This window comes from Pezoporus wallicus, unplaced genomic scaffold (genome assembly GCF_028554395.1).
Source record: "Pezoporus wallicus isolate ANWC-B61680 ecotype Strahan unplaced genomic scaffold, APGP_CSIRO_Pwel_v1 contig_4684, whole genome shotgun sequence".
In the NCBI taxonomy this organism is placed as follows: Eukaryota; Metazoa; Chordata; class Aves; order Psittaciformes; family Psittacidae; genus Pezoporus; species Pezoporus wallicus.
The window spans coordinates 2,202,501-2,454,061 of record NW_026637499.1 but is presented as its reverse complement, the minus strand read 5'-3'; the positions used below and the strand labels follow the sequence as shown (position 1 = coordinate 2,454,061).

At 44.5% G+C, this 251,561-nt stretch overlaps 2 protein-coding genes and 1 long non-coding RNA gene across 6 annotated transcripts; 2 read left to right on the top strand and 1 right to left on the bottom strand.

Moving 5' to 3' along the window:
- Positions 1–7,976: 7,976 nt before the first annotated feature.
- On the top strand, positions 7,977–56,318 carry MEGF9 (multiple EGF like domains 9). The gene is made up of 7 exons (XM_057405977.1): positions 7,977–8,028; positions 8,906–9,247; positions 31,554–31,755; positions 43,401–43,540; positions 47,091–47,234; positions 47,917–48,189; positions 51,878–56,318. The coding sequence occupies exons 1-7, from the start codon at positions 7,977–7,979 to the stop codon at positions 52,330–52,332; spliced, it is 1,608 nt and encodes a 535-aa protein (XP_057261960.1). The 3' UTR covers positions 52,333–56,318.
- A 3,701-nt stretch (positions 56,319–60,019) lies between these two features.
- Positions 60,020–140,414, top strand: CDK5RAP2 (CDK5 regulatory subunit associated protein 2). 4 transcript variants are annotated; one of them, XM_057405895.1, is made up of 39 exons: positions 60,020–60,181; positions 60,333–60,394; positions 62,392–62,459; positions 67,069–67,179; positions 68,441–68,517; positions 69,835–69,958; positions 72,055–72,206; positions 74,146–74,308; positions 75,682–75,735; positions 76,139–76,258; positions 76,849–76,941; positions 78,877–79,095; positions 84,481–84,651; positions 85,381–85,554; positions 91,257–91,354; positions 95,464–95,594; positions 97,167–97,282; positions 98,891–99,019; positions 103,075–103,170; positions 103,860–103,907; positions 104,529–104,716; positions 106,874–107,336; positions 110,175–110,433; positions 112,179–112,289; positions 114,390–114,990; positions 116,557–116,789; positions 119,401–119,449; positions 120,198–120,382; positions 121,510–121,635; positions 125,916–126,032; positions 127,862–128,051; positions 128,258–128,379; positions 129,784–130,032; positions 131,659–131,742; positions 131,875–132,134; positions 134,345–134,491; positions 136,494–136,632; positions 138,958–139,004; positions 139,819–140,414. In XM_057405895.1, the coding sequence occupies exons 1-39, from the start codon at positions 60,129–60,131 to the stop codon at positions 139,876–139,878; spliced, it is 5,889 nt and encodes a 1,962-aa protein (XP_057261878.1). In that variant the 5' UTR covers positions 60,020–60,128; the 3' UTR covers positions 139,879–140,414. The 4 variants fall into 4 exon arrangements, 3 of the variants coding, with proteins under 3 accessions (XP_057261878.1, XP_057261881.1, XP_057261880.1); XR_008971763.1 differs by lacking the exons at positions 131,659–131,742; positions 131,875–132,134; positions 134,345–134,491; ... (1 more) ...; positions 138,958–139,004; positions 139,819–140,414 and adding an exon at positions 129,100–129,362 and having other exon boundaries at positions 129,784–129,908; XM_057405898.1 differs by lacking the exons at positions 131,659–131,742; positions 131,875–132,134; positions 134,345–134,491; ... (1 more) ...; positions 138,958–139,004; positions 139,819–140,414 and having other exon boundaries at positions 129,100–129,926.
- LOC130597399 (uncharacterized) lies at positions 138,913–142,000 on the bottom strand. The gene is made up of 3 exons (XR_008971764.1): positions 141,863–142,000; positions 139,695–139,782; positions 138,913–138,998 (listed from the first exon to the last, which is right to left on the bottom strand). It is a non-coding gene; the product is annotated as an uncharacterized LOC130597399 (long non-coding RNA).
- Positions 142,001–251,561: the final 109,561 nt, after the last annotated feature.

Here is a 251,561-nt window from a genome sequence, read left to right as displayed (position 1 = left end):
TTCCCCCCCATAACACAATGCTTCCAGTGAGAGCACATGGCTGCAGGCAGGAGGCAGATGTTGCACAGCTGTGCGCTGCGTGGAGCAACACTGACATGCAGCGGTCGGCTGCTGCCATCCCTCCCTGCCTCCCCCTGCCCATCCCACGGGCCATCCACATCAGAGGGATGGACACAGGCCAAGCCTAGCATCGCTTCCCAAGATTTTTAGCTGTTTCCCAGAGGGAAAGAGCATCCTAGTAATCTTCCTCACACAAAGTGGTGTTTGCCACACAGAGATCACCTGCTGGTCAAAGAGGAGGGAATTGGCAGCAGCAATCCAGCAAGAAGCATTTGTTTTCCAGCGTGTTACTTATATGTCTTTAAAGTTGTCCCATGATGCCATTATAAGTGACTTGCAGCCCACAGGATGCTGATGGATAGCTATTCCCAGATGGAAAAGTGTGTGTATATGCTATAGCTGCAACTGGGAAAGGAAATGAATGTGAGAAGGGTTGAAGATGTTTCAGTTCCCAGAAGCTATGGGTGTTATGAGAGCTTGGCCACACCACGGCCTGCCAAAAACCAATCCCTTTTATCAGTGCTGGTTTGTTTTGAAACCTGGGCAGGGAAATGGGATAAGGTTGGGGCTATGCTGTCACTGTGCTGCCAAGCACATGTTCAAGGTAACGTCAGCTCATGTGGTACCTGGATATGACCCAGGCTGTGGCCAGGTGCCTCAGTCGTCTGCACTGGGGTCTTTAGACTTGAACTCAGGCATTGATGGATATATGGATGGATATATGGATGGATGGATGGATGGATGGATGGATGGATGGATGGATGGATGGATGGAAGGATGGGTGGATGGATGGATGGAAGGATGGGTGGATGGATGGATGGAATGATGGATGGATGGATGGATGGATGGATGGATGGATGGATGGATGGATGGAAGGATGGGTGGATGGATGGATGGAATGATGTATGTATGTATGGATGGATGGATGGATGGATGGATGGATGGATGGATGGATGGATGATGGATGGATGGATGGATGGATGGATGGATGGATGGATGGATGGATGGATGGAAGGATGGGTGGATGGATGGATGGATGGATGGATGGATGGAATGATGAATGGATGGATGGATGGAATGATGGATGGATGGATGGATGCTGCCACCCTTGAGCACCAAAAGCCAAGGAGCAGTGATGACAGGGAATGGGAGAAAAGAAACAACAAGGAAATTGTAATATCTGATGCAAGAAAGAAATCCCCCTTTTGCCAGGTCAACATTTAGCAGACCATGCACTTACAGTAAAAGACCAGCAGATGCTGTTATAGCCTGAATACATGAAATCAGAGCAGTTCAGTGAGGAACACTTAGGAAGGAAGACAAGTCTTAGAAGAGAGTCTGCTTTAAGCTGTTTTGGCTCTGTATAAGAATTCAAAGAGGGTTGCGTGATTCTTTAGCCAGAAGACTGAATGAGATTCTTGGATGCATGAGAAGGGAAATAGTGAGAAGGAGCTGGGAGAGGATTTTACCTTGTTATGGGACTGGGGAGACTGACTTGGGAATTCTGCATCCAGTTCAGGTGTCTGCATTTAAGAGAGGGTGATGGAGAGTGCTGAAAAGAGCTACAAAAAATGATTGAAGAACTGGAGAAACATCCTGAGAGAGGGAGAACTGGAAGCCCTCCATCTGTTTGCATTATTAAGAAGAGAGGTTGAGAGGTGGCTTGATGACAGTATATGAATGCCTTCACAGGGAGGAAAGAGCAGGCATCACAATTTCTGTAGTCTAGCAGGGGAGGGGGAAACACAAACGGATGGCTGGAAGCAAGAGCCAGATGAAGTTAAACTGGGAATTAATCATCTCCAGTGTTTAAAAAGCCCCATCAGGACCAATATTTTGGAACAAAACCATAGGAAAACGCTGGTTTTCTTCATTCTCAGTGTTCTGAAATAAAGACCGGGGTCTTTTCTGAAAGACCTGGGCTAGCCAAGGCACAAGCTAGCACGTAATGGCTTAATGCAGAGACCACTGGGTTAAAGTGATTGCATGGACACGCTCAGCATTGCAGTGGGATCCAAAAGGATGCATCAGCACATCGGTTTGGGCTTATCCACCAGGCTTCTGAGCAGGGCAAGTGAAGAATGTTAACGGGGAGCGAGGATGTAGTGAAGAAAAGAAAGAGGGGAAAAATCCATCATGGGGTTTTATTTTGCTTATTGGCTTTTAATAAAAGAAGGAATAAATCAGAGACCGGGAGCCTCGACACCGAGGTCTGAGTAACGTTGGTGTATGGCTGGACAGAATAACCCCATGTGAGTGGACAAATAGCTGTCCTGATTGAACGAAGTCAGGTTCAGAAGGGGTTTTGCTGCCCTGGGGTACAATGTACTGGCGATGACAGCCCGGAGGCCCTTCCGAGTGGAAGCACCAGGTCTGCCTTTCAGAGGGTGGGATTTTCCCTACCCTGGGCTCACATCTGGTCTTTTGTTCTGGACAATGGGAAGGCCCCTACCTCTGCTCCCGCTGCTGTGCCTGGCGCTGTTCCCACCGGCTCAGCCGATCCCGCTGCCTGCTCCAGGCTCCTTCCATCCACCTGCTTGCCTGCATCTCGGCTCCTAGAGGCTGAGGGCAGCTGGGTGTGGTTGGATTTAGGATGTGGTGGTGGCTGGTTGTGGCTTCTCCTCACAGTGATGAAGCTCAGCCCCAAGCATTGATGGAGAAGCAGAAGTAAGAGGTCTTGCTTTGCCGGCTGATGGATTGTCCAGGGTTAGAGCTGAAACAGGCCCTAAATGTCCCATCTGCACCTCTGTGAATATCAAGGGCCTTCTGTCCTGCATTCAGCCCAAGACTTCCCTAAGTCATGCAAGTGATGCAGGGCTTGGCAGCTGAAATGGTCAAACGCTGACAGCATCTCATCCCAAATGCTGTGCCGAGCTGGGCTTTGGTCCAGCCTGATCCCAACTCCAGCTGCATCCCCGCTCCTGGTGTGATGCTGCAGCATCGGTCCCCAGCCTTGTTGGAGCCTCTTGGGGATGCATTAAAAGAAACACTATTAAATCAAACCAAAACTGGCCTTGAGTGGTTTGGGACAGAGCTTGGGATGTGGGGAGAGCATCTGGCTCGTGTGACCAGTCCCTTGCATTAGGTAATGTGGGAACAGCAGTTTAATTTGGACAGCCCCCCCCATCCCTTATCCCCTCCTGCCCCATATCTCAGGCAATAATACGCTTTCAATATCCAGTGTGAAAAACCCCAAGCCATGGAGTGAAAGGCATACATATGTCTGTGGCAGAAAGCAAGAGAGACTGAGAGTGTTACTAGTGCTTTAGGGCGGGTAAGAGCAGGAGATTTGCTGAAGGCATTGGGAAGAAAAGCCCTTTTTCAAAGGAATTGTATAATCCCTAATAGCTCAGTGTCTCACGCTCAAGGACTTGCCTTCACGATCAGCTGTTGAACAATGAGAGGATTTGCTGCTCTGTTCTGTGGATGTGCACTACAGAACCCTTCCCACACTGCTTTTCTAAGTGTTATTTAAAGGGATGCTCCTCTTCTCCTACCCAGCATCAGGGTTGTCTGTGCCCCACATGCATGGAAATAAAAGGGGAGCAGAAAGTACCTGCTGTGGAGGGGTGCCCCTTGGAGTCTAATGCAGCATCCCCATAGCCAGGGACTGGGGAGAGGGCTCCAGGATGATGCTGAGGGCTGCATTGGACAGGAAACATCCAGAGGCTTATTTCAGGCTGTGTCAAGGGCCAAAAAACCCCTCTGGATATGAGACAAGGTGTGTGTGGTGGAGAGAGAATTAGTTGGGGTGTCAACATGGACACTGTGTGTATCTGGTGTGGGAAAACGTGTGTGTGGATGCCTGGGATGGGATAAGATAGGAAGGAGACTGGGTGTATGAGAGAGGGGAGGTGGGATGGGGTGGCCACACATGTGTACATGTATGATATGTGTGTGCAAGAGGGGAGTGGGAAGGACAATCTACATGTGGGAGCCTGGAGCTCAGCTCCAGCTCTTCTGTCAGGGGAAGGTTAGAAAGGGTTTCAGCAGCAGTGATTTTTATTGGCGAGCACAGATTTGCTGAAATCAAACCATTTTTGTGGGAACACGTAGGAAATTATTGACGGGGAGAAAAATCTGAGCCATTCATTTTGACCTCCAGAGAATAATCTTTTTCCCAAAGCGTTTCATTGCAACAAATTGCTCGGTTTAGTTTTGACATTACCACTCAGATGAATTTCATTCCAACCCTCCACATGTGCGAGCTGCCGGCTCCTGGGCTGCACTCAGCAGGGTGCTCGCAATGCAGCACTTGAGCTACACTGAAACACCCTCCTTTGTTTAACAGGACAAATGCAACCCTTCCCGATCAATAGGAGTTTGGGATGGACAATAGGATTTGGAGATGAAAACACATTTGAAAGTGCCACAATGGCCCATGGAAGAAGAAATTGTAGTCTCTGAACGATCTGAGTCAGCAGCATGGAGCATGTCCCTTTCCTACTCAGCCCTTTTGGTCCAACCTCTGGGACAGGCAATAATAACAAATGCACTAGGCAATTTATTCAGACTTTCACATTTGTAGGACCTTTTTGACTCAGAGAAGAGCTTAGGTTTATATTTGTATGACCTTGACGTGCTTAAAGTTGAGCCGCTCTTTAAGCGTTTGCAGAACTGGGGCCTATTATCGGTGCGTATACCACCACCGTGTCCTGCTCCCTGCTTCCTACATTCCCCCCCCGCTTAACAGGGAGGTTTGGCTGCTGATTGCATTTATTTGCAGTGATGACAGACCTGTGCTAACACTGGGTGTGTTTATGCTCGTGGTAGGAGTGGTGGTAGCTGTGGCACAAAGTGTGTTGCAGCCCCATTGTCAAAGGATGTGACTTTTGCTGCTGTCTGGAAGTTGCAAGAAAGATGCTGGATGTTGCTATTCCATCACTGTGGTTGCTATCTGCAAATGATACAGGTGTGTGAGCCCATGGAGGCTGCCGGGGGCTCATGGCTGGGGCTAAGGGATACCCGTTCCCTTCCCAAGAGGGTTTGCAGGAAGCAGGAGGGAGGGATGCTCAGGACTGCAGTGATGGGGCTATGATGGCCCATGACCAGATCAGTCAGCCAAAGGCACTTTTAAAGCAATGTCAGTGTTTCAGAGGCACATACAAGGGTAAATTCCCCAAGAGCACAGAGTGCGAAGCAACTGGACCCCAAGGAAAGAGGAGTTTGTCACCTCGCAGAGGCTCGGGGATGCTGCGGATGCTCTTCCTGCCCATCATGGTGGGGTCCTGGCTGCGCCCACCAAGCCCCACCACCGGCAGCCATGCATATGCCTGCACAGAGATGAGTCTCCAGGCTCCATTTTTAATTCACTTGCTTTCATTTATATTCAAATCAGAGGATAAATGTAGGCAATGCGTGCGCTCCAGCTAAGGCAAGGCTGCTGCTTCAGAGCAACCACATAGAAGGTGCTTTATGCTTAAAATACATGGAGAAAGATGGAAACGCAGAGCTCTGTACTCTAAATGTTGTCTTCATGTTGCCAACATTGGCCTGGTCATGAAAACAGGAAGATTTAGGAGAATTATTTGCACCCCAACACACGTTGCTGCTTACCTGGTTCCGGCAACGAAAATAAAGCCATTACTTCTGCTTCACGCTTGTGTTTTAAGTCAGTTCCTGCACCTCATGCCTGGGTCTGTAGAGGTGCTCCTGGGGATCTTGACTCTCAAACGCTCTTTATTTGATGATTTAAACGAATTATAAATATGCATGTGGAATAATGAAAACAGTCACTGAGGAGTTTCAAGTGATGCCTAAAGAATATCTTGATCGCCCTTAAATCAGGGCAGCACTTGACAGAGCTCTACAAAGGGAATGGAGGGCACATTCCTCAGGGGCAAGTCCTGCAAAGACCCATTGGGTCAGGCTCTGAAATGAAGTTCCCAGCATCGTGTGCAGCTCAGACTCGCATTTAGAGCACAATTGTGTCCTAAAAGGTGATCCTGATGTGCTTAAAACCGACAGTGCCCTTTTGCAGCGTGCTTTTAAGCAGCTGTATGTGAGCACCTACATGCACTGGCCAGGCTGTGCTGTACCTTTGCTCCTCGTCCCCTGAGGCAGATTTGTGCATCCCCATCATTTCCAGGCTCTGCCTACCCCAGAGCACATGGGGATGTCAGCAGCCACCTAATACAGGTTGACTTAATGGGAGTTGCTGCTGGGCGCTTTGAAAATGAAATCTGTGGAGCAGATTCATTACTCCTGCATTAATGATAATTAAAACCCCCTAAATTTTCCTATGGTGACTTATGCTGGGTGTCGGAATTAACATCTCATTGAATTATCAAAGCTTTCAAGCAGTGGGTGGTTGGAGAGAGCGGCTTGGGGTTTGCAAATAGGTCAGAGAAAGAGCTGGCTGCTAAATATCGGATGGCAACTTTCCACTGGGGAGGAAAATCTTGCTGATGCGATGGAATGGGAACAATTCAGCGTGTGGGGATGTCGGTACCTTTAAAACCTATGCAAAAAGCAGGCATGAGGCTGGGCTGCCTGCTCGCAACCTGGGCTTTGCATCAGTCCTTCCCCAGGGATCCGTCCCGCTCAGACGTGCGTTTCTCACCTTCTCATTGCAGAACGAAAGCACAAACAGAAAGGAAGAACGAACCTTTTGGTGGCACGGTGCCAGCCCAGGTCTGCTCTGTGCCCTTGGCATCCCAAATGAATGTCCCTGAAAGCAGCCAAAGGCTTTTTGGGAGCTTCTTTATCTGGGGTGCAGCCGGGGATGGTTTGGGGCCGGGGATGAGGAGCTCTTGCATCTCTACTTGACATCAACAGGGGGAGCGGTGAGTCCTGCTGAAGCTGTCCCTGTGTAGGGCCTGGGAAGTGCCCGCATCCTCCAGCCCGTTCCTCCAGCATCTTCCATGGCCATTCCACAGCCTTTCCCACAGCTCTGGGGGCTGGTGGTGGCTTCCATCAGTGTTAGAATTCACCTTGGGGTTTCCACCCCTGTCGCCACCAGGATGTGGAGTTACCGTGAAGGCTCCGGGCTGTGTGACCACCTACACAGCAGAAACAGTTTCAGTTTTGCAGCTCTTTATAATGATCCTCATGATAAGGCAGCACTGAAATCACCGAGCTGGGCAGAAGGAGGCTCTGGTTTTGCATGTGATACCCCATCCAAGGGGTGGCTGGAGGTGGAGGATGGATGGAGGAGGGTCCATCCTTTGGCTGCTGGGGCTGTGTAGCTTCCATTTAAAACTAAGGAATCTCTCTGCTCCAGGCAACTCTTCCCTTAACAATCATTCCCCTGCTTGGCTTCTCCCTTCCCGTTCCCATAGACAATAACCTCGTGTGAATCGCTGGAGGAGAGGCTTGATCGGCAAACCATCTTCCCTCTGTGCCAGCTGGATTCCCCCGATCAGAGGGATTCTTCACTCCCCATGGGAAGCGACAGGCTGACAATGATCATGAAAAGCAGATCTCGGAAGGGTTTGTCTCCATGGGGGAAATGGCACAGCTTAACTGCTGGGGAATAATAAATGTATTCTTATGCAGGAATAAAGTCCCGTTTATTTCTGAGAAGGGGATGGGTGTGTGGGAAGAGCAGTGAGTTACTGCAGATTAATCAGCCCACAGCAGCTATGCCCTTGCAGGCAACCCCTAAATATTGTGCTAGAGAAGGACTCGCAGCCCAGACCATGCAGTGGGTGATGGTGGGACTGTCTAATGCTGAAGAGACACTTGTCAGCAGATGATGTCAATGAGAGGTGATGCAGATGCTCATTGCCACACACACCTCTGGGCAGGGACGGGCAGCGCAGAGCCACCATGCCCACAGTGCCCTGCACCATCCTGCCCTGCACCATCCCACAGAGGGATGCATGGGGATGGCAGCTGCCCGTAGGGCTCCGTGATGCTCGGCACACCTCAGCATGTAGCCACGTGCCTTTGTGTTGATCAGAGTAGTGTTTACCATGCTGCCTGCATCCTCCTCCAACGCACATGAACCAGCCATCACCCAGGTGGGTATGAAGAACTGATGTATTTGTCACTGTGCTGCCCAGCCGGGATGGGGGGGGGATTTGGCCGCGGTCACTCCCTGTGCCCATGCCCAGCAGGACCAGCCGGGATGCTCCCCCAGCTTTCATTGTCCCTATGGATGGGTGGGAATCAGCTCCAGCCGGATGGAGAGCACGAAGGGGAGCGGGTCATGGAGGTGTGGAGGTGGGCAGGGGATGGAGGGGGCTGCCTGCGGGGTCGCGCTGAGCTTTAGGGGGGTACCCCCAGCCTCTGGTCCCCTCCAGGGACCTGGAGCGCTGCGAGCATCACTCCATCGGCATGGACCCGCCGCAACGGGCTCCCGGCGCGGCCCCGCGGATTTGCAAAACGGGGGGGGGGGGGAAGATTGGTGGGGGGGTGGTTTAATTTTTAAACTAAAAAATATTAAAAATAATCAAACCCATGACTAATTAAAGATTACATTAAGAAGAGGGAACACCCGCACACACACAGGAACTGGGGTGCTCGGGGCGGTCCCTGCCCGCTCCCCGGCCTGGCACCAGCTCCGGTGGGTGCCGCCCCCCCCTTCGCCACCCTCACAATGCCCGAGCCCGCCCCGCTCCCCGCTTAGCTCCGCCCCCTCCGGCCGCTGATTGGTCCCGCCGCGCACAAAGAGGTACAAAGTTGCCGTCAGGTGGGGCGGGCGCCGTTCTGATTGGCTGTGGCGGGCGAGGGGCGGGGCTCAGCGGGCGCGGCGCTGTCAGCCGGGCCGGGGCGAGGCGAGGCGAGGCGGGTGCCGCCTGAGGGGCAGCATGGCCGGGTGAGGCGGGCGGGCGGCAGGGAGGGAGCCGGCGCTCCCCGGCCCCGCTGGGTGCAGGAGGCAGCCCCTGGGTGAATGAATGAGTGCATGGCGGAGCGCCGCGCCGCAGCATGAGGCACCGGCCGAGCACCGCGCCCGGGCTCGCCCTGCTCTGCCTCGCCGCCCTCCTGGCCGCCGCCGCCGGGCTGCCCTCCAGCCCCGCGCCGCCCTCCGAGCCCGGCAGCGGTAGCGGCGGCCCCGCTGAGGGCAGCCCCGGCACCGCCGCACCGCCGCTCCGCACCCGCGGTACCACCGCGCCCGCCCGGGGCACCGCTCCGCCGCCACCGCCGGAGGAGGAGGAGATGGAGGCGGCGGCGGTAGCGGAGGAGGAGGAGGAGGAGGAAGAAGAGGAACAGGAGGAGGCGGCCGCGGGCAGCGGCCCCGCAGGTGAGCGCCTCACGCGTGTCCGTGTCCGTGCCCGGAGGGGAACCGGGACGGGGCTGCCCGCTCGCTCCGCCGGCGGACAAAGGCGCGGCCGCGGGCGGCGGCTCCCCGGCCCCCCCCACCCCATCCCGGCCGCAGCGACCCCCGTGCGGGGCGGGAGGAGGCAGCCCCGGAGCTTCCGAGGCCGAGCCCCGTGTGCCTGGAGCGGGGCTGGGTTGAGGGGCAGCGACCCCCGCACGGGATGGATGGTGCGGGGTGGGCGGGCAGTGCCCGGGAGCCTTCGGCTGTGCCTGACTGGGTGCTGCAGGCGTTAGGGGTGGTTTTGGGGAGCGGCGGGGTGGATGCTGGCTCCGGCGCCCCGGAGCATCCTTTACGGCAGTGCGCTGTGAAGCCACATCCTTCCCATCACAGTTGCATCGGGGTAGTGTCCAGCAGGGAGGATGCTGGCTTCGAGCATCACCGGGTGGGTGTCTTGGAGGCAGAGTTGGTTTGTGGGCATCAAGGTGTCCCACCTCCGTGTGCTGGCAGCAGAATGGTGTTAATGATAACTTGGGGTCGCTGGAGCCCATGTTCTTACCTGGGTCTGGAGATGCGCTTGTAGCTCATTGAGTGCTGTGAAGAGCCCACGCTGATGTGGTACCCGATGGGCATGCAGGGGATGAGAACCAAAGGGCTGCTTCTGTCCTGGGGGACGTGGGTCTCGGTGCTGCCTGCTCAGGGCCTGGTCCTGCCCCTGTTGCTGTCTGGGGTCTTGTATAGACCAGAGGAAAGTGTTACTGTAGGGGGAATGTACGGGATTGTCAATGGAGAGTGTGAGGAGGGATGAGGTAAAGGGCAGACAGGAGGGCTGTGCCCAGCTGAAGCTCTCACTGGATGTAGCACTGGATGGCCACTTGCTCACTAGGACCTGAAAACACTGATGGTCTTTGAAGCTAAGGCTCCAGTTGACTTGTAGATTAAGCAGGAAAAACTCCCCTGGAGTCCCTGGATGGAGCTCTGTCCATTTTACTGGAGAACGCTGCTTCTCTCTGCATTTCCAAAGCTTTATGTTCCCACACATGCAAAGGCTGTTGCACTGATTATTGCCTTTTTTTTTGTATTTATTGTTTTCTCCTTGCTGTGAAGATGTCGAGTTTAAGTGTGTTGAGCTTCCTCCAGTGTGAAAGGGATGTAATCTGCTGCTCTGGTAGCTTTAGCAGCCTGAACAAGTGGATTAATCAACCTGGTTTATTTGGCTGGAAATATAATCAGCTGAAGATCTGGAGTCTCTTGTTTTCAGGCTTTAGTTCCTCTTGTTTCCATTGAGGTTTCTGTCTTTACTTTCTCTGGAAGAGACAGAATGGCTCAGGATTAGGAATTGCTGATAAAGAAAGGAGGGGTTGAGTTTTCTTAAAGCAAAAGCAGTTTGCTCTATCGTGCCATGATCAGACCTCACCAGCGACTCATCTGGCTTGTGTGAAACCCTCTGGGTACCAAACAGGGGATGCACATACTCACCCGGAGTTGTGTTGAGCATGCATTTCACTGCCTGACCTTGTGTGTTGTGTTTGGTGGTATCAGAAGGCATCTTCTCTCCCACCTTGGGCTCCAGTGGTTTTATGAGAGCATCCCTATCATAGGGACCAAGTGACAGCTGTCAGGCTAGGGGACTGGCTTAGCAATGGCTTTAGGATGCTCTCGGGTGCCTACATATGGTGCTTACTCACATAACATCCTTTCGTGTCTGGTGCTAAGGATGAGAGTCAGGAGGGTTTGTGTCTAATCCCATCGCGTCCATGGATCCCCTGTGGCCTGTCCTCACCTTTGCATTTCAAATCTCACTGGGGAAGTGGGAGCACTGATGAGGAAAACTCTTCCCCACCAGCCCTGGGTGTGCTGAGTTTTTACTGTGGAGGCCAGCATCACCCTTTGAAGTCTGGAAGTGCTAATTATTAATGGCTACAGCAGCTTGATCTCAAAATTGCTCCCTGGTGCCTTTATGCTGTGGCGGTGGCCAGGGTGTGGATGCATGGGCAGATTATGTCCTCTCACACCGGCTTATTTGTTAGTGTGGCTGGTTGAGATTAACCTTGGCTGATGGGGGTTGCTGTGTGCTCATGGGTTGGATGGGTTCTGGGGTACCAGGGGGTCAGGTGGCGGCAGGAGGAGATGCCGCAGGATGCGAGAGCATCCCCCTGTGTAGCATGCAGTTTGTGGGCTTTACACCAAAGGCACAATAAAGCCACTGGGCACCATGGGTTCAGCTGAAACCCTCCTTTTGCTTCAATTCAAGCATGTTTTCAACATCCCTTTTTCAATTCAATGGGTAATTAATGCATTATATGCCTTATTGCATGAAACAAATGGGCCTTTTCTCATGCCACGGCATTAGTAAGGCTTCCTTTGATGCTAATGGTGTTATTACTGATAAGAAACTGGTGTGAGAGTCCTCCCATTCCGTGTTTGTTCAGTGCTACCAAGATATAAGTTCCAACTTCAATGCATTTTTCTCATTCTGATTTAAGAAGCACTTCAGCCCCTCTGAGCTCCTGCTCACTCCTCTCCCATTCTCTCCCTTTTCCCCGTATCCCGATGTTTGTTTTTCTTTCCAAGCCTGTGATCATGTTAAAACCCCGGATTTTGTCTCCAAGAGAAGTAAATGGCTAATCCTCATGTTTGTGGAGACAAGCTTAGGAGTATCCCCTGCCTTATCACCAAAGCCTCTAACACCCGCCGCAGAGGCTCTGCCTCTTCCTTTGCGTGCAATGCTTTGGTTTTAAAGCAAAAGCTGGAGCTTTGCTGGGGGAGATGACTTAGGGATGGATGCTGCTTGCATGGATGCTCGGTGTTGGAGCAGAGATGCGGCCAGGGTGGTCCTGGTTGGGCTTTCCCTGTCTAAAGAACAGAACTCCTCTCTTCCACCCATGTGGTGAGCAGTTATGGGTCTCTTTGAAGGACATTTTGCCCTGTGCATAGCAGATGGGTGGGCTGAAGAGCCCAGACCTTGCACACCCTCGCTGTCCCCATACAGAAGAGCTGTCCCCAAACCCTGCATAGAGGCACCTTTAGGCTATACCAAGTGCTTCCCTTCCTGACAGCATTGCCTTCAATCCCCTGTGGTTCCCATAGCGTGCCACTGAGTCGCCACGTCCCAGATGTGAGCCCGTGTCTGTCTCATCACCTCTGCACCTGATGGGAGGGGACAAGGAGCAGTTGTGCCGCCGGCACCGGGCAGGAAATGCAGGTGGCTGGGAGCAGTTATAACCACGGGAAGGTGTCCTGTGCTGCTGCGGAAATGGGTGAAAGCTGAGTCAGGGCTGAATCAGGCTCCAGCCTCTGGCATGGGGCCACCGCTCGCTGGGATGCTCGGAGCCCAGATGGAGGAGGTGCAGCCAGAGCCCTCCATTGCTGGCTGTGGCTTTGGGTGGGATTAACTGGTTTAGCTGGTAAAGAGGAGCCTGGCTAATCGGCAGGTGCAGGGAGATGGAGTGGACCCGGTCCTGATCGCTGCCTTCATCATCCAGCTCAAGTGGAGGGGTTTGATTTAGTGCAGAGTGTGTGGAGAAAAGTCTGTGCACCCCATGGGGGGCAGGTCTCTTGTGGGGGTCCCTACAGCACTGGCACTATTGAAGGGGAAAGACTCTGGTCCAGGCCGTGGAGCCATCAACAGCCAGATCCTGCCACACTGGGGCTGTGGTCCTTGAGGGGTTGGGAGCTTTCACATCCCAATGGGACAGAAACAGCCAAGTTGCTGAAGGCAGGTTTGGGACATCTTGCCAGTGCTGGTCCATTTTGCAGCTCTGGGTCACTCCTCTTCTTCTCATCCAGCCATTACACCCTTCAGTAGAGATCTTCCCATCTGAGTTTGCCCCATGACCAGCTCTTCCCCTGTGCTCAGCATGACCCAGGACTCTGAGGGGTGCACATAAATGCTTCATGCCCATGTACCCCTTTTGGTTTTCCAAGGGCTGAGCAGCAAGTGGGACTCAATGACTGCAATGGGCTTTCGCAGCCTTAAAAATCTCCATCGCTTTAGGTACAAGCTTGGGTCCTGCCTGAATGCCCCTGCTCTGCCACTGACCCAGTGGGGGGCACCAGGGGGGAACTGGGGCTGTATTGATGCTCATGGCTTGGGAAGGCAGCTTAAGCTTTCCTTGCTGAGGGCTCAGGGTTGTGCTCAATGTGGTTACTGAGATAGGTTCTTTCTGAGATGTCAGTGGGATTTACATTTGTTAAAGATATGGAAATGAAGCATATAGATGTGAAGGCTGAGAATAAGGAAGATGATCTCTGGACTTGAGATCAGTGCAGGAGCATCCAGGGTGGCGAGTGCCTTTTTTCACTCAAGTAATAAACTGTGGGGTTTGTATCTTTGAGCTTAATATAAAGGGATGTTGCCCACAGCAGAAAATGTCACTCCCTTGCTTCCTCCTGCCTCCACGTTCCTGTCTGAGTCATTCTTGAATCAGATGCATCCAACTGTCCTGACTCAAGATTTTGAGCTTCTTGGACTTAGCGATGCTCATGAAAATCGGGATGTTTCTGGGAGGATCTGCAGAGCATCCTGGGTCTTGTTTGCTACCTTCCCCCTGTAGGGATCAGTGCTGGGATTTTGCTGCTTTCCTTTTAAATGGTACCCACTTTGGCCTTGATCCTGCCCATTGCCTGGCATGGACAGGGCTGTTGCAGAGGGGCAACACCACTGCAGTTAAGGAGTGATGGCAACAGTGCTCATCTCATGGGCTACGCTGAGTGTGTAACCTCAGGGAGTAAATAACCCCCATCATGAGGGGATGTGGTCCTTGTGCTGCCCCGGTGCAGCCTTGGAGATTGGCTTCAGCATCTTGGGGTGTACCCAGATGGGTGGTTGTGGTGGGCATTGGGTGTCCCCATCAGCTGTGTCCGCAGCACAGGGACATCAGGACATCCACACCCCATGGCAATGAGCACGGAACAGGCTGTCCCCAGGGAACAGAGGCCCCGGATGCGAGTCTGCTGAAGTCAGGGGAAAGATCTCAGAGGCTTTCTCTTTGACAAGAGCCCCTGGCCTATAAATACCCAGGGCTAAGTCATTGTGGTGCTGCTGTTTGCAGAGCCAAGGCCAGCTGATCGTCAGGAAGCGCTGTTGCGGGTGCGAGGTGCTCGCTGGTGCTTCCAAGCTCTTAGCATCGGAAATAGATTTGTGCCTGTGCTGTAGCAGGGATTTCTCTCGCAGCCATCTGGCTAAGGAGGGAAGGCTCCTTCTGCTTTACCTCTGACAAGCACTTGAAGTAAAGCAACAGCATAAAAACACGTGAAGGAGCTGGAATGCTCTGCAGCACTTAAACCACACCTGAGCCTTCAGCGAGCTCTTAAATGTGGTTGCAGAAGGGTTTGGGCTTGCTTTAAGGCTCCTGCCCTGGCTCTTGCTCTGTGTCTGAGCTCAGAAGGGCTGCCTTGTGCAGTGAGGCATCGCTCGGTGGGTGGAAGGGACCAGGGGGGCCGAGTCTGGCACTTTATAATTGGTTGGGGATATGAGTATGTGCTATGAGCTAAGGGCTAGATGGCAATCTCACCATCTGCCCTGCCTTGGGGGGGTCCCTGTGTCTGCACCACCTCGGGAGACCAGAACCGGTTGCGATTCGGTCTCATTAAACTGGCTCAACCCCAGGGTTTCGGGATTTGCTTCGTTGGGTTGGGTCAGGCTGTGGTTGGTTTTGCTTTGCTTCTGCTTCCAGGGAGCTCGAGGTTCCTGCGCCTCGAGGCTGCGCCGTAAGATCAATGTCCTTGTTGTGCTTGGGGTGAAATCCATCCCAGTTTGGAGCTGGGGGCTGCCAGGGGAGAATGCTCCCAAAATCCCACAGGGCTTGTCTGGAAGGGTCTTTTATGGCATTAAAGCGTGTCAGTCTGGAGGCATTTTGAGCAAGACATTCTGGACTCGGGATAATCAAAGCTTATTTGTTTGGATAGAACTTTGTTCGCCCCTAATTCAATAGGAGACTTCCTGGCAGCGCTAGTCCTGGCTCCTCCACAGCTCCCTCTGGAAGATGTCACCTCTTCTGATGGGGTCACTCACTCCCCTCATCTCTCTACTCCCTGCTTCTTTACAGCCAGCGATGCCTGAACGTGGTCCAGCTCTTCTGCATCCCAGCTGGTTGGGGTTCCATAGCAGAGCGGGTCGGGGGCACCCTTTGCTTTCAGCTATTTCATCGCGGCTTGGAATGCCCATGGGGAATGCTGGCTTCACGTGGCTTTCCTGGATTGTGCCTAGCTGCCTGTGAAGAACAGACCATCCAAACACAGTGCTGGAGCACTGAGCTGCCCAAAGCGGCTCTTTTGTTGGAGGCTGAACTCCTCCTCTGGCTGATGCTCATCCAGATCTTCCCATGCAGAATTCCTATTGCCCTTCGTCACATCCAATGCAGCGGGGCTGTGATGCCGGACAGGCTGCCAGCCCTCATGTGTGGCTATAGCTCTGCTCACCCCCCTTCAGGACTTATTCCCCTTGCTCTGAAAAGGACTTTTGGGGTCTCTGCTCCTGCTTTATGCATACGTGGGTCCTATTCCAGTAAGTGAGGAGCTTCCCTGGAGCTGCATGAACTAATGCAAAGCCTTAGTGCTGCTTCGAGTAGGATTTCTTTCCCTGAACACCTGCTGTATGAATGAAAATTTGCCTTGTAAATGTGACTGATTCAGCCTGAGCATGAGATGGGCGCTTGCTTTCTGCCTGGAAAGAGGGGGGAAAAAGGTAAAACCTCGAAGGTTTTTCCTCTTCAAGCAGCTTGGCCTCGAAACCAACGAGAAGCCCAGCTCCTTGTTTTCCCCATTGCCCCCCATCCTTATAAATAAGCCACCAGAAGCATGACGAGGCAAGCATCCCTTCTATTTATAGCTTGTGCTGCTCCACATGCCTGCTTGAAAAAGCAGCCAGCTAAATGGCTCTGCAGCCTTTCAGCAAAAGCCTTGATGACACTGGCATTCTCTATGCATGGGTAGATGTATGTATATTTAAAGGGGGGTGGTGAGCGTTCACACTAAGCAGGCAGGATGGTTTCTGCAGCAGGGATATTGCTGCTGAGCAAAAGGGAGTCCCTCTGTGCTGCCCTGGCTCACAGGAAGGGGTGCTGGCTTAGTTGGTAGCCCCATGGCCTTTGGCCAGCATGGGACTGATGCTACTGGGGATACTGTGCTGGGGCTGGTCCTCCCATCTCTCCCTAGCCCTTCAGTGGGGCCATCACTAGACAACACATACACTGATATTCCCCAAGCTTCCTCAGATATATATATTTTGAAGCTGGATTAACCCTTTTATTCCTTTTTTATTGTCCTTTTTGGCATCATCTGTGTGTAATGAGGAGGCTGCTGGTAACCTTTACCTGTTCAACTGGTCCTGCCACTTCTCAGATGGATCTGCTTTATTCCTGGCAAATGATACTGCCACTGTTTTCAGGCAGCTTTACTCTATTTTGACTGACTGGCTGACTGTATTAACTGATAGCACTGCTTGGGCTGCTTTGATCCTGTATTATTTATGGAAATGATGGCATATAACTCTGTGTAGCTGATTAATGCTTGCATGTATTTTTAATGTGCTAGTTCTACTGTTTGATCTGTGCTAAATGATTATTCTCTGATGTGTTCCTTTCGGTTCCTTATGAAAAGGATATTGAAATGGACTGTTTGTTTTGTTGCTTTTTGTTCCTCTCCCACTGGTCTCACCTTGTGCTGGGTTTTAAGCCTTCGCAGATCGTTCTCCCAGGCATGGCCCTGCTGCTGTCAACGTGGAGCATTTACACTTTAGTGCTCTTAATTTGAGCGTTTCATTGGTGGCATCACTCTGAGTTCATCCCTGTGTGTGTAGTCCTAGGGAGACAGAAAGTGGACAAAGAGCCATTAAGGTGATGCTCAGTCCTTGTGTGCTGTTGCTGAATCCCAACGTGGCTGTGATTCAGGTCCAGCAACACCTGAATGAGAAGGAAACTGGCTTGAATTGCTGGGGTATCATTAATGCTTCTGTGGCCGGTCACAGGATGGCAGGGGCTGGTCGATAGTAAGGAAATGACTTTAATTGCTGGGGAGGGGTGTGCTCAACCCGCCGCTTCCTCCCTGTGGTGGGAGATGTGGTCGCGGCTGGGAAGGGACCGGTGGACCAAGGTGATGCTTCCCCCACCGCATCCCATGACGTGCGCTGCTCCCAGCGCTGCCACCGGGGAGGGAGCTTCACGTCCTTCATCCCTCCTCCACAATCCTTCCCCTTCAGCAGATATGGCCAATGGGGTGGAAACCAGGAGGTCATTGCAGAAGGACCATCTGTGAGCTGGAGGATCAGCACTTCCCCTCCCTGAGGGCAAAACACAGAAGTGGAAGATGGTTTTTTTCCCCTTTAATCTATATATTTTATCTCCTGCCTTTCATAACACCTCATTTTCAAGGGACAGGCCAGGGTTGTCTCCGAACCCCATCCCACACCCAGTGTGTGGTCAGACCCACCTTCTCCCTGGGCACACCATGCTCCAGCAATAACAGGTTGTGAGGATGCTTTCATGAACAGTACTGTCAAGATACAAAGCAATGCTAGCTGAAAACCTCTCGGTGCAGGCTTTCCCCCCTCTTCTGAACAGGGTTTTTTGTCAAAATCGGCAAAATACACATTTCAGCAAAAGATCCCTTTTCCTTTAATGGACTTTTTCCATTGAAAAGACTTGAAACTTGGTGTTTTGTTCCTTTCCTCCACGTTTTTTGAAGCTCCTTGGTCCATGAGAAACTTCAATAATTCCCTTTTCCTCCTGCCCTCTATTTCAAGACAGATATAAATATATATAATGTATATATTTGTATAGATCTGCTTTTTTGTTGTTGGCTGTAACTCTTGCCTTTTGTCATCAGGAACAAAGCAAACATCATAGACTGTGTTTTTCCTGCTCTTCCTCTGCTCCAAACCAGAGACAGGCTAACCTGAGCGCTGCAAGGAGCCAGTTATTTAGGGAGGAACATCGGGATGGATGCACCACGTCAGGGAACAGGCAGGATTCCTGGATATGGCTCCTACAAACCAAATTGCTTCCCCAAAACGTGTCTCGCTTGCAGACTCATGAGTAATAGGGCAGAGGCATCCACACCTTCCTGGTGCTCTTCCTTTGTGGATGTGGAAAGAGGGCACAGTGCCTTGCGCAATGCTGGCACTGGCACAGGCTGTGTGTGTGTGTGTGTGGGGGGTGTTTCCATTCACCCTTTCCTACCCCAAACTCCAGCCTGAGGGCTGTGGGGAGCTGCAGTGGGATGCAGTTGGGACCCCAGGGTACCCAGAGAAGGTGGAGAAGCTGCTCCAGGTTGTTGATCCAAAGAAAAGGGCTATTGGAATGGAAGCGGAGCACACTGATCTGTCTGCTCTTGCCTGGGCTGGGTGTTTGCTCACTTTGTGCCAGCACAGGAGATGTCTTTGCTGGAGCCTCCCCAGCTCTGCCTTTCCCTGCTGTGGCCAGCTGGGTTTTTTCCCCATTCCCAGTGCTTGAAGAAGGATCTTGCGGGGGGATTTGCCTTGTTTTTAAGCTCTCGGACACGAGCACATCCATCCCATCTCCTGGCACTCCTCTCCTCCAAACAACCATGTCATATTAAGCTCTGTCTTGTGGGTTTTCCAGCAATGCCCCCCTATTCCCAGGCAGCGTTGGGGGATCCCTCACTGGGGTCAGTGGGCTGCATGGCATCACCACCTCTTGCACAGCATCCCCTCTGCTGTGGGACCAGCTGGTGTGGGGAGCAGATGGGGAGGTGGAGCCGGGCTGCTGGGCCAGGTTACAGGCTATGATAAAGCAGAGTGATGTAGAAAACTAAATACCTGTTATCAGAGCAAAGCAAACAGAGCCTTCAGCTGCCTGCAGCCTTCCTCTCTTCAAGGGCACGGCGTGGAGCTCCCTGTAAAAGATGCTGTGTTATTAATTCGCTTGCTTTGGCTTGGTGCTGGTGTTGAGAAACCCAAGCTTGACTCCACATAATGAATAACAAACATTTGTCTGCATTTAACTGGTTTATTGTGAGCAGTTCTTCTTTTTCCTCCTGGAAGTTTACAGTAAGCTGTCGGCAGCGCGGCCCTTTGACGTGGATTAGCGCTGATGCCGTGCTGTTGGATCTCCCCATTCTTTTCACATCTTGGTGTGGTTTCTTTCCAAGGGAGGCTTTTGTGCGTGTCTAATCCAGTTAAAATGGAAAATAAACAGGAAAGGGGCTGAGCTCTAGGGAGGCAATTGGGTACAAGGGCAGTGCTGGCTTCCATGCAGGAGAAGGCAAGCTTTGGGGTGGAATGGAGGGGATGATGGTCCTGCTATACCTCAGAGAGGATCTGTCCCCCCCAGCACCCCAGTTTCATGCCTGGAGCAATGGGTGTCACTGCTCGTTGGTTTGCAAACCCCTTTAAAGCTTCTCAGTTAGGTGTGTAGACAGTGAGTTCAAGCTTATGGGCTGGGGAATCAGTGCTTCCCACTCTGCTTCGCCACCTGTAGCTTTGTGGTCCCTCTTAGGGACCTCCCTTGTGTCCACTGTTACATACATACATGAGCTAGGCAGCCCTTAGAGCTAATACCTCTCCCCCTACATACATATGTATGTATGTCATGCCAGGTAATATACTTAAGTGTGTGCTGTATCAAAGTAGAGCTTCTCTGTGTGTGTCAGGTACCTGCAGCTCCCCTGGGTTTGGTAGGATTATGGATGCCTCTTTGCAGATGGGACTCGGATGCTCTTTTAGCAAGGCTTCTCTGGCAGCAGAGCCACTGGAAGGGGAGGTACCACTCCTCCCCCTGCAATGCCAAAACAGTCATTATAAAGCCCTCAAAAATGGGGAAATGGTCAGTATAGAAATGTCAGCAAGCCTCTTCTGGCTGACCCTCTGGCTATGGAGGAAGCGCTGCGGTTTGGAGCTTCATTTTTGACTTGGGATCAGGCTTGTTTTTGCCAGCCCAAGACTGCGTGTTCTGCCTTGGAGGTAATTCCCCCTTGGTGATGCTGTTCCTGTTTGCAAGATGCGAGTGGTGCTCCAGGAGGCTTTGCGTGCACATCAGTCCTTTGGGTTTAGCATCTTGGTTCAGACTTGGTCTTAGCTTAGTGCCTAAGCTGTTGGTGACATGGGGAGAGCTGCACAGTGACTGAAACCCTTGTGCCTCCATCTTTCCCATCACACTCTTAAGGCTCTTGCCTATTTAAAGAGGATTTGGCTGTTCTGCAGGACAAGGCTGTTACCTGTTGAGCTCTATTGTATTTGTTGTGGGGGTTTCAGAGTACTGGTTTCGACTCCGAGTTGTTTGTGGTTGCTGGACTTGTGCTGTTTAATGGAAACACCTTCCTCTTGAAGGTGACCTATTGCTGGGAATAAATACAAACCCCATGGCTAAGGCAGGAGCAACGGTGTCCATCTGTGTCAGCAGCAGCGTGGTGACCAAGGAGATGGAAATGCAAACCTGATGTGCCGCCCTGAACGAAGTCAGGGTAAATCGAAGGGGAGCAGGAGGCAGAACCTGCTGCGGGTGGACTTTGCCCCTGCTCTGTGTGCAAGGGGTGGAATTTGTGCTCTCTAAATGTATAACACCGCTGCGATCAACGGAGAAGGGTTTGGAGCACGGCTCGGATGCACTGAGGTGTCCCTGCTGCTGTCTGCTCCCCCTCAGCAGTCCCCAGCACAGAATGGATCTGTTTCATTTCCCTCTTTCCACTGATAAGTGACGGCTTTCTCCATCCAGGTGCCTTTTTCCATGACGTGCCCTGGCCCGTATCAGTTCCCTCTTTGAAAGCTCAACTTCTCTTCCGTAGGCTTGCCAGCAAATATTGTCTCATTGCAGACCTGCACCCCGGTTTGGGAGGTGCTGGATGAAAGCAAAGGTGAAATAACGTTCTTAAAGGGGGATTAAAGCCACCCAATTCAAGCTGGAGGGGGATGCATCGCTGTCCCATGCAAAGTGTAGCAGGGCAAGCAAAAGGCTGCATTATAAAACACAGGAATAAAACCCACGGAGCAGGAAACCCTTCTTCCCAGCTCACAAGGCATTTTCCTTGCTCTGTCCCAGCAGCTTGCTGCACATTAGAACCTACAGCTCCTTGTTCTGGCAGGAGTCACGGTAACTCCAAGTTAGCCCGTGGCACTGTGTCATCATAACCTTGAAACAATGGCAAAACCTGCCTGAAACCAGCTGTGATTACTCATGCTTCGTGCTGTCCCTCTCTCCGGCTGGAGTATCTGCTATGGTAATTCCACTTATTAAGCAAGGAGACAAAACAGGGAGCCAAGCTGGGGAGCAATGAGAGATCTGGGACTTGCTGGCTTCTGACTGTCAAGTCCCTTCTCCCTTCTTCTGTGCAGCCTTTAAAGTGAATGAAAGAGGAAGAAAGGTACTTTTGCTGTTTGTAATGACTAAAAGTCTGCATTTAAATGTGTTTATTTAGAATAGGGAGGAAAAAAACCCGGGGAAGTGTATTGGGAATGAATCCTGTGATGCTGAGGCTTTAGTTCATCCCTGAGCTTGTAAATGCAATGAGCTGAGAGGGACGGGGGTCTTAGCTCAGGCTCTGCAGAGCTTCTTTTGATTAACACTTTCAGTAAGTGTTTATTAACACTGTGGATAAAAGAAGCCTTTGTTAACGGGGCTGTCCCTTTGCTCCTCTGGTGGAGGAGCTGAATCTTAAAAGGAGCAGCCCTGGGCACCTGCTGGAGTTACTGATGGAAGTTTTCATTCCAGATTTTCTCCACAGGCTTCAGCATAACTCAGCCTCAACCCCTCCAAAGCTGCTCTGCCCTTTCTTCCTCCTTAAAAAGGCCCAAAACGGTGTAAAAAATGCCTCTTGCCCCTGCCCTGTGTCCGCAGAGAGCATCACTGCGTGCTAGACCAGCTGAGGAGACGTGCACGAGCCCCTTCAGCAGCTCTGCCTTGAAAGGATTTAAATAGAGTTGCTCCTGATGTTGGCTGTTGCTCATGTGAAGTGCCATGGGAGAGGGGAGTCTTCTGTATGGGTGGAGAGGGCGTGCTGTGCTCCATCATGGAAGCTCCTGTGCATCCAGGAGGTAATCCGGTGATACAGGAGGGACACATCCGCCTGGTCCCACGGTCCATGGGGTGTGATGGAGGAGCGGGAAGTGGGACTCGGGGTCTGACCTTGCTGCTTGTCTTGCAGCAGTGTGGACCCCTTGGTCCACATCCACTTCCCTTGGATGTCCAAAGCCTCCCTTTGGATGCATCTCTGCTCTTGGGGAGTTATTAGAGCAGTTCAGAAAGCGCTCCTGCTCACCTGGATTGAAGCCTGGGCTGCCCCAGAAGGTGAAGACCATCTCCAGAGGTTATGTGTGTGGCAGCCATCCGAGGGAGCATCTGCTGCTTCCAGGAGCTGCAGAGCTGCTCCTCTGCCTCTCGCCAACGCCTCGCTGCGGGAGGACGTGATTCCCAGCATTTTCCTATTGAATTATGGATTGATGGCAACACCGTTGCTGTTAGCATCCCCATGTGCTGTCTTCCCTCACAGTGCTTTAAATGAGAAAGAAAGGATGACTTCTCACCACATCCATCCTACATGGAACTGAGCTTTGGTAGGTCTGCCTGGTGTCAGTGATGAGTAGTTAACGGTGAGGACTGAGGAGATGCTATTGCATCTGCAGGTGCTGTCAGCAGGCAAGGTCCAGAGATGTATTTTGGGTTTAGGTATGTGCGGGCAGGAGGCAGCTCCTGTAGCTGGGCAGATTAGTTCCATGCAAGCTGGACAAGGTCGCTCCTCTGCAGCCTGTGTTAGTGGAGCAAAGGAGTCCTGCCCTGCCTAGACCTTTGCAGACTGCTGAGTGGCAAGGGTAGCACTGTCCCATCGTATCCCATTACTGCATCCACATCCTGCCCTGCAGGGACCATCCTGGCCCCTGTCTGCATTGCAGCAAAGCATCAGCAGTGAAGGCAAAGTACTTGGGTTGTCATGTGCAAGCCCATGCAGGAGCCTGGCTCTGGACTGGAGGAGCCTCACCCAGGCGAGTACCAGCTCTGTATAGTGGGAGCAGTAAAACAGGGATTCATCGGAGCTCATCCTCCAGCTCATCCCCTAACCCCTGTTTTCTTGCTGGTGATTTGTGCAACACAACATGATACCCCAAATATAAATGGCTAGAAGGATGGTTCTCCCTCAGGATATTTCTCTGCAGTGCCTTTAAAGCTCCTGTAGAAATCACTGTGTTCATTCACGAGCTGCAATTCCCTAAAGCACCGAGCAAAGTTGGTGATTTTAATTACTTTTTGCAGGGATCTGAGCACACGGAGCCTTCAACAGATGATTATAGTTCAGATTATTCATGCAGCTCTTCCTAATCCCTTTCTCTGCTAGGACATGGTCGGTAGGTACTAAAATTGAAGCCTACTATTAAATTCCCAGCCCTGTCCCGTATGAGCTGTCTGGATCTTTGAATGTGGAAGCATTTTGCTGACTAAAGTACTTGCATTTCCTGAGAGGTGCTGCTGAAAGAGGGATGCTGTGTGCTGCTGTGGAGGGACTTGCCAAAGTTCCATTTCATCCTGTTTATCTCTAAGCCCTGAGCCGGGCTGGCTTTGTCGCACGCTGGGTGGTAAGAAATACAGAGATTTTCAATCAGAAGCATGGAATATTTATATGGCTGCAGATGCTTGTGGAAATATTAGTGGGAAAAATCAAACCAACGCAAGTAAAACGCCAACAAAACTATTTCTGCAGTAATTAAAGGGCTTGCATCAGTTTTCTTTCAACTGTTGAGGTTTTAATCCTGCAGCATTTAGCTGGTCTGTTTGAAGTTACTGTACTTTCTTGTATCATAAACAGTTTAAGGCCACATTCCTCTTGGTACACAGCCTGCTTAGGAAGAGACCCGGAGGGTTTGTCTGCGGGTGGAAGTGTATTGTTATATAGGGATGAGTGTTCAGCTGCAGCTGTACAATCCCTCCTGTGCATTCTTCTGCCTTATAACCTGGACCACTCCTGCTTCTCCTGACATCACCTTGTCCTGTCGATGGGAGCTCCTCAGCTGTTTTGCTCTGTGGTGGTGCCACGAGCTGGGTGTCTGTCAGCGCAGGGGGAACAGGAGGTTAATGAGAATCCAGGTTTCCCTTGGCTTTGGCAGGGTTTGATCCTTGTCTCCCAAGACAGCTTTACACCTGCGAGCCTGACTTCTTTGATGCACGTTTACATGGGAGTGAGCCTGTTCAAAGCTCGCCGTGCAGGTTGGTAACTTGTTCAGCATCAAAAAGGAAGGGAACAAAACAGCATTGCTCCATGTTCGCATTTCACAAGGAGCTTTCAGAAACCAAATGTCTCTGTGTTCAATTGCAGGTGCAGGGAAGGAGTAAAAACCACTAATCCCAAGGAATAAGCAGCCTTGGCTTTAACATGTGGTTGTGGGTTAGCTGGAAAAGAGTGGTTGCTTTATTCATGGTTGGTGGGGTAGGAGGGCTGTGAATAAAGGGAGTGATGCTGCATCCCCTTGAGAATGCAGATTAAAGGCAGAGGGGTGACATGGTCTGGGCTGAGCTGGAGCTTGGCTGAAACCCCAAGTCTGCCTGCTTCTTGCTGGTAGAAAGTGCTTGTGTGACCCTGAGGGTTGGGACCTTGGCTTTATTGTTCTTTCCAAGTGATAAGAGAGGTTTAATCTGATGTAATTTTGCTCGACAAATATGTTCAGTCTTCTAACAGCATTACAAGTGAGGTAAAAGCATTGAGGAATTCCTGCTTTCCCCCCCCTGTTGACCCATACAATCCTTTTATGGAACAGCACAAGTGACTTGTATAAAGCTCTTAACAGCATTAACGTGAATGATGCTGTTCTCTTCATCAGCAACATGCCTGGCTCTGCAGTGCCTTGAGCCTGATGGAGTCCTTAAGTGCCCTGAATCTGATGCACTCAGTAATAAGATGAATGCAAAATAACAAGACACTTTTCTATGTATATAAAACATTTTGGGGGTAGCCAGAGATCCTATTCCTACCACGCTGGCTCTGCACTGTAGCCTCAAGTGAGAGTAAATGACAGGTCTGAGCACTTTAATGCACCTTGGTAATGCAGGGTTTGACTCTTGTGCTCAATGCCATCTAGATGCAACTGAGCTCATCTCTGATCCTGCAGATGCTCCTCAGTTCCCTATGGGAGAGCTCAACACTCCTGTACCTTCTCAGATCTGCAAGCCGTGGGGTGAAGGCTCACTGCAGTGGTTGGAGGCAAAAGCATCCTTATACTGGGATAGCAGCTTCTGCGTTCATGGTGTCAGCTTGGTTGCACCCAGCTACCCAGGTGAGGAGTGATGGAGTTGAATGGAAAAGCTGCTTGACCATGCTGGGATGGTGGCATCAGAGATGAGGAAGGGATGGGCTGGAGCTCAGCGAGTTGTTTGGCAAGGGCTGGGTAAAATAGGGCCTTCTCTTAACAGACAGCAGCTTGTGATGCTCACAGATGCGCTCATCCTGTATCCCATCCTGGGATGGCACTGGCCTGACCTTCATCCAATTGCTGGGGAAGGTTTAGTGCGCTGGTGGGTTGTACTGAGGGGATGAAATCTCTTCTTGGGGCTAAAGGAGAGAGGCAGGGGGACGGAGCACAGCTGTGCCTTTGGCTGTAATAAGAAAAGATTCCCAGTGGGAATACCCGTGTCTAACCCTTTAAGGGGGATTTGTGTGCCTGGGGGGAGGACTGGAGCTGTAACCATTCCTGAGCAGTGGAAACAAGGAGAAATCGGAGCTGCAGGGTCAGAGCAAAGCTTCAGCCCTTCAGGGCTGGACAGAAGATGATGCCAAGGGCATAATCCTAACCTTGCAGCCAGTGTTTCAGGGACTTCCCTTCAGGATGCTTCTAGAGCCCTCTGTTTAATAGCTACCAGTGGATCTATGCTCTGTGAGCTTATCCAGTCTTCCTTTGAAGCCATAAGTATTTCTGGCTCCCAGAGCATCCCCTGACAATGAGTTCCACAATTTAATTATAAGGGGGAAGGAAATGGCCTTGGATGGGTTTTTAAACCTTCTGCCTGATCCCTTTATTCCCGATTTGTCAGAAATGGTGCCTGGAGAGGGATTGGGAGGGAGGAAATGAGGGAGAAGGGAGAGCAGGCAGGGATTCAATTTAGGAATAAAGTCGGGGGTGAGGGGGGGAGCTGCTACACTAATACCAAAACAGAGCCTTTCAGGGATGGGATGCTGTTGTGTGTGGGAATGCAGTAGCTCCATCCTCTCTGTGCAGATGAATGGGATACTGAGTCAGTGCTGATTTAATATGTGGAAGGTCAGACTGGTGTGAAGCGAGATTTCATTGGAATAAACCCAGTGTAACTACAAGCCTGGCATCTTTATTGCTCTTCTAAATCCAGCAGGATACCTGATGGGGTATTTGGGAGGTGAGGTTTCCACTGAGCTGTGTCTTTGCACAGTTCATGTGAGGCTGAGAAACCATGCTGGGGCTTCACCCAAAACCAGAACAGTAACTCCAGGTTAGAGCTATCTATCTATCTATTTATTTGTCCATCTATCATCTATCTATTTGTCCATCTATCTATCTATCATCTACCTGTATTATTTTTCCTTCATCTATTCCAGAGAATAGGAAATGGCTGTCTCCCTGGGGATGCTTTGAAGCAGGATAATAAATAGCAGCCCTGGGACTTGCTCTTTCAGCTGTGTTCTTCTAACTAATAACATGCATCTTGGATTTCCCATACTGGCTCCCATGAGTAGGTGACTTTGTTCAGGATTTGCACTGGTCCAAGATGTCCCCAGCAAATACGGCTTTGCACAGGTATCTTGGTGTGTTTCATAGTGTTTTCTTTTGCTCTCTGTTAATAGTTCACCTGGTTTTCAATTATTCATTCATTAAGTGGCTCAGATGGGAGATGGAATCACACTTAAAGATGTGAGAATACTTAAACCACTGCATGACCGAAAGGATGTGAAAACATAATCTGAGACATCATTTTTATACCATTATGAGCCCTACTTAAGTACTGTGAGGGGATGGGAGATGAAGGGATGTGGTGTCACACAGGGCATGGGTTATTGGTTGTGTTGGTGCTGCTTACATCCAATACAATAAACCCCATAAATAACTATTCTCTAATTTATTAGTAACCTACAACTAATAGCAATGAATCAATTCAGTGCTGCAGCTAAGAGAAGCTGCGCATTAAATCTGTGTCTCAGCTACATCAGCCTGTCTTTGCTGTAGCAAACTATAAACCTTTTCTCCTACTCCGCCTGCCTCTAAGCAGTGAAAAGTAAAGGTTAAAATGCTGCTCATGGAGGGAGCAGTGTTTGGGTTCTGGGGCTTGAAGGAGTAACATGTGGTGGTGATATGCTCTTTTATAGTGCCTCTATTCTGGGATCTCAAAATGTCATCAAGGCTGTTAAGTAATTAGAGCCTGTCAGCACCTTCACAAGCAAAGGTGGTGTTTTAATCACTGATAGCCAAGTGCTTTGAGCTGCTGCATGGTGCTTTATGGGGAAGGAAGGGAAACCTTGGTGTGTTAGAAGTGGCAGGGATTGGAGGCAATGGGGTTTGGGTGCCCACCCTATGGATGGGGAAACTGAGGCAGGGTGAGGGTGAGTCACTGTGAGCTGGGAGTCAGCGCTTGGACCACCACCCCATCCCCAGGGGGTCCTTGCATCCCATTGCTGATGGTGTTATCTTCAACACGATACCTCCAACCATGGATGAGCACCCCAGTATGGGCAGCAGTGGGGTTCACCCACGTCTGTTCATTCCTTTGTGTTTGCAAAGCTCTGGGTAAGGCGATTTTGAAGGTTACCTTCAACATCTAAAGCATTTGCTTGAGAAAACTGAATAAAGGCTCCAAAAACCCAGGCTCTGGCCAGGAGCCAGGGTAATGTTCCCTGATCATCCTCTGCAGTGCTTGTCATCCTTGCTGTACTCCCAGAGTTGAAGGTAGATGTCTGTTACCACTTTCCTGTTCAGGCTATGGACCCTTCTCATCTTGACCCTGGCCGCCATGGGGACAACGAAGTGTCTTTTAAATTAAGCCTCAGGTTTTCATAGTCTGGAACATCACCATGTCAAACCTCAATACTGTGCTGGGCAATGGATTTTAATGCTGCTGCTGCCTCTCCTCTGTTGCAACCAAAGGTGCTTTAGGGCATTTTTGGGTTGCATCAGCCAGGCAGATGTGAGATGAGCTGGGTGCAGTGAGGGTGGCTTGGAGGTGGGTAGAGGGGACCACAAGTGATGCTGCTGCCCTGAACCAGGCCACCATCCCTCCCCACCTCTCTGGGGTGGTTTGGGGGATGAAGGGCCTGCAAAGGAAGCATCCCTTTATGGATATCTCTTCTCTATCACCCCCAGTGTGTCTTATCACACACTCAGGGATGCTTCTGCATCTTCCCAATAGCATCCGCAGCAGACGGGCTCATCCCCGCGCCCCCGCTGGCAGCAGAACCAGCTTCCCCCATTGCTGCTGAGGCAGCTGGAGCCGATGCTCCACCAGCCTGTGAGCACAAAGCTGCTTTTGCCTGTGTTATTTTGGGCTATTGCAGCATTTCTCTTGCTCTCATGGGAAACCGGCAATAGCAGAGCTGGTGGCATCTGCGCTACTGTTGAGCTCGCTGCTGACGCTGAGCTGCTTCCAGGTTTTGACCCAATTTGGTGCAGTTTTGAGGGGCAAAGACCTGCAGGAAAAGATAAAAAGGCATCGGGAAGGTGCTGCAGGTTTGGGAAGCATCAAGCTTCCTGAAAGCTTCTCAGTGCAGAGTGTCGGAAGGAAAACCCACTTTGGGACTTGGTGCCATTGCCAAGATCAACCCCAAATCAGCTGCTATTGCAAGGCTGTTTGTGTTTGCACCCCTTGGATAAGGCAGCAGGGCCTGGCTGGATCCTGCCTTTGCCTCCTGCTGCTGCCTGGCATGTGTGGGGCTTCTGTAGGTAGCAGTGACATTCCCGGTGATCACTGCTACCTACAGAAGCCCTGTACCTACATTGCACCATGGCTTGGCAATGGCTGGATGCTTTTGATGGATGGTTGAGGCCCTTTGATAAAGGCCAGAAGAAATGCAAGGCTCTTGCCAATATATGCAGTAACTCTTCTCTGACTTCTGGTTTTTCCTTGTGTTTTTCCCTTGGCTGATATTCCTAGAAGTATAACTGATATGCTATCAACATCAGTTTTCCCTGTTCCTGTCAGCATCGTACAGCTGGGGACATCCCTCCTTTTTCCCCCCTAGTGCAAGCATGGCCACAAAACCAAGCTCATAAAGCTGCTCACCCCAGCCCTGTCTCTCTAAAGCCCTTTCGTGCCCTGCAGTGGATGAGGCTATTGAAACTCTACAGCAATGTGCCCATGTGTCTTTTTGAGCTCTGATGGCTCCCAGTGAGCTGTGTCCATCACTCGCTGCATGGAGGGGGCAGAACTGGGGCAGTGCTTATGAATGGTCCCCACCAGCATGGAGGAGTTCTTTCCAGCTGCATCCACATGGAGCAGCTTCTTGCTCCCATGCTGGACCTGCCCTAACATCACCGTTACAACTGATCTACTACTTGTTGCCTTTGCTTAATGAAGTCTAGCAGGTCTAATGGCACTGCACGTAATGAACTTTGAAAGGTAAATCTGTTTTGATGCATGTTTGACAAACTCCAAAGTGCTTTCTTCTTTGCTCAACAAGTTTTCCTGGCTCCTATCAGCTGGGAGAAGCCCAAGTGCCCAAATCGATCGGGTTCCACTTGGATAATTGCGATGGGGATTTGGTTCATTACATGAAGTGGCTGCTCAAGTGGATAATTGCAGATCTTGAGGTGTTTGTCCTACTTGCTGCTTTAGATTGAAGCGTATTTAGGTGCAATTTCACAGGTGTATAGGTACAAAACGACTTCTGTGGGGACACTGTGCGTGCATTGACAGCATCACAAAGCTCAGTAACTCCTATCTCGGTGTGTTGGAAGGAAACAGATGGGAAGTCAAAGCACCAGGAGCCATTTCCAAGGCCCCCAGGGATGATGGGGACTGGGGAGTCTTTACAATGCTCCTGTGATGCTGGAGACCTTCTGGCTTGTGTTTCCAATGATACTTGGAGACCTTCAGTGTGGTCTGATTCCAGCAGACTGCTTCTGTATTCGTAAACTAACCTTTATCCAGTCACTAAAGCGTGGTTTGCTCCAGGTCATTCCCATTGGACTGGGGCACAAGTGGGCAATATGAATGTTAAATGATGTGAAAAACCTGTACTTGCATAGACGTGGGTTGTCTTGATGTGGTTGGAGTCACCATTCCTAGGGATAGGGACCTGGCTTCCCTATGGAGTGCGCTGAACACTGGCTTTTCCCAGGGAATAACAAACACCAGCGCTTGCGTAAAGCCCCTGATGCCTTCTGCACTACTTCTGCAAATAATCCTTGTTTATCATTCACTCTTGGCACAAAAAGACCTTTAAATTATTAAGGCACTAAATATTTTGCAGTGAAGGAATGGAGATAAAGCTCTTGGCAGAAACAAACTGCTGGGGAGAGGTTCCCTTCAGTGCGTTCGGTGCTTTAAAGTATGAGGAGAAATAGCATGTGGGGGGACTGGGAATTCCTCACTTGATCACAAGATTTGCTTCTCTTAAAGCAGCTGCTTGGTGTGTGCTTTCCATAGACTTCTAAATACGGATTGGCCCTATAGCACCATATGGGTACCCAAAGCTGTCCCAGCTCACCATGGGGATGGAGGTTGCCCGTTGTGGTTGAAGTGGCTTCATCCTGCCCCCAGCTCCACCACAGGAGTTTTTAAAGCCATTACCTTGTGCTCGATGCTTCCTTGAGGGCAGTTCCAGTGGGAGCCCTGCCACAGGCCTGAAGCTCCTCTGGCTTCCAGTCATGGGACTCTATCCACTCTTCAGGAGTGGGATGTGCTGGTGGTGGTTCATGGTGCAGGTGTGTTGTGTGTGGCTGGTGTCCTACAACCAGCCTGTTGGTAAATCAGGGGTGAAACAGAGGATCTGATAAGCAGTGATTCTGCCACCTATTGCTGACTTTATCCTCATATTGCAGGAGCTAGCACTTGGCTCCTGGAGGCATGTAACCAGACAAGTGTGTATGTATACGTTTGCATATCAATGTACAGACACTATATATAGCTACATATGTATGTATTTAAATAGTTAAACCTGTGATCTAGCTCTTCTTTGGGGAGAGATTTCAAACATGAACCGTGGGGTTTGAACCCTCGGGTCCATAGCATCCCCCAGGATGCTCACAACAGTTGTTTGTATCATCTCATCACCTTAAAGCATCTTACAGCGCCGATGCTTCCAGCCTGGGGTAAGCAAGGGGAGGGCAGAGACACTGGTCCTGCTCAGTGCATGTCCCCATCACATTGGTTTCAGCTTCTCTTTCCCCTTGCAGGAGACCTGTGCAACTGCAGCGCTGTGGGCAGTGCCAGCGTGGAATGCAACAGCACCACGGGGCAGTGCCCCTGCCTCGAGGGCTACACGGGGCTGCGCTGCGAGACCTGTGCGCTGGGCTTCTTCCCAAATCCAGATGCTCAACATCGGTGCCATCCCTGCGGATGCAGCCCCGCCGGCTCCCTCAGTGCCCAGTGCGATGGGTGAGTAAGGTGGTGCTTCACTGAGCTGTGTGTGTGGCATCAGGATATGGGGTTATTTTGGGATGCGGGATGCAGATCGGGCAAGGATGGATCTTGGCATCTGGTGCTGGTATTTGGGGGGGGGGGAAGAGACATGGAAAAGCAGGAAGGAAGCTGGGCTTATAAAAATTCATGAAGCATGCTCTTCCTGTCTTTCAAGAGCTGGAGTATAAAATTATCTATAGCTGTGGCACAAGCCCTGGCAGCCCACAAGGGAGGTAACTTGTGTTTCTGAGTTGTATGGAAGCAGAACATCTCCTCTTGTGCATCCTCTCGTCCTTGCGCATCCATTAGTCCCTACTGGATGGGACCGCCTTCATGCTCGAGGGGAGGTGGGGTGGAGCACAGCTTTGGAGAGGTTTATTTTCCATAGGGTTATTTATTACATGGAGGCACATGAAGCTTTATGCTCTGCCCTTGCCATGCAGCAGCCCGACAGCAGTGTCAGCTCCTGCCTTGCCTGTTGTTTAACCCTGCCACCTCCTCTCCTTGGCTGTGTTAAGAAAGTCACCACAGCTGACGCTTTGAGCTGTTGTATAATGAATGTGTTCCTCTTCATTTCACCTTACCCACCCTCACATTGTTTCTTTTAAAAGCCAGCATGCAATTATCTCCATTTCCAACCAGTGATCTGTCACTCAGATTTGTTGCTGAGTTGAGGGTGTCTCTGTGTTACTGCATAGAATGGGCTGAGCAGCAGCCTGACCCTTTGGGATGCTCTAGCCTTCCTGGGCTCCCTTCTCCTGCTGCCACCAGCAAAGGTGTTCCCAGTGCTCCAGGGCACTGCCAGGAGGGTGATACCTGTGTGCGGATGCAATGAGCTTGTGCTGGCATCAGCCTTGTTGTCTTTTAGGGCTTGGTTGCAGGCTCAGCGTGTGTTGAACATCTGCACTTTCCTGCCCAGGCTGGGGCTGAGTCAGAAGCGACATGTGCTGCAGGGACATGCTCTTTGCCATTATTGTATACATATATTTTGCTGTTCCAAACACCCAAACCCTCTGCTGATGTCCTTCCTTTTTGTTTCCATGCTGTATCTTTCTGCTTCTGTAAGCTCTGAAAAATCAGAACTTAGTAATGTTCCAGTTGACTGGAGTGGCTTTCTTACTACAAAAGGTGATTCTTGGGGGTGGAAAGCATAGAGTTTCACTTGGTTTGTTTAGTGGTTTGTATGGGAGGATGTGCCTGGCAGCATCAGGGATTGCCACAGACAAGAAAGAGTTTAGTTGGATTTACTAGAAAGGGAAATTGGGCAGAAAAGCAAATGGGGCAAATCTGATCTTCAAGGGCTGGGAGAGGAGGGAGGTGCTGCTGCAGCAACTGAATGAGCTGGGAGGGAGCGTTCTGAGTCACTGGGCAGTGGTGAAGCGCAGACATGGGTGATGATGTCTCGCATGGAGTGAGCCAAGAAACACCCTTGGGAGCTTCAGGTGAGATGCTCAGAGTTGTGAAGGAGAATGAGGTGGAGCTGGTGCTCATAGTGAGCCATAACTGCAATGTGTACGCACCCAGAAATGGCAGTGGGACCTCCCTTGCTTCTCCTCTTCAGCATCATTATACAGCCTTGAGGGATGTGGGAGATGTGGGATCCTCAGGCATTTAGAAGGGGCAGCATAGGGCACAATTTGGAGGAAGGCTGAGGGAGGAGCACTGATGGTAACAGAGATGGCTTTGTGCTTTGCTTCTCTGCTTGGTGGGGTTTGCTGCAGATGGAGATGACCTCTGGGTGTTTAAAAAGAGGGAAATTAGGTCAGTTGTCTGTGGTGTAGGGCTGGGGGCGTCAGTGTGGCTGTGAGCGGGGCAGCCTCGTGCAGTGATTTATATGGGAAAATGAAGTGGGATGCAAAATCCGGCAGGAAAAATGCACCCATTCCTATTGCATCAAAGCAGGCAGCTGCAGATGGCAAAGTATGGGACTAGAGACATCAGCTGCTGTCAGTGGCTGGGATGGATGCTGGGATGTGGGTACCAGAGCGCATCCCTGTGGTGGGGTCTGTCCCGATGGGTGGGAGAACATCATCTGCATTGCAGGGACGTGTGTGTGTGAATCCAGGGATGGAGGGTTATGCTGGAAACAGTGGGTCTGGAGCCCTGGGTTTGATGTCTACCTGCTGCTGCGTCCCTGTAAGAGCAGTGCATGTCTCTCCATCCCTCTGGGCAATCCCTGCTTGGGATGAGGCTCACAAGCATTGCGCAACACCAGTCACCAGCTTCTGTTTCATTGACATTAAAGCACTGTAAGCTGTATTTTAATGTACTCATTCCTCTACAGCACCAGCCCATCTCTGAGTTGCACAATTCTGTGTGCTGGCTTGAAACAGAAGCAACTGCTGTTGATATCAGTGTCTGAGTGAAAGAGCAGTGTCATTTTGGACTGTGACCCCCCCAGGTCTGAGGGGCAGGCTGAGCTCTCAGGGCACACAAAACATGCCTCAGCCATTTCAATCCACTTGCCCAGGCTTTTGTCAAACTGCCTTTTAAAGCATCACCATATGATGATGATCAGTGTTATTTCTAGGCATGCTCTGTGGCCGGCCAGATGGCACACCCCAGTACACTGTTTATTAACCAGACCTCAAATGTAGCCCATCAAATACAAATACCAGAAATCCCTTTCCCGAGGCACAGAGTTGATTTTGGGAGTGAACATTGACCTGACATGCTGTCGCTGTGAATGGGCTCCATGGCCACTAATCAAAGGTCTGTTTTGGTGGTGGTTTAAATGTGATTATCTGGGGAGATCCACATAGATCCCCCTCTGGGATGGCAGAGAGTTTCTGTGCTCTGCTTTGGGTGGGTTTTGTGTTAGATGAAAAGCTGTGTGTAGTTGAAGCTGGAGCTTGCTGTGGGGCTGGATGCAAGCCTAGGCTGACGTATCTTGGAGAAGGGGGAGTGTGTTGTCCCTACTGCGGTTAACGCCTAGAAACCTCAGATAAAACCACACTGCACTGGGTTGGATGCTGTGTGGATGCTTGCTAAAGATAGCTGTGGCCTGGAAGTGTTCATAGTCCATAGAGGAAGGGTGGAGACAGAAGCTGGGGTTTCAAGTGTTGTGGTCAAGGTCACGGAGTAGTGGAGTACGACAGGGACTCACATGGGTGCATGGAAGGCCTGTGCTCCTGCTGCAAAGCCCTGGTAGTGGTCCCAGCCCATGGCAATGTGGCCCCAGCCACATCAGCTGCATCTCTCACCATCCTTTGGTCCCCTCCAGTTGAAAGCTCTGTTGTCCTTTGAGGAAGCAAGAACATCCCTACCTGTTGGAGAAGGTCACCATACCCAGGCTGGGCAGCCCACATCTCCCAGGCTTGCATCCCTGTGCATTGATTTGTCTGTCATCTTCATACAGGCAGAGTCCTGTGTCTTGAACTCCTATCTCCAACTCCCTATGGCTGGGCAAGGAGCCCCCCTGGGCAGCAGTGGGGCTCTTTCTGCAGTCCCAGCACAGCCCTAGCCTCTGTGTCCTGCATTGTTTCCTTGCCCATTGTGTCCCCAGTGACTCATGGCACATCCCTGGGATGTGGCAGGGCTCTGCCTGGAAGCACAGGGCCAGAGGAAAGTGGTTTGGTCCAGGGGAAGCCTTTCCCTGCTGGAATGACACCAGGAGCTCACAGCTCTTTAACTGCATGAGGAAGTAGTTGTCCTGTGTTAACCTGTCCTCTGGCTGATCGATTTAAAGGAGCAGGAGTGCAGGCAGGAAGAGGCAGCCTGTGGCACTCTCCTGGTGAGCAGGAGACCTCAAATGATGCTGCATTTCACTTGTGTATTCATTTGTACTTTCCTAGCAGCCCTGACCAGCCCTGCTCTATGTGTTGCAGGCATAGAATCATGGAATGGTTTGGGTTGGAAGGGACCTCAAAGCTCACCCAGCTCCAACCCCTGCCACAGGCAGGGACCCCTTCCACTAGAGCAGCTTGCTCCAAGCCCCTGTGTCCAACCTGGCCTTGAACACTGCCAGGGATGGGGCAGCCACAGCTTCTCTGGGCACCCTGTGCCAGCGCCTCAGCACCCTCACAGGGAAGAGCTTCTGCCTAAGAGCTCAGCTCAGTCTCCCCTCTGGCAGGTTAAAGCCATTCCCCTTGGCCTGTCCCTGCAGGCCCTTATTTCTCTAAGAACTGAGCTTAAATACTGCTAGTATATAGTCACTTATGAAGGTGATGGGTTTGAAGCCTCTGCATCAAGAGACTGGCATGGTTCAGCCCTTGATTCCCTTTTTCCCTGGGAGGTTTTGGTTTTAAATGAACTCACCCCAGTTCCAGGGAAGAGAAAGTGATGCTTCCGCCTCCAACTTCTGTTGCACTGTACCTGTGCTTGTGAACAAGAGGAGTGCTGCTGTTTGGTGTTTAAGGATTGCCACACGGTTTAACTAAACCTGGATTAAGCATCTAAACCAGGTTAGGCTTTTTCAGCTCCCTTAAGCTCTAAACATAGGTAATACACTGTCATTGTCCCTACTGAAAACAGATGCATATTAAACTGTGGTCTTTATGTTGCTCCCCCTGCCTGTGCCTCAGTTTCCCCACAAGCAGGAGGGTGATGGGAAGCAGAGGCTCCAACATACCTGGAGGTAACATTAGCCTTGGTTCATGTCTGATGCTGAAACACACTGCCCCAGCATGCAGCACTCCATTCCCTCCCTAACTGAGCAGTATTTCCTTACTGCTGGCTGGGGACACAGCTTGCAGCGTGGATCCTGGTTCATGCACGGTTCGTGCCGCAGGCTTGGCATAAGTCATGTTAGAGAGAGCTCCTGTCCCTCATTTCCGTTCTAAAAGAAAAGATAAAGCACACATGTGAATGCCAAAGTGTTAATTCAGGGATGTTTTGCCCCCCTCAAGGGCATCTCATGCTTTGTGTTCACATTAGAATTAAGGCAGAGGCTCCCTGAGAGCATTCAGACACTGCTGTCCCCTGGAGCGGGGATGCTGTGGGGCTGAAAGGGGAGTGCTGTTCATAGGGCAGCCTCCATCCCTCTGTGCCTTCTTTGTAGTGAGCTTCTCTTTGGAGAGGCTGCTCTTGTGACCCTCACTCATATGGGGTGCTGCTGCTGAGGGTAAGGTCAGCAGCACTGGACAATGTTCTTTGTGAAGGGCTTTGAGTTGGAACTCCAACCCCTTTGGATTGGGGTTCCTGAAGGACCCTGGGGACCTGGTGGGATGTGAAAGGATGCAAAGAGATTGCAGAGGGGAAAAAGAATAAGGAATGTCGGTCCTGATGGATGGTTGGGAAGTACCCAGGTGGGTTGCGGATTGAGCACCACGCGGTATGAAGCCACATGCAGCAGCATTTAGGGTTTTTGGTAGTCATAAAATGCAGATTCTATTGAAATTCAAGGTTTTTGTGGAGCTTCATCAGCCTGCGCGGGAAGGGTGCTCATGGCAATGGTTTGAAATGAGACCTCACATTCCCAGGGCTTCTGCACATCCCAACCACAGGAGGTTATCTGGGGGAAGGCGGTGGAGTTCTCACTTTGCATTGAGGAAGATCTTCATCTCCTGTCTCTAGGCTGTCATCACACTTCTGCAATGGCTCTGCTTTGCATGGGAGCTGCATTTCCATGCCAATTAGCAGTCCAGCAAACCACACCGGGCACTGGTCCCCTCCGGAGAGAGACCTCTGGGAGCCCAGCTCCTCAAGAACTTTATTTTTAAACCCCAAACCGAGCCTCCCCCTTTTCTCCTATTTTAAATGACTTCTGTAGATGGGCTGAGCACAAGCGGAGGCTCATTATCTCCCACTAATGCCTTGTCAGCATCACACTGCAGAGAACAGGGCTTTTTTTGTAGCAGAAGCAGTTACATGTGGACATCATAAGAAGAATAGAATCATAGAGTGGTTTTGGTTGGAAAGGACCTTAAGCTCCTCCAGTTCCAACCCCCTGCCATAGGCAGGGATGCCTCACACTAGACCATGTCACCCAAGGCTCTGTCCAATGTGGCCTTGATCAGTGCCCTGTTAGAGCATATTTTTGTGTGCTTTAACTATCTAAACCTCTCTCCTATTACAGACTCTTATACCCTTTACATCCAGTTTGCCCCACAATATTGTACCCCCACCCATGCTCACTCTGTTGCAGGCAGGGATGGGGAACGAGTGACCGGACACAGCAGCAGAGAAAGGCAGATTGTTATCATCTCCGCTACAGGAGTTGTGGCTTCTCTCAAATCCTGTTGTTTGGTGGTTTTCCAGCAGGCTTTGCTGTTCCTGTGCTGTCTGGTGGAGACTTGAAAACACTGACTGCCCTCAACAAACATATTTGCTCCATTTTTAAGCTCTTGTGGCTGGATTCTGGTTTAGGGGAGGTGGTGCCCAACCTGACCTTAGGCAGTGTGCTTTGCCCATGGCTTTTTCTGCTGCCTGAGAGGAGGCATCAGTTGAGATCTGATGGAGGGACTGTACTGGGTAAAACTGAGTCCAGTGGGGACCAGTCCCATCTCCCTGCCTTCCCCACTGATGCATCCTCTTCATTGATGTTACCCATCCCCATAGCGCTGTGATCTCCGGGGATGCTCTGAGAAGCTGGGACCCACCCATTGGGGTTGAGATTTTGTGGTTAGTTAGGTTTTTGCTGCTCCTCCTCATGCCAAACCCTAGAGGACCCCATCCAACCTCCCTCTCTGTTATGGTCTTCCCATCGCTTCCTCCCTCCCCAGCCACTGAGGTCCTGGCTGACAGCAGAGCCCTGGGATGGAGATTCCCCACTTTCCCATCTGCACGGGGCATCCTTAGCGGGGGAGCCGGGGCCGTGGAGGCGGCGGTGGCCAGACAAGGTGCCCCTTTGACACTCACAGAGTGGCCTTTCAGAGCTGTGAAGTGTCCCCGCTCCGTCTAGGGCTGCCATATAAACAGATGCTGTCCCCCAGCACAGAGCGAGGAATGCAGAGCACAATGGCCCAATGTTCCTCACAATAAAGCTCTGCTTCTTCTGCCCTCCACAAAGGCGGCTCTGAGCGGGGCTCACCCATGGGTGCACTAACCCTTCCTCTCGGGTGCTTTGGCTGTGGTTTGAGCTGATGGAGCAGGGAGGTGAAACCCAAACATGGGGCTTTTTCCTGCTCTCTGCTTCCCCGTGTCCTCATAGTCAATGGACCTAAAAGAAGATCGTATGTGGGTCACGAGGGTTCCTCTGTCTGGGGTGAGCATCAACAGCGTTGGTTGTCCATGGAATTGGCTTGGAGCTTTTAGCTTTCAGATGTTAACATCCCTGTGTTGCCCAAAGAGATTTATCCCCTGCTGCTGTCAGACATCACAGCAGATCAGCACAAAAGGAGCCTGGCTCGCTGGTGAAACGCACTGCTCTTGGTGACATCTCTTCTGAACCCACCTCATCTCGCAGCATCCTTTTGTCTTACTCCATCAGAGTGTGACAGAGCCTTTTCATGAGGGTTGTTTTACAGATGCTCGCGGTTCAGCAGCGTGTTCTCCCTCATTCATACTGAGCCCTGTCATTGCTGGTAATTGTATATGTTACAGGGGCACCTCTGGGTGCTGCTGGGATGGATGATGGGCTTATGTGTCATCAGAGGTTTACAAGGTGGTGGCTGGGAGGGGATATGCTTTAAATATAAAGGCACAGAAGGCTGGTGCTGAACTGTTTTGGCTGGCCCAGATATGGTCAGGCAGTCCCTGGGCACCCAGGTTCTTGTGGCATCTGCGAAAACATTCCAAATGAATTCCTCCCTTCCCTCCTTCTTGGGAGAAGAAAGGGGAAAAAGAAGAAAATCAATGATTAGAGGTTGCTGAGGTTTTGTGTTACACCATTAAACTGCACGGCATGTCTCCCAACAGCCCTTAAGGCTATGGTCCTCCATCTCATCCATCTTACGGCTGTCATGTCCCCTCCCTGACTTCAGGATGTTTCTGTGGAGGAGTGGAGACCCGCTGCAGATGCAACTGCACATTAGGAGCTGTCTCATATCACATATTTTAGTGCTTTTATGCTTTTCCCCTTGTGATGAAGCTCTCCTGTGCTGGGGGTACAAGGTGAGGGCAAACCCCATCAGTGTTGTACTTCCCTGACCATCAGACCTGGGGGATGAAAATTCCCTGTGGGATGCTCTGTGGCTTCAGGCCAGACATGGGATAGGACTTTGGAGGTGTTGCCTGTTCTCTGTGCTCTAGGGGACACTTCCAAGTGGGGTCAAAACTCGTCCTCCTCTAGAACAGTAGCCAGAGTAATGCAAGAGTGGGGGTCTCTCCTGTATCCCCTTCTGTAGCTGTGAAGCTGCAGTCCCATGTAAAACCCCATCACAGGCAACGTTTTGTTGCCACTAGTGGCACAGATCACTTGGCAAGTGATGGGGTTTCCTGTATCCAGTGGCTATTTCCCCTTGGGTGGAATGGAAGTGAAACCAGGCTGGCTTTTGCAGATACGTTTTTGGGATTTAGGCTGTACCCCTTGCCCAATACTTGCTTTTATATATGACCCCTGCCTGGTGCCTGCTACCCTGTATGTCAGCATCCTGCAGTGAGCACATCCAGCCCCAAGCTACTGCCCTGCAGGCATCAAGGCAGCAGCTCTTAAGGTATGACACAAAGCCCATAGTTCTGATCAGATGCATGAGCCCCCTGCCTTGGGAGATCCCAAACCTGGCCTCAAGTGTGGCCTTTGCCCTTGGGTATTGGATCACTCAGTGCTGGATCCAAGCCTTGCACGTGCTCTGCCCCTATCCCCACTGGCTGGCTAATCACTGCCGGCTCCCTCTGCCAGGGCTTCGTGTGCCGGTGATGGTTTTAATCATTAGGAAATGTATATAAAGTTGATGGATGATGTGATATGCACTACCTACATGGTCTTTAAAGTAAGTATATTCATAAAAAACTAGGAGAAACAGAGGCTTTTGTTACTGGAAGCCTGTTTTTGCCCCAACATCGATTCTTTTGTGAGAGCTGCACACTGGTTGGCTTTAATGGAGTTAATAATCATCTGAAATGGAGTCGAGCAATTGATGTTATTGCATCAAAATGTTTCCCTCCTTCCCTTCCCCCTCTTTTTCCCCCTATTTCCCCCCAAAACAGAAATTCCTGGCTAATGCTCAAAATCCAGTTCAGTTCTCACCATGCAAGTATTAAACTGTGGGTCTTTTCTTTCAAGTTTCTGGATTCTTATGTGCACAATTGGTCTGTTAACAGCACTTTTTTTTTTCTGTGTGGTTTCAATGCATTTATATCATTGACCTTTGCTTTAAAAAGTGTCTGACAGCCTTTGCTGGGCTGGAGCTATAAAAAGGAGTGTTGTAAGGGGGCTTTATTCTATGGAAGCAATGACCACAGGCAAAGCTTTATATTTGCTGAGTGATTTAATTCTTGCACATGCAGAACTTGGCTCTGGGCCACATGTAACATGTTGAGAAAAGGTCTGTTTGAGAGGCATTAAACCCAAACTTTACTAAACTGCCTTTTTTTTGTACATATATATATATATAGCTTTGTTTCCTGTTATTTTTAAGCTAACAAGTCAAATCAAGGGATACTGCCCCCAAAATGCTGCGCTGAGCTCCAGCAGAGCCACTGGGGAAATAAAGCTCCTTTAAAGCAATGAAGTGGGAGTCTGGATGGAGGGGTGCCTGCTGAGAGGAAGAGGAGGGTGGCAATGTAAAGGCTTAATGGAGGGACAGGAGAGGATAAAACGGGGCACTCTGGACTCCAGCTTGGGAGGGTGAACATTGACCACCTGTAGTGCTTGGTCCAGCTATGTCCTACTTATAAGGCACATCCTATGAGTAAACACAGGTGTGTTTTCAGGTTAAGCATCAGTTCCCCCCCATTAGTTGCTTTTCCCTGCTTGGATCTGCCTGTTCCCTGCCTACATACAGGAATATCTGACTGGGAGCAGTTAGAAACAAATAGACCCAAACTTTCTGTTTGTTCTCATTTCCAACACTGTGACAACGCTTGGATGAACGTTGGGTCTTGTGAAAAGCTCTTTCAAAGTCAAATGTACTGAGCTGCTTAACAGCATCCCTTTGAATTGTGCATCTGCCTGCTGCAACTCCAGATAATGGTCTGGAAAGGAGGAGACGTCATCTTTCTCTTTCTCCTTCTTGTAATCAGTCCATTGAATAAGCCTGAAGTTTCACATGCTGGAACTATTTAATTGTGTACCCACTTGGGCCGAGTTCCGTGTTTTGGTGCGCCTTTGAGTGTTTCCTCTTCCTTTGGCAAGCAACTGAACAAGAGAAATACTAAATGATGTTAATTTCCAACGGAAGCAATGTCTTCCCCAAAACATTGCAATCTACTGCATCTTAATGAAAACCAACACATCAACAGTGCACTGAGCCATTTGGAGCCTCAGCCTCTATTGGTTTTAATCAGCAGGTTTTTTTCCAGGGGCTTTTAGAAGCAAACTGTGCATTGCTCTCTCTTCCCCAGGAGGAGAGAGGGAGAACAATAGGTTATCTCTGTGCAGGCACATTGAACCCTGGAATACTGAATTAAACAAGCGTAGGGATAGGGAGGAGGTAATACAGGGGGAGAGCTGAGAGGAGGATGAAGCCATTGGTGGTACCTGCTTTGTCTACTGCGGCTTCAAATGAAGCCATCTTCTGTAGGAGACTAGATCATGGTTTTTTGGGAAGAACTTCTGCCTAAGAGCTCATCTCAATCTCCCCTCTGGCAGGTTAAAGCCATTCTCCTGTGTCCTGTCCCTACATACCCTTGTTTCCCTGAGAGTTGAGCTTAAATGCTACTAGTATATAGTCACTTATGAAAGCGATGGGTTTGAAGCCTCTATGTCAAGAGACTGGCATGGAAAGCCAAAGGAATGAGGGTAACCTTTGCTTTTTATAGCCTCTTGGTATTTGCTCATGCAGCTGACACCAATACCCTCTGTTTTAACTGCGCAGAGCTCCACCCTCTGTGCACTTCAGACTCTGTGCCCAAGTAAACAGGCTCCTGGCTGGGGTTAGTGTAGTGGAAACTGCTGGGGAAGGGAAAATCCTCTCTTGTCTTTCCTTGGTTCCTCCTGGGTAGAAGAAGGTGACTGGAGTGAGAGCCTTTGCCTGGGTGGCTTTGGGGATGCTGCGTGGAAGGGATGAATAGGATCATGAAGGAGAGCAAGTGGCTCATGCCTGCTGAAATCCAAGCAAGACACCTGAGATGCTGTGCTCTTGAAGGAGCAGGAAAAGCTCCTGGTGAGCAGGGAATTGTCCACTCTCCCAAAAATCTGGGGAGTGCTGGTTGGTATCCATGTGGGGAGAGGTGATCATCCATGTGGGTGCTCTTTTATGGTCAAGGTGTAGGGCTCATGGGTGTCTCACTGTCCTGCACGACCTGGGGCAGGTGCCTGAGGAAGCTGGGAAGGGAGAGAGGCTGTTGGAGCATCTGCTGCGGGTAATGCATGAGGATGGCTTTGGGCCAAGGCTTTCCACAGTGAGTGATGGTTTCTGGTGCCCAGCTCAAGACTGCTGTCAAGGCAACTGCTTTTGCAGAGATTTAATCTCTCCTGAACTCCCCATCGCTTTTGGAAGTTGTTGCCTATGGGTTTCATATTGTGCTTCCAGAAGAGTTCACCTCCTCTGGAAAGGGAGTCCAAATCACTGACCAGAGGTTTGCACTTTGGATGCCTCTCAGTACATCCAGATCTCACTGTTTGTTTTTTCCATGTGCAGCTCTGGGAAATGCCAGTGTAAAGTTGGTGTCATGGACCTGAAGTGTGACCGGTGCAGTGACGGATACTACAGGTTTAATGAAACCACGTGCGAGCCGTGCCAGTGCAACAACCACTCCAAGACCTGCAACAGCTCCACAGGTAACCTTCCCCTTGTGACCACGGTGGGTGCAGGCTTTACCTGCCTCATCTGTCTCTGGTTTTTGTCATTTTTGTGCAGCAGAGTTCTGCTCTCATTCTCTTCATCTGCATCTTTAGAATCATAGAATTTAGGCCTTGAGTACCCAGAATCTTTACATTTAAACTGACATTAAAATGCAGCTTTGGAGCTAGTCTTCCTCTCAAGGAAGTCAATAAAGACAGCATTATCCACCTCAGGCTGCAGTGCAGAGCCTTTATTCTGCAGTCTCTATTGGAAATCAGTGCTCCATTGTTCTCTGCTTACCCAAATACACAACACTGGCTTTTAAGGAGCTGTTGTTTAACTGCTGTTTACCTGGCAACATCTACTGCAGTAGCACTGAGGTAAGGTGACTGTTATTGCCACAGAGGACACTATTAGTGCTAGAAAAAACTGGCAGCACCTAATTAATATTGCCCACTTCTTATAAGTTTGCCTTGTGCCTTTTCCTTGATCACTTCTTTGGCTGTATCTCACTCATGCAGATGCTGATTGAGTGCAAATGTTGAGGTACCTGTGCTTGAAGAGCTTATGGGAGGGCACAGGGATCCTAATTGCTTTTCCATTTCCACCGAAAGGAGAGATCCCGGAGGAGGAATGTTATGTGACTCCTGCACAATCCCCACTTTAGCAGCAAAACTCACACTCCAAAATCCAGATTCTTGTCAGAACTTCCAGGCTGAAATGCAGTTCTGTGATATTTATGCAGGAGCTTAGAAAGAAGTAATATTTTCAAAGTCTTTGTAGGGGTTTTTGTAGGTGGCAGAGAGGCAGAGCTCATTAAAGAAGGTGATTTGGGGTAATTTCTGCACCACTGTCTCTTCCCTCATGTCCTATATGTTTCATAGAATCACAGACTGGTTTGGGTTTGAAAGGACCTTAAAGCTCATCCAGTTCCAAGTTCCTGCCATGGGCAGGGACACCTTCCAACAGACCATGTTGCTCCAAGCCCTGTGCAACCTGGCCTTGAAAAGCAGAGGAATGGGCAGCTAATGCCCTGATCCTGCTGAGCATCAGTTAGCACTGGGCACCAGACCTACACTGATGAATTACTGCATTCGTTCCTCTATGGAACTGTATGTGCTTCTGTCCTACCAATATTGAAGGATACAAGACTGTACCTAAAGCTGTGCACACATGAGCTGTGTTACTGATTTGGAGCTGGCTGTGTGGGTTTTGTGAAGGAGGAAGATAATCTGCTCTCCCATTTTCTTCCTCAATGTTCCCCCTGCTCTTGATTTAATTAAAACCCCAAACCCCAGCACAGATCTTGCCCCTGGGATGGGGCTGTGCAGCAGCCCTTCAGCTGGAGCTGCCCACAGCACTGCAAAGAAAAAAACTCTTTTTGGTTAATGCCCTATTCTTGAGTATACAAAAATCCCTTTTTTCCCCCCCAAATTTCCTCCATCTGCTTTATTTGCTGCGAGGGGTGGGAGAACCCAACAAAACCAGAGCAGAGCACAGTTGATTAACAATTAGGTCTGACATCTAATAAGTAACACAGCGCTCAGCCTGCTCTAGACACTGCACTCTGTGTGACCTCCCCAGCTTTACATCAACTCTATGTGGTCTTTGTCACATTTTCAAGCTTTCTTTGGCATCAATGCTGTTCTTTGGGCTCCCTCTGCCGGCTTTACAACCGGCTCCACTCAGCATTCCATAGGCCAGGAGGAATATTTAATATCACTGGGCTGGGAATCAGGCAGCTCCCGAGGCAACAGAGCTTTCTTTGACACTTGCGCCCTGTTTTACGTCAGTGCAGTGAGTTTGGTTGCTGCTTCCCAGTTGGGATATTGGGAAGTTTGATCCTTCCTGAGGGAGTTATCAGGATGGGAAGTGCTATTAATTATTAAGGCTTTCCATAGTGATACCTGATTGCAAGCCCATGCATGCTGTGCACGGCAGAGCGACTTGCTGACTCATTGGAAATGCAGCCATCTCACAGGGTTAAGGTAAAGAGATGCGAGTAATTCCTGCTGATGGGAAAGACATTGGTCCTGAAATGACCAAGTCTGTACAGACTCCAGATTTATGCCACCATTAAAGCCTGCAGAGCATGGTTCAAGGCACCCTTGCTGCTGATAGGGCAGATTAACCTTCCCTGAGCTGCTCCGTCCCAGGCATCCCAGTGAAGCAGCTGATGGAGGTTTGCAGATCATTTCCCCTCAAACCTGACATCTCTCCCACAAAAACCACTGGCTCGTGGCTGACATGCTGTTGGGTGAAGAACAAACAGTGTGTGGGAGCTGTTTGTGAGCGTCCTTAGTCATCAGGGTGCTGCCAGCACCATTGTGCGAGTGAATCATTCCCAAAGTGGGTTTGCTTCCTGCTCTTGGCATGAGGGTCGGCTCCAAGGACATGCCAGGGATGCTCAGGGATGCTGAACTGCAGAGTCATCACTGTGCAGAGAGAAGGAGCCATGCAGCATGTTGGGATTGCAAGGGAGCCAAACTGCTCCAGTATGAATAAGAGAATCTGCTGTGTGGTTTGTTTTCTGTTTTAACAGTCAGCATTAACCTAATTCAGGGGGGTTTGTGTGCTTAATGTTGATGAGACTTTTCCATAGCCCTATAGCACTGCCAGATTAGCTCAGTGAATCTCCTGTCTGGGCTTTTATATACAGGGAATAAACCACTGTGCTGCCTTGGTTTGTTAGAAGGTGGCTGTTGCCTTTTCAGAGTCCTGTACATGGGATTTAATAATCTCAGCTTCCCTCAGGTCACTGCCACCTTGTCGAGGAGCCTGCTGAATTACAGAATGTTCCTGTTGATGGATGGGCTTTTGATAGAGGCTGCGTTTTTATAACCAGGGATGTATTTCTTTCTCTGGCTACAAAATGCAATTTAAAGGGCCACTGGGACACAGCCTCTGCTAAGACACAGCACGTTGATTTTCTGATTCAGGGGCTTCCCTGAATCCTTCAGGAAAGGGATGTGACTCACATGAACTCCCAGTTCTCCTCTGGTTCTTTGGTCAGTCACTGCTGCTGCCTTCTTCCTGTGATGGGGATGGAGGAGCTAGATCTGCATGGGTGGGATGGAGCCATCTGCCCCCAAAGCAGGAGAGCAGCACTTCCTTACCCCAACCACCAGGTCTAAGGTGTAGGAAGAGGTTGTGCACAAAAAGAAGGCAATGAACTGGAGGGACCCCTCGTGGGAGTGGGGGATTGAAGCCTCAGGATTCCATCTCATTGATGGAATCAAATGCAAACTGAAACCCCTTTCCTTGAGGACCATTTAATATTGATAGCATGTGTTTACCTGCGCTGACCTTTCAGTGAGGAGCTGCATGCCTTTCTTCTGGGGCTGCCTACTTTTTCAAATTATATGTGTGTGCATATGGAGTAGGGATGAGGTCGTAAGAGGCCAGGATCATGTTTTGGCCAGAGGGCATCCAAAAATCACCTGTGAACTCTGATAATTGAGGGTGCTCCATGCGGATTCATGCTCCAAATGTTCCACTCCAGTTCCTGCTCCTCAGTGGTTGCTTGTGCTCCTGTCCCTTCCCCAGGCATCTGCCTGCACTGCCAGGGGAACACTGAGGGGAACCACTGCGAGCTCTGCAAGGAGGGATTCTACAGAAGCACCCATCCTGCCCACTCCTGCCATCGCTGCCCGTGCTCCACCGTGGCATCGACTGGAACGTGTCGCATACGTAAGGCTTTTTCCCTTCGGTCCCACTCCTCAGATAATGAATGTAGTGCTTTACAATTAGGTTGCCACTCAGTGTGCATCAGCCTAGCAAGGGGTTTATAGCCCATGAACCTGTCTGTGGGAGCCAGAGCACCTTGTGGAAGCAGCGCTTGGCACGATGCATCCCTGGTGCTTGTGTTGCCTCTTGTGAGAGAAGCTGTGCAGTGGAGGGCATCAGGAGTGTGTTTCTGCTCTGTTTTCATGTAATTAAGAGAAGTTATAGCTGTAATAAACATAAGGCTTTTTTTGATATTTCTTCAATCAGTTTTACAATCAAGCCACCTCTGGCTTTGTATAGCCCCAAAAGTTCCTGCAGATTCCTAACACCCCTGATATAGTTCCAGCTGTTTGCTGAAATTGGCTGTTTGAGATGGGAATGCTCAGGAGTAATCATCTGTTTGCTTAGCACCATGCTAAGCGTGCTCTGTGATGCTGGTACAAGGCATCAGAAACCCCTAGGGACAAAGAAAATGCTGCAGGTCAAAAGTTGTATTTTCAGCTTAAAATCTGAGATTGATTAATACTCAATGGCTGATTTTTTTGTCACAGTGGCTTGTGGTCATGTCCCTAAGAACAAACCCCAGAGCGGGTGTTTCTCTCCAGGGGGAATGATGCATCCCCTGTTTGCTTTCTGTATTCTCTAGATCATGGTGAAAGTGCCCCAAGGTGTGACAGGTGCAAAACTGGGTACACTGGCCCGAACTGCAACCGCTGTGACAACGGCTACTACAACTCTGACAGCATCTGCGTGACGTGTAAGTGCAACGGGAACGTGGACCCAGTGCAGTCGCCCAGCGTGTGCCGGCCGGACAGCGGGGAGTGCATCGGCTGCCTGTACCACACCGCCGGCTTCCACTGCGAGCGGTGTGAGGATGGCTACATCCGAGACCCCGACGGGACCAACTGCACCAAGAAAGGTAGAACACACTCCTCCTGAAGGCTGGGAAAGGGGATCATAGAATCACAGAATGGTTTGGGTTGGAAAGGACCTTAAGATCACTCAGTTCCAAACCCCTCATAGGCAGGGATGCCTCACCACCCTCACAGCAAAGAGCCTCTTCCTTACATCTCACCTGAAATTCCTCTTTTTCAGTTTAAACCCATCACCCTTGTCCTGTTGCTACAGTCCCTGATAAACAGTCCTTCCTTGGCATCGTTGTGTCCCCCTTCAGATACTGGAAGGCTGCTATGAATGTTGTTTATTGTTCAGGTTGGTTTAGATTTGTCTAGCCTGTGTTACAGGGAAGAAAACCAGACCATGTTGTTGCCTACTGGCTTTGAAATCTGATTGAGATTTACCTCTGTACCCTCCCTGAATCCCAGACTGCAGCAGGCACCTCTAGTGAACAAGCTGTTTGCAGTATATTTACATGTAGGTTTTCAGATTTCCATTGCTTGATATACATGATCTTAGTGCCCAGTGAATTGTTCTTCTTGACCGGTCCATCCAACAGCACTGCCTAGTTCCCTAGAAAGGGTGTTTAGAATGAATCTTGTCACTCCTCATACTCTGCAGACATTATTTGGGCCAAATTTAGGTATCAGAGAGTCAACCCCAGAATTTACTGGTATCCACTCTGGGAGTCTCTCATCAGTCTTCAATCCACATCCAAGACACTGCACGTAGCATCTCTGACACAAATTGGCTCCGGCACTTAGAGAAGCCACTGCACAACATGAGGACTCATAGTAAAATGAGAGAAAATGGTTCTTAAGTTGCTCCTTCAGTGGTTATCAGGAGTTTGGTCCACAAGGTGGATCTCCAGCTCCATGCATGGAAATGTTACTGGTGTTATGGATTAGATAAGAGAACCTAAGAGTCTGGGAAAGTATTTGGGCCTGAATTTGTCCTTGTCACCAGCAGAGATTTAATTCAGATCTTCTGTTAGGAGCTAATGTGGTTGTCACTCCCATGCTGCTCTCTGGAGGTGCAATCACAGCATCCCGCTCTGCTCAGAGAGATGATCAATACAGAAAAGTTGAATGCTCATTACCTGGCACTGTACCGTTACAAGGCTGGAAATGGCACTTTTGCATCGTCTCACCCATTATGTCCCCCTGCACAGCCCTCTATGCAGAGAGCTGCATGACTCTGCTGCATTAAAATCCATGAGTATGGCTTGGCTTGGAGACTTGTACCTTTCACCATTCAGTTTGATTTTAATGGCATTGTTATAGCCAATTCTGATGTAGGGAAGGGATGAACCCGTTCAAAGGGAGTGGGACACACTCCTCTAGCCTTCCTGTTTCCTTGGTACCCCTTTTCCCCTTTCTTATTAAGTAACTAAAGAGGCACACAGTTTCTTTCCAGTTTCTTACACACAATTTGCCTCAAATTGACACACAGAGGTACTGTGTTTTAACCACTTTTTGGTTAAGATCTTCATAAGCCACTAGTGCGTTTGAATAGCCTAGTTTTGAGTGGCTTCTAGAGCAGAATCATCACCCAGATGATGATTTAAGTCTCTATTTAAATGCTTGCAGTTGAAACAAGCCAGCATAAAGCTAAACCCAACCTCCAGTATCTACAGAGTCTTAAACCTGACCAAGATTTTGGTGCTTTCAGGGCTGGTGGAGAGAATACCCAAAGGATGTGTGGGATGACCCAAGTCAGTGTTTTAGAGCCAAGTTAGTGTTTTAGACCTGTGGGTGATTGGTGTTTCTGGTGAAGCAAAGCAGCAAGGACTCAGTGGTGCAGAGTGGCCCCGTGCCACCCAGCTCAGCATCACAGCCATCCCTGAGAGCTGGCACAGGGACTGCTGGCACAGGCCTGGCTCCTGCTGGGGCTCATTCACTGTGGGACATAGCAGAAGCTTTTCAGGGCCTGCATTTCAATCAGGCAGCTGGATATGACGCTCATGTCAAAGCTGCCAAAGCAGCCCATTGACTGAACATCTGCCGCTCTCAAGGAGCTGCTTGTGGACATCTGGAGGGTTGGCACAGTCCTGGTGAGCAGGAACAGGCATGGCTGTGTCACAGCTCAAAGCGACAGCCCGTGCTCAGAGCAGGGCACTGTTGCACCATGACGTTACCGTCGGTTCCAGGAAGTGTTTTCACCCGTGTCCCCCTGCCAGCGCTGAGCTGATGCTGACTCGCAAATAAAGCCCAGCAAAGTCCTGTTTCCTTGCTGGTGAATCAGCCATTGTCTCCGTTCTGGGGTTTTATTTCTAATTATAGCTACCAAGCCAGGGTTTGCCAAGAATTGAGTGTTAATACAGGAATTTGGAAAGGATGACTGAATTCCTCGTGCCCTTCTCTCAAAGCTGTATCCAGGAACCTCTTGCTCCTGTCACGTTGCTTCCTACTGCAAAATTCTGCCTGTGATCCCATAGAAAAATATGCCTTTGTGGCATTCAGCATCCTGAATATCCTTATCAACCTTAGGCAGGACCTGCAGAGAACAGAGGAGCTCCTCCAGGGAGGAGACTCTGAACAGGAGGCTAAATTAGGTGTGTGATGCCCCCTTCATAGGAGTTTCTTCATTGCCTGAGCTGGGAACGTGGCAGTCCAAAGTTAACTCGTGGGAGTTCCCCTGAGGGCCTGTGGTAAGAGATGCGCTGAGTATTTCCAGCTCCTGTTGCCATTGGAGATGCAGCTTAGTGCAAAATTAGTCCTCTGGAAGTGACTCTCCTCAGTCATAATTAGTAGACATTCTCTTTGGGAGAGCTGGATCAATACAACAGCACCATCAGCTGTAATTGCTGCAGCTGTAAGTGGGTTTAAAATAAAGTTGCATTTCTAATAGGACAAAGAGAAATGGAAGAGAGTGGGAAATAGGGTGCAGAGAGTCCTGTGGAGCAATAGGTGTAGAGAACACTTTGGTTGATTGACACTTCAGCCTCTGGAGGGTTCTTGTTGCCTGGACTTGAGAACCTAAAATAGATCAGGTTATTCCTGTGCAAAGATGCTCTTTTAGTTGTGTTTGGGAGCCTAATACTCAGGCTTTTATCATGCTTTCTGAGGCCTAGAGCTCAATTGGTTTAAAGGTGTAATGAATTTGCATCCCACTTGTGAGATGTCCAGTGTTAACGTGTTGCTGACTCCTAGGTCTGAGAAGGGAGTTATCCCATTGCTGGAAACAAAGCAGGTTCTTGGCTGTTTTGTGCCTGGGAACAGGCTGCAGAGGAAGACTGAGCTTGTGGCACAGTCTGATAGTTCCCATGTTCTCATCCTTCATGCGTGGACAAATGCCAGCAGCTGAAATCAGACCAGGATCCAAACTGGCTTCTGCTGTGCTCAGAAGTTTCATGGGAACATCTATAGTTGTTTTAGGGGGATGATATGGTTACTTTTTGCTTCTAGTTATGCAGACTGGGGGTTGCTGTGAGATTTGTGAATGTATCTAACACTGAATCTTGGCTACTGCACTACCCCTCCATGCCCAAATTTTACATAGGGATGCTGCAGCCAGTGAGCACTTACTTAACACATAGGATTACTTAAAAGAACCCAATCTGGCTGTTTTTGTAAGCTATTGTGAAAACATACCAGCTTTAAGAGTTTAGACTTTATTGCCCTAATAACTGTGATATAAATGTCAAATCTCTTATGTTTATGCTTAACTCCATCTTAGCTTTTATTGACCATTTTTCATTTGTTTTGTAGAAGCCACTCTTGGGCCAGAAACCGGGGAGTTCACAACATCTGCTCCAAATGCCACCCAGGCAACATCCTTTCCAACTGCAGTGATAAACAGTACGTTGTCACCAACAACTATACAGATGCTATTTCCCATGAGTTCCTCTGACAACAGCACGTCTGCTTTTGCAGACGTGTCCTGGACTCAGTTTAACATCATTATCTTGACAGTTATCATCATTGTTGTGGTCCTACTAATGGGCTTTGTGGGTGCTGTCTACATGTACCGTGAGTATCAGAACAGAAAACTCAACGCTCCTTTTTGGACCATTGAACTCAAAGAGGACAACATCAGTTTCAGCAGCTACCATGACAGCATTCCCAACGCTGACGTTTCGGGGCTGTTGGAAGATGATGGGAATGAAGTTGCACCGAATGGACAGCTAACGCTGACGACTCCCATGCATAACTATAAAGCTTAAAAGCAGTGATCCAGCTATTCCAAAGTTGGCTTGGAAAAGTTATGGGGCTTGTTGAAGGGATATCAGGAATCCGTGCCAAGGCTCCAAGCAGAGGAATTTGCTCTTCAGATACTCTTATTCTGGGAATGCTGTAGCTTGCAGGTGAACAGGAAAAAGCGTAGTACATCTGAATTTCAGGTAATATGGTGAAGTGCATTCAGTGGCCTGCTCTCCATCAAGATCCACAGAGTTCACTGTTGTTAAAGGCTTGATGATGCTGATCTGAAATATCTTTCTTATGAAGAAGTGGTAGGGTGGAGAAAGCACTACCCATGACTCATCAAAAGCTACTTGATATCCAGCCAACCTAACACTTATGTCTTCATCCTTTAGTTTGAGAAGTAGCTCATGAATTAACAGTGGATATTCAGGAAAGGCTTCATTTTAGTTCCTGATATAAATGTGTTTATAAAGGAGGACAAAAAGAGAAAGGGAGACGTTCACTGCAATACCAAAAGGCAAGTAGAGGAGTGAGGTGCACACTTAAAAAAAGTCACCATTATGAGTTTCCACTAAGCAGGGAAACAGGGGAAAAATAAAGAATTAAAACATTGGAGTTAGGGAAGAGACAAAGCTTTTCCATTTCGGAGTATTTATACAGGGTGATGATGCTATTAAAACATAGCAATCCATTTTGGTTTTTCTAGAAGGAGTTAATGAACTTGTATAGTTTCTGTGCAAGGGAAGACGACAAAGACATCTCAGGGTTGCCGTGTAAAAAGAAAAGCTAGGCTTAATACCCTACCCTGATAGCAATGGTGTGTTCTGTATATAAAATGTAATATATCTTCTTGGAATTGTATTTGTAATTATTTGTACAAAAATAGACAACCAACCAACCAAAAAACCCCCCCCAACAAACCCATGAACCTCCCCTATCCCCCAAGTCATATTTTCTCTTCTAGATTTTAACTGTACAGCGGTTAGTGGCGTTGTTTAAAACGGAAACAACCTGAGGGTTGTTTAAAATACTGTAAATTAGATGGCAATATTGTTGGAGCTGGGACTCTAGCAAACACTGACTGCTTGAAGCTTTTCTTCTAGTGTCATTGACTAACTTTCTTTTTTAGAGAACGTGTGAGTGCTCCCTACTTGCATCTGTTCGATTTCCCCATTCCTTTAAATATAGAGTGAATACCAGTGTTGCCATGACTTAGGGCCTAGTAAGTGTCCAAAAATTGGATGTACCATTCTGTTACTTGCTTTTAAATCTCCATACAAAATGCAAATACACTGTCATGAATGCACTGAGAGCCTGATCTCGATGGCTGAGCTTCTCCAGAGCGGCTGCTCGTGATGTGAGTGGATCTCATTCCCATCTGTCCTGCACTGACACAGTGATAGGGGAGACATGTCAGAGAGCTGAAAGCAGCCTCCTGGAGGGCAAAAGCAACAACATCTGGATTTGGATGGGAATGGCTTTCAGCTGAAGAGCTTCTAGGCTTAAAAGCTAAAAATGCACTGAGGCTTTCTGGAAATGTACATAGCACAAGGTGGTGGTGATGGGGAATCAGCTGTGTCCCTGGTTCCCCTGATTTTTGTGGGAGGCTGGTGGACTGTTAGGGGGAGAACAACCAGCGGGCAGCAGAGTACAGGGAGGTCACTCCTCACTTGGTATCTGCATCAAGGCAGGCACTGTGCCCTCCTTGTGCTGGTGAGCGCCAGGTCCAGCCCATGAAAATCAATACTATTACATTTAAGCAGGGTGTGAAACAAGCCTCTCGCCTAACTCATGAGGAACCTCAAACTAAAGCTGCATTGCTGTGTGTGTTGGTGCTCTGCAAACGATTGCTGCTGAGGATAAATGAAGTACCTGCTAAAGGTCAGCAGGAGCTGACAGATGCATCCTCAGAGCCAGGTGAAAGGAGGTATTTCTCAAGATGAGAAATGGTAGGAAGAATGTGGTGATTATTTATTTGCTTTCTGGTGCTGCACGGAGGCTTTTCTTACCATTGGAGACTTTTTGGGGAGGGTGGGGGGTACAGGTACTTCAAACACATGCACAAACATGCCATTTCTGCCTCAAAAACTTGCTTGCCTGGTTTAAAGATGGGGCACACCAAGTAAGAAGGGAAAGAGCTGAAGATGGTCAAGGGCAACTGCAAGGGCAGAATGGGATATTGAGCTGATGGGACCTGGGTGAGGTCCCGGAGTGTAGGTAATAACTTTGGCTAATGTCAGTCAGAGCAATGTTACTTGGAGTTATGAAACAGGGGAGGAGTGGAGGAGAAAATCTGGATGTTGCTAATTCTTGAGTCATTCATCAGACTTTGGAAGAGCAGAAAATTTCCTGGAAGTTGTAACTATTTAGCAGCACTGATTTAGGGATACGCTTGCACTTCATCACTTCAGAGGGTGGGGAAAAGTGATTTAGGAAGTGTTAGCTTCTGAGACTAATGCTGGCAGGCTAAGTGAAGGATGGATTGTTCACTTTAATGTTTTCGTAATATTTTGGTAGAGAGAGAAAACACCTCTTCCTCATTTTGGGATTACTGTTGGCTACTTTGTACCAGAAATAGGCCTTGAGTTTTCTCTCGCTGTAGAAATAACATCTTCAAAATCAGAGTGTGAGTTCAGATGCTGAGCCCTCCTAATATGTGCCTACCACAGTGCAGGAGGTGTTTGCATCTGGGCTGCTTCTGACCTCCAAATTGCCCTCAATTCTTTGTGTTTGAGCCCTGGGTTTGAGAAGAGGGGGAGGGCAGGATACCTTACAGTCAGTCTGCAAGGGAGGGTGGTACAGCTGTGCTGCTTTGGGTTGCACATCTGGATGAAAGGATGTAGATGGTCCCCACAGATGTGATGGGAAGCTTGGCTGGGCAGGGGGGACCTGGCTGCCTGGGTTTGGGCAGCAGAGGAAAGCACAGGATGTTCTTTAGCAGGGACTGGAGCACAGCGAGGATGTGGCACTGGGACAGTGCTTGTCAGATGGCAAAATGACTCAGCAGGAAAATCCCAGCCATCTCCAGTCAACCAGGCCTTTGGCACAGAGGAACAGCACTTAAAAAAGGGGATCAATGTCTCAGCAAAGAGAGAATAAACAGCTTCATGTTCGATTTTGGTGGTGTGAGATGAGACCCTCCCTCTCTCCATCACTCATGCAGTGTCCCCTGGGCACTGCAGGAGATGAGGACAAAGCTGGGCTAGTTGTATCTTCTATCAGCTTAGGTTGACATTGCATTTTGAGGGGATGCAGAGCAACACACATGTGCCAAGGTACTAAAGGACACCAGGACCACTGACCTGCCATGTTGTAACTTGCCATGAAGCTTCCCAGATGTTGTGGTTTGCCCTATGCCACAATGGGGTGTGGGCAGGTAAACCAGAATTGGATTTACAGGGCTGTTGAGGTCCTACTCAAGCTAGCAAGACAAGCAGGCATCTGGATGACTTCTAGGGCTGATGTGGCAATACAGATACATGTAGGATTGCTGAAGGGCCACCATACTTCTCCTTCTAAGTGGGCATGCTGCTGTATGGCTCTCCTGAAGAAAGGTAGTTGATGGCATGGTACAGTGGCTGTAGAACATAGAGAAGGTACAGTAAGGGCTGGGTTAAGGTGGGAAACCAGCTCTCAAGGCACAATCCTCAGGGTCGTGAGGGCCCTGTGGACCCAGATGGTCTGGATGGGGCGAGTTCAACAGTCAAGTAACTTGGAGGCAAGAGGATATAATGGAGTGGATAAAGGGCAAAAAGCAATGGTATGTCAAAGGTGTGGGGCAGCCTGGATGGCTGACAACTTAGGAGAGCATTTGGTAAGCACAGAATGCAACAGACATGCAAAGAGTGATTGGGTTAATGGGAACAGATGATCTCAAATCTTATGAACCACTGTAGCTAGGAATAACTTTGTGGAGCACTAGCCCTAGGGAGCTGGGAGGAGATGTCATCCACTGGAATGAGAATTCCCTTGAACCAGGCAAACTTGGCACGCTGGAAGCCTTTTATGAAGGAGGAGGGGATGTAGTCAGCATCCTTTGGGTGTCCTGGGCCAGTTCAGTGCTCTACAACCGCGTTATCTTAAACGTTACATGCAATGGAAACGGGGGGGGGGGGGGGAGTTTGCACAGTCTCCTTTAAATAAAAGATATAAAAATAAATTTCTCTGTCAAGTCAGGTTTTAAAATGAGCTCCCACAGGACTCTGCTCTTTGTGTCAGAGGCATGGATAAGAGAAATGTGGGCCTTAAAAGCTGTACTTGCTCCCAACTGAAACCAGTCTTACTACGCATCCAAATAAGGTGTCTCCTAAGCATATGCTATGCTTACAAATGCATTTCTAAAATAAAAAGTGTATGATTTGAATATATGTCAGAATTTATACAGAAGAATGTTATTTAAAATGAATAAAAATAAATGTATATAATTTGTATCTATGCCACTTGGATTTTTGCATTTTTGTTCCTTCCAAGTTCAGCAGGAGTCTTTCCATTGATGGCAACCAGAGCTGGACTGAAACCTAAAGGATTGAATCCGATCTTAAATGACATTTGTTCAGAGAGAATTATTCCTTCATTACACCCCTGGATGTGACAGGAGAACCAGGGCACAAAAATGGTTTTTAACATCAGCTATAAGTAGTTGACATTGTGTCAGATAATCCAGCTATAAAAAGAGTCCTAAGATGTTTTGTGTCTTCTTATTCATCCCAGCTTTCAGCTACTTACATGAACATTTTTGGTAGCCAGACAGTCAATGCGTGCTTCCCCGTTGTTGTCTGTAACATTCCCACAGACATAATTTGTCAGGGATTTATGCAGTCATTAACAATGAAACCCACAGAGCAAAGCTAGAATCTGGAAGAGGATATTGTATTGGATTTTTCTTCATGACCACAATGGGTCTTCCAAAGGAAATGTATGTTATCAGATGCTCTGAAATCCTTATCTGGTGCATCAATAGTCCTTGACAGTTCCGGTACTGTCTGTAAAAAGACCTACAGAAAACTTGCATTTCTTTCTCACTTGTCACTGTTAGGAAATGGATTTTTTTTTTGGTGCAGAAGCCAATACAAATGCTAAAGGGCAGTCTTTTCTGCTGAATGTTATGTCTAACTCTTATTAAGTAAAGAACTTGGAGAGGTAAGTTGGCATAAATTAGGCAAGCACTTAAAAGTGAGTGTTCATTCAAATGTTTAACTGAGCCAGAGCTGTGTAAGTAAGGGCTACACTGGTGAAATTCCAGGCAGTTTATTGAGACCTGGTTTGTATTAGCAGAACAGTTTGATTGTGTGTGACATAGCTTAGGAGGAATTCCACTATGAACCGTAACAGGAGGAGGGTAACTGAATACTGAGCAGGTCCCCAGAGAAGGGACTTGAGGGGAAGGAGGACCCACACTCAGCTGATGGTGACATCTGTCCTCCTTATGCCACCATCACACCTCAGGCACAGCACTCTGAGTTGCTGGATTTCATCCTGCTCCTTGGGATGAACAGCTCATCCATACTGTTACACTCGCCATACTTCTCTCCTAGACTCCCTTTAGTACTTTTGTTTCTGTGGCAGTCAGGATCCCAGGCTGCCTTGTAAAGGAAGAAAGCATCATTCCAATACAGCTTCCTAACACAAGGATTTAGAATAATCTCCCCAAATGTGTTACTAATTAAGATATGGTTAAACAGCATTAAGCAGATTACCAGGAGGCAAGTTGTTAAGTGCTTCTAAACAATGCACTTCTCAGCCCCTTATGCCCCTCACAGCTTCTTGGTGCTGCTGCAGACTGGGCAGTGCAGATAGCCAGGGAAGTTTTCCATCGTGTCTGTGTATATATACATCTATATATCTATATGCCTTTGTCCACCAACCAACCATTTCATGATGTGATAACCACAAGGATCCTGCTGATTTCCTTTTGAAAGATAGTAGGCTGCAACACAAACCATGGCTCTGCAGACACAAAGGTGCCATGCCCGCATCACATGGGCAGTGAATAACGTGTCCTGTACTAAACACTGATGGATGCTGATTTAATGGCATGTATCAAATACGTAACACACTACGGTAACCTGAAACGTGAGCCAGTTGGTACCATCCTCCTAGCAAGTGGGCTCACTCCTTCTGTGAAGATCCGCTCTGTAAAGGAGCAAAGCCATGTTTCAGACTGATTGATTGCACCCTGGTGCCGTATGGCAGACCTGCTTTTGCAAACTTAACTTCAGCTCAGCAGAAGGGGACCCAGTCACACAAGGTGATAAATGTCTCTCAGGGGCCTATGGGGGAGTTGAAATGACTGAACATTTAAGGTCATCAGACCCTGAATGCAAATCATTAGGCTTGGTCAATGGGATAGAGAGGAGATTAAAAGCTTACTTGTGCTAAGTAGTGCCTGGTGTTTCCTGGTGGTTTGGGGCACCAACAGTTGCTCCATCATGCACTTGTACACATAAAGTTGAAAGACAGAAGTAGGGATGGGAAGCCCTTCATGGTCATACACATCCAGTGGTTGCAATGGCCACTATCACCAGTCTAGTGCATTTTACAGGCTTGAATCTGTTCTGAATAGCAAGTAGAACTGGGAAGGGTTCACGGAGAAAATGGAGTGAACAGGGCACCATGATGCTTTGGAATAATCATATCCTAGAATGGCTTAGGTTGGAAAGGGCCTTAAAGCTCATCCAGTTCCAAACCCTTGCCATGGGCAGGGACACCTTCCACTAGAGCAGCTTGCTCCAAGCCCCTGTGTCCAACCTGGCCTTAGACAGTGCCAGGGATGAACTTCTTCCTAAGATCTCATCTCAGTGTCCCCTCTGTCAGTTTAAAGCCATTCCTCCTGTCCTGCCCCTACCCGCTCTTACAAGAGCAAATAAACCCACCTAACTGCCATACCCACGGGCAGCCCTTACCTGTGGCCTAGTTCCTGGCCAGGTACGAATCCCTTTGCGATAACCCAGATGCCATTGACTGAAACCTGACACAGTCTGTACGGAAGAGGCAACCAAACCGTGCGCCTTAAGCACATTGCCGCTGCTGTGGGTCCCTGCAATGGGCTTCCTCATGTTGCAGGTAATGCTGGGTGAGTCCTGGCACCATGCCCTGGTTGTGAATGTCTCAGGGAACTTTCAATCTCAATAACGAGTTAAAAGAGAATGTGGAGAGCGTGAGGCACATGGAGGCAGCAGCTCCCCCCGCTCCTGACACCCTCATGGGCCCCCCTGAGAGACACAGCCCCTGGGGGAAGCATATTGTTAGTGTTTAAGCCAGTTTGCCATTCCAGCTGCCTGAAGTGTTCAATATAATTCCATTTTCTCGCTCAAAAGTGGGAAAGCTGCAAGGCTTAGCTCTTTGCTTTACACCCCCCCGATTGATTCAAGATCGTCCTGTTTGGGTGCTGACAGCAGCTGGCTTCGCGGATTGTCACCCCTGCCAGCTACAGAGAACAGTGACTGGAATGGGAAATTAAACCGTCATTATTCCTCTCTCCAAGCCTGACAGAGGGCTGGCGCCGAGCAGGACATGGAAACAATCAGCTCCGGCGGCTCTGGCAGCGGCGTGGGGCCCGCCGCACCCCACAAAAGCCTCTTCCAAACGCGGAGCTCTGGGACCGAAGGCGGCGGGGAGAGGCGGGGAATGCCCCGTTGCTCAGCCCCATCCCATCGCCACCTCTCACGCGGACTCGGCAGGCTTGCCCTCGACAAAGGTGGCTCACCTCCGTCGACGCAAAGATGGCGGAAGCGATTGCGCCTGTTTGAATTCCAGCGAAGCCGCCAAAGCCGCGTACAAAGGAGCCGGAGCCGTGGCCGCCCGGGACCCGCGGGCCATGGACTCGCTGCCGGGGGACGACCCGACCCTGCCGGTGGAGCTTGAGGGCAGGTAGGCGGGCGGGGGGCGCTGAGGCGCCGGGCCCGCGGCTCCTGCATCCCGCCGGTGCATGTGGTGGGGCTGGGCCCGCCGGCCCCGAGCGGGGGTCGTGGGGACGGGACCCCCAGCGCTTGTCCTCAGCGGTGTTCTCATCCTTCTTCAGCGTGTCCCAGCTGCCGGACGTCTCCCGCGGCGATCCCCAGCCCGGTCCGGCCGGCGGCGACGGTAAGGATGGGAGGCGGGCGGTGCGGGAGGCGACGGTGAGGTACTCGCGGCACCCGAGGAGGAGCCCGCCCGGCTCTGCCCGGGGCTCGGTGCTCCTCCGGGTCTGGGAATTGCCCTCATGCAGGAGGGCTGGAGCAGCTCTGCTGTGCGGCCAGGCTGGGAGAGCTGGGCTGGGTCAGCCTGGAGAAGAGAAGGCTCCTGAAGGGGAGACCTGAGAGCAGCTCCAGTGCCTAAAGGGGCTGCAGGAAGGCTGGAGAGGGGCTTGGGACAAGGGCCTGCAGGGACAGGCCAAGGGGAATGGCTTTAACCTGCCAGAGGGGAGACTGAGATGAGCTCTTAGGCAGAAGCTCTTCCCTGTGAGGGTGCTGAGGTGCTGGCACAGGGTGCCCAGAGAAGCTGTGGCTGCCCCATCCCTGGCAGTGTTCAAGGCCCGGTTGGACACAGGGGCTTGGAGCAAGCTGCTCTAGTGGAAGGTGTCCATGGGTTGGAGCTGGATGAGCTTTAAGGTCCCTTCCAACACAAACCCTTTTGTGATCTATGAAAAAAGTCAGTAAATGCCTTCAAGTGATGCAGCTTTTTGTAAGTTATGTCTTTTTAAGGCTCTAAACCGCCAGCAACTGCTGCAGTTACCGCTGTCTGCTCTGTTGCCTGTGGTCATGATGGCTCTTAGTCTTACGTAAGATGATCAGTGGTTTTGTGAAGCGTGTACTTAAAACACTTACAATATCCAGCAAGGCAATACTGCTCTTTCATGTTGTGCTTAGTTTTAGGGAAATTGGATGCTGGGTATCATCAGGTTTTCCAGTTCAGCTCTTCAGAGTTACTTCCTGCCTGAAGTAGCCTGCTCTGGACTCAGTAGCTTCGCTTTTACCTATTCACATATTCAGAAGCCTCCTTCTGTTGAACAGAAGCGTCAATTCAGGACAGTTTTCTATATGATAGCCATGTAACTGTGTTCATCCTGAGGTGTGGGAGGCTTGCTTGAAGCACTCTAAAGCTGAATGGCTGCAAAGTACTGCTCTGAAGCCTTCTAGCTGTGGTGTTAACTGTTCTCTGTTGCGTTAGGTACATTTGAGGTGTATGGTTTTGATTTCTCTTTACATGCGTGTATCCAGCAACATACCGTGGCTGAATTCATTGTGTAGATGAAGTAGGTAACTGAAACTAAGACTTTGTGGTTTACCATGAAGATCTGTTTGCTCACGAAAGGAAACACATGTAAGAAACATACCCATGTTGCCAAAGAGCTTTGTTGTATTCGGCCTGTGCTCTAGGAAAGCTGTTTGTTATTGGGGTTATTTTCAAAGTTGCCCTACCTTGCATAGCAATTTGGGGACTGCTTTAAATGAAGTATTTTCTTGTGGTTAGTATGAGAATCAGTCCTCAGCTACCTCTTCTTTACATTGAAGATAAGTGTTTTACACAGTCTCATTATTCTCATTAAAAGTTTGCTCTCACACATTTGAGTGGAAGCAAGTTCAATGTTAAAAGAATGTGTGTGCAAAAGGAGGTTTTAAGTGCGTGTAAATTATGCTTTAGAAACTTACATACTGGTCATTTCCTCTGTCTGTGATTTCCCATGTCTAAGGTGAAGCCCTGTCCTCTTATCGGTAAGGTACTGAGATTTGAACTGCTTTCTGATGGTTTAACAGGACTTAATTCTAATATGGGACTCCTCTAGTTGCTCTGAGGACTTGGTATTGAAAATGCACCTCACATAGCTTGATTTCAGTGCACATCTTGGTTTAAATGGCTCAATTTGTAACTAGGGAGCTTAAGTGGTAGAGAACTTGCTGTGATCAGAAGGAAATCTAGGTACTAACTAGTTAGCCCTAACATTTAATGTGAACAAGGGGCAAGAAAAACACCTCCTTCACTTCCCCAAAGGTGGTGTACTTTTACTATGTTGAGATTAGCTAGGCCTTTGCTGTTTCCAACTTGAAGTCCAGTTTAGAGATTCTGCTGTCTGAACTTGTTCTGTCTTCTTAAATATCTAGTGTTACCAGATGTGGCAGAAGACACAGTCTCACCAACTAGAGCTCGGACCATGAAGGACTATGAAAATGTAAGCAGACTTTTACTATAAGACTCAGTGATATATTTATGGCCAAGATATATCTAACATGCTGGATCAAGTGTTGACTCCCTGGGTCAGGCTTGTTCGTCTGTTAGAGGTGTGACTGGCTGGCTGTGCTTTGAACCTCTGTTTCTGAAGTATTGCTTTTGAGAACAGAGGGAAAAACGTGTTGCTGAGACCAGCCAACTGCTGCTCTGAAGTTATGAAACAAAATTGGCACCCTCTGCTTGAAAATTCATGCAATCACCAGAAACATAAGAACTTGGCTTGCAAGTCTGCAATTGATGTATTTCAAGGGATCGTCAAGCCTATTTTCATTTAGGCTAGTAGAGGAATTGTGGTTTTAATTCATTTAACTGTGTGTAATACTTTTTAACCATGTAATTATGTATGATTCTGCTTGGAATGCTTTTGTTGTAAAGGTCTGGTATCATTGTGATAATTCTATAGATAAAACTGAGTTAGGCACTTACTAAAATCCAAAGGAAGACGTTAGATTTTTTTTAAAACCATATATGAATTGCATTGGTTATTTAAACTGAATAAGCCAATCTTCTATAGCTGCTGAATGCTGCTTTGGTTGGGGTATCGCTGCATTCAGCTTTAAATTGCTTAACTCAAGTTCTTATGGCTGTGTGAAGAAACTGTAGAGGGGAAGGCAATCAAAATGCTCAGATGACTGCTACAGATAAAGGCTGTGGCTTGCTATCTTTAGGATGTGTCGAGTGTCTGCAGTTTTTAGTGTGTTTCTGCAGCTGCTGTTACCTTGTGTAGCATTGTTATGTTTGAAATGAGTGCTGCTTCTAAACTCTTTCAGTTTCTGGTGGCCTTATGTCCCTCTAAGGCAGAAGCTTTGCTGTTTGGTCAGGATTTAAAGCTGCTTTTGAAATGCCTTGGCCTGTGTCTGTTTCACTTCCTCTTTTGTTTTTGTGCATTGGAAGACTCTTGCCTTGGCATTCGTATGTGCTTAAAATACCTTACTGTGATATATGCCCAAGACTTCAGTCTAGCATATACATTTTGCAAGTGGTTTATTATCTGCAGTGCTCGTTTGCACAAGGGAAAATGTTATCGGAGCGAGGAAAAAATCTGTTGTTGTTTGTTTTGTGTGATGTAGAGGGGAAGGGGTGCCCTCACGTGTCTCTGGGTTCCTCGTGTGTACAGACCCCTTATGTTAAACTGAGCTGTTAAACGTCTCATGGGCTTTTATGGCTGCCAACAGTATAATGAAGCTCAAACGTTCATTCAAGTAAGGGAAGAAGAACCCATTAAGCACTATTAAACACAGAGATATTTCTCATGTTTTTGAGTCTAAGATTTCTGGTGGCAGAAAAACTAAACTTGAAAAAGGGAGCATTTACCATCATTGTCTTTTTAATTATTTACTAAGCATTCAACTACAGCTGTGTTTAAATGCTCTTTTGGACTGCCTGTTCTTATCCCACTTTAAACCAAATCTGAACTAGCAGGTAAAGCTCCTGATATCTCCTGCCTGGAGGTGGTTTGTGTGCGTGTATACATATTTATATTAATGCATCAATTTGCTGATCTTTGAGGCTATGTGATTTATACAAGGTATGAGAAGGAAGTAATGAAAGGAGTGGGCTCCTTTCCTTGCAGTTCAGAGAACAAGATGGGTATACTGAGCCTTGAATGGGCTAAAGGGTGGATCCATGTAGAAAAGGTCCTTTTATGCTTATAAAAGGATTATATATGAACCATCTCCATATCCTGGAGATGATGCTGATCTAGATGATGTCAGAGGTGTAGATTTTGTTAGTATTTAGAGTCTGTCCCACTTTCTTACCATATTGGGGGAACCACCTTGTGATAGAACATGTAAATACGTGGGCAAAGTGAAAGACATCTCTAACTGAGGACCTTGTTATTACTAGATGTTAATGAGTAGAAAGGACATTAGTACCAAGTTAGGGAACTATGTCATAGTATATGTGTGTTCATTTCTTGCCTCCCCAAACCCACTTTCAGTTTTGCTGTCTTGTTAAAATGGCCTCTGCTGGCAAACCCTGTGTTGTGCTGTGAAGCCACGGCCTCTGCTGACAGATGCTGTTTGCCATAAAAGTGGCTTTATGAACTTGGAAAGGAGCTAAACCAAGCTAGGCAAGTGATGTTTGCTACCATGCTGTCTAGAGTATTCTGTGTAGAGTGTATTGCTTTGTTCTGGTTTTCTTTCCAGGAACAGTCTGCTGTTTCTCTTCTTTCATTCCTTTGTTAAATACAGAAATCAAAATGCAGAAAGGAATTAAGACTGAGTCTTTAAATGCTTAAGTTGAGATGATTGCCATTAAAATCCTTTTGCAGCGTGAACTTGCTCACATTTTACACGTTGTCTTTTATTAAGCTATAACTTTTTAATTGTAGCCTGCCTGAATTAACTTTCCTCTGAGCAACTGAATGTCAGAGACAACATTTGTTTCACTGCTTGGTTTATGATTGCGTAGTCTGTTTTGTTTGCCTTTTGAAAACAGTACCCTTAAGCTCTCTGATTTAATTCTATTGCCACTGAAATACATGTGAGCAGAATTAAGATATACTGAGTTCTTTTGAAATTGTTTCTTTCTTTCTGACTCAGACTGGGTTGTATGAGTGAATTCTAACAAGGAGTTCAACTAATACAGTTGCAGAGCATCTTTGGACTATTTCTGAATGAACAAACAGGGACTATCTGTTAGGAATAACCTACTGACAGCATAGAAAACCCAAAACCAACAGCCCCAAACCAAATGCTGCAAGGTCTGCTCTCATGAGTTGAACAAAGAGCTGAGCTTGCCAGCAAGACATGTAAGATCTAGCACAGTTGTGCAGCCTTGCTTTAGAAGGGCTTTCATGTCTTTCCTTACTCTGAATAAGGATTTTAGTTCTGAGCAATATTCTGCGTTGGGCTCAGTCACGTGAATTCAAGTACAAAGTTGCATTGTTTTCATGCTTACATCCGTTTGAATGTTCTGAAAGAGTCATTGCAGTTACTCAAGATGCCTCATTATACTCCTGAGGTGTTATGCTTTATGCAGTTACAGTGCGCATAGTTCAAGTTTGTCCACTACTGTTTGGGATCATCCAGTTGGAATTGTAGGGAAACAAGGGTCAAGTTAACTTATATGTATTGCCACTAAAGACAGGCTTCTTTAGGATGTGTGCATGGGCCGTTGAGTTGATGTTGTCAAGGGTATTTTCAAAGCCTTGGATGATATTTCCCAGCGTGAATAATGCTGAGGCACATTGCTGGGCAGATGACTGAACTGCAGAATCGTCTGCAGATACAGGTTCTGCAGTTAGAGAAGATCATTTTAGGTTTCACAAGCCAAATATTTGAAGAATTGTATTGCTAATAATTCTCACAAATGGTACAATGCTGTTCTGGGAGAGCCTACATAAATATTTGATTAGTAGCTCTGTAACATATTAGATTTCCTTTTGCTGAAAGCATCTGGCAGGGGACACAGGGCTTATTTGAATGAATGTTTTATGCTTAGTTCCTTAAAAGAAATTTAGAGGGAGACTTCTTTCTTTAATGAAACCATCAACTATGTTACTGCTTCTACTAGGAAGGGTAAAAACCATAACCAAAGAATTGCACTATGAAATATGTGATGGGATAAAGGTTTTATTGGTGTGCGATTGGGCACACGTGCTTTGTGTGCCTGTGGCTTTTCTTCCTGCGAGTAGGCTGCCAGCCCATGCTTTTGCCAAGAAAATGCTTCTGTTTCAACACGATGTCTTGTTTTGTTCAAGTTCTTTCTTATGAAAGAAAGAACTACTTAATATTTTTAGACTTAAACCCCTTCAAACTCTTGGATTCTTTTTGTGTAAAGTCACACTATGTTTTAGTACTTAAAGAAGGAATGTTCTAAAAAGCACTGTCTGCACAGCAGCGTGTTTTATATATGTTTAAACAATACCCTTTTATAATTATTTGCTTAATTGCTGGTGTCTCCGAGTTTTGCAGGGCTAAAACTAAATACAAGCTAAATGATAACGTCTTACACAAACATATAAATTTATGTGTGTGCCTATGGGCCTCTCATTCTTAAAACCTAAATAAAAACAAAAAACAAACCCAAAAGCATTCTGAAGGGGTAGGCTGGGATTTCTTCTTGTTCAGGTGAGGAATGGAGATGGGGAATGGTAGGAGAAAAATGTGATGGGTGCTAAAGATGTAGAAGATGGAAACCCACTGAAGAGCTCAGAGGGTTTTCAGCTCCCTGGTGGTGCTATCTTGAAGGGAAGGATGTTTCATTTTCATTTGGATGTCATATGCTGGTATTAACACCTTCACAATTTGAATATATATATGTATGTGTGTATGTGTATCACCCACACATAAGTATATGTTTAGCTGTATCCAGTGTAGATAAGGCCCTTAGTGACATGGTTTAGTAGTGAACTTGGCAGTCCTGGGGTAATGGTTGGACTTGATGATCTTGAAAGTCTTTTCCAACCTAGTTGATCCTGTGATTGTATGAATTCCAATCTTGCACTGTGGAGAGCAACCCTAAATAGTAGTAGTTTTCACTCTTTAGCTTACTTGGTTTGAAACGCATGCCATAATTTTCTCCTTTTCTTTCTTATTTCACAGCAAATCACTGATCTGAAAAAAGAGAACTTCAACCTGAAGCTTCGTATATACTTTCTGGAGGAACGAATGCAGCAGAAGTTTGATGGTCCCACTGAAGAAATATACAAAATTGTATGCATTTAGAAGAATTTAATAGTATATCTTTTTGAAGAGTTTGTTTTCTTATGGCCTAATCTTTTCCAGTAATAACTAAATTAAAAGAACCAGTGTAAGGTGTGGAAAAATGAGTTTCAAATGCACGAGTGTCCGTAGTTATAGGACAGACTAAGATGTTATGTTTCCCCTGAATGGCTATGAATCCTTGGTAGTTGTACTACTCAGATCAGGTACTGAATGGGAAACAGAAGCAGCAGCACACTTGTGAGTCTGGCATGTAGTTACTCTGCTTTCTACTGTCAGGCAGTTCAGTTCACCCTCTATTCTTTCCTGGGTTTATCAGGTGTCAGTTCAGCTATTTGGAGGTGGTTTAAAGCAAGTAGAAGTTGTATTAGGGTTGTGTATAGCTTCCAGTTTTATTGCTCTGAACTGAAAGAATGCATATTTGTACTGGATTCAGGAAATCTATGTCAGTTTGTGGAAGAAACTGGCTTCTATAAGTTTGAAGAAGTTTGAAGAGTCAAGTGGTATGTTTTACATCCTCATTATTTCAGGTTTGCAGATGATAGGAAGCACCTTTGGTGGTGCCCGAGTTCTAGAAGGGAAAAAAATCATTTTGGTAATTCAGTGCCATGTTATATACAACAGGTGCTTGCATCAGATCCCTTTTCCATAATAGGATGGAAACTTAACTACTGCAACAAGCACCAAGAGACTGAAGTTATATGTTAATGTTTAGCTAGGTCATGGTTTCAACTGAACATTCCTGGTGGGTGTTCTGTCCTGGTCTTCTATGCTGGTGTCTTGTAATGGTTAACCTGCTGAAATGGTGTCTGTAAACCTGCAGTTGTTCTTTGTACAACGTGTACTTATGTCCTGAGTTGTTTTCTTGGGCTGTAACAAAGTAATTTTGAGATTATTAAATATCTCCATAGTTGATACAATCAGGTTTTTAAAAGAAAACAAAATATATCTTAGGTGAAAGAAAAAACGTGCATTGAAAGCTCCCTATGCTGATCTGCAGTACCAGTCGTTACAGTGAAGTGTGTGTAGGGGATTTTTCTTGCTTTAATACAGTGGTCCTAAATGCTTTCTGAGATCTCTGAAAGTCTTGAACCTTGCAAAATGTCCTTTAAAGCTTGAATATCTCTATGCTATTCTTAGCCCACTGATATATTTGCTGGTCCAAACAAAAAAGTCATCTACACATTGCCAATAATTTTTGGGTAGGGTGACCTCTGAGCTCTCCCCAGACACCTTAATTCTTTTGTCCTAGAACATTGAGCTGAAAGTTGAGATTGAAAGTCTGAAGCGTGATCTGCAGGAGAGAGAGAAGCTGCTTATCAAAGCCTCGTAAGTTCCAGTGTGTTTCTTCATGTCTGTTACTTAGGATTTCCAAGATCTTGCTGCTGTTTTTTTTCCTAATGTTTTAGGAATAGGAGGATCCCCAAAAGTAGTATTTTAAGGGCACTTATCACACAGTTATTTCATTTATTACTGAAATCACGTGTGTGAATTCTTAAATGCGCAGTGATGTTAATTTACTTACACTGAATGGAGTGACTTTGATCTCCTTCATGTTACTGTATTTTTCAGGTACATAAATCACTCCCTAGTTGGGAATGGCTTAGCATGCCTGTTGTAGAAGTCAAGCTAAGAGCTTAATTGTCTCAACAGGTGAAGAGGTGGAGGTTATTTTAACAGCACTGGATTGAGAAGACACAAAATGGTTCTCAGAAAGGCTTAGGAAACAGTTCAGAGCTAATCTAGAATAGGTCTTGTGGGTTTTAATGATATCAACATGAATACACCTCAAATTCCTGCCTTTCTGTTAGAACCTCTTTTCTAAATAAGTATTATTTATTTAAAAATTATAATGCTACATTGTTTTACAGGATGGGCAGGGTGGAGTATGCTTTGAAGAGGGAATGGATGAGTAGGGCTGACAATAGTCTATTAAACTGCTTCTTTCTAGATGTCACGTTCAAAACTAACCTGGTAGTGACTGACAGCTGCTGACTGCTAAACAAGCTCAGTTTCAGCTGATTCTCTTTGTGTGGCCTAATACATAAGGCATTGAGTTGTTACCAATTAGCCTTTTTTTTCACAGAGGAGCCTAATTTCAGGTAGATCCTGAAGACCATATTAGTTTTTGTTTGGTCTCTTCAGGTAACTGTTGAAGGCTATTGCTGGGCTTTGAATGGAACCTTGCACAAGTTCAGAAAATGTAGGGAGCAGTCATAACCAAGTGGTCATCCTTTGTTTAGTAAGGAAGCGCTAGCTGTTGTGTTCCTTCAAGGTATTAACAGTTACTGAGAAGGCAGTTGGAGACATCTCGGCAGCTGTATAACTTGACTTTATTCCAGTGCTGCTTTCAGTAGAAAATACATCTCTGCCAAAGGCTTGATACTGTATTTGCAAGCTTAAAATATGAAGGAATCATTACACTTTATATGAATGATGAAAAAGTGGTTGGTTATCCACTGTGACAAGGCTTGTGTGTGGAACTCATTGCTATATAGTGTGTAGATGTTTGTATTTAACCTTAAAGTGACAAGAAGGTACAGATGAAGTGGTAGACGCTTGTGTGTAATCTACTAGCCAGTCTCACTTTAAATGACTTCCACTTTGTTATGTAATGAGATTTCTATCTATATTATGACCTTTCAGTAAGGCAGTTGAAAGCTTGGCCCAGGGTGGTGATGCTGAAATGCAACGTGTAAAAGAAGAGGCACAAAAGAAGGTGCAAGAAATGGAAGAAATCCTGACCAGCAGAATAAACTTGCTGGAAAAGGTGGGTGACTGAAACGGAAGGAGCAGTTAGGAATCAGTACTGCCTTGGTGCTATTGTCTGAGGTTTCATAGTGTCATCTACCTGTATTTTCAGCTTTCCTGGAAAAATAGCCTCTCCATAGAATGGCTGTTTTTTCCTAGAGGTTATAGAGTGCCTGTTCTTTCTAGAGGGTTTCTGTATCTCCACTCTTGTGTGCTCATTATAGGCTGAGAGCCCACCTACTTATGGCAGCTTCTGGGTAGGTGAACCAGTGAGTGCTTCCCTCTGTTCTGCCTCTTGCATTTTGTTGTTAGATGGACCTTTATGCCAAATATTGTTGGCTTCTGCTGTTAATATATCTTTTTGCATAACATTCTCCTGTTACAGAGGGTTATTCTTAACAATGGCTTTTTGAGTTCCTTGCTCTCTGTGGTTGAGACAGTTTATTCCTCTATTTATTGTCAAGCCATTGCTTAAATTGCCTATTTACAGGGGAATTGTTTCGTGTTTCCTCCTTTTGTAGTGTAAAGCCAAAAAACCCCAAATTTCTCTGCATGAATAACCTGCTTGCTTAGAAGGAAGAAGTTCAATTTCTTGTAAAGAACAAATGTGATACTGAGTGATCTGTGCTGGAAATGTTTGTGTCGAGTTCTAGAAATACATAAACTCAGGGTTGTTTTGCATCATTGACTATGTGCACTTCACTGGACTTGTGGGATTTTATAGCTGTGTTTATGAGAGGGATAGAGGTCTGCTGCTCTTCCTGGAAGTAAACAGGAATAGCACAAATGGATACATGTCAATGTATGCTTTCCCTTCCTAAAGAATGAATTAGACATGGAAGGTATTAGTAGTGGTCCCCTGGTGGTATTTTCTATCACGAATTAGCAGTATTCAGAAAGCAGTGAGGTCCTTCAGACAGGAGAAGGGGGGAATCTCCACAGCCTTTCTTTAGTTTAGTGGAATGGGGATTTCTCAAAGCATTCTTCATGCTATTGCATTGGTAGAGAAGTTCCTAAATAACTTACTCTGTACTAAACCAGCCAGTCGGACTGGTGTTTCCCAGCTCTGCCAAGGTATAAGGCCAAATACTCTTAATCTCATGGTGATACAGCATTTTCTGTAGCCTGGAGATAGCGTTGGCCTCTGATACAGATTTCATTATACTTATGAATGTGAACACTGCAGAGTAGTTTTAGTCACTTGTTTATGTAGCACCATATAATGATACAGACCCAGGTAACACTAACAAAGGTTAACTTAATTAAGAGATTTTGATTGACAGGTGAGTGCTGACAGATCAGCTTGTCAGGAAAGGGGTTGGGTGGTGAAGTCTGGGGGTGAAGGACCTTTTCCTCAAGCTCCCCCAAAGAGACATGCTTTGTAGTATAGATATGAAATGGAGAGGGGAATTACTTGTTAGGCTACAAGGAGGCTTCTGTTTCATAGAAAGCACAATTCGGTGAGCACAGTAGAGAAGCTTACAATGTCAAAATGAAGATCTGAAACAAACTTCATGTAGGAGAAGCATGGGGTTATTTGATCTTCCCTATGAGTTGGGTCACCTAGAGGACGTTGACTGGAATCTCTGGGTGTTATCTCCATTCTATTGCTGTTGAAGAGAAAAAGGTCAGGTTCAGACTTTATCAGTTCTTGCAAAATATTATAAATGATGTTGTGAAGAGTTCCAATTAGCTACAGTGAGTTTGGGAATATTAATTTCATCTCTGATGGAATAAAAAAGCTCTTGTTTAACCTCTGTAAGTGTAGCTATTTATTATGATAGTGAGAGGACAGTGGGACAAAGCCAAATTATAATGGCTAAATCTAAAACCATAGCATTGGGCCAGTTTTAATTCTAGTTCTGCTATCAGGGTATTTGTTTTATTTCTTTGAAACAAACTTCCCTTTTTCTATGTACCATGAAAAATGTCTGCATTTTCAAGATTAAACCATAAAGAGTTCAGAAGCATTTTCAAAGTGCTTGAACTACTTGGTAAAAGTTGCTAAATTAAACATGCCAACATATGTTTGGGAGAAGAAACTTCAATATGTGAAAGAAAATTGTGAGCATTTTCTTCTTACAGGCATCAGGATTGTGTGTTTTTTAATTACAGGATCTTAAAGCTGCCCAAGAAGATGTGGAAAAAGCTGTTGCAATGACAGAGAAGGAGAAAGCTCTGAGAATAGCTGCTGAGCAGAAACTTGCTTCAATTACAAATGCCCCTGCGAAGGATGTGGATATGATTACAGGAGCTGAGAAAGACAGGTCAGAACTCTTGCTGGTGCTGCTTCTGACTACTGGAATTCTTTGTTGTTCAAGTGCAAAGAGTCAACATGGATTTATAGGTTTTAATAGTTTCATCCTACCCTCAGATACATGAGTGAGTGCTACTGGCTATCTTATCTATTCAGCTATTAAATGAATAGCAACACAACAACCAGTTTACATGCTGCATGATAGAAAAATCACGTTTAAACGTTGCCTGAAAGTGTAAAAGGATCAGTGACATGAGCATGTCCTATTTGAAAGCATCTTTGTAGCTTTGACTTACCTTCTGCTCACTGCTTTCTTGAACCTCTGCTGAATAGAACTTGACTCTACCATTTGTATTCACTTACTGCTTTCATGGTGCTTACGTACTCTGCAGTCCCAGGGATGTGTATGTTGGGGCTGGTAAACCTAATGGGGAGAGAAACTGTGTTTGAGCTGTTTTGATTGTGCTTTGCAAAGCATTGGCTTGGCTTTGTTTGGCAGGTAGTGGCAAAGGTGTGTGAGTTGTTCCTCTACTTGAGATGGGGAAAAAATGTATCAAATAAAATCTCAATCCTTTGGAGGGTTTTTCTTTTTTAGGTATGTAGGATAAAATATAAGCCTGGCAAGCCTCCCAATAAAGCTGGCTTGGTCTGGGGATATGAGCCCAGGACGGAGATCAAAAGATTGCTATGATTCCTTATATGTTAGAGTATCCTTTCCCATTTGTTTGTGACTGAGCCCTGCAGGTAGCTGCTCTGTGAGTCACTGCATAATTGGTCTACCCTGATAACAGAAAGTTGTGTTGGCCTGAGGCTTTCATATTGTAGGCTTTATGTTATGGTAGCACCAAAGCAAGGTTTGCAGTGAATTCCAGACAGCTGTTCCAAAAACATAGAGATTGAAAACTGCCAATCTGAACTCTATTGTGGCATAAAATTACAAATCTGTTCTAATAAGTTTTGATACTGCACCTTATGTGCCACGACTTAGTTATAACCTGGCTCTCAAGTTGTCTCCCTCCTTTCCCTTTCCCTGTCTTCCTCTTTCTATCTGTTAGTCATCTGCACTGAGCACAGTTGCTCTCCGGAGAGACTTGAGCTGGGAAGGAGGTCTAAACCCAGTCCCTTTGAGGTACTCTGGTTGACAGCTTGTGTGAAAATAGTACTTGAAGTGTGGAAGCAAATCGGCAGGACTGGAGTATAACGAAGGTTTTGGTTTAGTTTTGGTGGTTTTCCCCTCTCTTTAGCTTTCCCTCCGTGATCCAGTGTTAGCAGGATCATCTATTGCATGCTGGTAGATCAGTGTAAGTATTCACAGGCCTAGAAAAAAATAGTGCTAATGGAAGAAGAGAGCATTTGACTTCTTGAAGTGAATCAAACGTTAATGTGCAGTGCTTTAAATGTGTCTGAGAGTAGCACATCTGGAATCCATATTGTGTTTAAAAGATGCTTTCACCATTTATGCTACAAAATACAAGGGGAATCACAGCTGGCATTTTATGCTAGAAAGTTTTGCCTTAATAACCCTTATATCTGTCAGGAAACATGAGCATTGTTGTGAAATGAGAACCAGCTTAGGTACAAATATAAATGTAAATGTGTACTTGGGGGATACTCAGTGATGACATGAAAGGATATGGTGGTGTATGAAATGGAATAGATTGATAAGCTTTTTGTGTGTGCTCTAAAGGACGATGTAACTAAAATGTTGAAGCATAAGTGTTGGCATTTGAAAAGAAGAATGAGCACTTTGCAGGGGGCTCAACAGTGTTTGTTGCTTTTTGTAAAGTTACTTCACCTTTTCTGGTTTCTCTGGAGGGAAAAGAGGTTGTGAAAGTCCTCCCCGGAGTTTCACAAGTGTTGTGTGGAGCCTTCACCTAGGGAAGTTGTCTGCAAGATTTATTGCAATGGTGGTACATGATGCAAGATTAATATTGATTTTCTAATTTCAGACTTATAGAGCAACTGAATCTGTCATTGAAAAGTAAAGAAGCTTTAATTCAACGCCTGGAAGAGGAAAAGGCTCAGAGTGGATCTTATGATGGAAACTTATCAGCAGAAAAGATCAGAGAACTTACCAGTGCTTTGAGGCATGAAAAAGATAGTGAGATAGAGGTGAGGAGACTGACTGAACAGTTCTGTGTTAAATCTCATGAGGTGGAGGATTTTAAAGGCTTTGTGCATGTCAGTATGTGAGTGACTTACGTCAGTCTTTTAAAATATTCTCCATGGTTGTTACCTCCCTCCCTTCTCTATTTGTGTAACGTTCATTGGTGAGATTGTGGTTTGCTGGTCAACATTCGTCCTTATTACCCATGCTTACCATTCGTTCAATGAGAGGTGATGTTTCCCCTTGCTTTGTGCCTGTGTTACAGATACTGTGCAATTGCTTTACAGAAGTGTATATTAAAAAGAAAAATGCTAGATGTTAATCTCTCCCTCAATAGATGCCACAGCTGCTAAAGAAGTTAAGAATGTGACTTGGGAGTTTGGTATTAGGACGTATCTCTACTGTTATGGTCTGGAGAAAAAGCTGTGGTAAGGGGGGTAGGCCTAAAAACCCTTCATGAAATAAAGGGAAAGTGTAATCTTTCATTTACAGAATGTGCTAAGAGTTAGCCTTCTATTTCACTTGGCTCTTACATAGCAAGACATATCCTGAAAGCTGATGTGTAGATAGAGCTGTTAAGGCTTGTTGTCTATCTTTGTTTTCCTCCAATGGTTATTCAAGCAATAAATTAAAGCTGGCAGAATTAAGAAAGCAATCATGGAGGCTTCTCATGCTTCTGAGAAGTTTTCCTGCCTTTGGTTTTATAAGTTAATAATGATCAGTACCTGCAGACCTTTGATTTCTGTCAGAAATAGACAAGAGAACCAATGAGTAGAATGAAAAGTTTTCAGTTCTGTGTGGCCTTGCAATTAAATCAGTATTTGCAGGAAAAATCAGTATAATTATGCTGATTAAAATCTGCAATTAAATAGGTATATAGTAGGAAAAACTGCCCTGGTTTCCCAAGAGTATTTGTGTGTTAAGGTGAAAACAGGGTCACCTTTAATCCTTTCACAGGAAGTGGACAGTATTCACAAACCATGTAGGGAAAGCCCTCAGTAACATGGTTTAATGGTGGTCTTGGCAGTCTTGAGGTAATAGTTGGACTTGATCTTATAGGTCATTTCCAACCTAGCTGATTCTATGATGGACTGTGTGATCATTTTGGGATGCAGTATTGGAGAAAACCCCATGATGAATCACTTCACACAACTCTGTTGTTTATATATGATTTTAAAAATTCACATAATCTAATTTAGTCCCTTCAAGATTTTAAAAATCATATATAAATGTATATTCCTGCCAAAGGGCATACACTAAGGTGGTTTGCTTTTCTTTTCCTCCCCAATGTTTTTAAGCTCATTTTGTCCAGTTTAATGTGTTACACTTGTGTTTAGACTAAATTCACTTGACTCTAATAGTTGTTTTGTTCTTACAGGCTATTAGAATGGAGCTTAAAAATGAGAGAAACTCCTTTGAAAAGAAGATTCAGGTAAGTTCTGATTTTAGTTGTTTCCTTGATCACTTATAGTACATGTTGGGATCCCTTCCGTTATGCATTCATAGTTACAGAGAGGCCTTGACTCCAAAGGAAGCAAAGTGAAGTCTTCTGGTAAATTCTGTTATGTTAGGTGGCAGGAAGGCTCCCCTTGGTTTTGAAGCTGATAGGTGCACTCACATATTGAAGCTGATACTCATGGCCAGCCTGTGAGATGAAGCTTCTTATACTGTATTCCAGGCACATCTTTAAGATGATGACTTGCATTTGGGATGATATTTAATGTTAGTAATCTAAGTAATAAGATATAAGAACTCTGAGAAAATGTACTTATTAATGTGCAGTTACAGTATCTCTTAGTGGGAAGTTAATGCAACTTTCACATAATCTAATTTAGTCCCTTCAAGAAGAGCTACAAGAGAGAGAAAATGAGCTTGCTGTTGAAAAGAAGAATGGTTTGAAAAGGGATAAAACTATCCAAGGGCTAACTGTTGCATTGAAAGCAAAGGAAAAAGAGGTATGGTAGTTATGATCTTGCTGAACTATCACTGGGAGAGGAATATGTGTGTTGTGCGTGGGGCAGGGGTTGGCTGTGTCTCACTGTAACCATTAGGAGGTTTCTAGTGGGTCCTTAATCACTGTTGTCATACCTGTAAGCAGCTCTGTTTATTTAGAGTTTTGGGTCTTGGACTTGAGGAGAAAGGAAAAAGTACTTAAGAAGTTTGATGAAAGATGTTTTCAGGTGCACATTGATTTTTATCAGCTCTGTGCACCACTTAAAAGGTAGGAGAAGTATTTTGTGATGTTGAATAAGTGGAGCTGTCATAAAGACAGCTAAAATAGGAGAGGTCAGTGTCAGCTGGAATTCAGATTTTGTTGAAGCATGGGAAATATATAACCTGAGAGATGGGCAGTGTAGTGAGTCCTGTGTAAGAACCAGAACTTATTTAAACAAGATTTATTATGATGTATTGGGTGGCTTTGTTTTCTGAAGTATTTGTTTAGTGTAGTTGGATGAATGGGTAATGAGATGGGATAGCTATTACTGAATCACTGTCCCTTGGAAATAACTCTTTCTACATAGTATTCATTATACTTTATTTAAAGAATGAGGAGCTTGGATCCGAGATTGAAGATCTAAATGCTTCACTGGCTAAGGCAAGAGAGGCCACTCACAAAGCACATATGCAAAAATTCAAGGTAAGAAACCAGCAGTTAATATGGTTTCCCTCATCTCTGCTCCTCCCTCTTCTGTATTTCCCCGCAGCAAGTAGGGCTTTGTGTCTCTGAAAGCAAAGAAGTGGAAATGAGTTTAAGATGTCTGATTTCTCTTACGTTGAACAGTTTTCCCAAATCGGATCATTTAGAATCACAGAATGGTTTGGGTTGGAAAGGACATTAAGATCATCCAGTTCCAACCCTCCTGCCATGGGCAGGGACACCTCACATTCGATCATGTCACCCAAGACTCCCTCCAACCTGGCCTTGAGCACTGCCAGACATGGAGCATTCACAACTTCCTTGGGCAACCCATTCCAGTGCCTCACCACCCTCACAGGGAAGAACCTGAACTTCTTCCTTATGTCTAACCTGAACTTCCCCTGTGTAAGTTTGAACCCATTTGAAGGACAGAGTGTTAAAATTTATCTGTTTCTTGAGCTTTTTCTTTTATAACAACTGAAAACCAAGGGAGAAATGTGTAAAACCAAAATGAGTTAAAAATAAAGGCACTAAGAGTTGTGGAGCTGAGATGGTATCAAGGTTGCTTTGTTGACCTAAGAATCCTTTGGGTTTTGTACCAAAAGTATGGTAACAACACATGCTTCAGGTTAGCAGAGTTGAACTGTCTATGAGGCACCTGTTTGGATTTATTTGTATAATAAATGTGAAACCACTATTTATAAAAGAGTGGAATGTTACTTGTGAAATGTGATTTAGTAATGCTTTCCTGTGTGTGTAGGAGAAAGGACTTTATGATGATAAATTATGCATTATAAAGGTCTTCAAATGTAAACTGGGGGAAAGCAAGAATTTGACATTAAAGCAGGCAACATAATGTCTCTTTTAATGGTTTCAAACTCATCTAAAACTAAGTCTGATAAAAGTACCTAATACAGATTAGAGGCAGTGATGAATCTTCCATGATGATGTTTGTGCATCCACTCTGAGCTCAGCAGGAATGGAAGAGTTGATGTGCTTGTGTCTGGAGCACACACAACTAAAGCTTTTGTGACTGACTGCAGTGTTTCTTGATGTCAGTCTCATGCACCTACATTTCTTCAAAAGCCATTTATTTCACTTAAGCCCAAATTTTAAGTGTGCCCTATATGGAAAAGCATATCCTGTTGCTTCTTCAGGTTGTTTTGGCCTGGGTGTGAATCTATAGCTAATGTTTGCTTTTTCATAGCAATGGAAGTCCTGCTTTGAAGTATTTCTCTAATTTTAACTCTTTTGTTTTAATGAGAACTTGATTATTTTTGAGAAGTTCTAGGTTTAAAAAGTGTGCAACTAATCCCTCCTGTCCACAGAATCCATATTGCATGGTGGGTGACAGAGCAAGCCCTTCTCCTCATAACTCTGCTACTTAGCTACAAACTTGAGTTGAAGGCAGTTCTTTGTGAGTAGACCATGCTGCATAGCCCACTACTCCTGTCATGTGTTGTGAACTTTGAGGCCAGTTCTAACAGTATGTGATGGGGAAGAGCATAAATCAGATGTTATTTTGTATAAAACAATATGCTTATGACTTGGTAACTCCTTGACTTAGTCTGGATTCAAACTGACCCAAAGTTTATGTAATAAGAGCTTTGGGAGCCAATAATAATAATAATAATAATATGATCTCACTTACACTATGGACTCCTTTGCAGGTCAACCTTTATCTAGTCCTTAGTTGTCTCAGGCTTTGTTATCCTGCACTGGATGCAACTGAAAGTTGTGTTCCATTAGTTGGGAAGATGCTCAGTGTAACCTTTTCCCTGTTGTGTGAGTATCTGTCACTCCACTGCATTTTGCAGCACAGTTTTGAAGCACTGGAAAGAGGTGTGTGGGAGTGGGTTTGGGTACAACAGGAGTGAAGACTTCCAGTCTCTACAAAATACCCTTATAGAACATGAATGCTGCTTTATGTTTCAGGGTGCTGCAGATTATCAAGCTCTCTTGATGGAAAAAGAGACCCTCTTAGCAGAGCTGCGTTCAGAAAACCTTACAAAGGATGCTGAGAATCATAAACTACAAAGGAGGATTAAAAGGACCGATCAAGAGCTCAATGATTTGAATTTAGAAAGAGAGAAAATGGAGAAGGAGCTGGATGAAGCACAACTACAGAAGAGCAGAAGTGACAAAACCATTAATGTTATTATCACTCTTTTCCTTTATTTCATAAAGTTTAAAAGTACTTTAGCACTTTGAGCATGTCCTTCTCTAACAAATTGAGGGGTTTAATATGAGTAAACTTGAGAAATGCATTTGCCTAAAGTCAGTATTCGAAAGAATGGCCAAGAAGATTGCCTGGCATGTGGTCTGCATTGAAAAATATGTTAAATATCATTTCGATAGGCTTAGGTCCTAGAAAAAATCATTAGCCTTTGGAAGTGCTAAATGGTTACTGTTGGCCTCTGTCTGATGGGAGAATCTGAAAGTGCACAACAATGAACATTGTATATTTCTGCTGCATTTCTCTTGTTACTTATCTCTACAATATCTTAAATTACACTACTTCAATTAAACTGTAAGTTCTAATGCAGAAGAGGAGCAAGTAGCCAATAGTTGCAACCTTAAGCCGAACTTCAGCTTTTTTGTTATCATAGCAGGGTCACTGCAAAGGCTTTAATTTCAAAAGGCAGTTTAATAATTTCTGCTTGTAAAATTCCCAAAGCAGAGGATTAGTTGATCACAATTTAACCTAAAACTGATGTGCTCTATCTGTTCATCAACTTTGCTTGCTTCATATTCCACATAGGTTTTTTTTACCTTGCTGTAGGCATTTAGATAAGTGCTTCTGCTCCCAGCATCGAAGCGAATGATCAGGTTCCTTTTCTTCCTTTGAGAAAGAGTGCACTTTCTGCTGAGAGGTTGCCATAAAACTCACCTCTCACTTCTTATCTCTTCATGTGGGTTTTTAACCAAAGCTTCCATTAGGGCAGCATTTCTCTAATGAGTGAGTCCTGCCTGCGTGCAGAGTCTGGTCCTCTTCAGTTAGGGATTAGTCTCCTGCTTTATTAAATTACATAAAAGATTAAATGAGCTTGTCTTGTTTCGGTTCAATTCTTAAATAAGGACCTTAATAAAGCAGATATGGGTGGAAATTGCTGTTCTTGCAATCTCACTTAAAACCAGTAGAGGGGTCTCTTTACTTACAAACAAATTAGTTCCTCTCCCTCCTCCTGTCCCCAATTTAACTTGCATTTTGGGTTGATTGTCAACTGTGGTTAGGCTGCTGTCACAAAGTCTCTATCTTTGGTGTGCTTTGAAATTCCTTCAGGGTGTTGAGGTTACGGAGAGAAAGAACAGATCGCTCCTGTCAGTAAAACAGCCACAAAGAACATGTTTTATTGATTTAAAGTATTTTATATGTAACTGTCTACACTATTCAGAACTTTTTCTATCTTTCAGGGGAGTTAGGCTATAACTCTGTATAGCAAAGGCAGGAAAAATAGGGCTGAGTAGGGAGTTGCCTGGGGATTCAAAGTTACTTGTGTTACAGAAACCTGTTTGCCTCCATTACGTCCAAGGTTTTCATGTAAATGACTAGTTCCTTGGGGAAAAGCATTTCTGCCAAAAGATGAGCAGTCTTATAAGAATTATATCCCTAACCTATTTCCTATTCCTTGTAGAACAGCTGCTTCAATTTCAAGAGTTGCTGGTACATTTGGATACAGCACCATTGCCTGTGAAATGTTGCCCATTAAGTAGTAGCTATGTGGGAGGAAGAAAATATGCTGTGATATTTTGCTCTTTGACAAATAGAAGAGCACTTCAGTGATCGGCTGCAAACTTTTTATGAGACAGCCTTAAAAATTCAGTTCTATTTATACTCTAAAATACCTATTCAGTGTTTCTATTTTGTTGGAATAAAAGCAGTCTGAATGTGTGTAAACTGCAGAAAATGCCCTTGACATCTGTAATGAGCTGCTCTGTTGGCTCTTCACTCGCAGGGAAATTTTCAGTGACTTTTCAATACTGTAATTGGGATAACCCACATTTTTGCATGTATCTATTAAAAAACCTCCAAAACTTGAGTGCCAGAAAAAGTTCTTCTGCCCTGTTGTAAACCCAGTTTGGTTGGAGATGATTTGGGCGTTACTGTCCTGGAATGGAAGAAGGTTGAACTAAGTTAAGACTGCTACGTGTGAGCTTATCATGCAAATCACAGACTGGGCCCAGTATCAGGACTGTCCTGGAGGGATGAGTGTAGATGTCCTTGGACAGCATCCCTGTCTCAGGGTGTGTACATGCACTGGCTTTTTACTAGGTCAACTTTAGAAGCAAAACCTCTTCCAGTTCTGAACTTGGCAGAAGCTGTTGTCAAGCATTGGTTCAGCATCACTTTATCCTCTTTGAAAACAGAAACTTTGGTCATATATATTCTTACATATGATTGATGAGGAACAAATGTAATCTCAGTGTTGCTTGTGTCCACCATGTTAGTGTCTCTGTAACAGAGATTCAGCGCTTCTTGATCAAAGAGTTTGTTCACATTTACATGAATAAACACTTCAAGTACCCATTCTCTCTCCAGGCCTAAGTGTAGACAATTAGAGTGTATTTACTAGGTATTCATATTTGATCAGTTGGTTGGGGAAATACAGAATAACTCATTAGACAGAATTTATTATTTAGTCTTCCTGTCTGTAGTTAAGCCTGAGAGGGAGGTTTTGGAGCTTCACAACTCAATTATTCACCAAACTGTTTTCCATCTGACAAGGAGGGGGAGGCATCTGCTCTGGTCTTCTATATTAGAGTGTTTCACATTCATTTTCTTACTTCAACTATCATTAATCATAGAAAAGTCTCTTGGGGAAAAAGGTTGGCAGAGAGAATTGCAAAGTTTATGCTCTAAGAGCTGTAGCTACTATATTATCCTTGCAACTCAATGTATAGAAACCAATAGATATTCTCCCAGACAATTTGAGTGGTCAATGAGTTCGAGCAACCTGCTATATTGATGGATAGTTTTATGTGCTACAGAATTCCAGCTCATGCAAAGAAGATAATTTTCATTCTCAACCCTTGCTTGTTTTGGGAAGAATTTAGGGAACTCTGGGGGCAGCAGTAGTAGAGGTAAAGTAGCTGCAAATTGAAAATCTCTTGCAGGCTGTTTTACTTACTCCACAATTGTATGCCTTGTCAGTCTAGCTCTTTCCATAAACCTAGCCATAACTTATTTTTGCTGCTTTCAAGGGAGAGGCATGCTTTCTGTACCTGACAAGCATTTTACACCAAGATGACTGAGAGTAGATGATAGGGGGTGTAGTAGTGTTATGCAGCAGCATCTTTTCTATCTGTGCATGTCTATCATCATTCCTTCTTAAAGCTATATGTTTTCATAATGAGAAGTCACAGAGTATTGGGCACTTGAAGTTACAGCAGAGGTCAAAAGCGTTCCTTTGAAGTTACCTAACATGTAATGTGTTCACTTAAAGCCTCTCAGTGATCTGATAGTATTAAAAACAATGTAAAAATGGAAAGCCAAGGAGTGAACTTTGCAATGCAGTGACAATTATAACACTGCAGCTGATCCTTTGCTTCCAATGAACATGTTCTATGTGAATAGGCTTAATGTGACCCCCCCCCCAAAGAGCTCCATGCCTTGAAGCCAAACGACAGACCTCACACTGTTTCCAAGAGAGCTCTGTCACATTCCAGGTTATAGGTAGTAGTTAGGAAGAAATAGAAACAGATTTGAGAGTTTATGTATATAGACAAAATTGGGATCTGATTCTGCAAGTCTTCAGTTTTCTTAGTTAAGGAAGTGGTTCTTTTGATCCTGAAAAAAATTAACTTAATTAGTTTTCAGAACTGAAAGTCTAAGCTTAATCATTGTTTGAATAACATTCAAGGTTTTTTTTTGGGAGCTATTAAGGATTTTTTAGCTGAATCCTGGTAATGAAGCTAAAATGAAGCAAGTAAACCAAAGGCATTGTAAATGACGATTTGCATTTAATGTGCAAAATAAACAGAAGTAAAACACTGAGTAGTAAAATTGATGTTAAAGATCTGATGTGAACCTCCATGAAGCAAGGTAATTAAGCCAAGAAAAGGACATAAAGCAGTTTGTAAAGAGGTTGCAATTAAAGTGCCACTAGTACTATTTCTTTGTACTTAGAATGGGAAGCAACTATTGAATTTGAAATCCCACGGGATGTAAATGTAAGGTTTATAGGTGACTACCATATGTGCAAATGGTTTAAAGGACTTATGGTACTTCACAAATGGGCCCTCTTTGGGAATAAAATGAAAACATTTATTTGAAGGTGTAGGCTGTGTTACCTGGTTCTAAGGGTCTGAAGAGAAGTTTAGATAGGATAAAGTTTCCTCTAAGTTTTAATTGTTTAACTTTAAACAGCAGCTCCTTTGTTACAAGTTCCTACTTTTTGTACACATACAGTAAATGCTCTGGATCTTCTTGGGGAGTAAGAGCTTATACAGTGAGGCTCTTAGTATATATGTAAGTGAGGCTAGTGTATATACAAGCTGTGCCTCCTTCAGCTGACAGGGTTGAAGCTTCCAGCAAATCAGCAAAACAGTTTGAAGTGGCACAAATGGTGGTGGGAAACGAGAGAAGCCAGTTCATAGCAAAGTGTAAGGAATAGGAAGTCTTTGATGTTATTGCTTGGAATCCAAGGCTTTGTCAGGTGGTCGGGCTTTGAAACCCCATAGATAGCTACAGATGGTGGGTTTTCAAGTGAATTGGAACAGGATCTGCAGGAATCCATAGGAGAATGCTGTAATAGTGGTGTGCTTCAAGTGTGTGACCTGTGAACTAGGAGGTACCTCTTTCTGTATTGCAGTAGTCCTCATTGATCTGTACAGATCTTAGTCCTTTGGACTTGCTACTGCACATGGCTGTTGAAAGAGCTTTCTTCTGTCTTTTGGAGGCAAAATGGGCTTATGGGGAGCAAAGCTGTGGAGATGATACGGTTAATCTTGGGGCTGCAGGAAGTAATTAACGGAACCAGAATCAAGCTGCAGTTCTCTCCACAGCATCTAATCACAAGCCTGACCTCAGTGGTCATTTGAAGTTTGTGCTCTTGCCAAAAGAAAATGTTTTAACATTTGTGACCTTTTGTTTGATGCAAAAGGAACTGGTAATACAATGTTAGTGCAAGAATTTTCATGGTGTGATGAGAAAAAGAGCAAATGACAAACTGAATCACCCGTAACCAATTTTCTCCTATTTCTAGTAAGGCAGTAAATAGACTCAGAAGCGGGTGTTCATTCTGACAGCGGCAGCATGTACGTGCATGATATTCCTGATAGCCTTGGAGTCCAGTCATTCTGTACCAAAAGCATTTAAACAGTAACAACCTGGAAGACAGCACTGACACCTCATCTAAAAGTTCTCTTTCATGCTGTGTTGATGCCAAGAGAAAGAGCCTGGATTAAATACCCTTTCCAAACTCTGAAGTGATAGGAGGAGTTTAAAGCAATGGAAAGTTCAACTAATAATATGGGTTGTTAGGCTTAAACTTTTGAAAGAGTTGATTTACTGAATATTCAGTTTCGCTTGTTTTGTAGGATCTTAGAAATCAACTGGAGAAATTACATGGTGAAATGACTGAGAAAGAGCAAGCGCTCGAACATCATTACAATATTCTTTTGAGTGAAAGTAATCAGAAGCTGCAGAGCCAAGAACTAGTTATCAAGCAGCTAACAGACAACGTCAGTCAAAAGGATCTACTGCTTCAGGTAGGTAGGCTTGAAATGAAAAGTCGAAAGTTGTAATTTGATTTCTGTATGAGAAATTAATACAAAATCACATTTGTATTTGGAATTACTATTGATTTGGATGAAATTCCTTCACTTACTGTAACACTGTATTTGCAGAATAGAGATACAATTATAGTGTGTGGCATTCAAAAAGATTTCTTTTTAGGGTTTTATGAAGCGTGTGGACAGAGGAGGAAGAAAGCTTTACTAATACTTAGTAGAGTTTTCACTGTTGTGTAAGATACTTCAAAAGCTCTGAAATGCCTTTGATTGTCAGTTTATTGTGCAGAAATAGGTAGAGATACTGAAATATTTAATCTTCTTTTTTTTGGAGCCTATTCACAATGACCTATAGGAGGGAGCTGCCTGAATGTTAATGGACCCCCACTCAAGGTTCCTTACAGCTGGAGATGTAACCCTGGAAAGTTCTCATGGTATTCAACCAGCAATGCAAAGAGTAATAGTTGAGGTTGCTCTCAACTTTATTTGGAGACCAAGGTACATGCCTTGGCTTTTAATACTTGAAAGATTGGATTGCTGGGGAAAGTTGGATCTTTTCTTGCTTCTATTATGTTAAATTGAGCTCTTCCTTTGTGTGGTAAAAAACACGGGCCTGATCATTCTTGGATAATCCCTTGAATTTTGCTTGTTTGCCTGTTTTGCAATATAAAACTAGAGTAAAACTGTCTCATTGTTTTCTTTTGTTAGAAACTTGATGGAACAGTTAAAGAAAAGGATGTGGAATTGCAGGAGCTCCTGACTAAGTACAAGAACCTTCTGAGAACCAATGAAGAACTTGAGCTGAAAAATGAGGGCTTAGTAAAGGAAAGATGTGCTGCACAGTCTCAACAGTCAATCATCAAGATAGTCAGAGAGTTGGAGGTCAGTTTTTTCATAACTGATAATTTGCAGATAAAGACCTTGACTTCAAAGTGAAGAGAATTTGGACTTCGGATTCGAAAGTGTGAACTCACGTACATTGTAATTCACTGCTGTAAGGGGCTGGTTTTCCTTCATATCAGTACCATATCCAAATGTTCTGTATTACTGTAAAGATAGCAGTGGCTTTATTACCAATTGCTTCTTATGATTTGTATGATTGTGATGGTATTGGTCTGCCGTATAAAAATACATGATATTGTACTTGGAGGAGTTTATATGGCATCACCAAACTTTACTAAAATAAGACAGGTACTGTTAAGTTTTTAAATCACTTGCTGACTCCATCAGTGCTTTATTTGTACAGATTATTGAGAACTACTTTTGGAGGTACATTTCTTGTCTTTTTTTGGTGGTGTTTGCAGCCTAATATGTTAAGGTCTCCAAAAGCATCAGGCAAAGTAAAAAGGGTTAGACTAGTACATACTATATATGTACTGTTATTTCATTTCTTTAAAATATATCAGTCATGAATGAGATTTCCTCAACAAAGTTTAAAATGAAGTGAGCCAATAGTAAAGGAAACATTACGTGCTGTTTTATGTCACATTCTGAACACACTGGTGATGACCTGCTTAATATGTTATGGGCACTATTATTAAACAAGGTAGGTGCGAGCACACAGAGTCATAGGTTGTAGGACAAGCTCAGAGTAAAGGAGCTGCAGTGCTGTTGCCAGGGTACCAGAGCAGAGTATGGCAAAGTATATATGAATATACATGCAGAGAAAATAAAGTCTGTGAAAGGCTGAGTAGAAATTCTAACTCTCTAAAACAAACTGCAGTGCACGCACGTAACTTCTGTCCCAGAGGAGGATGGAAAATCATGCAGAATCAGTGAAAATCAAACACTAACTTTCCACTATACACCCTACTTCCAATACAGGTATGTAACCAGGGGAGAGAACAGGGGCAAGTGAAGCCCTGCATGCTAATGACCCAGCACCCACCTTCTAATCACCATCTATTCTCTGTTGCTGGTTCACTTAGTGGCTGTGAACAATACCTCATCACAACCCATTGTCCTTGCAGCCCAAGCTCTGTGTAAGATACCTCCCTAAGAACCTGCTTTGGCATATTAAACAGGAGGTTTTGGACACAGATTACCCAGAGCTCTGCTCTCATTGGCTGCTTTGGCCTCTGATGACTTTCCAGTGCTGCACCAACTCTCAACAAACGCCCAGCAGGATGCTCCCCACCAGAGAGAACAGAAACCAAGCTGCTCTGGCCTCACTGATCTTGAAAGTTGAAGAAACTGAATTGAGAGATGCAGAACTTTCTCGCTTTTCATCAGATCTTTTTACTTTATTTGAATTTAATGATGGATTTTTAAAGCAACCAACATCCAAAGCTCTGCTGGGTGCCTTGGCCAGGCCAGGGAAGATAAATGACAGTTTCTAATTTGGGAGTGGATTCTTGAGCCACTGTCACAAGCTGAAGAGAGAGCATGTGAGGACACTGATAATTGGGGTAGTCATGCAACTGCTGATTCTGACATCTATGAAGGCTTGGAATGAAGTCTATTTTATAGCTAAGAAATGCAGAATTGCAAATAGACTCCTTATAATTTTGGAAACTAGTTGGTTTAGTGCTTAATGCTCTTCTTTCACAACCAGTATTCCTTACAAAGCTCTTTTTGTTGGAGTATTTGTTAGGTAAATCTATTTCTAACACAGATTCTTAGACCTCTGTGGTTCATTTTATTACTGAGAAAAGCAGGGAAATTGAGCAAAGTGGCTCTTGCTCAGTCCTTGAGCTGTGCTTCTGGGTGCTGCTGTATTGCAGGTGTAATCTTGCACACAGTGATACTGCAGTATGGGGCCACACTGATAGGAGGTTTAATTCTAAATTGATTTCTCTATATCTCTTTAGATATATGACTCGTTGGCCTGTAACAATTTAAATCTTTGTTGGCAATTGTCTCATTTATGGTAGCCCACACAGAAAGTTTACTGCAGTACTAGAAGAAATGACCAAGTTCTAGTACTGATAGATGGATGGAAGCATCAATGATGAGGTGTAGGTGGTGGTCTTCTCTCAGTCATCATCCTCGAACCTTCAGGGATTTTGGAATGATCCTGATGGTTGTTGTAAGCAGGAGAATATTCAGTGAGGCAACTGGATCTTCTTGTGACTTTGCCAATCACCTATTTATTATGGAGGTATAAACCTTTTAATTTGCTTACAATTTGAGAAACCTTTAATGAAAATAAGTTATGTTTTACACCTCTGCTGCTTAGCATTAGTATTTCAGACTTAAATATAGACTTTAATGTGTTAGATTGCCTCCTTTCATGGGAATATAAATCTTTCACTGCAATATGGTCCTGGATGTCTTGCAGCTATCTCCTTTAACACATTTTCCCTCACACCATGTGTCAAGAGGTTTAATGTTTCATTAACTCCCACAGCATTACGGTCTATTTAAGTTACAGAGCTGCCTTATGTTTTGTGTACCGTTGGGGAGTTGATTGGAGTAATTCACTCCTACGCTTTATTTAGAAATGACAGTAATAATGTACAGGGAAAAAAAACCCCATGTTCAGACTGTATCTCCTCATCCTTATTATTCATGAGAGAGTCTGAAAAATCAAGAACACCTCTTCATGATTTTCCTAACGTCTACCTAGTTGGATGTAGAGTTTACTAATTTGTGTGTAGTCCGTGACATTTGGAATTAAACAGCTCATGTCTCCTGTTATGCAGGGGAAAAAGAGGGAGGATTTCATGAACTTCCTGAGATTTTGGTGCAAATGTAGAACTAAATTAACCTGTGAATTCTCAAAGCAACACAGGAAGCCGGAGCATCATTCTGTGCATGACACTGCTTTGATAATACAACAGCCACAGACCCTGAACAACTGGTGACAACCGTTATCTAATTTGTGTACCGTAAACTCTTCACAGTGACATTACTTTGCCAGTGCTTCAGAAAGAGCTTTTAATTAGGATATGGCTCTGTCGTGTCTTCAGTAATAATTGCAGAGCTTGTATCAGACATATGGAAGAGTTCACTGGAACTTTTAACAGGCTGTTAACCAACTAAATTAAGTCAAAAGATTTATTTCTTCCTGTGGCTTGCTACGTCATTGAGCGGTGTCGTTGTGATCAAGCTTTTTCCTAGTTAAACTGCAGTCTGTGTGTTTCATGTTCAGTGACTGTTCTTGAAAGGCTCAGATTCCAGCATCGTGGTAAGACTCCTTCATTCAGGTTGTAAGACGTACTTTTTAATGTGGGGTTTCTGTGAGGTTTTTTGATTAATGCATCAAAATGGATCTAGATCACTCGCCTCCATCAGTTTGCCTCTGTATTCCTCAGCACTGAGTCAGCAGAAGGCCTTGCTGTGTTCTGCTCCTCTCTGTGTCTAGACAATAAACTTGATATGAATCATGAAATGGTTTGGCTTGGAAAGGGCCTTTAAGATCATCCAGTTCCAACCCCCTGCCGTGGGCAGGGACACCTCACACTAGACCATGTTGCCCACGGCTCTGTCCAACCTGGCTGGAGCCAGGGATGGAGCATTTACCAATTCTTTAGGCAACCTGTTCCAGCACCTCAGCACCCTTACAGTAAAGAACTTCTTCCTTGTTATCTAACCTGAACTTCTCCTGTTTCAGTTTGAACCCATCACCCCTTGTGCTATGGCTGCAGTCCCTGACGAAGAGTCCTTCCTCAGCAGCCTTGTAGCACCCTTCAGATATTGGAAGGCTGCTCTGAGTTCTTCCCACAGCCTTTGCACTTCATGTGTAGAACAGTATTTAATATACCAATTTCACTAGAAACATTTGTTAGAATTCCAGCTACCGCTGGGAATGCTGGTGGTTTAACAGGGTACACATGCACAAAGGCAAGGTCAGAGTCTGTAGCGTTAGGTGGTGGATGGTACTTGCTCTGCAGTAGGATCTGACACGTAGCAGTAATTTGATCCAAACCTGATTACACTTGCAGAATATTATTTACCATATTTGCCAGCATACTGTGAAATCTGAGTGTAAATAATGAAAAGTAAACAACAGTTGTCCTTGCTTTTGTGCTGTTTGCTTTGCAGAATACTGATTTTTTTCCCCAAATTAACAGAGTCTTTGCATCATTAGTGTGATTTAACGAGGTTTTATTGGAGCTCTTTTTGTCGAGATCCCTTCCCTAGGAATTGCAGTTGGAGTAATAACAGCTGCTTCACACTCCTGGGTGTAGATTTCTTCCTCGTTAATGATCTGTTCACTAATGATTTAGTATCTCTCGAGAGTTTCCTTAGCTGAGATTTTACCTGAGCTGTGGCACTTTTTTGTTCTTCCTTTCAGCTTTCAGTCAAAAGAGAAAAGTGAGAGAAGCAAAACTGTTCTTCAAACACAGGCAGAATATAGGTGTCTGACATTAATACAGCTAAATTTGCTATAACTATCCCAGTATTTTCTCTTCTGAGATAGCTTTCTTAGGTATTTTATGTAATAAGTGCAAGCAAATATTCCATTAAATAGCTGCATTTTTTGTCTCCCGCTGGAAAAGGGAACGTGCTGTTGTTTTGGAGTGAAAAGATCTTGGGGAAATCAGTGGTTCCTTACTGAGAATGAAGCATGAGTGTCTGGATTTATTCACATAATAATAATACAGTCTGTGAGCAAGACTGCAGGTAAACAATTGTCTTTTCTTTGCACAAGTAAAGCAGCAGCTTGCAGTGACCCAGCTGAGCGTGCAGAAAGCTGACTCAACGAATGAATCTGACACGTTCATCCTTTATTTGTCGGCTCGATACAGTCCTTTTTGTTCAGAAATGGAACAGAATTTGCAGGAACCCTTCCCTCAAAGAAAGCCAGTTTTATCCAGAGCGCAGAGAGGACTGTTAGGACAATGTTGTAAAGTGTGTGCTTGGAGCTTGGGTTTGTCTGCTTTACCTTCTCCCCCTTCTACTCCTGCCAGGTTGTTCCTGGGTTTTTTGAGTTGTAAACTGGAAGTGAGGATGCTTGGGTTGGGGGGTTTCTTTTTAGACTGCAGCCAGAGCTGGGCTGGGCCAGTTTGGAGAAGGCTTCTTAAGGGGTGACCTAGGAGCAGCTCCAGCGATTGAAGGGGCTACAGGAAACCTGGAGAGGGGCTTTGGACAAGGGCCTGTAGGGACAAGACAGGGGGAATGGCTTTTATCTGCCAGAGGGGAGACTGAGATGAGCTCTTAGGCAGAAGCTCTTCCCTGTGAGGGTGCTGAGGCGCTGGCACAGGGTGCCCAGAGAAGCTGTGGCTGCCCCATCCCTGGCAGTGTTCAAGGCCAGGTTGGACACAGGGGCTTGGAGCAAGCTGCTCTAGTGGAAGGTGTCCCTGCCTGTGGCAGGGGTTGGAGCTGGATGAGCTTCAAGATCCCTTCCAACACAAAGCAATCTGGGATTCTGTGATAAAAATGTTAAACCACTGTTTGGATCCGTGACTCATAATAAGGAAATAGTGAAGCAGTATTTTTCCTCCTTTAATAATGGTTGGTTTTAAGTATCATGAGCAGTTTCCAGGTTCAGATTAGGCTTTGGAGGTGGACAGTCCTGTTCAGCAGATTTGAACTGTACTTATTTCACATTTTCTTCAGGACACAGGTGCACACACAGTTGTAGATGCGCAGACTTAAAACTAACAGTGTAAGCTCAGTATGTTCTTGTTTTAATCCAGGAAAATAAAGAAGCTGAATATGAAAAGCTGATGCTTGCTTTAAGAAAAGAACAAAATATTTATTCTACGCTAGTGAAGACCTTCAGAGAGTCGGATAGGTGAGTACTGTTTCTATTGTGGTGGATAATCTAAACTCAAAGGGCAAAAGGCAGAAGTTTGTACCTGTCAGATGTTCATAAGGGTAAAATGAGCTGTAAAAGAGAAATATTTGTGTAAGTGAGGTTCTGTTATGTAAATTACCTAATGTTCCTGAAAATATTTGTGTTTGGAATGAAATGTCAGAGGAGCCACATTTCCATTTACCTACCAAAGCAAACAGCTTGGGTTTCCAGGAGTCAGCTGTGTTGGAATAGAGGGGGGGAAAAGCAAGTCACAATGAACTTTTGGGTGCTGTATGGTTTCTCGTGTTTTACTCCTGAAATACAGATAATGCTTGTCTTAAATGTGACACTGTGAGGATTTTGATGAGAACATAAGCCAGTAAGATTTCTTTAACCACAAGGTTAAACAAAACAGAGTAATTGAAGTTTGCATAGTATGCCTTCAGTGTAAGGCATTCAGAAGTATGGCAGAGCAAGTGTTTTTTAACCTTTGAGAATCAAAGAATACAACATTTTAGAAAGGAGTCTGTGGCCTACTTTGTAGCCTGTTATTGCTTTGCATCTGAGGAGGACACAGTAGGGTAAAATAAAGACAATTCTTAGCCTTTAGGAAAAATAAATGTGTTTTAGATAAAAAAATTACTTTTATGATTACAAATAACTTGGTTTTGACAGTATTTACGGAGCTGCCTCTGCCTCTCCCTGCCTGAAAGCAATGGCTTGTACCTGCCAGCTTTGTGGAGATGTGTGTTTGTGTTTTGCAGTTGGTTTATAGTCCACTACTGTTTGGAAACCATGAAATGAATAGCACTAGAGTGGGTGAGATCTGGTGTTTGAATTAAGCACATTAATTATAATGCCAGCTTGTGCTTGGACACAGCTTGGAAGCTGTTCCAAGTACCAGAGTCTTTTTCCTTAGAAACAGTGATAGAAGTCAGATTATGGGTTCAAACTGAAACAAGGGAAGTTCAGGTTAGATATAAGGAAGAAGTTCTTCCCCATGAGGGTGATGAGGCGCTGGCACAGGGTGCCCAAAGGAGTGGTAAATGCTGCATCCCTGGCAGTGTTCACGGCCAGGTTGGAAGGAGCCTTGGGCTACATGATCTAGTGTAAAGTGTCCCTGCCCATGGCAGGGGGTTGGAGCTGGATGATCTTAAGGTCCTTTTTAACCCAAACCAGTCTGGGATTCTATGATCATAGAATCATAGAATAGTTAGAGTTGGAAAGGACCTTAAGATCATCAAGTTCCAACCCCCCTGCCATGGGCAGGGACATTTCACACTAAACATCTCACCCAAGGCCGCGTCCAGCCTGGCCTTGAGCACTGCCAGACATGGAGCATTCATAACCTCCCGGGGCAGCCCATTCCAGAGCCCCACCACCCTCACAGGAAAGAATTTCCTCCTTATATCCAATCTAAACTTCCCCTGTTTAAGTTTGAACCCGTTACCCCTTGTCCTATCACTACAGTCCCTAATGAAGAGTCCCTCCCCAGCATCCCTATAGGCCCCCTTCAGGTACTGGAAGGCTGCTATGAGGATACTGGAAGGCTGCTAGGAGGCTGCTGTATGGACTTTATTTCTTCTTTCTGGGAAAAGAGCAATATATTTTGTGACTTTTCTGTTGAACAGTCACCAAAAGAAGGAACAAGTCAGTTGTTTTTAGTGTCTTATGAAGAAGGTGGGACCTGACTTTGAAATGTGTTCTGTGGGTAAGGTGGTTGTCAACACTTCAGAGTGATGACAACAAAATAGTATAGCTCTGATACTAATTTTTCTTAGAATACCTTTCAAATGAGGAAAATGATAACTGTAGTTATAATCATTAGGGTAATAGGAGTTTTGCAATTAACTTCTGTAGAATTAGGAGCAGGATCATTAGTTTTGTTTTCTTGCCATTGAGTTATAGGATGCACAGAGCAGCGATTTGCAGAGGGTGTGCAGTGATTCAGCAGCAGAGCTGGAAGCAGGTTGTCTTACGTCTCCTCCTCATAGTTTTGTGGGCTGAGATGTGCTGTTAATCCCATCAAGGAAGAGTTGACCCCCCAGAGTTCTGGGTAGTTGATAAACAAGCCCTGCAGATAAATTCCACTTCCTCATTCGTGTAATTGCCATCAGCAGTGCCACGGATTTTAGGCAAACATCTGTTTTCTTGCTGACATATCTTCTTTTAGGCGTTATTTATTTTAAGCAACCTGGATGGTTATTTTTCAAACTAAGCTACTGGATGTCAGGACCAAGACATTTTGTGTCTCTTCAAGCGGGAAATAAATGCTTTCTCTTATAAAACCTTTAGCTCATGAAAAGGAGGAAATGTGCTTACTTAGCTTCTCATAATGTGTGGGGTTGGTTTGATTCTTAATTTTTTGCTGAGCATTTAAGAGAGCTCTCTCTTCAAAGATCCTCTTGAAGGAGGGAGGATTGGTTACAGCAGTAGTTTCTTGTGCTGGAAACAGTGACACCAGTCATGTCAGAAGACAGACTGAGGCTTTTCATACATGCTGCCTGTTAATGAATGTGTTTCTACAATATGCTGTTATTTTCACATGAGTATGATGTGCTGGATGTTACTGTAGAGTCTCCTCTAAGATGGATTTAAATCTGTTGTAAAGATTCCTGAATTCTCTGGCATTTAGTGCTGCGGCTTGGAAATTTGACAGCAGCTTAATTTATCTTCAAGCAGTGAAGTTCTGAGTGAAGTAAATAATACTATGAGTTCAGTAACACTGAATTTGTTACTAAATCCACTTTATTTCATATTACAATTTCAGTTTTTAGTGTATTTAAGTCTTTTTAGGGACTGATCAGAACTGAATTGGTATCCTTGAAGAGTTTGGGGAAGATACAGCAAAGGGCAGCCAGAGGTGCTGATGCTGAGGACAGTGGCTGATGCTCACGTAAGAGCCTCAGTGGCCACTTTGCAATGAAGCAGCTTAAAGAATTATTTTACCTTAACAAATTATAATCTGTGTATCTTGAGATAATTGAGATGATTAGACCTTAAAAAGTCCTTTTACAGCCTGTTGGATGAATGAAGGAATAAAACAGTTATGTCTGGGTCATGTTTTCAATGAAACATGATCTTTTCGGTTTTATCTTAAGTGGAGCATTAGACTGTATAGTATAGTATGGGAAGGGAACAAAGTTTCCATGGTCACCATATCATGGAATGCACATAGCCATCAATATTATGTGATAATTATATTTTTGGGCATTGTCGTGGTTTAAGCCCAGCTGTAAATCAGAACCACGCAGCCAGTCGCTCACTCCCCACCCCTGTTCCTCCCCCTGCTCCTGGAGGAATGGGAAGGAGAGTCGACAGAATGTGACTCCCATGGTTTGAGACAAGAACAGTCCAGTAACTAAGGTATAACACAAACCACTGCTGCTACCACCAATAATAAGAATGATAAGGGAAATAACAAGAGAAGAGAATACAACCACTCACCACCCGCCGACCCATACCCAGCCTGACCCCAAGCAGTGATCTCGCCCTTCTGGGTAACTGCCCCCCGTTTTACCTCCTGGGCATGACATGTTATGGTATGGAATACCTCTTTGGCTAGCTTGGGTCAGGTTTCCTGTCTCTGCTTCCTCCCGGCTTCCCCTTCTCCCTGGCAGAGAATGAGACTCACAAAGTCCTTGGTCAGAGTAAACATTACCGAGCAACAACTAAAAACAGTGGTGTTATCAGCACTGTTCCCAGGCTGAAAGTCAAAACCACAGCACTGCACCAGCTACTAAGGAGGAGAAAAAAGACTGCTACTGCTGAACCCAGGACTTTTCAGAAGTTAGCAATTGTGATTTACCTCAAGTAGAATTACACAGCACTTGGCTGGTGGAATATATCTGTTGAAGCTGACATGGAAGCAGCACAGCTCCAAACAGCAAGATAAAGTCATATATGTAAACTTTTAATCTCATCTTTCAATATTGAGATTTGTTTGTGCCTATGTATCAAAATGCTGTAACTGTGTGATGAAAACCAGTGATGGCTTAATGGGAAACAGGCTCTGTGTGGAAGCGCCTATATATAAAACATGCTGAGATCCACAACAAAATGTTTTAAATTGAATATTGAAGATTGTTTTTTCTCCGTTTCTTTAGTATAAATAGCTTGCAAATGGAACTGAACAACATTTTCATGTTGAGAAAGCAACTAGAAGAAGCTGTTTTAGATAATCGGAATCTCCAGAAGATCTTAGAAGATCAGATTAAGGACATTAAAACCCGACAAGGTCTGTATACAGCAGCTCATCCCTTTCCTTGATCTGCTTGCACAAAACTGGCTTTATTACAGTTTGCTGTGATGGAGAAGAAACGTTTGAGAGAAGAAAAATGTGGGAAAAGACTTTTGTGCAGCTTTCTATACTGAAAATTACGTGGAAGATTTGTAACAGAATGTCTTTGAGCAATCGGGGTATATACAGAGGGACAGCTTTGCTCTTTCTGTGCAGCAAATGTTAGTAATTCCATGGCAATTCTACTGCAGTGATCATTTCAAGCTGCCTACAATTTTGAACCCATAGAACTTACTGTTTTCTTCAGGAGTCAGAGATTCCTGCCTTTAAGTGAAGCTGTGGCCATGGGATCACTTTCTGGCCATGGAATGTAATTATTTCACAGCACTTGGTAAAGTGCTCGTCTCAGGAAATGGCTAAACTCCTCCTACCTGAAGTGCTTCCAGAGAAAGAAGAAATAGCCAGAGGTTTTACTTTGTAACTCATAAATTGTAGAGCTTTTAAATATATCTTATCTTCTGGCTTTTATATTGCACTTCTTTGGATGTGTTTTTAGGATATACTTAGATATAGAAAAGAATAATTGAAGTGGACATAGTTAAATATAGTTTACTGCATCTGTACAGAGGTATCTGTTTTATTCATGAGGGGATATATAAATAACAGTAGAGCCTATTCAATTACCCCTTTCAACTTTGATTTTCAATTTTAGCATCACTCTCTTGACAGCTATGCTAGGTGACAAAAGGTAAGCTTCTGCTGTTGCAGTTTCCAATCTCAGCAGCACAGAGATGATGAACTAGGGTAGGCAAAAGGGTCTTGGGGATACTCCTGGCTTCCCAGAGCAGTTGTGCTGAGGGTGAGGCTGGTAGGAATAAAAGCTCTGAACATTAGGAGTCATTTGTGAAGCTCTGGGTCTTTGCAGCAGCCACAGGATCAGTGTCAGAGGTGGGAAGAGGATTTGGATGTCTCCTCTGTCCTAATTTAAATACGCTTTCTCTCTATCTAATGAGATGTATTTATAGAATTAGCTGTCATCTATAGTGTAAATGAACAGGTGTTTATTGAAACATAACAAATCATTCCTGCATTTAGAGAGGAAATGCATAGGTAACTATGCTCCATTCAATTAATGCAATCTTTTGACCCCAAAGCAAACTCAGTTCAGTAACTGTCTAACCTGGCTTTTCACCTTGAGGCCTCGTGTTTGTGTTTATGAAAAGATGGTTAAACCAGAATAACTATTCGTGCCTTCCTGCTCCTCCCTAAAAATTATTCCTAATTGTAATGCTAAATATGCAAATTATAATTCAGAACTCATCCTGATAACCACAGAAAATAGAGCCCCAGAAAACAGAGCCTGTCTGCGTGTCAGCGGCACAAAGAGATATGAGGGCAGAATCTGTTCCATTAAGCAGAAAGCTTATTTTGGGGTTTGAAGCATTTTGACTGGCCTCCCATAGACTTTACTAGTTGGTTCTTATTTGAAAAGTCCTGTCTTTGCATTTGATGCTGTGTTTCTCTGCAAATAATTCCTGATATAACTCCTATCCTTGGTTATTTTGACAGATGAAACACTTTCTTTCTGTGGCGATCAAACATCTTATATGAGTATCTGTTTAAGAGAGAAAGATCATTTATGCCCACAGATAGACCATCTGTCTCTTGAAGAACTTAAGGAAAAGGTATTGATCTCTTCTATTATTTACTATTTCTAATGGCTTAATTCTGCTTCTTTTAGCGTCTGTGTATCTCTCTCAAAAAGGTTTATTTAGGTATGGTTGGGTAGTCCTGAAAGGATTTGAAGTTTTCATCTCTGTGGTTTGTGATCTGCCTTTTATGAACTATTTAGTCTTTGTTCCACCACATAAGCTTCAGAATCAGCTGAAAGATAGCTGGCTTGCTGCAAAGGTTTTATGATAGACGCTTGGATTAAAGTTGTTTCAGACTCAGTACCATATTTTAGTGATCATGAAGTACCTCCAAAGAAAGGTTTGTGCATTAAGAATCCTATGACGTGTATTTCATGCACCTTTATTAATCACGAAAGTGTTAGTGGTGTCTATAATTTCTACTTCTCTATAGCATACTCCATCCCAGGATTTGCAAGTCTTTTGGTAAATATGGCATGTTATAAAATAACCATGAGGTACGTTAATGTTCTCTCCGTTCTACATAAGGATATCTGAAATACACAGAGATTAAATGTGCAGACCATTGTCAGCCAGTAAATCAGTATTGCAGTTCAGAAACTTGTTACTTATCCTGTGCAGTGACCTCCGATCCATGCACCCGTTGATGATAAAGAATTACTTTGATTATGGCTGTTTAGGAGTGAACATAAATCAAGTTTTACATTTCTTATGGCCAGCTGAATTGTAGGCAGGCGTTCAGAATCTGGGGGTGGGTAATCGAAGGGAAGAAGTTTGCCTTACACTGAACAGGTTTCAAAAAACAGAGCCCCAGATTGTGTCCCAGTCCCGTTCTGGGGTTATACCACTTTTATCTCTGAACATATTCCCTTCAGTACATTCAGGGATGCTCATTAGCAAAAGAGTTTATGGTTTATAAACCATTTCTTACTTGAAAAATGGTTTCTATGCTTGAAAGCTGGTCTGTTTCCCCAAGTATTTCAGTTGGTCTAATAAAGACATTCCACTTTCTTCTGCAGATGTTGTCTTCTGCCTTGGCAGTGTTCAAGGCCAGGTTGGATGGGACTTGGAGCAACCTGGTCTAGTGTGAGGTGTCCCTGTCCATTGCAGGGGGGTTGGAACTAGGTGATCTTAAGGTCCCTTCTAACCTGAACCGTTCAGTGATTCTTGAGTCTACATTACTCTGTGACAGTAATGTCTGTTCAAGAGCTTTGAACATGGTTGTCCTGTGAAACTACTCGGAATTATAGTGGTTATAAAGGGTGTTTGAGATAGAACAAGGCTGTTTCTGAATGCTGCTATTTCCCTGTAATGCTGGTTTCCCTTGCACTAAAATGTTCCTTCTCAAATCAGTTTGTTGGTGTGAGGTGCCCTCAGGTTTCTTCTTGCTGCCGAGTTGTGAAACGTGGTACCTCAACTTAATAACATGGTTGGAAACTATGGCCTTACAAGTTAAGATTTCTTGAACTCACAAATACATAACCATGTTTTCATACTTAGGGAGATTGCCTCATGAGCAGGTATAGAAACTCAGGCTTCCTAACTGCAGTTTAGATTTAGCTGGGGATTTATATATCTTCATTTGTTTTCATACTAGTATGGATGTTACCAGTTCTGTTTGTTCTTCCTTTGATTATTTAGGTTGCTGACCTTCTCTTGATGGTTAAGGATCTGCAGTCAATTAATCAAGAACTTAAGAAAAAGCAGCTTGGACTTTGTACAACAGACTCTAAAGGGACGGAAGCACTAAAAATACTAAACCACAGTGAGGTAGGTTTTCTCTATTAAAGTAGTGAATCTGACTCTTACATCTGATACACCTTGTGGAGTCGTTTACATCAATACAAAATGAGTGTAAACCCCTCAGGCCTTGCTAATGCCTTATAATAGCTTCTGAAATTAATGATGTAAGCGACTTTAAGATGTTAGCACAACAGAGAGTGAGCTCCATACAAGTGTTCCGTGATGTGTCAAGTTAATTTTAAGGAAACAAAATACACATGGAAATATTACTTGGGGGTGTGATGTATTCATTTTATCAATTGAAAGGGGAGGAAGTCGTTAAGTTGACAAAGAAAGCAGTATCTTGTATAACATTTTAGTTATTATTGGAAGTGTGCTTGTCTACTGTTCAAGAATCATTCTGATGCTGTATCTAATTCTGTTCTTATCTCCTCTGCATCTACAAAACTGTAGCCAAAAAAGAGAGAAAAGCACTTCAGGTCACTCAAATACTTGGCTGTTCCTCCATATAGAGTATAGAAGTATATGGAGAACCGGCCAGCATGTGGTAGATTGCAGAGAGGTGCAAGGAAATAATCATTGCTGGGTGTTTCATTCTTTAGCCCAAAACTAAGACTTGTTTTAGCTGTAGGGAGGAAGGTGTCTTGGCAAAATACTTCCAGTGGGAAGCATTTTGGGTCCTGGATTGCTGAGTGTGAATGGTGAAGGAGGCTCTGGTAGATTCTAGTGAACCTTCTAGCCTCTAGTCACAAAATACTCGTGCTTTTTCAGTTTGAAGCCATGCTGGTGCTACCTTTAATTGAAATATGTTTTAAATCATAGATTGACCTTTAGAGATGCCATAGCTTTTATCAAAATCATGAATTACATCTCCCTGTAATAGCTTTGCATGAAAAGCTTGTGGGCAATCTGCACTTCCTAGATGAATATGTGCAGCAGTTTGCCTCTTTACCCTGCAGAGGGTGCTGCACTCCCACTGATGCCATAATTAAACCAAAGATGCTCTGTCCTGTGTAATAAAGATTATCCTGACAAGATACTGTGTGCTCCTGTGTTTGTCTCAGCACGAAAAGTACATGTAGGGCTACTTCCTTAAGAAGCTGTCTACATGAAATTAGATGTAGAATGACAGAGTGAAGCTTCTAAAATACAAATAAACCTCAACATTCTAGTAAGGAAATAGGAAAATAAAATAGGGTATTTTAACCATTTTAACCATGCCAGAATGCTAATATCACTATGGAGCTCAAAAGTGAAAGGAGCTATAATTAAGTGTTTAGTTTAAAAAGTATCATTTGATCAGTCTTGACAATAAATGGCAACCTGGATTTCGGGCTATGGCTTGTGACAGCAGTGTGTTTTGCATCTTAATAACCATTGTCAAAACCCCCTAAGTTCTGGTTTTCATGTGTATTTTGGGCTTGAATTTGCTGGCAGGTAGTGCTGAGCTGACAGTAACGTATGTGCTATATGAGGGATTTGGACAGGCACAGGAAGATGTATGCTACTCTGGTTCTTACAATGTACCCATCTTTCTTTTCCTTTGGCTTCTTCCCTGGCTTCAAAGCACAAGGGAAGATGAAGCTGCATGTTGGTGCCTCTGAAGGGCATCTCCCTAAGGTCTGACAGCCCCTAGGACTCTGTGTCTTGGCTCAATGTTCATGTTAGGAGGGAGAAGGAGGAGAGAAAAAGGTTGTTGTTGTACTGTCCTCTGAACATCTGCTTTCTCAGAGAGAAGCAGCCTCAGTGATTTCAGCCTTCAGGGCTCCAGGGATCTTTGCAAACCAAGCATATCAGTGGTTCATTTAGGAGAAACATTCTCAAGGTTTTTAGTCTCCAAGGAAATACTTTAAACAGCAGCTTATTCTGGGTAGGCTTTTTTTCTTTTCCTGGCCTTAGGACACTTATTTTCTTTTAATATTATGGTTGTATTCCTTAGAGCCCAGCAAGTTTCTTTCCAGCATCTCAGCCACAGGACCGGGCTCAAATCTCAGTCGTTTGTTATAACGGTGTTCTATAACCCAGTGGTCCTGTGTAATAGTTTCAGTCTAAGTATCATCACTTATTAAACCAAATACTGGCCTGGGAAAAGCCTATACTAATAAATGCTGAGGTATAAAAAGGAGTTGCATTGGGTGGGTAAAGGTGTATGTGAAAATAAGTTTATTTTTAATACACAAGTGTAAGGGTTGTCCTGAATCTACACATGGAAGATTAAACCTTAGCAGTTTTCTTTATAATAGCTAAAATTACTGCACCTTTGGCATCCCGTGAGTACAACAAAAAGATCTTATAATGCATGCCCTTGCTAGATACCAGAATCCTGTCTGTGTCTTCCTCCACTTTTCAGTTGGTCTTTACTTTGTGCTGTCCTAGAAAACCAAGTCTGAGTGCAGATACCAAAATAATTCAATCACGAGGTGGAAGTTAGTTTTCAATATAGATTTTTAATAGCAAGAGGCAAATATATCAATATGCTGCACCATCCGGTTTCTGCCTTTTAAAATTCATACTTTAAACCATTAGAGCTGCTAATAGTGGAGGGATAGGAAGATAAGGCTTTTCTCATTTATTTCATATGTATATATATATATACACACACACATATATATGTGAATACATTCTCTGCATACTCAATTAAAACTCAAACCCTATGCAGGCATTCAATGCCCACTGTCCTTAAGAAGGAAAACTTATGCCCCTTGCAGAATCCTGCTTTCCTGTGGTTGCACTGCCATGCTGTGAGCTGAGACTTTCCAGCATGTGGTACAGGGGAAGCAGGTTTCTCTTTTCCTGCCATAAGTTTCAGCCCTGTGCTGTACATCCCTCAAAGCTATAAATATCACATGCATGACCCCTAGGCACCAGCTTCTTTCCTTCCAGTCCGTCTTCTGAATCTCTCTGCCTATAAACTCCATTTTCTGTAACTATGCTCAAGATTCTGTTTTCCTTGTCTTATGGTCATTTTTCTTTCACCCAAGTCACACCAAAATACGACTGTTAAACCCAGAGGTGCTATACTATTGCTACAAATGCTTTAAAACTAATAATGCAGGTTTGAATCCTCTGTTAGTGCTGTATCCTACTATGGTTTAAGCATTTTAGACACAGCATCCTTAATGTTCACTGTCACTTTTGCATGTTTCTACTATTTAATGAGATTTTAGCAGCAAAGATCTGAAGAGAGGGGAGGTTTAGATCAGACATAAGGAAGAAAGAAGGGTGCTGAGGCACTGGCACAGGGTTCCCAGGGAAGCTGTGGCTGCCCCATCCCTGGCAGTGTTCGAGGCCAGGTTGGACACAGGGGCTTGGAGCAAGCTGCTCTAGTGGAAGGTGTCCCTGCCTGTGGCAGGGGGTTGGAACTGGATGAGCTTTAAGGTCCCTTCCAACCCAACCATTCTGTGATTCTATCCAGCAAACCAAAGGGATTCTCACCTTCCTGCCAGTAATGCTGATGTCAGGAGCTTTGGTTCTGCTACTAAAAAGGCTGAGTTTTCCTCCTTTTTTGCTCAGGAATTATTAGTGGTGGGCCATGGATTTGGTCTCATGGAAAATAAGTAGAAAAAGGATGACCTGGCACCATTTGCTACAGATTGGCACATTTGGGCAAGATGCAGCAGATTGTAACTTGAAGTGTTACAGGAAATCTTCTTACTGTCTAGCAAGCTACATGTGCTTTGTTTTAAAAGCATCTATGTTTTGGATGCTGGAGCATAAATTGTGTACCAAATGGAAATACATTCTGGAAATTGAAGAATAAAATAGGCAGAGTGAGAACATGAAGAGACAGATCGTTTCCCAGAAGGTTTTTATGTTCTTTGTAAACTCTGAGGAGAAAGGGTTAAATATAAATGAAGGAATGTATAAGACAAAGTTTCACTGTGTTGAAGATGAATTGTTCCTGGGTCTGTGTTAATATTCTTTGATCTTGTTGAAGAAACCTAATTCAGTGTTTGTTACTTTGTATTGCAGCCATTTCTTATTTTTCTTTTAAGACATATCACTGACTTATTTATGCATGTTTCATATCACGGTATTTTTTTGTTGTGCTACATTTTCACATCATTCCATAATTTGTGTAGCATCTTGAAACAACAGAGGAGCCTGTGATGCAGACTGAAGGCGGTGACAATGCCAGGAAGATGCAGAACAGCCAGTTTTCTGAGAGGGTCAGTCAGGTAGGGCTCCACTCTGGGTCCATTATGTTAAAGTGCTCTTCTCTCTGCATGCCTTTAGAAGTTCTGATTTTCTCAGAACACAGTCTTTTGCAAACAAAGCATACTTCTCTTGGTATCTGATTTTGCTTTCAACTAATCGTTATCCTAAAGAGGTTATGAAAGCTTTTTCTGCTGCTAGGCTTCTGCGGTCAGGACAGGTTTTGTTCTGGTCCTTGTTTTCTCTTGTTTGAGTCATAATCTTCCTTAATGGGGATGACAGTCCCTTGAAGTTGTTTCTTTGCATACACACAGACTGATCTTCAGCCTCCACTGCAGTCAGGCCTGTAGTTCAAATTGTATAAGGTTCGCTTGCTATGATTGAGGAAAAAATGCTGTAGATCCTTCTTCACGGTTGAAATACTTGATGTCTTGATTATTTGATGAATACATTTTCATGCATACAGGAAACTGCTGTCCTCTTATTCTATCACTTAAATGCAATGTAATAGAAAGCATCATGGAATCATCAAATAATCCAGGTTGCAAGGGACTTTAGAGGATCATAAAGTGCAAATAAAGGTGAACCTTTCTGGTTTAAAAGTTGAAACAGGCTAAAATATGACACAAAATGGGGCATTTTGGTTAATAATCATGAAGAATAATGATGTTCTGTTTGTAATGTGTGATTTCTGTGTTCCTCTGTTTACTAGGTATGCCTTCAGGTATCTTTGGATTTCCCTTGTGAAGTGGATAAACAGGTAAGTGATGTATTGTAAAGGTTCTCTTGACTCTTAAGCATCTTAATCTCATGTTGCTGGTATCTGCTGATAGAAATTGTATCCAAATGGGCCCAGTGTGAATTCTCTTTGAAGACTTTAATTGATTTAAATGGGGTTGAATTACTGGAGAGATCCCATGTAAAAATTTGCTAAGACATGTCTATGGTGTTGCATATAAGAAGTTGGCAGCTTGTAAGTACTTCAAGCTTCATCTTGTCCTGGCCATCGGGGCTTTTATCTGGAGATCCCAGGACAGAATCTGTGCTATAAAGACAGCTGATTCAAAGGGGAACTAATAAAAAGTTAGCTCCAATCTGCAGACAACATTCCAGAAGTTTCATACCCCTTCATAGATGAAGACCTTCAGGGAAATCTACTTACTATTTATGAAACAACTGATCACTGTGAATTAATCGTATGGAATAGATGTTAATTAGTTTTTCTATTAATAAATAGTAAGTGAAATGTCTGTGGATGCTTCTTAATGTAGATAAAAAGCATCAGGAATTACAAAACCTGATTACAAAAAGATTACAGCCCTGAATTTAATAGAGCATTACATACCTGTGTAATAAGAAAATGTTGGCAATTTTTTAACAGATAACTCCATCAGGCTATTCAGAGAGTTTCTGCACAGACAGACATTATAGGAGTCCACATAAGCTTCAATTTGAACATGATACACCTGGCAAACACTTGGGCAGAATGGGAATGAGTGAACATGAAACAGAAGATGATTTGCTCACATCTCTGCTAAGAGAAAAGAGAACATCTGTATTGGAATCTACGTAAGTATGAGGGATATGCACTGCTTTTGACAGTATTTCTATTTGAGAAGAGAATAAAGTCATTTTGCTAAAGTGAATTTAGATAATGGCACTGTCTAATTTACCTGAGAGATTGACAAGGCACTTTCAGAGCCATTTTAGTCTATCATGCAATTAAGTCATTAGGAAACGTACTATCAGTAGAAATCCTTGAGAAAAACACATTACAAGAAAAAAACTTCTCCAAAGTTACTGATAGAGGGAATTTTACCATAGGAACCAGCTGTTTTCAGGATGTGCTCTAGCAGTGTGAAAGGCCACGGATAGGTGTTAGTGAAAGGCATTATGGTGGAGGAGACAGCACTTCTCTGCTGTAAGAATTACAGGTAAGGAAGTGAGGATGGAGGAACTGGAGTGACAAGGGTTGTTTTACAAGGCTAATTCTGAATGGACATTACTGTATGCTTTGTGGCCTTTGCTGTTTCATCTAAGCTGCTTGGACAGAGGTTTGCTCTATGTGTGCAGTTTAGGGAGTCTGGGCCTGTGTCCTGTGATTGACTGGTTGGTTAATCCAGTGTAACTGCTTGTAGGACTGTGCTGGGATGAACCATATAGTAAGTACTTAGGTCACTTTTCATGCAGGAGAAAATACTTGTGTAACTGAATCTATAGAAACCCTTGTGTAATCCATGTTTTTCAAGTGTGTGTTACACTATGGTTTGATCAGTTTTCAGCCGAAATGCTCATTTCCATAGGAAGTGGACCACACCAAGCAAGAATGTATAGAAAAACCACAGCCTGACTAGTTTTGTTTCCCCCAATTTCATGTTTACACCACTGAATCTGGTTGAAAACAGAGCTTTTGTGGATATCCATTCTCATTTTCCTTCCCTTTCCCTTTCCCTTTCCTTTCCTCACTGTAATAACTGTGTACAGTATATTATGTGACTTTTTTCAGTGCCTTTCAGTACTGTTCTTTCAGCTACCCATAGCAGTTTCTGGAGAGTAATGGGAATGACCTTCCATACATGTTGTGCTCAGCGATGCTGGTAGCAGAATCTCCTGTGGAGTTACAGAAGTTGCATCCAGTTTTCTATGTTCAGCATGCACTGTGCTTGACTTTACTCAAGCACTTCTATATTTTTACATTATAATTTAAAACTCTCCAGCACGCATAAATGGTCTTAGTTGCCTAAGCACTAGTTAGTGGCAAATGAGGAGATGCTACTCTCTTAGAAGATGAATAGATAATGTTGTTTTATTTGTTACCTTTACTTAAAAGGCTGCTAATGAGTGATTCCAGCACCATCATCTTTACCACTCTAGTGTGTAATCTTTTCTATGTTCAAGTATAAATGACCAGATTGACTGGTGATGAGCCTGTACTTTGCATAACTGAATTCTCACTAATGACATTAGGTGCCAGAAAAAGACATAAAAAGCCTAGTTAGCTTCTCCCATTTCGAATGCTAGCTATACAAATGCAGTTGTTTTAAATGCTGGTTTATATGTTTAGTGGCACAAACAGCTCTCTATTGGACACATGAAATTGTCTGTAGAATTTGAGGGCTTGCTTATGCTTTAAATGGCTCTTATTTGGCTTCAGTTTCTCTTAAAACATTGCTTTCTGAGCTGTTGTCCATGGACCACTAGCTATCTATGGGGCAGTTTGGTGGTCTGGAATGAGCTGGTTTTCAGGCTTTTAGCTGCTTTCTCAGTTTCTGTCTTCCCTGGTTCATAAGAAATACATGAAGGGATAGATTTTCAGATGAACTCAACATCTGGAGTCTCTTGTGGATTTGGTAGAATTCTATTATTAAGGTAGTTAGAGAGTAAACGCTTTTGCAAATCCATTTGTGTTTCTTACATTGCTGCGCTATGTAAGCAGTTAATTTTATTGGCAGAGGCTTAGTATCTATTCACAAGGGTGAGGGGTGAAAGGGCATAGATGGTCATAAACAGGAGAAAGGCATTGATGGGCTCATGTATGATATAACTCATGTTGCGAAAAGGTTTGAATTCTGTTTGTTAGTAATTAATTCATTAATAAGTAGAACGGAATCTCCTGGGAATTTCAGGTATGTCAAGCCACGGCAAAAGAGTTCCTTAGAAGGTATTCTTGTTTGCTTAAATAAAAACCTAAATTCATGCCTTTTCTTTCCTCTTTCCTGAGTATAGCAGACAAGAACAAATGAAAATCGTAAATGAACTCTTAGATCATCTGAACGCAACTGAGGAAGAATGTTCCAGTGAAGATATGGAGAGAAAGGATGAAAAAGATCTTAGGCAAATGATTATTCAACTAAAAGCTGAACTCAAACGTTTCAAACAGGTCAATAAATTCTTAAAGCAGCAAGTGGAATTGAAATCAGTTTCTGATGAGAAAGAGAAGCTTTACCCAGATGCAGTGCCGCAGATTAATAAGGATATTGAGTTGTTGAAAGCAGAATTGAAAGATGCAGTTACACAAACAATGACTTTGGAGGGTAATGTCATGAGATTCAAACATGAAGGCGAAAAAGGAGCCTCAGAAGAAAAGTCAAAATATTCAAGATTAAATGCAGAAAGAGAACATCAGCAAGAAAATGTGTGTAAGAAGGGTGAGCAGCATGAAAGACTGTTTTCTGCAAGAACAAATGAAGTAAGTTTATTTAAGATTCACTTTATGGTACTTAGGGAATAGATGTATAAAAGGGAAAAGAATGTTTCATTTCTAATATTAAAATCTTGCTTTTGTGTAATTTTCAAAATTAGAAAAAGGAGATGCAAGCTCAAATATATTTTAGATAATTGTTCTTAATGTTCAGAGCTTTTCATCACATACTTCAGTGTGCTTTAGAACATTAATGAATTGAGTTTCAATCCTCAATGGGACCAGATACTGGTAAATAATATAGCTATTGGAAAAAGAGATAGTTTGTACCATAATGGCCTGATTCTGTACTATCTTATATCTCTGCCTACATGTTCATAAAGTACAGAACCAGAGCATTGAACTGAATGCTTATGAAGTCTAAATGACAAATGTGTTCTAGCAAGTTGAAAAGCTGTGTAATGTCTGAGAGCTGGTGAAGAGTTAATAGTAGAGTACAACAAACCTGAGTCTTAATTTTAGGCTTTTATTAACATCTTATCATTGTGCCTTGCTTTTAGAGAAGCATGAGCAGCAGTACTTTATAAAACTGGGGGTAATTCTTCATGTTTGTTTGGAACCTATGTGCACTGAATCTATGTTGTGGGTTGTCCTGCGTTCAGCTTAAACCACGACATGAGTACAGATGCAAATTGCTTGTGCCAGATGAGTTTTCAAGCCTTTTGTGTGCAGGCAGTCTGTGATCCCAAACAAAGAGGTGGGAAAAGTATCTACCAAAGAGTTCATGTGTCTTGTTTCAGTGGCAATTATAGAAGTGAAGTTGAAAACTCTTTGAAGATCTTCATTCTTGCAGAGCAGACAAAGGAGAGGATCACTTTTAGTTCTGTGCACTGTTAATAGAGAAACATCCTTCAGCAAAGGATGTTTTCCATGGCTTTGGTGGTCAAGAGGTTTGTGAGCTAGAAGTTGGGAACCATGCCTTTTTATTCTGGCTTGTTCTTGTTGGATCCTTCCTTCTGAAGAAAGGGACTTGTAAGCCAAATGATGTTGGTAGGGCTTTGTTCTGTACAGGCATAAGCATCTCAGTATAGATTGGGATCTTAAGGAAAGGATTTTGGCAGGAGTGGATGTGCTTCCTCATCTGTTGATGTTGGTGCTTGCAGGACAGGTGCCTCCGGGAGCACATGAAGAGAAGAGGGCAGGGGGAAGTCAGGAAGAGTATGGGTAGTAGAGGGGTTTGAGGACCTCTCTGGTCTATTAGTGAAGATCTGCTTGTGGTGGTTTGCTTAAGAACACTAATGATGTCTTTGGGTGGCTTGTCTTCTCAGCAATGAAGGACAATCTCTCTGAAGGCAAGTAGAGGCCTGTCTGCCCTTCACAGGGAATACCCCGAGTTCTTTCTGCAAACCTCCTTTTTCCTGTTTTTAAAGTTCCTGTTTTCATTGATTTCCAGTGTACTGTTTTGATTCATCAATTTGCAGATTCTTCTCGAGTTAAATCACTTGCAACCTCAATGCAATCCCCGAGTCAGATGCTTTAAAAGCTTTCTTATTTGGCTAATGCAGTGTACCTTTTGCTTCTGAATGGCTTTGGTAAATAATTACCTGTAGCCAGTTGAACCAGGCTTGGGGTAATCGGGGTGACGTATATGTCTGTACAACAGCCCTGAGACAGCTGGAAATTGTTGGCTGTTATTAATGCAGTTTAGGAAGTTCATCCCGCCTGGATTTATTTTCCAGCCTCCAAATGATATTGTATTCATGTATGTACCACAGGAATTGAGTGTGCCATTAGGAAAATGGAACTTGCTTTTTATTATGTGAAATTGTGTAAAGACTATAATTGCTAAGAACTGAATGTGAAAAGGTACTTCAGAGTACATTGGGTGGTGAAAGACATTAAGGGACTTATGACACTGGTGGAGCAAATGAACAGCAAAAAAAAATCCACTAAATCTATCTGAACATGCCATTATTGAGTTTTATTATTATTACAAACAATTCCATAACTCTCATCAACATACAGCATGCGTTTAGCTTTTTGGAGGTAGCAGCCTTTAATGCTCTGTGGTTTAAACAAGGACACATTTGTTTAATGCAGTCTTCAAAGGGTGAGAGGCTAAAATGTAGTGACTTAAGAAATCGACTTCTTAAATCTAATTTTTCCCCCAACTCCAATGATGGAGTGTCTGTTAAGTAGGAGACAGGAAGCCTGTGGAAGCTGTTTATAGAGTGTATGGGTGAAGGAGCTATTGACCTTCATAAGGAATTCCTTTGTGACAGTACATGTTTCCTCTGTAGCTGATGCAAAGCTATGTTGAGTTTCTCGAAGGGATGGACATGGGCTGGTATGAAGTAGGGACTGTTGGTTGGAGACAAAAGGAAGAAAGGAAATTCAGGAATATGTGAAAATTTAGGAGGAACCTCTGTTGAAAGAAGATTGAAGGGAAACAATTCCTGGGTTGTCTGACCTTTGTGATATAAATGAGAGTGGAAAGTAGGAGTTGGAGAGGTGAGGTTAGGTGAGAAACTTTTCCTAGGGCATACACAATTCAGAGTTAACAAAAACACCTACTGATTAAAAGCCTTTGCTAGTCAATGGTGAATTGTCTGTCTGAACTGGAAGCCATTCCCTGCATGGCTGTGGATGCATAAGCAGCAGTTACCTATAGAAAATGAAACCAGTGGGATAGGTGTGTTTTCTGCTCTGAATGCTTGTTTTTTCCATTGCAAGGCTATTGCCATCTCCTTTTCAAAACTAATGTGACAGCTGGCTGATCTTATAGGAAAACCTTTAGTTTTCCTCTCTGAATGTCTGTTTATACTTCATTTACTTGACTATACATGTGAGCTACCAACTGCCCATCTTATTCCCTGCCTTTTTCAGGCTGATTCTGCTTCCCTGCCCAAGAAGTCCCGCCTGCCTGTTCTCTTAAAGTCACACAGACCATTAGGAAACGTGCCTTTGAACTCCTGTGTGCAGAAGTCAGATTCAAACCTACAGCCTCATAGCATGGCACTGTATGAAGGTCTGAAAGCCTGTGAAGTACAACCTGAACAGTTTGAGCCACAAACAAATGGAGAGGTGAATGAGTCTGTGATTGAAAGCCTTCAAGAAGATCGACAGAAAAGCACATCAGTGAGAGGTAAATAAGGAGTAGACACAATGACTTGTAATACTGCTTGAAATAGTGTCTTCTCTTCTTGTAGTAGAAAGTAAAACCAGGTAAGTTTTACATAGGTACAATGCTGCTTAATCTGATGAATTTCTTGGGTCGGCAAATGTATACAGACCTTGAAAAATGCCTTTCTTTTTCCTTGTATCCTTGCTGCTAGAATGGAAACAGCTTTACATGGAGTGGGAAGTGCTGTGTAGACATGGCATAACGTGTATAGTAAATGACAGTTTCATAGGGTGCTCACAAATGCACACATATGTCAACAAAAAATTTCCTTTAGAGATGTCAAGTCTAGTGAAACTTGTCTGTAATGGAGACAGGAGAGTGTAAACATGCTGTATTTGTTCATGCTGCATAAAGAGGCTTTCCCAATATTCCACGATCAGTCAAGCCATCCGTGTCTGTTTCCAGTGTGGCTGGGTGAATTTCAATTGAGCTGTTGACAAAGCAGCTGGATTGGCAAAGGATGGTGACAAATGGTAAGGCAGAGAACAATGGGTGTTGTATAAAGATTTGGAGTGGTAAATACAATAGACATGTGCTTAGCAGTTCCATTAAAAACTGGACGTGGAAGGGATAGGTGAGGGAGAGAGGAGGTATAAATAGAATATACTCAATCAAACAACAAGTGAAGCACTGTCAAATGCAGAGGTTGCAGAGATGTTGTTAATGTTATTGTGGTAAAGGACAGGTATGGCACTGCTTTCTTGAGAATACTTAAGCTGATAGGACTTCAGCCTGGAGAAGAGAAGGCTCCTGAAGGGGAGACCTTAGAGCAGCTCCAGTGCCTAAAGGGGCTACAGGAAGCCTGGAGAGGGGCTTGGGACAAGGGCTTTAACCTGCCGGAGGTGAGACTGAGATGAGCTCTTAGGCAGAAGCTCTTCCCTGTGAGGGTGCTGAGGCGCTGGCACAGGGTGCCCAGAGAAGCTGTGGCTGCCCCATCCCTGGCAGTGTTCAAGGCCAGGTTGGACACAGGGACTTGGAGCAGGTTGCTCTAGTGGAAGGTGTCCCTGCCTGTGGCAGGGGTTGGAGCTGGATGAGCTTTAAGGTTCCTTCCAACCCAAACCAGGCTGGGATTCCATGAACAAATAATACTGGTACGTGCAAAACACATGGAGAATTCTGAGAAGGGCAGTGCTGGTGGCTTGGATCCTGAAATCAGTCAGAACCTGTTGGGACTGAAGGCCTGTGATTTCCCTTCCACACCGAGTCCTTTACCCTGGCTAAGAGCTGTACTGCACACTTAGGAATTGTGAGACTTGGTGCAATGGGAGATCACACAAGATTAGCTTATGATCAACGCTCATACTGGAGAAACTTTTTAGCCTTTGCTCTAAGCTTAACATAAACCATTTAAAAATGCACTAGAAATTGAACAATGAAGGGGAGCTGCATTACGAAGGGGAGCTGCAAACCTTTATTTGGTGTTAGGAAGCTTTGCAAGTCACATTCTTTGTAGTTATCTTTATAATCAGTTCAAGGATTTGAAGAATATGTACTAACACTGTTTCATGTGACAAGTAATGTTTGTATTACGCTTTCAGTTGTTGTTCTTAGGTGATTTTCCTGGTCCAGGTTGTCAGAAAACTAGATTTGGGTTTATGGGGTGTGTTGGGGGGGGTGCTTTTGGAGGTGGTGGTGGTTGGTTTTGGGTTTTTAACTATCCTCGTTCATTATTTTTCAGTCACTGACTTCTCTTTCACCTTCTCCAGATAACTCCTCCCTCAAACTGGTTAATAGTGAAGTCCAGGTGGAGCTGCAAGATGTTGATACAGAGAGCAAGAATGAATATGCAATGGACAAAAATCAGATGAATTATCAAGGTAGAGCATTTATATGGTATAGTTAAAAAAAAAAAAGGAATTCTAAAGCAGCTCTATACTGAATTGTGCCAAATTGTAAATTACTGCAGGTAATTGTCTCCCTTGCCACCATTTGTGGGTCTTAAAACTTGCTTTCTTAGGTAGCATGGATTAATTGCTCCAAGAATCCAAGTTGGTCTTTTAAGGGTTATGCTTTCAGAAGGGCCACAGGGATTTATGAGTCTGGTTTCCAGTAAAACTAATGAGTTGTATGCCTAACTCTGATCTCGATTGCTAACGTCCTCGCTTCTGAATTCTCCTCTGAATGAAATGTTTGTTACTTATTGCTTCTGCATCTAGTTATGAACTATTGGAATGAAGCAACTGAGTGATAGATTTTTGCTTATCAGAATTACTTGAAGGCATTCAACTAGGTTGAAACCTAATGGATTTGCTTAATGAAAATGTAAACAGATTTAGTGCTGTGTATTACGTCTTTCTGCATCACCCATTAGTATTTTTGGGGATGGCTTGAATAACCTGATTAGCATATTGTTTTATAGAGGATATGGCCAATTTTGTAATCCTTTCTCACATCCTTTGTGTAAGTAGTTTCAGCAAAGCTGGGGAGTTGGTTCACAGGATCATGCCCTTTGTGTGTGTGAACACATAGATGTACAGAGACCTTAACTAAAGGGCAGTGTTTCATTAAGAAGTATAACCAGTATTCTAATCAGGACTATTTCTTCCCTAATATCTGATTTTATTTCCTCTTCTTATCTGGAACTTCTGCATGAACTCAGGATGACAGTTTTTAAGAGGTCATTTAATACTAGGATTTTTCTATCTCAGTTCTCTAACTGAGAGGACTTTGACATCTGTGTTACTGCAGCAACCAAGTGGTAGAGAAGGAGGAGAGGATAATGAATTTGAGTGTTGCATTCCCTTAGTCAATGCATCTTCTTGGATTCATACACAGGCATTTTCTTGGATGCATTTCTGTCCTGTGATTGTGTCACCTTTCCAATGACGTATATAATATTGTGCAGCAATCTGTGTACTGCAAACATCATCTAGCCTACATTTCAAAGAAGTTGATATCCCAGCTTCATGTTTTTCTGGCTTTTAGGTTATATTTGTTTCTATTCTCTTGTGTTTGACTTGGACCTTCATATACAGCTGCCCCCCTCCCTGAGACTTTATACTGATTTAGAGCTTGAACCTGGGCGTTCGAATTCTCCATGGAAACCAATTTGGAAGTATTAAGACCTCTGCAAGATCAATGAATGACTCCCAGAAGGGAGGTTCTAATTCATAGTGATCTTTTGCAGAACTAATAGAAGGGGAAAATTTAATTTACTTGTAACCAGAAAATAACCATTTTCCAAGATACTTTACACACAGAAGCCCTCAACATGCCCAGAACTATAAACATAGAATATATGTAGGAATATATAGCTTTTATTGGTGTGAAGCTGGGGTGATTGCATTACTTATGAATGGCAAAGTCAGCTAAGGGATGTGATGTGCATGCCAAATGAGTGCCAGTAAAACCTTTAACACTGAACATATTAATGGATTCTAAAAAGAAGTTATTAAAGCCCTTTTTTCATATTTTACTATTTTGTTGATGATCTTTTTACAGTTCCACCGACTTTCTGCTCCAGTTGGTTTTGTATAGATTTTTGGAGTGAAAAGTATTTAATTAGAAGTTTTAGGAAGAACCATTTGAAGTCATAGAGTCTACTATTAAATCTCGGTGCCTTATGTTTGAGGTTGTCATCATTGTGGCTGTAAAGGTCTGGGCTTCGTTGGTGTCTGATTCAGGACTGGCTATAGCAAAAGTCATGTTCAAGCATTTGGGCAAAGAAAGCAGATGTATTTTGCCTATTGTTTATTTGAAAGGGGAGAAGGGGGTTGGAATATTTGATGTGCAAGTTGAATTAATGGGCAAATCGTATAAAGGGGTCAGAAGTCCAAAACTAATATTGTAGAGCTTCTAATCATTCTGCATTTGTATTCTGTTATTACAGAAGTCAATGAATTCATTCTAGTGCTGTTAAGAGCAGAATGTCAGATAAAGAAATATTAATATTCACATGCAAAACTCCTTTTTTTCAGATATGCAAAATCATCATAGCATCAGCAATGTGAATATCCAGCATTCATTAAAAGAGATAAATGAAGAGTTTTATTCCACAGAACATGAGGGCATTGACTCAGCCCCTGCATATTCGGGTTCCAAGTGCCTGCGTTCTCTCAAATTGAGTGTAACAAGTACAGATGCACTTGATGACTGTGCAGTCATAGAGGATATAGAAGAAATGAAAGAAAGAATTAAGAATATGGAGTCTGAGCTTGAGAAGTACAAAATGTTCGTGTTTCATTTACAGACCTCTGACCAGTTCTTATTGAGTGGTGTTTCCAATATAGCTTTAAGTGACGCAGCCTTGCCTGTGGAAGGACATGTTATGCAAATGCAAGATAGAGCTGTGCAAGGAATCAAACAGTGTTCTAATGTCCATCAGCTGGTGGATTGTGAGAATCACCCTGAAAATAGGAATTCAGTGTCTTCAAAAGCACCTGATACTTGGACAGCACAAAACCTTAAAGAACTACTAGCAGCAAATGAGGCAGAACTTGAAAAAGAGCAAATTGCAAATATGCATCTTGATGAAGTGTATCATCTTCAGAGCAAACTGAGAGAAACACCACCATCCAAGTGAGTAAAGCTATTACTGTTTTGGGTTCCTTTTTGTAAACAGCAATACCACATAACACAGGAAGGCAATATGAAGATAATTTCGTTCACATAGGAGGGTGTTGTTACAGTAAAGGCTGAATTTCACTAACATTAACATACAGCCACTGAAACGTTTAGTTAAAAGATGCCTCAAAGAACAAAACAGTATTTCTCTTACAACAGAACTGCTTCTGCTGGGCTCATATCATCCTCTGGTGAAGACTCTATGCCAGATACCTATGTCTCTCCCCACACCTCCCTTTGCTGCAAGACATCCTCTGTTGAGCAAAGTCAGATTACTCTGTGAGATGGGCTGACCTCTGTAATTAAAGTATTACACTGTTGCATACTCAGGGTTTTTTTTCTGGTGACACACTTTTTATTCCCACCCCCTCTAATATCCATATTGTCCTGAGAGCCTTAAGGAAGTATAACAAAGGAAGGTATTCAGCCTTTGGCCTCAGAATGCTTGAAGAGAAATATCTGGAGACATTAAGCAACCACCAACATGGCCTGCTGTATATCTCTTAGTATTACTGACATAAAATACAATTGTGCTGCATAATACATATAAATGTACATACCTTGAAAATATACCTCATCCATTTCACAAAGGCAGATCCAGCTGTAAATTAAGGGATGAGACAGTATGGATGGCTGTAAAGGTTTTATGGCCACTGTCTAGGACAACTGCATGAGTCACAAGTGACAGGCCCAAAAGTGAGTTATGCATCTCTCCTTATAGCAATGATGATAAAAATCCTGTAACAACCCACACCATAGTACATTTTGTTTATGCTGCATATTTTCTTTGATTCCCTGCATCTTTCCATTTCCTCTGCCTTTTTCTCCACTAATTCTATAGAAAGAAGTCAATCTGTGATACAGACAGTGGCACTATAAAGGGAGCATCTATATTTGCAAGTGCAGAATAAATTCAGTTAATCTGAGTTGAGATTTATATCCTGGTGTGTGGAGTACAGGAGTTTGGACTCTACAGGGGTTGTCATGGTCATAGTCTCTGGTAATAAACATGCAGAGACATGGAGAATTTTCAGACTGGGTGAACCCATCAGCTCAGAAAGTCCAATACTGTGCTCCTGCAGGAAATACAATAAGTTATAGAAGAAGAGACCACTCTGTATTATTTGGTTTCTTCTTAATTCACTATGGAAGAACAAAACCAAGCAGTCAGAAAAATATGTGTATTCTAAAAGATTCTTTTCATGTATTCACTCATACTTACTTTCATTTGGCACCTTTGAGTGCCATCCAGGTTATTTTCAAGCAGACAAACAAGTCATCACCTTAATTTCTGCCCATCTTATAAATGAAGGATAATAACCCACAAGTTATGCCCATAAATACAAAACTCACCAGTTAGAGACGATCCATTTCTCATTGTGGGGCTGTAAAAGCATTTTAAAAGCAAATTGAGTCACATCAAATGAGAACTTAGGAGTATAAGTTTAATTCTCTTTTTATGTATACTTAAACGTTGCTTATGGTCAGAAAATGACTTGAAAGCTAATTTCATTTTCTCAGCTATGATTCATTAGTTCATTCCCAACCTCGAGAAGTCTCCTTCCAACGCCAGCAAATGAAAGAGATCCGCAGTGGTTGTGTCACTTACCATCAGCATCTGACGAGCCTTATTAAAGCTTTTGAGGAACTGCTTCAAGCCAGTGATGTAGATTATTATGTTGCTGAAGGCTTCCGTGAACAACTGAATCAAAGTGTGCTACTGTTTGGGAAGCTAGAAGGGCAAATCCTGTATGGTAAGTAGCAGTATTTTGTGCTTCTTGGCTGAAATATATTAACATTCTTGGAATTTGAAGGGGTTTTTTTCCTCTTTTCAGTGAAAAGAAAACCTTACTTCCTCTTGGTTGTTTTTAAATGATTTATAGTGAGGACTGTCTTGGGAAGCACAATTTTAATGCTCCACAAAGACTCGATTTTACTCCTGCAGTTATCCTCTGTGTTGACACCTTCCATTTTGAGTTATCTCAGCATATGCATATTTTAACTGTTTAAAAGATAGTGGTTATGGTTTACTAGAAGTTTAGTTGCAAGTAGGTTTTAGGATTTTCTGTATCAGGAACCAGCCCAGCTGATTTGTTGAGCCTGAGCACCAGATATCTCCATTGAAGGGTTCTCCCAGTTGGTTTTTAACACAATCTATGTTTAACTAAACCCCCAAAATTACAAGTTCCTAAAGTTTTTCCCCTAAACTGCAGTCATTTGCAAGAAGGGTAAATGAAGTGCAGAGATCAGGACTGTACTTTTAGAGTCAAATATAGAAATGATTATAACCATATATGATATGGCTGATTTCTATGGCCAGTTCCTTTAAAGAAACCACAGGGAATCTTGCATTGGACAGCTGGGAGATAATACCAATTGATGTTCCTGTAGAAATAACACAAGTTAAATCGTGAGCAGGTATAAAATCATCTGTACCAGGAAAAAGGACCATAGATGTCACAGAGAAACCCACCCAGATGGTGCACATGGACAGTTAGGGGGTAGAAAGGGAAAATCTGTTTGATTAGAAGGCAGAGGAGAAGAATTCCTTCAGAATTTTGAGTAGCTCATGAGTTAGAGACTGTGGTATTGCAAATCAGTGTGTATTTGCAGGGCATAATAGTAGAATAAGAGCCTTCTGAGCAGAGGTCCTAGGCGAAGTCAAGTAGAGAAGTGTTGGCCTTGTGTTAGAGAAAGCCAGGCACTGAATGGAGTCCATAACCCAAGGAAAGGACATTGTAATGTGTACTGGTAAGCAAAGCCCTTTGAATTATCAGGGAGAACTGGCATGTTGTCTGAAAAATGGGAGCAGTTTATCCCAGTTTTCCCACCTATTCTCTGGCAAAGCATTAAGTTGGAATGTCTAAAGTGGGACCACATCAGGACATTTATTCCTATATATATATTATTAAAATTACCATTACTAGTTATTTTCCTAAGAGACCTCCATCTTGCTGCCAGGTAGTCCAGCTTGTTAAGAAAAACACTCTAATAGCTAAAATGCAACCATGTTTGGTAAAATGAGCATCAAAGTCAAACTTTATCACCTGAAGGAAGAGTACCTTGTACATGTTGCCTTCAGTCCGTAGCTGGAAGAAAGTTAGCAGCACAATGCTGGAAAAGGGATGCTTTCATGGGTGAAATTCAGCAAGAAGGACCTTTTCCTATCATCACAAAGTTGCTGTTTCTGACCCAAAAGCAATACTTCCACAGATGTCAGTACAAAACTGCTACCTTCAGCGAAACACTTGAGCTGGCCTGAAATAGGGCTTCTGACCCCCACGTCTTCCCAGAATTGGCTCCAGAAGATCACTTTGTTCAGAACCATCCAGGCCCCAGCCATACAATGATCTGTATTCTGCCTTTCATTAAAGGTAGTGGCAGCATGTTGCAGTTTCAATTGCTCATATAAAGGAGTTGTATATGAGAAAAAGGTATTATGGCTACTGTGTCATAGCATAGTGTAATAAAAGATTGAGTGTATTCAATGATTTCAGTGGCTACAGATTCCTTGCATTACAAATGAGAAAACTCTGTAGTGAATAAACATTAAATGCCTTTAAACCAACAGATGGTACCCTATATACTATGAAAAGACACTGACAACTGAGACAATTCAATATATCTAACACAATGGTGCTGCATTGAATCACACATTAAAGTAAAATGACATTTGTAGGGTTATAAAGAACAGCCAGTGTACTAAGAATTGACTGTAAAGATGCATCAACAACCGTCTGTCTCTGCATTTCCATCCTGACCTTCAGTTCATTCCCCTGCATTTGCAGCTGTGGAGCTCTTGCCTTCCACCTCTGCTTAAAGGCACTAGGAAGTCAGAATATGGGGAGCCAAGGGGACACCACGGAACTCTTATTTCCTTTGTTAAATCAGTGTCTGAATCCAGCTCTCTTGCACTGGATTGTGCTTGTGTGCACCATTGGGAATATTGCAGGCAAAATCCTGTGCATGCCCCTTTATTGAGGATAACTGGTGAGCCCGGGTGGACAAAATCCAAATGTGATGGAATTGGGTTTATGTATTTTGTTTTATTGAAGAAATAATGGCATGTAGGCCTAATCCTTTTGCTATATAGCACAAATTTTACATCTGTGTGTTAACTGAAACACCAAAGCCGTAAAATCTGGCACCTGTGGTACCTCGTAATTCTTTTTGAACTCCAGAGAACATTGCTTTGTTGCTGGGCTGTAAATAGTTGTGCATTTGACACTAATACACAGTGTGTTGAGTATCTGTTGGCTTCTCTAATTTCTCCTTAATTTACCATTCTGTATATGAATAGTTGAAGATGGGGGGGGAAGTATAATTCTCAATATCTGTTTTTAACCAGATCTTTCTGCTTTGCAGGAGAAGCAATAGGGGCAGAAGTCACTATACTTTATGAATTAGCTCAAAGGTAAGAGTGCAACTGAATGTTTATCAAATGGTTGTTGATAAAGATGCTCCATGTTTTGTAGCACAACTTCCACTCTTTTGCTTTCTGAAGGGCTTTGCTTATGTTGCATGTTTCATTTAATATCCATTTAGTTAATAAAATATCCATAGAAATGAAACAAAGGCCTTTTTTTCCCCCACTTCTCATCACACTGAGATCCTGAGAAGCATCAAGCTACCAGCTTTGTTTCTTTCATGAACAAACAAAACATGTGCCATAAGACACTGTGTGTGCTCAGATATACCCTAATTGCAGCTGCCAGGAGGGATACTCAGCTACCTTTCTGTTGCTGTGACCTTGGGGGCTGGCTCAGGATGACTGGAGCATGATGCTGGTGCAGTTTGTTCTCTATCACCCTTATGCTGAAGGTGAAGAGAGCAGGTGGTGTTATGCTGCATGTGTTGGTTTTATGCCAGCCTGGGATTCTTTTGTGCTACAGAAATCCTCAGCTACCTGTTCAAGGCAGCTTGAGGTCCCCTTAACTCAATGATAACTGCCTAGTGCTGGGACATAATCCTGGCCTGAAGGTCCATTGATTCTTTCTGCTGACTTCAGTGAGGTCTGGATTTCAGTTTTGATCTGTTACTGTGGTTTGTCATGTTCTGTCACATAAATTCACTCCTGTACATTTGCCACTGTGCTCTCTATTCATGCTTCTAAAGTAATAAACCAATTTCTATATTTGAAAACATTTTGTTTGGCACAAAAGGGATAACGAGAAGAACACCGCTATGTACCAGCAACTGAAGGAGGAGTCACCTGTACCATCTGCTCTTCATAGCTTGTCTGACTTTGATTTGTCAGAAAAGTCATCTCTTGGCTCACCCGAGCCCCGGGACGACCTGGAAGGACAGCATGGCACATTGGCGCTTCTGCCAAACAAGTTTCCCCCAGGTAATTTATTCCCCCACTGAAGATTCACTGGGTATTGGGAAAAAATGCCCTAAATAAGACACCAGGGAACTAATTAAGAAATAATGAAGAATGTTTGTCTGCTTCAGCTTTCCAGGATCCTGGCATAATCATTGCAATTTCAGTAATAAGACATCTAGAGATGACAACGATTTGAACTGCCTCCTGCTTGAAACAAAATTAGCTTGGATGTTTTGTGTCTTTGTTGTTTTAGACTGCCATCTTTTTACAGTACTCCAGACGGTCTTTAAATAGACATGTTATGAGGGGAAAACAGACAATTGTCAAGAGAATATTACATAGAAAAAGAGAGATTTTTCTAATTTTATAAAAGTCAGTGTTATGTTTCCTTGAGAATTGTAAGTGCTGCATAATTAATAAGTGGTGTTGTGTTTGACCTGGATAGTTTCACTAAGCACAAGTGATGCAGTAGTTTGTTATAGCCAGCGATGAAAATTTAATAGCTGAGATAGCACATGCTGTTCAGGAGGAAAATACTGCAGAGTAAACCAGGAGTGTGTGACATGGATAAATTGACAAATGAGGTGGTGACAGTTAGAACAGATAAGTTCCTGAGTGAAGCTGAAGCTCACAGCCAACGAAAGAAAAATTGTAGAACGGGAAAGCAAGAAGGGAAAGGTACAGTAATGAAATTTGGTAGAAGAGATGTATTTATCGTGGCATGCATTGTGTAAGTCAAAGTCAAATTGATACCTGAGTTACTCTGGTAAGCTTCCCATTATTAGAAGGTAAAATATATGCTGTTGGTGTGTTGAGCCTGAATGTGAGGCTGCATTGCAGAGCTTTGGATTCGTTGCCCAGTATGTGCAATGTTTTAACTGGGCAAATTTGCTATCTACTACAGTTTTGTAGGAAGAAATTGTTTAAGGAGCCTTAAAACTAGGCCGTTTTTTAAGTTAAAATGGAGTTTTCATTCCATTTTTCATATGGAAAAAGGTTCTTGTGGTGTCAGATACTTAATGTCTACCAGTTTGAACAGTTCTGTATTATTTTTTAGTGTTAACTCACATTAGATTTGACAGGAGTACACAGTGTAAGGGAATACAATCATTTACTCTGAATAAGAAGCGGTCTGTTGGTTTATTTAGAGTTACTAATGGAGCATCTGCAAGAAATTAGAATCCTGAGACAACGTTTAGAATACTCCATAAAAACTAATGAGAGGCTGAGGAAGCAGCTTGAGAGACAAGTAATGGACAAGGAACTAGATCAAGGTAAGGGTTTATTCCATAGCAAACAAAATCCACTTTTCCTGCTTTAAAGCTCGAGGGATGAAATGCTGCTGGAAATGTTTTGTGTGCTTTTTAGGCTAAATCCCACCCCTAAACAGTTTGGAAATGCTGGGTCTTTCTCTGAGCACTGCTGCATCTCAAGCTCCAGCAGCAGACACAGCTTCACCATGCTGCGTGTACAGTAGCATTAATAGAGACTTAATGTGCCTCTTCCTTAAGTCCATTGCTTGAGATGTATCCAGGACTGATGCACAGATCTTATTTCTACCTCTCTGAGTTAACACCACACAGCCTCAAACCTACAATTGCATGTAGTGCTGAGAGAACAGGACAACCAGGTAGTTTTATGGCGTTTGATGATGCTGTGCTTGAATTTCGTAACAGGGAATTGAAACCTTTCTACTTCTGTTATCAACAAACAGCCTGCTCTTTTTTTTTGTTCCCTTTTTGTGCCTTTGGGATATCATTATTGTTGTAATGATCATGGATTCTAGGATGTCATCTTCTTTTCATTCTCTGCCATGTGCAGCCGGGGATAGTTGCAGGAGAGGAAGCCCATTTTAACAACGCAATTTCAGTGAGGCCTGGACCCACTCTGAATATAGGAGGAGGTGCTTTGTTCTAAATTACATTGCTGCTATTGATCCAAAGTAGGAGTTCTGTGGAATTAGCTTTCCTGTGCCTACTCCATGTATACCTGGGGTGGTCAGTACAGCACCACTGCTAACAGCATTGTTGGGAGATGCCTCCTCTGGAATTTTCTGAGTGCTTTGAAGCCAGCTTGTATTCACATACAGGGACAAAATATCTGTAAGGCAGAGCCTAGGTCCAGCTTGTCATTTGAATTGATTGGTGTCAGAAATGTCTTCTGCACAAAATAACATCCCGAGTTAATAAGAAATACCTGACAGCAACTGATGGAAATTGGTTTTCGTTCCAAACTCTAAAATAAAGCAGTGGATGAAAACCACTAAAAATAGGCATGCAAATTCAGAGTCACAGCTCACCACTGCTTGCTTTCAACATCTTTGAAACCCAAACTCTGTGGTACCTTTAAAACTTCTCCCAGGAGGGTAGCCAGGTTCTCACTGGGGATGCTTTTGCAGCACCTTTTCAAGCACACCATACCAGGCATACTTTCCTAATCTTCATTCTATTCTTGTTCTGCTTCCCACGTTTTTCCCCACAGGACAACTGATTAATATGCAATATTACTCAGACTGGAAGCAGGCAATAAATACTTACATGCTTTCCTTTTACTCAGTTTCACTAATGTTGACATTAGATTCATTATGTTTTACATCATCCCCATGATCCACTTCTGTTGTTGTTTAAATGGAGACTACCTGCAAATAGCAGTTGGCTTTCAGGAATAATTTACAGTGATGGAAAGGTGTATAAAAGCATCCATTTCATTCATGAAGTATTTACGCTGCTGGAAAGGCATACTGTTCCCATGAAATAACCACACTGAAACACTTCCAACTCTTTTACAGCTTCATAAAGATTCTGGCAAGGGCATCCATTAATGCAGTGAAAGTATATTTTCTTTATAAACTGTCTTTTACCTTCCATCTGTCTTCTTGTTGCCTTAGTGCATCTGCAAATGCATGGAGGGGAAATCTGGAAGAGAAAGAAGGAACTACCTGTTAGAACAGCTCATTTTTGTTACTATGATCTCTCAGTGCTTCCTGTTTGTTTTGAGGATCTCTTTCATGTTATCAATATGGATATCCTCTCTCCTAGTAATGATGCCTTTTTCTTCCTAATAGATGGGCTTTTTTTTGGCTTTAAGGGCAAAAATGAGTCCCTTAGTGAAGCTGAAGCAGATTTTAGCTTTGGGACATAATAGTTCAATGTTTTAACTTAATATCCTTAGTTTGTTTTCCATCAAAAACCAAAACCAACTTGTAACATACTTAATTGCTGATGAAAGCCTGTTAAATTCGTGTGATTATTGTTTGTTCAATCAAAGGTAATGCACAGATTTATTCTTGTTTGCTAAATATTAGATGGATGTATGTACACACATCTGCCCACTATTTTTGCTATACTATTTCTAATATTTAGATTCTCTAAGTGTTTAAATGCCTCTGGGCTTCCAGTGTTCTATAAATGACTCAAGCGCTGGTAATGACTACATCGTTACTGTAGAGCTGAGGTTTGCAGTGCAAGGAGAACCGAAATAATTGCTTCTATAATTTCAAATGTTAGGCTTCCAAATCAAATCAAAGGTTTAATTTTGAGTTTCCAAGGTTTCAGATCTTATTAATGGCAGTTAACATTAAAAGGGTTTTTTTTTTGCCTTATTTTTAGCCCATAAGTAAGTAATGTATCTACTCAGGCTTCAGCTTTAGTATGCCTTTATTTTGCTTTACTGGGAATGAATATTGGCTTCCTCTTGGCTGTGATTTTCAGCAATGCCTGTCTTTCAGTCAGTGTTTTCTTTGAAACCATCAAGGTACGCTTCCTTAGCACTCACTTTTTTCAGCACAAAACATAATGAAGACTCAAGTGTATTGCAATTGTAGGCCCTGATGCTCCACTTTACTGTGGTTAGATGGACCTTTTGCATCTATGGAGAGCGTAATTGATGTCAGCAGGGCTCTGCACAGAAGTAGTCGTCTCGGCAGTGGGTCAAATTGCAGGATTGTGGCCCTATTACCACTGGCTCTACATTATCCCTTATTATGTAAGATAACTGGTAGTTATATTCTAAAGCCTTTCAGTAGAACTGTGATAGCATAACTTGTCAAATAGGATAAAGCTGGGTGATGGGCAATAAATTAAATTAGAATCAAGATGAGACCATCAAGCCTTGCCACTTCAAGTTGAATTGCTTTGTTAGAATCTGAAAGGGAAAAGCCTTTTGAGTTCGCATAGCTACTTCTACTCTTTAACATATAGATAGTAAAATGCCATTAGTGCCAGGCTTCTAGAGCCTTTGAGTCTTTCAGTAACGACAAGAGGTGCATATCATGGCACACTAAATCCCAGTTAGGTAGTGGGTAAAAGCTTCAATTGGGATTACAATAAAAATGAGATTACTCAGAGGAAGTGCAGCACATCAAACTGAAGTGAACTGCCAGAGCTGAAAGGCATCCTCCTCATACATTCAGCTAATTTTTGTGCCAGCTGGTTATTTCTCCATTAACCAAATAGTTGACACTCATGTAGCTGTCTGAAGCTTTAAAGCGTGGGATATACTGGGATAACCAATCAACTGAAAACTATTCTTAATAGTAACATTAATTCTGGTGGGTCCTGAAGTGTTTTACTGACTATAAGCAGGTTATAAAGGGCAATAACAGAGGCAGTCCCCTTGAGAGTGGAATGCATCACTTTTCAGACTGTACTGGTAACATTACACATTGCTATGGGATGAGTAGCAAAGATACAGTGTGTTGTGAGGATAACCTAGGCTGAATTTGGCTGGATACACAAGTTAACACTTTATAGAACTAGTACAGTAAGAAAGATCCTCAGAGTGGGTTTCTAAAAGATAGACATCTAAGTCGGTGCTGGTTACTCAGAACTTCTCATGGAAGCACTGAAGACTTGTGTTTCCCTTTGGAGGAGAGGACAGGGCATCTCATCTGCAGAGAAGACACATTGAGTAGCTCTGTGGTGGTGCCCGTTTCTCCCCATGATGGTTGGTCCACAACTGGCTCAGTTATCTAAATTTTAGACACATGAATTTAAGAGGGATGAATCTTCATCCCTGTGATCATAAATGGGTTCTTGCTTTGTAATCAGAGGCAAAAGCAGTGTCTCCAGTCTTATGTTCTAGACTCGTGCAGTAACAGATCTGTTGCCAGACTATCGATGTTACTTCCTGCACTGTGGATTAGTTGGTAGAATCTAGTGGTCCTTTGCAATGGTATCGTTGAATACAACAGGGTATGATCAGAGCCAGACTGAAATATATGGGAAACCTTCCTCCAGTTTGCATAACTTTCAACAAATAGCAATGTCACAAAATCCTCCTGCATTTTGTCCTGTTGGAGTATCAGCGGATAGGTAAGGACTGCCAGGGATAATTTTGCCATTTTGGTAATGGCTGCCCAGCAATGAGAGGTACTTTGGATTACTTGGCATTAACCTGAACTGCCTTTTAGTCTATGGGGATAACCTTCAAAATAGAGAGGGGAGAAATCATAGCATGTTTTTCTGCAATTTCTTAAATTGTTCTTGTCTGGAAGGTTTAATCTTTAATGACCTAGAGATGAGTCATAAATCATCTTTTCTGTATATATTTATAGGTTCTGCAAACATTTTTAACCATGGCTCAGAGCAGCATAATTCCTTGACTTCTGAAATACATTTCCTGAGGAAGCAAAATCAAGTTCTGAATGCAATGCTAGCTAAAGGATCCAGAGGTAAGAATGACTGCAAGTCATTCCACATCAGAACACAATGAAATATTAACAGGCCATTCATTAAACTGACTTAACTGTTCTTCCCACCCCTGAAATTCCGTGCTCAGCCATAAGCATTCAAACTGGAGTTAATGATAAAGAAGTAGCAGTAATACTCCTTTCTGCTGATTTGTAGCATTTTCCACTTGATATTCCCTTTCATTTCTCTGTGCTTCTTTTTGCATTCCTTTTGGTTCTATACGTTCTTTTTCCTCTTCCCCCTGTGCCTTTTATTACCATTTTCTCCTTTTTCCCAGTGCTTTCATTCTGAAACCCTTTTAAAAACAATCCATAGGATAGCATTATTGCTGAAAATGAGACCAGTCAGTACAGAACAGTTGCAAAGGGAAGCAAACTAATTACATTTAGATTCTGTAATCTGCTACAGAGGCTTGACTGGACAGACCAGTCCAGGGTTGGAACTAGATGATCTTAAGGTCTTTTCCAACCCTAACCATTCCATGATTCTATGACCAGGCCATCTTTTTGGAAGCACTTCAGAAGAGAACAGAACTGAGGGAATCCATTTGTAAGTATTTGTAATCTCTGAGATTAACTTTCAACTTCCCTCATTTTCACACCTGTGAAGAGAGAATATTAAAGTCTCCCTCTCCTTTTCCCCCAGGACAACGAACAACTCACCATGTAGGATTTTAAAAGCAGCTTAAGCCACAATTAGTTTATAATTCTCCATGATTTCAGGCGGTGTAAAAGCACTGGTGCCTCTTCCAGTTATGTATTCCCTCATTGGTTCTGGTACATCTTGGTGCTTATCAGTGTCTTCAAGTTCTACTTGTTTAATTAATATACTCCTGCTTTTGTTTCCACGTCGACAATATGATCTGATAATATCAGGGTTTCTTTCTTAGAAGAACCATGATGAATAGAACATTGTTGCCCTTATGTGTAAAAATAATGTCAGTATTTCTGGAGTTTGGGAGCTTCTTTTCCTTTTAGTCCTGGATGCATTAGACAAAGAAAAGCCTCTTAGATACCTCCTGCGTATTTTGGTTTCAGGTGCTTTCTGTCTATAGTCTTAGCTTGGCCTTTCATTAGTGAAGGGCTGGTGATGTACATTTTTAACAACGTGGGGGTTACCATTTTCATATGCTTTCAACAAGACTACTGAAGATGAGGGAAGGGTTCCAACTATTGGGAGATGGAATGATTGTCTCATTGCCAAGATTGACACTGTCTTTTCCAGTGCTAAATGTAAGATCATGGAAAACTTGGGGTCCCGATAAGCCTCTATGAGTGTAGCTGTCTCAGTGTTCAGTTGTCCCTATCAGCAATTCCATGTCACAGGACCAGCTGGGGAAATGGCTTGTGCCAAGGGAAGGACTGATGTATGGTACGTTTGGCAGATGAATAGGGCTGTGAAGGAGAGGACAGGGAGGAACATGGATACAACGTGCCCTAAAACAATCCCACTGAGATCTTTTCTTCCTCAAGAGAAGTCAAATCCATTCTTTGGTGAGGATTGGCAAAATTCATGTGCTTGCTTCAGGATCCACTAGTTGCTGACTGCTGTCCTTCTGACCAAATCCCAAGAGGTGCTGGGGGCATTTGGCCTATAAGGCTGTTCACAGGTTTTTATTGAGCCATTATAAGTCCTATTACAGAAAATGTATCTAGCAAAAGTCATTAGAAAATTGAAATGCTGAGATCCTAAAACTCAAAAGAGCAGCTGTGATTTTTCTGGCAGTCTCTGAAAAAGCTGGTTTTGTTAAAGAGCATAGCTTTGGTGGGCCGTGGGCTTTGTAAATACCTGGTGTTTCTTCTTGTTTCAGATAAACAGAAGGAAAATGAAAAGCTGAGAGAATCTCTTTCTAAAAAGAATGCAATCATTGAGCATCTTCATGAGGATTATGAATGTATCAAGAGAGAAAATGAAAGGCTGCAAAAACAAATTGGCCAAAAGGAAGATGAAACCAGATATCTGACATGTCAAATTTACAGCAGCCGTAATGAGTTAAACAGGTATTGATTCTGTCCACATTTAGACATTCATTTAGAGAAGAAAATTGTCAGTGTGACAAGCACGTGTTTAGCCATAGCCATTAACATGAATGAGGTGCTTAGATTTTTTCCAAAGGCAAGGGAAGAATGATTGAGGAAGGGGGAATGGGTTTTAGATTTTGAAGCAAATTGAACTTTTAACTTAGGTATTTACTGGGATTTCACAGGTTGCAAACAGAAATTAATGTAAAGCAACATCAGTTCTCTGAGAATGAGAAGTTACTGCAGTCGCTCCGAACTGAGATCAAGGTTTATGAGAAGCTGGAAGAAGCAAGAAGGAGGAGGACAGGTATAAATGCACATCGTTTCTACACCCTTAGCCCTTGCAACCTATTGCTCTCTGAATATGACCCTGTCAAAAGGACAGTTGGTTAGGTTGCTGTTTCTACTCGCTTCTGCTATGCAAAGAACTGACAACTTGATAAAATACTGCTTTTTACCTTTGGAATGTAGCTGTGAGGTTGAGATTTGTGCTATGTTCTGACTTGGCACACCCAAGTTTCCTTTAGGTTTTTAGCTAAGCTAAAAACAAATACTGAGGGTCAGTGGCTCTGGCTGGATAAGCTTCATGGGTAGCTTTACCTGTCATCTAGGATTTGATATTTACTTGTCATCTAAGCACATGCTGCTGCATCCTCACAGGTAGTGCTTACTCAGGTAGTCCTTTCTCTTGTCTGAATCCAAGGGTAGTGTCTTCTCCCTAGGGAGGGCAGAAGTGCTGGCACTGCCTTCTGAATTAGATGTTTAATTACATCCTGCCTGCTTTTCTGTCACTAAAAGTGAGGAGTAGGAGTGACACTGACATAAGTTCTTCCTACCCCTTTTAAGAAATCCATACTATCACATAGCTGTTGGTGTGGTTAGGTAAAGAAGTGGAATGCTGTTCATTGCTGCTTACTCATTACGGTATCCAGCACATTTCCCACTGGAAGTGCTTGTAAAAGTTGATTATTTTTCTTCCTGCTTTTTTAAGTAATATGCCCTGCCATCACTTGTATTTCATGCATAGCTGCAGCAGAAGAGCCCTGTTGGCATAAGGCTTTAAGCCAAAGTTGGCTCAAGGATGGAACTAAATCTCCTTGCAGAACTGGTAATGTAATTAGAGAGTAGCAGCACTCTCCTCATGCAGTTGAGCGCCTCCCCACTGTCTGGAGAACAGTTGGATTTCAGCATGAAAGAATACATGGAGTTTTTTGTGTGCTGACCTCCTTCTATGGAAAGACAAACACAGCCCTCGCTTTTCAGGTTCAGATTTGTTCCTGTGGTTGCCAGGTGATCACTATTATTTCCTTTGCTCTTCTGTGTATAAAATGAAGCTCCCAATTCTACTTCATCCCTCCTCCGAGCTCAAAGATTACCTATTCCTTTTCCTTGCCCCAGACTGTGCATTAATGCACTTTTGTAAATCCTCTTCATGTTTGTTTTTATTGTTTTTTTTTTTTTTTTTGTTTTGCTTTTGGCTTCTTAGCTTTTATGGACAAAGTGAAAGATAATTTGGGGCTCTTTAAATCTTTCAAGGGTAAAAGCAATTAAAACATGCTTTTTTGTCAAACCATTATCTTAATGCTGTTTGTAGTTAATTTGTAATACCAAGGATAAGGCCGGCTAGACTTTATTTGCTCAGCATTCTGATCCTAGCTGATATTATTTTAATTGTTAAAGATGTGAAGTGTTTCTGTTCAAATTGTCGCAGATCCCAGATGTGATGTGGCAGAAGAATTCCGGAAAGATCAGAATAATCCACTTGACTTACACGAGCTGTTGACTGAAATCCAGAGTTTGCGAGTGCAACTTGAGAGGAGCATCGAGACAAACAAGTCTTTGCATGAAAAACTAGAGGAACAGCTTTCAAAAGACAAGAAAGAGGAAGTGAAAGCAGTGTCAGCTCTAAATATCAACTATCTTTTGAGACAAGAATCTCAGCATTATGCAGGAATGAACGGTACTGTGCCATACATGCTTTTGTTACCCTGTAAAACCTGTGCCTTGTCCTTTACAGATGCGCTTAAAGCCTTGTACAACTTTGACTGTACGTGTAGGAGCTGCCCATCAGCCTTCCAGATCCCTTTTCTCTTAGAGCATTTCACAGGGTGGTGAAATACACACTGTCTTACAGCCTCCAACTGTCACTTCCTTTTCCTTCCAGAAAAGCATTTGCAGACAGGCTCTGGGATGGAAGGTTGTCTACATTAAATTGTCATACATTTTGCTTACCTGGGGGTTCTTTTTTGGATGCAGAGCTCTATAATGTTTGCTAAGGGCAAGTATATATTACTCAAGAATGATCAATAAGTGCACTAAATGGGTTTTTTTTTTATACACCAGTTGTTCCCTTTTTGCCCTTGAGGAATACTTTACCTTTATTTCAATCAATCACTGTTAAGTGATACTGCTTTAGCAAATCAGGGAAAATGTAGTGTTTACACTCAGGGTTAGATTATTGTGCCAATATAGATGTATGTGGGATACAGATGGCACAAGAATGTTCTTTCCTTGCTGCTGAAGTATTTTGCATAGTAACAGCTTTCCATACTTCCAGCATAAAGCCACCTCTCTTCCTGCTTGTATTTACATTGTGTTATGGGAACCAATAATAATGGGGCTTTTTGGGTCCATACAGCTGAACATGACTACTTAAATCTTATGTACCACCCAGAGCAGCATCAGCCAGAGGATTAGTGTGAGAGCTTGTGAGACACAACAGGGGTTTTTACCACCTTATTTGTGTGTCCATATCATGACTGGACATACATCCAGTCAGAATCATGCTTCAGATGAAATACATAACGAGCATAACTCTGTACAAGAAAGAAAGATGCTGAATGTAGCAAATAGCATTTATGGGTTGCTACCTTTCTCTGTGCACTTCATACTTGAACACTAAATTACAGTCTGTACTCCATAGGGGGATGGTTTCTTAGGGCCAGTCGTGATCAAGTAGGTGTGGAACAGCTATCGTGGGGAGCCTTTATCACCAGTATCCCCAAATTGCATTTGTTCCTGGTTTGTTCTAGATAGAAACCTAGATGTTGCGTTTGACCTGCGCCAGGTAGAGTAGGGAGGAACTGGAGATACTCCTTATTTCTTTAAGAAAGTGGTGAATTGAGTTATAACAGCTTGGTTTGATATGGACCAGAAAAACTCCTTGGAATGTCAACAGCTGAATTCATTAGCTTTTTACATGTGCTGTGATTAGTCTTTACTCATAGGGAACTTGGAAGGTCTGAAGAGTAGGGAATACAGATATGATCTTTATGCTATAGCTGTGGAAGGTGTCATGCTTGTGGCGTTAATGAGAAGATTGCATTTCCTGATTAAAATGTCTTCATCAGGATGTATTTTAGATTTGATTTTGGGAGGTACCTAGGATTTGGGATAGATGCTAAAAAGATAAATACGGGTAAATACTGGAAGATAGATGGTGCGGTAATACAAAATTAACTGTGTTTCTCTGCTTCCTGAGTCCAAATGCTGCATCAGCAAAAAAAGGGAACAGACACAGAGTTATGAATTGGTTTTTATGCATGTTAATGTTATGTGCTCTCCCTTGTCCTGTTTTTATATATAGAAAATCATTGCAAATGCCCTGCTGCCAGCAGAAAGATTTGTGAGGTGCAGAAGCATGGACATTGCATTTCGCTAGTGAAACCAGGTACATCCCAACGTATCTTTAACGTGTGTGTTATCAATAGCCCAGGCTAGCTGTTTAAGATGAGTCTAGTGTCATAGAATCATGGAATGGTTAGTTCTACATGTAAGGATTAAAACTCTCTTTCTGCTCCAGGTACACACTCAGCCTCTAAAGACGACATAGACAGCACTTCACACTGCAGTAGCACCTCATCCTCCAGCACAGCTTGCACCCCTCGCCTCGTGCCTGGGCATCGCATGTGGGCAGACAAAAACGGGCGCCACGTTCTTGGCTTGATTGAGGATTATAATGCTCTACGGAAGCAGATTTCAGAAGGGCAACAGGTTTTAGCAGAAATGGAGATTCCTTTAAGAGAGGTCACTGGTACGAAACTGCAGGAGCCTGGAATAAAGGTAAGCACTGAGAGCTGTTAAAGGATGGTGAATTTTACCTAGAGGTGCAAAATGCGTAGGTTACAAAAGCAAAGAACTAGGTTAATGGTGCAGCAGGCAACTGAGTCACTCTGTCAGGACACCTGCAGCCTGACAAGCTTCATCTAGATGCAGGCACCTATTTGTGATTCTGGGTTAATGAAGCTATGGGTGAATTAGTTAATTCTGGTTCTTTAATAAGCAATCACACTTCTACTTGCAACTTGAAATGAGGTGAAACTACTTGTTTTCACTCTGGAAATAGGCGATTGTTACACTGGAAGTCATAAAGGCAAACAAAACCAACAAAAAAACTGCAATGCTTTAGAAAGGGCTTAAACTAGGGGTATATATTAATAACCTATGGATAAAAATAATAAAGGATATTTTCTTGTAATGAAGACTTGGCGTAAACCCAGGAACTATGAGACAGTTAAAAGAAATCTGATATGCAGCTGATGAAGTTCCCCACTTGGTAACACCAGGTTATAACTGTACACCAATGACTGATGTATACTAACGAGGCTTGTTTCGTATTAGGGAAGATTTTTAATATGTTTCCAATTCCTGGAAGCAGTTGAATGCTTGAGCAGTATCGGGAGCTTGAATATCCCATTAATGATTAAACACTGTCACTGAGGCAGTGTCACGTGTGACACAGCGGTATCAAGTCACAGTCCTCTTGCTGTAGTCTTAAAACACAATAATTCTTAAACCAATAAAATGTTTTCCTTGTATTGAATAATGTCAGTCCTTTTCCTCTAGAATCAAGAGAACTAGTGTTTGTTAATGCTAATTTTTCTTATTTAATACTGTTAATTTCTGGATACAGTTGATGATAGCAGGTTTGGGGTGGACTGAATAAGACAAATCTACCTACCAGCTTCAACAACAGGGAAGGAACGATCTGCACATGTCCATGGCAGTTAATAAGGAGCTAAGGAACCACAATAGAACAGCCTGGATCAGGCATTTAAAACACATGCCAGTGGTAAAAATAATGAAACCCTGGAATGGAGGGTGCTTGTAAGGACAGATTATGTGAATGCTTGAAAAATTACATGTAATGCTTTCCTGCCTTGGAGTGGGAAAGTAAATGAGGTGACTAATGAAGGTCCTTTCACACTTACAATTTTATGATAATATAAATGTGTAAAAACCCATGCTCATTGCTCTTCAAAAACCAGAAGGTCTGAACTGCATGGATAAATCTGCACTACTTATTTTGCCAGTCCTAATTAGTAAAGGTATTGAAGATGCAGTCTTCACCAATTCGGAACAACTTTTTGTGGGATCACATGTGTGCTCACACAGTAAAATGATGTTTGAATGACACTTAAGACTCTCTGAAGTATCATATATTTTCAAATGACCTAGTTAAGATCCTGATAATGACTGCAAAAGTAATCTGGCTAAGTTTATAACTTGTGTTGTAGGTGTAAAGATAAAAGCAGTTTTCACCATTTGCAGTTTCCTATCAAGCTTTACATCACTGAAATTTCAGACTACTTAGCAAATGGGTTATTTTATGTGGCAGGAGGGTTCTGGTTAGATAACAATGCTAAATACATACTCAAATGGAATACTGCACGGGGCAGGAACTGTGAATGCTTTTCTTGCTTTTCTTTCATTACCCTTCCCCCTTCTGTATCACCATTGCTCTGGTAATTCATTTCCAACCCTTGCATTCTTCCCCTCCTTTATTTCACATTTATGCAATTTCTTCAATTTGGTTTTCTCATCTGTCAGCAGAGGAAAACATTTTATGTGTGTCCTGATAGTTCTTTTAGCATTAAATGGAACAGTTTAAAGGGTCTGCTAAGGAAGAAACATCTATATTGCTTAAATTGATGTCTGTAATCATTTGACTTTCAAATAACATGACACAAAATGCAAATGGAGAGACAAGAGAGTTGCCAACTATTACCATGTGGCATAGCAGCTCCAGTAAATATAATCTATTATTAATCATGGTTATTGATTAGGATAAATCCCCTCCCTCCCTTCTCAGATAATGCATAATTCAGCAGTCTTTGCAAACCAACAAATTAGCTTTTGGGGCACACAATAGCTGTGTACATCATCTTAAATACGAAATCAAAATGCCAATGGGGTTTAAACCATTAATTAAGATTACATTTTCATAACGTTTTAAGCATAAAATTTACCATGTCTCTAACCCTGTGCCACAGGTACCAGAGCAGGCAGCACTGCAGAGCTTTTCAGCAAACATTCACACAGTACAGCAGATCTTAGAAGAGGCTGCACGTTTACTCAAACTCCTTTGGAGAGTTTCCCTTCCACTGAAAGGTGTACACGGTACCACACATGGCACTCAGGTACTTCATTTGCGGGGGGGGGAGTTGTGGGGTTTAGTGGGTTTGGTGGTTGGCTGTGGGTGTTTTTACCTGTTTGGGGTTTTTTTCTTGTGTCATTTGGGAAAAATCTTTTGAAACCCCTGAACCTTGGATGTCTTTGGCCACATGGATTTACAGCTCCCATCACTGAAGGCTAAGGCTGAATGTGTGCTGGCTTTCTATCATATTGCATATGGAGGTGTTTATTTACACTTCTATTTGCCTATGCTTTATAGTACAGAGGTAATCTGTAATGAAGGAAATACAGGAAACCCAGGCAGGCAAATGCTCCATTTCATCAAGAAAAGGTTTGGAGTCCCCGCTATAGAACCCGATTCAATTTGTTTATGTATATCCTAGTAACAAGAGAAACTTCAGCAACTTGATGTAAAAGGAGAATGTAGCTCAGATTACATTTTGGATGCCTAAGATGTAAAATAGCATGCTTTTTTACAAGTGTGACAAAAGCCCCAGACAAGTTTTATAACATTTTAACTAAAAATGATTGCACTGTGCAAATGAATGGAAGTAAACTGAATGAGGAATGAATTATCTATACTGTCATAATACCACCACTCAGCAATGAAACTGTTTCAAAGTCTGGCCTGAAAATGAATCTAAAGTGTTTTCACTGAGGGGTTTCTGTATGTGTTTCCTTAAAAGAAGCAGGATATTGCTGGGAAAATAACCCCAAACGTTAGGAAAAGTAAATATTTTCTGTATCATTTTCATAACATTTTTGCTGTTATTTTCTAGCATCCTTCAATGTGTAAAATCATAAAAGCAGTAAGAATGAACTCTGCTGTCTAATATATTCACTGATGTTTCAGCTCCATATTTAGGATGTCTTGACAAGTGTGTATACTTCCATTTTTATCATGTGTATAATCTATATAGACAGCTTTATATTGGCCTGGATTGCAGTAGCTGAACATAGCTCACACACATGGTGTGTGATGCATCTGATGCTTTAATGTTAGAGAGATCTTAAACCTACTTGATCTGGATCAGTCACTTCTGAAAATCCAACCTTAACATGTGGAGTATCTGAATTCCCAGGACTGCACCTAATTAGAGCCTAATAGAATCTTTCCTGGAGTTTCTTATCTAACATCCTGAGATCTTAAGGATATTAGATTGTTTCTGATGTCTTTAAATGCAGTGTGTCTCTTCAAGCTGGAGTCTAAAAGATACTGAGCATTCACTGCCTCCTCTTCAGCCCCGCAGGAGTTGTGAGTAATCAGTTCTTCTGAAGAGCTAAATGCCAGGGGCAAATTCCAGAAGATACTATTAGTTAACAAGTGGCACAACAAGAAAAGAAGTAAATGTACAAGCTTAAGTTTGCATGAGAACCAAGATCCATGATGCTGGCAGACTATGTCAGGGCTGCTCATAGTCCTGTTTTACAAAATACTGATTTGGTTGGAATGGTGAAAACTGAAGCTTAAATGGTGACACTGTTAAATAATTTTGCAGTAGAACTGTCCCAGTCATCTGTACAATGTTTTTTAGCTCTTGAACGAAGGCAGCATCAACTATTAACAGCACATTGGAGAAGGAAGCTGGAAGCTCTCAACCTGGTAGGCAGGATACTTGCTGATCCCATAGCCCTGGCCTTCCTTACATTTTCCAGTTGAGGAGGACAGAAAAGGAAGAGAGGTCTGGAGGCTGAAAACCAAAAATAGACACTGGTGTTAAGGCTTTTCTCAGAACTAGAAGGAAAATGAATTGCAGTAAAAGCCAGTTAAGAATTACAGTTGTCTCTTGGCAGATATCATAGGAAATCATGGATATCACTGGGGAAGCGAGCATAGAAGGACAATCAGTGATGTTTCACTCCTCTGAGGAAGCTTAAAGGCTCTTATACAAAAGTATTTAGCAATGCACAATATACTGTTATATAATACTGATGTGTGTGTGTGTGTGTGTATATATATAAAATATATATAATACTTTAATATTACATTTTCTTCTCTCAATTTAGGATGATGGAATGAAAGCAGAAATATTTAGATTACGGAAGAAACTGTCTGAGCAAGAGAAGAAGTTACACAGCACAGTGAAACGCTTGCACTCCACAAACCAGCTGAAGGAAAACATGGAGAAAGTCATCATTGACCAGCGTAAGTGTATGCTTTATTACTGGTTCTCGTTTGATTTTTGTAGTCTGTGGCTACTTCTAAAATTGGAGAAACAAGAACATGGATTTTTACAAGGCTCTGTAGGGACAGGACAAGGGGGAATGGCTTTAAACTGACAAATGGGAGATTTAGATTAGACATCAAGAATCTCTTCCCTGTGAGGGTGGTAAGATGGGCACAGGTTGCTTGGAGAAGCCGTGGCTACCCTATCCCTGGGCAGGGATTGGAACTGGATGAGCTTTAACGTTCCTTCCAACCCAAACCAGTCTGGGATTCTACTAAATTATGTATAAATTACTTGTATTAAATCCAAAATTATGTTTTGTTCAGGTTTTAAACTCAAACTGCTCAGTTTGGGGTTGTCATACAAAAATCAAAGCTATTCTGGCATGTCTGTCCGAATAATATCCCTGGGGTTATCTGCTGGTTTTCATTTGGTCAGTTCCTACTTCCAGTGACATCTCAGACGTACTGGGTAATTCCAAGAGTATAAATCAGCAGAGATTTTACCCTCCTGGCCAGAATGGTATCCCCACAGCCTCTCCGTGCTCTCAGAAAGAAATACATCTCCCCCTTAATTTACTCACTCCTTTTCAGGACATTCAACCTCATCTAAACTAGGTCCTTATAAAACAAAGCCTGTGTTTCCTGCAATTTCCGCAATGCAAACTATTGGCTGGCTAGCAGCAGCTTGGCTGATAGAGGATGTGACACTGAAGTCTCTTCATGTACTGAATTTAATATTTTTGATTTAGAAAAACCTAGTTTGCCAGGTGAAATGACTTTACTAGCGGAGTTCTTTATGAGCACAGAGCAATCTGCTACACAGAAAGACCTAGATATGATTTTCTGTGAGTTTCACTGATTGCGGGAATTATGGATGTCAGATTACCTTTGCCTTTAAAGAGCAATTTCAGAAAGGTTTCTAAATTGCATCTGTACACAAGTTCCTGGCCAAGCATACAACAAAACTGGGGGATCATAGGAAGCTGCTGGATTTTGTTAGGATGCTTACACTTAGTTTTGGTATTTCTTCCTTTCTCCTTCACTAGTAAGAGCAAAAGCATCACAGTAGGTGACTTTGCCTGCCTTCATTCTCCTAGCATCCTGTTAGCTGGCCAGTCCACTGAGGATATTCAGGTTGCTTCTGTTATTTAGTTGAGCATTCCTAAATCTATTTAGAGGCAGAGACTGGAACATTCTGGTGGCTCAGAGTCTTCTGTATGCTTTCTCTGGTGAGAGAACTCATTGCTTATAAACCTCATCTGAACCTCTGAACATGTAACAATGCAGTGCCAAATTGCAGTAATCTGCCAAGGGTATAATTATCTCCTGACAGCTATACCCTTGGAGTTGTTGGATTGTTATTATTGTAATGAAAAATCTTTATTATGGCTAAATTGTTTATTTTTGAGACTGGGATATTCAATTGGTACTTGTGAATGGTATTTTTCCACAGTTATGGACCTGACACAGATTAGAGAATCACATTATTTAACCTGGCATTTCTAAAGATTAGTTTTGTTTAGAAGCCTCCCCTCCTCCTTTCACAGGTCTCATGCTGTCCCCACAGAGGCAAAGTAGCTGAACACAGGAAACTTGGAAGCCTTCAGAGCAAGCCACTGACATAATTTCCCCTAAGCATATATAGCTTGCTTTGTCCTTGAACTGTTGGAGGATCTAGCTTCCTTCTGCCATCTGTCCCTTTCCCAATGCATCATTCCACATAATCTCTCCACTGCACAGTTTTTCTCTCTTTCACAGACCAAATTAGCTACTGAATAGATCAAATTGTAGTTAGATCATGTACCACCTCCCCTTAAAATTAACAGAAAGTCTTCCTTTGATGACTTCTATCAAGGAAACCAGGTCATCAGTATTGCAGGTGGCTGTTCATGTCTATGACATTAACTGTAGTGATGAGCTATGGCTGTTTTCACATGTATTGTTCTTATGGCAGAGAAACTAAAAGCACTTCCCTAATGTTTAGATTTGAAAATCAGATCCTGCACTAGATGACACATAGATTGGGGATAGGAAGTGCCATTTCAGCACGTGTCCTTCTGCTCTTCCCTAACCATCTCCTAGAGCAGCACTGCCCCTTAATCTGGGGTTGATGCAGCTGGAGGGTTGTACTGCAGCCTGAGCTTCTTAACAGGGCTCAGGAGGGAGAAAACAGTTCTGGGTTTTGGTGAGTAGAAAAGTGGAAGTGGTGTGTGATTGCCGAGTTGCTAGTTACATACCTTATTAGGACTTGAACAGAGAAAGTCTGTGCAGTGTTCTTCTGATTCTCCTCTTTCTTTCCAGTGGCTTTAACTCATGATGTCTTGAAGAAGGCTAGAGGAAACCTGGAAGTAAGTACAGTTTTTGGGTGCACTTAATGCCTTTTTATGTACTCATTAAAAATACGCATTGCTGTGTTAGTAGTATTCTGCAGGATTGGTCTGATTTGATTTAGATTTGCTGCCTAATCCATCTGGGTGGCAGCAAGTTAGTAATATTCTGCAGTATCTGATGTTTGAATCAGTTTTATGACTGATCACATCAACCTGCTCCTTGCTGATGCTTTCTGTACATTAATACTCATCTGTCATCTTCTTCCAGTAGTTTTATTTCAGCAGATCACAGTCCCATAACTTGCCAGCTGAATAAGTTCAAAGACACTATTACTTAAAGCTTGTGTATGTATTAATAACTAGGGGTGCCTTTATTTAAATATAGACCCACAGGCAAAGCTTTTGCAAACAGCTATTTGCTAATGCAGTGTATTAAAGTAATCACTGTTCAGATTTGATTTCTCCTAGAAGTTTTGGACTCTACTCCCAGGAGGATGCAATACACCTCCTGACTCCTGCATCCCCTCCTTCTCCTCATGCCACTCCACTCAATGATTGTACATTTCCCAGCCCCTCCTTAAGTTTTACTCTGACCTTTCCCATGCATCCCTTTACCTCACCTTCCTGACCGCTGTGTGGGTGCTGTCCTGTTGTCTCAGCCCTATGTGAGTTAGTAAGTGGTGACATAATAAAACTCTTTCTACTTACAGAAATCTTCTTATAGAAGCTGCTATTTGCAGATCCTTTTGCAGCAGCATGGCCCAGGGGTAGGGACAAACTGCGTGCACTTGAAGTACTATAAAATAACAATAATTGTTGCTTTTCTCACCAGGTCCCACCAGCTGAGAATCAAAAATCACCTTCCTATACCAGCAAGAAAAGGTTTCTCTGAAAGAGAAGATTCCACTCATAGAGACTGCTCCTGTGATTGCTCTTTGCTTCTTTATGCCTTACTATTTATTGATGTAAAAACGTTTGTTCAGCTCTTAATGGAATCAGCCTTTGACCAAAAATCCAACAATAATCTTTTGGTAAATAACTTATTTAACATTTTCTGTAATGTAAAAGATGTTTTTTTAATATTTATTACAGAAAAAAAGGTACTGGAGAAAGTGAAAAATCCAGATTTTTTTTTTTTAAGTTGGCTCATTTGAAATTTTATATTTGTACTTGTCCTGTTAGAAAACTATTTGTTGTTATAAACAGGTCCTGAAAGAATCACAGATGTGATTCACCTTCCACACTGTTTGTCTACTGCTAAAAGAAGGTAGGTTAAAAGAATAATAATGCTGGCAGTTGTCATTGTTTTGTAGCACTGTGAGAAATGTTCACTATTTTATAGCATTTTAAACTTATCTGGAAGGTCCTTCTGGAGCTTTCTTCCCTCCCTGTTAGAAACTTAGGTCGATGCTAAGTCTGATGATGTTCCTTAGACAATTAAAATTGAACATCATCACAAATGTGTTTGTGTTTAACTGTTCTATGACTCTTTGTTCAGTGAGTACTCAGAGTTGGAAGGGACCTTAAAGATCATCTAGATCCAAGCCCCTGCCACGGGAAGCCACAGTAGAATGGAATGAATCCAATTCAGTCCTTCATGATATGTCTGTAAGGTACAGACAAGGCTTGTCCTGGCTGAGCGGGGATGTTGGAAACTTGCTTTCAACAACACTGAATACAAAGACCTCATGCTGTTGGTAAAACATCAGTGTTACCCCACACCTCCACTGGGATCTGTACAGAGATGCAGAAAGCCACGAGGGACACAGCCCGACAGGTTTGTAATCCATTTTTGTCCTAAAAACACTGAAAAATGTTTCATATAAATTCAGTTAAGTCCTTTACTGGGGTTTTTATGTCCCGTATTGATACATAGAAGTGGTAATTTGGCAAGGCCAGAGAACACAAGCATAAAACATGCCTTCATGCTCCTCTCATGCTGACTGCCTGCAACCTGCTCTCAGTGTCACTAAGTAAGTGAACTGGGAAGGTGGTTTAACCCTAAAAAGACCATAATTTAAAGTGATTTTCCTGTTACAAAATAATTTCATGGTACAATCATGGCTTTACTGAACTAAGTGAATTTCTCACTAAGTGTGATTTTTACTCTTTTTCCCCTTGATGATGTCCCATTATAGTGGATAATTCACCCTCATCATCCAAGGTTAGCACCAGGTCTCGGAAATCTCAGTGCAGGTTTGTGGTTATATTGGGTATAACCTGATCTAATGTCCTTGGATATTGCACTCTAGAGAATAACCAATGTGTAGTTTCACAACAGTCAATCTGTGCTTACTTAAACCTGGCTGTGAACACAGATAGCTCCGACACCCACTGAGCTGGCCACGAGACAGGAGCCATTTCAACTACTCTGGTACTACATGCACAACACGTCGAGGACCAAGCCAAGCCAGAATAGCTCCTTCCACGAAAGCTTTGGTGTGTTCAAATGGTTTCCCAACAATTTGATGATATTCAGACAACTGAATACCAGAAAGATGCTCTAAAGCACTTCGGTTCTAAATCACAGCTTGATATTAAGAGGTCAGAGCTGCATCCTCCCTTTGGGCAGCCCTGTGCTCCTAAGCATAGTTGGACACCAGTATAGAGTCATAGAATGGTTTGGGCTGGAAAGGACCTTAAAATCATATAGTTCCAACCCCCTGCCATGGGCAGGGATGCCTCACACTAGTCCATGTTGCTCAAGGCCTTGAACACAGCCAGGCATGGGGCAGCCATAGCTTCTCTGGACAACCTGTGCCGTGAAGCCTTCTGAAGGATGAAAATGGATTTAATAGGAGATCCCATGGTCTTCTAGTGGTGTCATGCTCTGATCTACACTATGTGCCTTGGATATCCCAATATACAGCTCTTACCTGAGTTAGCCTGAGCATCCATCTCACATTGTGGCTGCTGGGACCTTGCACCTCTAGTCCATGGAGGGAGATGAAAGCTCAGTAACACCACGTCGTTGTCCTTAGCTGACAGCAGGGGGAGGCCAACTCCTTCGTCTGGATGAGGGGAAAGATGCCAGGAAAAGAAAAGTGGGGAAGTTAAAAATAAACTTTGCAAATTGACAAAAAAGGGGGAGGTAAGGGAAGAGCCGATGCAGTCGAACTCCTTCTTGAGTCTCTTCACACATTATTGTCCTCACAGCTCACTAAAAACATCGAGTTAATTTTACTAAGTAGCTAAATTACAGACACTCAGATGCAATCAGAACCTGCTATACATTCCAACTCACAAAATTAATCACCCCACAGTCTTGAGTTACACCACCTGAAGGAAGCAGCTGTACATCTATATATAGTGTTCCCCTGTCTCTTGGTCCTCTTGCAACCTCTTTTTTCCCCCCTCCATACCATCTGTACTTAAATAATCTGATTAAACGTTTCCCTTCCCTGCCATGATTTGCCACTTATTTCTTCATGGTCCCCGCTGTGCCCTCTTCTCCTGACCCCTTTTTCCTTCCTTCCCATCAGTTCTGATTGCATCCAGCTCCCCATCAGCGTTCACACCCTGCAATGTGCTGAGCAGGTCCCATGGGATGTGGGTGCTGCTGGGGAGTTAAAATACAACCTATAGTGTATCATCACCTCTTTAAAAGCAGATAATCCTCCAAGATCCAAGTATTTCATCTTAATGAGAAGTGCCTCTTAACCACACGTAATTTACTGGGCTGGTTTAATAATAATTAAAAGAAAGAAGGAAAACCACTTCCCAGATGGAGCAGAAAAAGCCCATGGAGTGTTAAACGTGGTTCCCATTAAGCAAAATTGCGTTTTCCCCCTTAAAAATCATTATGCCCAAGAAAAATAAGCAGTGTAAGCAAATGGCATTGTAAAGGAGAGGCTCATCTGCTTCGTGAGCTCCTGCCTGCCTCTGCTCTCATTAGATGTGCAAGGTGAGGGGAGACATTGCTGAGAGAGGAGGTCAGGAACCAGCACTTGAGTAGGTGAGGGGAGAGGCTCAGGGCTGGTGCCATCTTTACCTGTGACCTTGAACCTCCCCGGTGTTGCTGTGTGCAGCAAAGGGGCTTTCTCAGAGAGGATGCTGAAGGGAGGAGATGAGAAAAGGAAAAAGAGAGATGGGAGAAAGGGAAAAGAGAGGGAACAGGAACAGGAAAGAGGGAAGGTAGGAAAGGGAGGAGAGAAAGGGAGGAGAGAAAGGGAAAAAAAGGAGAGGATAAAAAGGAAAAATAGAAGAGAAAGGGGGGAAAGAGAAGGGGAAGGGGGAGAGAGAGAAGGGGGAAAGGGGGAAGGGGGAAAAGAGAGGGAAAGGGGGAAGAGAGAAGGGGGAAGAGGGGAAGGGGGAAGAGGGGAAGGGGGAAGAGGGGAAGGGGGAAGAGGGAAGGGGGAAGAGGGGAAGGGGGAAGAGGAGAAGGGGGAAGAGGGGAAGGGGGAAGAGGGAAGGGGGAAGAGGGGAAGGGGGAAGAGGGGAAGGGGGAAGAGGGGAAGGGGGAAGAGGGGAAGGGGGAAGAGGGGAAGGGGGAAGAGGGGAAGGGGGAAGAGGGGAAGGGGGAAGAGGGGAAGGGGGAAGAGGGGAAGGGGGAAGAGGGGAAGGGGGAAGGGGGAAGGGGGAAGAGGGGAAGGGGGAAGAGGGAAGGAGGGGGAAGGGGGTGCAAAGAGAAGGGAAGGGGAAAGGGGGAAAAAGAGAAGGGAAAGGGGGAGAAAGAGAAGGGAAAGGAGGAGAAAGAGAAGGGGAAAGGGGGGGGGGGGGGGGGGAAGAAGGTTTTCTTCTTTCTCTTTAGGCCCCTAGAACATGTGCAGCTCCACAGCAATAAAGGAAATATTAGAGCAGTGCATTAACGACACATGCATCCCTGGTGCTGCCAGCCAGCCCCGAGCCATCCCTTCAGTGCAGCATGTCTGGGAGCCTGTGCCTGCAGCTTAAGACCAAGGCTGTATTAGGCATAAATCAATGCTAATGCAGTTGGGCGCTTGGAACAGCGGTGCAGCAGAGCCGGGCAGTGGGTTAATCTCAAGAGAAGCTGACAGATCCCATGGGAAGCTCTGTGGGATGTGTCTGCCCAGGAGGAGAGGGATGGATCTGTGATGGGACTGAACTGTGATGGGGATGGGGCTGTGGTGTCTTGGAAAGCCAAGCAGAGGGGACCCCAAGTGTAAAGCCACTCAGATGTAGGCAGAAAGCAAGTCTTGTCGGTGCTTGTAACTGCAACAGAAATGATCTGAGAGGAAAGATAAAGTGGGAAAACCCTTTAGAATCCTATTGCCACCACATCCCAAGTCACAGCAGCCAAAGGCCGACCTCCAGCCACCCTCAGATGTGAGTCCATGGTTCCCAGAGCTTTTCCACCTGGATAGGTGCTTAAGTCCTGTACCTGGAAGCAGACACATGGCTTTGCCTGACCCTTTGAGGTCAGGCAGCTCATAAGCTGCTTGCATTAAAGCCATTTTGATGCACCCCAGCAAGCACTTGGGGTGATCTGCGCCTCCAGATGCAGGTCCTGCTCTGGATGGGTCAAACACAGGCAGCATCTCGGGGGCTGTCATGCTCTGGCTTAGGGAACTCCATCACTAAGCTTCCCTTATGGGCAGTGCATGGTCTCATCCTCACTTCTGTAACAGCATGGGAAAGAGCTGCTTAATAGCATCAATACCCCCCCGCCAATGCATTTATCCCTTTCCTATCCTTCTCCATCACCACCTTGGCTGCCCAGGTCCATGTTTGAGCCTGTCTGGAACAGCCACTAGATGGCAAAAGCAGGTTGTGCTGGAGGAGAAGCGGGGCTGCAGCGTGGGGAGCGGGCCATGGACCACGCCGTGCAGAGCCCAGCATCCACGGCCACCGACCCTCCCCTGCACGAAGCTGCTGCTCTGGGTTTGTGCTTGGTCCTGCTTGTGGGAAGCTGAAATAACCCCAAACACACGGTGCTGGGCATCGTGGAATGGTTTGGGTTAGAAGGGACCTTAAAGCTCATCCAGCTCCAACCCCTGCCACAGGCAAGGACACCTTCCACTAGAGCAGCTTGCTCCAAGCCCTGTCCAACTTGGCTTTAAATGGCATTAAGATGAGATCTGAAGCCAGGCCTTATTCTGTATTACTTAAATGGAATAAAACCCCATAGCAAACAGTCTTAAAATGTGCCTTACATCGAATCACAGCCATCCAGAGGCCTCTGTACAGTTATCAGCATATTTGGTGCTTGCTGAAGTTTTGGTACCCATTCCCCTTGAGGCAAATCAGAGGCCCTTTTCAACAGGCTTTGGTTTCTAAAGCAGAAAATGCCTATGGATGCTCCATCTTTGGCAGCACCAAACCGGTTACCTCTACCTGCAGCAGCATCCCCGCTGGGTTGATGGGCCAACCCCTCATGCTCCAGCACAAAGCTAAAGCAAATCCTGCCCCATCTGGTCCTAAAATGCCGTTTCTCTCCACCCCCAAGTTTAACACTACTCCCAAATCAGCATCTGCATTTCCCACTATGCTGCAGAGCTCCAGAGGGAATTGCTCTTGGAGACGGGCAATGGGCTCCTGCCTCTCCTGCTATCCTGCAGTGCATAGCTTAGAGTTAGCAAGGGTGAAGCACACATGGGGAAGCGGCTTGGTCACTTTATACACTACAGAAAGAAAGAGTGCAGCATCTGCTTGCAGCTTCTCTCTTGCAGGGAGGGGAGGCAGCGTCCAAGGCTGCAAACAGCAGCAGTGGGGGAAGCCAAGGCTGCTCCTGGGCTGCTGACAGCAAGGAATAAAGATTCCAAGTGACTTCAGTGGCCAGTTCCCACCGTTCTGTCCCCTCCTCACCATCCTCTCACATGTGTTTTGCTCTGCTTGCTCCTGTTCTACAGAAGCATCTCTGAATGCAGCATGAGCGCAGAGCTGCATCGCATCTAATTGAAAGTGATAAATAAATCAAGTAACCCTTTTCCCTACCCACAAGTCATTCCTCTTATAAGCTCCCACCAACACAAACTCACACCCTGGACATCTCCATAGGCAGCTCTGGGCTGTCCCCATCCGTCCAGGACCAGCAGAACTGCTGTTACCCCACTCTCTGTTCAGACCTGCTGCTCCACACTCGTCACCTTTACTTCCATATTGACCCCTTTTGCGAGCATCTCTCCCTGTGTTTTAGGTGTTTCTCTTGTCATCCCTTTAGAAAGATACTCAGTACAATATCTTCCCCCCCTCCTTCCTTTCTTCCAGCCCCATTGGAGGAATCTACTCGGGTAATTTGTGGCAGCAGCGGTTTGCTGGGCCATGCATTATGCATGAGATGCAATCTTTATCTTTGCGCTCCACTGTGTGCATCCTCAAGCAGGAGCAGCATCGTGCCTGCACGCAGAAGGAACATTAGCAGCTCAAAAAACAGCATAGAAAATAGAAAATGCCCATTTATTTAAAGGAAAGTAAAGAAAAACCCACCCTACCCTCCTTTCTTTCAAGCTGCTCTCACTGGGATTGCTGAGCAGCAAAGAGCAGTCATGTTGTTCCCACTTCTATGCTGGGAGCTGCTGTGTTCAGTGTGACACAAGCAGTGTTGGTGGGGAGCCCATAGGTGTCTGTGCACTGTGCAGCATCACCAAAAGCACCCTGAGCTACAGGTGGTGACAACAGGGATGCACCATGTCTTTGCAAAACAGCAAACTTAAATAAATACATCAAGTAACCCCTTTTCCTGATAGCTACGGGACTGTGGTACCTGTTCGGGGAGGATGCTCCCTCTTCTCCATCCCTCCTGGTACCTACATGTGCATATACACGTATATGTGCATGCCCGCATGGAGTTTTGAGCCCATTCTTTCTTGCTGTTAGGGATCACTAAAGCCTGTATTGGCCACCCCTGTTCACAGCTTTCAGAGCATGTCATGGAGCCGGACCCCAAAGATCACAATTACTGAAGCTTTGAGCCTTTTTGGCAGATCTGCCCCTATTTTAACCCACCCTTTCCCCTCCCAGCACACACACTTTACCTTCTCCTTCCCAAGGGCTGATGCCAGAGCCCTCAGACAGCTACACTGGGACTCTATGACATGCTATGAAGAGGGGATATGGCAGCCACTGGCAGGTCAGATGAGTGAGGGTACACACTGCCAAGTCTTGTATCAAAAGCCTTTGGGTTAAATGCATAAAGCAGAACGACACAGAAGGGATGCAGAAAACTCATAGGCCAAAAATACTCCAGCTCCCACCCCACTGTATTCAACACTTGGGGGTCAACTACTGCTATTGTAGAGCGATAAGATGTGAAGCTCATTTTAAAGTCCATTTAAAACCCACCTGTGACCAACCTCAGCTCCTCCATCACCTCCTTCGCACAGGACCGCTGTGGACAGGGGGTTCTCCAGCTCCACAAGATGGGCTGTGGCCAGCACTGAGTCATCATCACCAGGAACAGGGTGCAAGCTTGGAATGGCTGGAGGAGGAAACAAAGGACAAGAAAACAGGTCTGTTAAATCCCAACAAGAACACAAAGCATGGAAAAGAACCAGGAAGTGTCCCCTGAGAAGGAATAAAGAGGGAAAAATGCCCAGAATGGATAATAGAGAAATGGAAGAAGACCCAAGCAAAGGAAAAAGGAGCAGGAAAAAAGAGAGACCAATAAGGCCAATTATTTTTGATTCTTTGGCAATTTATTGCAGCAGTAAATCACGGTTAGGATAGGTAATACCATGCCCAGAGCCTGGATGTTATTTAGACAGCACAATGGTGATATTAATGCTCAGAAAAGTGGGAAAGTTCAACTGCCTACAGGCCACATCTCGCTCTTTATGGTCTCCCCTTCACTCAGCACTCACTTCCCCAAAGCCATGGGGCTTCAGGAGGGGTAGAAGGGGTTTGTGTTCCCTCGCCTTAACATCCCATCGCTGCGCTGGGCTCGGGCTGCAACTCCACATCTTCCTCCCTCCCTGCCCCTACACTGTGGTGCTGGGGATGTGCCCACCTGCACGTTAAGCCCCAGCTGTACGTGCTCACTGGTGTGCATCCCACCCCACAGGGGTGGCAGGGGTAGAAGGTCTTCAGCAGTGATTTCTGGTGCAGGGATTTGCTGTAGGAACTGAGGCTGAGCCTTTCATCACACCTCCACAGAGCATCTCAGCTGACAGGGAAGAATCCTTACACTGTATAAAGGTGGTGTATGTATAGAAATAGACTTCCTAGGGGTTAGAAGAGGCGAGGGGTTTGTTACAGGAGCTGCTCCATCCCTGCAGCCCTCCTCCACTGCTTCAGTGGAGCACTGAAGCAGCAGTTCATTAGGGTATTTGTGCTCCACAATCTCTGAGGAATCACACCCCGATGCTTTACGTGGCCCTGCACCACTCTATGGGGTGCCATGTCCATCCTGTGCCCCTTTCCTCCTACCTCGGCTGCAGTTAGACCTGGCACAAGCATCCCATGCACTCCCATAGGATGCAGCCAGGGCACAGGCAAGTGTCTGGGTGCTCATCCCTGATCCCCGCTGGCCCTCAAGGCCGCAAGTGTTGTTGTCAGCCTTGAAAGATGATGTCAAGGACGTGACAAACCCAACCTGCCTTGCCTCAAGTCATCAGAGCACGTCACGCATTCTCCAGCAGTCATCTCATATGAAACTAAAGAACTTCATTGTGCACCCGTCTGGATGGGAGAGGCGAGCTCTCCGCTTCCCCTGGGCGGACTTTGAGCCCATTTGATCCCAGTTTCCCTTCAGGATCACTTGCTGTGACATCCACATTGTGATCCCAAGGGACCATTTGGCAGATGCAGGAGCATCCCCTTGCAGCTCAGTGTTGAACTTGCAGCCCTCCGCCTGTCCTCAAGGCACGGAAGACACAGAGATTGTGCCACCACACCAACCCCTACCAGTGTTGCCTACAGTACACACTGGTGCTCTGACAGTCCCCCACCAGTATTCTGCTTGCCTAAAGCCACATCAGGATGATGGTTTTTTGGGTAGATGGGAATATATTTAAGGAACGTGTTTACTTACATCCTGTACATCACAATAAGCCTATCTCCAGACACTGCATTAGAGAAATGCTGTGATTTGAAAAGTTACTTTGTTCTCCACCTCCTCCAGGCAGAAATGATAATAAAAACCAGCAAACCACTGGTGGATAAGGAGTTAAAAAAGAAGAAGAACCATGCAGCTCTGATTTCCCTATTACTACTGGAGCAGCACACCAAGTGCACATGTGGGATAATGAGCTATATCTTGGAGAAAGCTATTCATTTATAACACTGGTAAATAAGGGTTGATGGGGACAGAGGAGGTGGTTTAAAGAGCGGTTTGTGTTGCTGAGTCCACCAGATGTCACATTGGCACTTAGAAGCCTGAGGTGGTTTGAAATGCGGTGTGGATTGTCTTGTGTTTGATCTTCTAAACCCGTCTCTATCCATCATCGTCAGCCACTACAAAGATAACGGGACCAGTTTTGACGGGAGCCTGATTGGGTTTTGTTGGTGTAAAGGCAGGGATGCACATGGGCCTGAAACCTGACATTTCTACCTCTCCTGCTGGGAAAATGTGACTTTAAGCAGGAAGAGGGTTAACTCCACCCCAACCCCAATTTGTTTGATGGTATTCAGCCTGCAGAACGGGAAGCATGTTTGTATTTATGTCTGCTTGAGTGCAGCTCACACGGACCTGCTCCTTGATTGGTTTTAGTTGCACCTGATGGTAATGCAGAGGGAAAGATCGATATGAAGTGAGCTGGCCTGGTAACCTCTGCAAACAGTGCAGGCTTCACATTGAATACAGGGAAACAGAGAAACATCCTGGCAGCTCCATGCAGCCAGAGCAGCTTTGTACTGATCTGCTCTCCATGGACCCTCAAGGTCTCCTGCATCGTGCTGGGTTTTCCCTCCCTGATCCACATTTCAGGAATGATTTTGCAGCTCCTGCCAGTCCCTGCCCATAGCAGGGGGCTGGAACTGGATGGTCTGAAAGATCCATTCCAACCCAAACCATTCCATGATCTTATGTCCCCTATAAGACCTCACAGCAGCAACCTCAGTGAGAGCAAGAACATCTCCATCCTTTTCTGCATGGACTGCTGAACCCTGGAGCTTCTCTAGTCTGAACACACCCTCCAAATGGGCTATCTCATACTGCAGTGAGTGACCACCACGGGCACTGCAAGGCCATCACCCTTCCTGCAGCTCCTCAACCGAGCCTGCAGTGTTCAAACTGACTCCATATTCTATGGAAGCCACCATGGACCTTGCCTCAAGAGAGCAAACAACCACCCTCTTATGAAGGGGAGCAGGAGCTATTCCAGCCTGAGGGAAACCAGAGCTTTAAAGGGGGAGCAGTAATGGGGAAGGGGATCTACTCATCAACTTATGGCTGCATGGTGCTAGCACACAGCTGTGGAAGCCTCTCAGGACCTTGGCCTGGCTCCCTCCCTAAGGAACCCCATCATCTCCCCAAGGACCAGCTGTATGAGTGGCAGCAACACGATTTGGCTCAAGACACCACAGTAATACAGTGTCCATTAAGGTTTTTATTAGCATGAGCTTGTGCAGCAATAGCATCGCTCACAAGTGCCAGTAAAACACTTACACCACGCTGTTAACCAGCCTGTGTATGCCCCATCACTCTTGTGTAAAATACCTCATAAAGTGTTTCAAGTTCTTCTGTCATCTTTTTGCCTTGGCTGTAAAACCAGGCTGGGTTTAAGAGCCAGAGCTCAGCTGAATAGAGCCTGTTACTCGTGGCCAACTTGGATTTTAACTCCATTTTTACTGAAGGCTCCAATGGACCCATTCAAACCCTTGTACGTGTAGGAAGAGGAGGATTCATCTCCAGCAGGGAAACAGACCAAAACAGCACCCAAACCCCAGCCCGGTGCTGGTGTTGAGATACACACACAGAAGCTAACCTCTTCCCAGCATTCACCACGTGAGCACTTCATTGTGGAGTCTTGGAATGAAAAACCTAAAACCCAAGCTAAGGTCAGTCAATGCAGTCTGGCTTGTTCCAATGAAGGAATTAACATGAGGACAAAACACATTCCCTGTAGGATAAACCTCATACAGGATGTTGTTGCATTGGCATGGGGAAAGATCAGCATGTGGTCACTCGAAAACCTCTCAGAAAAGGGCAGCTTTATATGGCTGGCAATAAGGATAATGCTGCTGTGCATTAGACAGCCCCTATTATTCCCAGGTAAACCCCACAACCACCTGAACAATGCTGGTGACATTAAAACCTGCCCTGGCTTCACCTTCTTTGCCTGCAGGCTTTTGGAGGGCCACGACTGAATACAGAGGTCAGGGACCAGAGTCAAACAGGCTCAGCTCTTGACCAAGGTTTCTGGTCACAAGGACAGACACACAGACACCCATCACATCCTATAGTGCACGTGCAACACAACCAGGGCTGCGCCGAGCACCACCTGTATCATGTGCCAAGCCCTCCTCCTTCAGCCCTTCACACCCATCCTGCTCTGTCTTGCCTGAAGTTGAGATATATCTGTTGCAAAGACCTAACATCAAACCACTTCCTTTGTCTGTCCTTGGGTTACTGCTCCTCGTGTGCTGTTTTTAACCATCTTGTCTGGGTTTTGCCCCCTCTTTTCTTTTACTGCTCCCTTTTTGTCCCTTCAGGAACTGACACAGTTGAGAGAGCACAGAGATTAAACAGTCCAGGATCGCCTCCTGCATTGGTAGACTCAGATTCTCATTACACAGAGACCTAAAATACATAAATATTAAAAATCTATATATTAAAACCATCTCAGAAATCTGCATCCCATTAACTCTGGCATAAGGCAAAATGCAAAGCAAAAGAAAGAGAAGCTCACACCAGTGGGTAGCTTGAAAACAGAGGCAGAGTGAATTAGCATTCTCAGTGTGCAAAGTGAACGGAGCCCTTTGCACCATACAGAATGGGAGGATGCAGTCAATCCCTCCTCAGAGCTACAATACAAGCCTATGGCCAAGAGGGTCTGCGTGAAGTTGGTAGCAGGGATAAGACGGAGCCCAACTGTGGTGAGCATCAGTTTCTTGCAATTGGAAAACACATGGACCACGCTTGGGAAAATAGGAGTTGAGAGCAGCCTGTCAGGAAACCTCCATGCACAGACAGCTGAAGGGAAGCTGGAATGCAAGGAAGTGACAAGAATCCCATTCCACAGTGCAAAAGGCTTGGTTCTGTCCCCAAGAGGGTAAACCTAGTGGGAAGTGGAGCAGGGTCCATCCAGACCTGGTGAGATGCCAGCAAACCAGGACAGTTTGGCTGTGCACAGCTACCAGTTGTGCTCACAGCCCATCAGCAGCAAAGGGCCCCCCTCTGCCCACCGCATTTCTCCCCCCATCAGTCTGTGTTGGCACAAGCATTAGCACAGAGGGGGACGATGCTCATCCTAGTGTGGCTCCGCATGGTGCTTGGCCCAGTGGGAGCTCAGCGTTCCTGAGGTCTATAGGCATGGCCAATGTGTAATTACAAGTTCATCTGCTTTGGCAGCAGATAGGAGTTAAGGCAGGGACCCTGAGCAGATCTTGGTCCCCCCACACCCGAGCAGAGACCTGCAAGGACCCACTGACATTTGCCAGCCTTATTTTCTCCGTGCGATGCTCTGTGTTGGAAGCATCACCCCACCAGCACTGACACTAATGAATGATCATCTCCCATGGATTTGTGTCTTAGGGCAAACTACAAGATCCAACTGAAGCTTTTCCCACAGCTGGGTTGTTCATAAACACCTTTCCCACATGGACAGATTAAGACCTAAGGAATGACTGGGCTTGGGGCTGATCTTTCTCCAGCTGAGGCATGGACATTACACTTCTCTGCAGCATGTCTCTGTTTCAAAGCGTTGATGGAATATAGCAGTTTGTGAGCACAGAGCAGGGTGCAGAGCAAAGGAAGGAGGTTGCAATAATAGGGAGAAGGAGACATTAGGTGATGGGAGAGCAGCAGTGCTTGTGCTGGATTCTAGTCTCAAGTCATTTTAAAGCTAAGGCAAGGTACCAGCTTGCAGAAGTGCACCAGGACTTGTTCATGTGCAGTAATGGGAGCTTATCTGGGACATCTCTGTCAGATTGGGTTGAAATCCACAACAGCAATGAAGATGCACAAACGTGCACATAGACACTGATCACATCAGCCTGTTTCCCAATGTCATCTGCCTGTAAAAGATACTAAACCAAACAATTCCCCAGCACGCTGCATTCCTCCCTGTGGACAAATTCCCTTCATGAGCAGCACGTAAAGCGCTCCCATGAAGTTCTGCACAGGGGTGAATTGAAGAGAAAGGAGGAAGGAAACACTGCACATCCCAGACAGACTCACAGCCCCTTCAGCCCTCATGGGAGCCCTGTCAGATACAAACCAGGAACTAAGACCAGCACACGAGCCAAATGGCACCGTTTGTAGTGGTCCACACCGGCAGAGGTGATTACGCGATGCACACACGCATCTTTCCAGCTGGAGGTATTTTTAAGCACACAGGAAATAATGTCAGAATCACAGGACTGCAATCTTTAAATTATATTCAAAGAAGATGCTCAAAGCATCCATCATTGCATTATGAACAGCTTTGGCAGCCTTATTGATGATGTTGAATCTGGTTGACAGATGCATTTACACTGCATAAGCATTTGAGATGCCGGAGTAATTGCTTATTAGTCTTGTTGTGAGGCAAAACACCAGATTGAAATAAATAGGAGCTCATGAACACAGAATTTTGCTGCCTCTCTGATTATTTTTTCAAGCTAACCATCTGCTACGCATCTGGGATTCTTCGACTCCAAGATCCGTGCCACACACAGGTGGGACTGCAAAAACACAAATAGGAGCGCAAGAACCCAAACAAACCATAAGACAAAATTGTCCAAAATGACTAAGGAGTTTCTTTCCCAACCTGCATACAAATGTGGGGAGTTTGGTTCTTAGAGGACACCCTGCGCAGCCAAGCAACTGCAACCCCTTCATGCACTACTGCTCCTCCGATCGTGCCAGGGATGGCAAATGGTCTATAGTGCACCCCAGTGTGGGGCACAGAGGGATGCAGAGCAGCAGCCGAGCAGCAGTGATGTTCTCCACAAATGAGATCCTGAGGAATCCAAATTCCTTTGAGGCCATTAGAAAGACTTCCAGGACTCCCTAGGGTTTGGCTTGCAGGAGTTATGGTAGATATTATAAGACTTTGGGTTGTCTCTGTCCTTTGCTAATGCGTTTTTAAACCTTCTATCAAATTCTAAGCATCCTGGACAGAAAACAGATAAATGCCCACATGAAGGGAAAGGCAGCAGTGTCTCCTCAACCCTCTGCTGTGGCTGGTTCTGAGCACAGGGCTGTGTGCCTACAGAGCATCCATCATGATGGAGACCCAGCCTTTTATGCTGGCTGCCCTTCCCTGGTCTCCAAGCCTAACCAATGCACCCATCCTTGTCCCCACTGTGACCCTTTGCCAGGATCATCACCCAGCAGAGGATGAGGAACAGCAGCCAGGTGGGTGCTCACCCATCACAGCCTGTTTTGTTGGCCTGAAGACACAAGGGAGGAGGCCTGGGTCTCCCTTACGCACTTGGTACAACACTGGGAGCTGCAGCATCAGCTGAGGTGCTGCAATCCCCACAGCAAACAATGATCTCCAGTGCAAAACTCCGGCAGGAGAAATCCAGGAGCTGCAATGACGTTTTGCTGCACAGATTACTGCAGCCTGTAGGATGGCAGCTTTGATAAGAACGCAAAATTGATATTTGAATTTTCCCCAGCTGTCATTGCACTTGATGCTGAGAACACGAGTTAATAAAAACAGCCAGTTAAATAACTGTCAAACTCCAGCAAATACCCATAAAGCAAATGTTCTCCTAAAAAAGGCAAATTAGACATGCATTTTTTGCCGTGAAAAAGTGCAATTAGAGAAGCTTTCTAACCAAGATTTGTTTTCTGTTCTAAAACATTAAAGATCTTCCCTAAACACAGCACAGTGAAGAGTTTCAATTAATCTCCTTTGAACACGCACATTCAGGTGTTTAAAAAGGAGCAAAGAAGAAAGAACGATTTGTGCATCATGTTCTAGCATCTCCATAAAGGCTGTAAACAGTATCTTAGAGAGCAGGGGTTTGTGTGACAAATTTGAGATTAGGTGGATTCTGATCTAAAAATTAACTTGCTTATCAGGGAAATAATATTGGAGCAAAAGAAATGAGAATCTCTACTGAAGGCTCTAAAAAGTAATTTTTAAAATTAATTAGAATCAAAAAGATGGATCTCAAAGGATAGGACAAGTCTCATTTAGACAGCCGGTAATTAATTCCTTAGTTCAGAAATTCATTAACAGGCTGTAAGAGCAAATCATTCCTTTGCTGGAGTTAAGCTCCAGAGAGGAAGGTTCAGCTGGAAAGGGGATATGAGAAGTCCCCTGCCATCCGTGGGCATGAGGGCAGGGAGGGCCTCACCAGCAGGCTCTTGCTTGGGGTGTGTGGTCAGGGCAGCAGTTGGCTAAGACGGCTGCAGTGATTTATTCTGCCCACACGTGCCCATAGATGAGCAGGGCTTGGATATGAAGCTGGTGATGCTCCTGGTGGGGTGGTGAGGATGCTGTAAGCTAAGCTCATGGGTGATGCTGCACCATCCTTGCCAGGATTTGTGGGTGGGAAAAGAAATAAACCACAAAACATCACCCCAATGTCTTGTGAAAAGCAGTAAAACGCTATTCCCCTTTCCCAGTCTTTGATGGGGCAAGCAGGTTTCACCCTTCACTGAGCTCCTGACAGACTACCACAGGTCCTCAGGCTCTAATGTGGAGACCAAAAACCTATAGGTTTGAGGGAGCTATACCCAAGACACCAGCATGCAGCAACAGGGAACTGAGCTCGGAGACAACACATTTCCATCCTTCTCTGGTCCAACAGACACATTTCACATCTCTAAATAACAAACAACCCCACTCGGCTCACAGAGAATATGCAGGAAGAAAACAACTCGTGCGCCTCAATAGACTCAGTGCATGAGTTTCCACCACTGATAAACTCAGGCACTGGCAGCCTGGTTTGCTGCCAGCCCCCTCGGAGCAGTTTCACCACTGCCACTCCACTCTGCAGTCCTTTGGAGAGGCCAAAGCACAGCGCTGGTCCTTGCCAGCAAGCACACTCTGCTAGCTGGCATCTGGATCCCTTTGATAACCAGTTAGGCTTGAAGCTTATCCTCCGAGCTGGAGGGTTTGTCAAGGGGAGGATAAGCAATGCCTGAATCTGTTGCCTGTACCCAACTGGAGAGGAGCCCAATCCTAAATCCTTATCTGGAAAGACCTGAGCCCTGGATCTGGATCCGAGGAGCATCCTGCTGGCCCTCCCATCTGTGAGGGAGGCAGCCCAAGCCCTGGATCTGCACGATGGGACGGAAAGCTATGAATATGGATTTAACCCTCCAGTCTGAACCCTTTGGGCTGAGGACTGATGCAGCAGTGCTGGACTGTGCTGGCTTCTTGGCCCTACTGCAACAGAGAGGATTAAGTGGACATTTCTCCACAGAAGAAGGCTGGTGACCTATGTTGTGCATGGACAGACGGCTCCCAAGCTCTTCATCCAGACACTGGAGAAGAGAGACAGAAGTACGACAGGATTAGCTAGCGCTGGTTGCAAAGTAATCTCCCTCTGTACCTGAATTCATGGTCCTAATGGGAGCAGCAGCTTCCAGAGAGGAGGACAGCTCACCTGGCAATGGAACATCACCATGTGGGACCAGAAAGGAGCCACATGGCACAACATACATCGCAAGAGACACTTAATACAAGATCCCACACTTTGCTCCCACTTCTTTGCCCCAAGCTTCAAGGCGAGTTTGCTCCTCACTATGGCTCATTTAAGCCCAGTTTTGTTCCAGCCGGAAGCTGAACTCGGCTCCTTGTGTCTGTACTTCCTTTTACCTAAGTCACAGGGCAGCCTTACCCCTCCTTTGCTGGGAAACACGAGTTACTCCCGGTTGCAGAGTGCTCCCTTGTGAGCGCTGCACCCCAGGATGGCCTGAAACCAGGGACAGTTGGTGGCTACCTCTGAAGTACCAATTGAAGGGACAGACTGTGACGCTGCCAAAACCAACACGCGTGTGAAAACTGCCTGAAACACCCCAAATGCAGCAGTCTGTCTGGTTTTCTTTCTTCCTTTCACAGAGGCATCGCCACCTTGAAAGTCCTTGCTCAGACTGAGAGAAATAAAGGAAACAGATGATTATAAAGCCAAGTAAAGACAGGATTTCTTCCCTCTGAGGTTTCCTAGGATGTTTTACCCAGAGGCAGTCACACTGGCACAGACTGGTGAGGGTGTAAGGTTGATACAAAGCACTAAAAGGAGGAAGTTTTGGAGACAGGCGGCACAGTCTCATCTGCATAGCACTGCGTGTTTGAAGAAGGGTTGATAGGCTGGACAGCTGCTTTTCCTTTCCCTTAGTGGCATCAGCAGGCCACAAAAGTCATAATAACTCCCTCACAAACCTTATCTGGCCTCTGTCTTTAGAGAGCCACAGCTCCAGGAGCTGCACTGCTCTAATGATGCTTATGGATAAAGTCACTCTGAAGACACAAGCCCAGATTGCTGCTGCAACCTGGGTCCTCTCATGGCTCCCAGGAGGAGAGGAGACCCCCAGCTGGTAGAGGTGGATGCAACAGTGACTCCTTGGTGGAGATTTACAAAGGAGCTAAGAGAGGAATTAGGTACCTGTTCCTAAGTGTCCAACGTCGCTGATACACCCTTAACATCCTCAGTTTCTTTGGGGCAGGGATGAAAGATAACACCTAAATTATTGCTTCTATTCAGTGCCGTCAGTTCCTATTTCACTGCCACGTGTGAAACAGGAGGGAAGAGCAGTTTCCCATCCAGTCTGTGAAGGAGGTTTGATGGGGTTTTGCTCCAGCTGTGCCTTAAGACAGAAGAACGCAAGCCACAGGCAAGCAGAAGAGAACCTGCCAACCCCTGGCCTGAGCAGCACACCCCAATCTGCATCTGGGGACAAAACCCCAGAGAGTCCCTGGTGACCCCAGTGCTGCAGATAGGGTTGCTCACACATGCCCTGTCATCGTTTCATGGCTCCTTGTCAACCAGGAGCATGCATTGAATTGAACAGTGGCTGCAGCATGAAAGCTGATGACAGAGATGTTCTAGGCATCATGTGCCATCAGTACACCACAGGTCCTGGCTTAGAGCTCAACCCTCCACTGCTTCAGCTGCATCAGGAAGCTAGTTAGATCACCAACCTCCAGGTAGAAGGAGCCTATTCTAAACATGACGTGTGCCACAGATTTAACATTTAGATATGTTTGACTTCTAACCTGCCCTGATGTGGACATTAGGGGATGCAGCAGTGAAATGCAGCCCCTGCAGCATCTCAGCACCTGGTGCACCAAGCAGTGATGGACCCACCATGGCACTCTCCTCCTCCCATTGGCTGCTCCACTCTATTTTCTTCCTGACAGGCACTGGAACGTGGTGTTGTGGGCAGCTGCCTTTACAGCTCAGTGAATCAAATGTTCTGCTCAACACCACATCGTCTCTCTCATTTACTGTGTGACAAATGCCTGGAAATTGGTTGGTTTTCTGTCATTATAACCTGAGGATATTAAATTTACATCAACTCGACAATGAGAGCACAGCTAAGGAAATGAAACGCTGCCTCTGGAGCGAGGAAGGGACAGGCATCCCTTGGAATGCACGCTGCCAGTCTGGGTTCCTGCTTTTCCTCCCACCTCATCACCATCTCCCAGGCTGAGCACAAGCAGCTTGATTTTAGTGGAGAAGAGACCTTGTCATCTGGACAGAGCAGGAGGCGGCAGAAGGGATGATGCTGGAGATGCCTCTATCCCTAATATCTTTCAAGCCCTGTATGCCCTGAGATGGAAGGCATCATCACACCACACCTTCAGTTACCAAAGCATCTGCTACCTCTTTTGCTTTCCTACAGCTGTAACTCAGTGGCTGGTTCCCCATCCACAGCCTATGGGGAAACATCCGCCCAAGCACAAAGCTCTGCAGGGTACCGCTCCCTCTCCATCACGGCTGCAAACACTCCAGAGCTGTTACTGCATCAAGAATCCCCCTGTTCCTTCCACAAATCCCCAGGTAGCCGCTTGGCTGCCTCCTAATCCTCAGGAGGACTCTGGCTCTCTGTATTGATACCAAAAAGCATTTCCACTTCACTGTAAGCTCCTTATCTCACCAAAGAGCATGCCTAATGTCCCTTATCCCATTACCAAATATGAAGAATTCCTTCCACCTACCCAAAATGTCTTTTTTTTTGGTGTGTTTACAACTTTGTTACCCAAATATTTCCCACTCCTGATTGCTGATAAACATGGAAATCCATTCCTCTCCTAGCAGGAAGAAGAGGGAATCTTTTATCCTCTCCCGATAAACGGTAATAAGCTTCTTATCCTCTTACCAATAACCAAGCACGTTGCAAATCCTCCATCAGACACACTAGGGTTAGAGTTGTTTGCATGGCGTGCAGAGATTGTGTGAAATGGCAAATAAAAGGTGCATCGTTTTGTTCCTTTTAGCTGCAACTTCCTTCTCGGAGGCAAGGCAGAGTTGTTCAGAAGTGCATTTAATTGGGCATTATTCAGTACCAGGTTGAGGCAATTTCTCCTGTCTCCCACAAAGAAGTTGAGCACTAATTTGGTCCTGCTCGTGGATGAAAGGTCATTGGCTGATGAGGAAGTTAAGTAAACACAATTAGCATCTGATTTACGAGACTCTTTATTCCCTCTGGTGTAAATTAGTGTAAAAAGCAGCAAGACTTCCAGTTGCTTCTGTTTCCTGCATTTGAAATGCAGCTTTTCCCCCGAATTTAATGGTGTGGAGGCTTATTATTTCTTTATTTATGCAATTACATACATACGGGTGGTGAGATGGAAGGGACTGAGTGCATCAGCTTCAGAAGTGAAAGTCATTCAAGGTCAGCAAAAGCAAGACATAAGAGCTCACAGCAGTGCTGGCACCCAGACACTGGAGGAGCAACAACTCCATACGGATGGGAAAGCATCAAATGCAATGTAGACCTCAGTGGTGAAAATCAGTGCTGCACAATAACTCAGGGCAAAGCAAGCCCACCTTTACTGCAAGGTGCTTCATTGAAAGCTTTGATTTTAGGTTTCTTTTAAACTGAAATAAAAGTCCCTGAGGTGCCCATGTCCCATTCAAATCACTGAGTGCTTTCCAGAGATGAGTAAAGAAAACCAGCCACTGCTTCAGATTCAGGTAGAAAATGCCAACAAATACGTTCCAGAAGCAGGTTCTTGGTAAGCTGCTCATTGTAAACCTTTAAACTTCTAAGCCATCTGTTGTTGGTTATTGCTGCCCAGTCTGACAAACGACCCGATGTGACTGCAGCTTTCCCAGATGAGCTTAACTTTGTGCTGCATTTGTGAGAACAGCTCCATACAGGGGCAGAGGGCTGAAAAGTGTTAACACATTAGAAAATAACCTCAGAGAAGGAAGGTGATAGAAGTGTCTTCTATCCTGCTGGATAGAAGGCAATCATTCCTGGGGAGGGAGGAGGGCTTGAGCAGGTATTAAAGGAGCACCTCAACCTTGCTATCTTCCAACATCAGTGATAAGAGAGATTTCTCTAACCATCGCTTCATTGGTTTAAAGACTATTCTGAGCATGTCAAAAGTATTCCAGCCAGGGATGGGAGGCATGAAGACACCTGTTACATTGGAAGGGCTACAAAAGAAAGCCCAGAAGTGGGGTTTTGGGGAGTACCTTTGGCAGAAACCTCCAGCTACCCCACAACAAAGTGAGGGGCTGGACCTTTGGTCCCCCCCAGCCTCACATCTATGGGACCTCTCTCCCAAGACATTTTTGCTTGGAAAAAACCACATCAACCCAGCTCCCCAAACCAGGCCTGGTTACAGATATTGACAAGAGATGCTGGAGGTTTGCTATTTCTATCCACCTGCAGAGCCCCACTGTGGTCCCATTGCACTGACCCCATAGAAGAGTTTCTCCTCCAGAGTTACACTGGATGCTCTGCCCCAAAAGAGCCGTGAGCTTCCCTAAGGACAAATCTTATGCCAAGGTAGCAAAGCCAGCCTCACTGAGGTGGGGGTTACACCGGTCCCCAGTGAGGTCCTCCTGCCATAGCATTTTCAGCCTTACACGCTGCTAATCTGGAGGTTGATTTTCCACTGTGCAGTTCAAATGTATTTCCACTTTAAGTGGGAAAACTCAGTCCCCAGACCCCCAAAAGAGGTGCAGCATTTTCAACCCAGCTCATCCTTCTGAGCCTGCAATTGCTTGTTAAACCAAAAAGACTGGGAACTGGGAGCAATATGTTAAAGCTTAACAACATGAATATTAATTCCCTGAAGAGTTATGGAATATATCTATTCAACCAGTTAAGTGAAGGTAAAACTCTTCTCCAGCCCCATAGGAGAAAAGCAGGAGCTGAAGTGATAGTTTGCTTCTTACTGACTCAGTTTAAGACGTGAGCAGAAACACTGGTTTTCTAGTTAAAAAGAGAGAAGCTATTGCAATTGCCTTCAACAGGAGAGGTTTGGGACCTCCCAGGCTTGGAGAGGATCACTGGTCCCCGACTTGAGAGCAGAACTGAGACAGCCCGTGTGCTCAAACTGGGGTGTTCCCAATATCAGAGCTATCAGAAATCAGGCAGCTATGGACAAACCCTTAGGCCTGAGTGCCAGGGCTGATTTATGTGCCACCTATACATAGCTGCACCCCTATGCGTAGCTGAACTGGGCTTTCAGGCAGTCACCCCAAGGAAATATTATCCCAGATCATCCCTGAATGACACACGGGAGTCGTCAGGTGTTGAAAGATCCAGCTTACAACTTGAAAAAGCTTTAAAACAACCCCAAATGTTCCTTCTCCCATAGGGAGAGCAGTAACTGCTCCAGAGCTAGCTCTGGAGTGAGTAGCTGGAATGTTTTCTCCTGTTGCCCAGATCATGCTTGGATGTAGCAGCCCCCTCCAATGGGTCTGGCCTTGATCCCACCTTGACCAGCCCTGAGCCAGGACTTCTTGTTGGAGCCAGTTTCCTCACTATTGTATTCTTCCTTGCAGCTCACCAGCCAAAAGCAATGCTAGAGAGGAGGACGAAAGTTCAGAGCCTGTCACAAAAGGGACCTCGTACTAAAAGGTCAATAGAGCTTGTGAGTGCTGGGGCCACAACGCCTTGCAACAACAGACATTACAACCACAGCTACAAACAGCGAGCACAAGAGCCATTGAGCACATGCTGGGTTCAAGCTAATAAACACATGAACAGCACCAGTTGTGGATCAACCACAGGTGAGAACGTCCCCCAAGCTGCGGGTCCTAGGCACACATTGGCAATAATCGAGTTTAACGGTTTACGGTCTCTCTGGTTTGCATGTTTTATTCTTTCCTGTGATACCAGCCAATAAAAACAAGTATCTCTGTACTGGCAAATCTGCTGGGGTGGGAGGGTCCCAGATGTTGGAGGAGTCACAGTTAATAGAGATCCGCAGGGACCGGGAGGTTTTGCTCTGCTATAATGCTGAGGCCTCAGGCCGAGTGTGAAGAGTGCAATAAAAAGGATGAAATTTGGATCCAAACCAGAAGAAGTGATAGCTAGCACAAGTGCTTAAGGCCAAGGGAACAAACTCAGGCTTTCATTTCCATACAGGTGGAAAGTCCTTCTCACTGGAAAAATGCACGGGTTTATGGACAGAGGGATGTTTAAAACACAGTGATTGCGGTTGCAGCATAAAAATGAAATCTCTGCTTTGCTTGGACTAGAAACAGAAATAAATGTAGCTCATCTGGGGGAAAACACAGCAACCTTTAGCAACCTGAAAAAGCCTGCCCTGAAAGAAACTGAATAGCTGAGATCTCTGGAGCAGCTACAGGCATTTGCAGCTTTCCTCTGGGATCACACCAAAGCCAGACAGCACAACCCTAACCCATTCCCAAAGGGGAGCAGATTCCTCACTCTGCTTCCTGTGCATGGAGCAGAGCTGTTTTCCAAAGGAAGTTACAGGTATCCCTGCAGAGGCACACACTCATGCACAGCTCTCAGCCACCACTATGCACCAGGGGCACACACCATGCTCTAGCACAGGGAGCTTGGCATCACTGTGATTAAAGCTTAAAGAACAGTCCGTCAGAACAGGACTCAGTGCCACAGACAATTATTACCATTAGAAACCATTTCTGTAACACCACAGGTTTAGTTTGCATCTTGTAAACAAGATCAGAGGCTCTGGAGTACCTGACTCACAAAGACTCTATCCAACGCAGGGCAGAACACGAGCAAACAAACTACATGTGCAAAAGCAGTAGGAAGAGGGACTCAGAATAAAAGAGGGAGGATCAGGTATTCAGCAGAACCTGGCTTCATAAAAGCTTTCAAGCCATCTACTTGTTTCATCAGCATCTGTTGCACAGGGCTGCTAACTGAGTGCATGAGAGTACCTCCAGCTCTTGGATGAGGAAGCAGAAAGCAACAACACGGCTTACCTGTTCCCATGAACTCAGGCCAGGTTTCATGCAGGTCTTGCTCCAGGCCAACATTAACACCCATAAAATGGGGGAGAACACACAAAGCAGCCCCTTTCCCACTGTAAAATAACCTTTCCCCACCTCCCCTCCAACTGATTTGCCCTTTGCTTCCTGATTGGCCCCAAGCTCCTCACACAGCAGTGTGTCAGGAATTAATTACACCCTCCTTCAAGCCTCCTGATTAACATTGCCATCGCATGGTAACGAGACACTTCTGGCTTCCATCTGCTTGCCTTCATTACAGCTTTCTGGAGACAAACTTCATACATTTAGGAGAAGCATTAAATGCACAATTGTCTGACTACAGTTTATAACCGCCCTGGCCCTGTGGAGTGTGTGTGAAGACTCAATATATTATTGCATGAAACCTAGAATGGGCTCCTCGGAGCTAGATCTCCATCCCCAGCTGTTTCTTAGGTCACTTGTGAGGTTGCCATCACTGTAAGAAACAGCACCAAGCCCCGCAATGTAGATTGACACAGCCTACCTGAGCCTGCAGGAAATGGAGCAGAAAGTCCCCCAAATAGAGGCAAAGTGCTACCTCCAAAAGCACAGGGCGATCTAACTAATAACCATACCTCCAATGGAGGGATTATTGGGTTAGAAAGTTAGGATTTGCATTTTAGGCAACAGGAGAAAGAATAAGAGTAATACATAAAAAGACAGCGATGGAAATACATATAATAATACATATACATACATGTAAAGGTGGCAATGGAAGTACATATAGTAATACATATAAATACATACAAAGATGGCAATGGAAATACATATAGTGATACATACAAATACATACAAAGCTGGCAATGGACATACATATAGTAATACATATAAATACATACAAAGATGGCAATGGAAATACATATAGTGATACATACAAATACATACAAAGCTGGCAATGGACATACATATAGTAATACATATAAATACATACAAAGATGGCAATGGAAATACATATAGTGATACATACAAATACATACAAAGCTGGCAATGGACATACATTTAGTAATACATATAAATACATACAAAGCTGGCAATGGAAATACATATAGTGATACATATAAATACATACAAAGATGGCAATGGAAAGATCTGGAATGTTTCTTGCATTTAATGCAAGAGAAAGGTTCCAAGGTTTGAATAAAATGACTTGACTCCTATCAAGAGGTTTGCAGTTATACTCACTGTAATTCTTATGAGCCCTGGCATTTACCACATACATTCAGCATCCAGAGAGGCTCACTCCAATACATAATACAATAAATACACAAGAAGCTTATGGCAATAAATACAACCACACTGCAAATGAAATCGTAATTAGAAGCATAATTCAGCCAGATTTTAGTTAATACCTATTTACTAGGAGGTGCTAATCTCCCAAATAAATGTCCTATGTATACAGAACGGGCCTCCACGCTCCCAACTTCCTCTGTCACAAAATGCTCACCTGCTAACTGGAACCTTAAAAATTGCCCCATTTTTCTGGAGCACGCTGGCAATAGCTATATCAGCCTTTGGAAACTAAATGCTGCCAAGCCAAGCAGTTTAGCACCTCACTGGAGAAAGCTGTAAGCAAAGCAATCCATCCGCCTCGCCCTCCTCCAGCCGGGCTGGGATCCATCGCACCAACACTGCATCTCTCCTTGGCTCATTCCCAGCGTGCACCCGCTCCCAGACAGCGCATTAATTCCCTGCAAGGCCATGGAACTAGGGACACACAGGCTGGATGGGACCAGGGACAGTCTGACACTAGCCCAGCACATCTCTGCTTGTTGTTTGGATGGGCAACAGAGGCCCCTCTACTTATTCTCTCTTGAGACCCTTGCCAGTGTGCGGCACTTCTGCTGTGTCTCTGGGGGGCCTCAGGCTCCATGCCTGAGCTTTGGAGTGTGTCTAGGAATTATTTACAACTTGGAGTAACAGGCAGCAGAGGGGAAAATTGTTTATTCATACTAGAGTGGAGCCCAGAGGTCCCAATGGAACCCAGGGCTCAGCTGCTCCCATCACTGAACACATGCAGAATACAAGGCAGTACCCGCTCTGCCCTACATCCACAGACAAGGGCCGGAAACGAGGATGTTCCTTTGCCTCCTTGCGTAGAAGGGGAAGGGAGTCAAGCCTATGATGCACAGATAGCAGGGAGGGAAGCAGCTCTTCCAAGTCCCAGTGCAGTATTCACACCTCCAAATTACTCAAGTCCTCAGCGAAGCAGTGCTGAGCCAACAAAAACGAGTGGCAGCTTTTGCCCAGGACTTGAACCTTGCTCTCCAGAGGAAACATTAAATAGAGTAACTGCAGCTAGCTTCTACTTCTTCCCTGTGAGGGTGCTGAGGCGCTGGCACAGGGTGCCCAGAGAAGCTGTGGCTGCCCCATCCCTGGCAGTGTTCAAGGCCAGGTTGGACACAGGGGTTTGGAGCAAGCTGCTCTAGTGGAAGGGGTCCCTGCCAGTGGCACGGGTTGGAGCTGGATGAGCTTTAAGGTCCCTTTCATCCCAAACCAATCTGGGATTCTGTGATTGTATGATGTATGAGGTCATGGTGGCTCCGAAGCCTTGCACTAGCTGGGGATGAGCGCATGGGATGCTTATATCACCAGAAGGATGCTGCTCTTGCAGAGATGCATCCTTCCCAGTGGAGAGAGAAAAGGAGACCCTAAGGGAGCTCACCAAAGCTCCTGATGCAGATCCTCACTCCACTGAGGTGCACCCTGATGTGGGAGAAAACCAATCAGTGCTATCCTCTCACTCTCAATAGCTGGAAATCCCTCAAGACACCCAGGTTGGAGGCAGAGCAGGCTGTGCTGCAGAGAAAGAGTTCACAATCATAGACACATAAGTACCAGCAATTGCCACCAGTGCTCAAGCTGGACTCAGAAGCGCCTGTCAGCCCTTGATTAAATAAAAGCACAAGCTGCCATCAGCTGTGACGGCCCAGGGTGTGATCTGACCCTAAAAAGACAGCAGGGGATAAAGTGGAGAGCGTTATCATACATGGACCATAACCCTGCAGCCCCACACTCTGCATTCATTGCTGTCTTTTCTCCCTCTGTACTGGGGTCATGTGCAGTAAGGAATTTTATCCCGCAGGGCTGCCAGCCTTTTAATCCAAGCAGTTCATTTTCTCCTTGGAATTCATCTTTGGATCAGGACACACTAACTACAAGCCCGCATTTGTGATAAAGACCACGAGACATAAATATTTTACGCTGGTAATGAGATATTTAGCATTGATATACAGCTCAAAACCCAGTGCAATTCCAGCTTTGTTAATTATAATGAACTATTGTAGGACTCGACTTCATCTGCTCCTTGTAAATCTCGCAGTGCTGCTATGATGGGCTGGTGGCTTCTTTCCAGGGTGAGCCTGGAGCTCATCCTCGTGAATCAGATGTTCAGGCCCACCATAAGAGCAGTTTAATGGTGCAAATGATGCGTGGGTTGTGTTGTGCTGCTGCCTGGCTCCCTTCTGGAGAGGAAAATATGGTCCTGTGCGTAGGGCCGGAGTACAACTGCATTGTAAACCCATTCTCCTCCTTATAGATCTCAAACAAGGACTGAAGCTGCTAATCATGAAGACTGTCTTCTACTGCCTGAGTTGCCATGGCTAGTAGGAGAGAAAGCCAGCTTTGGTCATATAGCTTGACCTCTGAAGAGGATATGGACTTAGCCATCATCTTTTGAAGTCCTTTGGACACCTCCTATCAGCTGCCTGCCCTATATGTGGCAGTGCTGTCACTCCTCCCAAAGCCTGTGATGTACAGGAACTGTCCTCACCCCCTAGCCCCCTGACACATCTGGTCCCAGTTTTGGAAAGCTTAAAGCTCACATTCACTGATTGTGTGTGAATAGATAGGGCAGACACACCAAGTGTTGGGGGGGAAAAGATCTACATTCAAAGCAAAGTCACATAAGCCCTGCTGGACCTAGACTGCCACCAGACTAGGAGGCAAAAGCATCCTCCCTTGCTGAGAAGGAACCATCCTCCCACATCTTCCTGTCATTGCCTGCTGAGGAGGGTCTCGGAAGACACGGTGCTTCTTACACTGGATAATGTCCCTGAAGGGGAAGTAGCTGTTGTATCCCCCTCTCCTTCCTTCCCTAGATGCCCAGAGAAAAACACCAGCACCTTTGCTCCTTCCTGTGTCTTCTGGGGAAATGTTCCTCTTGGAACATGTAGGACATGGGAAGAGGGGAGGAGAACACGCTATTTAGTTGAACTGATACTGAGAAGTCACATACTTCTGTCCAAACTAGCTTGGAATGAATCCTGCCTCTGCTGAAGCACCTGGGAATGGAAGATACGAGTTGCAGGAAAAGCATCAAGAACCTGATGCAGTGTGAACTGGGAGCTGCCATGCAGCAATGGCACAGTTCGGCCTTTATTTAAAATGAGTGGAAACTTGAAAAAGTAGCTTAACATTTTGTCAGATGCTAAGCATAAATCTGGATAATCATTCACGCTGCACTAACCCCTTTATAACAGTAGTTTGCTAAAACAAATTGAATTCAAACCTATAGTCATTTACTAACTTAATTCATGGCATATCTGTGAATAATTCTTCATAGCCTAAAAAGAACTCTAGGCACAGGCTTGGTTGGAAAAGGGCCAGCAAATCTTAAATTAATGTACATTAAAACGTAACTGGTACTCTAAGTGCATTGGTTATATGCAACAATAACTGCTTTAAACCTTTTTATTTTGAGAAAGAGATTCTTGTGTAATAGCTAAAAGAAGTTGAGATCTGAAAATCCTGGGGTATGATGCTAAATCAGTGCTTCTTACTGTTTTCAAGCTGAGGTTGTGCAAATATGGAAGGAGGGAAAAACCCAAGCTACTTGGCACTTGGAAGATGCAGTGTTATTAATGGAACAACTTAAAAAGAGGTTTGCCTTCTTTTTTAACTGGTTACTGGAGGTGGAGAGAGTGAAACTTCTTTGCTTTCGAAGATGTGTCTTGAAAGCATGCAATGTCAAAAGAATAAAAAGAAGGAAGAAATGACTTCACTTTCGCACATTGCATTCCAAAACTGAAGCGATTCCAAGTTGGTTTTCCTTTTGTGGGGTAATAGGGAAAAAAATCTGCTAAATTCTGTAGGTGCAGGCCTGCTTCTACACCATTCCGGCCCAAAATGATCACTGTGGTCCCACAAAACCAAAACCAGATCTGTTGCTTAGCAAGTAAAAGCCTCACCCTCAATGTGACCTCCTGCACAGACAGGACCATTTGGACAAGAGCAGTATGATTTATCAGGGCCACCCAGTGCATGAAGGATGGAAGACACCCAGCAATATCTCGTGCTTTATGTTACTACCTCCTACAAAGATTCATAGTTCCGCAAGCAGGAACACTCATTGCACACCATCCAAGGGCTGCCTTCTGTGTCATCCCCTCCAATGCACGTTATTAATTCCTTCTTCCTCCCCCATCCCAACAATTATTTACTTTGCTTTGGATTTACTGTGGCACTTCAGCTGAAGGCAACGTGCCTGAGCCCCACTCCTGCTGTAGGAGAATTAATTTTTCGCAATCTTAATTTATTACCAATTAATTTCTTCTAAATTATAGGAGAGGCGACCTGCTGTAGATAACTGTTCCTTCCTAATGCCTTCCTAGAAGGTCTCTCATTAATAAGCCCATTAATTTGATGGTGGCAGGGGCAAATCATCCAAAGAGAACCCTTCAGTTGCAATCTGTATGTCCCGCCTCATATTCTTGAGAACACGGGAGGAAGAAAGCTGGGTTTGTTTGCAATAAATGCGGGGATAAAATACGCCTGGATATGTATGTATGCAAATAGCCTGATCTAGCATCATTAAACCTCTTAAGGAAATATGACGTTTTGAAGCCATTTCCCACTTTAAAGCTCAGGCAATGACTGGAGCATCTGCATTAAATGTTTAATGTTCAGCGGAAGTGCAAATCACCATTTAATTAACTTCTTCCATGAAATCTGACAGTTTAGTGAAGTGAACACAGATGAATTGTCATTAGCCAGGAGGATGCTGAAAGCACTGGTGAATCCCAGACTTTGCGAAGCTGACAATGGTGGATCAGGGGGTTCCTGGTACCTAAACCAGAGTGGATTATTTTCATAAAGGACCATTTGTTATTCATTAAACTGCCTTTTTTTCACTCTTATCTGACCCAGACATGTGAATCCATGAGTAAAGGCAGAATAACTACTGCCAGCAGCTGGTGAAAAAAGCCCTTCCTTGAGCAACCATTCATTATCTTCTGAGCTGGAGCCTCTGCAAAGCCACTGTTTGGTGCTAAAAATGAGCATCACTGTGATTCTCCCATGAGGGGAAGACACTGCTTATGGAAGTCATTCGAAAGATGTCACTGTGGTATGATGTGGGACAAGCCATCCCCATCTTCCCTCTGAATGGCACTGTTGCAGTCCCTCCAAGAGGGACCAGATGGAGAAGGAGCACTAGAAGTCTCTATGCAGAAAGCTGAGTAGAATTCCAGAATTCCCTCTTGATGCCTGCAAAAAAACTGGGTTGCTGCATCCTGTGTAGAATCCATGGGGTGAACTTTTGGGGTGCTGGATATTCAGACGGAAACCAGGAGCTTTGCTATCGGATGCTCTGCTGCCTGCATTAGCAATCTCCTGTGAGAACTGAGCTGTCCCAGACTGTTCTCAGGCTTCCCAGAGGGTCAGAGATGCGTCCTGCCCTCAGCAGCAGTGCAAAGACCACATCGCATCTCTTTGCTGGAAATGCCCTTGTTCCTCCACGATCTCTAAATCTAAAGGGTGTTCAACAGTCGCACTGATTTCTTGCTCAAGCTCCAGTTTTGTAGACTTCTGCTTATCCCCAAGCCATCTGGAAAGGATTAGCCACTTTCAATGGATTAATTTTATCTGATTATTGCCATCTACCACCATGCCACTCATCTACACTCCTCTCTAGTCTGTGGAGAAGAGAACAAGTCCATTGAGTGCTCTTAGACATATCTCGTGCTGAGTCACCCCCTTGAAACACCTTTCCCTCTCTCTGTTGATGGAGCCTGGCTGCTCATTTTACATGGAACAGTTATTACTTCCCTTAAAAATACTACTGCTATACTATCCACTGCCAGAGAGCAAGGCCAGGCAGGGCTATGCCTTGTCTCTGGGGAACAGAGCCTTTCCCACAGCATGTTGGTTTACAAGGCAGCGCAAATACGAGCTACTGCAGAGAGGCCCTGTGGAATAATGCTCAAAGCAGAGAGGGGAGAAAACCCCTGAGCAAAGATGACCCGAGGCACTTCTGATTGTTGAGAAGAGTAATGAAGCTAAATGTTTCAAAGGTCGACTTCTCCTGTTATATTTTCACTTCTCCACTAACAATGATCCTGCACTTCATCTCTCGGGTTCTGATCTAAGAGCGCTTCTGCTTGCCGAAGTCTTGTTTTCCCTTTTGATGGATGTTTCTTTGAAACAACCCTTCTCAATATAAAAACACATTCCATTTGAGCAGTCACTAAAGCTGTCTTAATGTCTCCACTCTTCACTTGAAGAAAAACCCAAGCCCTGGTGAGGTGATTCTCTGCTTACAGAGAGGTAAATACATCTGTGTCAAAACCAGCTTAATTTAATGTCACTTCAGCAATCATTTAACTCGGGTTGGCTGTCAGAAACCATCTCCTTCGCCTTGAATACTTGCTGTTGCCTTCCCATCGATAACTCCCTAATCTCTAACAAACCTGCACTTTCCCCCCTGCTCCTTTCATCAGTTCTTTCTGCTATTGGCAATTCCCACCATAGTGGGGTCACGGCTGACCCCACAGACTAAGAAGTGGCACTCATCGTTCAGTGATGTTTTATCATGTGTGCTGCTGTCACACTCACACATGCACACACATACATACCATGCTTCTTGCTGAGGAAGTTGCCCTTTGCTACCTTTCGCTGGGTTGTTTAAGTCTGAAGTTAGAGATGGCTCCTATCACAAAAAGACAAGCAATTGGCATACATGGGGGGCAAAATGTTGGGTTGTTGGTTTTTTTTCAGTTTGGAAAGAGGGGCAGATGGAAACAGAGTTCTGTATCCAGAAAATAACTTATTACAACAAATACGTATTGCGATGCTGAGATATGAGTGTCCATGAGAGCGAAGGATGTGAATTCTCTACAAGCACGGAGCTGAACAGCATGTTTTGAAGTAGCCAGAGAAGTTCTGAAGGTGCCACAGATGCAATCACCTGAGAAGAGCATGAGTGTGTTTATGCAGGTGACAGTTTATCAATCGATCATCATTTTCATCAACAGCTTTTCATTCCTTGTTCCCATCAATAGGGACATCTCTGAAGGTTCGTTCCGAGCAGGACAGACTCCTTGGTACTAGAAAGTTCAGTGTTTGAAGATTGTATGATTAGGGAAATGTACAAATTCAATTTCTTTCAACCAGATTCAATTCTAATCTAATCAGAGAGATAGAAAATTCCAGTGTAATAATGACAAAGAAAATTACTTTGTTTCAGGCCATTTAAATGTCCCTTACCGCAAACACTCCCAACAGAAGAGGCTGTGTTTAGAGTCAGAGCCGGGGTATTTGCTTTGAATTCAAAAGTAAATGGGCCATTTTCTACGTCTAAATTAACATTCTCTCTTTTTGAGAGAGAGAGAGACACCATCTAAGTCAAATGAGCATTTGTGACATTTAATAAAGCAATTATATCTAAAGGCTAGGGGCTTGAGATAGAATAGACTGGCTAATGTTGTCTCGGAGAAGTCTGTCGATAAAGGAATGATGCTTCTCTTCAGGCTTCCAGTGACCTTGAGCAGAGTAAAATTGGTCGTGGAGAGCATCTTCCATCAGCTCTATTTAAGTCAAAACCAGACCTGAATAAAAGCAGGTTATTATGTGTTCCTAAGTGGGTATTTCAAAAGAGCCTAAAGGACTGAGAAGATTTGACACTAGGCTCTGAAGTGTGTGACAGCACCCCCAGAGAGACTGTGCCACCCCTTCCCTTGCTGTTGGCTAACCCCCTTGCTACTGATCACATCATAGGTGGCTTTTATACCTTGAACTGAGACTCAAGCTGTGCTGCTAGATCGCTGCAGACACCTGAGCTAGCTAGCTTAAAATAAGGTTAGCTTTATCTGCATAAGCTTCACTTGCTCCTTTGACTTTCTTGATAACGTGATAGGTTGAAGATGGGCATTCAAAATAGGCTGAGCTTTTGGGGAATGGTACTGCTGGTATTACAGTAATGCCTGGAGTTTGTGAGCAGTGATCCAGGCTCTCAGAGCCACAAAGGCATGAGGAGGATATACCTGGAGGTAACATTTCATGATAGCAACCATTTGGTGCAGCTGCTCTCCTAGAAAGGAATTCCCACCAAATGCCATTTCAGCAGAGCAGCATCTATGCTGAGAGCTGCTGGAGATCTCACCATGTCCTTGTGCTTGACTCAACAACAAGAAAAATCAAGGAGGAGCCAAATGACAAGATCATGCTTGAGAAACTCAACGTTGACTTTTGGGATGATCTTAAGGTCCTTTCCAACCCTAACTATTCTATGATTAAAGCAACTCACGGTTGGCTGTTGAATCAGTGGCACAGCTGGAAATAAACCCCAACAGTCATGGCTGCACAACCTCTCTTTCCTTGGTGTGACACCATTTACTGTTAGAGCTGCAAAATCCCTTTTGCTGGCCTCAGAAACAGCAGCTCAGTTACTTCAGTGCACATTCAAACCCAAATGGGCTGGCACAGCTTCAGAGCAGCCTCATCACAATACACCTCGGTGTTGACTGGAAATACTTCCACGCTCATAACAATATGCATTGTCTTGAGCTGGTGCGTAGCTGGGGTCAGCGGAGCATTGCTTTTCCTTTATATATTGTTAAAGGGAATTTTCTGCTTGTGAGAGGCTCTTGATTGACAGGTCTGAAGACTGAAGGCCTTAATTTAACAGGAGAACGGGGTAGAACATGGGCTTTAGTCTGTTCTAGTATTTTGTTGGGCCTCAAATCTGGGCTGAACTAAGTGTGAGAAACATTTCCCTTTACTTTCTGGCCTTGCCACGTGCTAAAAGATTGGCTGATAGGAAGCTTGCTGTTTCTATGGGTGACACTGAGGTTTGATTTCAACCTTGTTGTTACATCAGCTGAGGCTTTAGTGACAAGGATCTGTTCTTGTACTTTCTTCTTCCAGCTAATAAAAACCCTGGCCAACACTAGTGACCCAGCTGTGAGAAGTTCAGGGCTTTTTCTCTACTCCTATGAAATAAACCCCACTCTCTGCTTCTCTTGGTCTTGCAAGCACAAGGACTGGGGAACCTCAACAGGGAAGGCCACCTTGCACACAACTGCGAGGAGGAAAGGGTAAGGCCATCATGCCCTTGTGCTGACAGCTGAAGTTCCGAGGTGGCTCATGCAATGAGAATTTGGTCCTTGAATGAATATGTTCCTTTTAGCGAGGAGCAGCTAGGCTCTAAAATTGACAAAACGGGAGAAGAATTTAGGCTGAGTTCAGAGGACTGCCCCAGATTTATCCTATTGAACTACAAAGTCCACACAGGCATGTGTGATTATAAGCAGGAACTGATAGACCAACTCCTGGCAGCCAGTTCCCCCACACAAAGTGCTGTGCAAACACATGGAAATGGTGTCCTGGCCGTTAGCAACCTCAATTTTAACTCAGAACCTTGGCAAAAAAGGCTTTCCCTGGGTGATCTTGTTACTGTTTGATGACCTGCAGTTTAATCCTGCAAATCCCACCAGCCTGTGGGTACCAGGCTCACCATCACAGACCCTTTGGCACCTTAGAAGAGCCTGAATCCTTCCTAATTGCACCCAGAAATGAGGTTCCAGTTATGTGAGATTTTAGAAGCTTTGGTTTGTGATAAAGGAGTGAGTGCTATTGCCATTAAATTGAATAGAGATTTCTTTTAAAGTAACCTAATTCAGTGCCATGAGAAAGAATCTTCCAATCGTAGCACAATTTAGATCAGCAAATATTACCATTATTTCGTGACACCAAAAAATCATTTCAGAAGGAAAGGCAATCCAAACCAGCAGTCTTTTACATTTAATGACCTACAAATGAAAGCAGATAATCTGTGCATTTGACATAACCATCTATGCTTTATTCCATCCAATTTTTTATTAATAAACACAGGCCCCACTGTTGTAATGTAAAACTCCCAAATTACAGACGAAAGTAGGGGCTACCTGTCTTTAAAGTAATTAAATTCCTGGGTTTTGGTTACAGAGGATTTTATTACTCTCAATGATTCCATTTCAAACCAGGAAAGGTTTTCATAAGCTTCATTTGCATGTTGATTTTTTGTAGTAATTATCAGGAAAAGGTCAAATATTTGCTTTATCTATATAATTCAATTTTAGAAATGCCTTTGGGATTCAAATTAACTCCCTTGTAATATCTTCATTGAAAAAGAAGATTAATTATGCTTACAAGAAACCTAATTTGGCTTATCAGACCTTTAATGTTACAGGGATCGTTAATGCATTTAAATTTAGGATTAGTAGAGTGATCTGGTTCTATTATTTTGGTGACTTTAATATTTGTCATTATTTTTATGCATACAGTTTCTTTTCCCTCAAGTGAAATTATAATGTCTATTATAAAGGAAATAAACATTATATATTGACCTTAGTAATTACGCTGCTGCATTTTAAGAGTGCATAAAAAGATGCATTTGTGACTCACATATAAATTCAGCATTCACATGTTAAGTGGTCTTGCAGTGGTAGCAATGCCAAATTCATCATAGAGGAGGACTTGGCAGGGACAGGGAGCAGGATTCAGGATAGAACCGCAGTGAGGACCCCCAGAAAGATGAACTGAGCTCCAGCCCCACTGCGCCCATCCTTCCCCTCCGCCTGCATCCCATGCACCCATGGGGACGTCTGCTCTGCTGCACTTACCCTCACAAGAGTTTTTCAGTTGCACTGAGTTTATTTGGAGCAGAATTCAAGCTCTAACAAGTGTTTTTGAGTATACTGCCCATAGGCCTGGGTTCATCCCAAAAATACCCCAAATGCTCAAACATATCCCAAGCCCATTTCCTGCACTGTTCTTCCTCCCCTCCATATATACTGCATGCACAGCCCACAAATCAAGTTTTGTGGGTGGCTGCAGGGGTTAACTTTTCTGGCTGCATGGGGAAAACTGGGAGCGCTCCAATGCTGATTCTGCTGTATAAACCTCTAACGTATCAATAAACACGTATCAATGCCCTTCTACCTGCCTCCTTTCTGCCTTAGTTCTGCTGTGGTGGTTGGTGTGGGGATACAATTATTCATGCCATGCTGACTGCCGGGATTTGGGGTTATTTACGCCAGGCTAATTGCTGTGGTATCACAGTGTTCATGCTAGGCTAATCACCATGGCATTGGATTATTTATACTGAGCTCACTGCTGTGGTATTGGGTTATTTGTGTTGAGCTCATTGCTAGGGTATTGTGTTATTCATGCTGTGCTCGTAGCTGTGGTATCGGGTTATTTATCTTGTGCTTATCCCTGTGATATCTGATTATACTGATTAAACCGGTTGCTCCTTTTGGTAGGCTATTCCGGTGTCTGATCTGGTATTGGAGAGGAAAATTGCCCTTTCTCTGCTCTTCAGAGCGGGTTCACATGCATATTTTCTTTTGGTTAACTGTAAAACCTCCTGGCAGTGGAACTCCATCAGTGAATATGGATGTAGAGGCTCTAAGTGGTTTTACAAGCAGCAAAGAGGTGTTAGCAGTGTCAAGGATGCCCTCTCTAGTTCCAGCCCCATCTCCGAATTGGCATTTCTGTAGCAGCATGGTGGATGTTTCAGCAGCATGGTGGATGTGATTTTAGGCTGAGAAAGTTGGGGCTGTTCAGCCTGGAGAAGAGAAGGCTGTGTGGAGACCTCAGAGCCAGCTTTCCAGGATCTGAAGGGGGCCTATAGGGATGCTGAGGAGGGACTCTTCATTAGGGACTGTAGTGACAGGACAAGGGGTAATGAGTTAAAACTTAAACAGGGGAAGTTTAGATTGGATCTAAGGAAGAAGTTCTTTCCTGTGAGGGTGGTGAGGCACTGGAATGGGCTGCCCAGGGAAGTTGTGAATGCTCCATCCCTGGCGGTGTTCAAGGCCAGGTTGGACAGGGTGCCATGGTTTAGTGTGAGGTGTCCCTGCCCACGGCAGGGGGTTGGAACTGGATGACCTTAAGGTCCTTTCCAACCCTGACTATTCTATGATTCTGTGCTATGAGCTTGGCCTCACTGATATTTGGACAAAGAGCTCTGATCATTTTCTTGAGGCTTGCATGGGATTTACCTTTATTCTGCTGTTCTTCACCATCAGGACTCTCACAAGCTGTTCTGTTCTTAGAAGTAACTGAATTTACTACGTAAGGTCATCATATTTGTAATTCATTTTGCAATTCATTTGCTGCCAGTTCCAGATCCATCCTTCTTGGTCTGAATGGCATTGCTGTCTTCTGCAGGTGGTTTACTCGATTGGTAGAATCCAATGAGTAAACCAACCACTCCTGAACCTTGCTGATTAGACTTCTGGCCACCCATATGGTGCATAGCACAGAACCAGACTTGTTGCCCTTGTAGGACTTGAATCCAGTAGTTGCTTAGAACTGGGATGATTTCAATTTATAAAGTAGCAGGACATCCACATGCAGCTGAGGTATGTGATGCATTAACCCCTTCAGCACTTGAAAACATGGCCAGAACTTCTCACCCCTTCATTTACAAGGTGTCTTACATCCCAAACTGCCTGTTTATGTCGCATACTAGAGGCAAGATACTTAAATCTGAGTGAGCCCAGTGGTAACATGCCCATTGTCACATGAACTTGCAGTACCCGAGTGTTCAATGCAGCTGGGGGACAGATGCTCATCCCCTTTTAGGGCCAGGTCTACCATACTCTCAGCCTTCAGATGCTCTACTCCTTGAGTAATGACTGTGTTAACAGTCCCTCTTTGTAAGTGATGATCCTTTGGAGGCCTCTCCTAGAGTGACCAAATTGTTACACGCTGGTGTAAGTAGGGGCATTTGACATGGTCATTTTTCTCCTCCAGTTCTGCACACACAGCAGGAGGAGGGAACACGCTGTCATCTGCAGTTCCAGGAGCAAGGGATGCTCTCTTAGCAAAAGGACTTTGATTTGCTTGCAAGACTGCAACTGCAGCAGGGCTTGGGCTGAGCAGCAGTTGTTTGGGCCTCACTGATGCCTTTAGATACCTGCACAGGTATCACTGGCCCGAATCACTTTATCTAACCTTAGCCACCACAAGCCACTTGAACTCTCTGCAGTGTTGTCCTCTCCTTGGCTCTGCGAAGCCTCATGATTAGCCTCAGCTAGATGCCTAACTTTGGGAAGAGACGAATTTCATCCCTAATCTATGTGTCCAAGGTCAGACAGAAGGATTCAAGCCTTGCTATGCTCAGTCTTCCCCCAGCCCTCTCTATTCCTACTTTGCTCCAGCTTGAGCTGTGCATGCTGCTTGTCTCTGCCGGTTACACACAAACAAAAATGATCAGCTTAGCAGCTCCTGCTTTCCTTTAAATTGTTTCCAGGATTTTTCCGTGCATCAGTGACTCAGTGCTATCTATGTTTCAATACAGCAAACGTTAAAGGTGCTTAATACATCACACACAAAAATAAATCACTGCAAGAAAGAGGCACTGATGTTAGCTTAGGAGGAAATCTTTTACAGTGTTTTTGTTTTGCTCACAGAATGCTCCTATGTATTATTCATCACAGCCTCTGAGATTTAATTATTATTAGTGCTACTGATGATTGCTAGAAAAATAAACTGTAGCAGAAGGTGTCCGTCATTGTGTGAAGGGCATAGATGTGTTGTAGAACTTCACCTACCCATTTGCATTAATCTCATTAGTTGCCCACAGTGCAGCTCCTGAAACACTTCTTGCTGGAAAAAAGGGGGAGCATAGAAGCAAAGGGATGCACCTGCCCTCCCTGCTCTGCTCTCTGTGCCTGGCCCCCCACACCTTCCTGGGCTTTGTGTTCTGGAACGTGGAGGGGAGGATGACTTAATTAAGTTCATCTCTGGCTTTTTGCCTGCAATAGGTCTGTACCTAGGATTCCTCTGTGGGACTGCTCAAGCATTTTCATCTCCCCATGGGCAGCCCTTCCTACCCAGCACACTCTCATCTGCAATATTAAGGCACTTGAAACAAGGAGAATGAAGTTGTTCTGTCAGGAGCAACCCCTGATATCTGCCTGCTGGCTCGAGGCAAACACAGGGAAGCTACCGGAGTGAGTTTAAGAGGAAATCTTGATTCAGCAACAAGCAATGCCTTTTAGCATCCTCTAAACAAGACACACAACCTCGCAGGCAGAGCATTCAAAGGCTCTGCCGTCCCACACTGTCTCCCAGCCTCAATCACTGAGATTCATAGAGGACTGGTATTTTCCTCACTCTACTTCAGCGTAATACAAGCCAGTGTAACTCAGTTCCACCCTGCACAATACATCGTTCCTTATCACACCAGCCACACAAACAGCACCTTGCAGCATCTCCTGGGATTAAGCAGCACAGGGACATCGATGTTTGTGCCAGGAGCTGTGGTGTTGAAGGAGGGGGCAGCACACCTTCCATCCCTCCCTGCTGCGCTGCAGTTCTGCATCCACCCTTCCCATTCACCCCAAGCCTTATATGAAGCTTGAAGCCTCTCTGCTAGCACCTAATTTACTCACGGACTTGAAGGTCTCATTAATTACCTGCTAGATCTTGCATGGCCTCTCTCAGAGGAGCAGGAACTACGTGTGATGTCTGGGCAAGGGTTCTGACAAACCACTGCAGATATGCTGCCTTTCCATTTAGTAACTCTGACATCCCTGGCTCCACATTTGGGGCTCTCATTAGAGACCAGAGACAGGAGGAGAAGAACGTGAGTTCTTTAGACTTAAATTCAATCTCGGTCCCTTCTGTCCTACATGACCTTGTTAAATCACTTGATCTTTTGAAGATTCAATTTCTCCATCTGCTCCATTAGGAGGGAGGGAGTGAGCTATGGCAGGCTGAGCATACCGAAGCTTATGAGATACTTGGCAGGGTGGGGATGGAATAAGGCCTGGGACAGTGTGACTATTCCATCCTTTGAATGTCTGCAGCACATGCAGCAGCACTGTAACAGACCAAGTCCTTGGGCTTGGTATTTCCTACTACATGGTGCTTATTACTCAGCAATTTAAACCTCCTATATGTCTCAAGAGACTTGGTCTCTCAGATGGTCTCATGCCCGTGTGAGATTTGTTGCCTCCTTTTTAACCCCCACTTCTTCTCCCTTCACAAAAGCATCACCTCTAAGTGAACAAAATGGAAAAACAACTGGGAGGCCACGATGAATCTGGAAGGAAGTTGTGAAACACATCCCTCACGATGGGCATGTGGATGTGAATGGGTCCAAGAACGTGCAGTCTCCAACCACAGGGGCTGGACAATGTTCAGTGAAACCTAGAGGCCTATAAGGCTCCAAAGAAGGGAGGCATATTCTAGTAACTTGCTTTTGCACTCCAGCTCCTATTGTGAGATGAATGCATTAACTGCATGGAGGCACATCAAAAGGGAAATAACAGGAGCTGAATCTTTCAGAAAAGACAAGAACAGAAGAGATCATAGGGCAGCAGGACTGGATTGAACCAGGTATCCACTGGGGAGGTGGGATATGGGGGAGGTTTGATGCTCTTGATTTGCAAGAGATAACAAAGACAGATTGAAATCTTAGCCAGTTCAGTCTATCTCCTACAAAGCAGACACAAAGTTTGATGCTACTTGTTTTGTCTGATTATAGAAATGAGGTCTCTACGTGTCCTGTATCCTACGTGCAGATCTGGAGGACACTGACAGTCCTTCTCCTGTGCTGGCCCAAATACTTGGATCCAGTTTTCCCCTCTCTATGTTTTATGTAGGCTGCTGCCCTGGCTGCTGTCTTTAGCCTGCCCCGTGGCAGCATAAAATCTTGACTGGATTTTACATTATCCTTATACACGCAAAGCAACTGCTGTCTTCAGCAAAGGTTGAATGAAGATCTCAGGATTTAGCCCAGCAGTTTCCTAATCTGCTTCTGGGACCCTTTACAGTGAAAGGCAGTAGATAAACATGGGATGGTTGGCTGAGTGGAGCGCAGGCGGATGGGTTGCGACACGTTATAACTCAGCACATCTCTGGTACAGCAAGGAGCCCACTCTGTCCTCGGAGCCACAAAGCCAAACGTTTTTACTGGGACCTGTGTGTTTAAAGGCTGGAGCTAATCTCATAAAATGATAATGTAAAGTGCTGGACGTTTACACTTGGACTGTTGAAAGCATATGGTCATGGGGCCACAGAGGGTGTTTCTCTGCTTCTAATGCAGAAATATGCATTACATCTAAATTGACACTGAAAACTGACTCGAGCCTGGTATTAGAGAAGATTAAATTAACCCCCAGCAATAGTGCCATATTACAAAAATGGTTAGATCTTAATAAATCGAAAATGATAACAACGGCAAAAGCTGTACATTTTCCCTCATGTTCCTTTATTGCTGTAACACTTCTTTCCAGTTTATTGCTTCCGTGGGTTTTATTAGCACATTTCAGTGGAGTAGATTTGCTCTGAAGTGATAAAAGCCGACTGTAATCAGAAAGCTATGTTATCTGCAGCAAACAATGGTAAATGCCACCTGAGAAGGGCTCTGTTCAATGCCTTCATTACTGTGATTAGCTTAAGACTAGAAGATAGCAACAAACTTCAAACTTGCTGATAACAGACTTTAAGAACACAGCAAACATTGAACAGCCTGTACTTCAACCTAGTAAAGAAACCAAGTGCACCCATGGCTAATCAATACCACAGACCTGGTGGAGAACAAGGTCTCTTCATCTGTCCTCATGGTGAATGAACCTAAAGCAGGAGGCTGGGTACCACACAGACAAGAACAGATGCTCTGATTCTGCAAAGCGCTCTCTTCAACACAACTTAAGCATGTGCAAATATAAAGTGTGTGCTCCCATCCTTTGCTCACAACAGGCACAAGGAAGGAAAAGGATTTGGCTGCTGCAGGGACCTTATTCTGATCCTCTGCAGGAGGACGAATGTTGCTCCTGGCAATTAGGTGTGAAACAAAGCAAGATGTGCAGCCATGCTGTACTAATAAGTGCTGCTTCTCCTTTTGTAAAATGGGGTTTTTTTAATTAGAAGAGTCTGTGTCAATGCAGGAAGGTTTTCTGATGGGTTGCATTTGGAGGAAAACAGCAACCACAACAGGAAAACTTTCTGGATGGGCAGCCAGCCTCACTGAGCACCCCAGTGCTGTGTGCCAGGGCTGGGAGGGCACCAGGGGACCAGCAGGCTCCAGCACAGAAGCCAAGGCTTAGCTGAGGAACCCTGCCACCAAATGGAAAGGTAACACAAGCCAGCTTGGCTACTGCTCTTCTTGGCATTGCAACAACCTTTCAGAATACTCTTAACTTCCAGCAAGAAAAATCAATGTTGTGCCTAATTTCTAAACACAGAATTAACATTTCTATGGAAGAGATAAGTCTAATTGAAAATAACCCTTCGAAAAACAGCAGTCAAAGCTTTTAGGAGAAAAAAATCAGCTCTGATAGAAATATTCTGCTCAGATTTAGCTACAGGCTGCTCAAAAGTGTTTTCCCCTTAGTCCAGGAAACAGCATTTGGCTTTCTAGTGTGTGCAGTGGAGTTTGCACGCTCACTGCAGCTAGTCAGGGGGTCTGTGCCTATGTGTTAAGAAGAGCACTTTGCCCTTATTGAAATACACTTGCTTCCCAGCTCTGTTGACAAATGCAAAAGGCAGAAATCTTAAATGGATCCGGGAAGAGCAGTCCTGCTGCCAAAAGGTTAGTTTTGAAGGGTCTGACATTTTCTACCAGGGCTGAGCAAATCAGTTATCTGATTCATTTGGTTTCCTCTCTGTTCACAAGTTGTCCAGGAGCTGCTGCTGAGATTTGCTCAAATTCATTTGTTATCTGAAGTTCCTGCATAGCTCTGCAGCTTGTTTGCGGGCAGTTTGTTATAAGCAGCCCCAAAACTCAGAGCTGTGTTGGTTGTTCTTCATTGGGCATAGGTAGCAGGGTATTGTTTTAGCTCCCTGCCAGGGTGATCTAATCCTTTGAATTAGATTTGTGATGCGAACGCAAGTGAAATTTGTCCCTTACAAATAGGTTTTGCTGTTTGCTTATAGGTCACTGCAGCTGCGAATGCTTCTGCCAGTTCCCAGAACTGCTCTTGAGACAGTAAAGGGCTGTCTTGATAGTCCAGTCCGACCACGTAACACAGACCATAGGGATAGCATTCAGCTCCCTCTGCATCAACACTGAAACTTCGACAAGGGATGTCTCAAGTAAAGGCCACCCTTGGATTTGAACACTGTGAACTGCTGGAGAACAGGGTATATTCTATTACCCAATCTGACAGGGATAACTGGGGGCCTGGAAATAAACAGAGTTTGGATTTTAAAGTACTAAAGTGGATGAAGAAGTATTTAAAGAAAAGATTCCTATGCCTTTTGAGGGGAAGAAAGTATTTCCCTTAGTCTTCTGCACAACATACACATCATACTAATGGACATCTGTGATTTCTAGCCCCAAAACACTGCTTTACAGACTAAACCATAACGCCAAATGACAGGAGAAATTATAGCAATATGCTTGTATGTGATGTGACATCAAAGTGGGAATAATGAATCCAGGGTTTGCATAATTGAGATGTTACCTACTTGGGCTGGAGGGCTCGTCTCACCGCTCACCGCTCGGTAAATAACAGCGTAAAATTACACCCATGTTTTCCTGCTTTGTAGGAATAATTTGAGTAACCCGGTTTATCCTTTCAGTAGCTCTTGGCACGTCTTGCTGACCTGTGCATTCCTCCAACCTCAGCGTCTGGGTGGAGGGGGAGCAGAGGATGAGGGGCTTCGCAATAGAGGCAAGGAAGGAACGGGGATTTCTGGTCTCTGGAAGAATTCTGACATTTGGAAATAAATAACTCGCAAAGCATGATGAACAGTCACCCTCGTGGAGTTTTCTGCCAACAGTTTTTGTCAGGAGTCTTGGTTCAGTGCCATCAAGACATGTTTTTCCAATAATGTCCAATCGCTTTAGTTTGATAACTCTAACCCAAAATGAACAACGTCCAGGCAAAAGCTGCAGACCTTTTAATTAAGATATGATAGATGATATAAACCTGCTACACTTCCTGCATTGCAATGAGGGTGCAAGGAGAAGCTGAAAGAGTGGCAACAGATTAAAACCAGGAATGTTTTCTCTTAGGAGTAGGTGTGGAGGTGATGCCTTTGAATTGAGCTCCCTCCCTAGAGCAGCAGCACCGATGTGTCAGGGCCTGTATATGTAGACCGGGCGAGAACAAAGTCACCCTATTGACCCGCCAGACCCAGACCTCCTAAAACCTCTGCTGGTGCTCAGAACACAAAGTTTGCCTCTACCATACATCACAGTTCTGTGTGGAGGTAAATTTTACCCCAAATGATGCTTGTTTATGCATTTCCAGCTTCAATTAGAAATTATGGGTCCCTGGAGCGTCACAAAGAATCATCATTAGAAGGTAAACTAGATCTTTTTCTTCCCCTTTTTCCGTCTTTTCCTTTTTTAAAGATCCCATTTCTTTGCTTCACTAACTGACATTTTTCATGTATTCCCAAGGAAATAATACACCACAGGCATTAAAACTTGGCAGCTTACAAAGACATTCACAAGTACCTCCTTTTAAGAGCATTCAACGGGACTTTATCCAGCGACAGGGCCTTTCTAGTGCAGCTGGTTTTATATCCAGAGTGAAAGAGAAGGTGTTTCAGGCTGCTTTAGCCATATGGAAAGGATTTCTGTGAAAGGCCACAGCAGGACTGACCCTATTGCAATAACAGAAACTGCCCATGAACAAAACCATCCCAGTAAGCACGCAGTATATTCCATGCACAGCATCTCTCCACCTGCTATACATTACTCTATTGCTCTGTGCTATTCCTAATAGCAAGAAATCTCATATGAAATTGTGCAACACCAGTAAGGGGGAAAGAAAACCCCTTGAAGACTTTGTTAGAGGTGGATCAGAGTCTTTGAGAAAACCAAAATCACTATGTATTTAAATAGTGATTTATTTAAATAGGTTGGCATATGCCTTAAATCATGTGCACAGCAAGTTACATAGAGGAGCAGCATTTGAACCTATTGAAATTGCTGACACCTCTTATTACAAAAACACTGCTGTAAGATGATTATAAATCTGGGCTGAAATTGTCCTTGCTTTGATTGCTTTGCTTTAAAATATCAGAAAATACATTCCTAAACCAAGGAAATGCACTTCTACCACCACAGCAAGGGAGTTTTGGGTTTCCCTTGTGAGATCATGTGTATCTGTATGTTAACAGTAGAGCAGTAACCAGGACCCCAAACCATGGGGCAGGATCCCACTGTAATAGGCAGCACAAACAGCTAGCACTGCAGTACTTGGTTCAGATGAATTATAGTCTAAGCAGGGTGTCTAAGCATCCTGTAGTCTAAGCAAAATGAGTGGGACTTTTAAAAGTGCTTGTGTCCTGAGGTCCCAAGTGCTAAGTTACGTGATTCTGAGTCAAAACAAGACCTTGCTGGCATGATGGGTTTAAGGCAGTGAATGGTAAGCAGCCTTTCTGCCTCTTGCATGCCTGGTTCTTACATTCCATCACACATAGGGTCTGTAGATGGATGCCAAGTAAATACCGTGAAGGATGGGGGAGGCTTTTAGGAAATCAAACTCTTTGACTTGTCCAGCTGCAATTTTAATTTAAAATTTGGCCTGAGTTTAAAGGATGGTTGGAATGAAGGGCTTAGAAAAAGGTTAAATCAGGTTAAACAACCCAAAGCCAAAGCATTTTGTTTCAGTTCATTTGAATAGTTAGGTGGAAATATTTGTACCTTGCTTGAAAAAAGAAGGCAACAACAAAATAACCCCCAGAGCACCGCCATCATTTCTCTTGTTCTCCTTCTGCTTTCAGGTCCCTTTGCCTGTCTGACTCCCCCCTGCTTGTTTCTAGAGTGGCTTTATCAAGCTCTGCCTCTTCCCTTTGAAGTCCTCATTGCCTCCTGGTTGAGCACACTTTGAACAATAGTTCTCTAATTGCTCTTCAGAGAAAACTCTGCCAACAACTTGGAAGGGCCCTCTGGCTGTTTCAGAGGAAAGGGACTCCTTTCACAAAAGGTTGTCTTTTAAAACAGAAGCTGAGCTGGTTTTCTGATGTTCACACAGGTAGCAATGTGCCAGTGACAGCCTTTCGATGCTGGGTCCTTACAGCACCTTGAACAACGGACATGGAGCCATTGAAATTAGAGGCTGATGGAGGAAAAGACACCACGTTTTCCTTCATCTGCCCTTGGGACTGTTAAATTAAGGTGCTCTGGAGAATATCTTGGGTATATTATGTTCTTCTTTGATGAGGACATCAAAGGACACGATGTCAAGCGGTGCTGCTCTAATATCTGATGGGAGCGATCAATCATTCACGTACGGCTTGAGAAGTGAAGTGTCACTCTGGTGTTTGACCACCTTTATCTGACCTTGAGAAACTCCTACTAACTGCTGAGAGGAAATGCCACCGAGCGACTGCCATTAGAGTTTCTTGGTTAGGTGACCAACCCGAGAGAAAAAAGAGGTTTCCTAATGGGAAAACTGAAATTAACCGTCTTTAAAAATCCTCTGCAATGGGAAAGTGGAGGGAAAATTGCTCCTTAATCAATTAAAAAACCCTCAAGCTGATTGATTTTGGAAAGCTCTATTTAATACCTGCATATTTGAGTTTAAATTTGATGAGGCTAGACTCGGGCTGGAAGCGGTACTCGAAACAAATCCCCTTTTAGCAATTGAACGCATTTACCCTAAGTATATAGTAATCTGCAATAAATTCCCTGATCCCTATACGAGTTCGGTGCCCTTACAGCGCTCGGAAACAAAGCAAGTTTGGGCTTTCGAGGGCTCTGAAGCCTCTGCAATTGGAGTATTCCGTCGAATTCCACTGGAGGTCAGTGCAGCATTACAGTTCTGCCTCGCACAAGCTGTCCTTTTCACTCTGATCTAGTGCTATAGCTAACCAGAAACCCCTGTAGAGCTGTTTTTAAACTAGATTTGTATAGTAATAAATACGGGTTTAAGAACCGTGTTTTGTGGTTATATTTGGAACATCCAAGCAGGGATGTGAGAATCTAAACTCGTTTGGGTGTTATTCTTTCTCTTTTTCTCCCCTTTTTTTCCTCTGTTGTTGTGGTGGCTGTTGTTTTTCAAGAGCTGAGGGTGGGTTTTTTCCTCACAAAGTGAAATTGATTGGAATACAAAAGTAGCAGATTTGGTGACAAGTTTTCATAGCTCCAGAGAAAAGCCTAGCTTCACGTTCCTATTCTGCTAGAGCAGCAGCGATAAGCGCGGTCCAGGGGGGCCCTGTGCACTTGGGGGCTCTGGACCACACTGTTTTTTATACTGATTCAAAGGCAAACTTGCTCAAGTCCATGCTTTCCTCCTCTTTGCCTCCCTTATCTTCCTCCCCTTTCTGGTTGTAGGGCATCCACACGCACTGTGCTCACTTTTCTAACTGCAGCTTACATAGCGAGGGGCAGATAGACCCAAGTGAGCTCCAAACCATCCCCTTTGCATGATGTGCCTCGATGCAGGTGGTGAAACAATACAAAAAGCTTTCAACAGAACCCAAGCTATGTGCTTTAAAGTTGTTTTAGACAAGCTCTTGGGTCTGTAGGTGAGTCCTTAGGGCTTGCTGCATATTCAGCTTTCTAGGGAACCTGCTGCTCCTCTGGTGTGAGCACAGGGTGCAGGTACATCACACATCTGCCTCCCTGTGTGGCTGTAGAACAATAGCTCCTCAAACCTACAGCCCTTTTCTAGTGGACATCAAAGGCAGACTCTAAAATATAAAAGCAGAGAAGAATAAAGAAGGGAAATCTGGGTCCCGGACACTACAACAAATGTGTCAAAATGCTTGATGCATGTGGAAGGCATTACAGGAGCAAGGTTAGCAACAGAAAGGAGGCACAGTAAAGAAGACTTAGCCAAAGACTATGGAGTGCCAGCAATACAACCAGTGACTGACATGGTCTAGTCCAGTCAGAAAAACACAGGTAGTACCAACCAGGATAATATAGAACCTGGTCTGTATGGCAGCAGTAGGCTGAGCTTGATGTGGCAGCAATAGGCATATCAGTGGTCTGCCCAGAGGCTGGCTGCCTGCTGGCCAGGCACTGAGGAAGAGGAAGGCAGGAGGATTCAGCCCATGATCTGCTCTGGGAGCAGTTTAGGCACAACCCATCGGCTTGCTGCAAGAGCAGCATGCAAAGAGCAGGATGTTTCTGTCCTTGGGGTCTTCAGGCAGGTCCGGAATCCAAACTTTTCCTGTTTCTGTTCCAGGTACTTTGTTCCTGGTCACTGAGTTATTTTTCCAGCTATATTGGCTAGAGAGCTCATTAGGAAAAGGGGCTGCAAACATCGGGTTTACCCCCATTTCTGTTGAAAGGAATGCTTTACATCTTTGGGTTTGCATTCTTCCTCCCCTCTCTGAAGGGAGATGGAGGTAGGAGCTTGCTCTGGCCGAACTGGCCATAAAGGACACTCCATCCAGGATTTGTAAGGGTCAGTTTAATCCAGGATACAATTAGCTGAGTCAAAGCCGTGTTGGCAGAGGGCTACATCAGACAGGGTCAACCTCCTTTATACACTCAAACACAGATACTTCAAACCATGCTGCTTAGACCACGGAGGATTCCTTGTGTTGGAGCAGCCCCATAAAGAAAACACTGACAGCTGTATCTACTGGTTCATTTAAAACCCAGCTGGAGCAAGCTGGGCAAAATATTACTATGAAGTGACTCTCATTTGTTGTTCTGTTACTGAAGCAACAGATTTTACCACCGGCTGCCCCCCTTGTGTCTTTGTGCCCTGACTTAATTTCCCTCTTGGTTCCTGCAGTAATATACTTCTGCTCCAGCACATCATAACACTCCTGCTCCAAGCCTGCTCTGCTTGACCCATCTAGCACATACAGACCCTCGTAGTCCCCTAAGCCTTCCTTCTGGAGAGCTGAGCAATGCCTCAAGAATGTTTCCTTTACTCTGGGTTTTGCTTGTGGTTCTGCAGCTCCCCTCCATCCCCATCCTCACAGTGGTTACAAGCAGATGCACTGCTTCTTTGCCTGCATTTTCTTGCCCAGTGATGAGGCTTGGCTCACTTTCCTCTCTTTGCAGCTGGGTTTAGGGCTCTTTGGGGATCAATGTCGTGGCTTCCCAAGCCATTCTTCACCCCTTCATTCACCATCTCCCTGGAACCATGCAATCTACCCCTGTCGTATTTCCCCCACATAAAGGAACCTTTGGCGAGTGATACAGATCTCTGCAACAGCTGACTAATATAACAGTATTTTCTGTTCTAAACCTCATGACTCCCATGTCTTTCTCATGCTTCCATTCACCAAAAAGCTCCTTATAGGCTGTCCTGGGTTCAGCAGTAGCCAAAATCAGGAAAGCTGGAAGCTTTGGCTTTGTTTTCACAACTAGCAAGCCTTTCCTCCAAGTCATGTTGTATAATATGTTTTATATTTCTCTACCCCTTTTCTGTGGCTTATTTTATGCTAATAGCTCCCTAAGTATTATTAATTAGATTTTTTCTCAAGTAAGAGAAAGTTCTTGAAAGTTAATTAAAAGTTGCACAGAGTAATTGTGCAAAAGTAGCTTTTCCATTCCAAAAATTAAACCTTTCTAATTAAAATCCGATATTAATTTAAAGATTCAAATGGGGTGTTTATTACTCATTTCTTATTATTATTTTTTTGCCACTTTGGAACTGGAACTGCTCCAGCAGAGGGAAATCAACCCAGCCCCAGTGCTTGAGGTGCCCTGTCCCTCTGTGGGAAACGGGACGTTTCCATTATCCCGACTGCATCAGACTGGGTCCCGAGTGGAGGGACAGGGACACACGCCTGCACGTGTCTTCATCTCCTCCCCTAACAGCCTGTCACTGGTGTTTTCCCCCTAGAATGTGAAAAATTTATTGTCTTGTTATCTCAAGGATGGAATAGAGATTTCAGAAGCTATCAGCATCCCCTATGTGCCGGCAAGAGGCACATTCAAGTAACACCGAGGCTGCAAATCAAAACAGGTACCAGCTTGGTACAGCCAACGTTAAAGAAGCATTGAGAGGAGGGTTTGGATGATGGTGTAAATCCTGACTGACTCGCTTCACCAAAGCACATCTGTCAGTGGGCCTGGATCACCCCCATGCCCTCAGTGCTATGAATGGAGGGAGGTGAAGAAGCTGCACTAAAGCAAAGCCACCCCTATGGCTGAGGCTGTGCTCCCAAGTTTCCAGCACTGAAGTGCTCAAAGGGATGTGGGAGAAGAAGGGTTGGGATTTTCAGAAGTGAATTAGCTGTTAAAATTTAGACCCCAGCGAAGGGATATGATTTTCCCTACTTTGTCCTATTTCTTGGACATGGTGCCTGCTCAAGGAAGCCCAGTTAGCTGTGTGCTTATCTAAAGATAAAAGGCATATCTTTGGAGTCCCACAATACTCCAAGTGTAAAATCACATTGTAAAAGCCCAAGAAGCCCAAAGCCAGCCAACCTTCACTAATTAATGTGGACTAATTATCATCTCCCTCTTTTGGCTCTACAAGTAGCCCTATATCAGCAGCAAAGTCACCCCGGCATGTAGCAAGCAGGGTGTGAACAGGCTTGTATAGGACTTCATGTGTCCCAGAGTTCAATGATAAGTAGATATAAATCATTATCATAAAGTTATTAATCATCGTGCTGAGTTATTGTCACCTATTTGCCTCTGTAAAATGCATAGCAAGCCAATAAAACAAGAGAGAGCTGTAATAACCAGCATATAATTAATAAGCATCAATAAAGAATGCATTAATCAACACAGAACTTCCTGTGATGTGTTTAGGAGATGGCTGGTCCCTGGTGCACCTCCTATGGCCATATCAGCCATTTGTACTGAACAGCCCTTTTGGGGGTACCAGAGACATAAGGAGGAAGCAAATTTGCTTAAAAACTAAGAGGAATTACCTAACCATTGTGAAACTGGAAGCATTTAGGTCAAATGCAAAAAGAAAGGCTTTCGCAGCAGAGAGAGTGCTGTGAGCGAACAGGACAAACTCCAGTCATACAAGCATTACCAACAGAAATAATCAAGAATAAACAAAATCCGTGTTGAATTAGCACAGAGGGAGATCTCATTTGTCCTTGGGCTGGATGATAGGAAGGAACTTTTCTAATGATATTATTATTACAATGCACTAGAGCAGCACACTGAGCACCTCATCAAGATAAGGGCCGTTACTGTGGCAGCTTTCTAGGGTGAGCGAGTATTGCAAGAGAGACCCAACTTAAAGAGCTTACAGTCAGAACAGACGAGGCTTCAGAGGAGGGGCTGTCATCACACACAGGGAAGCTCAAGGTTGCAGTGGTACCCAGTACCTGATCCAGTAAAGCTGGGGTGCATCACCCTGATCATCAACCACACCATCCTCCTCCTCCTCCTGGGGATGCACTCACGTATCTAAACTGGGACTTACCAAGCCCAACTTCAACGCTTTTAGGGCTGCATTTAGTCAAAGGGCTGTCTCCAGAAATACCCCCAAAAAGTAGCAATTCACCCCAGAAAGAGCCTGCGGAAGTATTTGAGAGTTAGACACCAGTTTAGGTCTGTTGAATCCCAGCCTTAAAATCCTTCCCTGTGTGGTTCTGGAGGAGTCACTTCCTAGCCCCAGACCCGAGTTTGTAGCACTGAGGCTGACATCTCTAACTTTTGAAAGAGAATAATCATAATCCTGAATATTAACAACTGTATAGCAAGGACTCTGATAAAGGTGGTTTAATGAAATAAACGACCAGCACAAAACCAAATACAAAAAGAGAGATGATTATTCCCCCAGCATTATCTGTGTGCTCTGCACCAGTACGTTTCAAGGCAATCTCAGCTGAAAAGATGAAGACGTAGCCATCCTTATAAACAAGGATATTTCATTCAAGAGATAGAAAGCTCTAAAGGGTTCCAGCTTTGCTGAAGCCCTGAGACACTGAGAATTGAAAGAGGTGGGAAGAATTAATTAGACTTCTGATATTATCCTGGTAAATAAAAGTTATAAGCGAAGCTCTGGAAAGCAAGACCTGATTCATATTCAAACATTTACAGAATAAACAGCTGCAGATTCTCCTATCTAGCCCACTCCTTATCCTTTAAGACTGCAATAAGTGACCTCTTAATCCCAGGCAAAAGACTGCATGAGCATCTGGAATTGAAAAAGAAAGCATATTTCCTTCCCTATTCCAATTTCCACTCAATTTCAGTATGAAGATGTTTGTGTCTTCCCCCCCCTTTCTCCCAGTTCCTAAAGCAATGTGCGTTTGATGATGAGATTTTGTGCATCTGAACACATCTGCAGCCTCTTTCTCCCCCTAAATAGGAGTACTGCAGTCCTTCAGCTTGGTTATATCTCCATTGTACTGGCCATGCTCTTAAAGCACTTATAGCAATAATTTCTTGGCATGATGGACAGAATCAGCAATAACCTGATCCTGCAATGCACTGAATAAACGCTTTAGCATTTAGTACATGGACACTAATGTGCTGGGAAGTAATTGCTTAGAGGTTCCCAGCTTCAATATAATAATGCAGGGATTGCATTTATACAGCATACGAAAAAGAACTGTTATTGGCCAAAATTCCTCTCTCCCATTTTTGATTAGCGCAGGAGGAGAGAGATGAAGGTAAGCACGAGGTGATCCTGGTTACCAAGTCCTTCAAGCACTGCGGGCTGTAGCTGGATGTGGTTACCCTGAAGCGGAGAAATGCCACCGACTTCAGCCCCTTTGCTCTGATTTTACACCAACGTTCCTCAGAGAAGTGCCTGACTGTTAAATATCCTCCTTCACAACAGTAATGCTGAAACGAGTGAAAGATTAAACAGCCTATGCTAGCTTGGCAATAGAGAAAAGTATCTTCTCCAGTAAATACATAAACATGCAGCAATCCCAGGGGTGAGCTGAGCTTAAGGCTCGGTGGAGTTAGCAGAAGTAGAATGAACCAAAGTTTTGCCTTTCCACTTATGCGAATAATTACCCGAGCCCTCATCAACATTGCTCTGCTTAAATAGCGTTTATAAATTCAAGAGGCCTAAACTTTAAATGGAAACTAATTTAGGTATTTTCTTTATTATTAAAAACTTTCTCCCTGGACACTCTGGATTCATAAATGATTACGAAACAGTTTTGCTGCTTGTTTTTCCTGCTCCTTCGCATTTCCCCCTTCCTAAGCACTGCAAATAACTCCTTAATGACATGCAAAGCGTGGTGGCTTCTAGGACAGAGAAATGCTGCTTGAAAACATTTTCTTTTTAAAATATTTGAATTTAGAACTACCCAAAAAAAAAAAAAGAAGAATATTCAGAGGAGCCAAATAAAATAAAAAGAACAGCTTTCCCAATGTATTATTAATACCAATAAATGGGAGCTGGCGGATTTAAAAGCCAAGATCTAATGCATTTTCCTGGAGCAGTGAGCCTTTAAACAAGTTGGAGTTACTGAGATTGTGTAGTAAAAAGTGGTAAAGTGAAATATCTTTTCAGATAGGATAATAAAGACAGGCTATATTAACATACCCTTCCTGGGAAACACAAGCACAGAAAAAACATCAGCTGCTATTCTTTATAGACTTGGCTGCGGGAAGCTTGGCAAGTGACCTGCAGAGCCTCATCTTTAACTCCTTGTTGCAGTCTGGAAACATAGAATCATAGAATGGTTTGGGCTGGAAAGGACCTTAAAGTCATCCAGTTCCAACCCCCTGCCATGGGCAGGGACACCTCACACTAAACCATGGCACCCAACCTGGCCTTGAACACTGACAGGGATGGAGCATTCACATCCTTGGGCAACCTGTTCCAGCGCCTCACCACCCTCACAGTAAAGAACTTCTTCCTTATATCTACCCTAATATAATCAAATATGCTGATGAAAATATAGGGATGGGGAGAGCTTTGGTGCTGCTCAGCTTTAATTTGTCTCTATGGAGGCATTATGTCAACCAGTACCTCTGCGTCTGGAGAGTCAGCACAAAGCCTGGCATCACACTGATGCTTTACACTGACACCTTCATGAGGCTTCAGGGTGTTGGAGTCAGTCACCCACTGCACAGAAAGGGATGGGGTGAGCACCTTGTGGGAATAGAGGGAATGGATACCAATGGTATACCTGAGCCAAGGAGCCTTGCTGCATCCCTCTTTACTGAGTGATAAATCACCATCCTTGGATGTGTATAGATGAGGCTTCAGTGATATGGTTTAGTGGTGGTCTTGCCAGTCCTGGACTTGAAGATCTTTAAGGTCTTTTCCAACCTATTTGATTCTATGACCACATTCCTGTGCCCTGCCCCAAAGCAGAAGCCTGGCCTGGCACTTTGTCTCTCCAGGGAAACTGAGTCAAAGAGGATCAGAGCACTGGGACATACACCAAAGGCTTTGAATGAAATGCTTGTTAAGCCTTTGCTAGTTTGCTAATCTGTCAGAAGGCCTAATGCAAGCCCTGAGTGCTAGGGGAAGTGATGCCAAGGCTGTGCAGAGGAATGACTGAAGGATGAAGGATGCTGTGGAGCAAGGGGAGTTGATGCTGGTGATGGGATGGGAAAGGGTCGGATGCCAGTGGTGGAACACGGCTGTCAGTCAGAGCGGCATGGCTTGTTTTGCACTTAGTATCTCAGCTGTGTCACACATTAAAACCTAAGCTCTCTGATTGCCAGTGTCCCCACAGTATCTTGGCAATCTGTTACACTCTAGCTTGTTAGTTTAAACATCACTTATCCCTGAGAACTTCTTTTACTCTAACACCTGCAACCTACCCCCCAGTATCTTTATGATTCTCACTCCAATAAAACTGATGCAAAAGCACTGATGAGTTACCCTGTGCTTTCTATACTCTTGATTGCTCCCCCTTTGTCACGGCCCTGGGAAGCTCAGAAGGGGTGGACTGCTTTTAATGCACTAAATTAATCTCCTGTTATGTATGTGTATGTTCAGCATTTTCTCCACATATTTTTAAGCAGCCTTTTCTCTTTTCATCACATCTCTCCTGCTGCAATCCCTATTCCTGCTGGCCTCAACAGGGAATCTAATGCAGATCTGTTGTTACAGGGGATGACAACTAACCTCTTCTAGGTAAGGTGTCCATCTGACAGTGACTCTGTCCCTGTTTTGGATATGCACAAACCTTAGTTTAGCAGGTAAAGCTAGGTACCAAACAGCCAAACCCTGGCAAGGAGCACCCCAGTATCACTGTGGAAGTCAAATGCCTGGCTCTGACTGAAAGGCAACTGCTTTAAGCACTTGTTAAAATCCCATCTATGATTGCACAGGGAGCCTTCCTGCTGGTGCTGAGAAAATGAAATCCATAGTTTTGACTTTAAAGATCTCTTTTAAATAAGTTCCCTCGGTTTTCAAATTTATTGTAATTATTTTTTTAAGCTCCTTTTAAGAAAAGCAGTGTCCTGCTGCTACTTTCTGCTCTAATTCTACCTCCACCTCGCGGGGATGCAGCGCTTAAGCATTTGGCATTGCTAAAGGCAGAGGGTCAGGGCAGCCAGCTCTTCATCCGCATCCAGGGTGCAGTTTGCTGTGAGCAGCCTCCCTCTGCTTCCCAAGTTGCTCAGCTGCATGCTAAGAGCACAACAGCAACAAGACATCTGCAACTGCTCAGGGAAAGAGCGTTTTAAAGGTAAAGAGATTTAAGGAAGGAAGAAAAAAAAGAGCAGAGATAAGGCCGAGGCAGTGTCAAAGAGATGGAATATACATCTCGGAGAAAATCTTAAAGCAGATCATTACCCAAAAAATACTAGCTGTAAGCAACAGTTTGCAGTGCAGAAGGAATATTTATCCACTGATGTTTTGGTAGTCTATTTCTTTCTTGTTTGCTTCCACTGAGGAGTAATATTATTCAGAGATTAGAAACAGAGCTTTGGAGGCGGTCGTGGGATGATGGTGTCTGATCCTAATTCTGCCCTTGCTACGTGATGCTACCTGCCTCCTTAACCCCGCTGCCCATCAGGGACTGGGCACTGTTGTGCTGGGAGCTGCACATCACCAGAACAAAGAGGCTGCTTGATCCGAAGGGTTTGTACATGCATGGGAATTAATTTGGATAACTGAAGACCAGCTGTTTGGGGTCAGACTCAAGGTCCCTTTGAGTATCTCCTAACAGTGGGTGCATTGAACAGGGTATTTAGAGTGCAACCCTCCGGCTCCCACAGCTTCGCTGCTCAGGGGCACCTGACCCAGAAAAGGTATTTTGTGTTTAAAAGCAGGAGATAGGCTGTGAATTTCAATTGGGGCATCTTTTCTCCGGCAGTTGGCATGCCTTATTCCTGTTTAGTTTAGCTCACTTTCAAGCAGATTAAACTAAACTGGTACACAGCACTCTTATTATAGAATAAGTGCTCACAGAGAGAGCTATTCAGGAATAATTATTCTGATTTAAACATTTCTGAATAATTCCATGCAAAGGCAACTTCTGAACAGAGAGACAGCGGGCTGATGTGGCATACAGATGGGGGAGCACAAGGAGCTGTAACACACAGCGTATGCGCTATCGTGCCAGAGTCCCTGTTCTAAATGTGAGCGCATCCAGTCAGGAACAGAAACCCACCAGGTGATCAATATATCCAATGAAAGCTAACATGATCCTGGTGAATGCTGACCATTAAACACGCCTAGCAAAGTCCTCTTGAATGAGACACGTAGCAGAGCTTCCTCCCCCAAAATCATTTAGCCAAATAGGTTTGAATAATGAACGCAACCCGGAAGAATCACCATCTGCTTATGGACAATTTGTAAATAGAAAAGAAGGAGCAGCATTCTTTTAATAAATGATCTGCTATGAATTATTCACACAGCTCTAATTAGCATTAGGATCCTTAATTTCTCCAGGCAGCTCTACTATAACAATACTTTATGATTCCTCTGCCTCTTCTACCCAAGACCCCCCCTAGCACCTTCTAGACATGCAGCAGGTAAACCCCACAGCCCTCCTTTGAAGGAGACCGTGTCTTCATTCAGCAGGGGATGAAATGGAGACACATCTAATAATGTGTTGGTCTGCAACTTCCATCTATAGCAGTGTGCATGGCAGCTTCTGCCATTTTCATTTTGGGCCCTGTTTTTACACTGATGCTAAAGACCTCTGCAGGTGAGTGAAAGCAGTGATTTGGAGTACACTCGAGTCTCACAGGGACGTAAGATTTGTCCTTTGCATCTCATTTGGTAGTGGATTGCTTTAGCTTTAACTGCAAAACAATCACTCTAATGCCTACGGTCCTGTTTTGGTAGAAGCAAACACAAAATAAGTGCCTAAATTGCCATGTCAGTGTAAGTTACTTATATAGCTGGAAATAAATTCAGGGGAAAATAGAATTTTTCCAATTTTTATGGATACAAAACAAGTGTATCTACCTGCATCCTTTTATCATCACTTTACTACAAACGTAGAAGCCTCAATTTGTGAAAAATGGTCTCTTTCAGCAAATATCTTATTAAAGCAACGGGAACCTTTTTAGCAACAGTATTCCCAATGGAAGCTGCGCATTTGGGGTCTGGAATTAACGCCATATGAGTTATGAGTCAGCATTATCCACTTATTATGATATGGGGATGGTTTGTGTATTGCTATCTGGGCACAGAGATTTACACCATAGCAGAAACCTAATGTGTAGAGATTAAAGTCAGCCTTAATTCTAGCGTCATGGAAATTAAATGTTAGGGTTTTTCACTACAGATAAGTTGGGCTAAAAATGACTCCTTATTAACAGAATGCTGTGATATATGGCTACATTTTCCTTGTTGGCCAATGTACCGGCTCTGAATTTAGCTCAACAATTTCAGATGGCATTTTCCTGCTCACTCCTCCTCCTTCACAGTTCAAGAATAGGAATAGCTCTTGCAGCTGAAGGACAGAAGTTGTTTTTCATTAAAATATGATAGTTTAGGGGAAAAAAAAAACCACAACCCAATTCATCTCCTCTCTCTACATGTCATTAAACACACTCAGCATGCAGCATCTCTGATGCCTCGCAGGTGACGTCCTCAGCCATCTTCAGAGTCAAGTTTGCTGCTTCCTGCATCTCACAGACTCCTGGCTCCCCAGCACTTCCATGGCACTTTCTCATTTCCAACTCAAACACATCTTTATTAACCTCTGACTTTCCTGAGTAAATCCTGAGGTTTCCTCGGGGAAATAAAAATCAAAGCCTTGCCACACTTCAAGATGTAGCTGGTAAAAAGGGAGGCACAAGCTTAGCTTTGTAGCTCAAAGGAGAGAGGGTTAGAAAACTTTATAACCTGAGTGTGTACCAAGCCATGGAGTATCTAGGGTAACATCCTGGAGTCTTGCTATGAGTGTTACAGCCTTAGAATAGAAGGCTGCCTGAGAGGTAGGTAGAAATAAGTTCTATGAGATAGGATGGAGCCTGAAGGTTATGGTTTTAACTCTCAAAAACCTGTTCAACTAATACTTTATTTGGAAACCTGTATTTTTACCTCTTTTTACCCTTGCTGGGGACCTTGAGCACAGTTGTAATGCAAGCTAAATGAATGGTACTAATGAAGAAACAAAAGCATCCCAAAAGAAATAGCAGTTTAAAAACCAAGACAGTTCAAGCACAGGTCTTTTCTCCCTGGGCTACCAAGAGATTACATTCCAGCCTTTACCTGGAAATTGTAACTATATAGAATCGCTCTCCTTCCCCCCAGACTTGCAAAAAGGAAGAGGGCAGAATGTAACTGTCAAGGACAGTAACTCTTTCATATCGTCATCATCTTCAAGGGTACTTGGTACCGTTTGGGCAAGGGACTGGCTGTGTGGCTGCTGCTGATGCTGCTTTTGCATCATGCTGAGATATTTGGCAGCTGAACATGGAGAGCATCCGTTTCCTCTTCTGTAAATCTGAAGTAATGCACACAGTGAAGGCAGAGGGTGAATTCAACATCTTTAGTACCCACCAGTACTTACAGCTAGTGGGTCTTTATAGCCCGAGCCATAGAATTCAGCTCATGCAGATCCTCCTTAATAGGACTAGAGTCACTCTTGCTACCTTCCCATTTTGCTTCCAGCACCCAATGCTGGGACAAGGTGCTGTCTCTGCTGCCATACTGCCTTACTTGCACCTCTGCAAGGATGTTCCAGATGAGAGAAGCTGTGGCTGTGAGGTGCTGTCTCCCACCCCAGCCCCAGGGCTGGCACCTGGAATGATTTAGATGAGCAGTCAAAATGATGCCCGGTGAGGAAGGACTCCTCCAGGGCAGCATTCCTCTATTCCTATACTTAGATGACCTGATGCCTCCCTATTCAGATACTGCTGGGCAGGATGCAGTGGCCTGGGCCCAGCGTTTCCACATCCTTGTGCCTGTCACTGTGATCTGATTTGCAAGTGAAGGAGAAGAAATCTCCCTTGGCTTCCCCTCCCCGTGCCTGTGTATGACAGCACGTCCTGGCAGCAACAGAATTGCCCGGCTGGGTCCTGTGTGGGCCTCTCCTCCTTGTTGAACTGCCGTGGTAAATCAGGATTAAACTACAGTCTGTGCTGCATCAAGCACCAGTTGAGAGGCAATACCACTCTCAGCCTCATCAGGAATGGTTTTCTTTTACACGTGTTCACTGACCGTAACCATCCCCATCGCCTCTCTTCCCCACCCTCACTCCCTGCGTCCAGCCTCAACTGCACGCTGAGTGATGCTGGAAGCGGATTTTTGTGGGTTTTGTTGGGGTTTGGTGTGTCTTTTTCTTTTTTAAACTAATAAAAATAGGAAAATAAGCAGCCCACAAATCTAGTTCTCCTGCCTGATCATTGCTTCCCTCCATGTCCCTCCGGCATTGTCGGAAAGTGGCTCTTGGAACAACCTCTTCAAAATGTATCGGCAAGAGGAAGGGAAATTGTTCTCGGTGACAACAATACCGTACACATATTTGTATATTTATTCTGAAGATCAAATTGATAACAACAGTTCCCTTCATGCCTGCTGATTTATCTGCTGAGCGGGTATCTCTGCCGTATGCACCGCATGGCTATAACTGTCATGGCTGATACAGGGATAAGATGAATAACCTCTACAGACTTCAGGTACAAGTAGGAAAATGTAATCATAACTCACTTTAGAACCGAGTGATACATATTTATACTTTGCCTATCACAGGCTAGCAAGCCTTTCCCTTTTATTTTGCATTCATGGAGCTGTGATGCACATCAATCTCTTCTTCAGTTTGTTAATATTGTTGTCACTCAACTGAAATTCATCGTCACATGGCTTATGATTGGGAGACAGTTTCATCTGAGGAGCGTTCTCTTAATTTACCATATTCAAATTTCCTCTCCTTGCTTGACTCCGCATCTCAAACACCGGCACTTTGCCTGGTTCAAACCTATTCTGCTTTATTCCTCCCAAACTAAAAGCCAATGAAGGTCGTAACTGTTTATAAACAGAACAAGAACGGAAAGTCAAAGGAGGAAAATAAAATGAATATAAGCTCCTAATCAGCTCCATTGGATTTAGTGGATGGGCTCAAATGCCATCCACTTGGCCATGGATGGGCTCAAATGCCATGGACCATGAATCATCCTCGTGGCAAAAAGAGGAGACACAACTACATGCAGCAGCCTTGTGAGGAGGCAGTCAGAAAAGCAGCTTTTCCTACTCTGGGCAAATTATTAGGGCTTTAAAGGCCTCCTGCGCTTCTAGTCTCACCATGCTTCATCTGAATTCCATGCCATGAGCAAACCAGCAGCGGGGCTTCCTTCCCAAAGGGCTCCATCACCATGGCCGAGCTGCCAGGTCAGAGCTCTTTGCACCTATGTGATTTGGGGATGAGGGTAACCCCGAGCAGGACCAGCTTGAGGCTGTTTCTCCTGGTCCAGCCGCAGCTCTTGCAGCTCACACCTGAGGAAGGGTAGACCTGGCCAATGCAGAAAAGCCTCCACCATCAAACTTCAGGAGGGAAGAATTTAACTTTTCTTTCTTTCAATCTTTTCTTAGAGATCATAAATATTTATGAAGAGCCTGTCAGTCATTTTTAGGGTTTCTGACTGAGTGTCACAAGAGAAGGGCTTTTATAAGGATTTATAGTAAATTGCAGTAAATTGTATTCCTGTCAGGGAGCACAGAGGAGTTACACGATGTCAGGGGAAAGCAAGCAATCTCCACAGTATGGCAACGATGCTGTGGGGTGAATCTAGCCCTGTCCCAGGGGTCATCGCGAAGTCTGTGCACTTTAAGTGTCACTTCAGTCCTCAAACTTTCAGGGTCAGGAGAAAGTCCCTTTTCTTGGGCAGGAATCACAGCAAACCATCCCCATCTAGCAGGTCCATTGTTTATGTGAGTTCTGCATAGCAAGATACTAGCGCTACACAAATGCATATCGATGCCAGGCATTATATCCAACTCTAACACTCCTTTAACTGCAGTCCAACAGGAAAACACTCCTGAATTCTCACACCAGCAGGAATTTTGGAACTTTAAGGGATGTAAATTGGGCCTAAGGCATCAATGCAACAGGAAGCATTAAAGACACTTTTCCTGTAATAAAGCAAAGCCAGTGTGTGTTACAGGAGCACATTATTGCAACTATCTGTTGTAAAGTGAAAACAGGAGACAGAGGCTGCTCTAACCCTCCACCAAACGGTGCTGTGACATGCTTGTCACACAAGTCCTTCATTCTCAGAAACCCCAAGGTTTTAACAGTAATTCCTCAAAAGCTGCACCCAGGAACGTCCTTGCACTAAATCTGCTTTCCCATCGCATTGCCAAGTCCAGAAAACAAATGCAGGAGAGCAACATAACTCGCCACTTGTACTAAAGCATGAAGTACTCTTTCTCCCTGTCTCTCGGTGCCTCTCAGTCCTAACAACTTTAAAGCAAACGAAAAACTACAACGTGTTTCTTTTAAACCTGCCACAATTTCACCTGATTTTGCTGCTCACCATTAGGACTACAAAAGATTTAGGGGAAAAGTGACAGTACCCCAACACCGCAGCAAATCCTCCATGGATCACAGCACATTAACCTGAAAGCGCTTGACTGTATTACCCTTACCAGCTTCCAGAGCCACGCTATTATTCTTTGGCTGATTCCACCACTGTCTATTTTGCTCATTAAAGTGCGGGAGGAATGTCAAGATCCCATTTTGCCCAACAAGAAAGAAGTGTGAAGATGGGAAGTGTTTTTGCACTAATTGAATCAAGGAATGACAGTGAGAGCAGCTTTGAGCCCTATAAATCTAGATGGGCTCTTGTCAGATAAAGTATCAATGCGCTTTATCAGACTTTGCCCATAGATTTATAGAGTGCTCAGACCAGCTCCTCAATGTAATCACTTTGGCATTTTCTAGCTATGCTACCAACCTCCATGTGCAATAATGGAATTTATTGACAGAGAAGCAGGCACTTGCAATTGTGCTGTTGTTTAGAAAAATTGCCCATCAATGAGGTGTCGGTGGAGAAAGACAAAAGATACTGAAGGAAGATGACTCCTGCTGAATTGGTAGATGAGCCATTAGTTTCCATAGGGGGGAAAAGGGTTGGTCACTCTTCCAGAGAACTGCTTGGGCTGGTTTTTACTTACAAACTGTACTGCTCCAAGGCAAAACAATAAATAAGATGAAACCTCAAACCCTGGACTTGTTTCAGTCTGCTGGGTTACTTCAGTCACAGGTTGCAAGTCAGAAGCCTGGGTTATGTCAGTGTTGTTGTGGTTAAGCTATCACAATAATTAACCTCCTAATAATATAGGTCTGTCTTGTGAATTCCTGTTCACATTTCACTGTCTATTAGGATGTGTAACTACCATTGATTGCATTAAGTATGTATTATTGTATTAGTGTATTATTCTTCTTTTCATCATTAGGGGATAGAGAGCTTGTGAATTTAGGAAAGACTGCTGAAGTAAGGCTGAGTATAATATCTTTTCTTTGCACTGCTTTAAGTTCCCTGACTTCTTGTTTGGTTTCAGGAAAGAAACAGGAATCTTGCCAAGAATTCTTAACAAAACAAGGTTCACATTTACTGCAGGGAGTAGGAATGCATGTTCATGTGGACATCAATTTATGATGTGCTGTGTGTCTTGAAGCATCCTTTTCAGAGACGGCTGCACGATCTGGCGGATGGTCTAATGCTTTTTGAGCAGTACTTCTGGGTTTTGCTGTGATAAAAGGGACTGCAGTATGGGTCTGAGCTGACTCTAACTGGCTTCAGATCATCCTGATTTCAACAATGAGCACGACCTCCTTCTTCATTGATTGTCCTCGAAGAGTGTTCTAAACCTTTCCTCTAAAACTTGCTGTTTTCCACCTGCCAACACCTGAACATGTTTTATGATTGAATGATGGTTAGAGCCCAAGTCAGATGATGAAGCCCCCCTGGAATGCACCTATGCTTCTGTTGAGAAGTCCTAATCATGTCATCAGCAGATAATGATGAAACTTATCTCCCACTGGGTTCTATTAACCCTGCTTCCCCCAGCATGCTTTGATGCCTATTACTGCTTCAACTGTTACAGCAAGCTGCTCAAACAGATCCATGGACTATGGGTTCTGCTGCTATATGAACACCTATGGGACTCTAAACAAGAATCTTGCCCTTCTATTTCCAAAAATCCAGAGTTGATGCACATGAACTGAAAGGCGTACCTGGTAAGTAGACACACAGTGTCCCTCATCCTCCCTTGACATTGACTGCAAGACAGTGTCTCTTACTCATTAAATGCTACTTCATTCTGGCATCAAAACGCTGTATGGGAGACACAGAGGTGGGAACGAGTTCATTCTTCTGTGCTACAGGAGCACAGGACCCAAATGAAATCAGGGCTCTGTCACTCTGGGCAAGATATGCCTGTTCAGACGTACTGCCTGGCCTCAAGCACACACAGCTCAAGCAAATAAAGCAAAGGTAGAAGGGGAAGCAGAAATCCTGAAGAATGAAGTGACTCGCCTCAGGCTGCAGAGAAGGTCAGGGGCAGAGGCAGAGCCTAAGGAGCTTTCTGAATGCTACTCCTGTTAGCAGGGACCTTGACCTAAGAGATAATCAAGACCAAAGCGTAAGCAGTCCCAAGCCTGTGTCTCTGGGCTAGGAAGAATTCCTTGCTTTGATGTGACATTTTAAAATGCACAAAACTCCTGGCCTTCTCACCGTGCCTCAGTGACCCTCAGGGAACAAGGGGGGATACGCAGTAAAGGGCAGCACAAGCAGTGGAGACAGGCTAAGAAATAAAACACTCGAACAAAGCATCGTGGTTTCCCAGCATCAGCAAAACCCGAATTTCAATCCAGCCACACACAAGGCATTCAGTGCAATAAGTAGCAATGAGGACCACTGCATAACACTGGCATGTAGCAGGGCAGGTACGTAGCCGGAGGGGGCTTATTTCAGGCAGAAAGCTCCTGTTGGAAGAGAAGGACTGGCTTGTAACATACCCCTGATACATGAACATCTCCCAGTTGTGAGGCCATTTGGTAGCACAACCTTCAAATCCTGTCTTGGCACCGTGGGATGCTGTGCTTAAAAAGACATCGTGTAGCCAGGGATGGAAATGCTGCTCAACAGCTCAAAAGGAAAGCCTCTCCTCACAAGGTTTCCAGTCAAACTGAATAACCCCATGGTTCAGAGAACTTACACACAATCAAACTCACTGTATGTAAGGACAAGGCACATCCTACATCCCTTCTCAACCCGATTCATTGGTACTGTCCTCCTCTGACCCTGCTGTACTGGGCTGCCATTCACTAGTTCTGCCCTAAAGAGATGGACATCCCTTCACCAGTAGTTAGAGTCATTAAAACTGGTTATGGACATTCTCAGGTGAGGTGTACAAGCACTCTGTGTCCCTGCACACACTGGTGAAAAGTCCCATAGGCAACCACTACCCTTCCACAGAAGCAGTTGCAGCATCAGACTACAGAGGCAGTAAGACCTTAAACACACTCAGCCAATGCCTTGTGATAGTCTGGCTGCACCAGTGCTCCTTTAAAGCAACTGCCTCAGTACCACCTGTAAACCCAAACCTTCTACCTTCCCAAGGAGGGAAAACACACTGATGAGTCCCCATGGGCTCCCAGCACAGCCCTGCAGGCAGTACAGTGGCCCAAGGCAGCTGTCACGATGAGCCTCCTGAGTGACAGCATGTTCAACAGCTCAGAAGCTATTTGCCATTTGGACACACTATCCGTGCTTTCCCCATTGATTACTCTGGCTTCTTTTGCCTGACCTGGCAGCAAGGTAAACCAAGTGTATTGTGCTCAGGCTTGAACAAAATCACTGCAAGTGCAGTTGAGTTATAATGTGACTCACTGTTCCTGCTCCACAACGTGTGCTTCACTACTGGGGAAGATGCAAGTGAGCCCCAGGCTACAAGGAAACTCACCCACCCATTCCGGTTTTAGTGTGGTCAAAATGCATTTGCTTCATCTCAAGTTCACCTGGTCACAGTGACCAAAGATCTGTTTTCTTCTGCATCTCCTATGACCTTGCTGAGTGGCACTGTCTAACTTCAGTGTAATTTTGCTTCCCTTTTTCCCCATCTGTAAAGACAGTGCCGGTGATGCTGACATATGTAATGGCACACTGTGAGGTCTACAGATGAAATATAGTCATGATGATGTTTAGCAAATGAAACAAGGAGAGAAGATGCATGCTGGGGAGAAACACACAGGGAGAAACATCATAGAACAAATTAACAGAGGTCTGACATGGCAATGAGATGTCGAGAGTTCATTACCAGATAGGAGATTGCAGTATGGGTTCAGACAGTGGTGTGCTAATGCTGCTCTCGCTTCGTGTCTGAGGTCTCTATTATCCTTGTAAAAGAAACCATGGTCATAGCTGCTTCCCCTGTGGATAGCTGCAATAAGGAAACAAAGAAAAAGTGAAGCAAATTGTTTCTGAGACATTGCTAACCCAGGACAGCACAGAAACCCACAAAGGTGAGGTATCCCTGCCCATGGCAGGGGGGGCTGGAACTGGATGATCAAAAGATCCTTTCCAACCCAAACCATTCTATAAGTATCTAAAGAAAAACCTGTGCTGCATATCTTTACTTGATTAAAGTCCCTTAAAATAAGGAATGGCCAACCTATATCTTTTCATTAGCCCCAAATTCACTAAACTAAATTAATGGGAGGAGGTTGTGCAATACGAATTAATTCCTTGATTTAGCTACAGTGTATAACTGCTTCTCACACTTAATAGGTTTAAAATGCAGGATCCGAAATACATATTGCGAAGAGATATTACAGAATATGAGCAGTGCTTCCAGGTACATGCACAAATGCACTCAAACATGCAGTAGCTTCCTTCTACTTTGTCATGACCCTGAATTAATTCTTACATTAACTGTGCACTACTTTATAACTACTCTGGGCTCTTAAAAGATTTGCACCTAGCTGACTGAAGCTTATTATGTGCTTCCTAACCCATACCCATGCCTGAAATTACCATCTGGTCTGTCCATCACTGTGCCCAGAGAATTGCAAATATCCAGAAACACCTCTTGCTTGGCTCAGTTTCAGCACAAATTGAGGTTAAACGTGATCCAAACAGAACAAGAATGGAGCAGAGGTCACCGGTTGTGATGGTACAGAGGTTTGCTTTAGGAGACAGTTGATGCTGGAAAGCTATCCAAAAGCTACGGTCCCTTTCAACTTAATTTGTAGGTTTGTAACAGTAGAGATGAGTTGTTAATTCACCCTTGACAGCTTTATTCAGCAATCGATGTATAGTCCTTGGAAATTAAATAATGAGGATCAGTGGTGTCTCATATTTATTTTTAAGGGTATGAAAGGACATTAGGCATCATTTAGTGGAGAAGCAGAGTGATTTCTGTAATCAGAGACATGAGTAGAAACAACTTGATCCCCTAACGGGGTAGGGAAACCCAGAGCTCAACTGGAATCTCTCTCATCTAACAAAGGAAACTGGCAGTTCTGCAGCACAGCCATGAGAGGCATCTCTGAGCTGAATTTTGGTGGGGGGAAACTGCACAATACACTACAGTGAAGACTGAAAATGTAGTATTAACACACTGGCCAGCAAAAAGCCCTGGACCTCCTCTCATAGAGGTTCTAGATGAATATGGTATTGGCAGATGAGGATGTAAACTGGAGACCATGAAATGAAAGAGTGCTCTCAGCTCTCCATGCGTTCTGATCTCTGGTGTGAAATAACCATCTCTGAGCCTAACAGAGCTCCTTTAACCCCCTTGGCTTGAAGTCAAATGAATACGAGAGCATCTTCTGACAAGACTATTCCCCTCTCCTATATTACATGGTTCTGGAGAAATTTTATCTTGTCACCAATTAATTCTAATCTGAAGAATAAAAATGTAGTGAAATTTCTTTCTCTCTGTGGGTCTGTCATACCCCTGCATGCTATACTTATCTCTGATATTCTCAAGAGAAATAATGGGCCCACAGTACTTGTTTTAACATCCATGACATTATGGCATTGCAGATGAATCTCAACTGAAGAGGGGGAACAGAGATAAAAAACAGAAGGGCAAGTTGCAATTCAACTAATACTAAAAAAGGGAGGTTAATGACTGAAAGTTAGGCTGACTCCTTCTTACTAAGTCACAAGATGTTCTTAGCAGCATACTTACACAGTGCACATCAGGTAGACCTGATCTCCTGATCAATAGAGACACATGGATTGAAGTGGAGCTATTTCCATTAAAAATTAAAAAAAGGGAAAGAAAAAAGGTCATGGCTATCAGGGGGATTGGATGGCTCCGGGGTTAGAGCGTTGTTCACATTTCAAGGTCTCTGGTCTGATTACAGACCAGGTCAATAAGAAGAATGAAAGCCATTGCATTTAATGGCTGGCTAGTGATGGATGTGAAATGAATTGATGGTCTCAACCCAGTTCAGAGCAGACTTCACGAGAATACCTTAACCCATCTTGCATTACTTTTTCTAGTAGAAATGCAGAGAGCTGAGGAAGGAGAAAACTGAGATTAAAGCACTCAACTGGGGCATCTTCTGTCAGTTCCCACATCTACTCTGCAATTTCTCCCAGTTCCAGCAAATCACCTGGTTCCTCACAGTCTAGATTCTCTGTATGTAAAGAGAGAAAGCATTTGAGTGCCTTTTATTAAAACTTAAATCTAAACACCTTAAAGTTGAGGCCAGGATATGGCAGGCTTGGGTACCCCTTACATACCAAGTGAATGCGTACCTCAAACGCCCCACTCCCTTCAGAGATCACCTCTTTGCCTGGAAGTAAGCAGTAGAAAGATGCTGCTTGAGAAAGCCTCAGTCCTCAAGGCCATCAATCAGTCACCTTTCTAAAGCACTAAATTCATTCAAGGGAAGGGAAAATATGAAGTAGAGCAAAGAAAGAACTAGATTTCATCATGTGGGAAGACCCGTGAGTGGGAGTCTGCCTTTGGAGTGCCTACAAGAGAATCTAATCAAGGCATTTACTATAAACAGAGAAAAATCGATCACTGAACATTTTTAACATTTAAAACATGTCTCTGTTTGGACAGCTGAGACATCCCATTACTGTGAATGACACTGCTGGATCAAGGGGCTACGCAATCTGAGAGAGCTGTAAATCATCCCCAGACCTTCGGGCACACAAACATTTACAGAATTGCTTTAAATTATTGGTAAATAACGGGCCAAATTCATCCTTGGGCACAGAGTGGCTGTGCCATTGGCTTCAATGGGAGCTACATTGCCTTATGGGAAGGCATGGCTTGAGCGGGTAAATACATGGGACCAGGTACTGATGTGCTGCAGAGGGAAGATGAGACCTGCATACCCAGAACATGAACTGATGGGCAGTGGGAGTTGTACAAATATATGCCCAAAAGATATGGGTCTGAATGCACACAGGAGCAGTGAGCAGCTTCTGTGTGTTTTTACACCTTCATGAGATGCTTATCTTGTGCAAAGCTTTGATGAGCCAAAAGGTAGCAGAGCAGGGAACAATGTAGGCTGATAAATGAGCGTGAGGGCATAGAAAAGCTGGATTACAGGAAGATGGGTGGCCTGTTCATTCACTGAACACCAGCCTACACTCTTGCTGGAAGCAGCTGGTGCCTCCCGTACTGGTTGACATGGTTTAAATCATCATAACTATAAAACAAAACCCCAGGTCTCAGATGCTGCTGCTCTCACAGCACTTTTTCTGTGAGTTCAGTGCATTGAGTTTCACAGGGTCATGGTGAGATGATGTGCCTTGAACAATATCATCCAGCAGGACATGTGGGGAGCAAACTGAGGTCTGAATACTCTGCTGATTGGGCCACCCTCCCTGGCATTAAACAGGAGCTAAATTAACTCCTTCTGCAGATGAAAGAGTCAGGAAATTAGGAGCTACCTATTCAGCTCATGCAGAAAGAAGAGAGTTAATGGCAGGGATGCACCAGCGCTGAGGACCTTGGCCCCAGATCTCCAGGGGAAGGAAAAGACAAGGTTGCAGCTTGGCAAGAGCTGGGATCTGAGGCAAAGCCTGAAGACACAGCCTGTGTGACATCCAAAAACAATCAATGGGAGCCAATGGTGAAAGTCCCCAGCCTGGCCTTTGCATTCTTCACCATATCTGAATGTTTCAAATTAGAGCTTATAATAACAGTATATTATAATATGAGCCAAGGTGGGATCACTGGGGTTACCAGCACGTTAGAGCAGCATTAGGGAAGGAGCCCTCCTGCTTGGCTCATTACTGCTGGTGGAAGTCAGCCTCTCCAGACTCTATGAGAGTCGCATAAGCAGTAAGTTAATGGGCTGCTGTTACTGCTGCCTTTCACACCCAGGTCTGTTAATCTCAACAGGAGCTGTGCTAAGGAGAGCCCTATTAAAGGGGGGTTTAACAAAGGGCTGATTTGTAAACACATATGACCCCAACCTCATTTGTAATGTAAGGAAGACGTGTTCTCCCCCCTCTTGCCTGCCTCCTCAACTTTAAAAAGGCCATTTGCTGTGATACATTACTCTCAGAAATCTCAATGGGTTTTCCAAGAACACTTCCTACAGGCTTTCTATTGAATCTGAATGGAACTATCCATGTTGGATTCCTTTATAAAATCTCCCTAGCATTTCCTGCAGATGCTTAATAGACAATGCTTGCAAGCAGAAAGGAAAATAAAGAATTCCTGCTCCCCCTTCTGCTTTTCTATGGTTGCTGCAAAAGATGGGAGATAGTTTTCCCTCTGTGGGGAGCCCGTGGAGTTTCTTTGAGTGAAAGACATCTCGGAACATCTCTAAAGAGCATTTATTGATTTGTATTTGCACATTTGGAAAAGCAAACTCCAGAATGGATATTAAATAATGAAAAGGGTTTTCTTCTTCTTTTATTTCGCACAAATATTAAAGGGCCATGTTCTAGCCTGAGTGACATCCCAACCGATCCTTTTGGACCTCCAGGAGATTGCGTTGGGCAGGTATAAACAGCAGAGAATCTGGTTGAAATCAATACATAATATCAAAATACATATATATATTCTAAGTGCAGAAGCTAAACCCCACGTGATAAACTCAGCACATGGATTTGGCACTGAAAATTTCAGGATTTTTAAGGCTGATAGGTGATATTCCCACGTCCAAAAGCCACTTCCACACCAAACCGTTAGCTTAGCATAGTATCCTAAATTGAAAAGCCCAGGATTACACACACCAGAGGAAAAAGGCCTTAGAACCAGTGTCTACTGTGACAGCCAGCAGAAGGATAACCTGCACTGGTACTGTATGGGCTGCTGCTGTCTGTTGGGCAGGTGAAGAATTCTTCTTCATAGCAACACTGACCATTTGTTATTTAAAGAGTAGCTTACTTGGCACTAGGCTGTCTGAACACTAACACATAAATGCAGCCCATAGTATCTCAGCTCTTCATCCAAAAGAATTCTGTTGGACATTTAGAATTAGCACTATGTTCCTTTGGGAATTTATAAATAAAGCAGAAAGAATATGTCTCTTTCCATGACTCCAAAACAGAAATACATCATCACTGATGGATAAAGCTTTGGGAGGCTGCAGGATGCTTGCTTCTACTACATCTGCCACAGTCAGCTGGGGCTAAAAGCCTAAAAGCCAAGGATAGATGTTTCATACGTCCAGATGTTTCCACAGTGGGTACCTGGGTGCACGGGTCTGGGAGATGCTCCCAATGGCACCCATGTGGCTCATAGGGTGATGAACCAGACTGCAGATACAGCTTTGTAGTGCTTTTTCTCACCTATGACTAACACAAATAGGGTGACAGAAGAGGAAGAGAGCAGCCTGCCAGGGCAGCTCACCCCACCTTGAATTCATTCCCTTCTTTCCTAGCAGGGCGACCAGCACCTTCCTTACCAGGCTAATAATGTGTACCCCATACCTGGAGCCTTTGTGAAGAGGTGATGAGCAGCACTGGAGCTGGAGCCATGCACAGAGCCAGGTGTGTAACTAGGTACAAAACCTCACAGCCATGGCAGTCTGCTTCCAGCCATGCCCTTTCACAAGTTCCCTTATTGAGGAGCTACATGCCTGCAAATTGCCTGATGTGCATGCAAGAGCAGAGTTAATATGCTCTGCATGCTCAGTAAATCCAGAGCTCGCAGAGAGAGCTGGGCAGGCAGCATAGAGGTGTTTTTTCAGGGAGATATTGCCCTTTTCTGACCATGTCAGAAAAGCAAATCACTTGCCCTGCAATAAAGGCTGGGCTGCCCTGATTTATGGTAAAGACTCATCATAGCTATAAAGCTGTGGCTCAGAGTTCTCCCAACAATCAGAGAACACTGCAGTTATTTTTAATTTGTGCCTAGGGAAATGTTGGATATTGGGGGGGGGGGGGAGGGAAAATGAATGTTTCTGAAGAAATCCTCCTGTTGTAGTAATGGTGAAAAGCAAACATAACTCAGTTCTGTGCATGGAAACTGTGCCATGTGTTTCTTGCCACAGGGGATCAGGTTGTCAATGCACAGCTTGATAAGTTTGTTAGTATCAGCGCTACACACATTTATGCTGATGGAAAAAAACTTACTTGCCCTTGCGCAAGAATCTATGCTGCAGATGACCTTATTGAATTTCCAGATATGTGGGAAACAGCCATGCCTGCAGGCTGCTGCTTTCAGCCTGGTGAAGGAACATCAGAGCTAGATCAGCATACATCAACTAGCACAGCTTAGTTGAAGTCAAAAGCAGGATGCTACTCCAAATAGGCATCTGACTTCGTTCACAAAGCCAGCAAGCTGGCCCATCCTGTTCACACAATCTGAACTGCATATGCTTCAAGAAGTGATGAACTGTAGTCTAACTACTTCCCTTTAAGAGCACCAGCACAAACCATGTCAGGCCTGTGATGGACCCATGGATGCATCATGCAATCGGTGGAAGGGAGAGTCAATGCAGGATGATGCTTCTTTGGTGGGTAGTGTGGGAAAAGGCATTATTCACAGTGAAGCCTTCAAAGAGATGGTTAGCAGTGGGATATAAAGTGACTTGGAGCATTCACAAAGGGAAGTGGGATCCTATGGCAAAGCTGTAATCATTATTAATTATCTATTACCAGATTAGAGGTACATTAGTGACCTGCACCACTTATTCAGTGCACTAAACCACGCAAAAGGTTCTTGTCACATAATAAGGTTAAAACAATAAAACAATAATGAAATGGTACAAGAACATGGCACACCACATCGCAGCACCATGGTGTTAGTTGGGCTCCTGGAGGTGTTTTAGCTGAATAACAGGAGTTCGTGTGGAAGTGAGTCAGGTTATGGAGATGGGAAGGGGTTACTGTACAAGTAACTGCTCACAAACATACCTATCATTTTCATTAGGTGATACTCTGGATTATCACCTCAGAGCTAATCAAACTCTTGTGAATGCTCCCATTAATTCCTGTGGCTGAACACAACCTGCAGAACTTGCTCAAACAGGAGCTTAGTAACACAGATAGGGAGCTAGGATAAAATGAGAGGGACTGGCCTTTGACCAAACCTTGATCACTACGGTGGCTTAAAAAAGCTTTTTGTCTGTGTCTCTTAATAAGGATTTGCTGAAAAGGTGATGGAGAAGCGGCAAATCTAACCATTAATTACATAGGGCGGGTTTGTGCTATAGGATGCAAGCCTGGTCATCAGCCCCGTGGCTCAGCAAAGGCCACCTCTGGGTGAGTTAGGAAGTGCCACCTTCCTCTTCCTCTGCATCGCTCTGAAGGCAGCTTTCAAGCAAGTGATTAAAGCATTTTGTTGTTAGCACTGCTGGGCTCCTACTCAGAGGTCCCCATCATCATCCAGAACCTGTTTTGAGGTGTACTACACAAGAAAAGCACAATTCTTCCTCTGATGAGCTGATGGTCAGTAGAGCATCTCCACCAAGACCTCCTTGTCCTCCTGTATAGCTCCCTGGTGCTGTCCTTACCTTAGAGGAGGAGGAGGGTGAACCGGAAATGCCCACATTTGTTTGAAAACAGCACAACCTGCAAACCCTGACACGCTGATGAATGTCTCTAATGAGGTCTCCCAGTGACTGAAAAAGCAGCCCCCTGTACACAACCTCTCTTCCTGACCTGCAGATGCAATGTGCATCGTCATAGGTGTCCAGGGGAGAAAAGACCATTTATAACCCCAGACGGCCAGCACCAGCTGCATGTCAAAAGGCAGTTTGGTCTTAGCTAAAGGATTATGATGCTGTTGGAAGGAAAAATAGATGCTTTTTAGTCTTTTTTTTTTTGTAAGTCTTACCCTTGTCTCAAGTCAAAATTAAAAAAGAGAAAAAGTCAATAAATCTGAAATTGTATTCAACTGGGACAGATGGCAAAGATATTACATGTTCTGGCTTTTGGCCAAGTGCACATTTAATGCAAAAATTGATGCCAGTGGAATAACCTTTTCTCCTTTTAAAACCCCTCTCCAAGTTGATTATTATCCACTAAAGGCAAAGAAAAAAAAAGGAAGAAAGGAAAAAAGGGAAATCTAGCTCCAAGATGCATTAACAGATCACTCTGAGTACCAGCCCAGCAGAGTTTATGGCACAAAATATGGACCTCTATTTAGAAAGCATTTGGTTTGGGTTGATAATGCACAGTACCACCAGAGACCAGTGCAGTCTGCTCTGCCTCCCGTGGCTGAACTGTCTTCCATCTAGCACTGATTTAGTGTACAATTAAGACAATGTCTATGAGATCTAAAGCAAGTACCTGCTTCCAGGGGGATACTCCTAGATCTAGTTATTAGCATGCCAGCACATGAAGTATCTCCTTCCAAATAAGCACCCAAACCCTGCTGATAGCCTCCTGACAAAAGGTACAATCCTGCAGAGTGCTGAGGATGCTCAATCCCCACTACTTCACTAGAGGATAAAGGTGCTTATTGCATTGCAGAAGGTGTCCAAAGGCTAACATTCAGAACTCGGCATCTTTCAGGATCTGGCCCAAAGCATATTTCCATTCAGAATTAAGAGCAAGCAAATCTCTTTTTTTCCTTTCTTATAAGTGAATCAAATAAATGGACTGAGAGTTATTTCTCCCCTGAATACTTTTTGTGCTTTGGAAATATTCTGCTGGCAGACTGATTGCTCTGGAATATTCATTCAATTTACCCCTTTTTTTTCAATTTATGCTGTGAATGTACATTCACTGTTCTCTGGGTACCCACACAAGGAAAATATACCCCTACCTTTATTGAAATACAGCATGTCAGAGGTGCAGGCAAACAAGAATAACAGGAAGGTGGAAAGTGTGCTGAAAAGAAAGGCTGAGACAGAAGCACAGCAGTGCTGGGATCTTCTCATTGCTTGGAAAATAGGATCAATATTAAAGAAGCCTGCCATTACATATGGGGAAATAGAGGCATAGAGTATGGCTGCAACCTCCCCAGTTGAAGAGTACAGACAGTGGTGGCCAGAGACCATTAAGAGTATGCTCAAGTGCTCCCCTATCCAAAGCAATGTCCTGGTATCAAGACCTTGGTTTTCCCCCTTCATTAGAGGTTGTGATTAGGCCCTCTGAAACTTCCCTATGGCCAGCCTATGAAGTGCCTGCCTTTTCTAGGGTTCCACTCATAAGCCGCTTTAGAAAACCAAGCTACCTTTTAATTTTACATCTGTTACAACCTGTAGGTACAAATCAAAATGCCTGCAAAAATATTGGCTTTAACATAAGCACACAGATGTTTAAAGTCTATGCTTGCGCCAGTCATTGATTGCCAAAAAAAAGCGAGTTTGGGTATTTAAACCCTCCTCCCTCAAATAGGAAAGAACCCTCAAAAAAGCAGCCTTCAAAACCAACTGCATTTAATTCTCAAGTAAATTCTCTTTTTTTTTCTCTCCAGGTAAAATTAGCAACGTGCTCATTGATTTTTGTGTAGCTGGAAATGCAGAGGTAGAGCTAAAAGAAGGGTAAATAAAACATGATGGGCTCTCAGGGTTAGATAAAAGAAAGTGCTTATAAATGCAGAAGTCCATGAGCAGAACAGAAAGCAGGAAGGGTACAGGCAAGAGGCCAGGAAGCCGATTGCATACTGTAAGCTATTATTTGCGTTGAAAATCTCCAGGAATTGACTGAGTATAAGCTTTCTGAAGCAAGACCTTTAGCCAAGATCTATGTGGTTATAATCATGCCATAGTATTTATATCACAGGCATTTCCATAAGTATTATGCTGCTTGTCTTTGCAAACAGAGAACTGGTGCAGGTACAGCTGGATGGTTTAAGCAGGTTGGTTAACAGGGGTGACGTGATGCAGTGCTGTTGGTTTAAGTGATCTTTGATCAATAGCATTCATGACAACGACCGAGTTTGTTTGTCCTTAATGCCAGGAGGTATTTTACCACTTCAGTAGTTTTAAAACCAGGGGACTGTGTCCAGGAAAATCAATATGGAAGTGAAACTCTTCTAAGTTCATAGTGGACAATAGAAAAAGCAGGATGCAAAATGGTCGGAAGCTCAATGAGAGCTGGGAATTCCACGGATTCACTGCATGATCATCTATGCCTTCTTTATACGACAAGGGACAGGTCACCCCTTTCCTCGTACCCTCAGTTTACCCACTTTCAAAGCTGAATAATTAGACTCCCTGCACCAGTGTAGTTGCATCAAGCTGATCATATCTCGGGTGGCATTCAGTATCTGAAGTAGTGAGACCCAATGCACATAGGGATTTAAAGATCTGCAACCAACATACACCAAAAGCAACAACTACATTAGACCCAATACATACAGGGATTTAAAGATCTGTAACCAACATACACCAAAAGCAATAACTACAGTATGTAAGAAATGAAATTTTACAAATACATAGATATTTAAGTATCCATATGTATACCTAAAAATATAAAGTATCTCCAGCAGAACTGACATAAGGAGGGTGCTGCCTGTAGCAGGTAGTTCTCATGGATCAATGCTGCCCTGACCTGTTTTTGAGGCTGTTACATTTTCCTGCAGAATCAGACAAGCTCATACTTCTGTCAAGGAATTGACTGTATCTCAGTGATACAGACTGCCGAGCATTTAACCTTCCCAGCCCAATTTTAAATGGGGTTGTACATACACGTGTGGTGTTGCATTGCTGGGCTGTAGAGAATTGCTACTTCCCCCATGAGTCTTTTAACTCCAGGGCAGTCCTTGCATGGAAGGGGCTGCAGAGTCAGTATATGAAGGACAGCACAAGCCATAATGTATAGAAGTTTGGTGAATGTACAGTTGAAAACATTAGAGTCACATAGTGAAATAAACCCTTCTGTTGTATTAAATAAGACCAGGAGCAGGAATACACGGTCTATTGGCTTGATTGCTGTTGCAAGATATGAGAGCACAGGACCATATAACTCAGCTCAAGAGCAAAGCTGAATATGTCACTTCTCTGCAATCCCCATCAGAAGCCTTTTGGGACACAGACTGTGCCCACACATGGAGGAGGCATTGAGATCCACTTTGGGGCCTCTAAAGGATACTGCCATGCAAATACTTATTAACACCATGAATAAAGCAACCTCAAGCAGCAAGCTGAAATGAGAAGTGGTCCAATCCTGCATTCATGCCCTCACTCTGCTGCAGATCCACTGGGTGATACTGTACCCGCTGCTTTTCCAGATGCCTCAGTTTCCACATCTGCAACAAGGAGATAACTATCCCAACCAGTGTGCCTTAAATACTTTGAGCTATAAGAGCTTTGAGACATAAAATTTGGACGGTAGACTGCAGTATTATTCACCAACTCGACATAATCAGCAAGAAGGATGACTCAGATATGGCTCTCATTGCTCCAGAGCAATAAAAAATATCTTCCACAATAAATTTTAAGAATTAGTTTGTGTCATTTGAGTTACTGGAAAAGTAACTTTGCTTGTTCTGATCTTATAAATCAAATGCCATCATATTATCACAAACAGCATGAAACATGATGTTCAGCAGAGACAATCCATAGCTAGGGGTCTTTTTGCCTTCACAGAATCAGCTATGCGGTCCTCCTGCAATTCACCTGTGAATTGAACCATCTGCAATTAACTTAGTCTTGCTAGTAGCCAATAGCTATTAAATTCACCCATCAAAAAGCATTTCCTTATGTAGAGCATCGAGTGTTTAATCTCAGACCCAAACAACAGCACCAGAAGGTTTTATTTATCAAATCAAGTCACACTGCGTAAGTGTCAAAAGAAAGATTTAAAAATAAGGTTTTAAGACTATCGGGAGAAATTGGAGCGTTCCAGGTACAAATAGAGAAACACAGTCTGTCTGTCACATGGCTGGCAGCAGAGAGAAATGTAATCTACAGTAACAGCACTGCTTTCTCTCTATTTTCACTTTGCTCAGAGGGCACTTTTCATCTGCGGTTCCCAGCCTGGTGGGTGGCAGCTACAGCAATGGGCTCAGGAGTCAGCCCCAGAATAAGCCATGCCATCCCAGTTGCATCCTGCAGGACTTTAAGAGGTGGCAGGTGGTTTCCCCTGGCCCAAAGCAATTTACATCAATGTATAGAGGAATAACAAATGAATCTATAACATCCCTGGGATGGGACCTGCATGGGGTTGGGGTAGTGCTACCTAGGCTGATCCATGTAAGACCTCATGCAAGCTGTTGTGTGGCTACATGAGAGCGAATGTCCCATGGGTCCAGGTGGCCTACGGCATCCTGTCTGCGGCATTGCAAAGGTTCATCATTCTGGTTCTGGGCATTCAAATGCATTCATTTATTCCCTCTATTTTATTTGTTACTTCCCCTCTTCTCATAGCGAAGAGGATACAGTTACATCCATGAAGGTCACCCTAAGGTGCTCGGATTGACTTCTTACCAGATCAGGTTTTAAATAAACCCTACTCCACCATTATGTGCATCCCCACCAACCCTTAGCCTAACAAGTGATGGGATCGACGGTCTAGGGTCTCGCACCAGCTCTCCCCACTGCTCCACAGCAGAGCTTGCTGCAGCTTCAGCTCCTTCCAAAGGCCAGAATGGGTCGCATTTTGTCCTGAAAGTTGAGCGTGACTTTCAAGCTGAAGCTACTGTTTGGATTGTAAGGCCAGAAATAGAACTGTTGATATTAACTGCTAGCAAATAATTGCCTGATACAATAAAGCGGAACATCACCTGCTCCCTCTGCAAACTTCTCTTTTTTCCTGGTGCCATTGAAAATTGTCTTTTCTCCCCTATTCCTGACACCGCAGCAGAGAAGACTAGAGATTTCCTGTCACAGGGCGGATACCAGGATCCATTTACACCTTCTGTGGGGAATGAGGTGCTAGGGGTTGCAGATCAATTTGAATTAGCAGCCCCTTTAATTCTGAATTGCCAATTTACTTGCTGTGCAATCAGGGCAAGAACAGAAGGGAAAGGAAATAAGAATCGAGGGCTCTACTCAACAGTATTTGGTAGTAGCTTACCTATGGTAATGTGCATAATTTTCAACTCCTTATCTGTCTTCCCCAGACAGGTGACCCAGAGTTATTAGCGCTGTTTATGTCATTAAACACTGGGCTGGGATTATGGCCCAAGTGACTGCACAAGACTATGTGAAATCCAGATCTCCTGAGCACCTTAATTAAGTTCACTTGGGCTGATCTTCCATCTCCAGGCCTGGCTAATCTAGGATTTGATGGAAAAAAGCCTCTTCCAACTCCTTCCCAGCTTAATCTGCATATGCAAAGATCATCAAAAGCAAGCACATATAGTGAGGGAAGGGGAAATATCACCCCAAGACAGGCAGAGCCAGGCCAGGCAGTGAGACAGCACAGACTCATTTCACCACCGCCATGTGAAGTGCTTTTAGTGCCACGCAGCTAAACTAGGGAAGGGAAACATGCAAATGCACCTGAATAGAGGAAAAATGCTCTCTGCAAGCAGAGCAGAGCAGCAAGACATGTCAGCATGTGCCATTTTGTGTGTCTGGTTTACCAGCTGGAGGTCAGGCAAAACAGGTAAATAGTGCTTATCAGCAGAGATTCATTAATGCCTTTTCATGCTGTCACAGATGCTCTCCAGAGCTCAGGCTTGTCCCCATGTCGTGCAGGAGGCAAATATTTGCAGTGTGGAATGAGAGTGGCTTGCTTTTCAGATGGGCATGGCAGTGGTGCTGCTCAAAGACACCCTGCCTGGTCCCACTTGTCACTAGGGATGGGGGAGAGGGAGAAAGGAGAGAGCCATTTTATCTGCTGCATCCCACTGCTGCTGCATGTGCCTAAATACCAGCAGAGGGTCTCTCAGGTCAGGAAAGTGAGGAACATACTGGGGAAGTCCTGGCTCCCAATTTATGCCCTTGAATGTGTTCCTTTTTTTTCTCCTTTTATAACAAAGTACATCACCTTTGGACAATAAACAGCCTAAATTGCTTATAGCCCCTTTGAGCTATGATGTGGTTGGTGGATAGGGCTGTTTCTGGGACCACAAAAAGCAGTTTAAATAGCTCCAGGTGCCGTGTACCTCATCACTCAGTGATGGATTAGAGTCTGCACCACCCAGCCTGCCTTACCAATAGCCAGCTCTGATTTTGTTAAGAATAAATGCTCCAATTAACATCTATCTTCACTCTATTTCTTCCACAAATTTAACAGAAGAAACTTATTAGTACTGTTACTATAGTAATAGACCTACATATAAGATATAACATCAGGGAAATGATGCTTATTTAAAGTACTTAATAAGCAACAAAATGTACAAACTGGGGTATTCTAGTTCAGGCCTACAGCTGATGGCTGAACCCTGGTGTCTTCCTGATACAGGAGTTCAGGTGTCTCAGAACTCTACCTGAACCTAATTAAGCTACTCAAGATGCAAAAGTACTTCTCAGAGAAATGGTACTAGAATATTAACTCCAAGATACCTCCTTGGAACCACTGATATCAGCAGGTGTGCTTAAATGGAAGCCTTTAATCATAGAATCATAGGATAGTTCGGGTTGGAAAGGACCTTAAGATCATCTTGTTCCAACCCCCTGCCACGGTCAGGGACACCTCACACTAAACCATGGCACCCAAGGCTCTGTCTAACCTGGCCTTGAACACCCCCAGGGATGGAGCATTCACAACCTCCCTGGGCAACCCATTCCAGTGCCTCACCACCCTTACAGTAAAGAACTTCTTCCTTATATTCAATCTAAACTTCCCCTGTTTAAGTTTGAACCCGTTACCCCTTGTCCTGTCACTACAGTCCCTAATGAAGGGTCCATCCCCAGCATCCCTATAGGCCCCCTTCAGATATTGGAAGGCTGTAATGAAAGGAAGGCTTAATCAAAGATGTAATGAAATGAAGTGTGAGAGTCCAGCCCCTTGGTGTGGAAAATAAGTTGATTTGAACGCTTATAGGTGGGCAATAAGAAGTGCTCTGTGCAGCGAGCTGCCTCAACAAGCAGATTCACTCCATTCTCCTTCTTCCCATTGCCACTGCAAAGCCAAAGACACTTGGGCCTCCTCCTGCCCTGGAAAGGGAGGGACCAGGGACAAAACACAAAGAGACTGCGGCACATCTGAATGAGAGCAGAGCAGTCCCAAACTCAGATGGGAAACGGAGGTGCAGAGCACTGTGAGCTGGGATCACGCTTGGACCCCTGAAGTGGTGAGACACTGCTCTGGGACACAGCTTGGTGTGCTCCATAGTGGTGTCTGATATTGAGGGGCTAGATCCCTCCTGTGCTTGGTGTTGAGCACCAAGTGATGCCAGGTTCACACATGGCTCATCCCCTTTGTGCTAATGCAGGAGCTGCTGTCACCTCCTGCATGAGCCCTATCCCTGGTGAAGGATAATGTCAAGGAGAGAGACACACAACCTAAGCAGGCTTTTGGCTTGGCCATGTTAAAATCAAGCTCTTTCCGCAGCCCTTGAGAGGATGCTGTGGGCTCACGCTGAGCCCAAGGCATGGCTGAGGAAAGCAGCTGAGATTTTAGCTGTTTCTGCACAGATATGAGCTTGTTGCAGATATAACTCACACCTCTCACAGATGGTTTCTTAGCAATATAAAGAGAGCCTTTGACTCAATGGAGATATCTGCAGTTATCCTAAGGATGGCTGCGCTCTAGGTGCTTTGACCTTACCCAAGGTCAAAATGAGTTATTACCACACTGCATATACAAACTCCTTCATAACTGATATTGAGAATAAATTAACAACCACCACTGCTTGAGCAGCCCAACATCTCTTCCCTGCCCTGAGCTCTCATTTCCACACATGAAGATAAGGAGATGAGGAGGCGTTTGCTTATACCTCTGCCCAGCAATGTGCACAACAGGGCACAGAGCTGGGCTGTGACTGCAACCACCTTAAAGCTCAGTTACTTCTCAATATTCACTCTATTTTGGTAAAAATAGAGACGTTTAGGAACCCTTAATTAGAAAGGGTTCTGAAGCACAAGCCTGGGCTTCCTCCCTTCCCCTACACGACCTCCAACACACACAGATAGGACAGGACACAAAGCCCTCACCAGGGCAGGAAAGCGACAACCGGTTCATGGAGGAGTGCTTGCAAAGGCACCTTTGCACCTTTGAAAGCGAGGGGTGGAGGATGCAGGCTGCAAGTGCTGTTCTCTGTGGCAGAGCTGAGGTGCTGGGGTACATGTGCCCCCTCCAAACTGAGCAGCTCCTCTCCCTGAATGGGGAGACCTGAGCTGTGCTGCTCCTGCAGCAGCGCCTGATGTGTTTAGGCAGAAGCTTCTTGCCCCTGGGTACAAAGGGCAGGAGGGAAGCTTGAGGGGGCAGATGAGCCAGGAACAGATGTGCTAAGGATAGGGATGTTGGGTACACAAACAGATGCTAATGCTGAAGATGGACACGTATGAGGGAGATTCCCTCCTTCTTTGTTTCTGGAGTTAAATAAATAAAACCATGTTCTTGCCCTAGGCATGTTTCTGCTGGATGTTCAACTGAAACCATCCCAGTGATTCACTTAACAGTTGTGAGTATGATAATAGCAGTAATAAAACCCAAACAAACAACATGCAAGGAAAGCACAGGGTTTTGCAAGACCTCATAGCCAATTGCTCCAGGTATCAGAGATGCCATCACACTTTCTTGCTTGGTTTATAGGGACAGGTGAGTTGGAAAGAACTGGCTTATTTCATTCCTATTCTCTTACTTATTTGACATTGTTTTGATTAGAAAAGAGAAGCTATTGGCACTGGGTGCAATAGCTTTTATACCACTCCTCAGTGTCAATATTAGATGCAGAATTCTGCTCACCTACCAGCACAAATTGCTCTAACTCACTGAAAAGAAAGAAAAAGCACCATTTTGGTAGAAATATAGCTCACTTGGAAGTTATTTTTTTATGGATATTGAAAAAGTCTTCATCTATGCTGCAATCCTCCAACCTGCAAAGACTTCTAGTTTGAAACAGGTAGAAAACAGCCAGTCTGTGGTCAATGCAGTATATCCAGTTCCTCCCAGAAGAATCCAGATATACACATTTCTTAAGAATTATGATTCCAAAAGAAGTCACAAAAAGTGATGGGAAGCCTGCAGAAAGCCCTGGGACAGTGGCTATGGGCTGTGGGACCTTTTGCATTCATTTCAGGGGATGATGCAAGTTATGAATGCAGAAGTCCCTGCTCTCTGTCCCCTCTCCAGCCCTGTCAATAGTGCTCTCAGTTCTGCAATGCTCATCTTCATTGAGCTATGTGTGTCCCAAAGCTGGCAGGGGGGCATTAGAAAATCAGGAATTGTTATATGGACATGGCCACTACATAAATGGGAGGCACCACAGGCTTCACAAGGCACCAGCTAAGTCCAAAGATGTTGATTTGGATGATGCCTTTACCATTCCCATGAAGTAGGAGATCGGCTCAGGATGAACTCTGGCTAACTTAACAGAGAAGTGGTCCACTGATCCCTACTCTGAGCAGAAGTGAATTTGATATCTTAGTAGACAGCGTCAATGTTCACAGTACTGTGGTCGGTGCAAACACCACGTCTGTGGCACTAACAGCCCAGGACAACTCACACATCCAATCTGATGCATTACAGCATCATCCTGAGAGACAGCTCTTTGTGCATCCACTGTGCACGCTGTTATTTTTCACATCACACTCAGCAAAAGCACTACCCATCGCCCTGCGTATGCTGATCCAAATGGGCTGCGTTTCATCTGCTCATTTTGAGCTTACTGGGGCTGACATTTCCCTTGCTGCATTGGCAGCACCAGATCTGGTGGGACACATCTCATTCTTCGTAAAGTGTAAACGTTGACAACTTCCTGGTCTAGTCTTTGAGCGATGTGGTTGCAGCTCTGAAGGAGATGAAGGAAGGCTTCATATTCGCCACACAGCTCTCTCCCTGCGTGTCATCCTGAAAGCAACAAGCACCGCTGCCTCCTTTGGGCTGTCATTTTAACATCTCACTCACGCAGGTGCTCGAACATAGGTGACAAAAGGAAGCCCCTTCCTGAGCTGACACAGCACAGCAGCGCCTAACAGAGCTGCACTGGTGAGAGTGCACATCAGAGGCAATCAAAGCCTTGCAGCACTTCAAAGCGTTCAGATTTACCAGTGATGGCAATGGGGAAAAGTCCTAAAAATAATGGTGTGGAAAGGGCCACGTTACCTTGTTATACTGTATGCTGGGAACAGAATAGTTTTAAAAGCAATTTGCATAATTTAGCTTCTCCACTCTTAGAATAGCAAATTAACAGTTCATTTTATGACTCTACCAATCAACACCTATAGCCCATTAAATTTAACAACAAACTTGCCTTATGAAGGAGGTTGCAGCTGAGTCTTTCAACAAGCCCTCCTTATCGCTTATTCTTCCTCCTGAATCTTGTGTTTCTTTGTTTTATAAACTGGCTTTTCTATTTTCTCATTAGCAAGTGAGATGCTAAATTAATTCCAGGTGTTAATTTACACACCGGGTGCTCAATTCAAAACTCAGCTCTTCTGATGTCAATGGAGAGCAGCCTTACCCTGTCTTCAGTTAGAATAGTTAGGGTTGCAAATGACTTTAAGTTCCTCCCGTTCCAACCCACTGCCATGGGCAGGGATGCCTCACGCTAGACCACATCACCCAAGCCTCTGGCCTTGAAAACTGCCAGGGATGGATCATTCACAACTTCCTTGGGCAACCCATTCCAGTGCCTCACCACCCTAACAGTAAAGAACTTCTTTATATCCAACCTGAATGTCCCCTGTTTCAGTTTTAACCCATTGCCCCTGGTCCTATCACTACAGTTCACTACAGAGCATTCACTACACCATCCTTGTAGTCCCCTTCAGACACTGGAAGCTGCTTCTCTTCTCCAGGCTGAACAGCCCCAACTTTCTCAGCCTGTCTCCATAGAGGAGGTGCTCCAGCCCCCGAGCATCCTCATGGTCTACTCTGGACCTTCACCAACTGCTCCTTTGTATGTTGACACCAGAACAAACCCAGAGCAACCCAACAAAGCTGCTGCCAGTTACTGCAATGCAAGTCTTGGCTAAATCTACCCTGCACTCTGCTGCTGTAGGAAAGAAGAAACCCAGAGTAAATCCACTAACCCCATTCTGTCCCCAGTTAGTGTGATTTGAGAGTAACATCACAGAACTGAACAAAAAAGGAATTACTGTGGGTATAATTAAATATAACCGGAGGCAAAAATCACCACAAAGACTGAAAACACACAAAAGCTCATTTTAAAAGTTCATTTTCAGGACCAGCTCCTGAATATGGGGTCATTTGAGTAAACAGGACCAACATGCTGCTAATTGAAGGGAATACCACACGGCTTCGTTTGCAAAGCCATTTGGAAGGAATTATCAATATTTTATATATATGTGAAGGTGGTGATAAAAGATGCATGATGTAGTGTGTAGGTAGGAAGCCCTTCTGAAAGGAAATGAAGAAATTATAGATAACCTTGACATGTCAAAGTTATGCTGTTGGAATTGTTAAGGAGAAGGGGGTTTGAGATGCTTCAAGGGATGAAAGCGATAAGAGTTCTTTAAAGGAACAATGTCACTTTGTTTAGGCTTAACATCTGGTTTGCCAGCAGTGAAATGTTTGTATCAGCTCTCAGACAGGTACATTTCACCCATGAACTTTTGATAGGCATGTTTTCCCTGCGCTCCCCATTTCATCCAGTATCTCTCGTACTTCTTGCAATACCAGTCCAAAACTCTGGACAGAATTCTGCTCATCCCAAAGACTGTTTGGAGTGACAGTAATGGGGTAACACAACAACACTTGTACTAATGGGCTGTAGTGAAAACTCCTCTTTACAGTGCCCTTTTAGTCTCAGAAAATGGGAAGGAGTATAATCTGTGTACATTTACACTGGGTCCTTGTGAACCACAGAGAAATACATGCAGTTCATGGCTTTCACACCTGAATTCTTGCCCTAACCTAATCCTGCTCCAATGAGCAATGGTTGCAAAGACTACACAAAGCTCTGTTTGCTATAAAGCCCTTTGCAACTGCAACCTGCACTCTAAACCATCAGACAGGAAAGAAAGAACTTGCAAAAATTACAGGTTAAAGGGTTAAAATGGAGCTTTTGTTCAGAGGAGCTGAAGAATAAAGGCTATGAGTGCCTCCAACCTTTTGCAGAAGAGGGAGAGATGGATTTTGGGAGGTGACAGAGGTCTGGCTATAGGTTGGGAGCTGATAAACATCTCCAGGTACTAGTGGGAGGTCTTTTGCGTCTGTATGCAGAGACATAAAGGCACGTTTGGACTGCCAGGACTGTGTTTGCTGGGGTAACACCTGAGATCAGCTTCCTGTTGTTCTCTAGGACAATAAAGTGGAGGCAGACAGGTCTGATAAAGGAGAAAGATCTGAAGACTACTAAACACAAGCTGAGATGCTTTCAAATGCAGATTTCTCCTAGGTGGGAGACTGTAGGAGTGAAGGAGCCCTGCCTGGTCCATGTCTACATCCAGACAGACCTGCTGGCAACAGGGCTCTTGATTTCACTGTTCTGATGCCCTTATGCTCACCGGTGTTACCTTTGAAGTTCAGGTCTTACATAGCATTTTTCTGAAGGAAAAGCTCACTTAAATGTGTCTATCTACAAAAATGATGCAAAGCAAATGATTCCACCCACAGAAAGAGTGTGGATTTGCTTGAATGCAAAGCCTAGCTACACACACTCCAAATGAGCAAATCCAGCATGGATGGGGATTAGGACTTGGAATCACGTTAGTTTCCCTGAATTTTGAGTCTTACTGCCAAAGACTTCTGTAAACAGCTTCAGCTTTTATCCTTCCATCCTTTGAACATACACTGCATGCTTGACCTGTGTGTTTCTCAAAGAGGTGGTGTGCTTGGTGAGAGCCTTTGCTGGCACAAGTGCACGCAGCCCAATCTGAGCCAAGCTGTGCTGGATTTCACTAGCGGCATCGCCATGTTATTTGTTGAATGCCACATATACATAGGTGCATCATGCAAAACACAAAGGCATGCTTCCTCCTTGGTCTAATTCATAGAATCATAGAATAGTTAGGGTTAGAAAGGACCTGAAGATCATCTAGTTCCAAAGACATCTCCCAACCCAGGGAAACGCTATAAGCTGGCATGCTTGCCATTTGGCTAAGCTTATTTGAAGTAAATCAAATGTAACACCCTCCTTATTTAGAGAAGCTAAAGCCTGAAGTGTACTTCCTGCCCTTTCCCCCCTTAAACATATTATCCTTATAGGAGATTAAATCTGGTGCAGTATCATACATAGCCACCCAAAACACCATGAAGAGGCAGCACCCTCGATTAGAACAGCCATTCATAATGCCACAAGCACAGTGGAGAGGGGGGGGAAATAAGATTTGACAATTCTCCATTTTGTTTCAAAATCTTCTTTTTCAGGAAAAAAGAAAATCCTTATCAAATAATTGTCACTATTTAATTATAAAAAGTGGACAAAATATGCTTCCTTCTGTAAGAAAACCAAACCCAACATCTTTAACCTGCTCCAGTACAACAGCCTCTTCCTTACGCAAAACAACTGGCTCCTACTACATGAATAAAACACTGTTAGCATTATAGAACAGACGATGCAAACAAGCACAATTAAGTAACTTCATATCAAGCAGCGGGGGGCAGTGGTAAATACACACCAGACAATTTGTAATTGTGCTCATGTTTAAACATTTTACGGGTCTCTGAGCCCCCAGTTTTAATTTGAATATACCCACACTTCAGTGTATGTAGATGAATACAAGCAGAACGATAGCTCTCAGTCTGACAGGGCCCAAATGTGAGAGAGAGCCTACACTCAATAAAACACTTATTTATGTAGGTGAATAAAATATGGCTGGATTCCTTTTCTATATGCAGATAACTCTATCCATCACTTGGGGCTTTTTAGTATTATTTTAGTTCTGAAGTAAACAATCCTGAAGGGAAAATAATGGGAGGGCCATTCATTGCACGTTGTAATTTGGGGACTGAAATGATTGACGTCCCTAAAAATGAGGGATGTATCTGAAGTCTGTTTCCCATAATTATTTTTCAGCATCCTTGAGGCAGTTACTACATTTTCTCAGCATAGGGAGGAAAAGACTGAACCACTGTTGCCACTCTGCAGCTATTGCTGGCAAATGGTGACTTTTGAAAGGCTGCTGCTGTGTTGGGCACCCTTCCAGCAAGGTGGCTGGAATTACACGTTTTCCTCTTGGGATTTCTCATTTCATGTTTTTAAGTCCCTAAACACATCGCTGGAAGGTGTCCTGGTATAGTTAACCAACGTGAATCCGAGCTGCAAGGATGAAATGGGAGTGGAAGAGACCCTCCCCCAGGAAGCTGGAATAATGCTGGCCAGGTACTGAAACCATGCAAAATACCCACTGACCAAAGAGATAAGGAAGGGAATCACTGAAGCAGGAAACGGGCCAAAACCGAAACTAAACCCACAACAGGAAAATACCAACCCCCAAAAACACAGAGAAAAACAAACCTGAAATCCTCTATAATTGTGCAAGACAGCTCTTGAATGCTTCAGAATTTGCCTGCCTATATATAAACCCTAATGAGATCATTCACACATCTCTACAAACACAGCAGTACATAAGCATTTCCTTCCTGGAGGCACACATCAGACGAGGTTCCCATCATGCTGGATACGGTATAAACATTTATTTTACATGATCCTCCTCCCCAAAAGCTTTATTTAGTTCCAGGGCCAACTTTTCCCTTTCTGAAGGCCTTTCAGCAAAGGATTTGGCTTACTCTGCAGCGTTTGAATGCAGTTCTTCATACAGTACCACAATATCCCTCACTTCCTACAGGTTTGGTACGGAACACGTTATTCAGAGCAAGGTGGCTGTGGCAGAACATAGAAGGGTTAGGGCTGGAAAGGACCTTAAAGTCATCTAGCTCCAGCCTCCCTGCCATGGGGAGGGATGCCTCACACTAGACCATGCTGCATCCAAACTCATTTCACATTGGGAATTCCAGAGCTTTTAGGAATTCCCAAACAGTGATAAGATTGGAAAAGCACTCTTGGGTCTGCTGAGATTTTCTTTTTGAAAGAAAAAATTGATAAATCTTTCCTTTCCTCTTTTCATATGTCCCGACAGTGCTGACTGAATACATCTGCTAAGAGCAATTGGGATTGGGGAGAGCTAGCAGTCAGATCAGAAACTGGACTCTTTGGGCTATACTCCATCTATATCACAAGCAGGGACAAAAAAGGTGAGTGTATTTCTTACCACACTATTGAACTTCATCTTTCAGAAGGAAAATATATAGATAGGGCAACATTTAAGCCTTTTTTTGGGCATACAACAGCTGCAGAGGACTTTAGTTCCTAGAGTCCAGATTCTGCTGCAGCTTAAATCCCCAATTATAGTAACAGGTACTTTCAATACAGGTTATTCTGATGGACATAATACCCAAAACTAAGCTTTCTACCATCTGTTCGTCCCTAAAATTTGAAAGCAAAGAGAACATATTTCACCACTACGTCAGTGAAAAAGTAAGATAAATGCTATTTAAATGCATGTACAGCATATGTTCTTTCTTCTATGCCTCGTTCATCTGTAAGGCTTTACTCATTTCTCTGGAGACACAAATCAGTGGGGAATAGGGAAAAAAAAAAACCCCAATCTTCTCCCACATCAAACCCCTCCATAGAACCAGGTTTCCTGAGTACAGGTAGGTTTGTTGGAAGTCAGTATCCAGACTGCAAATGAGAGTGGACTGAACACATTACATTATTTATTCCCCTCTCCAGTTCTCTTGCCAAGTAGTTTTCATGACATGACATAGGAGGAACTTGGGGTTTTAGGAATCACGAGAGGATCAGCGCGGTGGGGTGGAAGGGTTTGTGTTATCTATTCAAACGGACAGTGCGGGGTGTGATTTCCCAGCAGATCCCTCAGCATGGCCACCAGTTTGTATGGTTGCTAAGTAGAAGGGAAACAGACATCACAAGTGTTACTGCAGAGCTACCGAGCCTTTCACCGCTGGTGATTTAGTGATGTCCCATGGCACTGCCAGCTCAGGACATCAGATACAGAGCAGGACATTGCAGTGATAATCTGGGACATAAGACTGTCCTCATCAGAGCTCTGTTTGCAGTAAGGAGCATGTGTCTGCTATGCACGAGACGTTGATGGGTATCTGACGTGTGCTCAGCATGTACTTGCACGGGAAATCTTGCTATCACAGAGCAGCTATGGCACAAAGTCACTGTAGGACGTGACCATCTCGATCATCTAGGCACCTAATGCAGCAGGTGAGCCTGATCCCATACCTGCAGGGAGCTCTGGAGGAAGCACAACTGCTGCTAGCAGGGAACGTGAGAGGAGGAGCTCCTGTGCAATGTGTTTAATAGGTCTGCCTTTGAGAAACTTCTCTTTAGGCTATATAGCTATGGGTTTGCTGAAGCATTAGTATCCCAAATCGCTTGTCCGTTATGAAACGGTGGGTTTATAAGATGAAGGAATTTTGTTAGTGCCTCTGTTGGGATTCAAGAGTCTTTGCATTCTACCCATTCTTTCCTAAAATCTACAGGCTCATAATCTATATGCAATGACTTTGCCAGGAGTTTCAGAAGCAAGCCACCTTCTGGCTACATACAGGCATTTTTGCACATTACTTGGAGATGCTTCAGCAAATCTTCTTTGGGTCCTTCAGGAATGCTTTGCTTTCAGTTCCTGGCGTTTTCTCACTTCCCAGGCAGCTGGTTGTGTCTGAGACACGACCACATCTAAAGCGTGCTTACTGTAGGGTCAGCCTCAAAGTTTGCCCTCAGGAAGGGTCTTGGAGCTCCAGCCTGGATCCTGATTGAGGTGTCCCTGTTACCTCTGTGAGATGTTGGGTCTCTTTCAGCTGTTGGCTTGAACTGACAGAGATCTGCTTAAGTGCACCAGATGAGCATTCTGTTAGTTCTAAGACTGGAAGGAAGTGAACAGAGGACAGATAAGGGCTTGCAAGGAAGAACTTTGAAACAGAAGATTTCTTTCTCTTAAAAGAAAGCTAACATGATTATATATTTCTAGCTCCACTTCCCATCTGTTCACCTTCCAAAGTGACATTTAAAGGAGCTGAGTTTACAATGCTAGAGGCATCAGCAGCACTGGATTGAGTGGATCAGATTCCAGACTGACTCTAAAGCTACTCAAACCTTGCCTAAAGCTCAGCTCTTATTAATTGGGTTTCCTACAGCAGAGGTACCTTGATCGCTGGAAATGCTGGCATCTGCCCTTTTCTTGTTTGCATCCCTTTCTGCTGAGAGCATTATCTGTCTTTTACAGCATATGACTTGGTAGAACTGCCCAAACCCCCCTCATACGTCTGAAAGCACTTTGGATGAGGCAGATGGTGACTCACAGTGTCTGGAATTTAGGACCCACTGATGAACATGAGCAATGAGTTGCAGGGGTGCTCTTCTCTCCAGGACACACACAAGTGTGGTCCGGCACAATACGCAGTTAATAACCAGAGAAAGGCTGACTTGGGGATGTGGCTGGAGTCCTTCATTCCCCAGGACACTGGTGGGAAACAAGCACCTTCACCTACTCTGTGGTCCAAGCAGGAAAGGCAGAGCTGCAGCTGGTGTGACAGAGGCATTGCTTTCTCAAACACTAAGATGAACTGCAAGTATTGATGCTAACATGCCTTTAGCAAGACAGAAAGGTCCACCTCAGATTTAAACCAAGGGATCACTAGGAAAGAATGTCTGAGGAAGATGGAATATTGTGAAAAATGTTAAAAGTAACTGAAAAACCTAAAAGGTGATAACAGGAGACATGCCTGGATAAACTGATGCTCAGGACAAGAGAGGGAGAAATAGCCATGTGAGAACACAGGCAAGAAGGGGAAGAACATCTTTGTACTTAACAAGCTTAAGGTCTGAGGAACAGCAGGTTCTTCTTCCTCAGTGACCCAGCCTAACCCCAAAGGAAAGGATTTAGCCAACATGTCAATGCTACCACTGCTTCCTCCTCAGTAAAACAGGAGACTCATTCTGCACCTTCTTTGAAAGGCATTTGTGACTACAAGTACAGAGCTCTCTGTGAGAGCCCAACCTCTGTGTGTGTGTATATCCTAATCCTGCAGTTACCCCTGCAAAGGTTTGGGTTTCTTGCCTAATGACACAATTAAGGGGAAAAAAGGAAGCAGCCACCCACACTGCTTCTGTGTCTGTTCTGTCTCTCACAGTGGCAGGGCTCTGGCAACATTTATAGGTCTGTAATTTCCTGGAAGTTTATATAGCATGAAAGTAGAAGAAGTGATAAAATATGCAGTTTAATTGCAAAAACCCCCATGCACTAATCTCACTAATGTGCTAGATTAAAACTGTAAATGTGTGAGGCTTCAAGGTGGTTACACAGATTTAAAGCAAATTTCCCTTCTAAGCATCTCTCTCTAAACTCGTATTTTATGGTACCCCAGCCCTTACAATTGACTTTTGTTTTATTTTTATGAATGATATTCCAAGTCTGATGTTGGCACAAGGCATTCTCTTGCTCTGTGGATTCTTTCATCATTGCAGGATTTCTATTAACTGCTCTCTGGAATTCTTTGTCACATAAGGCTGCTTTAGCTGCTGCAAGCGCTATCGTGTCACACTGGCTTGTGTTAATAGCTCAGGCTGGAGTTTACCCTTCGAGTGGAGGGCTCATACATGGACTTGTCATGTTGAAAGCCTGCTTAAAGTCTGGTTTGAGGACTTGGTACCAACTGGGACACTCCTGCATTGCTCCTGTGGGGTGCTGGTGACTCACAGCATCTCCATTTCCCCATGCTTCCTGTCTCCTCCCCTGAAGACTTTGGCACAGGGCATGCTCCTTCTGGTTTTGTATGATGCCTGCCACAGTGATCTTTAAGCCCTGTTTCCTGGTGATAATTAATAATCTATAAGCAATCAGTGTCCAATGGGGCTCTACTAACAGAAAGGGCCATAGAAATGAATTCCAATCCCAGAAGATACTCACATCAGCTCAATATAAAGAACTCTGGGATTTTAGGGGACTGGTTACCTCAAGGTGCATTTCCCCCCCCCAGTAATGTTTTAACAGCTACTTCAGCATGAAATGGACTTTCTCTGAGCAATAAGTGTGTATAGATCTGCTGTTTAGTTTCTTTAGGAAGGAGCTGGTTGGCCTTTTTCTGTTCATAGCAACCTCTTAGTAACTCCAATGCAATTGTTGGGGATGGACAGCAGGCTTAGCATTAACCTCCAGGATCATGTCAGAATAAATCTGTGATGAAGACAACTGGGGCTCCCAAATAGCCACTGGCTCAAGGGAGTGGGACAAGGGAACAGGCCAAGTGTCCCCTCGCCACTCACCCAGGCAAAGCCTTCATGTACCAGCCCATGGCATGGCTGAACTCCCAGGGCAAAGCCTGTCCTCCTGTCCATGGCCAGGTAGAAGCCTGTTGTGGAACACACACAACAGCTCTGGACCTAGAGCTCATCACATGTGGCACAGATGGGGCTGGACAACAGCACTTGGATGCCTTATTCCAGGAATGAGGACCACTTATTCTCAAGCCCCACAGGCCCCTCCATTTACAACACATTTTATGTATCCAAAGCTAGGACATGCTGAACTGTTGGGAGAACTGACTTTGGGACCTGGAAGTCATCCACAGATCGCTCACATTCGCTATATACCAGTTATATTTTAATGCTAGGAAAGGAAAAGAATCTAAACATCATTTTGCAAATGTTAAGCTATTAAACTAGCAAATGATTTGAGACAAGAGTAAGTGTACAGGGTCAGCTTCTCTTTCAAACACTTCCAGGGTACCATTATTATTTGCATGCTTCATGCAAATACCACGGCCTTGAGGTTTTTCCTTGTGGCTTTGTTCATTCTCTCATTTCTGCAAGGAGGCAGGAGGAATAAATAGATGTTTTTATCACCACTTTTTTGCTTTCAGAAAGTTCACATATTGCATTTTTGACATTATGTAAATTAAAAATCACCATGGCATTACCTGAAATAAACTATTATATCACTCCTTTCACGCTGCTCTAGTTAACTTACTGTCAGCACTTCCACTACTAGCCCTTATTTCAAGGAGTTTCAGACTTAGTTGGTAGAAAGGTGAGGGATATTTCCTTTGAATGGAAACTTCTAATGAATTCCCAGCCTGGGGAAGAATTTGATTTCCTCCAGATTTGAGCAAAAACCCCTTGTCCGTTTTATTGTTCAAACACAATGAGGAGATTAGCCCTCCACAAATGTGCAACATTAAGCAGAAGCCTTATGAAAGGTAAATCTCAGATGTTGAAAACTCAACTGGGGAGTTCCACTGGAGCAGTTCGTGGTGGAGGTTTAGATCCCAGAGCAGGGCACACGCTGCAGTGGAAGAAGATCCATTTAATAACAACTTATTTCCTATAGAATTAGACAAACAAAAGCTCTGATCCATGGGACAGATGGCCTCATGTTGGGAGTTCAGGTACCCCAGGAATTTGATGTGTTAGGATCAACGTTCACCTGTATCTGTGTGCTTAAAAACCTCACGAGGTTGGACAAGCTCATCACACTAGCCTGTATTTGGACTGCTTAAGCAGAGATTTCTGTCTAAGACTTCTTCTAGGTAGCAGAACCCTGAAGCTTGTTACTTGACCTATGTGTATATATATATATATGGATGGATGCAGACACACATATATATATACACACACAAAGATAGTTGTGCAATTATTTAACCAAGTCCTCAGTAATATAATAAAGCATACCTCAGACTACCAATTCAGCTTTGCTTAGTGCATACTCTCTGTGCACACTAATACAAAATCAGAGTACTTCTTAATTCATCATATTCTCCTCAAAAATGTCATTTGGGTCACTAGCATAAGATGGCAACTCTGGATACCTGCACAGGGCACATCCTTATTCCCAGGAATAGCTGCTGAAGGTCCAAAGCAGAGAGTCCTTATGCTCAGGTCTTCCCAAAGGCCAGCCTGTACTACCCGAGTGGCACTGCAGGCAATATGGATATTCTATATAACTGAGCTGTGTAACAGCTGAATCCTGTTCTGTAGCCCCAGGTTGATATCCCACTTCTGTGGGCAATCCACTTTCCAATTCTGGTTTACACTGTGTCAGCCTTGCCAAATCAGTGCAAAGAATCAGCCCAGCCCTGGTGCTGGGGCACAAATACTGACTACCTTGAGGAACATGCATGTGTGTCACTGGTGTGCTCTGGAGCAAGCGTTTGTGTCCCTGCTCCTACTTGCAGGCTGAACAATACCTACATCTTTTGGAAGATGCCTGTTTTCAGAAACAGTTGTGCAGGAAGGAGAATAAATTTGGTGTCGGTGTCAGGTAGAACAAGGAGTAATGGACTTAAATTACAGCCAGGGAGATTCACACTAGACATTAATATAAACTTCCTAACAGCAAGGGTAGTTAAATGCTGGAAACGATGGCCCAGAGAGGGTGTGAAATCCCCACTCTGGGAGGTTTGAGCACAGATTAGATGAATGCCTGACAGGAGTGACGATTCTGATGTTCCTTTGGGGCAGGGGATTACATCTTGATTTCCCTTCCAGCCCCATTTCCTACAATGCTCTGGAAATCCTTTAGAAATAAGAATACATATTTTGATGGCTTGCATCCTACCCTGCATTCCCGTGTGTAATCATTCAGGCTGGGACACTGTGCTCTGGCTGCCTCCGTAGGATCCATGTGTAAATGCCATTAGCTCCTCAAATCCACCATCTCCCAGTGCAAACCCTCCTTTGGCAAACAGCACACAGGGTGGGCTTTAAGGGGTTATTCTCGGGGGCATCAGCCAGGCAACCAGCTTCACAATGAGTGAGCACCAGGACTCAGAGGAAGGTGGCTTTAAATGGGTAAAGCCTTTAGCAGGTGAAACTGAGCCCCTTTCTGTTGGCTGCAGCCAAGATTGCCTCTAATGCATCTGCCTCCCCCGGCAGCGAAGGGATGAGAGACCAATTGGTGAGCCACAGGAAATTCCACAGGCAAAACGCAAAGAGCCAGGTTCAGGCTTTGTTTAGAAGCATTTGCTGTGTTTCCTGCTGCTGCAAGAAACCAAGAAGCGTGGGGGGGGGGGGGGGGGAACCCAAACAGGAATTCATGCAGCCTCTTCAGTGCACTCATTATTCCACCCCCAGGAATGCGACATTCAAGCTGCAAAACTGGAGGAAGCCACAAGGTGCAGAGGGAATGCTGATAGTCTTCATCAGTCACTGCTTTGCTCTGCAGCTCTCTCTGAAGTCTTCACACCCCCTTTCCTTACCCGTCCCATTTCACCTCCTGCATTATCACAGCCCAATCCTCTTCCCAACCACTGAGTTCATCCTGATTTTAAACTCCATAGGACTGGAGATTGCCTCACTCCCTATACCATTCTTACTCCTGGGTTCCTTGACTTGAGCTCTTGCTGCCTCTTTAGCCTAGCCTAGCCAATGCAATATTAGGCAATCAATGTGAACGCTCCATCCCTGGCAGTGTACAAGGCCAGGTTGGATGGAGTCTTGGGTGACGTGGTTTAGTGTGTGGTGTTGGAACTAGATGATCATAGGGTCCCTTCCCACCCTAACTGCTCTATGATTCTATAACATATCCCTTTTTCCAGCCTCAGCTGATTGAGTAACTGCAGAGACAGTCTTGGCTTGTTGTAAAATCCCCCAAGGTAGATCCATGTGGTCACATATTGCCTGGCTGAAGATGCACAGAGAACAGCAAAAGCAAATATCATGGAGAACCATATGTTTTCAGTTAAGTTTTAGTGTGAGGCATCCCTGCCCACTGCAGGGGGTTGGAACTGGATGATCTTGAGGTCTCTTCCAACCCAAACCATTCTATGATTCTATGAATTTCAACTGGGACAATTCTTTGGCTTATGCATCTCTCCATGCCTTTGGTTTTATGGCTCATCTTTCAAACCAAAGAAAAAGCAATCAGCATTTTCTTCTCCTACTATCAAGCACCTATCTTCACATACACAGACATTACAAGAAGAGCCTCAGCGACAACAGCCCCTGCCTCTTTGAGCTGCTTATACACAGATTCATATTCAGAATAGGGACTCAGTTTTCCATAGTCATCTTTCCTATCCTTTTAATCATCTACACCCATAATGCTGGCAAGTACATGGCCAGACAAAAGGGACTCGGGCTTTTTTTTACATGTATGTATGTCAGCACATACAGATTCTTCATTTTTGGCTGTTTCCCCTTAATCATATCTTGAATTAATGCAGGGCTTGTTCATTCGGAGCTCTCATTACCCTCTTAATTAACTGTGCACAGATGGAAAAAGTCGGAATTGCTTCACTCGAGTTGTTCTGCTAGTTTTAAAATGAGGTGGCAGATGGAGGACAAGGCAGAAAGGGCTCAGCTCAGAGGTAGGAGACAAGTTTTCAAGCTGTCACAGGAACGTCAACAAACGCTCCATCTGTTTATGAGGTGTACCAGGCAGAGGCAGCTTTCAGTGCCATCCGCAGACGTGAGTTCAAAGAACTCCCAACAATTAGCCGCAAAACGAAAGCTGCAGTTTCGGTTCGAGATTTACCAGCACATCATCAGTTCCTATGGCTGATATTGGATTCAACAGCCAGCACATCACTTGTGGCAATGTTCTCAGACTGGATGAGCTCAGGACCCTCAGACCATGTGTGTTGGCTTACTAAGAATACATCCGTAAATCTCTGCATGCAAGCCTCAGAGAAAGAAGAGATGTTCCCAAAGACCTCACCTGGAGCACTGTGTGCAGTTCTGGCGTCCTCAGCATAAAAAGGACATGGAACTGTTGGAACAAGTCCAGAGGAGGCCACGAGGATGATCAGGGGACTGGAGCACCTCCTGTATGAAGACAGGCTGAGGAAGTTGGGGCTGTTCAGCCTGGAGAAGAGAAGGCTGTGTGGAGACCTCATAGCAGCCTTCCAGTATCTGAAGGGGAGCTACAGGGATGCTGGGGAGGGACTCTTCATTAGGGACTGTAGTGATAGGACAAGGGGTAATGGGTTAAAACTTAAACAGGGGAAGTTTAGATTGGGTATAAGGAGGAAACTTTTTTCTTGTTAGGGTGGTGAGGCACTGGAATGGGTTGCCCAGGGAGGTTGTGAATGCTCCATCCCTGGCAGTGTTCAAGGCCAGGTTGGATGAAGCCTTGGGTGAGATGGTTTAGTGTGAGGTGTCCCTGCCCATGGCAGGGGGGTTGGAACTGGATGATCTTAAGGTCCTTTCCCACCCTAAATATTCTATGATTCTAAATATCTCTTGAGACTGATAAATAACACTCAACAAAGCAGCTCCAAGTTTCTTCCCTATGAGCATGAGCCCATGGAAAGGAAAGGTCCTCAGCTGACACAGTCCTTGTGGAAAAAGTCTCCTCTGGTTTCAGCTTTCCAGATGTTTCCTATAAATGAATGCAGGATGCCTGGAACAAATCAGCGCTAGCCTTTGGGAAGTACAGGCAGCCAAGTGTAACTGAAGCCACATACACAACGAGATGCAGGTAAGAAAGAATAAGTTTCTACCTGCTAGGTCCATAGAACAGCCCTTCTTGAACTGCTCCAATGGGATATTAAATTGCTATCCCATTGGAAAGAACATGTACATGCTGATGTTACTGTGGGTAGGCACAGTGCACTGATTAGCGTTTTAGAGAAGCAACAGTGTAATGTTAAGTAACCAAGTCAGGGCTATATGTAATACAGTGGCTTTGGATAATTATAAAACCTAGGAAGCCTACAAGGAACACATCTGCTTCCTAATACAGGAGCCAACTTCAGTGAGCAGCATACATCTGTATCTAGGCTTTGTTGGTTTATATATGGTTAGCAGGCATGGCTATTTGAAACTGAATTATACTCATGTGGTTTCCACATATAGAGAGATGCTGGGAAAAACAGACAAAAAAAGCAGTTCTGCACGGCTTCTTGTGATATACTTGCTAATTCTTTTTCCAGTAACTTCAGTTCTTTCTGGGCAACACCATATGTTACAATGATACGAAGATCAGGGCCCCACATGTAGACACTCTCATTTCAGAACTGAAACTATGGACTTGAGTTTTACTCTGCTTCAGAAGAGTCTGGATCTGCCTCAGGTCCAATACTTTCCATAGCATTTTCTTTTAATAATCAACAGTTTTCAGACACAATCTGGAAATTAATCCTCTGGCAAATGCTTAAAAATGACATTCCCAGCACCAGCTGCAGTGAAAGGTTTTCTATTTTTTCTTCATATGCTGCATATATTTTTATTCACATGAAAACCCAACCGCTTTTTCCTAGCTCATCTCTCACCCTCCATCACAGGTCCATAGCATATATTTTGTTTAGACTCAGCTATACGTGTTTTAGACCCAATTGGAAGGGAATATACATGAACCATGAAATACTGCCCATTCCAAGTACACACTGAGCATTACCTATCAGTTAGAAAGAGCACAAGACCAGGCTGCTTGGTCCTGTTCATAGCTGCCAGAATTTGCTCTGCAGTGTTAGGCATTACACATTGCCTGTGCGCGTGCATCTACATCAGTCAGACTTTGGGACCAGCCTAAAGTAATCCCCTTTAAATTATTATAGCATGGACACCGGTCTTTTGCATCAACTCTTTGTTCTCCACAGGGACCACACTACTTGTGCCAAGCATAGACACTGCCTCTGCTCTGCATTATTCAGTCCCCCTTAATGGGACTAACAGGATATTCTAAGTCTGCTTCTAAAGGGAAGAGAACATTTGAAGCTTAAAGTGATGCAGGATAGATGGGATGCAGCTCTAGTTTGCTGTGAAGCTGGGCAGCTGAGGGGCGTCATGTTGTATGGCCTGGAGTGCATATGTTTTACCTGGTTTTGCTTGGGGATGGAAGGAGTGGAGTTAAACTTATGTCTGAACTAAACCATTACAGGGCTTTCAGTAGGGTGTGAAGATCCACATGCACAGGGGGAAACCATCATCACAGTTTTGCCTTCAGCGCTGTTCATACACTGTGTGTTCAAGCCCCTAAACACTGTCAGCCCATCAAATGATGCTCAGGCTGCAGAGCTAATGGCTACTGGGAATATGAGTGTACTGAACTAGGAAGTTTTGTCAGGAGCAGACCACCATAGGTGACACCAGGACAATGCAGCTGCCGACAGTTCACCGGAGAGGAACCCAGAGATGTCCACAACCCTGCCAGGAAAAGCATGCAGAAGTGATTTTCTTCAGCCTGCTGCCCAGGAAGCTTGAAAGGCACAAACCTCACAGAGCTCTTCCGTAAGAACAAGAGAAAAGGGGAAAGAAATAAAGGAGAAAGCAGGATAACAGCAGAAACTCATCTCTGTGCATGTTCTCAGCCTGACAGGAGGCTACCCTTCGCAGGGGCTTCTTGTCAGATCCTCGGCTCCCTCAGGGTAGCAGAGCAGGGTAATTACACTCTGATAAGCACAGTCCTTGCTCATCTGCAGTTAGATGCCATGGTCCCTCATTTTCTGCTCTAAATATTGGGACAGCATCATTGCCCCACAGCACCTGCAATAATGTACATCTCCAAACTGGTAACAATTCAAAGGCATGACATGCAATCCAACTCTGGCACTGGGAGAAGTGCTTTAGGAGTCTTAGGTTCTAAACAAGGGACCGAGATGCCCATGTTTAGGAGTCTGATGATATCAAATGTTTGTTGTGGGCTCATTCAGTGAAATCCTACAATTCAGGCACGGAAAAATCTGCTACAATATTCTTTGTTATCATGACAATCCTGCAGCACCCACCATGGAAACACAACAATGGAAAGGGAAGGGTTATGTTCATCTCTTGGGAACTCTGCAGTGAGCTGAGATTAATCAGTCCAGGATGCTGCATCCTGTGCTGCTCATATTTAGTAGCTTCCTATACAGATTACAAACTGCTCCACAGAAGTGAACCATACAATAACATGTGCTATAGACTCTGCCATATCTTCCATAAATACAGGACAGTCACACATGAATCCTATACCAGACAGCTCTTCCTATTGGAGCACTTGCACACAGAGGCTGGGGCAAAGGACAGGATCTCTTCCTCAGCCATTACTAGTCCTCAAGTTCAGCAGTTCCCCCCAAGGATGCTCTCTGCATAAGCCCTCCAAGAAGCTGATCCAGATAGAGCTGCTCTCAGACACACCAACCCTAAAGTCCTTCTGCAACCTGGCTGGGCTAGAGGTTACAGTGAGGAAGACTCCTGAATCATTGCTGGGTTATGAGTTCATTTAGCAGGTGAGCAGAAAACAGTTTCAGGTTCAGAATATCCCCCCCCCTTCAGTCTTTTCTCTCTGCTAAAACAGGTTCTTGAATCATCCCAATGCATAATAAGGATGCTCACCAACCTTATTTAAGGCAATTTCCATTTCAGCCCCAAGATCATCCTCAAACATGCTTTTCCCCTTTATCTCCGGAATGGTCTGTTCTGTACAGCACCTTAAATAGAAAGTGCTATGCTAGCTAAATGCTGCCTTTCAACTATTACAATAAATATCTGACAGGGAGGAAAATAAGAAAAGAGGCAGGCGGGGACTGATCTGCCTTGTCATATGCTAGGGACTTGGCACTGAAAGCTTTGTCAGTCCATTAGCTGCTGTTAATTTCCTTGTTCTTCATGGCAAAGGTGGCCATAATTGGTGGAGCTGCTGGAAATATCACATGAATGGGGTGATTCACACTCAGAACTGTCACTGCCACAAAATCCCATTTAGAAAATGTCCCCTTCACCCAAGGAAAAAAAAGCACCGAGCTTCAGAGCCTGTCCTCCCCCTGTTTTCTCTTGTCGGAACGCAAGACCCATCAGCATCAGACAGAAGCACAGATCTGTCCATCTGATGGCTGGTCATGATTTGCGAGCCACATCAAGTCTGATGGCCTATAATCAGCTCAGACACAACAGTTTCTATTTTGCCATTTTTTAGTTGGATTTTCAGGCTGGACTTCAGCCAAGGAAGCAGAGAAACATGAAATAAGCATCAAATTCTTGCCATTGCCAGTATCATGTGTGTGTGTGTGTGCTTGAGGAAGTGATAGATGTGAAAAGAAGTGAGCAGAGCTGACTTGAGGAGAGGTAGCACACTGGAAGACAGCTCATTTCAGCAGTGCTCCCTCTTATTCTTACTCAGTCCTCAGAGCTAGAATATAAACCCCATCTTCCCACTTGTGGTATGAGGTGAGGGGATACCTTAACTGAAGTGGTACCTTTTAAACCTATGGGAATCTCACGAAGCTCTAAAGTCTGAAAAGGAGAGATTTTAACTTTCAGTACCAAGATTCCTATGGAAATGATGTACTTCTGGCCAAATCTTAGATCTGTTCAGATATCAGATACTAGGTGATTTTGTTGAAGCTACCAGAGTGTGCAAAGCCATTGGATTTCCTTCAGAATGAGTTCTCTGCCATATCTGAATTCCATTGAGAAAATACAGAAGAAAGACACAGATCTAAATAGCAATGTTACATTCATTTCCCAAAGCCTAGAAACTGCCTCCTATGCTTGAGGGTTGTCTTCTCCGAGTTTCTGCCCAGAGTTCTGGCCCCAACAGCAAAGCTTTTACTAGTTTTGGTGTTAAAGTCCACACTAAATTAAGATTTGGATGGCTTAGTTTGAGAACAAAGCTCACACTCAGTTTGGTAGGTACCAACTGGGGCATGAGGTACTCTCAGTACCCAAGTGGGGCATGGGATACCTTCCACGCTTACCACCCAGATTCTAATAAAAACCAAAACCAAAGTGGGATATGGATATCCATCCCTTCTGGTCCACCCTGAATATGACTGCTGAGCAGAAAGATGTAGCGGGTTGGTTGGCAGCTCACATAGCTCATTAATGTGTACATTATTAATTACTCACAAGACCTATCACTCATTAATGGATTTCCAATAATCAGGAAGAACAAGAAGACACAGGGACCTCCAAATATTTTCACTGAATTAAGTAAAAGCCTTCAACATGCCACAAGGATTAATCCCAAACCAAGCATAGGGAAGCCCAGGTACATGCCCAGCCTAACAGAAGCACAGTGCAGAACACACCAGCATATCAAAGTATGTTGCTGTGAGGTATGCGAACACGACTCTATTCCTTCTTCAAAGGATAACAGGAGGATTTGCGGTCAAGGGTTCGGTGTTTCCCCTTCTGATTGGGCCGCTTAGGTAAAGGCTTGTCATGGAAAGGGCTGGATTTGGAGTGTTTTGCTGCTGTGCTTCCCAAAATATTTACTCAGTGTCCACTGGAGCAGTTTGCAAAGCCATCAGCAATCGCTTTAATCTTCCCGAGCAGCCTGAGTGAGCAGTGAAATGAGAGACTCCAGCAAAGCCTTCAAATAGCTGGCGAGATTAATCTTGTCAAGTGTAAATACTTCTTGACTCAGCAATGGGTTGGGGTGGGGAATAGGAGCCTGGTTTCCTTTTTTGACAGCCCCACAACTGCCAGTTTTCCCCAATTAGCACAGAAGAAAAGAAACAAGGTGTCTGGATATGACAGGAAAACCCATAATGGTAGGGAGAAACCTAACCTGCAAAGCTGTGATGTTAAGAGGCACAGCATGTTTGTTAGCTCTCTACTCAAGGAGACATTACTTCAGTAATGAAAAGCTTTCCTCATATGCAGAGCATGCAAAGTAAGGTCTCTGAGCTCCCAAAGGTTTCTGCCTCCCTCACATCAAGGGGGCTTTGTGGGGGATACAGATGGAAAAATCAAGTTTTCTTTATTACAGCAGGAAACAGTTGAGAAGGAAATGTCCTGCCCCTTGCCCATATGAGTCCAACCAAGGCTAAACCAATAACCTTGGGAAACATGCTCTATATTTTAACCCTTTAATGAGACCTGTCTTTTTACAGCCTAGCCAGTCTCCCAAGGGCCTGGAGCTCATCTCCAAGCCAGAAGCAAGACCAATAGTAGTTGATGTTATGTTATTAGTAACCAGTGCTATGTCCATAGAGATGACTAGCTTCAAAACTCAAAACAAGCAGGTCAATTCAGCAAAGGATTTTAGCACACAGAACCAGATCTCATTGGCTTCAACAGACCCGATACATGCAATGTAAGTTAACGATGTGCAGACGAGTTCTGCCACACACCGATATTGTGCTCATGGGGCACATCATTTGACCCAAACAACTCTATGAACATGAAGCTCAGGGGCCTCCCTCCTCCCCTTGCAGATTAATAAGGCACAATAAATTAAGAGAGTCTGAGTGACATCAAGGAATACAAAGCACTCTCAGCATTGCTTACACCAGACAAATAAGTACCTCATCTCTCGTAAGCAATAGCCTGAATTGGAGCCTTAAGCACAGCCTTAACAGTTGGTGATAGTTGTGATAGCTAGAATGAGCCAAGGAAAGCAGGAATCTGGCTTGGAACCAAGCACAGGTTCTGAAGATTAAGATATTTTAGCTAATGAGGAGGTATAGCAGAGAAAACAAGAGAAAGACACAGAAGCAGAAGAAAAGAAAAAAGGCAATCTTCACAGAAACTCACAATCAGGCAAACCATGGTAGAGCTATTGTGTTCTATTGTAAAGGGCCACAGCAGGACCAGACAGCAAAGGAAAAGCTGTCCTTTGCAGCATCATTGACCTCCCTCTTTTCTGCCAAGGTGCCTGTGGCTGTGGCACTGTAGTCCATTTGCGCATCCTTTGCGAATCATTACGTCTCCATGATGGCCCACCTCAAATAAGAGGTTTCACACTAAGAATAATCCCATTCCTCTCCAGGAGGAGAGCACATAATGAAACACAATTGGGGCCCACATCTCTGCTTCAATAGTGTTGCGGCTTTTCAGTTGCTCTTAAGTTTTTACCACTTTATTATACCCTCCTCCTTCACAAGGAGTAATTATCATCACAAGCAGTGCTCCTGAAAGTCTGTACTACTTCTCAACAGTACACACGAAACCAATTTCCAAACACTTAGTAGCTGAACTATCCTTATGCAATGGTGTTTACTCCTTCTGATAGCGTCCAAAGAGAGAACATAACCTCACCTCTTGGGTTTTTCGCCCATTTAAAAAGCGAGTTCTTATTGAGGGCTATTAGAAACTACCAGATTAAGAGGAGGATTACACTATATAACAGATAACAGCATAAAACCTTTATTCCACTTACTCCCCTCCCCACCCTCAGCACAGTACCCAGTAATCCACAGCAGGTCTTTCAGTAGTAGTAGTTTTCCACTGGTTTTCACTGCCTTTTACAATACTTCTGCCAGAGAAAACAAGCACGGCTTTAGAACGGAGCTAAGTAACAACATTAGAGAGAACTGATGTTGGGAGGGCTTCTGCAGGTCATCTGCGACAGCCCCTGCCTCCAAGCAAGGACAACTTCAAAGTTACATTAGATAAGCTGATAATCGCGATTACTGAGGACCCCTGCGTCTGCCTGCACGAAGAGGGCCGCATCTCTGGAAGCCAAAGACACACAGCTCCAAAAAAGCACCATTTATCGCATTTTCCAAAGGACTCCGCGTTAGCCAACCCCCTCAGACCGGCAGGAGAGAGGGGGGACACACAACAAAAGGAGGAAGAATCCAAGACCTCACACAACTCCTCCCACTTTGCCACCATTAGAGCTCACATCCTTCGCTCCCAGCACCATAAAAACACCAGCAATCCATCAGAGACATCCTTCCAGTGACCAGCAGCCTCTCCAGTCTAACAAAGCTATCGCTGTGCGTTACCTGGTTGTATTTTCCGTCTCCAGCAGCTCAGGGCAGACTCAAACCAAGCGGTCCCAAGAACAAGCTACAGGCAACTGCAGGACTCCTCTCTAGGGCCAGGAGGGCTTGGTACCTCCCCCTTTATAGGAAAGAGGCTGATCTAATTAGCACCCGAAAGCAGCAGCAATGAGGTCACTTGCTTCCTGCCTAAAGCTTAATTTTGTATCATTTCTTTTTTACCTTTTCTAATTGAATGAATATTAATTAACTGGAGTTTAATGCAGAAGATGAAGCCATTAAACTCTCATTAACAAACACCGAATCCTGTTCATCCCCAAACACTTCACATCTGTAGCATTAAGTTATCAAAGGCAAAAAAAAAAACCCTGCTATGATTTATGTTGTTTTCTGGTGGCAAAAGGGAGGCAATGAATCTGCTTTATCAGCTAATTGTCTGCAGGGTGACACATGGCTCTGCGTGCATCCCATCCCAGAGATGGGATACGGGTTCTGGTGAGGCACTGGCATGCAAAAGCCATGTTGTTTTGTTTTGCATGAGGTGACATCAGTAAATGACATGTAGCACAAAGCTAAAGGGTAAACATGAGCACTGCATGAAACTCATTGGAATGGGTACCAGGGAGATGAATACAGTGATGTTTCAGAACTGATATATGGACTATCACTACCAAAGGCAATGGACCTCACTGGTGGACCTGAGAAAAGAAAACCTTTGGGGCTTAGCTTCTGTTATTTGAATCTGAAGCTTTATTTGTTACAGTGTTCACCATATGCAGTGATTAATGTCATGGAACTGCAAGCCCCTTAGTGGATCACCCCTTTGTTAGGCTATTTCTCCTCCTGCATGAGGTGGATGATGAAGGGCAGGAACTCTCTTCCCACTTGCAGGAGGCTCCTACAGCTGCAGCTCATGGAGGGATGATGGTCATTCCAGGCAGAGTCACTGAACAGGGAGCAGAGGAAGGAGTCCAGGCTGTTAGCAGCTATTCCCACAGCTCCTTCAGCAGTCACCCTAGTTTCCCTGTGAAGGGAGATATGTCAGATTCTTCTCTGGTTCAATTTACTTTAAACACTGGGAGATGTCATTTTCCTTCAGAAAATGGAGCATAACTGGAAAGTACTAAAAGTGTCCCCAAAAAGTGAATTTAAAGCGTTTCTTTCTTGTCATGTCATTTATAATCTAATTAGTGGCAGGTTGTCAAGCAATAACTATAATCTATAGATTTATGCACTGGAGAAAAATAGCTACCTCATCCTTAAAGCAGCAGAGCTTGCTTCCCCTGAGCCTCCTGCTGGTGGAGTTGCCATCTGCTGATAGCTCCCTGGAATGTCTCTTGTTCCTTTAAGTGTATTTATATCAATGAAACAGAACATCTTTGACACTTTTTTTTTTGTATATATTCTATGATTTATTTGAGCAAGTTTTACATTTCAATACCTTTTTCATTTTTCCAATAGAAATCCTTTCTGTACGTGAGACCTGAATTTATATCCGAAAGTAAACGGTACACTAAAAGTGGCACCAATAATCAACTATGAATTGTGAAAATAGCATGAAGAAGTAAGTCTAAGAACCAAAACGAGAGGTGACAGTGGAGACATTGAAAAGCTGATGGAGAAAAGCAACTCCGATGGTAAAACCTGTTTCGTATCAACAGGAATTCAATAAGCTGGAGGAGAGGCAAGGAAAAGGAATCTAGGAATCAGGTAGAAAACAAAGCAAAGAAAGACCTGCCCCAATGCCCTGCAAACATCCCTCAGCTGAAGCAGAAAATTGAGCTGTTGGTAACAAATAGGAAAGTAACACCTGAACAGTAACCTCCTGTGACACCCAGGAACCTGAGAATGCAGAATACCTCTAGTGCACGCCTTTGGAGAGCATGAAGCAGAGCAGTGATTTAACCAGACTCCAGATTTACTGCTGTATCTGGTGTCAAACCCAAACAGCTAAGAAATACAACCAGCAAAAAACTCACAGGGAGAGCAATGAAGGGAGAGCAGGGACATGGAGCTGACTGGTAGGACTGATGTTGGCCAGATTTTGGAGCAGAATGATGTAAAAACAAGGAAAGCCAAAGGGATTTTAACCCCAGAACTACGTTTTATTTGAACCCAACCTGGAATTTCTTTATGTGGTGTGTAAAGGTTAAAATTGGTTGGACATGGACTTCTTAAGGGTAACTCTCACTGTTAGGAGCTTCTTCACTTGTACCCAACACCACTCGCACCACTCCTCTTACTCAGAAGAGTCCCTGCAGCATTCAGACCCCTCTCACACATGCAAGCGCCTTATGGCTGGTACAGCTTTCACATAGAAGGAGTTAAGATAAGCATTAAACTCAGAAAAAGTTATCCCCCCTTGTTCAAAATAAGCCGTTCTGACCAACTGAAACATTCTGGTTGTGACAGTTCATTAAAAAGGAACTAACAAATGACACCACAGGGCCTTAGCTGCTCCTGAATGTATTTATTTTCCTCTAAAGGGAGTTTTCTATGGAACAATACCCACTGCCTGCCCAGCTCCCTCCTCTCTGCCTGTACTCTGTTGTGTGACATGACACAAAACAGTGGTTCTCCCCCACTCCTTGCAGTGATGCAGTCTGCTTGGTTTTAATGAAATATGAATAGCCTAAAAAGAGCATGTTAGCACTGGCAATATAATCCCTGCTTCTAGAAATCACATCAAAGTGACTGCGCGCTTGGACTTGCCATGTCCTGTCTGGATGGGAACACAGGCTGCCGCTTCCCGTGTTTCAGGGTTTTACAGGACACCTCAAGGATGTTGTTACTGAAGTGAAAGGCAGTGAGGAAAATAAAATAAAGATGATGCCTGCTGTAGTTTCGCAAAGGGAAATGCGTGATTCAAGGACTCGCTGAAGAGCAGCTGCTAGAAAAAAGGCATGTTAGAAAAAGCCAGCTAAAATCCCGTGGTTAAATGGACAATTTGCCACCTAAAAAGCTACCTGCATGCTCTGGAATTCCAATGATGAATGCGCACACTTATGATAGATCTATGTTTGTAGTCTTCACAAGAAAGGAGATCCTCCATGAGCCAGTACTGGGTAGACTTGTCTTTCTGTAGGTGGAACAGTATGGTGCCCATAGCACAGCCAGCAGAAAAGCCACCAAACCCCTCAGGACTGGTGAGCAGGCTGGAACGATGCAGTGAGTTTGCTGTGTGCAGCCAAAGGATGGGCAGAGCAGAATCCTTGACTTTCTCTATGGGATTCGGGAGTTTTGCTGGGTTCTAATCCCTGTTGCTCTCCCTGTTACTCCTACCCAACCATCCCTTTTCCTAGGGCAGCCCAGGGTAGGATAGATGGCATGGCAGGGGGTGGACCTGCAAAGGGTGGCCAATATGTCTGCAGGAAGAAGGATATTTTTTCCCTTCTGGGAGATGGAAAACAGCTTTTGGGTTGGCAAAAGCAGGCCCAAAAGTTTGCTATGTGTGAACTGGTATTCATAGGCAAAAGGGGTGTTCAACGGAGGAGAAAGCTGCTCCTGTGTGTGGTAGTGATCACCCACCACGAGGACTGCAGATAGCTGAACTCAAGCATAGCAATACCTGTCAGATGTGTCTGGAGGTGAGCAGGGGATGAAGACAAGGCAATGGTAACACATGAGTTGATGGATGTGGGCATATAACATGGTATATGCTGCACCGAATGTAGAGTTATTGTAAGAGAAAGAAGCAGAGATTTTTATGGGGGGCATAGTCCTGGTGAAGGCTTTTTGGCTTTTTTGTTTTGCTTTAAGACAAATCCAAGATGTGATTTTTTGAGACCAGAGTTTACAAAGCACCTCTGAGGCTTAGTTTTCAGTGGATGAAAAGCATTTCTGAAAATCAAACTTCAGTTCAAAACACAGAGCAAAAACTAGTTTCATTTTCCCACAGCAAACCTTCTTTACCAGTGGGAGGGTGAGTTTTGAAAGGTTTTCAACCATCCCTGCCAATAAAATAAAATATATATAAAAAAGGAATTAACAACACAGCTGTTGATCACTGCACCTTGAAGGTTTTCTTATCTCATTTTGGGTTTATGTTAACAGCTCTTTTCCTCCAAATTTCATCTGTTTTTCCTGTCTAGGTTGTAAACTCTTCACAGCAGGGACTGTTTTCTTATAATGCATTTGTCCAGCACTTCCCATGTTGTGAACAATAATGTGATGTGAATAATATATGGTACTCCTCTCTTGAGCAAAAGATAAAAACTCAGAAGCAAAGAGCAGATGATGATGGCTGTGTGACAGTGAAACACAAAGTCGAGACAAACCTCACTGCAGCATGAGGTCTCCATTGTGGCTCATGAAAGTAAACGCCAAATGGGTTTACTGTGACGTAGATGATCTCTAAATCATTTCAGGCTATGCAATTGCTACACATAATGCTCCTAAAAAAAAACCCAACCAAAACTCTTCTCCATCTAAAAGTGTAGTGCAAAGTTTTATTTGAGCAAACTCCTGCCAAGAATAGCACAGAGCAGCCTGCATGCAACATCTGCTCACATAGAGTGAGAACAGAAACATCTGGTAAGAGCAGCTCACAGCCCCATCTACCTTACCTCTGCTGGTTCTCTAGAAAGGTGGGAATAATGTGGCTCAATCCTTGGAAATAAAAGGGAAGAAAGTGTATTTTTAAAGCAGCACATTCTAAAGAGAACCGTGGCCTTCAAAGAAAACTTCACCCTTGTGGATTTTTCTCTCTCAAATCATACACCAGCTCCTTGTGTCTCTTCCGCTTGTCTTCATGGTTGCTCCTATATGAAGCCTCCTCTGTCATCAGCAAAAAGTCTAGGCCCTACAAACTCTTTCAGCATGTAAGAGAGAAAAGTGCCTTCATGTATCAGAAGAGATACTGCTTCATCTCTGAATAGAAAGTAGGCTTGCTTCTGTTCCTAGTGAATTCACCTCTTGCTTTCCAGCTCATCGCTTCGTGTTGCAAGGAGGACACAAGCGAGACAGACTCAAAACTGGTGTACAAGACTTTGTTGCAAAAGGCAATGGCAGCTGTAACATGACAGAAGTTTTAACAAAAGATGGAGGAGGAAACGGAACTCCTAACGCAGCACTGAGAGCTATCATTTAGGAAGGATTAATGACTCCAAGATAGCTTAGATTCATCCTATTGTCTAATTCCGGAAGAGAAAAAGATGACAACTATTCTAGGATCAGTGTTTGGAAATATACAACAAAAGGAAAAAGCTTTATTAACACTGGAAATGTACTCTTAGCTTGGATTTCCTTTTCAACACCCAGCTTGTTCATCTCACAGCTCAATGAACTGTTAACATCACATATTTCTTCTGTTCCAGCAGCAAGTCCAGTTGCTTTGGTTTCTGCTAACTGCAGACAGTTGAGGTTCTGCCTTCCCAGGGAGACAGGGAGAGGTGGAGGGGGGCAGGAAGGGAATGAGAGACACTAGTTCTCAATAGATAACTAGCAACAGCGAGGAGCTGCAAGTTGGACTTACTGAGATACTATTGAGCTGAATGCTGCAGTGTTTCTATTCTTTGTGTGAAACCAACTTTCTGCATTAATGCGTTTTTAAACTGAGCCAATCCCTTAGCATTCAATAGGGTTGGAGAGCACTGTATAAACAGCTAAACAGAGGAATACTGCTATGTGTTTCATATTCTCAACCCTTATATTCCCTTGTCCTTTTATAGCCTAATGCAGTCTCCCCTTACAGAGAAAGACCAGGAAATGTTCTTGTTCAGATGTGCACAGATACAATGGGCAACCACTTCCCATAACAGAAATGTCTGTAAACAGTAAGTTACAGCTCTAAATGAAACATTCACAGTTTAAGTAAAGGAAAGATGCAAGGGCAGACACTGGCATGGTATTTACAAATGATTTCATTTTGCCTTTATCCTCCATCCTTTGCTACAATATCCTTTGTTATATGTCTATTTGTGCAATGAGAACATGGAGAAATTGGACAACTTACCCATGCAGCCAGGTAGACTGAGAAAGGCAGGTGTCATTAAGGCTTGTGTCTCTTTCATATCCACCCCTTGTTTGGGATGGCTCCAATAGCTCCAGAACTAGTGGAAAGTTTTCAGCTCCAGGGATGCCAGTTGTGTTCAGTCTCTGGCCTCATTTCTTAGGCAGAAAGAAAACCTGAAGAGGAGAAGAATAGAAATAGGAGCAAGAGTCTGGGCAATAGTGTAGATTTTTCAGTACAAATTTAAATCAGTTGGACAAGAAATGTTTGATGGACACAAACGTGCGATAAATACAGAAGATTTGAGCTGACCTTGAAAAGGTTTCACAGGTGAAGGCAGCCTCTGGCTCTAATCCTTTCTTCTAACCCTCCCTGGTTTCCTGTCAAAACTTCTGCCTTGTGCACCCTAATCTATTAGTGTTATGTATGTGGAAGTATGAATGAACTTCGATTTTCAAATGACAGTTTCGGTCATGACCCATTGAACTTTCTTCTCATTTCCAACACTGTCTCCGTTTGACTTTTGCAGACCAGTCCCGTGGTTTTTATGTCACTAAGCAGGGAAAGAGGTGGGTAATCTGTTTTTGATCACTGAATTGAAAGGAAATGCTACCAACATCCTACTCCTGTGGTACAGTGACATTTGACTGCAGTTTTGTGCAGAAGATGGGATTCAGCGTCATGTGGGAATCCTTTGTCTAAACATCAGCTCCTCACACATTTCCAT

Coding starts and splice junctions, on each gene's coding strand:
- MEGF9 (XM_057405977.1), top strand. CDS start 7,977: ATGCTGCCTGCATCCTCCTCCAACGCACATGAACCAGCCATCACCCAG. Junction 9,248..31,553: donor CGCGGGCAGCGGCCCCGCAG/GTGAGCGCCTCA, acceptor TTCCCCTTGCAG/GAGACCTGTGCAACTGCAGC. Junction 47,235..47,916: donor GACTGGAACGTGTCGCATAC/GTAAGGCTTTTT, acceptor TGTATTCTCTAG/ATCATGGTGAAAGTGCCCCA.
- CDK5RAP2 (XM_057405895.1), top strand. CDS start 60,129: ATGGACTCGCTGCCGGGGGACGACCCGACCCTGCCGGTGGAGCTTGAG. Junction 79,096..84,480: donor GAAGTGACAAAACCATTAAT/GTTATTATCACT, acceptor CTTGTTTTGTAG/GATCTTAGAAATCAACTGGA. Junction 103,908..104,528: donor CTTGTGAAGTGGATAAACAG/GTAAGTGATGTA, acceptor ATTTTTTAACAG/ATAACTCCATCAGGCTATTC.